This window comes from Natrix helvetica, assembly GCF_964273705.1.
Source record: "Natrix helvetica genome assembly, chromosome: W".
NCBI classification, from domain to species: domain Eukaryota; kingdom Metazoa; phylum Chordata; class Lepidosauria; order Squamata; family Natricidae; genus Natrix; species Natrix helvetica.
In genome coordinates, this window is record NC_138555.1 from 31,399,756 (window position 1) to 31,688,113 (window position 288,358).

Here is a 288,358-nt window from a genome sequence, read left to right on the forward strand (position 1 = left end):
CTTAAATCCCCAGAAAGTTCCTCAAGAGGTTCCTCAGCTGGAGGAAAATGGCCTACAGCCTCAGAAGAGGTTCCTTAACTTAACTTAACTTAACTTTATTGGATTTCTAGACCACCCCTCTCTCAAAAGAGACTCGGGGCGGTGTACAGTCATATTAAAATAGTTAAACAGTAAATATACGTGTTATAAGTATACAATAAATAAATTAAACATAGGACTGGAGGAGGTAGTAGAAGTTCCCTGTACAATTTAGTTAAGTTAGATTAAAAAATTTAAAAAATTTAAAAAAGTTTAAAACATTAACCTTAAAAGCTATCCCAAATAAAATATCCGCCAGGAGGTAAGAGTAGAACTATAAGTGGGCCAGGCCAGCTAGTCGGAACAGGTGAGTCTTAAGTTTTTGTCGGAAGGAGCGCAAGTCGGTAGTAGTTCTAATATCGGGGGGGAGGTCATTCCAGAGGGTTGGGCCCATCACAGAGAAGGCTCTACTCCTAGGCACCGCCCGTTGGCATTGCTTGGTGGACGGCACCCAGAGGAGTCCCTCCCTGTGTGAGCGAATTGGTCGCAGGAATGCGATCCCGCAGGTAACTAGAGGAATGTGGCTTACATCCTCAGAAGATGTTCTTTAGCTACAGAAACATGGGCTATAAACTCAGAACGTTCCTCAAGAGGTTCCTTAGCTATACGAACGTAGCCTACAGTGTCAGAAGGTTCCTCACAAGTTTCCTCAGCTAGAGGAACATGGCCTATAGCCTCAGAACATTCCTCAAGAGGTTCCTCAGGTAGAGGAACATGGCCTACAGCCTCAGAACGTTCCTCAAGAGGTTCGTCAGTTAGACGAAAGTGGCCTGCAGCCTCAGAAGTATTCTGAAGAGCTTCCTCAGCTAGAGGAATATGGCCTACAGCCTCAGAAGAGGTATTCTATCTAGAGAAATATGGCGTAGAACCTTACAAGTTTCCTCAAGATGTTCCTCAGCTAGAGGAACGTGGCCTACAGCCTCAGAAGAGGTTCTTTAGATAAAGGAAGTTGGTCTATAGCCTCAGAACATTCCTCAAGAGGTTCTTCAGCTATAGGAACATGGCCTACAGCCTCAGAACGTTCCTCAAGAGATTCCTCAGCTAGAGGAAAGTGGCCTGCAGCCTGAGAAGAGGTTCCTTAGCTAGAGAAAAGTGGCCTACAGTCTCAGAAGAGGTTCCTTGGACTCAAAGATGGCGATTGAATAACTAAGGGTGTGTCAAAAGTGAATCTTTAAAAGGATAGCACTTGTTAACTGCCTGCTAACAATGTTAAAAGACTCAAGAGCTTAAGATCAAAGAAAACAGTATTAGTTAACAAATCTGGGGGAATAGGTGGACTTTTTTGACTTAATCAACTGGCTGCTGAAAAGTTTGATTGAATATTTGGAAATGGCTTCAAAACAAACAAAACTAAGCATTTCCAAGAGTGCTGGAAGTTCCCCAGCCCAGACACAGAAATTACAGACTTTATTACCCCCAGTAGAAACACAAACTCTGACAATTGAGGCTCTTCAAAATGCATTAAAGGACCAAAACATTGTTTTGGAGGGAAACATTTCAAATGCTTTTAAAGACGTGTCTGATGAAATGTCTGGAATTAAGGATTTAATCCAAACCCGTAATCAGCAGATAAGAGAGGACATAGTGGACGCATTTAAGGGCCTACTTGGTTATGTAACATCTCTGGATGAGAAGGTGGAAGAAATTAATCAGTCTAATATCAAGTTGGAAAATAAAGTTGAGGAGGCACAAAGTAAAATCGATACATCAGAGGCAGAGGTTACAATGATACAATACAGAACAATGGAATTTGCTCTAAGAATAAGAGGTCTGAAAGAACATAACCAAGAAGATTTGAGAGATATTTTTGCTGAAGCTTTCGCTCAATTAACTGGTGAACCAAAGGCAGAGTGTGTCTGGCAGATTGACAAAGTCTACCGTGTCAATGCATGGTTTGCTAGACAGAGACAACTACCAAGAGATATTGTAATTTATTTTGTCACCAGGAAAACTAGGAATGGAATATTGCAAGCAACTTACAAAAATAAGTTACAAGTGGCAGGACAAGACATGATAGTATTGAAGGAAATTCCTCCAAAAATGTTTTGATCCAGAAAGGATTACGCATTTTTAGTGGACGAACTTAGAAATCGCCAGATGCAGTATAGGTGGGAGGCCCCAGCCGGATTAGTGGTGAATTACCTAGAAGAAAGATATCGCCTTAATTCAGTTTGGAAAGCAAGAGATTTTTATAGCAATGTATTAAAGGCTGGATACCCCCCATCCCCAGGATCTAGAGGAAGAAAAGAAGCAGGCGAGACCAGACAGCAAGATATTCAGGTACAAGCGGGAGCTGCTCAAGCTCTGGACTTACCTGAGGAAACAGAAGAAATTATGGAACAAAGACAAACTCAAGCGGCCACTAAACGCAAAGAACAAGAATTAAAGATGCAGCAAGCCCAGACAATAATCCAAGATATTACAAATACGAACACAGAAGCTGTGGGGGGAGCAAGACCGAATGTGAAATCCCAGCAAGATTTCACTTCCGGTTTGCTCAGAGGGTGGTTTTAAGCACTCCGAAGGTGTCAGGGAAGCCTCCGGACGGTCCCTGAAGCCTTCGGAACGCTTAAAACGACCCTCCGAGCAACCCGGAAGTCACTTCCGGTTTGCTCGGAGGGTGGTTTTAAGCGTTGCGAAGGCTTCAGGGAAGCCTCTGTACGGTCCTTGAAGCCTCCGGAGGGCCTCTGGGGGGGGGAGGCTCTTTTCGCCCTCCCCAGGCTCCTATAAAGCCTCTGGAGCCTGGGGAGGGCGAAAATGGCTTTTAAAAAGGTGAACTCAGCTGATTCGGATGGCTCAGACAGGCTTGGGGGGGAGTCTGCCAGGGCACAGGCCAGCGCTTACTAGTGGGCGCGGGTTGGGAGGGCTAGGAAGGGTTGGGATTCCGGGGGAGACATTAAGCCATTCCATTGGGGAGTTCACCATCTCTACTGTTTGTGGGAGAGGCAGATATGGTGGGGGCCGAGGGCCAAATGATGTTCGGAGGACGTGGGTTTGCTGTTTGAGAGCAATCGTGCGTTCCGACCCTCATCGCCCTTCTTGCACCCCCGGGTGCTCGGGATTAAGGGACCCTGGTCTCCGGCTGGTGTCGCTTAACGCCAGGTCTGTGGTACATAAGGCTCCCCTCATTTACGACCTCATACAGAAGGGTAGAGAGGACCTGGCGTGCATTACGGAGACCTGGTTGGGCCATGAGGGGGGGTGGTGCCCCTTAGCGAACTATGCCCACCAGGCTTCCCGGCGTTTCACCAGCCAAGAGCCCTGGGCAGGGGCGGGGGGGTAGCGGTGGTTATTAGGGAAAGTCTCAGACCTCATGAGGTCACTGTGCCTCAGATAGGCGGATGTGAGTCCCTCTTTGTGAAGTGGGGCCTTGGAGCTCAGGTGGGCCTTTTTGTTACATACCTGTCTCCCTGCTATGTTTCATCGGCCCTGCCGGAGCTGCTGGATGTATTAGCTGGATTGGCGGTTGATTTCCCCAGGCTCATGGTCCTGGGGGATTTCAATCTGCCCTCCATTGGCGAGACATCCGAGTCAGCTTGGGAGTTCATGGCTTCCATGACAGCTATGGACCTAACTCAGTTAATTCAAGACCCCACCCATAATGGGGGACACACGCTCAACCTGATTTTTGTCACTGGGCAGTGGATGAATGATCTAGATTTAGGGGATATTTCTATTCAACCCTTGTCATGGTCTGATCATTTCCTCATCAGGCTTGACTTCCATACCGCTACCCCTCGCCACAGGGAGGGGGAACCGACTAGATGGTTCCGCCCCAGGCACCTGATGGACCCCGAAAGGTTCCTGATGGAGCTTGGGACTTTTCCTGAATCCCTTGCTCACAACTCGACTGAAGCCCCAGTGGGAGCCTGGGATAGGGCTGCCGCTGGGGCTTTGGATCGTGTTGTGCCTTTACGGCCTCTGACCCGGTGTTGATCCCGGATGGCTCCCTGGTTTACCGGGGAGCTCCGGGAGATGAAATGCCGGAAAAGACGCCTAGAGACTGATCGAACACTAGTAAGAATTTATATTAAATCCTACTTAGTGGCGATAGAAGCGGCAAAATGGCAATATTTTTCCGCTCTTATCTCGTCCGCAGATAACCGCCCAGCCGCCCTGTTTAGGGTGACCCGCTCCTTACTTAACCAAGGAACTGGGGAAGACCCCTTGAAGGGTAGGGCTGAAGAATTTGTTCAGTATCTGCAGGATAAAATCACTCAGATCCGGACAGGCTTGGACTCTAACTGGGTAGATTCGGACGAGCCAACGGGGATGAATCTTTTTTTTTTTTTTTAAACAAAGTTTTATTGGTTTTTTTTTTTATTTTTACAAAGGGGAAAGGTAAGGGAAAAGTTACAAATTTTGGCAGCTGAGAAATACGGTAGATGCACACCCCCTCCAAACTCATAGTATACATTTGCATAAAATTCAATATTAAGTAATAACATGTAGTCAGTGTGGTAAATTCAATTGGTAATTTCGATCAGTTTATATCAGATGTCTTTTCTTACTCATTTGTGTGATCTGAGCTTTCTTGTTGTCGCCCCATCTCCCCCCGCTGGCAGAGCTCCGGCCCCTCCCGTGTCTTGTATGTCTGTTGAAGAATCATCTGGTTTTTCTAGGAGCAGTTTATTTTTCTCCATAAAGGCCTGCGCCTCTATGGGTGTATTAATCCTAACTCTTGTCTCCTCCCAGAATATTAACATACCTTCAGGCATCAACCATCTAAACCACACCCCCTTCTGGTATAATTTATTCGCCAATTGCGAATATTGTTTTCTTTTTTCCCTCACTTTCTTGGGGATCTGTTTCAGAATGGTTATCTCCTTATCTTTACATGTCAAGGCTTGCCCCCTGTGTGCATTCAGGATTTCATCTCTTGTACTTTTCCTAAGAAATTTAATGTGTACCTCCCTGGGAACATTGTGTGTTCTAGCATAAGCTGAGTTTACTCTATAAGCCAGGTCTATTTCCCACCCCATCTGTTGTTTCTCCTTCTGAATATACTCAGCCAAAATGTTTGTCATGATGTCCCTTATGTTTTCATCATCTGTCTCCATCACGTTTTGGAATCTAAGATAAAAAGACATTCTCTCAAACTCTATTTTCATTTGTTGGGTGTCAAGTTCTTTGTTTCCCTTCTGCACACCCTCTATCCCCCCCCCTCATCTCAGCCGCCCCATCCTCCAAAATATCCAGTCTCTGTGAGTTCTTATTAATTTCATCCTGGTTCTCTTTAATTTCTTCTTTCATCTCCTTCAGTTGTCTCTTTATTTCCTCTTGTCCCTGTAGAATTTGTTGAAACATTTGATGAAACTCCAAGTCCGTAGATTTAGGTTGCTTGAAGGCTGTTAACGTTGATTGTGTGCTAGGACTGGAGGCTGCAGATGTTGGGGCAGAGGCAGCAAATCCTGACTTTCCAGGAGGTGGTCTTTTAGATGCCATTGTTTATAAAATAAAGAGTCCAGTCAGTATAAAGAAGGATCAGTCAGAAGAGTAGAACAGCCAAGAGAGTCCAGGAGACAGAGAGTCCAGGCAGAGGGGAATTTTCTAATCACCCTGGCAGATGAGCAAAAGTTTTTCACTCCAAGGAGTTCAAAGGCAAACAATCAACAAGAGAGTTATCCAAGTAGCACGGAGACAAAGACCGGAAGCCTGAAGTTTGGAAGGTGGAGTCAAGTTTCACATTTCATAAAGACAACGGAAGTATGCCATCTTGCCCTGCCAGCTTCGGGTTTTGAGGCAACAAATAAAGTTTTCAAAGTTCAAAAATCCCAAAGCTTCCAGATCTCATTATTTTATAGGTTTAAGTCCAAAAATCCACTTAGTTAGGATGTGGCATCTTTGGTTTGGCTCTCCCCCTCCTCCTTCCCTTGGGGCTGAGAGCACACTTGTTTCCAGCCGCTTGTCCGAGGGGGGGGGAAATCCCCCTTCCCTCCAGCCGCACCTCTTCAAGTCAAACCGAAAAAAAGTTTGCACAACTGACGAGTTTTTAAATTAGTAATAGGAATGAAGGGAGTCTACGCCTCACCGCTCCGCCGCCACATCCTTCAATTTTCTTTTTTTTCCGAACAGCCTCTCAGCAAAGACGCCCACGCGTCCTCCGATCTGCTCCCTCAACGGGGATGAATCTTGAGGAGACAATCTGGGATGGGTTTGACCCTGTGACCCCCGAAGGCATGGACAGGATTATGGGGAGACTCAGTGCTGCCACTTGTGTGCTGGACCCGTGTCCCTCTTGGTTAGTTTCGGCTTCCCGGGAGGTGACACGAGGCTGGCTCCAGGCGATTACCAACGCTTCATTGAGAGAGGGGTTCTTTCCCACCGCCTTGAAGGAGGTGGTGGTGAGGCCCCTCCTCAAGAAGCCTTCCCTGGACCCAGCTTCTTTAGCCAACTATCGTCTGGTCTCCAACCTTCGCTTTGTACCGAAGGTTGCCGAGAGTGTGGTAGAACGTCAGCTTCCTCAGTACCTGGATGAAGCTGTCTACCTGGATCCGTTTCAGTCGGGTTTCAGGCCCGGGTACAGCACAGAGACGGCATTGGTCGCGTTGGTCGATGATCTCTGGTGGGCCCGGGACAGGGGCTGTTCCTCTGTCCTGGTCCTATTAGACCTCTTGGTGGCTTTCGATACCATCGACCATGGTATCCTACTGCGACGACTCGGGGGGTTGGGAGTGAGGGGCACCGTTTTACGGTGGTTCTCCTCCTACCTGTCGGATCGGTCGCAGTTTGTGTTGACTGGAGGGCAGAGATCGACCCCCAGGCACGTCACTTGCAGGGTGCCCCAGGGGTCGGTTCTCTCACCCCTCCTGTTCAACATATACATGAAACTGCTGGGCGAGATCATCCGTGGTTTTGGGGTACGGTATCATCAATATGCTGATGATACCCAACTTTTCATCTCTACCCCAAACCACCCAAACGATGCCCTCGACGTGATGTCCCGATGCCTGGAGGCTGTGCGGATCTGGATGGGGAGGACAGACTCAAGCTCAATCCCTCCAAGACTGAGTGGCTGTGGTTCCCGTCATCCCGATTTGTACATCTTGTTCCATCTTTGACGATAGGGGGAGAAATTTTAGCCCCCTCAGAGAAGGCTCGCAATCTGGGAGTCCTCCTGGATAGGCGGCTTAGTTTAGAAGAACACCTGACGGCCGTGACCAGGGGGGCCTATTACCAGGTTCGCCTGGTACGCCAGTTGTGCCCCTTCCTGGATCGGGATGCTCTGTGCACAGTCACTCATGCCCTCGTCCTTTCTCGCCTGGACTACTGCAATGCTCTCTACATGGGGCTGCCCTTGAAGAGCACAGCTGGTCCAGAATGCGGCCGCGCGGGTTGTCATGGGGGTACCTAGGTGCTCCCATGTCACACCCCTTTTCGACGGCCTGCACTGGTTGCCGGTTGTTTTCCGGGTGCGATTCAAGGTATTAATTATGACCTTTAAAGCACTCCATGGCTTAGGCCCAGGGTACCTGCGAGACCACCTACTGCCACCAGTAGACTCCCACCGTCCAGTACGATCCCACAGAGTTGGCCTCCTCAGGTTGCCGTCGGCCAAGCAGTGTCGGCTGGTGACCCCCAGGGGGAGAGCCTTCTCTGTGGGAGCGCCTTCCCTCTGGAATGAGCTGCCCCCGGAGCTCCGCATAATCCCTGACCTCCGGTCCTTCCGACGCGCCCTAAAAAGTTGGCTTTTCCAGCAAGCCAGCCTGGCCTGTTAATGTTAATTTTAATTTTAATTTATTTTTTTTTATTTTTTTTATAAATGTTTATTTATTTTTCTTTAAAAAGACAAGACAACACATAAGGTACAAGAGCAGGGAAGTAAAAAAAAAACACATTTTCATCAAGCATGTCGTTTGGTTACAAGTTTTTGTGCGATGGTTTTTACAATTAAGGATGCGTTCACTAATTATCCATTAAATATAGTTAAATATTTCATTGAGCATTGCATGTTCAAGTTACCATAGTATTCTTTCTTTTATGACAACCCTTATTTCTTTATCTCTACAATTATGTACTAGGTAGCAATAGGTCTTTATAAAATTGTATCACCATTCTCTCAAAGATAAAAGTGGAGATTAAGTCAAAGGAAAAAAGAAACTCATTACTTCATATAAGACATTTCTATTTTCCATTAATCTTAAAGTTTCCAATCATCCTCAACTCCAAATTTAATTTCCCATTATTATTTGTCAATCCATGTAGTCATTAAATATTTTAATCTATATTCACATCCATTGTTCATTACATCATCATTATTCCATTTTATATTATAAAATAGTCACCAGCCATAATCATACCTAACAGTTTAAATCATCTCACTCTTATATATTAAATACATTATTATTCTTATCTCGTATAAGTAAATGGTCTATTTCATAATAAAGGCTTAATATGTATAGAAAGAGAAAAGAAAAAAAAAGAAAGAAAAAAGAGAGAGATTTTTTCAAAACATTAAGTATAACTTTCTATTATTATTACATATAAGATAGGGTAAAGAAAAAGAAAAGATTCACTTCCAAGTTTTTTTATCCAACCATTGATAAAACAAGTCCCATACTTTATAAAATTGCTCATCCTCTAATTCTCTAATTTCAAATGTAAGTTTACTCATTTCTGCACAGTTCATTATCTTCCGAACAATTTCCTCCTCTGTTGGTACTTTCTCATTTTTCCAGTATTTAGCAAATACAATTCTAGCAGCTGTTAAGACATTTATGATCAAATATTTCAAGTCTTTATTGTATGTTTCTGGTATTATTCCCAATAAGAAAAGTTCTGGTTTCAAGTCTATATGTTTATGTATCATTTTCTCCAACCACATGTGTATTTTAGTCCAGTATCTCTTAGCTTCAGGACAAGTCCACCACATGTGGTAATATGTGCCGGGTGTATGTTGACATTTCCAGCATTTTTCAGACTTATTCTTCGACATTCTTGCTATTCTCGATGGGGATAAATGCCACCTATAAAACATCTTATACAAGTTTTCTTTATATGCAGTTGACATTGTCATTTTATAATTTTGAGTCCACAATTTTTGCCATTTTTCTAAATCAATCCCATGTCCAAAGTTTTTTCCCCAGGCTAACATAGTTCCTTTCACTTGTTCTTCATATAATTTCACCTCTAATAAATAATCATAAAATTTTTTAATTAATTTTTCATCGTTACCTGTTAAAATTTTATCTAATTCAGTCAGTTTATCATAAAAACCCTCATTTTTTCGATCTTCATTGTATCTAGAATGTATTTGCACATATGAGTACCAGTTGAGTTCAATACCTTCTTGTTTCAATTCTTGTATAGATTTAAGTTCACCCTCTGCATTCAATAATTCAGCATATCTAACTGCTTCTTCCCTTTTAAATATTATTGGATATGAAAAGGCTTCAATAGTTGATATCCAGACTGGAATTTTCAAGTAGTGCGACCTCTTAACCTTCTGCCAGTTTAATAACAGAGCCTCTCTTATAGAATGGTCTCTAAAGTAACCATGTTTTTTAGTTCCTTTATACCATAAGTATGCATGCCATCCCAACAGCAAGTCATGACCTTCTAGATTCAAAAGCCTATCATTTCTTAGCATTATCCATTCCTTGATCCACATCAGACTAGCTGCCTGATAGTATAACTCCCAATCAGGTAAACCCCACCCTCCCCTTGATTTGGAATCTTGTAACAATTTACATTTTATTCTTGCTTTTTTCCCTTGCCATATAAATTTCAACACTATTTTATTTAATTCTTCAAAATATCCTTTCCCCAACTTAATTGGAATAGTCTGAAACAGGTATAACAGTCTAGGTAAGATATTCATTTTGATTGTTGCGATTCTACCAATCATTGATAATTGAAGATTCTTCCATTTCGCCAAGTCTGTTACAATTTGTTGCTTCAATTTAATATAATTATCTTCTTTGAGAGTGCTGCACTTGGCTGTTAGGTGAATCCCCAAATATTTAACTTTGTTTGTGATTTGCATTTCCAAATTTTCCGCCAATTCTTCTTTTTGTTTTCGGGGTATATTTTTTGTTAAAATCTTTGTTTTGTCTTTGTTTATTTTTAAACCTGCAACTTTTCCATACGCCTCGATTTCTCCTATCAGTTTAGGTGCAGATTGAAATGGCTCCTCAAGGATGAAGACTAAGTCGTCAGCAAATGCTTGCAACTTGTATTCTTCCTTTTTAATGATCATTCCCTTTATTTCTTCCTCTTCTCTAATCTTTCTATTTAGTACTTCTAATGTTAAAACAAAAAGCAGTGGTGACAGTGGACAGCCTTGTCTCGTACCTCTTTTAATTTCAATTGGATCCGTCAGCTCTCCATTTATCATTATCTTGGCTGTTTGCTTGTGATATATCGTTTGTATGGCTTGAATAAAATTCTTACCAAAATTCATTTGTTCCATTTGTTGAGTCATAAATGTCCAATTCACGTTATCAAAGGCTTTCTGCGCATCCAAGAAAATCAAAGCCATTTGCTTCTCAGAGTGGACCTGATAATATTCTAAGGTATTTAGAATTGTCCTTATGTTATCTCTAATTTGCCTCTTTGGTAAAAAACCATTTTGGTCCGGGTGGATAAACCCATTTAGGTATTTTTTCAGTCTCTCTGCCAGTATTGAGGCAAATAGTTTATAGTCTGAGTTCAACAAGGAGATAGGTCTATAGTTCTTAATTTGCGTATGGTCTGCCTCCTCTTTGGGTATTAATGTAATATATGCCTCCAACCATGAATTAGGTATTTTACTTTCAATCATTACTTCATTCATGACTTCTAGTAATGGAACGGCCAAGGATTTTTCTAATGTTCTATAGAATTCCACAGGAAGGCCATCCGGTCCCGGGGCCTTCCCATTATTTTGTCTTTTAAGGGCCTCAGTTAATTCCATCATTGTTATTTTATCTTCAAATATAGTTCTAGTATCATTTGGTATTTGGGGGAGTTTGGCGTTTTGTAAATATTGTTTCACTTCTTTCTCTTCTATGTTCTCTTGTTTATACAGCTTGGCATAGTAATCTTGAATAATTTTCCTTTTTTCCATATTTCCATGATGCAATTGTCCTTGTTCATCTCTTAGTTGTAGTATTTTCTTGGTCTCTCTTTCTTTTCTCAGTTTATAAGCCAGCCATCTGCCTGGTTTATTTGCATTTTCAAAATAGTTCTGTTTGGCGCCTCTGATTTTTTGGGCCAGGTCCTCCTTTTCCAATAGGTCAAGTTTGTGTTTTATTGTGTCCATCTTTATTTTAATCTCTTTCTTTTGTGGAGATTTCTGTAGTTCTTTTTCCAATGTGCTGTAATCTTTTTCTAGATCCTTAGACACTTGTCTTTTCTTTAAGTTTCTCTTTCTTATATAGTCTATTATCAAACCTCTAGAAAAGGCCTTCATTGTATCCCAAAGATTCTGTAAAGACGTATCTTCTTTTTTGTTTTCTTTAAAGAAGAAAGTCAATTCTTTTTCCATTTTCTTTACAAATTCTTTCTCTTTCAATATCCTGTTATCTAGTGTCCATCTCGATCTTCTTCTTTGTTGTCTCCAACCTATTGCCATTGGATTGTGGTCTGCCCAGATGTTTGGTTCAATCTCCACATCTAGTGCGCTGCTGGATATGCCCGTTGAAGCCCAAATCATATCAATTCTAGAGAACGATGAGTGTCTATTTGAATAAAAGGTATATTGTTTTTTAATGGGGTTCCTTTCTCTCCACACATCTTTTAGATTTATTTCATCCATCATCCTGAAGAAGGACTTTGGGAGTGTTTTTCTATTTTGTTTTGTTGTTTTGTGGGTCTTATAGTCCAGTTTCTGGTCTACAATACCATTGAAGTCTCCCATCATGCAAATGTCAGCATAGTCTAGATCAGAAATTTTCTTGTGAATTTTTTTATAAAAGTCATCTTGTTTTTCATTAGGGGCATAAATTCCAATTAGCAGTATTTTCCTAGCATTGTCCATTATTTCCACCATTAAAATTCTTCCATCTTCGTCTGTGTAGATTTGTTTCGCAGGGATTTTATCTTTAATGTAGAAGGTCACACCTCTTTGTTTACAGTCCGCTAACGAAGTAAAGTTTTTTCCCAGTTTTGGTTGTACTAATAAATGACTATTACTTTGTTGAATATGTACTTCTTGTAAGCAAATTATATCTAATTTTAATTTCCCTAATTTGTGGAATATTTTCGTTCGTTTACATGGCGAATTAAGTCCATTTATATTAATTGAGAGTAATTTTATTCCTTCCATCCTTATGTTTTATATATAGGATTTATAGCTCTAGTTGATCTTGGTTCCCGTTGTGCTCTACTCTCTACACCCCCAACAGCACCTTCTTCAATGTCAATTCCACCTACAGCACCCTCTGTCCTCTCAATTTCGGTTATGGGTAGATCCAGCAGTTGCACCGGTGGCTCTTCATTTCCAGGCTTCTCTGGCTTTCCTCTCAAATGTTCTGTGTAGAAAGCTTCTGCCTTCTCAATTGTATCAATTCTATATCTCTGTCCTTTCCATACAAACATGAGGCCTTCCGGAATCAACCATCTATAGTTAACTCCTGTTTTAAGTAAGGCTGTAGTCAAGAATTGATATTTTCTTCTTTTCTCTCTCACCCGTCTTGGTATTTGCTTAAGAATTGCAATCTCCTTGCCTTTGTATTGCAGTTTTTTATCTCTTGTGTTTTGCAGGATTTGTAGTTTTAGTGCTTTTTTCGTAAATCTTACATGGACCTCCCTTGGGAGGGAGTTCCTCGTTGCATATCTTGTGTTAACTCGAAATGTCTCATCTATCCCGTCCATTATCTTCTCCTCAGGTATCCCTAGTATTTCTATGAGAATTTGGGATATTATTTGTGGCAGATTTTCACCCTTTTCTTCTACTATATTTTGAAACCTCAAAAAATATTCAGAGCGCTCCATCTCCAGTCCAATTATTACACTGCTTTCTGTTTCCACTTCATTCAATCTGGAATCAAACTCTTCATCCCTCTTCTCTCTCTGCTTCTCTCTTTCAGCAATTTTTTGCATAACATCTTCTTGTTTTTTGACCCACTGTTGTATATCTTTTATATTTCTCTCTGCTTCGTCTGTTTTTTTTTCTATGTTCTCCATCTTCGTTTCCACATTGTCCAACTTCTTTACAAGTGTATCAAATTTTTCATCAGAGCTTGTTTGAAGTTTCTGTATTGCTTGCATAATTGAATCTAATGATATGGTCTTCTCTTTTTCCTGTTGGATCATAGATTGTATTGATCTTTGTCCTCCTGCCGGTGAGGAGGCAGGGGTTGTTGTTGTAGAACCCACTGGTGTTGGCTTTCTACTCATCTTGCTATTTTACTCTCTCTTCTTCTTCGTTTTGTGGTTCAGTCCAATTGCAGTTAACACTAGAAAAAAAAAGAAGGTAGAAAGGGGAAAAGAGGGAGGGGGGGGGAAATAGGGGAAGAGAGTGTATAGTAGTTAGATAAAAGTAATAGGGGGAGAAAGCAAGGTTTGATATAGGATATAAGAGAGAGGCAGAAGAGGGAGAGGGGCACAGAGAGAAAGTGAGTGGGAAGGGAAAGAAAAAGACAATCTGTATAAGAAAAATAAGGGTGGGTAAATGGAGCGGGAGGAGAGAAAGAAAAAAAAATGTATCTCTGTTATTTCAAGAAGAAAAAAAAGGGGAAATAAGAAAAATGGAAAAAGAAAAAATTGCAGACCAAGGAAGAAAAAAAAAGAAGGAAAAAATTGTTCAGCGCTTCCAGGCTCCAGGACTTCAAAAAAAAAAAAAAAAAGAAAGAAAGAAACAACACACGCACCAACTAGAAAAGGGAAAAAGTCATCACATCCCCAGGAGAATAGTATAAACACTTGATGTAATTTCCAAAGTCACTCCAGTTTTCTCTTATAAGTCTTCCAAGATAAGTTTCCAGACCTTACAGCTCCACAAGGAACAGCCTGCAAAAACCATCTGTGTTCCTTGCTTCTTATCAGGTCCTGACCTTGAATAAATGTCTTTTTCTCAAAATAATCCCAGCTGTAGGAATTGGCAACAATGTTTCAAAGTCCGCTAGATGGCAGTGTTAAAGTAACAGTGTTAAAATGTATCCAGTCCCTAGCCCCTCGAAGCGCTGCCTAAAAGAGAAAGTTAAGCTCAGCACAAAGAGGAAAAAAAAAAAATCTTTCAGGCATTAAAAGATATATAAGAAAAAAGGCTCTGATAAAGTCGCTTTAAAAAAAAAAGAAAAAATAAGGAAGGGGGAGTTAAAAATAAAGAGAGCTTCAACCGCAATTGTAACAACAGTAATAAAAGTCCCGTCTGGTTTCCAGTAAATAAAAAGGGAAGAACAAAAAGCCCAAATGGTTTCAATTAGCTCTATTCAAACCCGCCGCTAAGTCATCGGTTATTTTCTATTTCCTTTAATCTTCCAAATTAAGAGTGTCCTCTGTATAATTTAAGCAAAAAAGAAAAACTTTCTTCAAGTACTCTCACCAAACCACGGCATGCTTTCTCTCTCTCCTGCTCTTGCTTCACGGAGCCGTCAGCCGCTTTGGCAGCCCGGGGGCTGGCTCCTGACCGCAGGCAAAAAGGGGTTTCACCAGGGTTTCCAGAGACTTTGCGAGTGTCTCTGGGTCCCCCGGAATTTCCCCTTACCTCCCACTGTCTCTTCGGGACAGCTTGGGTCCAATGGACCGTCCAAACGATCAGGATTCAACGGGTCATCTGGAGTAACCAGAAAACCCGTGGTAGCGCAGCGACGCGTGGCTCCTCCCCCCCAGCTCAAAAATCCTTGATGACCACCATGTATTTGGGCACAGGGCATAGAACTTCTCAATTTTAATTTATTTTAAATGTATTGTTTCTTTTAAAAAAAAATCGGTTTGGTCTTTTTGGAAATGGCTTTAATCTTTTTTTAACTTTTGTGATGTGTGTTTTTAATGTTGTACACCGCCCTGAGTCCTTTTGGAGAAGGGCGGCATATAAATCCAAATAAACCTAAACCTAAACCTAAAGAACCTCTTGAGGAACGTTCTGAGGCTGTACACCACGTCCCTTTAGCTGAGGAAACTCGTGTAGGCCACGTTCCTCTAGGTGAGGAACCTCTTGAGGATCCTTATCAGACTGTAGGCCACTTTTCTCTAGCTGAAGAACCTTTGAGAAACCTTCTGAGGCTGTTGGCCCCGTTCCTCTAGCTGAGGAAGCTCGTAAGGAACCTTCTGAGTTTGTAGGCCACGTTTCTGTAACTAAAGAAGCTCTTCTGAGGATGTAGGCCACATTCCTCTAGCTCAGTGGTTCTTAACCTGTGGGTCGCGACCCCCTTTGGGGTCAAACGACCGTTTCACAGGGGTCACTGAGACCAGTGCAACTCTAAAGTTTAGACTCCACCTCGTGTTCCTTGAAATCCCTGCGGATGGGCTTTGTAATTGCAGCGTAGCACGTCCCTGCGGCTCCACGTCTTAAAAAACATAGGTGCACCCTCACACCCCGTACAGTTAGCCTCGGAGACTTTGTAATGGAGGGAAAGTGTTCCTGCGAGGGAGGAAGGGGCTTAGGTCCTGCTCCAGGCTGTAATTATGCGGGGAGTGCGCGTGGCTATGTTTTCCACGCCACTGCCATTTACTTTTAACTATATCTAAATCCACAACCAGACCTGTCATCAAGAGCCAAGGTCAGGAGCCCAAATTGGCCCCATTCACACAATGAAAACCTGCTTGCTAAAAGTACCATAAACCATGCACAAAGGAAGAGCAAAAAAAAAAATGCAATGCAAACAATTTAAAAAATGATACAAGCGGAATTATTATTAGAAATAAAATGTAACAGAGAAAATGATATGTATGAAAATATAAAGTTGGGTTTCCTGAAATGCCACCCCAAGAACCCATCAGAGAAAGTAAATAAGCAAGGGCAACAATGGAAAGGGCAGATACGGTATTGTTGCCATTACAGAAAGTTGGTGGGATGAAACCGACAAATGGAACATACAGCTAGAAGGATTTAAATTATTTAAAAGAAATAGACCAAATAAAAGAGGATGTGGAGTTGCACTATATATAAGAAATAATTACCTCTCTACAGAAATAGAGCACAACAATGATGAGAACTATCTTGAATGCATTTGGGTCAATATTAAAGGTTGGGGGGTGGGGGGAAATGACATTGCCATATGTCTATACTACAGGCCACCCAACCAAGCAGAGGAAGTAGATGAACTTTTTGCTAGTCAGCTAACTAAGGTATGTAGGAAGCACACCACAACAGTAATGGGAGATTTTAACTACCCTGACATCAACTGGGAAACAAACTCTGCACCAAGTGGAAGATCCAACAGGTTCCTAACAAACCTAGTAGACAACTTTGTTTCCCAAAAGGTAGAGAAGGGAACAAGGGGATCAGCCATATTGGACTTAATTCTCACTAACAGAGAGGAAATGATAGAAGGTGTTGAAGTCACAGGAACCCTGGGGGCAAGTGACCATGCAATATTATAATTCAACATTATGCAAACACAAGTATTAAAACAAAGTGAAACCAGAGTCTTGGACTTTAAGAGAGCTAATTTCAATAAACTTAGAGAGAGCTTGGGAAAATTCCATGGATGAAAATCCTCAAGGGGAAAACAACTCAAGAAGCTTGGGAAATTTTGAAAAATGAGATTACAAAAGCCCAGTCTAGCACAATACCAATGAAGAAGAAAAATAACAGTTCCCAAAAGAAACCAGCATGGCTGCATAAAGAACTCTCTGATAAATTGAAAGACAAAAAAGATAAGTACAAAAAGTGAAAAGGGGGGGACATAACTAAGGCAGAATATCAGCAAATAGCCCGAGCATGTAAAGATGAAGTGAGGAAAGCTAAGGCTCACAATGAAGAAAGGCTTGCCACAAAAGTAAAAATTAACAAAAAAAGCTTCTTCCAACATGTTAAAAACAAGAAAAGGGTTAAGGAAAAAATTGGTCCATTGCTGGGAGAAAGTGGCAAGAATGTGGCAAGCAACAGGGAGAAAGCAGAACTATTTAACTCATGCTTTGCATCTGTCTTTACACAAAGGGATAAAACCGTCCAACCTATCAAAAACAGCACCACAAAAATCAGGAACACAAGTTGAAATAGGGAAGAAAATGGTAAGTGAGCACCTGTCTACCCTAGACGAGTTCAAATCACCAGGACCGGATGGATTACACCCCAGGGTTCTGAAGGAACTGGCAGACGAGATCTCAGAACCACTGAACTATATCTTTCAGAGATCCTGGAGCACCGGGGAACTACCAGAGGACTGGAAAAGAGCTGATGTGGTTCCCATCTTCAAAAAAGGGAAAAAAACAGATCCAGGAAACTACAGACCTATCAGCCGGACCTCAATACCAGGAAAGATTCTGGAAAAGATAATCAAGCAACAAATTAGCGAACACCTAGAAGCAAACAAAGTAATAGCCAAAAGCCAACATGGGTTTGTCAAAAACAGATCATGCCAGACAAATCTTATTGCATTCTTTGACAAAGTGAAAAAATTAGTGGACCAGAGGAATGCCGTTGATATAGTTTACTTGGACTTCAGTAAGGCATTTGATAAGGTAGACCATAACCTACTACTAGATAAAGTAGAAGAATGTGGGTTGGACAGCATCACCACCAGATGGATTCGTAACTGGCTGACCAACCACACTCAACATGTAGTCCTCAATGGAACTGCATCTACATGGAGGGAGGTATGCAGTGGAGTACCCCAAGGCTCTGTTTTGGACCCAGTAGTCTTCAACATCTTCATCAATGATTTGGATGAGGGAATAAATGGGGAATTCATCAAATTTGCAGATGACACCAAGCTGGCAGGAATAGCCAACACTCCAGAAGATAGGCTAAAGATAGAGACGGATCTTGAGAAACTTGAACATTGGGCACTATCTAATAAAATGAAATTCAATGGTGAAAAGAGTAAGGTTCTACATTTAGGCAACAAAAACGAAATCCACAGGTACATTATAGGTGGTACTTTGCTCAACAGTAGTAATTGTGAAAGGGATCTTGGAGTCCTAGTGGACAACCATTTAAATATGAGCCAGCAGTGTGCAGCAGCTGCCAAAAAAGCCAATACAGTTCTAGGCTGCATCAACAGAGGGATAGAATCAAGATCACGTGAAGTGTTAATACCACTTTATAATGCTTTGGTAAGGCCACACTTGGAATACTGCATTCAGTTCTGGTTACCACGATGTAGAAAAGATGTGGAGACTCTGGAGAGAGTGCAGAGAAGAGCAACAAAGATGATTAGGGGACTGGAGACTAAAACATTTGAAGAACGGTTGCAGGAACTGGGTATGTCTAGTTTAATAGAAAGAAGGACTAGGGGAGACATGATAGCAGTGTTCCAATATCTCAGGGGTTGCCACAAAGAAGAGGGAGTCAAACTATTTTCCAAGGCATCTGAGGGTAGAACAAGAAGCGATGGGTGGAAACTAATCAAGGAGAGAAGCAACTTAGAACTGAGGAGAAACTTCCTGACAGTTAGAACAATTAATCAGTGGAACAGCTTGCCTCCAGAAGTTGTGAATGCCCCAACACTGGAAGTCTTTAAGAAGATGTTGGATAGCCATTTGTCTGAAATGGTATAGGGTTTCCTGCCTAGGCAGGGGGTTGGACTAGAAGACCTCCAAGGTCCCTTCCAACTCTGCTATTGTATTGTATTGTATTGCATTCTCCCAGATGGTGTAATTGCGCTTGGAAGGATTGAGTTTCCGTGAGTAATAAGCGCAAGGGAAAAGGGTACCGCCAGGGGCGTGAGCCTGCAGTAACACCACACCCACCGCGATGTTTGACGTGTCCACCTCCACCACAAACGGACGATGGAGATCAGGGTGTTTCAGTATCGGTTCCTTCGTTAAGGCATGCTTCAGGGCCTTGAACGCGTGTTGCTCCGTGGGCCCCCAGTGGAACAGTACCTTCTTCTGCAGGAGCCGAGTGAGGGGTGCAGTCAGGAAAGCAAAGCTGGGGATGAAGGTCCGGTAGTAATTGGCAAACCCGAGGAGTCGCTGGACATCCTTCACACGCCGAGGAGGTTGCCAACTACTCAACGCCTCCACCTTGCCCGGCTCCATCGCAATTCCTTCAGGCGAGATAAGTTGCTTCTCTCCTTGATTAGTTTCCACCCATCGCTTCTTGTTCTACCCTCAAGGAACTTGATGGTAGTCTGCCAGAACTGACACTTCTCCAGCTTTACGAACAGACAATGCTCCCGGAGTCGTTGCAGGACCAGGCGTAGATGTTGCTGATGATCCCTCCGAGATGTCGAGTAGATCAAGATGTCGTCCAGGTTAATGACGACAAACTGATCCAAGAGGTCCCGGAAGATGTCATTCATGAAGTGCTGGAAGACCGCCGGGGCATTGGTCAAACCGAACGGCATGACCGTGTACTCGAAATGTCCGTACCGGGTGCGGAAGGCCGTCTTCCATTCGTCCCCCCCTAACTTGGACCAGGTTATAAGCGCCATGCAAGTCCAGTTTCGTGAACACCGTCGCTTCCCGGTGCCTCTCCAACAACTCAGGAATCAGGGGCAGCGGGTAACGGTTGCGCACCATGATGGCATTCAGGTGCCTGTAATTGCAACAGAGTCTCAGATCCCTGGTCTTCTTTTTGACTAACAAGACCGGGGCAGACAGTGGCGATGACGAGGGCCGGATAAAACCCCAGGTGAGGTTCTTGTTCAGAAAGTCCCGCAAAGTGGCCAACTCCGGCTCAGACATGGAGTACATGCGATCCCCGCAATAAAAGCACAACCCCCCTGCACGTCATCTGTCCATCTCAGATTGTGGCAAGCAGGATTTGGCGGTGCCCAACTCCATGGGCTCCTCCCGTGGGGCTAGGGTCTCCTGCGGAATCGGCACCCCACTGGTCTCCTAGGACGTGCGGCGAGGCCTCCGCCTCTGCAGCCGGGTGTCTATCCAGAGGCACAGGTGGATCAACGCGTTGAATGTCGGTCGCCTGTCCACCCGCACCAGCTCGTCCTGCAGGTCATCCGACAGGCGATCTTGAAACGTGTCCATGAGGGCTGCCTCATTCCAGGCCGAATCTTGACTCAGCAGCCGGAATCCACTAACATACTCCTGCAAAGAACCCCGGCCCTGCTGCAGCGTCTTGAGCAGTCTGGTAGCTGTTTCCTCCTTAATGGGGTCCTCATACATAAACCTGAGGTGCTGACAAAAACCCCTAAAATCGTCCAGCAAAGGGCTTGTGTGAGACAACAGGGGAGTCGCCCAACGAGCTGCAGTGCCTGAGAGCAAGCTGATAAGAAAATCCCACCTTCGTCCAGTCGATGGGAAAGTCCTCATCTCTCAGGCTGATAAACAGCTAACATTGTCCCAAAAACGCTGGGAACATGGCCTGGGTGCCATCAAACTTGTCCGGCACAGCCACTGGACACTTCCTCCGAAGCTGGGGAGGGGGAATAGCAGGCCCCTGCAGCTGAGCCATCTGTCCAGCCAGCAGAGCCAACTGCTGTGCCAACTGGGCATTCTCAGCACGTAATTGCTCCATCGTGGCTTAATGAAGCTTTGTTTGTTTGGGGCAGGACACAAACTGTTCTGACTCACCCCCACTCCGTCCAGTAATGGATGCCGACACAAGCTTCTCTAGAATGCCACAACACTTTATTAGCAGGACTATAAATCTTTGTGGCTGAAAGCCCAAACATGAAACTAACAGATAAGAACCTTGGCAGCAACACAGACTCCGACGGATACAGATAACAGCTTCTCCAGCATTACAAACAGGAATCCAAAATAGTTAAGACCAGACGTACTGCAGATTGCTTTCAATGGTTGTGTCCTACAAGAATTATCCTCCCAACATCTCTGTTTATATAAGCTCTTGGGAGGGGCCACGCCCCAACCACCTGAGCTTCATTATCTTTTATGATAACCGCCCTGCCGCCCTGTTTAGGGTGACCCGCTCACTCTTATCGCAGAGGACGTGGGGGGCACCCTTGCAGGGCAGAGCAGAGGAGTTTGGGGAATATCTGCAGGACAAAGTCGCTCAGATCTGGAGCGGATGGGCCCCCTCCAGTGGACCAGACGAGCCGTCAACAGTGAGTCTTGTGAGACCATTCTGGGAGGAGTTTGACTCTGTTGCCCCCGAGGATTTGGACAGGTTGCGTGGATGGCTGCGACCCATCACATGTTTAATGGACCCGTGTCCCTCCTGGCTGGTACTGGCAACCTGGGAGGTGACACGAGGCTGGCTTCTGGGCCTGGTGAACGCCTCATTGGGCGAGGGATCCTTACCAACTGCCTTGAAAGAGGCGGTGGTGAGGCCCTTACTCAAGAGGCCTTCACTTGACCCAACGGAGCTAGCTAATTATCGTCCAGTCTCCAACCTTCCCTTTCTAGCGAAGGTTGTTGAGAATGTGGTGGCACAGCAATTTCCGCGACACCTTGACGAATCGGAATATCTAGACCCACGCCAGTCCGGCTTCCGACCCGGGCACAGCACGGAGACAGCCTTGGTCGCGTTGGTTGATGATCTCTGGAGGGCCAGAGATAGAGGTTGTTCCTCTATCCTGGTCCTATTAGACCTCTCAGCGGCTTTTGATACCATCGACCATGGTATCCTATTGCGCCGGCTGGAGGGGATGGGAGTCGGAGGCACCATTTTGCGGTGGTTCGGCTCCTACCTCTCCGACCGGACGCAATGTGCGTTGACAGGGGGGCAGAGGTCGACCCTGAGGCCACTCACTTGTGGGGTGCCACAGGGGTCGGTCCTCTCGCCTCTCCTGTTCAACGCATATGTGAAGCCACTGGGGGAGATCATCCGTGGTTTTGGGGTTGAATATCATCTGTACGCTGATGATACCCAGCTGTACATTTCAACCCCAAACCACCCCAACGAGGCTGTCGAAGTGATGTCCCGAAGTTTGGAAGCCGTTGGGGTCTGGATGGGGGACAACAGACTCAAACTCAACCCCTCCAAGACTGAGTGGCTGTGGCTACCAGCACCTCGGTTCAGCCAGCTGACTCCATCGCTGGCCATAGGGGGCGAACAATTGCCCCTGTGGAACGGGCGCGCAATTTGGGCATCCTCCTAGATGCCCGGCTGTCAATGGACGACCATGTGGCAGCCGTGGCAAGGGGGGCGTTCCACCAGGTTCGCCTGGTTCGCCAATTGCGCCCCCTACTGGACCGGGATGCCCTACGCACGGTCACTCATGCACTGGTGACGTGTCGCCTGGACTACTGCAATGCTCTCTACATGGGGCTTCCCTTGGGACGCGCCCGAAGACTGCATCTAGTCCAGAACGCAGCCGCGCGGGCTGTCATGGGGAGTACTAGGTACTCCCACGTAACACCTCTCCTGCGCGAGCTGCACTGGCTGCCTGTGGTTTTTCGGGTGCGTTTCAAGGTCTTGATCACCATCTTTAAAGCGCTCCATGGCACAGGACCTAGTTACTTGCGGGATCGCATCCTGCCACACACATCCCTGCGGCCAATTCGCTCTCACAGGGAGGGACTTCTCCTGGTGCCGTCCACTAGGCAATGCCAACGGGCGGCACCAAGGAGTAGGGCCTTCTCTGTGATGGGCCCAACCCTCTGGAATGACCTCCCCCTCGACATTAGAACCACCACCGACTTCCGCTCCTTCCGACAAAAATTGAAGACTCACCTGTTCCGATTGGCTGGCCTGGCACAATCATAACTGTTACCTCCTGGCAGACATATTTCTTAACTGGTATTTTAGGGGAATTGTTTTAAATTTAATATTATGGGATATTTTTAGGGGTTTTAAAACTATATTTATATATTTTACTCAGCTGTACAGTTCTTTTTAACCTTCTTTTTAACCTCCTCCATATCTATCTTCTTATTTAACAATTTTAACTGTTCAATTATTTAGTTATTTATATGATGTATTTGTTGTATGGACTGTACACTGCCCCGAGTCCCTTTCAGGAGAGGGGGCGGTCTACAAGCGCTCAGTAAATAAATAAAATAAATGAACTTGTTTTCTGAGCAGCTGTTGCCTTTGTTTCTCCGCCCTCCTCTGCCGGGCATCAGAGACCAACTCCCTCTGATCCTCCCCACTGCTCCATGCCTCAGGCACCTCCTGGTGGCCAACCAGCCTCTCTGGTCCCTGCTTTGCTTCTGAACCCTTCCCAGGGTCCTCCACCTCCTCCATAGCTGACTCCCAGGGTTCGTTGCTCTCTGAGTCGCTCAGCAGCTGCAAAGGATCCTGCTGGGTCACAACAGGTTTGTTGCTTGATAATATAACTCCCAGTCAGGTAAGCCCAATCCTTCTCTTGTTCTAGCATTTTGTAGCAACTTGAGTTTTATTCTTGTTTTTTCCCCTTGCCAAATAAACTTCAAAACTATTTTATTTAGATCTTCAAAAAATTCCTTGCCCAATCTGATTGGAATTGTCTGGAACAGATATAAGATTCTGGGTAAAATGTTCATTTTAATTGTAGAAATTCTTCCTATCATTGATAGTTGTAAATTTTCCCATTTCAACAAATCAGTCGCAATTTGTTGCTTTAGTCAAATATAATTGTCCTCCTTAAGAGTACTAGCAGATAAATATATCCCCAAGTATTTAACCTTGTTTGTGACTTGGATCTGCAAAACTTCCGCCAACTCTTCTTTTTGTCTTAATGGTATGTTCTTTGTCAAAATCTTTGTTTTGTCTTTGTTTATTTTCAAACCTGCTACTTTTCCGTACTCCTCTATTCTTTCTAACAATTTGAGTGCTGTCTCTAGTGGATCTTCAAGAATAAAAACCAAACAAACGCTTGTAGCTTATATTCTTCTTTTTTAATTTTCATTCCTTGTATTTCTTCTTCTTTTCTAATTTTTCTGTTTTAGACTTCTAAAGTTAAGACAAATAGTAATGGTGATAGTGGGCAACCTTGTCTCGTACCTCTCTTTATTTCAATAGAATCTGTCAATTCTCAATTTACCATTATCTTTGCTGTTTGTTTATGATATACCATTTGTATAGTTTGAATAAATTTCTTACCAAAATTTATCTGTTCTAATTGTAAAAACATAAATTGCCAATTCACGTTATCAAAGGCCTTCTGTGCATCAAGAAACATCAAAGCCATTTGTTTTTCAGAATGGGCCTCATAATATTCCAAAGTATTCAAAATCATTCTCATATTGTCTTTAATTTGTCTCTTTGGTAAAAAAAACATTTTGGTCAGAGTGGATAGAACTGTTTAGGTACTTTTTAAGTCTCTCTGCTAATATGGATGCAAACAACTTGTAATCTGAATTTAATAAAGAGATTGGTCTATAATTCTTGGTTTGTGTTAAATCAGTCTCCTCTTTGGGTAGCAATGTAATATATGCTTCTGACCATGATTTAGTTTTCTACTTTCAGACATCACTTTGTTGCAGAAAATGACAAGCTTAGACTTCTCAGGATACAGGAAAAGTTTATTTGGCAGCCAGGTTCAGAAAGTTAGCACATGGCTAACTTGCAATTTCTGAACGACCTTCATTATCGAAGCACGCATTCTTATACATTCTCAAAGACAGCATAACACGGAAACACTTAACTCATTTCTTATTGGTTACCTTGAGGAAAAAGCCTTATAAGGAGATGGGGGTCTTACTTCTCCTTTTGTTATAGGTATGGACTACGTGTCATTAAAGAACTTTAATTGAACCTTGTGGTTTTGGACTTTTGACATAGGGACGTTTGCTGGAACATGTTGTGGTTGAAGGCTGATGACTTTTCCCTGTCCCTTTAAGCAAGCTTCTAACTGTCCCTTTTATGCCACGTCTTCATTCTTATATTTTAATCCATATTTTATTCTACTTTATTTCCCCCCTTCTAGACTCTATTAATACCCACAACTGAGTCTAGCCTGTTAGATTAACAATATAAGCATGCAGGATAAAGAATAGCAAAAAAGCAAGGATACAAGCAATACACATCTTAGGGCTTATCTTCCAAAATCACTTTCTCTACTTCTAAGAGTGCAATTTGAATATCATCTTCCTTGAGGGTATGTGGGATTAGGCTTTCCATTAACATTAACTCCTTTTCAGACCGTGTTTCTTTTACAGACCTCATAACGAGCTGTTTAAGCAAGGGTATTATGCAAGGGAGGAAGGCTAAACTTGCGATTCCACATAATAAAAGAAATAGCATTTGCTTGATCCAACCTGTTCCCGGTAGCCAAGAGAACCACACATCTGTTCCTTGTACTTTTTGACCAATAGAGGAAGCTCGATCTCGTAGTTCTTGGACCACCCCCGAACAACTCCTGATCTATTCATATAGAAACAACAATCTTCTTCCAGGAATACGCATAGCCCACCCTTTTCAGCAGTTAAAAGATCTATGGCACGCCGGTTCTGTAACATTACGGCTGCCAAGGAATTTATCTGGTCCTGGACCAAGGTGCCAGCAATTTGATTCAGGCTTTCTTGGAATTCTTCCGACAGTTGCCTGAACTGTGTAATGGAATGGGTCATTCCACCTACACCTGTTCCAACTGCTGTCCCTATTCCCAAGATTGCTAATAGTGGAAGTAGGAGCGGCATTCTTTTCTGGACATGTCCCATGAGGGCCTGTTCCCCACTTACCACCCCCATTTTGGGGAGGAGGTGTACTAGGGTTCATGTGCCAGTCCAATTAGTGGGCAAGCACAGATAGGCATATCTTCCACATAGAAAGAAAACTCAATTTTCTCCTACACATACGCTGATGTTCATGGAGAAGGCATGGGCTCGGAGGTTCCTTTAATTAATCCAGACTTGTAAGGTTCCTGCTAGGAACATACCAGTCAGGGGCTGTAATGGAACTTCTTGATTAGGGTCCATTAGCTTATTCCTGAGGTCTGGTCCTTCAAAGAGATATTGCATTTCCAGGGGGAAAGTAAACACAAACTCCCGTAGTGGATTGTATTGCAAGCCAGTCGGGGTGGTTGGAATGGCCTTGGGAAGCTTCCAGTGGTCAAATTCCCCTCCCATCAGTTAAAAACAAGTGGAGGTGGGAGCGAGAAAGTGACTTTCTGTTGGAAGAGCTTGTCAGCAGAGGGAGACATGCTGCGAGTTAATTTCATGTCCACGAGTGTTTTCCTAGAGGCAAGGTACATTTCAGATGTTCAAGTTCAAGTTTATTTGATTTATAGACCACCCCCTCTCCCCGAAGGGAACCACATTAAAAAACCGTATACAATAAATACTCTTAAAACCAGATTAAACCTAGAACCCTGTACAAGTTATTAAAAATTAAGACACGACCTAAAACCAGCCCATCGAGTTTAAAAATACAGGCATGGGGTGGGAAGCTGGAATTAGGCCAGGCCGGCTAAATTGAACAGGTGGGTTTTTAGCTTCTTGCGGAAGGAGCGGAGATCTGTAGTTATTCCCATCACAGAGAAGGCCCTTCCCCTGGGCGTCGCCCGCTGGCATAGCCTAGTGGACGGCACCCGGAGAAGTCCCTCTCTGTGTGAGCGGATCGGCTGAAGGGATGTATGGGGCAGGATGCGATCCCGCAAATACCTAGGTCCTGTGCCATGGAGCGCTTTAAAGATGATAGTCAACACCTTGAAACGCACCCGGAAGGCCACAGGTAGCCAGTGCAGCCCGCGCAGGAGAGGTGTTACATGGGAGTACCTAGCTGCTCCCAAAACTGCCCGCGCGGCCGCATTCTGGACAAGTTGCAGCCTTCGGGTACATCTCAAGGGGAGCCCCATGTAGAGAGCGTTACAGTAGTCCAGCCGGGATGTCACAAGCGCATGGGTGACTGTGCGAAGGGCAGCCCGGTCCAATAGGGGACGCAGTTGGTGCACCAGGCGAACCTGGTGAAACGCCCCCCTTGCCACGGCTGTCACATGGTCGTCCATTGACAGCCGGGCATCTAGGAGGACACCCAAATTGTGAACCCGATCCACGGGTGCCAGATGTTCGCCCCCAATGGCCAGTGATGGAATCAACTGGTTGAACCAGGGTGCCGGTAGCCACAGCCACTCCGTCTTGGACGGGTTGAGCTTGAGTCTGTTACTTCCCATCCAGATCTGTACGGCTTCCAGACACCGGGACATCACTTTGACGGCATCGTTGGGGTGGTTCGGGGTAGAGATGTACAGCTGGGTGTCATCTGCGTACAGATGGTAATCTACCCCGAACCCACGAATGATCTCGCCCAGCGGCTTCATGTATGTGTTGAACAGGAGAGGCGAGAGGACTGACCCCTGCGGCACCCCAAAAGTGAGTGGCCTCAAGGTCGACCTCTGCCCCCCTGCCAACACAAATTGCGCTCGGCCAGAGAGGTAGGAGGAGAACCACCGCAGAACGGTGCCCCTCACCCCCAACCCCTCCAGTCGATGCAATAAAATGCCATGGTCGATGGTATCAAAAGCCGCCGAGAGATCTAATAGGACCAAGATGGAGGAACAACCCCCATCTCTGGCCCTCCAGAGATCATCTACCAACGTGACCAAAGCCGTCTCCGTGCTATGGCCTGGCCGGAAGCCGGACTGGCGTGGGTCCAGATAATCAATCTCCTCCAAGTGGCGTGGGAACTGTTGTGCCACCACACTCTCTACAACCTTCGCCAAAACGCAAAGGTTGGAGACAGGATGATAGTTTGCTAACATAGCTGGGTCCAGGGAAGGCTTCTTGAGTAGGGGCCTCACCACCGCCTCTTTCAGGGTGGTCGGCAAGAGCCCCTCTCTCAAAGAAGCGTTGACTAACTCCTGGAGCCAGCCTCGTGTGACCTCCCAGGATGCCAGTATAAGCCAGGAGGGACACGGGTCCAATAAACACGTGGTGGCTCACAGTCGCCCGCGCAACCTGTCCATATCGTCGGAAGTAACAGAGTCAAACTCCTCCCAGAATGGGACCTCAAGACCCACCTCCGACGTCTCTTCTAAACCACTGGAGGGGACCCACTCGCTGCGAATCTGAGCGATTTTGTCCTGCAGATACTCCCCAAATTCCTCTGCTCTCCCCTGCAGAGGGGCTTCCCGCGGCCTCTGTTGAAGGAGGGAGCGGGTCACCCTTAACAGGGCGGCAGGGCGGTTATCTGCGGACGCAATAAGAGTGGCACAATACTGACGCTTGGCCACTCTTGAAGCCACAAGGTAAGTCCGCAAATAGGCTCTCACCTGTGCTCGGTCAGATTCAGAGCGTGACGATCTCCATCTGCTCTCTAGGCGTCTCTTGCGCCTGGGTGGATCGCTGCCGCAAGAGAGGCCGCAAGGGCGCAACCTGGTCCAAGGCCCCGGCGGCCGCATTATTCCATGCAGCCACTAGGTCCTCCATCCGGGTGTGGGTCAGGGCTACAGGAAATGGCCCAAGCTCCGTCTGGAACCTATCAGGTTCCATCAGGCGTCTGGGGCGGAACCATCTAGGACATTCCGGTTCCGCCTCCCCGCAATGGGGAGTAGCAGCTGGGAAGTCGAGCCGGAGAAGTGAGTGGTCTGACCATGACAGGGGTGTAATGACTAAATCCCCTATTCCTAGATCCCTCCTCCACTGGCCAGAGACAAAGATAAGATCCAGTGTGTGACCACCCTCGTGTGTGGGGCCCTGAATTACTTGGGTCAGGTCCATGGCTGTCATGGAAGCCATGAACTCCCGGGCTGCCTCGGATGTTTCCCCTACCGATGGTAAGTTAAAGTCCCCCATGACCACCAGCCTGGGGGTTTCAACCGCCATCTCGGCGATCACCTCGAGGAGCTCGGGCAGGGCTGCTGATGCATAGCGAGGAGCCAAGTATACAATCAGCAAGCCCGACTGACTCCCTGGGCCCCACTTCACGCACAGGGACTCACAACCGGTTATCTGTGGTACAGTGGACACTCTCGGCTTAAGGCCTTCCCTTACAATGACCGCTACCCCACCACCCGTGCCAAGGGCCCGAGGCTGATGAAATGCGCGGTAACCTGGCGGGCACATTTCCATGAGGAGGAAACCTCCCTCGTGGCCCAGCCAGGTCTCCGTTATCCCTGCCAGGTCCGGCTCCCCCTCTGAGACCAGGTCGTTAATGAGGGGGGGCTTATTGGCAACGGACCTGTCGTTGCATAGCATCAGTCTCAGGCACTGGCTCTGTAAGTCCTGACCACCTAGATTGCGGGGGTTGGAACATATGACCGGCCGTAGCCAACGACCACGGTCTCCCAACCGGTTATAGGGTCTCAGTCTACCCTCGCACCTACCCCTCCCCACGACCGTTGAGATAGAAAGACCCTGTTCTGGAGTGTCGCTACTCCCCCCCATCTTAACAGATCCACTCACTCCCTTGCTAGCCCCACCTGTCGGCCTGGCACTGGTCCCTCCCTCAGCCTGACTAACCGCACCCCCCACCCTGGAACCCTCTAAAAAACGGATAAAAAGTTTAATTATAAACCCCCTGAGGCTACGCTTCGTCCACCTCTCTGGATTAATAAATCCCTCATCAAGATGGGCCCTCGAAAGGGTGGAGGGCCATACTTGCGAGAGGGGGGACTCCCGCAGTAGGATCAGGTCTGCCCTCGAGTATATGATGGAACACATTACCAGCAAGGCATCAATTGAACATAGGGATGTTACAGGGTAGAATACATAATTAAAAGTCACTAATTCCAGTAAGACAGTCCGGTATGGAAAAGCCAAAATCCTGTGTAGGGTGGTAGATGGTCAGTGGATGGCAAATCCCGCCCAGAGCTACTCTTCCAGGGCCATAGGCAACGGGTCTCGGTCAGAGATGGTTCATAGACGGGCCCGTTGCAAGATCTCCCGGCCCCTTTATGAGTCCTGGCATTAGAGCGATTACAATGATTATAGCAGGGCAGTAGTCAGTTAGTCAGTGTGGAGCGGCCTCAGCCTAGGGCTACTAAGCCCTGGCCTAGCTGTTATACAGACCTCCCAAATCCCAGCTACCATGGACCTCCACATTCGGCAGTCCCGGCTTGCCTTCTGTCCAGCCTGGTGTCCGGGCCCGGTGTCCCGGCCTGGTGTCCCGGCCTCGGCAGCCAGGCCTTGCACGTCCCTCGGCACTCCAAGCTCGGCACACCTTGGCAGACCTTCTGGCCAGCCTGCTGCCCAGCCACCTGCCCGGACTCCATCGCTTCACTACTCCGCTCCACTCAGGCATCTGGAGAGCGACTCCATTCCTTCTCCATTCCACTCCAGAGTCTGCAAACCTCCTGCCAGGCCTCCAACGCTCCGCCCTCTCCCCCAGCAATCTCGGCTTACTCCCCTGGCGGGCTCTTCAGGCTCTTCAGGCTCTTGAGACCCGACATCGGCCAAACATTAGACCGACATCGGTCAACGCCCCGGCGTCTCCAGCTGACTCCATTGGCCAAACGCCCGGCGTCTCCAGCTGGCTCCAGCCGACCGGCGCCTTCCGGCCAGCGAAGCCCCGTTCTCGCCCTGTTCTCGCGCCCCGTTCTCAATCGTCAGAGCACCCTGGGGGCCGACCCAGGTCTTAACGGGAAGCCAGGGTGGTCGCTTACTGGGCCCGACCCTCGGAGATGGTAGAGAGGGTCGGGCGGCATCCCTGTTTTCAAAAGAGCCCCGCAGTCTGTGCGGAGCTCAAAGGCAGACCGCCATTATCCCGGAAGCTCCTCCTTCTTTTGGGCATTGTTCCTCTGATAGTGACCCCACAGGAATGCCAGGCTCCTGATATTGTTTGATGCACAAGGAGGGTGACCCTATAATTTCTACACCAACTGCTATGGGGCCAATGATGGGGAGATGGCTCATCCCCAGTCTTTTAAGTGCGTCATACAGATCACCATGTAGCTGGGCTTCTGCCGTTTTAGTTCCCCATCTACCTCCCTCTTCAAAGACGATCGTAGCTCTGGTCTTTTCCCCAAAATCTGGCTCAACTGGAACAGCATTGTAAGATGAAGAGGTTGCAGACAAGCACAACCAGCATTTTTGGCCTAGGTCAGTATCAGTCTGATTAATTAGGCTTTGACCTAACACCAGCACTCTTAACATATAGTCCCCTTTTCTCAATTGTTGCAGGGTTCTGTTTTCCCTATGCTCTGCCCTTTTTCTTACAGGGTTCGTCAGATAATTGACTTTAGGTGTTGGGATTGGCTTACGGTTCTGTCCCCAAGCATAAATGATGCATCATTGGTGGGAGCGGACCTGTTCCACATCCTGTAACTTGATTCCACCCTGTTCTCTGGGATTTTTGACATCCTCAGACCTTTCTTCAAGAGCAAGGGGGGTTGCTCGGGTATTTTCGCAACATTGGGAACTACTATTCAGAACGTTATCACTTAGCAAGGCCTTTGCCAATAACAGCCAGAGCCACAAAAAACTCATAATCATCCCTCATGCAAAACGTCTCCTAACACAATTCTTTTAGCCTACTGAATCACCACGTCAGGGAGAAGGCAGGGGTTATATATAATTTGAGGAAGGGCAATATCAGCTTTGGGCAATCCACAAAACCAAATTTTATTTGCTAAACATATCACCCACAATCCAAAAACTCCTATTATACTGCAAAGAACCCATTCCCACGGTTCCCCAAACATAAGTGTCATCAGAAGATTCGCACTCCTCTTTGTCACAGTCAATGATTTTAGCCTCAGCACCTGTCTTCCTCTGGAGGGGGCAGTTCCTGAGGGATGAATATGCAATACAACAAATAAGTACATTCACTAAAGCGAGCGGTAGTGCAGTTATGACTATGAATACTTGGCTTGCCATTTCCTGACAGGTGCTCACACTTTCGAATACATCTTATATCTAATAAATGGAACGTTGTCTTCCTCCTCCAAATCTTCAGCCATACATCAAGAAGTCAGCTTCCAGGGGTGACTTCAGTAAGGCCTCTTCTGCCCCGTATATTCTGCCCGTTGCTGTTAGGGCAGTTTTTAGGGGGCGTTTCTTTAAGCATATCACTAGACCAGGCTTCATCCTGGTCTGTCTCCCAATACTCATCAGCAGCTGGCTTAACTTGAGTCTAGTGAATCCAAAACTTGGATTCCAACACTTTTACTGCGAGTGGAGAACACATGACCACAGTATATGGGTCCTTCCATCTAGGTTTCAAATTCTTCTCCTTTCCAGAGTTTTACCTATACTTTTCTCCCACTTGAATATTATGACTAGGGGTGGTCAGAAATGGTGGACTGAGGGACACACAGTATTGCTGGATTTCTTGTATTTGCTTATTCAGTTCCCCCACCATCTGACTCACCCATGAGGCCCCTATTTGGCCTAGGTCCCCTACATGGTTTCTCAAATTACTACTTTTAATTTAATTTAATTTAATTAGCACTTCTAGACCGCCCCCTCTCCCAAAAGGGACTCGGGGCGGTGTACAGTCCATATCAAAAACATCATACATAATAACAATTAAAAATTATTAAATGGATAAATACATAAATAAGAGGAGGATAAAATAGACAGAACTGTAATTGCTAAATAAATAATTTAAAATATACAAAATTTAAAACCCCAGTGTCCTATAAAATTAAGTCCCCTAAAAAAACAGTAGGAAATATATATGCTAGGAGGTAGACGTTAAGAATTATGCCAGACCAGCCAGTCGGAACAGGTGTGTCTTCAGTTTCTGCCGGAAGGAGCGGAAGTCAGTGGTGGTTCTAATGTCGGGGGGGAGGTCATTCCAGAGGGTTGGGCCCATCACAGAGAAGGCCCTACTCCTTGGTGTCGCCCGTTGGCATTGCCTAGTGGACGGCACCAGGAGAAGCCCCTCCCTGTGAGAGCGAATTGGCCGCAGGGATGTATGTGGGAGGATGCGATCCCGCAGGTAACTAGGCCCTATGCCATGGAGCGCTTTAAAGATGGTGGTCAAAACCTTGAAACGCACCCAAAAGACCACAGGTAGCCAGTGCAGCTCGCGCAGGAGCGGTGTTACGTGGGAGTACCTAGTACTCCCCATGACTGCCCGCGCGGCTGCGTTCTGGACTAGCTGCAGTCTTCGTGCGCATCCCAAGGGAAGCCCCATGTAGAGAGCATTACAGTAGTTTTTTTTTTTTTTTTTACTTATAACTGGGGGTCTCCCAAACATCATTTCAAAAGGAGATGACCTAATTCCCTTTCGTGTAGTGCATCACACAGACCAGAGAGCTAAGGGTAAGGCGTCTACCCATTTAAGGAGGGTTTCAAAACACACTTTATCTTTTCCTTAACAGGGTGATTCACACATTTGCTTAATTTCTTTCCTGAGGCCATTAAAAGACCTCTTTCCCTATAATCAGAAGTATTGATATGCAAAGTAAGGAAGCCATACAGAGTCAGTTCAGATGTTCACCCTTTCATTCTTTGTGCTCTCTAATGCACGGATTAAAGCCCATATTCTGCTACTTGGCATTAGTGCCTTTTGAGTCAGGAGTGCCTGATATTTGTACATTCTAGGGTTTGTTAACCATAAATGTCCCTTCGTTTCTAAAATTCTTTGAATTGTGTGGCTGGTGTGCTGGTAGGCTGTCCGAAAGTCAATTTATTAGCTTCCTCCATTAGGAGAGCCATGTCGGCTAGAATTTTTAGGCAATGTGGCCAGCCTTTTGCAACACAGTCCAGTTGTTTAGATAGATAAGCCACAGGTTGTTGTCAACTTCCTTTTTCTTATCAGAGCCTGAGATAATTCTGATTTTAGGGGCTTTGTACACTTTTCTGCTTTAAACCCCAAACAAAGAGTTCTTTTTCACCCCCCTTTGTAGATGCGTAAGGAGGTTTGGCTAGAAGCGTGAAATTTGAAATCCTCATCCTGCAATATCCTGCCGCGCCCAAAAGTCCCCGTAACTTTTTTCCTAGTCGTTGGTTCCGCAATTTGGCACACAGCTTCTTTTTGCTCATGTCCTACTGCTCTCTATCCTCGAATTATGGTGTACCTTAAGTATTTAACTTGGAGCTTTTCCAGGTGAGCTTTTTGCCTTGGGGCATGATGTCCCTTGTCCAATAACAAATGAAGCAATTGATTGATTGGTATTTTTTTTTCAACAAATCTCCTTCGTCTGTTCAGTTACTGAGATATTATCTACATATTGGAGTAGCACATCTCCATCTTTGCAAGGCTGGAAATTTTCTAAGTCTGAGGCCAAGGCTTCGCCAAAAAGGTAGGTGAATTTTTAAATCCTTGGGGAAACCTAGTCCAAGCAAACTGCCTCTTTTGACCTGTTACTGGGTCTTTCCTACTCAAAAGCAAACAGTTTTTGGCTGTCTCTATGTACTTGAGATGGTGAAGAAGGCGTAGGCGGACAGGCATGGCTAGAGGCTTTACTTGTATAATTATAGGTGCATGATGATACACATGGCCTGGTGGATTCTTGAACCACCATTACTCGCCATATCTCATCTGGGGGAGTGCCTCATCATTAGGGCCATTTTATCTTCCTCAAAGGACAGTATAGCTCCCATTTTGCATAGGATATCACGACCCAAAAGAGGAACTGGGCATTCAAGCATGTCTTGGGACATTCTTGTAGCCAGTGGCCTTTTTTCCTTACACCAATTACATCGACCTCTGCTTTGGGCTTTGGAATTATTTGACAATGCAACTGTCAGCAATTCAGCTTTACGTTGCATCCTGTCATCCTTCTTTCTTTCTTCTACTTTTCACAAAGACCTTTCATGCAATTTCCATTTTATTCAAGCCACACGGACCTACATGCACAAATACCCTGAAACAACTCTTTCAGGCCTGGGGAAGAGTCTGTCCCTTTAAATCTTCAATTTTCTTTCCTTGGGAAACATGTGGCTCATTCTCCAAGCAGTGGGAAAACTCAGAGAGCAGTTTAAATCCTAACTACCGTTCCCCACAGCTTCAAGCCCCAGCTGAGAAGCTTACTTATTTTGCCAGCTGGTTAAACATATCAAAATCAATTCAACGCCATTCAATTCTACATGTTATTAATATAGATACACACCTAAGAATTTCAACAGACATTACATCAAATTAATCAAGTCCAATTACCTCGGTCTTCCCATTCAATAGGCTTTACCTTTTTATGACCTGCTAAATTTCTTACTTTTGCTCGAAGTTATGCCCATTGTTCTATCTCCTTAAGCAATAGATTGTTAATACCTGTCTCTGCCCTGGGGTGTTCTGTTTCTAATTTGGATCTGCCAGTGGATGCTGGCTAAATTTTAAAGATCCAGATGTATGGAGACTTTCATTAACACATCGTTTGCATCTGGGTGGGGCTCTTGATTCATCTGATGGTGGCCAGAATCTGAGGCCCTATTCAAAGGCACCCCAAACCTTGGCACAATGTCTTTTAGTAGACACAAAACCAAGAGATCTCTAAATCCCACTTTCTGGGAAAATTGTGGGGACATCTATTTGCCACACAGCACCTGGGAGCCCTGTAGAAGGATTTCCAAAGGAAGTTTCCATCCTGTCTTTGGGTTGTTTTGTCACAACAGAGACAGTCTGCAGCAACCTGATTAACAACAGCATGTGTGCCTCTAACTACCGATCCCCACAAACAACCTCCTCGACAATTCTTCCAGCAGGTCCCCTGGCCTCCCACTCTGTCTAAGAGCCTTGGCGAGAATAAATGTGTTTCCTCTTGCCTTTTGAAGTTCCTTCTTCTCTGAGGTTTTGAGCCCTAATTAATCTACGCTTTGTATGCTCATTCCACAAGTTCAGAGATACCTTTCTTGGCTCCCCCTTTTTCCCTAATGTCATCTGCAGAGTGACCAATGAAGATCATATTGACCATTCTCTTATTTTCTTCAACCTCAGGGTCTAAGGTGGTATATTGCCTAAAGGTTTGATAAATGCATTCTAGGAATTCCCCTGGATTTTCATCCTGTTTCTGTTGAATTTAATAGACCTTCCCTAAATTCTTAACTTTTGTTTGAATCCTAACAAAACTAAGGTCCAATAGTTTTGCAGCTGAATGTACTTAGGTTCCCAATCTGGTTCCTTCAGTAACCATGTCCAGTCTGGATTTTTTTACATGATCCATCTGCAAAGGCTTAGTCATGGTTATCTTCACCAGCCCTCTTTTCTCTGCGGTTAATAAAATTTCCATCAGACTTTGTATGTCAGCCCAAGCAGACTGGTGAGTTCAGAAAAATGGATGCAAAAAGGACATGCATCTCATCTGGATTTTCTCTATAAGCAGGAATTTGATTTTTTCCAATTATATAAATCAGCCATTGAGAATGGAGCATATATCCACACCTTACGTAGCTCCCCCTCAGCTTCTGGCAATAAAATTCCCTTAGGGGCAATCTGAGTTTTTGTCTCAACTGCTCCCTTGGACCAGGTTTGTGGTCCACTTGATCTATCCCTTCAGTAACCTTTTTTTGGTTTCCTTCCTCCTGGTCCCACCTAATGGGACCGTTTGTTCAATCTAACTAATATCTGATTCCACCTTTTGTCTCCCTGGGTCTCCTACACCTTCAGTGTTAACCACTTCATGTCAAGGCTACACAGGTGTAGGGCACTGATGTCAGAGACAGACACTCTCTTTCTCTTTTTAAACACTTAAACACATCAACAAAGACAAACATGCAAACTAAAACAGACAGGAACTGAATGTTTCCTTGAGACTCTCTTTTTCTTTGCTCCTTGAGGCTTGTACAATGGGGGTGAGGACAATTTCTCTGCCAGAGACTTTACTAAAACTTTCTCAGAGTTTTTTTTCCCAACATGCATTGGAGAGGCATTCGAGGAACGCTCCCCACCTTCCCATATTCTATTTCTAACAAAATGTCACTGACCTCGGGTGCGGGAGTATCACGGTCGCCTACAGGAACTGCGGTGACTTAACCACCCACACAAACCTAGAGCCTCATTAGGATACGCCGGTTCCATTTGTAAGGGATGCTATCCCGGGCTCAGGGGGGTGATCATGTGAAGGAGGGAGTTTCCCCCCTTTGATTAACGAGGTATGGACCGTCAGCCTTCCAAGTAGCATATCTCCGAATAAAACCCGAGAACATATTCTAATGAAACAAACTTTAATATGAAATAAAATACAAATCTTACTATCTAAATCTTACATTTTGGCAAAGCAATGTTGCCCACCTCTTTCGGCAGGCGAACGGAAGATCAGAAGGGAAGTACAAGAATGTGTGACGTATTATAAGACATGCGCAGTAAATCATTGTCAGATAAGAAAACATTTCTACAGTATAACTCAGAATATAAGCTCAAGTTGACAAACCAATTAACGCAGTGACACCCCTTCTTTTGTCACTTGGGCTGATATCATCAAATCATTCAATAAGGCACATCTTCTTTCGCAGATACTCGTGTTGAGATGCTGGAAGTGGTTTGTTGAGCATGTCAGCAATTTCATCATGTGTAGATACATATTGCAATTTAACAAAACCTTGCTTAACTAATTGCTTTGTGTTTTGATAACGAATGTCAATGTGTCTGGACCTAGAACCTGTGAAATGTTACTCAGAAATATAAACTACCGATTCATTATCTTCCATCACGATGATTGGTCGAATTGGACGTGTCCAGATATCTGTGATGAAAGCATCAAACCATGTTAGAGAATTACATGCATCAGAAACACAAGCATATTCAGCTTCAGTAGATGAACACGAAACAAAACTCTGTTTTCTCACTTGCCAGTAAACAGCACATCCATTCAGGAACATCATGTAACCTGAAGTACTTTTGCGTGATTTCTTATCACTTGCCCAATCAGAATCTACATAACAACGTAATTCTGCATAATCAGTGTGTGTTGGTTCTAGCAATAACATCATGTGTTTAGTGTGTTTCAGGTATTTCAATAACTTCTTAACACATGTCCAATGAAATTGTGTTGCCTTACCTATATGTCGTGATAAGAGATTAACACTAAGTGCAATGTTGGGTCTGGTCCAACTACTAATGTTCAACAGTGACAAAATGACTGAACGATAAAGTGTTTGGTCCTCGAATTCAGGACTTGGTTCATGTGTTAAGTTGTGAAAATCTGTTTGCATGGGTGTCTTTGTTGTGTTAGCATCCTTCATGTTGCAATGATGCAAAATGTGGTCAATTTTCTCCTCTTGTGAAAGACTAAACCCCTTCTGTGTTTTGTCAATCTGAACACCTAAGTAAGTGCTAATGTGACCTAAAAATTTCAATGTGAAGTATCTCTGCAAAGCTTTAGCAAAAATCTCACTCATTTTCTTATTTGGACCAATATAAACAATATCATCAACATAAACAAGAATTATCTCATATGCATTGTTAGATCTTTTTGTGAACACGCATTCATCAGTTTCGGACTTAATAAAGCCCATTGAATTTAGTTTGCCAGTAAGACATAAGTACCACATTAAACCTGACTGTTTCAGACCATAAAGACTTTTGTTCAGGAACCAGGTATCCCCTTGCTGTCGGAATCCTGGAGGACCTCTCTCGTAGATCTCTTCATCTAGGTCTGCATGTAGATAAGCCGTGTCCACATCAAACTGGAAAACCTCTAAACCAAGAATAGTTGCAGTGGTTAAAGCAATTTTTACACTCTCAGTTCTGACTGTTGGTGAGTAAGTGTTTGTGTAGTCCTCAGGATAACGTTGAGCGAAAACCTGAGCTACAAGTCTGGCTTTGTTAATGACTCACCATTCGGTTTCTTCTTCATTCTGTAGACCTATCGAGTGCCAATTACTTTTTTGTTTGCTGGAGGTTTTGCAGGTGTAAATACATTAAGTTTCTTTAAACTGTCCATTTCATCCTGCATTGCATCATACCATTTGTCTTGCTCTGAATCAGGAAGCTGCTTGATTTGTGTGAATGTATCAGGAGGAAGTGTAACATTGCAAATCAAAGGCAAGGGTGTTTTTGTCAGTTGCCACGAATATCGTTGTGGAGGGATTCCTTTTGTGACCCTCTTGGAACGTCTTGGAACAACAGTCCATTCTTCTTCTTCTTCTTCATCCTCGTCCTCACATTCGTCGCTAGCATCAGCATCTGCGGCTTGAGAAGACGGAACATCAGGTTGTGAAGAACTGGTAGAAGGAATATCTGCCTGTGAATCGTGGTCATCAGGCTGCGTGGCATCTGCAATATCATCTCTAGGAAAATAAACTCCAGGATCATTGGAATGAATCCTGGACCAGTCAATATCTTCCTCAAAATTAGCAGATTGAGAAATGACAATTACATGTTTAGGGTCAATAAATTTGCTCCATTTTGAATTATCATCAATACCCATAAATCTCAGACTCTTTGCTGTTGGACCTCCTTTTCTTCTTTGAGCTAAGGGAATGTTCACCATAGCGTATGAACCAAAAATGTGGAGGTTCTTGAGATCAGGCTTGCAGCCATACATCATGTAGAAAGGAGTTTGATTTATTACACTGCTGCAAGTACGGTTGACAATGTAATTTGCATATTTGATAGCTTCACCCCAGTATATGCTACCGAGATTGGCATCTTCTAGGAGACAATGCATCATGGTTTGTAGAACCCCTTGTCTTCTTTCTATGACTCCGTTATGAGCCGGTGTATATGGAGCGGATGTCTGGTGAAGAATTCCATTCTTACGCATCCAGTCCTGGAAACACTGAGACATGAATTCGGCACCACGGTCACTCTGGATTCTGGCGATGCGAACTTGGTATTGGGTAGAAACAAAAGCTGCAAAGTCTTTAAAGATCTGAAAGGTCTCAGATTTCTCTCTCATAGGATATACAAATCTGTTTTGGCCCAGCAGGAGCCGTTGGAGTTGCCACCAGACTCCGACAGCGAGGGTCCCTATGAGTCGGCTCTGGAGGATGTGGAGGACCCTGGGCACGGTTCTGACTCTGAGCAGGGATCAGAGAGTCTGGTCGGCCACCAGGAGGCGCCTGAGGCATGGAGCAGCGGTGAGAGCCAAAGGAAGGGGGCTCCTGATGCCATGCCTTGGAGCAGTGGGGAGGAGTCACGGGACAGTGACTCAGACATCAGCAGGGAGTTCTTAGATGCTCGTTACCGCCACGCCCACAGGCGCAAGGAGCAAGGGCACAGTTACCGGCGGTAATTGCTCTCAGCTGCTGATAAGTAGACTCCTCTTCAGTCTATAAAAGAACTGATTGTGCATACGCCCTTTGCAGAAGTCAATGTAGGAACTATTGGGAAAGTTCTGTCTTGTGAGCTTGGCATGCTGGATAGCTGCTATCGTGTCTCCGAGCCGGAGGGTTCTGAGAGCCTAGTCGTGGTGGATTGCTGCCAAGCATCTGTTTGTCTGTCTGTGCAATAAATCCTGTTGAAGTAGTTTTGGTCCGGTGTGTGTTCTGTGTTGGCAAGGGAAGAAGGGGGGGTCAGAACACAAATCCATATCTAAAATGATTATCTACAATTGTTAAAAAATACTTTCTACCACCAATTGTTGGTGGGAAAGGACCCACTATGTCAGTGTGTACCAAATCAAAAATGCGTGTTGACAGGCGTGTAGCGTGTTTGGGAATGGCCGCTGCTTTGGATTTAGCTTTTCTGCAAACTGCACAATCCAAAAACACCTTACACCCTTTCAGATCCAAACCTTTTGCGAACTCTGGCATTTTCCTAAGGACACGGAAACTGGCATGCCCCAATCTTCTATGCCAGTGGTGGGCAACCTTTTTTTTCAACTGAGCCAAATCTCGCCAAAACCACGATTGAAATTTACTTTGAGAGCCACATTTTTAAAACCGAAAATACATAGGATGGTACACTGTTTTTAGTTTCAATAAGTTTTTATTGAGAATATTCTGCATGCAAGTATCCACATAGGTCAGGAGGATACAAGTAACACAACTAATAAAACAAAAACTTTAGAACGATATTATTTATCGATAACGTTAAATTCCGTAAAATTTGCCTTACAATGTAGAGAAAATTACATCCTGACATTGACTGACAAAGTCACAACCACTAATGTGAACATTGGCCTTGCATTTCCTTGGATAGTTTGAGTAAGTCAGGTTTGTATGTTGTTGTTTTTAATTTCATCTCTCTCTCCCACTTTCTTTCTTTTTTTCTTTTTCTTTCTCTCTCTCTCTCTGGCTCTTTGTCTCTCTCTCCCTCCCTCCCCCATCTCTGTCACTCTGTGTGTGTGTGTGTGTGTGTCTGTCTGTCTCTCACTCACTCTGTGTGTGTGTGTGTCTGTCTCTGTCTCTCCCTCTGTCTCTCTCCCCTCCCTTCCTCTCTCTCTGTCACTCTGTGTATGTGGGTGTGTCTGTCTCTCACTCATTCACATAATCACTCACTCTGTCTGTGTCTCTCTCTCTGTCTGTCTATCTTTCTCTCCCTCCCTCCCCCTCTCTGTCTGTGTGTGTGTGTGTGTGTGTGTGTGTCTGTCTGTCTGTCTGTCAGTCTCTCTCTGATTCCCTCCCTCACTCCCTCTCTCTGTTCCTCTCTCTGTCTGTCTGTCTCACTCACACACACACACACACACACACACACTGTGGTCACCTTGTTGAGTGTTCCAATCACATTTGAAACACTCAACAACTAGCCTGCATTTATGGTATTTTGCAGCATTCTGCAGTCATAGGACCAAAATTGGTTGTCACTCGCCCGGGCTTTTGCAGAAGCTTCCCTCCGAAGCCCGAGAGGAGGGAGGGGAGCGGGCACCCGGCACACAGAAGAGCCGCATTAAAGGACGTAAAGAGCCGCATGTGGCTCGCGAGCCGCGGGTTGCCCACCACTGTTCTATGCCACTTGTGGATACACCTGGAATGCAAAGGTTTACCAGTTAGTGAATTTTCAACATTAACAGTTTCATGAGGAACCTCAGGCTTGCTCTGAGCAACCTGCTTCCTTTTTCTCTGTTTGTTGGCTTTAGGAGCCTTTGGAGTAGCAACAGGTTCTCTCTCTGAATGAACTTTCTCTGGGCCCGTGATGTCCCTTTTTGGAGTTTGCATACTTGCCTGTGCTCTTGGCTTTAAGTAATAAACACCACCAATCAACATGGTTTCAGCAACAATATCTCCATTTTTAACTATCTAACTTGCTTTCTCGAGGTGGTGAACCTGGAAATTTAACTTTCTAGACAAGTGACTTTGAGCAAATTACTGGTTGCTGAAGGTATGTAATAAACATCAGGGATGAATGTATTGAGCTCTTCAATGTAAACAGTTCCTTTTCCCATGACCTTACAAGGGTGGTTGTAGAAGGAGTACATTTCTCGATATTTGGGTTCCGGCTCGCTCATCTCGGTGAAAAGTTCCTTTCTGTAGGTAACGTGTAGAGCTGCGCCACTGTCCAAAGTCCACAAAAGACGTCTGTCGTACTCTGGATCAGGTTGTGGAACGTTGGTTATGGCCAATGTTGCGAGTGGAGCTTGTGGATCACGCCTTGGACCACAACGACCTTGTCTTCCGCCTCTACCTCTGCCTCTGGAGTCTGTTCCTCTGGGCTGGTATGTGACGGGAGCTGGAACTCATTGGGGACAATCCCGGGTGTCATGTCCCATATGGTTGCAGATATAGCATCTTGGCATCCTTGGGGTGTAGACTCTTCCTCGGAAGGGACATCTAGCTGGAGCTCTTGACGCTGGCGGTCGTTGCAGATGTGGTGTGGATAATTTGATAGCTTCCTCCTCAATTAAAAGTCTGCATACATTATTAACAGTGCGTTGAGCAATAGGCACGTGGTTAATCTTTGCAATGGCATCTTTCCATTCATAATTCAATGAGTTAATTATGATGCTGATCATTTGGATATCATCAATAACATGGCCTCTTTCTCTCAATTCACTTCTCATTCCTTTCAATTTGGTCAAATGTCCACCAATTTGTTCACCAGGTTTCAACTTCGAACCATGGAACTCAGACATGAGCAAACATGAAGATTCAGTTGAAATGGGCCTGTAGCAATCTTCCAAAATGGCCCAAATTTGTTGGGCTGTTGCATCAGGCGGGAAAGTAACCTGCAATTCAGTATCCATGGACATCAATAATGTTGTGCAAGCCCTAGTCTCTAGGTCTCTTATTGCAGGAGTCCATGGTTGGGCAGGAGGATTAAACACCATACAATGGGTACCTTCTCTGCGAAGCAAGAGTGCAACCTCACTGACCCAGGCTTTATAATTCTGTCCTGACATCTTTAATTTGGCCTCACCAGTAAAAGGAGTGACAGAAAATGCCTGTTGAGGGATATGCATTTGAGCGATTTGCTGTGCAGGTAAATATGCTGGTTGTTGAACCAGGGGGCGCTGTAACGTGACCTGTGGTCTCTGTGTTACAGGTGCATTTGAGGCTTGTGCAGCAAAATTAATTTGGCTTGCTTGAGAGACTGGCATTTGCCTTTGCTGCATTAAGCGTTGTGTTCCATCTAGGAAAATTCCAACACCACCAGGGGGCGCTGAAGATTGAGCCTGTGGAGGCATTTGTTGCATTGCAGCTTGGACATCTGGACAAGCTACAGATATATTTGACCAAGACTGTTGCAATTTCTGTAACTGCTGCTGTAGTAAATTATTTCTGCCAGGAGATGGCGGTGCAGCTTCACTTTTTGGCTGCAACATTTGTGCCTGCGTGGCATATATTGGAGAACAAAGTTGATCACGTGGCCTCTGTGACGTGTACATATCTCTCTGTTCTGATTTCCCTGACACAATATCCACCAGGGGGTGTGCCTTAGGCTGTGAAGAAGAAGGCAAGATGGCGTCCTCAGACTTTTTTAAAATGGGGAAACCCCTCCTACTTGCCTCTAATCTATCATAGTCTTTTTTTGCTTGAAAAAGCTGATATTCGAAAAGATCTATCTGGTCACGATAGCTTTTCATATCTTGCTCAGAGCTTGGGAAGAATTTGCAAGTTTCTCTTTCTGTGTGGGAGTGATTTTGCTCTGGTGAGAGTTTTGGCCAAACATCAAGTGTTTCATAATCTCTAAGAGTTTGGGAGCATGCATAATCAGAAGAGAGTATAACTGACCTCGGTCTGTATGCTTCATCTCCTGGAGCAGCTTTATCGCTTTGAGATCTTTCTCCCATAGCAGATTTTCCATCCAGTCTGGTTGCTGAAGTTGGAAACTTGGAAGCCAGTGTGAAAAAGTTTCTACCTCTGTATCTGAGTGGAGGGAACCTTCGGAATGTGCTTCATCCCTGCGTTCCTTTTTCTTTTTCTTTTTTGGCATGGTTACAAAGTGAGTTTAAACATATCTCAATAGCTATAAATCATTCTTTGTAATTAGGCCTAGTCGCTTATCTCTTGGAGATAGCTAACAAGGAAAAAAAGCTGTAAATTAACCATCCTGCTGCTTCCATTTGTGAGGGAGGGAGTTTCCCGCCTTTGATTAATGAGGTATGGACCATCAGCCTTTCAAGTAGCATATCTCCGAATAAGCAGAAAAATAAAACCCGAGAACATATTCTAATGAAACAAACTTTAATATGAAATAAAATACAAATCTTACTATCTAAATCTTACATTTCGGCAAAGCAATGTTGCCCACCTCCTTCGGCAGGCGAATGGAAGATCAGAAGGGAAGTACAAGAATGTGTGATGTATTATAAGACATGCGCAGTGTTGTGTACTTCTCTACTAGGGATGGACTGGTTCCGTGCTCTCGGTCTATTTGTTTCGGGGATCCACTCCACCCGGTGTTCTTCTTCCCTTGGGGATGACCTTTCTTCCCTTCTTTCTGAATTTTCTGATGTTTTCTCTTCTTCTCTGGGCTGCTATACGGGCTCTCCTATTTCCCTCAACCTTGATCCTACTGTTGCTCCTATCCGTCTTAAAGCCCGAGGTCTGCCTTTTGCCTTAAGGGCAAAGGTAGACGCTGAAATTGATAAGCTTCTTGCCCAGGGGGTGCTTCAACCTGTGGACTTTTCTTTGTGGGAGACTCCTATAGTAGTCCCCTTGAAGTCCGACGGATCCGTAAGGATCTGCGTGGACTTTAAGTCAACTGTCAATAAGGCCCTTCAAGCCCATCCCTATCCTGTTCCAGTTGTGCAACACGTCCTGCACACACTCGGCCAGGGCAAGATTTTTGCTAAATTGGACCTTGCGCAAGCGTATCAGCAGCTCCTTGTTGACGATGCCACGGCGCTTGTGCAAACAATCGTGACCCACCGTGGCGCTTTTAAATGCAAAAGGCTCCAGTTTGGCATTAGTGTTGCTCCTGGCATATTTCAAAGTCTAATGGAGCGGTTGCTCCTAGGGATCCCTGGCGTCACTCCCTACTTCGACGATGTCCTGATCACGGCTCAGGATCGATCAGGACTCGCCAAAGTTCTTCGCTCCGTCCTACAGCGTTTCTGTAAAGCTGGCCTCCGCCTTAAACCCTCCAAATGCCAGCTTGGCGTTCCCTCTGTTGAATTCTTAGGTTTCCTCATTGACCGGCATGGCGTCCATCCCTCCCCCTCCAAAATAGACGCCATTCTCTCCGCCCCCACTCCCTCTAACAAGGTTGAGTTGCAGGCCTTTCTTGGCCTCCTCAACTTCTATTCCTCTTTCATTCCTCATAAAGCTTCCCTCACAGAGCCTCTCCATAGGCTTTTAGATAGCTCTGCCGTCTGGACATGGACTAGCCGCGAAGCGCAGGCGCTCGCGGCTGTCAAGGAATCCCTCACGTGCCCACCTGTCCTGGCACAATACGATCAGTCCCTTCCTCTGCTCCTTGCTTGCGACGCCTCCCCTTTTGGTGTCGGGGCTGTCCTGAGCCACGCTTACCCTGATGGCTCGGAAGCCCCTATTGCTTTTTACTCCCGCACTTTGTCCAAGCCTGAGCGAAATTACAGCCAGCTGGACAAAGAGGCGCTGGCCGCCGTTGCGGGGGTAAAACGTTTTCACCACTATCTCTACGGCCGTCCTTTCTCCCTCTTTATGGATCACAAGCCTCTTTTGGGCATCCTCGCAGGGGATCGTCCTACTCCTCCCATCCTCTCCCCTCGTATGTCGCGCTGGGCGGAATTCCTCTCTGCTTACAATTACTCCCTCATTCATAAGCCCGGCCGCCACATGGGCCACGCGGACGCTCTTAGCCGCTGCCCGCTTCCCCTGCTTCTTTCCCACCCAGCTCCCATCGAGTCCATCCACCTCCTGGACGAACTCCATCTGCCCATTACCGCCTCCGATATAGCCCTGTCCTCTCTCTCTGATTCCACCATTTCTGCTGTCCTTAACTATGTTCGCAGGGGATGGCCTCCCTCCTCTGTCGAACCCCATTTTCTCCCCTTTTACCGGCACCGCACAGAGCTCTCCGCGCTTCAGGGTTGCCTCCTATGGGGCCATCGCGTGGTCATTCCTGACCGTTTGCTCCAGTCTGTGCTTGCACGCCTCCATGAAGGGCACCCAGGCATAGTCCGGATGAAATCCCTGGGCAGGGGGTATGTCTGGTGGCCCTCCATGGATGCAGACATTACGGCTTGGGTGCAGCGCTGCACCCCATGCCAACAGGTCCGTCCCGCCCCTCCCTCTGCCCCTGCTCACGAGTGGGAACATCCTAGGGCTCCGTGGAGCCGCCTCCATATAGATTTCATGGGCCCCCTCGCAGGCACTTCCTTCTTCCTTGTTATAGATGCCTGGTCTAAGTGGGTGGAACTTTTTCCTATGCCCTCTACCACCTCCGCGGCCACTATCCGCATCCTTAATTCACTGTTCAACACCCATGGGTTGCCGGACGTCATTGTCTCGGACAATGGCCCCCAGTTCACTTCCCAGGAATTCCAACAATTCCTTGCAGTTTGGGGTATTCGCCATGCCCCAGTCGCTCCCTTTCACCCTGCAGGGAATGGCCTGGCTGAACGCGCTGTGCGTTCCGCCAAGGAATCACTTGCCCGCATGGTCAATCTTCCTTTATCCTCCCGGATTACTACCTATCTGCGTTCCCAGCATTGCACCCCGTGCCCCCTCACAGGTAAAAGTCCTGCTGAACTCCTCTTGGGCAGAAAAATCCGGACCACCCTGGACCGTCTACACCCTCTGTATTCCTCTTCCCCTCTTCCTACCTCTCCCCCTCCTAGGGCTTTTCGGGTGGGTGAGAGGGTTTTTGCACGGAACTTCGCGGGTGATCCAAAGTGGGTACCCGGAAGTATTGCGGACATAACGGGGCCCTGCTCTTACAGGGTCCTACTCGGCGACGGACGAATGTGGCGGTGCCACATAGATCAGCTGCGGCGGCGAATTGACGATGGGTCTCTGGATAGACCATCAACTCCGAGTAGACTAGGCCCTAGCGATGCCGCCTGCCGGCCTAATGACAACAACGCAGCTAGCTCCGAACCCGTGTCCCCCACCACGTTTAGATCTGCAGACTTATCTCGTAACTTTGGTGCACCTCCCGGGGCGGGGCCTTTGGAACAGCTCCGCCTGCCTTCCGGATCGAGCCATCCTTCTACGTCAACCACAGCCACTCCTCCCCTGCGAAGATCTCTGCGCGTGCGCCAGCGTCCCGGGTATTTACGGGACTACGTCTGCGCGAACCAGGGGAAAGGGGTGTTGTGTACTGAGCCGGTCCACCAGTAGGTGGCGCGCGTAGACCTTCCTTTCATTGGCCCATACATCCGGCGGGAGAATCCTGATTACCCTATTGGTCCCCCGACTGACGGCGTTTGTATAAATTGCTGTCAGCCGGGGATTGTGTATCTTGGCTTAGTCAGTTACTGTTGTTTTTAAATAAAGATTAACTTCTAGCAGCCGTCTTTTACTCCTTGCCTTGGAACACAAAACGCAGTAAATCATTGTCAGATAAGAAAACATTTCTACAGTATAACTCAGAATATAAGCTCAAATTGACAAACCAATTAACGCAGTGACAGATCGGGCCCCCTCTTCCACTCCTAACCGAGTGGGTCTACAATTCTTTTGATACTTGCCTGCAGGCATCTTCTTTCTCAGCCGGCGTAATTTTTATTAACTTGTCCTGATCCTGGTCAGATTCTTGGATCAGTGGTGTCCTCCAGCTGCCCAAGAGAGGTTGTCGGCCCCCTTCCAGAGAAAGAGCTCCGTGGCGCCTGAAGACTGGCGAGATGGCCTCGATGGGGCACCGGTTGGTCCGTTCCGTCCTCAGCGAAATATCGCTCTAAGTCCTGCCGTGGTCGCCAGAATTGTTGCAGAAAATGACAAGCTTAGACTTCTCAGGATACAGGAAAAGTTTATTTGGCAGCCAGGTTCAGAAACGTTAGCCATGGCTAACATTGCAAATTCTGAACAATCTTTATTATTGATGCACGCATTCTTATACATTCTCAAAGACAGTGTAACACGGAAACACTTTACTCATTTCTTATTGGTTACCTTGAGGAAAAAGCCTTATAAGGATATGGGGGTCTTACTTCTCCTCTTGTTACAGGTATGGACTACGTGTCATTAACGAACTTTAATTGAACCTTGTGGTTTTGGACTTTTGACATAGGGACGTTTGCTGGAACATGTTGTGGTTGAAGGCTGATGACATTTCCCTGTCCCTTTAAGCAAGCTTCTAACTGTCTCTTTTATGCCACGTCTTCATTCTTATATTTTAATCCATATTTTATTCAACTTTAACTTCATTCATAACTTCTAAAAGTGGGAGGTACAAGGATTCTTCAAATGTTTTGTAGAATTCCACTGGTAATCCATCTGGTCCCAGGGCCTTTCCGTTATTTTGTTTCTTAAGTTCTTCCGTTAGCTCCATCATCCAACATAATTCCAACATTGTTCTGGTTTCATCTGGTATCTGGGGAAGATTAGCATCCTGTAAGTATTTTTTGATTCCTCCCTCTTCTATTTTCTCTTGTTCTTCTTCTCAGCATTTCCATACTGAATTTGTCCTTGGTCATCTCTTAGCTGCAATATTTTCTTTGCTTCTCTCTCTTTTTTCAATTTATATGCCAACCATCTGCCTGGCTTATTTGCATTTTCAAACTAGTTCTGTTTGATGCCTCTAATTTTTTGTGCCAATTCTTCTTTTTCCAGTAGATCTATTTTATGTTTAATTGTACCCATTTTTATTTTAACATCTTTTTTTGTGGCGATCTCTGTAACTCTTTTTCAAGTATTTTATAATCGGTCTCTAAAGCTTTATGTGTTTGTCTTTTCTTTAAGTTTCTCTCCCTTATATATTCTATTATTAGTCCTCTAATAACAGCCTTCATTGTGTCCCAAAGATTCTGCATTGATGTATCTTCTTTTCTATTTTTTTTGAAGAAAAAGGCCAGTTCTTTTTCCATTTTGTGTACACAGTCTTTCTCTTTCAACATGGTATTTATTGATGTCCATCTAGATCTTGTCCTTTGGCCCTTCCATTTGATTATAATTGGATTATGATCCGCCCAGGTGCTTGTTTCAATCTCAATTTCTTGTACATTACAAATCAGTTCCGTTGAGGCCCATATCATATCGATTCTGGAAAATGATGAATGTCTATTTGAATAAAAAGTATATTGTTCTTCTGTAGGGTTTCTTTCTCTCCAAATATCTTTCAAATTTGTTTCATCTATCATCCTGAAAAAGGATTTTGGAAGCAATTTTCTATTTAACTTTGTTGTTTTGTGTGTTTTGTAGTCCATGTTCTGGTTTACAATGCCACCGAAGTCTCCCATCATACAAATATCAGCATAGTCCAAATCAGCATTTTTTTGTGGAGCTTTTTGTAAAATTCATCTTGTTTTTCACTGGGAGCATTAATTGCAATTAAAATTATTTTTTTAGTATTATCCATAATTTCCACCATCAAAATTCTTCCCTCTTCATCTGTATAAATTAATTTTGCTGGGATATTATCTTTAATATAGAAGATCACTCCTCTTTTCTTACAGTCCGCCAATGTAGTAAACATTTTTCCAAGCTTTGGTTGTGCTAATAAATATTCATATCTCTTTTGAATATGCACTTCTTGTAGACAAATTTTATCAAATTTTAGCTTTTCTAATTTGTGAAATATTTTCCTTCTTTTATTTGCTGAATTAAGTCCGTTTATATTAATTGTGACCATTTTTCTTTCCTCCATGTTTATACTTTATATACAGGATTTATAGCTCTAGTTGATCTGGGTTCTCGTTGTTCTCTGAGATTTACTCCACCCACCACGCCTTCTTCTTTATCAATTCCACCTACAGCACCTTCTATTTTTTCAAACTCAATTATAGGTGCCTCCAGTAGTTGCACCAATGATTCTTCTTTTCCAGTTTTCTCAGCCGCTTCTCTGAAATGTTCTGTATAGAAAGCTTCTGCCTTATCAATTGTGTCTATTCTGTATCTTTGCCCTTGCCATACAAATAATAGGCTTTCCGGTATGAGCCATCTATAATTAACACCTTTTTTAATCAGAGCCTTGGTCAAAAATTGATATTCTCTTCTCTTCTCTCTCACTCTTCTCAGAATTTGTTTCAGAACTACAATCTCCTTACCTTTATATTCTAATTTTCTATCTCTCATTTTCTGTAGTATTTGTAATTTAGTTGCTTTCTTAGTAAATCTTACATGGACTTCCCTTGGAAGAGCATTTCTCATTGCATATCTTGTATATACTTGGAACGCTTCATCTATGCTATCCATCATCTTCTCTTGGGATATCTCTAATACATTTATCAAAATTTCAGATATTATTTGTACTAGGTTCTCTCCTCTTTCTTCTATGTTTTGAAATCTTAAGAAAAATTCAGATCTATCCATCTCCCACCCTAATATTCCACTACTCTCCCTTTCCACATCGCTCAAACTGCTATTAAACTCCTCAACCTTCTTCTCTTCTTGTTGGACTTTTTCTTCAATTTTTGGGATTCTGTCCTCATATTTCATCATCCAATTTTGCATATCTTCTATTTTTCCTTCCATTTTAGCTACTTTTTGTTCTATGCTTTCAGTTCGTTGCTCTATTGTTTCAATTCTTCTTTCTATACTCTCAGACTTTTTTACAATGGTATCTAATTTTTCATTCTTACAATCATCTCCTGTTTGTAATTTCTGTATCGCTTGCATGATTGCCTCTAAAGTTGCTCCCTTCTCTTTTTCTTGTTGAAGCATCGACTGTATTGATCTTTGTCCTCCTGCAGGTGAGGAGGCAGGGGTTGTTGTTGTAGAACCAACAGGTGTTACCTTTCTGCTCATCTTCTAAGTTTTTTGTATTTTAGTCCAATTAGTCTAATTAGTATCACAAGGATTTCAGCTATAATTCAGCTTATTGTAGATAGAATGAAAGGGGAAAAAAGAAACAAAAGAGAAATAGAGATCTTTTGATTGAAAAGAAAAATGAAAGAGAGAAAATAAAGAGTGGGAAAGGAAGAAAAAATAAAAACATTTTTTTTCTTCAATCCAATTTACTCAAATTTTAAAGCAAGCCATCTATTTATCTCCAATATCTTCAAAGTAGAAAAGAGAGCAAAGAAAAATCAAAAATCAATACTTCAAAAGCTTAAAAAAAAAAGAATTAAAGGAGCCAAGGAAGGAAGAAAAAAAATCCCCACCTCCCCACCAAAATAATATATGCACTGCCACAGAGTTAGGAAAAAAAGATTTAAAGTCTCTTCTTTTTTTAATTTTAAGATGAAAGTCTTTCCAAGGTCACTCTGAGCTTTCCCTTAAAGCTTCTGTTTAGTCTGAAGTGGGTTTCCAGATACTGAAAGTTCCACAGGAAACAGCTGTGTAAACAACTGTCCTGCCCCTATTAGTTCTTAACCAAATAGCCTTCAAGAGAACAGCTTCTCTCTAAACAGTTCAAATAGTAACAGTAACAATGTTTATTTTTTATTTTTTTTAAATTTTTATTGGTTTTTTCAAATATTTTAGGGAAAAGGGTACATAAGTATGGAGAAAAATTTTGACAGCTACATCATACAGAAGGTGGTGCATCCCCGGGATCTTACATCTCTCTCTTATTTTATACATATCAAAATATCATTACTACATACACATTAGCAGTTTAGATTTCAAATTCTTTAACATCTTCAATCATTTATTACATCACTTCTAACCATTTCATTGTATTAACAATTGCAATGTACTTTTAATTCATTTCTGTGACCTGAGCCTCATTGCTGCCTCCTCTCCCCTGTCTGTTGGCAGAGCCATGGCCCCTCCCTCTTTCATATCTTGTGCACTGTCTCTTGTTCCGTCTAGAAGAGTTTTGTGTTTTTCCATGAAGGCTTCCGCCTCCACCACTGTATTAATTCTCACTCTACTTCCCTCCCAGAAAATTAACAACCCTTCTGGAATTAGCCATCTAAACCAGATATTTGTTTCATACAATTTTTTGGTTAAAGAGTAAAATTTCTTCCTCTTATCTCTTATTTTTTTGGTATCTGTTTTAAGATGGTTATTTCTTTATCCTTATATCTTAAAGGTTCCCCCCTTTGAACCCTTAGAATCTCATCTCTTGTAGTCTTTCTAAAAAAATTAACGTGAACTTCCCGTGGAACATTGTGTGTTCTAGCATATGCTGAATTAATTCTATATATCAAGTCAATATCCCACCCTAGCTGTTGTTTATCTCTTTTAATATAGTCTGCTAACATTGTTGTCATAGTCTCTCTCAAATCTTCACCCTCCGCTTCAGGTATATTTTGAAATCTAAGAAAGAAAGGCATCCTTTCAAAGTCCATTTTTTCCATATAGATTTCAGTTCCAGCGTTTTGTTTTTGTAGTGCCTTCACCTCGTCTCTCATCCCCACAGCACCCTCCCCCAGGACGTCTATTTTCTGTCTATTTTGTGAAGTTTGTTGTTGATTTTCTCTGAGTTGTTCCTTTAAATCCGCCAGTTGCTTTTTAATTTCATCCTGTCCCTTTATAAGCTTCTGGAACATTTATTGAAACGTTTCTTGAGACGGCTGTTCCCCCTCAGAAGTTTTAGGTTGTAAAAAAGAAGATAATTGTGTTTGTTGGGGAACAGGGCTTGAAACAGAGGATGTTGGAGCCGACACCGATTTGGGGGGGGGGGAGGGCTGCTTCGCAGGCATTGCAAAACTCGGAGAAAGTTATAAGTCTAGACCAGTGGTGGGCAACCTTTTTTTCAACTGAGCCAAATCTCGCCAAAACCACGATTGAAATTTATTTTGAGAGCCACATTTTTAAAACCGAAAATACATAGGATGGTACACTGTTTTTAGTTTCAATAAACTCTGGCATTTGAAGCACACAAGTCTTAAAGCTGTCAAGTTACAAGATCCTTGCATCCCTAACCCTTTAGGAAAAAAACCCCAAGGGGTCTTCAAACCTGACAGCTTTAAGACTTGTGGACTTCAACTCCCAGAATTCCTCCTCCAGTCATGTTGGCTCAGGAACTCTGGCATTGAAGCATGCAAGTCTGAAAGCTGTCAAGTTGCAAGACCCTTGTACCCCTAACCCTTTAGAAAAAAACCCCCAGGGGTCTTCAAACCTGACAGCTTTAAGACTTGTGGACTTCAACTCCCAGAATTCCTCCTCCAGTCATGTTGGCTCAGGAACTCTGGCATTGAAGCATGCAAGTCTTAAAGCTGTCAAGTTGCAAGACCCTTGCACCCCTAACACTTTAGAAAAAAAAAACCAGGGTCTTCAAACCTGACAGCTTGAAGACTTGTGGACTTCAACTCCCAGAATTCTGAGAATTGAAGTCCACCAAGGGCATCAATCATATTAGCCCAGGGATCTGCAAAATTGGCTCTTAAGACTGGTGGACTTCAACTCCCAGAATTCTGAGAGTTGAAGTCCACCAAGGGCATCAATCATATTAGCCCAGGCAGGGATCTGCAAAATTGGCTCTTAAGACTGGTGGACTTCAACTCCCAGAATTCTGAGAATTGAAGTCCACCAGTCTTAAAACAGCCAACTTTGCAGACCTCTGTGTTAGCCCAAAGCCTGGCGCTGGGCGGGCCTTGCTCCCCCATTGGTGGAGCCCCAAGAAGCGAGGAGGGAGAAAAAGAGACGGAGGCGTGGGCAGTAGCAAATTAACAGATCACGCGGCGTGATCGGCTAATTTGCTACTGCCCGCCCGGCTCCCCGGTTAGATTTTTGCTGGGAGGGGGCGGGGGGGAAGCTCCTTAGCCTCCGTTTCTTTTTCTGCCTCCTCTCTTCTCGTCCCCGCCTGACTTCAGGATCCTCCCTAATCATTGTGGGTCGAAAAGAAAAAAGGGAAAGGGGCGCTTGTTTTGAAGTGCCCGAGAGGAGGGAGGGGAGCGGGCGCCCGGCACACAGAAGAGCCACATTAAAGTGTGTAAAGAGCCGCATGTGGCTCGCGAGCCGCGGCTTGCCGACCACTGGTCTAGACAAAAATATGGCGTCTGTAGAAGTGCACCGCCAGGTGAGATCCACAGGCAGGCAAAGTCCAATGTGGGATATTAGTCTTTCAATACAGCTCCCCGCCAGTTAAAATCAGTTTTTTCCAGTCCAAGGAAAATTATCCGAAAAGATGCCTCTAGGATTCACTGGGGTATAGTAATTCCAACCCAGAAGATATATATATATATATGTTTTCGTAGATTTTCACGGGTGTAGGTATGCTGGTTTTTTTGTGATTTTAAGCCCACAGCTTGAAGATGGCAGGTGAGATCCTGCCGAAACGTTGCAAAGACAATCTCAACCTTACACGGGAAAAGACCCGAATACAACAAAACCAGCATACCTACACCCGTGAAAATCTACGAAAACATATATAAGGAGACTCCCCCAAAAAACCAAGACACAGAACAGGACAATGGCATCGCCCTCCTCCCTTATATCAAAGGCACCACAGATAAAATCAGCAAAATTCTCCACAAGCACAATATCAGGACAGCCTTCACCACTGACCAAAAAATAGCCAACATCTTAAGAAACCCCAAAGACAAAATCCAGTTAGAAAACCAAGGAGTCTACAAAATACCATGCAAAATCTGCCCAGCAATATACATAGGACAAACAAACAGAAGAATAAATGCACGCATCACAGAACACACAAACGCAGTAAGAAAAAAAGAAAAAACTTCCTCCCTTTTCCAGCACCTTAAAGCTACAGGACATGAAATCAACTTTGAAGGAGCCAGGTTAATCTCCAAAACAGAACACCTCCACAAGAGAATAATCATGGAAGCCATCGAAATAGAGAAACACCCCCACAGCATGAACAAACGTGATGATACCTCCCGCCTACCAACCAAACATCTGGAAACCAGCCCTAGCCAACAAACGAACACCACCCACCACCCAAGCCGTTAAAATACAAAACAACAATGCACACACAGCCTGCACCAATCAGCACCAATCTACCAATCATGATACAACCACACAACCAATCATTCCACTTACTGAAACAAAGCCAGCACCCCATCCCCTCCCAACAAGACTTACAGAAAGATGGCAGCTCCGATCACATTTTAAGCCCACGCTTGAAGATGGCAGGTGAGATCCTGCCGAAACGTTGCAAAGACAATCTCAACCTTACACGGGAAAAGACCTGAATACAACAAAACCAGCATACCTACACCCGTGAAAATCTACGAATATATATATGTATATACAAATATATACAAATATATACATATATATACATATATATACATATATATACATATATATGCATATATATGCATATATATGCATATATATACATATATATACACATATATACACATATATACACATATATACACATATATACACATATATACACATATATACACATATATACACATATATACACATATATACATATATATATACATATATATATATATACATATATATACATATATATATATATACATACATATATATATATATACATATATATATATATATACATATACATATACATATACATATACATATACATATACATATACATATACATATACATATACATATACATATACATATACATATACATATACATATACATATACATATATATATATATATATATATATATATATATATATATATATATTTGTGTTACAACCCCTGGTATGCCTAAATATGGGAGGAAGGTCACTACTCCCTCTTTCTGTCCTTCGGACCCGAATACAACAAAACCAGCATACCTACACCCGTGAAAATCTATGTAAGGGTATGGCTCTAATCCCAGTAAGGGTATGGCTAGCTGATGAGAGCTAATTAGCTCGAAATAGATCTATCCTAGTCTCCCTTTATTTATTTATCAGTACAATTACAACATATATATATCCGTCCTGAGAAAATATATATATATATATATATATATATATATATATATATATATATATATATATATATATATATATATATATATATATATATATATATATATATATATATATATATATATATATATATATATATATATATATATATATATATATATATATATATATATATATATATATATATATATATATATATATATATATATATATATATATATATATATATATATATATATATATATATATATATATATATATATATATATATATATATATATATATATATATATATAGGCAACATTAAAAATAAAAAATATGGTTTTCTGCCTGCATGGTCTTCTGTGATAAGCCGAAGGACAGAAAGAGGGAGTAGTGACCTTCCTCCCATATTTAGGCATACCAGGGGTTGTAACACAAATACATACCTATTTCCCTGGCTCAACTGATAAGGAAGTGAGCCCGTGACTTAGTGGCTAAGACTTCTGCCTAAGATATATACAGCCCGGGTTCAAATCCCAGTAAGGGTATGGCTAGCTGATGAGAGCTATTTAGCTCGAAATAGATCTATACTAGTCTCCCTTTATTTATTTATCAGTACAAATACAACACACACACACACACACACACACACACACAGCCTTTAACTGAAGCTTCCAACTTTAGGGTGCCCTCTCACCAATAGAATTTTTTTTAAAAAAAGTCTCACCAAAACGACATGCTTCTCTCCTGCGCTTGCATGTGGGAGCTGTCAGCAGTTTCAGGCCTTGAGGCTGACTCGTGATCGCTGGCTAGCTAAGGAACCTCTTCTGAGGCTGTAGGCCACTTTCCTCAAGCTGAGGAACCTCTTTGGAAACGTGCTGACGCTGTAGACCACATTCCTCTAGCTAAAGAACATTTTCTGAGGGAATAGGCCACATTACTCTAGCTAAGGAACCTCTTGAGGAATGTTCTAAGGCTGCAGGCCATGTTCCTCTAGCTAAGGAACCTTTTGAGGAACCTTCTGAGGCTGTAAGCCATGCTCCTATAGCTAAAGAACTGCTGGAGGAAGGTTCTGAGGTTGTAGGCCACGTTTCTCTAGCTAAAGAACCTCGTCTGAGGCTGTAGGCCACATTCCTCTAGCTAAGGAACCTCTTCTGAGGCTGTAGGCCACTTTCCTCTAGCTGAGGAACCTCTTGAGGATGCTTTTGAGACTGTAGGCAAATTTCCTCTAGCTGAGGAAACTTTGAGGAACCTTCTGAGGCTGTAGGCTATGTTCCTCTAGCTGACGAACCTCTTCAGTAACATTCTGAGGCTTTAGGCCAAGTTCCAATAGCTGAGGAACCTCTTGAGGAATGTTCTGAGGCTGTAGGACACTTTCCTCTTGCTGAGCAACCTCATGAGGAACGTTCTGAGGCTGTAGGCCACGTTACTCCAGTTGAGGAACCTCTTGAGGATGCTTTTGAGACTGTAGGGCACTTTCCTCTAGCTGAGGAACCTCTTGAGGAACGTTCTGAGGCTTTTCACCATGTTCCTCTAGCTAAAGAACATTTTCTGAGGCTGTAGGTCACGTTCCTATAGCTAAGGAACCTCTTGAGGAACCTTCTGAGGCTGTAAGCCATGTTCCTATAGCTAAGGAAGTGCTCGAGGAACATTCTGAGGTTGTAGGCCATGTTCCTGTAGCTAAAGAACCTCTTTTGAGGATTTAGGACACATTCATCTATAGGTTCCTATAGCTGAGGAACCTCTTGAACAACGTTTTGAGGCTGAAGGCCACTTTCCTCTAGCTGTGGAACCTCTTGAGGAACGTTATGAGGCTTTAGGCCACATTCCTCTAGCTAAAGAACATTTTCTGAGGCTGTAGGTCACATTCCTCTAGCTAAGGAACCTCTTCAGTAACATTCTGAGGCTTAAGGCCACGTTCCTCTAGCTAAAGAACATTTTCTGAGGCTGTAGGCCACTTTCCTCTAACTGAGGAACCTCTTGAGGAATGTTCTGAGGCTTTAGGCCATGTTCCTCTAGCTAAAGGACATTTTCTGAGGCTGTAGGTCACGTTCCTCTAGCTAAGGAACCTCTTGAGGAACATTCTGAGGCTGTAGGCCACGTTCCTGTAGCTGTGTAACCTCTTGAGTAAACTTCTGAGGCTGTAAGCCATGTTCCTATAGCTATGGAACCGCTCGAGGAACATTCTGAGCTTGTAGGCCACGTTCCTGTAGCTAAAGAACCTCTTGAGGAAAGTTCTGAGGCTGTAGGCCAAGTACCTATACCTAAGGAACTGCTTGAAGAACGTTCTGAGGCTGCAGGCCATGTTTCTCTAGTTGAGGAACCTCTTGAGGATGCTTTTGAGACTGTAGGGCACTTTCCTCTAGCTGAGGAACCTCTTGAGGAACGTTCTGAGGCTGTAAGCCATGTTCCTATAGCTAAAGAACATTTTCTGAGGCTGTAGGACACATTCCTATAGCTAAGGAACCTCTTGAGGAACCTTCTGAGGCTGTAAGCCATGTTCCTATAGCTAAGGAAGTGCTCGAGGAACATTCTGAGGTTGTAGGCCATGTTCCTGTAGCTAAAGAACCTCTTTTGAGGATTTAGGACACATTCATCTATAGGTTCCTATAGCTGAGGAACCTCTTGAACAACGTTCTGAGGCTGAAGGCCACTTTCCTCTAGCTGTGGAACCTCTTGAGGAACGTTATGAGGCTTTAGGCCATGTTCCTCTAGCTAAAGGACATTTTCTGAGGCTGTAGGTCACGTTCCTCTAGCTAAGGAACCTCTTGAGTAAACTTCTGAGGCTGTAAGCCATGTTCCTATAGCTATGGAACCACTCGAGGAACATTCTGAGCTTGTAGGCCACGTTCCTGTAGCTAAAGAACCTCTTGAGGAAAGTTCTGAGGCTGTAGGCCAAGTACCTATACCTAAGGAACTGCTTGAAGAACGTTCTGAGGCTGCAGGCCATGTTTCTCTAGTTGAGGAACCTCTTGAGGATGCTTTTGAGACTGTAGGGCACTTTCCTCTAGCTGAGGAACCTCTTGAGGAACGTTCTGAGGCTGCAAGCCATGTTCCTATAGCTAAAGAACATTTTCTGAGGCTGTAGGACACATTCCTATAGCTAAGGAACCTCTTGAGGAACCTTCTGAGGCTGTAAGCCATGTTCCTATAGCTAAGGAAGTGCTCGAGGAACATTCTGAGGTTGTAGGCCATGTTCCTGTAGCTAAAGAACCTCTTTTGAGGATTTAGGACACATTCATCTATAGGTTCCTATAGCTGAGGAACCTCTTGAAGAACGTTCTGAGGCTGAAGGCCACTTTCCTCTAGCTGTGGAACCTCTTGATGAACGTTCTGAGGCTTTAGGCCACATTCCTCTAGCTAAAGAACATTTTCTGAGCTTGTAGGTTGCGTACCTATAGCTAAGGAAACTCTTGAGGAACGTTCTGAGGCTGTAGGCCACTTTCCTCTAGCTGGGAAACTTTGAAGAAACTTCTGAGGCTGTAGGCCACGTTCCTCTAGCTAAGGAACCTTTAAGGAACCTTCTGAGGCTGTAGGCCACGTTCCTCTTGCTGAGGAACCTCTTGAGTATGCTTTTGAGACTGTAGGCCACTTTCCTCTAGCTGAGGAACCTCTTGAGGAACATTCTGAGGCTGTAGGCCACGTTCCTGTAGCTAAAGAACCTCTTGAGGAAAGTTCTGAGGCTGTAGGCCAAGTACCTATACCTAAGGAACTGCTTGAAGAACGTTCTGAGGCTGCAGGCCATGTTCCTCTAGTTGAGGAAGCTCTTGAGGATGCTTTTCAGACTGTAGGGCACTTTCCTCTAGCTAAAGAACATTTTCTGAGCTTGTAGGTTGCGTACCTATAGCTAAGGAAACTCTTGAGGAACGTTCTGAGGCTGTAGGCCACTTTCCTCTAGCTGGGAAACTTTGAAGAAACTTCTGAGGCTGTAGGCCACGTTCCTCTAGCTGAGGAACCTCTTGAGTATGCTTTTGAGACTGTAGGCCACTTTCCTCTAACTGAGGAACCTTTGAGGAACCTTCTGAGGCTGTTGGCCACGTTCCTCTAGCTGAGGAACCTCTTGAAGAACGTTCTGAGGCTGAAGGCTACTTTCCTCCTGCCGAGCAACCTCGTGAGGAACTTTCTGAGGCTGAAGGCCACGTTCCTCTAGCTGAGGAACCTCTTGAGTATGCTTTTGAGACTGTAGGCCACTTTCCTCTAACCGAGGAACCTTTGAGGAACCTTCTGAGGCTGTTGGCCACGTTCCTCTAGCTGAGGAACCTCTTGAAGAACGTTCTGAGGCTGAAGGCTAATTTCCTCTTGCCGAGCAACCTCATGAGGAACTTTCTGAGGCTGAACGCCACGTTCCTCTAGCTGAGGAACCTCTTGAGGATGCTTTTGAGACTGTAGGCCACTGTCCTCTAGCTGCGGAAACTTTGAGGAAGCTTTTGAGACTGTAGGCCACTTTCCTCTAGCTGAGGAAACTTTGAGGAACCTTTTGAGGCTGAAGGCCACGTTCCTCTAGCTGAGGAACCTCTTCAGTAACATTCTGAGGCTGTAGTCCACTTTCCTCTAGCAGAGGAACCTATTGAGGAACGTTCTGAGTCTTTAGGCAACATTCCTCTAGCTAAAGAACATTTTCTGAACTTGTAGGTCACGTACCTCTAGCTAAGGAACCTCTTGAGGAACGTAATGAGGCTTTAGGCCACATTTCTCTAGCTAAAGAACATTTTCTGAGCTTGTAGGTCACGTACCTCTGGCTAAGGAACCTCTTGAGGAAGGTTCTGAGGCTGTAGGCCACTTTCCTGTAGCTGAGGAACCTCTTGAGGAAGGTTCTGAGGCTTCAGGCCACGTTCCTCTAGCTAAAGAACATTTTCTGAGCTTATAGGTCACGTACCTCTAGCTAAGGAAACTCTTGAGGAACGTTCTCAGGCTGTAGGCCACTTTCCTCTAGCTGGGAAACTTTGAAGAAACTTCTGAGGCTGTAGGCCACGTTCCTCTAGCTGAGGAACCTCTTGAGTATGGTTTTGAGACTGTAGGCCACTTTCCTCTAACTGAGGAACCTTTGAGGAACCTTCTGAGACTGTTGGCCACGTTCCTCTAGCTGAGGAACCTCTTGAAGAACGTTCTGAGGCTGAAGGCTACTTTCCTCTTGCCGAGCAACCTCATGAGGAACTTTCTGAGGCTGAAGGCCACGTTCCTCTAGCTGAGGAACCTCTTGAGGATGCTTTTGAGACTGTAGGCCACTGTCCTCTAGCTGCGGAAACTTTGAGGAACCTTCTGAGGCTGTAGGCCACGTTCCTCTAGCTGAGGAACCTCTTCAGTAACATTCTGAGGCTGTAGTCCACTTTCCTCCAGCGGAGGAACCTATTGAGGAACGTTCTGAGGCTTTAGGCCACGTTCCTTTAGCTAAAGAACATTTTCCGAGGCTGTAGGCCATTTTCCTCTAGCTGACAGACCTCTTGAGGCTGTAGACCACCTTCCTTTAGCTAAAGAACCTCTTCTGAGACTGTAGGCCACTTTCCTCTAGCTAAGGAACCTCTTGAGGAACGTTCTGAGGCTTTATGCCACATTTCTCTAGCTAAAGAACATTTTCTGAGCTTGTAGGTCACGTACCTCTAGCTAAGGAATCTCTTGAGGAACGTTCTGAGGCTGTAGGCCACTTTCCTGTAGCTGAGGAACCTCTTCAGGATGCCTTTGAGACTGTACGTCACTTTCATCTAGCTGAGGAAACTTTGAGGAACCTTCTGAGACTTTAGGCCACGTTCCTCTAGCTAAGGAACCTCTTGAGGAAGCTTTTGAGACTGTAGGCCACTTTCCTCTCGCTGAGGAATCTCTTGAGGAATGTTCTGAGGCTTTAGGCCACGTTCCTCTAGCTAAAAAACATTTTCCGAGGCTGTAGGCCACTTTCCTCTAGCTGGGAAACTTTGAAGAAACTTCTGAGGCTGTAGGCCACGTTCCTCTAGCTGAGGAACCTTTTGAGGAAGCTTTTGAGACTGTAGGCCACTTTCCTCTAGCTGAGGAAACTTTGAGGAACCTTCTGAGGCTGTAGGCCACTTTCCTCTAACTGAGGAACCTTTGAGGAACCTTCTGAGGCTGTTGGCCACATTCCTCTAGCTGAGGAACCAATTGAGGAACCTTCTGAGGCTTTAGGCCACGTTCCTCTAGCTAAAGATCATTTTCCGAGGCTGTAGGCCACTTTCCTCTAGCTGAGGAACCTGTTGAGGATGCTTTTGAGACTGTAGGCCACTTTCCTCTAACTGAGGAACCTTTGAGGAACCTTCTGAGGCTGTTGGCCATGTTCCTCTAGTTGAGGAATCTCTTGAAGAACATTCTGAGGCTGAAGGCTACTTTCCTCTTGCCGAGCAAACTCGTGAGGAACGTTCTGAGGCTGAAGGCTACGTTCCTCTAGCTGAGGAGACTTTGAAGAAACTTCTGAGGCTTTGGCCACGTTCCTCTTGCCGAGCAACCTCGTGATGAACGTTCTGAGGCTGAAGGCCATGTTCCTCTACCTGAGGAACCTCTTGAGGATGTTTTTGAGACTGTAAGCCACTGTCTTCTAGCTGCAGAAACTTTGAGGAACCTTCTGAAGCTGTAGGCCACGTTCCTCTAGCTGAGGAACCTCTTGAGGATGCTTTTGAGACTGTGGGCCACTTTCCTCTAGCTGAGGAAACTTTGAGGAACCTCCTGAGGCTGTAAGGCACGTTCCTCTAGCTGAGGAACCTCTTGAGGATGCTTTTGAGACTGTAGGCCACTTTCCTCTAACTGAGGAACCTTTGAGGAACATTCTGAGGCTGTTGGCCACGTTCCTCTAGCTGAGGAACCTCTTGAAGAACGTTCTGAGCCTGAAGGCTACTTTCCTCTTGCCGAGCAACCTCGTGATGAACGTTCTGAGGCTGAAGGCCATGTTCCTCTACCTGAGGAACCTCTTGAGGATGTTTTTGAGACTGTAAGCCACTGTCTTCTAGCTGCAGAAACTTTGAGGAACCTTCTGAAGCTGTAGGCCACGTTCCTCTAGCTGAGGAACCTCTTGAGGATGCTTTTGAGACTGTGGGCCACTTTCCTCTAGCTGAGGAAACTTTGAGGAACCTCCTGAGGCTGTAAGGCACGTTCCTCTAGCTGAGGAACCTCTTGAGGATGCTTTTGAGACTGTAGGCCACTTTCCTCTAACTGAGGAACATTTGAGGAACATTCTGAGGCTGTTGGCCACGTTCCTCTAGCTGAGGAACCTCTTGAAGAACGTTCTGAGGCTGAAGGCTACTTTCCTCTTGCCGAGCAACCTCGTGAGGAACTTTGTGAGGCTGAAGGCCACGTTCCGCTAGCTGAGGAACCTCTTAAAGAACGTTCTGAGGCTGAAGGCTACTTTCCTCTTGCCGAGCAACCTGGTGAGGAACGTTCTGAGGTTGAAGGCCACATTCCTCTAACTAAAGAATATTTTCTGAGCTTGTAGGTCACGTACCTCTAGCTAAGGAACCTCTTTAGGAACGTTCAGAGGCTGTAGGCCACGTTCCTCTTGCTGAGGAACCTCTTGAGGATGCTTTTTAGACTGTAGGCCACTTTCCTCTAACTGAGGAACCTTTGAGGAACCTTATGAGGCTGTTGGCCACGTTCCTCTAGCTGAGGAACCTCTTGAAGAACGTTCTGAGCCTGAAGGCTACTTTCCTCTTGCCGAGCAACCTCGTGATGAACGTTCTGAGGCTGAAGGCCATGTTCCTCTACCTGAGGAACCTCTTGAGGATGTTTTTGAGACTGTAAGCCACTGTCTTCTAGCTGCAGAAACTTTGAGGAACCTTCTGAAGCTGTAGGCCACGTTCCTCTAGCTGAGGAACCTCTTGAGGATGCTTTTGAGACTGTGGGCCACTTTCCTCTAGCTGAGGAAACTTTGAGGAACCTCCTGAGGCTGTAAGGCACGTTCCTCTAGCTGAGGAACCTCTTGAGGATGCTTTTGAGACTGTAGGCCACTTTCCTCTAACTGAGGAACCTTTGAGGAACATTCTGAGGCTGTTGGCCACGTTCCTCTAGCTGAGGAACCTCTTGAAGAACGTTCTGAGGCTGAAGGCTACTTTCCTCTTGCCGAGCAACCTCGTGAGGAACTTTGTGAGGCTGAAGGCCACGTTCCGCTAGCTGAGGAACCTCTTAAAGAACGTTCTGAGGCTGAAGGCTACTTTCCTCTTGCCGAGCAACCTCTTGAGGAACCTTCTGACGCTGAAGGCCACATTCCTCTAACTAAAGAATATTTTCTGAGCTTGTAGGTCACGTACCTCTAGCTAAGGAACCTCTTTAGGAACGTTCAGAGGCTGTAGGCCATGTTCCTCTTGCTGAGGAACCTCTTGAGGATCCTTTTGAGACTGTAGGCCACTTTCCTCTAACTGAGGAACCTTTGAGGAACCTTCTGAGGCTGTTGGCCACGTTCCTCTAGCTGAGGAACCTCTTGAAGAACGTTCTGAGGCTGAAGGCTAATTTCCTCTTGCCGAGCAACCTCGTGATGAACGTTCTGAGGCTGAAGGCCATGTTCCTCTACCTGAGGAACCTCTTGAGGATGTTTTTGAGACTGTAAGCCACTGTCTTCTAGCTGCAGAAACTTTGAGGAACCTTCTGAAGCTGTAGGCCACGTTCCTCTAGCTGAGGAACCTCTTGAGGATGCTTTTGAGACTGTGGGCCACTTTCCTCTAGCTGAGGAAACTTTGAGGAACCTCCTGAGGCTGTAAGGCACGTTCCTCTAGCTGAGGAACCTCTTGAGGATGCTTTTGAGACTGTAGGCCACTTTCCTCTAACTGAGGAACCTTTGAGGAACATTCTGAGGCTGTTGGCCACGTTCCTCTAGCTGAGGAACCTCTTGAAGAACGTTCTGAGGCTGAAGGCTACTTTCCTCTTGCCGAGCAACCTCGTGAGGAACGTTCTGAGGCTTTAGGCCACATTCCTCTAGCTAAAGAACATTTTCTGAGGCTGTAGGTCACTTTCCTCTAGCAGAGGAACCTATTGAGGAACGTTCTGAGGCTTTAGGCCACGTTCCTCTAGCTAAATAACATTTTCTGAGCTTGTAGGTCACGTACCTCTAGTTAAGGAACCTCTTGAGGAACCTTCTGACGCTGTAGGCCACTTTCCTCTAGCTGACAACCATCTTGAGGATACTTTTGAGACTGTAGGCCATTTTCCTCTAGCTGACAAACCTCTTGAGGATACTTTTGAGACTGTAGTCCACTTTCCTCTAACTAAGGAACCTCTTTTTTTTTAATATATTTTTATTGTTTTTACATTTAAAACAATGCAATGCTGCGGGGTCAGGGTGATCATATATTCACATAATGTACAGCTGGTTTCAACCATTAACAGTTATTCTACTTAATACATTGTCTGTCCTTCTGTTCGATCGCCATATATACATTTGTTCCAGTCTTGTCATCTTAACTTATACCAGTCATAAAATCTATTCCATACCTCAAAATATTCTGATTCCCCTTTATTTTTAAGTTCCAAAGTGAGCCTATCTGCTTCTGCACAGGCCAACGCTTTTCTGATTATATCTAGCTCTGATGGTGTATTTTCTTTTTTCCAATGCTGTGCCTAGGTTATGCGCGCTGCAGTCAGTATATGTATAATTAGATAGAGTGTATCTTTCTTAAACCCCTCCGGTATTATGCCTAGGAGAAAAGTTTCTGGTTTAAACATAATTTGTTCTTCCACCATTTGTTCTAACCATGATTGGATCATTTTCCAATATTTTTTTGGCTCATTGCACGTCCACCACATATGGTAGAAGGTGCCTGGTGTTTTTTTACACTTCCAGCAATTTGGGGCCAAATTTTTGAACATTTTAGATAGCCGTGCTGGCGGGAGATGCCATCTGTAGAACATCTTGTAAAGATTTTCTTTATACGCCGTAGCCAATGTTAATTTCTGATTAAGTATCCAAAGTTTTTCCCACTTAGCCAATTCCACATTGTAACCGAAATTTTTCGCCCAGGCGACCGTGTTTTCTTTGACATGTTCTTCCTAGCTGAGGAAACTTTGAGGAACCTTCTGAGGCTGTAGGCCACGTTCCTCTAGCTGAGGAACCTCTTGAGGATGCTTTTGAGACTGTAGGCCACTTTCCTCTAACTGAGGAACCTTTGAGGAACCTTCTGAGGCTGTTGGCCACGTTCCTCTAGCTAAGGAAACTCTTGAGTAACGTTCTGAGGCTGAAGGCCACGTTCCTCTAGCTGAAGATCCTCTTCAGGATGCTTTCGAGACTGTAGGCCACTTTCCTCTAGCTGAGGAAACTTTGAGGAACCTTCTGAGGCTGTAGGCCACGTTCCTCTAGCTGAGGAACCTCTTCAGTAACATTCTGAGGCTGTAGGCCATGTTCCTCTAGCTGAAGAACCTCTTACATAACATTCTGAGGCTGTAGTCCACTTTCATCTAGCTGAGGAACCTCTTGAGGAACGTTCGGTGGCTTTACGCCACATTCCTCTAGCTAAAGAACATTTTCTGAGGCTGTAGGCCACTTTCGTCTAACTGAGGAACATTTGCGGAACCTTCTGAGGCTGTAGGTCACTTTCCTCTCGCTGAGGAACCTCTTGGGGAACGTTCTGAGGATCAAGGCTAGTTTCCTCTTGCTGAGCAACCTCTTTAGGAACATTCTGTAGGCTGTAGGGCACGTTCCTTTAGCTGAGAAAACACGTGAGGAACCTTCTGAGGCTGTAAGCCATGTTCATATAGCTAAGGAACCGCTCAAGGAGTGTTCTGAGCTTGTAGGCCACGTTCCTGTAGCTAAAGAACCTCTTGAGGAACGTTCTGAGCCTGAAAGCTACTTTCCTCTTGCTGAGCTATCTTTTGAGGAACGTTCTTAGGCTATAGGCCACGTTCCTCTAGCTGAGGTACCACTTCAGTAACGTTCTGAGGCTGTAGGACACTTTCCTCTAGCTGAGGAACATCTTGAGGTAACTTGTGAGAGTGTAGGCCACATTCCTCTTGCTGAGGAACCTCTTGAGGATCCTTTTGAGACTGTAGGCTACTTTCCTCTAACTGAGGAACATTTGAGGAACCTTCTGAGGCTGTAGGTCACTTTCCTGTACCTAAAGAACCTCTTTTTTTATTAAAATTTTTAATAAATTTTACAATTATCACCCCCCTTAACCTTCCCTCTTCCCGCCCTCCCAGAGCAAAATACAGGGTATAAACATTTAACAACCATATGCTAACATAAGCTAACTAATTTTAACATATTACTATTCTTATGCTTTAACTCCCCCTTTATTCATGTCCAAATGATGTCCCGGTGTTTGGAAGCCGTTCGGGTCTGGATGGGGGACAACAGACTCAGACTCAACCCCTCCAAGACAGAGTGGCTGTGGTTACAGGCGCCTCGGTTCAACCAGTGGACTCCATCGCTGGCCGTAGGGGGCGAGCAACTGCCCCCTGTGGAACGGGCGCGCAATTTGGGCATCCTCCTAGATGCCCGGCTGTCGATGGATGACCATGTGGCAGCCGTGGCAAGGGGGGCGTTCCACCAGGTTCGCCTGGTGCGCCAATTGCGCCCCCTATTGGACCGGGACGCCTTACGCACGGTCACTCATGTGCTGGTGATGTCCCGTCTGGACTACTGCAATGCTCTCTACATGGGGCTTCCCTTGAGATGTACCCGAAGACTACAGCTAGTTCAGAATGCGGCCACGCGGGCTATCATGGGGAGTACTAGGTACTCCCACATAACACCTCTCCTGCGCGAGCTGCACTGGCTGCCTGTGGTTTTTCGGGTGCGTTTCAAGGTGTTGATTACCATCTTCAAAGCGCTCCATGGCACAGGACCTAGTTACCTGCGGGATCACATCCTACCGCATACATCCCTGCGACCAATTCGCTCTCACAGGGAGGGACTCCTCCGGGTGCCGTCCACCAAGCAATGCCAACGGGCGGCGCCTAGGAGTAGAGCCTTCTCTGTGATGGGCCCAACCCTCTGGAATGACCTCCCCCCCCCCCCGATATCAGAACTACTACCGACCTCCGCTCCTTCCGACAGAAACTTAGGACCCACCTGTTCCAATTAGCTGGCCTGGCCCATTGATAGTCCCATCTATACCTCCTGGCAAATATTTTATCCTGGGATAGTTTTTAGGGGTGTTTTTTAATGTATTTTTAAATTTTTAAATTTTTAATTTTAAATCTAACTTTAACTATTGTACAGTAAACTACTGCTACCTCCTCCAGCCACACCTATATTTATTTTATATTTATATTATGTATATTATTGTTTTTTAATATGACTGTACACCGCCCCGAGTCCCTTCTGGGAGAGGGGAAGTCTAGAAATCAAATAAAAGTTAAAGTTAAAAAGTTATTAAACTAACTTTGAATAAATTGTAATGTTATTTATGCCTTCATTCATAAGCTAACTGAAATTTTTTAGTCCGGTATTTGTTTTGAATATAGTCAATCCATCTTCTCCAGTCCAGCTTGTACTTCTCATCCGAATGATCCTTCAAATACGCTGAAATTTTGGCCATCTCTGCTAAGTTTGCTACTTTTAACGTCCATTCTTGGATAGTAGGCAACTCTTCCTTCTTCCAGTATTGCGCCACCACCAATCTTGCAGCCATCGTTAGGTTCAAGATCAGGTTAGTCTCTATGACAGTACAGGGTAGGGCTGAAGAATTTGTTCAGTATCTGCAGGATTAAATCGCTCAGATCCGGATAGGCTTGGACTCTGACTGGGTAGATTCGGGCGAGCCGACGGGGATGAATCTTGAGGAGACAATCTGGGATGGGTTTGACCCTGTGACCCCCGAAGGCATGGACAGGATTATGGGGAGACTCAGTGCTGCCCCTTGTGTGCTGGACCCGTGTCCCTCTTGGTTAGTTTCGGCTTCCAGGGAGGTGACACGAGGCTGGCTCCAGGCGATTACCAACGCTTCATAGAGAGAGGGGTTCTTTCCCACCGCCTTGAAGGAGGCGGTGGTGAGGCCCCTCCTCAAGAAGCCTTCCCTGGACCCAGCATCTTTAGCCAACTATCGTCCGGTCTCCAAACATCGCTTTGTAGCGAAGGTTGTCGAGAGTGTGGTAGCACGTCAGCTTCCCCAGTACCTGGATGAAGCTGTCTACCTGGATCCGTTTCAGTCGGGTTTCAGGCCCGGGTACAGCACGGAGACGGCATTGGTCGCGTTGGTTGATGATCTCTGGTGGGCCCGGGACAGGGGCTGCTCCTCTGTCCTGGTCCTATTAGACCTCTCGGCGGCTTTCGATACCATCGAGCATGGTATCCTACTGCGACGCCTCGGGGGGTTGGGAGTGGGGGGCACCGTTTTACGGTGGTTCTCCTCCTACCTGTCGGATTGGTCGCAGTTTGTGTTGACTGGAGGGCAGAGATCGACCCCCAGGCGCGTCACTTGTGGGGTGCCCCAGGGGTCGGTTCTCTCACCCATCCTGTTCAACATATACATGAAACTGCTGGGCGAGATCATCCGTGGTTTTGGGGCACGGTATCATCAATATGCTGACGATACTCAACTTTTCATCTCTACCCCAAACCACCCAAACGATGCCCTCGATGTGATGTCCCGATGCCTGGATGCTGTGTGGATCTGGATGGGGAGGAACAGGCTCAAGCTCAATCCCTCCAAGACTGAGTGGCTGTGGTTTCCATCATCCCGATTTGTACATCTTGTCCCATCTTTGACGATAGGGGGAGAAATTTTAGCCCCCTCAGAGAAGGCTCGCAATCTGGGAGTCCTCCTGGATAGGCGGCTTAGTTTAGAAGAACACCTGACGGCCGTGACCAGGGGGGCCTTTTACCACTTTTGCCTGGTACGTCAGTTGCGCCCCTTCCTGGATCGGAATGCTCTGTGCACAGTCACTCATGCCCTCGTCCTTTCTCGCCTGGACTACTGCAATGCTCTCTACATGGGGCTGCCCTTGAAGAGCACCCGGAGGCTTCAGCTGGTCCAAAATGCGGCTGCTCGGGTTGTCATGGGGGTACCTAGGTGCTCCCATGTTACACCCCTTTTAGGCGGCCTGTACTGGTTGCCGGTTGTTTTCCGGGTGCGATTCAAGGTATTAATTATGACCTTTAAAGCACTCCATGGCTTAGGCCCAGGGTACCTGCGAGACCACCTACTGCCACCAGTAGCCTCCCACCGTCCAGTACGATCCCACAGAGTTGGCCTCCTCAGGGTGCCGTCGGCCAGACAGTGTCGGCTGGTGACCCCCAGGGGCAGAGCCTTCTCTGTGGGAGCGCCTTCCCTCTGGAATGAGCTGCCCCCGGACCTTCGCATAATCCCTGACCTCCGGTCCTTCCCACGCGCCCTAAAAAGTTGGCTTTTCCAGCAAGCCGGCGTGGCCTGTTAATTTTAACTTATTTTAAATGTATTGTCTTTTAAATTCGGTTGTTTTTTTGGATATGTATATAATTTTTTTTAACTTTGGGATGTGTGTTTTTTTAATGTTGTACGCCGCCCTGAGTCCTTTTGGAGAAGGGCGGCATATAAATCCAAATAAACAGAAACAGAAACAGAAAACAAACAGTCTGGAACTATACCTAACAAAGACAACTGGGGTGTAAACTTCATCCTCTTTTTCAACATATTTTGAATGACCCACCATATTTTTATCTAAAATGCTTTAACTTTTTTACAAGTCCACCAAATATGGTAGTACGTGGCATTAACACAATCACATCTCCAACATTTAGATTGTAAATTCGGATACATACATGCTAGCCTTTTTGGATCTAAATACCATCTGTACAACATCTTATAGAAATTCTCTCTCAAGTTCTGAGCTTGTGTAAATTTTACATTTCTTACCCAAATCTCTTCCCATGTTTCCATCATTATTGATTCCTCAAAATTTTGTGCCCATTTTATCATACAATCTTTAACTAGTTCTGTTTCTGAGTCTATTTCTATCAATACATTGTACAACCTTTTTATATGCATTGGACCCTGATCCCTAATTTGTTTTATCAAGTTATCCTCACTTTGGATAATACCGGATTTCTGGTCTTTTTTCCATCTGGCCTGCAACTGACCATACTGGAACCAGGTTTGAATTACCCTTTTATCTCTTAATACATTCAAGGATTTCAACTGCGGCGCACCTCTATCCATACTAAGGAGTTCTGCATATGTAGTTAAATCTTGTTTTTGTTCTATACTTATGTTGGAAGATCAAAGGTTTCCTGGTTCGTTCCCAGCCGGGAGTCACCGCCGATGCTTAGAAGAAAGTTTCGTGAAGACAGGCACCTGAAAGTTATGAGCTTTATTGAAGGAAAAAAAGGAATGGGAAGGATGAGACGCAGCTCTGTCATTCCCGGGTCTGCAGCACCATATACAATTTGGTTTCTCCTTATATACAGTTTTTCTTGCCCCTGGCTACGGTGTAAATTTTAATGAGAATAAAAGTTCCTTTATTCTGGATGATCGTTCTGATATTGATTCTCTTGACTTTTGGGTTTCGTTTGTCTGGTATCTTGCCCTTATGTTAATCTTATCATAAAACCTGAAGAGGATGTTTTCCTGTTATTCGGGGCGCTTATCAAAGAGATCTGTTTTATGCAGATGGTCATGGTGTTCGTGTTATCTTGTAATCATTGCTAGATTCGGGGTTTTCCCAACTCCATTATCCTTTTCCTAATCCTATTATCTTATCTCCTTTGTGACCAAGTGTAACCTCTTCCTGTGTACGTGTGCTTGTTTTTCTCTAGCTTTGGTCCCTGATTATTTATTCATTAATTCGTTCCTGTTCATGCTCTCTGGGTTATTTTCGTTACCTTACTACACTTATATTCTCTATAGCATGTCTAGGCACCCCCCCCCCCCCCAAATAGGTATATATATTGATATTTTTTCCAAACACGCAGTAAGCCATTCCTTAGAATATGACTTTTAAAAATCTTATCAACCTTCTTGTCATATATTAAGTAAGCATGCCAGCCATATACCAAATCATAACCCTCAATATTCAATATTCTATCCTCTGCTAGGTTGATCCAATTGCTAATTGTTGCTAAAGCTGCTGCTTCATAGTATAATTTTAAGTTGGGCATTTTTAGGCCTCCTCTTTCACGTATATCTTGCATTATTTATTTTTATTCTCGGTTTCCTTCCTGCCCAAACAAAGTTGTTAATACCTTTCTGCCATTCTTCCAAATTTGCGTCTTTTTTAAGTATTGGTATCATTTGAAAAAAGAATAGAAACTTGGACAAAACATTCATTTTAACTGCTGCTATCCTTCCCAGCAAGGACAGTTGTAGTTTTTTCCATTTATTCATTTCTATCTGTATTTTATGCCATAGTGGTTCATAGTTGTACTTATATAATTTCCCCTTTGAAGTTGTAATACAAATTCCTAAGTATTTAACCTTTTTTACTATCTCACATCCTGTTACTCTTTCTAATTCTTTTTTTTTATTCGCAGTCATATTTTTAGCTATCATCTTTGTCTTCCCTAGATTTACTTTGAACCCCGATACTTGACCATATTGGTTAATTATATTCATTAAACCTATAACTGATTCCCCCGGCTGGGTTAAAGTTACAACCAAATCATCCGCAAATGCTCTCACTCTATATTCGTAGTGCCTAATCTTACAATAATACAATGATACAATAATACAATAGTAGAGTTGGAAGGGACCTTGGAGGTCTTCTAGTCCAACCCCCTGCCTAGGCAGGAAACCCTATACCGTTTCAGACAAATGGCTATCCAACATCTTCTTAAAGACTTCCAGTGTTGGGGCATTCACAACTTCTGGAGGCAAGCTGTTCCACTGATTAATTGTTCTAACTGTCAGGAAATTTCTCCTCAGTTCTAAGTTGCTTCTCTCCTTGATTAGTTTCCACCCATTGCTTCTTGTTCTACCCTCAGGTGCCTTGGAGAATAGTTTGACTCCCTCTTCTATGTGGCAACCTCTGAGATATTGGAACACTGCTATCATGTCTCCCCTAGTCCTTCTTTCTCTTAAGCTAAACATACCCAGTTCCTGCAACCGCTCTTCATATGTTTTAGTCTCCAGTCCCCTAATCATCTTTGTTGCTCTTCTCTGCACTCTTTCTAGAGTCTCCACATCTTTTTTACATCGTGGCGACCAGAACTGAATGCAGTATTCCAAGTGTGGCCTTACCAAGGCATTATAAAGTGGTATTAACACTTCACGTGCTCTTGATTCTATCCCTCTGTTGATGCAGCCTAGGACTGTGTTGGCTTTTTTGGCAGCTGCTGCACACTGCTGCCTCATATTTAAATGGTTGTCCACTAGGACTCCAAGATCCTAGTTCCTTGTAGTTCTTCGGACCCACGTATTCTGTTCAATAACAATTCCAGGGTTAAGATAAACAATAATGGAGACAAGGGACACCCCTGTCTTGTTCCTTTTTCAATTTTAAAGGATTCTGTTAAGCCTCCATTAACTGTAATTTGTGCTGTTTGTTTCTGGTATATTGCTTTGATAGACTGCATAAAATGCTCTCCGAACTGCATCTTTTGTAATGTTTTTATTAAAATTGCCAATTAACTTGGTCAAATGCTTTCTCCGCATCTAAGAATAGAAGCACTGCCGGGACTTGGTTATACTTTCCCAAGTATTCCATTATATTGATGATTTGTCTTACATTACTTTTCATTTGCCTTCCCTGTATAAAACCAGACTGGTCATTGTGAATTGTTTGTTGCGCAATTGGCATCAACCTGTTCACCAATATTTTAGCAAAAATTTTGTAGTCTGTATTAAGTAATGAAATAGGCCTATAGTTTTTTGGCAGGGTAGGGTCCTGTTCCTCTTTTGGAATCAATGAAATAAAAGCTGTTTTCCACGATGGTGGGACCCTGCCTTCCATTTGAATTTTATTAAATAGTTCCCTAAGAGGTTCCATCATTTCTAGTTGTAACTTTTTATAATAAACTGCTGTTAGGCCATCTGTGCCAGGCGCTTTACCGATTTTTAACTGCTTAATTGCCAGGAGGATTTCCTCTACAGTTACAAGTTGATTCAATCTTCCCCTTTGCTCATCTGTAAGTATAGGAATTTTCTCTTTCTCCAAATATCGGTCTATATCTGACCCTTGTATTTTGTCACCAGCATACACTCTGGTGTAAAATTCTTAAAAAGTCTTTTTAATCATATCCTGTTGAAAAACTTCCTTCCCTTTATTTTCTACTTTCTCTATATTACGGGATCTTTGTTTTTTCCTTAACATATATGCTAGCCATCGACCTGGTTTATTGGCATTACAAAAAGTGTTATGTTTAGCATATAGAAAATTAGTGGCTATCTGGTCCGACATTAACATATTGAACTGTCCTCGCAATAAAGTAATTATCTCTTTTGTCTTCTTATCATCTGGTTTCGACATTAACTCCTGCTCTTTTTTTTTAATCTCTTCCTCTAATTCCCTTTGTTTTTCCCTTTTGTCTGCGCCTATAAACATTGTTCAAAATTTATTAAAACGCCTCTCATGTATGCTTTACTTGTGTCCCAAACCATTTCCATTGATATCCCCTTATGCATATTAAAAGCAAAATATTCTTTCAATAGTTTTTTACATTCCGTAACATTTTTTTCATATCTAAATAGATTTTAATTTAATCTCCAAGACCTCCTGGGTCGGTCTCCATAGTCAAGTTCCATCCAGACCGGGTTGTGATCTGTTAAAGTTCTCGGGCATATCTTGGTCTTTTTTACCCTGGAAAAAAAATCATTTGTAATTGTATAAAATCAATTCTGGAAAAGGATTGATGCCTATCAGAAAAAAAAGTAAAATCCCGTTCTTTAACATTCCGTTCTCTCCAGATATCCCTCAATTCAAAGTCATCCATCATGTCAAAAAAAGAAAGGTAATCTTGTTCGTGTTTGTGTATTTTGCAAAAGCCTCTTCTTGTCTTGAACAGGGTCCAGTACTCCATTCCAATCACCCAGTAAAACGCAGGATCTGTAGCCCCATTGTATTAATTTGGTGTGAAGCAACTTATAAAAATTTTCTTGTTGTTGATTGGGAGCATATATTCCTGTTAAGAGTATTTTCTTTCCTTCTATTATTAATTCAATTGCAATATATCTACCTTGAGGATCTGCTTCAATTAATTCAGCTTTTAAGTCTTTTCTTAAATATATGACTATACCATTTTTCTTCTCCGGAGCAGATGCTACAAAATGCGATCCCAATCTTGCATTCATCAAATATTTCTGGTCCTGCATTCTAATGTGTGTTTCTTGTAAACAAATTACATCATTTTTAAATTGTTTCAAGTAGTGAAATATTTTTTTCCTTTTTTGTGGTGAATTTAAACCGTTGACGTTCCATGTTACAAATTTAGTTGTCATCTTCGGCACACTGAAGGTTTTTAAGAGCTGCCTGGAAATCTTGCTGGGACTTCACCTTCGGTCTAGCTCCTCCCACTGCTTCTGTGCTCATGTTTATATTATCTTGAGTTGCCATCTGGGCTTGTTGGGACATTAATTCTTGTTCTTTACGTTTAGTAGCCGCCCGGGTTTGTCTCTCTTCCATAATTTCTTCTGTTTCCTGCAGCAAACTCACAACCCCAATTTGTGCCTGGTTATCTTGCTGCCTGGGGTCCTCTGTCTCTTTTCTTTCTTTGGGACCTGGAGATGGAGGGCGTCCTACGTTTAGTACCATACTATAGAAATCTTTTGCCTTCCAAACAGAGTTGAGGCGATGTCTTTCTCCCATGTAGTTCACCACCAATCCGGCTGGGGTCTCCCATCTGTATTGAATCTGGCGCTTTCTAAGTTCGTCCACTAGAAATGCATAATCCTTTCTAGATCTCAACATTTTGGGGGGGATTTCCTTCAGTACTATCACGTCTTGACCTGCCACTTGCAGTTTGTTTTTGTAGGTTGCTTGCAATATTTCATTCCTAATTTTCCTGGTGACAAAATAGATTACAATATCTCTTGGCAGTTGTCTTTGTCTGGCAATCCATGAATTAACGTGATAAATTTTGTCAATTTGCCAGAGGCATTCGGCCTTTGGCTCCCCCGTTAATTGGCCAAGAGCATCAGCAAAAATCTCTCTTAAGTCTTCTTGGGTATGTTCCTTCAACCCCCTTATCCTCAGGGCAAATTCCATTGTTCTATATTGCATCATCGTAAGCTCCACCTCTGACTTATCAATTTCAATTTGTGCCTCCACAAGTTTGTTGTCCAACTTTGTATTAGCCTCATTAATTTCTTCCACCTTCTCATCAAGAGATGCCACGTAGCCAAATAATCCTTTAAGTGCCTCAACTATATCCTCCCTTATCTCTTGGTTACGTGTTTGGATTAAATCCTTAATTCCAGATATTTCATCAGAGACATCTTTAAAGGCACTTGTAATTTTCCCCTCCAATACAACTGCCTGTTCTTTTAGTGCATTTTGTAAGTTATTTTGTAAAGCCTCCAGTGTCAGGGTTTGTGATTGTGTTTCCACCGGAGGTAATAAAATTTGCAGCTTTGAAGTTTGCGCCGGTGAACTCCCGGCACTTTTTGAAGTATTGAATTTTGTTTGTTTAGAGGCCATTTCAAAATATTTAGATCAGGCTTTCAAACAGCCAATTTATTAAGTCCAGAAAGTCCAACTATTCTTTGAAGTCTTTCATTAACAAGTGCTAATCAGTTTCCCACTTCACTTTCATTTTCAACACACCCTTTGTTCCACCGGCGCCATTTTTTTTTTTTTTTGAGAAGTTCCTTTTAAATTTAAAGAAAGAGATATAGTCTATGGAGTTAAGGCTAGTACTTGCAATTTGTTGACCTACTGGTTTGCTCTGCCTGCTTCTTATTCAGATGTAAAATAGACTTGAAGTTGCAGGAGTGGACGCTGCCTTTTGTTCTGCAAATGCAGAAGCGTCCTGTGATGAGGGAGAGGGGGCGGTCTAGAAATCTAATAAATAAATAATAAATAAATGAGGAGATTGTCGGGCTTCCTGGGGAGCTCACAGTTTCTGGAGCCGCTGGGCAATTCTTCCCTCTGCCAGAGTGCTCACCTCCCCCCCTTTTCCCGAGGGGGAGATTTTCAAAGTGCTGGAGAGCTGATTTATGCTATCCTAGCAGTTTGTTACTCAAACATGGGCTGGTGTTCCTGAGGGAACGTCTTCCAAGGACAGCGGCGCCACCGGAAGTCCATAAAGAACCTTTTGAAGAACGTTCTGAGGCTGTAGACCATGTTCCTCTAGCTGAGGAAAGTCTTGAGGATACTTTTGAGACTGTAGGCCACTTTCCTCTAGATGAGGAACATTTGAGGAACATTCTGATGCTGTAGGCCACGTTCCTATAGCTGAGGAACCTCTTGAGGAACCTTCTGAGGCTGAAGGCTACTTTCCTCTTGCTGAGCAACCTTGTTAGGAACGTTCTGAGGCTGAAGGCCATGTTCCTCTAGATGAGGAACCACTTGAGGATGCTTTTGAGACTGTAGGCTACTTTCCTCTAGCTGAGGAACCTTTGAGGAACCTTCTGAGGCTGTAGGCCACGTTCCTTTAGCTGAGGAACATTTGAGGAACCTTCTGAGGGTGTAGGCCATGTTCCTATAGCTGAGGAACCTCATGAGGAACGATCTGAGGCTGCAGGCCACGTTCCATTAGATGAGGAACCTCTTGAGGAACTTTCTAAGACTGTAGGCCACATTCCTCTAGCTGAGGAACCTCTTGAGGATGCTTTTGAGACCGTAGGCCACTTTCCTCTGGCTGAGGAACCTCTTGAGGAACGTTCTGAAGATCAAGGCTACTTTCCTCTTGCTGAGCAACCTCTCTATGAATATTCTGTGGCTGTGGACCACATTTCGTTAGCTAAAGAACCATTTCTGAGGCTGTAGGCCACATTCTTCTAGCTGAGGAACCTCATGAGGAACCTTCTGAGGGTGAAGGCCATGTTCCTTTAGATGAGAAACCTCTTGAGGAACTTTCTAAGACTGTAGTCCATGTTCCTCTAGCTGAGGAACCTCTTGAGGATGCTTTTGAGACTTTAGGCCACTTTCCTCTAACTGAGGAACATTCTGAGGCTGTAGGCTACTTTCCTCTTGCTGAGCAACCTTGTTAGGAACGTTCTGAGGCTGTAGGCCATGTTCCTCTAGATGAGGAGCCACATGAGGATGCTGTTGAGACTGTAGGCTACTTTCCTCTAGCTGAGGAACAGTTGAGGAATCTTCTGAGGCTGTAGGCCATGTTCCTTGAGCTGAGGAACATTTGAGGAACCTTCTGAGGGTGTAGGCCACGTTCCTGTAGCTGAGGAACCTCATGAGGAACGATCTGAGGCTGCAGGCCGCGTTCCATTAGATGAGGACCCTCTTGAGGAACTTTCTAAGACTGTAGGCCATGTTCCTCTAGCTGAGGAACCTCTTGAGGATGCTTTTGAGACTGTAGGCCACTTTCCTCTAGCTGAGGAACCTCTTGAGGAACGTTCTGAGGCTGTAGGCCATGTGACTTTTGCTGAGGAACCTCTCGTGGAAACTTCTGAGGCTGGAAGCCAAGTTCCTATACCTAAGGAACTGCTTAAGGAACGTTCTGACGTTGTAGGCCACGTTCCTCTAGATGAGGAATCACATGAGAATGCTGTTGAGACTGTAGGCTACTTTCCTCTAGCTGAGGAACATTTGAGGAACCTTCTGAGGCTGTAGGCCACTATCCTCTAGCTGAGGAACCTATTCAGTAACATTCTGAGGCTGTAGGCAACATTCTTCTAGCTAAGGAACCTCTTCTGAGGCTGTAGACCACAGTCCTCTTGCGGAGCAACCATCTGAGGAAAGGTCTGAGGCTTTAGGCCAGTTTCCTCTAGCTAAGGAAACTCTTGAGGAACATTCTGCAGTTGTAGACCAAGTTCTGTTAGCTAAAGAACCTCTTCTGAAGCTGTAGGCCACATTCTTCTAGCTGAGGAACCTCATGAGGAACGATCTGAGGCTGCAGGCCATGTTCCTTTAGAAGAGAAACCTCTTGAGGAACTTTCTGAGACTGTAGGCCACGTTCCTCTAGTTGAGGAACTTCTTGAGAATGCTTTTGAGACTTTAGGCCACTTTCCTCTAACTGAGGAACCTCTTCAGTAACGTTCTGAGGCTGTAGGCCATGTTCCTCTAGCTAAAGAACATTTTCTGAGGCTGTCGGACATGTTCCTCTAGCTAAGGAACCTCTGAAGGAGCGTTCTGAGGCTCTAGGCCACTTTCATCTAGCTGAGGAGCCTCTTGAGGATGCTTTTGAGACTGTAGGCCACTTTCTGCTAGCTGAGGAAACTTTGAGGAAACTTCTGAGGCTGGCGGCCACGTTCCGCTAGCTGAGGAACCTCTTCCCCAATATTCTGAGGCTGTAGGCCATGTTCCTGTAGCGGAGGAAGCTCTTCAGTAACGATCTGAGGCTGTAGGCCCATTTCCTCTAGCTGAGGAAGTTTTTCAGTAACGATATGAAGCTGTAGGCCAGTTTCCTCTAGCTGAGGGACCTCCTGAGGAAACTTCTGAGGCTGTAGGCCACTTTCCTCTAGCTGAGGAACATCTTGAAGAACCTTGTGAGGCTGTAAGCCATGTTCCTCTAGCTAAGGAACCGCTTGATGAACGTTCTGAGGTTGTAGGCCACGTTCCTGTAGCTAAATAACCTCTTCTGAGGATTTATGCCACGCTCCTCTAACTGAGGAACATCTTGAGGTACCTTGTGAGACTGTAGGCCATGTTCCTCTAGCTGAGGAATCTCGTGAGGAACGATCTGAGGCTGTATGCCACTTTCCTCTAGCTGAGGAACTTCTTCAGGAAAGTTCTGAGGCTGTAGGACACTTTCCTCTAGCTGAGGTACATCTTGAGGAACCTTGTGAAGCTGTAAGCCTTGTTCCTCTACCTATGGAACCACTCGAGGAACGTTCTGAGGTAGTAGGCCACGTTCTTGTAGCTAAAGAACCTATTCTGATACTGTAGGCCATTTTCCTCTAGCTGAGGAACATCTTGAGGTACCTTGTGAGGCTGTAGGCCATGTTCCTCTAGCTGAGGAATATCGCGAGGAACGATCTGAGGCTGTATGCCACTTTCCTCTAGCTGACGAACCTCTTCAGGAAAGTTCTGAGGCTGTAGGCCATGTTCCTCTAGCTGGGGAATCTCGTGAGGAACGATCTGAGGCTGTATGCCACTTTCCTCTAGCTGACGAACCTCTTCAGGAAAGTTCTGAGGCTGTAGGCCATGTTCCTCTAGCTGAGGAACCTCTTGAGATATGTTCTGAGGCTGTATGCCACATTCCTTTAGCTAAAGAACCTCTTTTGAGGCTGTAGGACATGGTCCTTTAGCTGAGGAATCTTCTGTGGCTGTAGGCCACTTTCCTCTAGCTGAGGAACATCTTGAGGAACCTTGTGAAGCTGTAAGCCTTGTTCCTCTACCTATGGAACCACTCGATGAACGTTCTGAGGTAGTAGGCCACGTTCCTGTAGCTAAAGAACCTATTCTGAGGCTGTAGGCCACTTTCCTCTAGCTGAGGAACATCTTGAAGAACCTTGTGAGGCTGTAAGCCATGTTCCTCTAGCTAAGGAACCGCTTGATGAACGTTCTGAGGTTGTAGGCCACGTTCCTGTAGCTAAATAACCTCTTCTGAGGATTTATGCCACACTCCTCTAACTGAGGAACATCTTGAGGTACCTTGTCAGACTTTAGGCCATGTTCCTCTAGCTGAGGAATATCGTGAGGAACGATCTGAGGCTGTATGCTAATTTCCTCTAGCCGAAGAACCTCTTGAGGAAGGTTCTGAGGCTGTAGGCCATGTTCCTCTAGCTGAGGAACATCTTGAGGAACCTTGTGAGGCTTTAAGACATGTTCCTCTAGCTAAGGAACTGCTCGATGAACGTTCTGAGGCTGTAAGCCACTTTCCTCTAGCTGAGGAACCTCTTGAGAAACGTTCTGTGGCTGTAGGCCATGTTCCTCTAGCTAAAGAACATTTTCTGATGCTCTAGGACACGTTCATCTTGCTAAGGAACCTCTTGAGGAATGTTTTGAGGCTGTAGGCCACGTTCCTCTAGCTGAGGAATCTCTTGAGGATGCTTTTGAGACTGTAGGCCATGTTCCTCTAGCTGAGAAACCTCTTCAGGAACCTTGTGAGGCTGTAGGCCACTTTCCTCTAGCTGGCCTACAGTCTCAGAACATTCCTCAAGAGATTCCTCAGCTAGAGGAAATTGGCCGACAGCTTCAAAAGGATCCTCAGGAGGTTCCTCAGCTAGAGGAAAGTGTCTTACAGCCTCAGAAGAGGTTCCTCAGCTAGAGGAAAGTGGCCTACAGCTTCAAAAGGATCCTTAGGACGTTCCTCAGCTAGAGAAATGTGGCCTACAGCTTCGAAAGGATCCTCAGGACGTTCCTCAGCTAGAGGAAAGTGGCCTACAGCCTCATAAGAGGTTCCTTAGCTAGAGGAATGTGGCCTACTACCTCAGAACGTTCCTCAAGAGGTTCCGCAGCTAGAGGAAAGTGTTCAAACAGCTTCAAAGGGATCCTCAGGAGGTTCCTCAGCTAGAGGAAAGTGGCCTACTACCTCAGAACGTTCCTCAAGAGGTTCCGCAGCTAGAGGAAAGTGTTCAAACAGCTTCAAAGGGATCCTCAGGAGGTTCCTCAGCTAGAGGAAAGTGGCCTATAGCTGAGGAACCTCCTGAGGATGGAAACTCAGAGAAACAGGTCCTACAGCATCACCAATGTTCCTCAAGATATTCCTTAGCTACAGGAAAGTGGCCTACAGCCTCAGAACGTTCCTCAAGAGTTTCCTTAGCTAGAGAAACGTGACCTATAGCCTCAGAAAATGTTCTTTAGCTAGACGACCTTGGCCTAGAGCCTGAGAACATTCCTCAAGAGGATGCTCAGCTAGAGGAAAATGGCCTACAGCTTCAAAAGGATCCTTAGGACGTCTTCAGCTAGAGAAAAGTGGCCTACAGCCTCAGAAGAGGTATCCTAGCTAGAGGAACATGGCGTACAACCTTGGAACGTTCCTTGAGTGGTTCCTTAGCTGGAGGAACATGGCTTACAGCCTCAGAACATTCCTCAAGAGGTTCCACAGCTAGAGGAAAGTGTCCTACAGCCTCAGAAGAGGTATCCTAGATAGAGAAACATGGCCTACAGTCTCAGAACATTCCTCAAGAGATTCCTCAGCTAGAGGAAAGTGGCCGACAGCTTCAAAAGGATCCTCGGGAGGTTCCTCAGCTAGAGGAAAGTGTCCTACAGCCTCAGAAGAGGTTCCTTAGCTAGAGGAATGTGGCCTACAGCATCAGAAGATGTTCTTTAGCTAGAGAAACGTGGCCTACAACCTCAGAACATTCCTCAACAGGTTCCTTAGCTATAGGAACATGGCCTACAGCCTCAAAACATTCCTCAAGAGGTTCCGCAGCTAGAGGAAAGTGTTCAAACAGCTTCAAAGGGATCCTCAGGAGGTTCCTCAGCTAGAGGAAGGTGGCCTATAGCTTCAAAAGGACCCTTAGGACGGTCCTCAGCTAGAGGAAAGTGGCCTACAGACTCAGAAGAGGTATCCCAGATAGAGAAACATGGTCTACAGCATCACAATGTTCCTCAAGATATTCCTCAGCTAGAGGAAAGTGGCCTATAGCCTCAGAACGTTCCTCAAGAGGTTCCGCAGCTCACTTCTGGTTCCGGCGGCTGATGGCGACTGGGAGGCTTTGCTCGCCCCGCGCTTTCCCGGTGGGCTCCCCACTCCTTGGGGGGCACAGGACGCCCCGTAGAGGCTCCTGCCGGAGGAGCGGCACTGCGGGGGATCCCCTAGATCGGCGGCGGCCGGGGGGGGCCGCCTCGCTCCAGGCACTGGGGAGCATGATGGGGAGACGCTCCGGCGTCTTCGCTGCAAGGCTGACGGAAGAATAAACAAGCAGAAGGCCTCGGCTGCGGTGCGGTGAGGCGAAAACTCCCTTCCATTCCCTCTACTAATTTGGACAGGCGGACAGGCGGCTTGAAACAATTTTACTCTCAGCCCTAGGGGAAGGAGGAGGGGGAGAGCCAACCAATGATGTCACGCTCTTACTAAAAGCGAATTTTGGACTTAACTCCACAATGCAATGATGATCTGGAAATTTTGGAAACTTTGAAAACTTTGTTATGCCTCTAAACCCGAAGCTGCCAGGGCAAGATGGCACATTTCCGTTGTCTTTATGAACAGTGAAAATTGACTCTACCTTTAAAACTTCAGGCTTCCGGTCTTTGTGTCCGTGCTACTCAGATAAATCTCTTGTTGATTGCTACTTTTTGGACTCCCTGGTGTGAAAAACTCTATCTTACTGCCAGTGTAACTAGAAAAATCACCTTCTGCCTGGACCTTTAATCTCCTGGACTCTCCTGGCTGTTCTACCTATCTGACTGATCACTCTCTGTATTGACTGAACTCTTTATTTCACAAACAATGTCTCGTAAAAAACCACCTCCTGGGAAGCCTGGCTTTGCTGCCTCTGCCCCAACATCTACAACATCCAGTCCCTGTACACAATCAACGATAACAGCTTTGATGCAACCTAGAACTACAGAGACTGAATTTCAACAAATGTTTCAACAACTTTTACAGGGACAAGAGGAAATAAAAAGACAATTAAAAGAGATGAAAGAAGAAATCAAAGAGAACCAGGCCCAAATTAATAAAAACTCACAGAGACTGGATCTTTTGGAGGGTGGGACGGCTGAGATGAGGGAGGGGATGGAAGGGGTGCAGAAGGGGAACAAAGAACTTGACACCCAACAGATGAAAATAGACTTTGAGAGAATGTCCTTTTACCTTAGATTTCAAAATGTGGTGGAGACAGATGATGAAGATATAAGGGACATTATGACAAGTATTTTGGCTGAATACATTCAGAAAGAGAAACAACAGATGGGGTGGGAACTAGATCTGGTGTACAGAGTGAATTCAGCCTATGTTAGAACACATAACGTACCCAGGGAGGTACACATTAAATTTCTCAGAAAAAGTACAAGAGATGAAATTCTGAGTGCACAAAGGGGGCAAGCTCTGAAATACCAAGATAGGGAAATAACCATCCTGAAACAGATCCCCAAGAAAGTGAGGGAAAAAAGAAAAAGCTATTCACAATTAGCGAAGAAATTATACCAGAAAGGGGTGTGGTTCAGATGGTTGATGCCTGAAGGTATGCTAATATTCTGGGAGGACACAAGAGTTAGAATTAATACACCCATAGAGGCGCAGGCCTTTATGGGAAAAAATTAAGTACTCCTAGAAAAACCAGATGATCCTACAACAGACATACAGGACACGGGAGGGGCCGGAGCTCTGGCGGCGGGGGGAGATGGGGCAATACCGAGAAAACTCACAAAAATGAATAAGAAAATCTGCTTGACATAAATTGATCGAAATTATTAATTGAACTCATATGCTGACTATATATTACTATTTAGTAATGAGTTTTGTGTAAATGTATATTATGAGTATGGAGGGAGGGGGCACCTACCGCACATCGCAACTGCCAAAATTTGTAACCATTCCATTACCTTTTTCCCTGTTATTTTTCAAAAAACCAATAAAACTTTGTTAAAAAAAAAAAAAAAAAAGAGGTTCCGCAGCTAGAGGAAAGTGTTCAAACAGCTTCAAAGGGATCCTCAGGAGGTTCCTCAGCTAGAGGAAAGTGGCCTATAGCTGAGGAACTTCCTGAGGATGGAACCTCAGAGAAACAGGTCCTACAGCATCACCAATGTTCCTCAAGATATTCCTCAGCTACAGGAAAGTGGCCTACAGCCTCAGAACGTTCCTCAAGAGTTTCCTTAGCTAGAGGAGGAGGAGCCACGCGTCGCTGCGTTACCACGGATCTTCTGGTCACTCCAGATGATCCGTTGAATCCTGATCGTTTGGACGGTCCACTGGACCTAAGCTGTCGCGTAGAGACAGTGGGAGGTAAGGGGAAATTCCGGGGGACCCAGAGACACTCGCAAAGTCTCTGGAAACCCTGGGGAAACCCCTTTTTGCCAGCGATCAAGAGCCAGCCCCCAGGCTGCCGAAGCTGCTGACGGCTCCGCAAAGCAAGAGCAGGAGAGAGAGAAGCATGCCGTGTTTTGGTGAGACTATTTGAAAAAAAAGTTTTTTTTTCATTTAAATTATGCAGAGGACACCCTTAAATTGGAGACTAAAGGAAAATAGAAAACAACCAGAGACTTAGCGGCGGGTTTGAATAGAGTTAATTGAAACCATTTGGGCTTTTTTTTCTTCCCTTTTTATCTATCGGAAGCCAGACCGGACTTTCATTACAGCTGTTACAATTGTAGTTGAAGCTTTCTCCTTATTTTTAACTTCCCTTTCTTTTTCTTTTTTTAAAGAGACCTCATTAGAGCCCTTTTTCTTTTGCTTTATTCCTTTTAATGCCTAAAAGACTTTTTTTCTCTTTTTACCGAGTTTAACTTTTCCTTTTACTAAAGGCAGCGCTTTAAGGGGCTAGGGACTGGATACATTTTAACACTGCCACCTAGCAGACTTTGAAACATTGTTGCTAATTCCTACTGCTGGGACTATTTTGAGAAAACACCATTCAACCAAGGTCGAGACCTGATAAGAAGCAAAGAAACACAGCTGTTTATGGCAGGCTGTTTCTTGTGGAGCTTTAAGGTTTGGAAACTTATCTTATCTTGGAAGACTTATAAGAGAAAACTGGAGTGACTTTGGAAATTACATTGAGTGTTTATACTATTCTGCTGGGGAAGTGATGATTTTTTCGTTTCCTGGTTGGTGCATGTGCTGTTTGTCTCTTTTTTTCCTGAAGTCCTGAAGCCTGGAAGCGCTGAATAATTTTTTCTTTTCTCTTTTTTTTTCCTGGTCCTTAATTTTTTTCTTTTTTCCTTTTCTTTTTTTTTGAAATAACAGAGACACAATTTTTTCTTTCTCTCCTCCCACTCCCTTCATCTACCCTCATCCTTCTTATACGGATTGCCTTTTTTTCTCTTTCTCTCTCTTTCTCTTTTTGCCCCTCTCCTTCTTCTACTTCTCTTTTATATTCTCTATTATATTTCCCATATCCTGTGCTCTCTACTTAAATCTTGATTTCTCCCCTTACTTCTTTTATCTAACTACCATATACTCCTTTTCCCTTTTTCCTCCTCCCCTTTTCTTTTCTTCTCCCTATCTTCTCCTTCTCCTAGTGTTAATTGCAATTGGACTGAACTACAAAACGAAGAGGAAGAAGAAGAGAGAATAAAATAGCAAGATGAGTGGAAAGCCAACACCAGTGGGCTCTACAACAACAACCCTTGCCTCCTCACCGGCAGGAGGACAAAGATCAATACAATCTATGATTCAACAGGAAAAAGAGAAGACTATATCTCTAGAGTCAATTATGCAATCAATACAGAAACTACAAACAAGCACCGATGAAAAATTGGATACAGTGATAAAGAAAACGGGCAATATGGAAATGAAGATGGAGAACATAGAAAAAAAAACAGATGAAGCAGAGAGAAATATAAAAGATATACAACAGTGGGTCAAAAAACAAGAAGATGTTATGCAAACAATTGCTGAAAGAGAGAAGCAGAGAGAGAAGAGGGATGAAGAATTTGATTCCAGATTGAGTGAAGTGGAAACAGAAAGCAGTGCAATAATTGGATTGGAGATGGAGCGTTCCGAATATTTTCTGAGGTTTCAAAATATAGTAGAAGAAAAGGGTGAAAATCTGCCACAAATAATATCTGAAATTCTCATAGAAATATTAGGGATACCTGAGGAGAAGATAATGGACGGGATAGATGAGACATTTCGAGTTAATACAAGATATGCAACGAGGAACTCCCTCCCAAGGGAGGTCCATGTAAGATTTACGAAAAAAGCATTAAAACTACAAATCCTGCAAAACACAAGAGATAAAAAACTGGAATACAAAGGCAAAGAGATTGCAATTCTAAAGCAAATACCAAGAAGGGTGCGAGAGAAGAGAAGAAAATACCAATTTTTGACCACAGTTCTACTTAAAATAGGAGTTAACTATAGATGGTTGATTCTGGAAGGCCTCATGTTTGTATGGAAAGGACAGAGATACTGAATTGATACAATTGAGAAGGCAGAAGCTTTCTACACAGAACATTTGAGAGGAAAGGCAGAGAAGCCTGGAAACGAAGAGCTACCGGTGCAACTGCTGGATCTACCTATAATCGAAATTGAGAGGACAGAAGGTGCTGTAGGTGGAATTGACATTGAAGAAGGGGCTGTTGGGGGTGTAGAGATCAGAGCACAAAGGGAACCAAGATCAACTAGACCTATAAACCCTATATATAAAACATAAGGATGGAAGGAATAAAATTACTCTCAATTAATATAAATGGACTTAATTCGCCATATAAACGAAAGAAAATATATAAATTAGGAAAATTAAAATTAGACATAATTTGCCTACAAGAAGTACATATCCAGCAAAGAAACAGTCATCTATTAGTACAACCAAAGCTAGGGAAAATTTTTACTTCGTTAGCGGATTGTAAACAAAGAGGTGTGACTTTTTACATTAAAGATAAAATCCCTGCGAAACAAATCTTTACAGACGAAGATGGAAGAATATTAATGGTGGAAATAATGGACAATGCTAGGAAAATACTGCAAATTGGAATTTACGCACCTAATGAAAAACAAGATGACTTTTATAAAAAAATTCACAAGAAAATTTCTAATCTAGACTATGTTGATATTTGCATGATGGGAGATTTCAATGGTATTGTAGACCAGAACTTGGACTATAAAACCCACAAAACAACAAAACTAAATAGAAAAACACTCCCAAAGTCCTTCTTCAGCATGATGGATGAAATAAACCTAAAAGATGTTTGGAGAGAAAGGAACCCCACTAAAAAACAATACACCTTCTACTCAAATAGACACTCATCGCTCTCTAGAATTGACATGATTTGGGCCTCAACGAATATATCCAACAGCGCACTAGACGTGGAGATTGAATCAAACACCTGGGCGGACCACAATCCAACGACAATAGGTTGGAGACAACAAAGAATAAGATCTAGTCCCTTTTGGGGAGAGGGGGCGGTTTAAAAATCTAAGAAATAAATAAATAAATAAATAGATGGACACTAAACAACAGGATATTGAAAGAGAAAGAATTTGTAAAGAAAATGGAAAAAGAATTGACTTTCTTCTTTAAAGAAAACAAAAAAGAAGACACGTCCTTACAGAATCTCTGGGATACAATGAAGGCCTTTTCTAGAGGTTTGATAATAGACTATGCAAGAAAGAGAAATTTAAAGAAAAGACAAGTGTCTAAGGATCTAGAAAAAGATTACAGCACACTGGAAAAAGAACTACAGAAATTTCCACAAAAGAAAGAGATTAAAATAAAGATGGACACAATAAAACACAAACTGGACCTACTGGAAAAGGAGGACTTGGCTCAAAAAATCAGAGGCGCTAAACAGAACTATTTTGAAAATGCAAATAAACCAGGCAGATGGCTGGCATATAAACTGAGAAAAGAAAGAGAGACCAAGAAAATATTACAACTAAGAGATGAACAAGGACAATTGCACTATGGAAATAAGGAAAAAAAGAAAATTATACAAGATTACTATGCCAAGTTGTATGAACAAGAGAACATAAAAGAGGAAGAAGTGAAACAATATCTACAAAATGCCAAACTCCCCCAAATACCAAATGATACTAGAACTATACTTGAAGATAAAATAACAATGATGGAACTAACCAAGGCCCTTAAAAGACAAAATAATGGGAAGGCCCCGGGACCGGATGGCCTCCCTGTGGAATTCTATAGAACACTAGAAAAATCTTTGGCCGTTCCATTACTAGAAGTCATGAATGAAGTAATGATTGAAAGCAAAATACCTAATTCATGGTTGGAGGCATATATTACATTGCTAGCCAAAGAGGAGGCAGACCATACGCAAATTAAGAACTATAGACCTATTTCCTTGTTGAATTCAGATTATAAGCTATTTACCTCCATACTGGCGGAGAGACTGAAAAAATACTTAAATGGGTTCATTCACTCGGACCAAAATGGTTTTTACCAAAGAGGCAAATTAGAGACAACATAAGGACAATTCTGGATACCTTGGAATATTATCAGGTCCACTCTGGGAAGCAAATGGCCTTGATGTTTCTGGATGCGCAGAAAGCCTTCGATAATGTGAACTGGATGTTTATGATACAACAAATGGAACAGATGAACTTTGGTAAGAACTTTATTCAAGCTATACAAACGATTTACCACAAGCAAACAGCCAAGATAATGATAAATGGAGAACTGACGGATCCAATCGAAATTAAAAGAGGTACGAGACAAGGCTGTCCACTATCACCACTGCTTTTTGTTTTAACATTAGAAGTACTAAATAGAAAGATTAGAGAAGAGGAAGAAATAAAGGGAATGACCATCAAAAAGGAAGAATACAAGCTACAAGCATTTGCTGACGATCTAGTCTTCATTCTTGAGGAGCCATTTCAATCTGCACCTAAATTGATAGGAGAAATTGAGGCGTACGGGGAAGTTGCAGGTTTGAAAATAAATGAAGACAAAACAAAGATCTTGACAAAAAATATGCCCCGAAAACAAAAAGAAGAATTGGCGGAAATTTTGGAAATGCAAATTACAAATAAAGTTAAATATTTGGGGATTCATCTAACAGCCAAATGCAGCACTCTTAAAGAAGATAATTATTTTAAATTGAAGCAACAAATTGCAATAGATTTGGCGAAATGGGAGAATCTTCAACTATCAATGATTGGTAGAATCGCAACAATCAAAATGAATATCCTACCTAGACTGTTATATTTGTTCCAGACTATTCCAATTAAGTTGGGGAAAGGCTATTTTGAAGAATTAAATAAAATGGTGTTGAAATTCATATGGCAAGGGAAAAAAGCAAGAATAAAACGTAAATTGTTACAAGATACCAAATCAAAGGGAGGGTGGGGCCTACCCGACTGGGAGTTATACTACCAGGCAGCTAGTTTGATGTGGATCAAGGAATGGATAATGCTAAGAAATGCTAGGCTTTTGAATCTAGAGGGTCATGACCTGCTGTTGGGGTGGCATGCATACTTATGGTATAAAGGAACTAAAAAGCATGGTTATTTCAGAGACCATTTTATAAGAGAGGCTCTGTTATCAAATTGGGAGAAGGTTAAGAGGTTGCACTACTTGAAAATTCCAGTCTGGATATCAACTATTGAAGCTTTTTCATATCCAATAGTATATAAAAGGGAAGAAACAGTTAGATATGCTGAATTATTGAATACTGAGGGTGAACTTAAATCTATACAAGAATTGAAAGAAGAAGGTATTGAACTCAATTGGTATTCATATGTGCAAATACATTCTAGATACAATGAAGATCGAAAAAATGAGGGCTTTTATGATAAACTGACTGAATTAGATAAAATCTTAACAGGTAATGATGAAAAAGTAATTAAAAAATTTTATGATTATCTATTAGAGGTGAAATTATAGGAAGAACAAGTGAAAGGAACTATATTAGCTTGGGGAAAAAACTTTGGACATGGGATTGACTTAGGAGGAGGAGCATTTCACCAGCCTCGGGCCCAGGGAAGGGGCGGTGGGGTAGCAGTGATTATCCGGGAAGACCTAGAGCCGAGAGAGTTCACTGGGCCGCAGACATCCAGGTGTGAGTCCCTTGTCGTGAGATGGGGCCCAGGGAGGCAGTTGGGCCTGCTGATAGTATACCTGGCTCCTCACTATACATCAGCGGCCCTGCCCGAACTCCTCGAGCTGATCGCATCGGTGGCGGTTGAGACCCCCAAACTTTTAGTGGTGGGGGATTTCAACCTGCCGTCGATGGGAGAAGCGTCCGAGGGAGTTCGGGAGTTCATGGCTTCCATGACAGCCATGGACCTGACTCAATTAATTCAGGGCCCTACTCACGAAGGAGGCCACACGCTGGACCTTGTTTTTGTCTCTGGCCAGTGGACGAGTGATCTGGGAATAGGGGATTTAACTATCACTCCCCTGTCATGGTCAGATCTCTCACTTCTCCGACTTGACTTCCCTGGTGCTACCCCCCGCTGCGGGGAGGCGGAACCGGAAGGCATTAGATGGTTCCGCCCCAAGCGCCTGATGGAACCAGATAAGTTCCAGACGGAGCTTGGGCCACCTCCTGTAGACCTGACCCGACCCTGGGTAGAGGACCTGGTAGCCGCATGGTATAGTGCGACTGCCGGGGCCCTAGACCGAGTGGCGCCTTTGCGGCCTCTCCTGCGGCAATGAACCACCCTGGCCCCTTGGTTTACCGAGGAGCTAAGGGTGATGAAACGCCACAAGAGACGCCTAGAGAGTCGTTGGAGATCCTCCCGCTCCGAATTTGACCGAACACAGGTACGAACCTACCTTAGGACGTACCTTGTGGCATTAAGAGCGGCCAAACGTCGACATTGTGCCGCTCTTATTGCGTCCGCAGATAACCGCCCTGCCGCCCTGTTCCGGGTGACCCGCTCCCTTCTGTTTCAGAGGCCGCGGGAAGCCCCTCTACAGGGCAGGGCAGAGGAATTTGGGAAATATCTGCAGGATAAAGTCGCTCAAATCCGGAGGGAATGGGTCCCTTTCAGTGGTCCAGTGGAGACGCCAGAGGCGAGTCTTGAGAGACCATTCTGGGAGGAGTTTGACTCGGTTGCCATCGAGGATTTGGACAGGTTACGTGGACGTCTGCGACCTACCACATGTTTATTGGACCCGTGTCCCTCCTGGCTTGTACTGGCATCCTGGGAGGTTACACGCGACTGGCTCCTGGGCTTAGTGAATGCTTCATTGGGCGAGGGGTCTCTGCCGGCCGCCTTGAAAGAGGCGGTTGTGAGACCCTTACTCAAGAAGCCTTCCCTGGACCCAACGGAGCTAACTAATTATCGTCCGGTCTCCAACCTTCCCTTTTTAGCGAAGGTTGTAGAGAGTGTGGTGGCCCAACAGTTTCCACGTCACCTGGAGGAGAATGATTATCTAGACCCGCGCCAGTCCGGCTTCCGACCTGGGCACAGCACGGAGACGGCCTTGGTCGCGTTGGTTGATGATCTCTGGAGGGCCAGAGATAGGGGTTGTTCCTCTATCCTGGTCCTATTAGATCTCTCGGCGGCTTTCGATACCATCGACCATGGTATCCTGTTGCACCGGCTGGAGGGGTTGGGAGTTAGGGGCACCGTTTTACGGTGGTTCGGCTCCTACCTCTCCGGCCGGATGCAACGTGTGTTGGCAGGAGAGCAGAGATCGACCCTGAGCCCCCTCACTTGTGGGGTGCCACAGGGGTTGGTTCTCTCGCCACTCATGTTCAACACATATATGAAACCGCTGGGCGAGATCATCCGTGGCTTTGGGGTGGGATACCATCTGTATGCTGATGACACTCAGCTATACATTTCCACCCCGAACCACCCCAACGAGGCCGTCGAAATGATGTCCCGGTGCTTGGAGGCCGTACGGGTCTGGATGGGTGACAACCGACTCAAACTCAACCCCTCCAAGACGGAGTGGTTGTGGCTTCCGGCTCCCCGGTTCAACCAGTTGCTTCCATCTCTGGCCATCGGGGGCGAGCAACTGGCCCCCATGGAGCGGGCGCGCAATTTGGGCGTCCTCCTGGTTGCCCGGCTGTCCATGGATGACCATGTAACAGCCGTGGCAAGGGGGGCGTTCCACCAGGTTCGCCTGGTGCGCCAATTGCGCCCCTTATTGGACCGGGATGCCTTACGCACAGTCACCCATGCGCTGGTGACGTCTCGCCTGGACTACTGCAATGCTCTCTTCATGGGGCTTCCCTTGAGATGCACTCAGAGACTGCAGTTGGTCCAGAATGCGGCCGCGCGGGTGATTATGAGGAGGACTAGGTACTCCCATGTAACACCTCTCCTGCGCGAGCTGCACTGGCTTCCTGTGGTCTACCGGGTGCGTTTCAAGGTTTTGATTACGATCTTCAAAGCGCTCCATGGCACAGGAACTAGTTACCTGCGGGATCGCATCCTGCCCCATACATCCCTACGACCAATCCGCTCACACAGAGAGGGACTTCTCCGGGTGCCGTCCGCTAAACAGTGTCGGGGGGCGACACCCAGGAGCAGGGCCTTCTCTGTGATGGGCCCAGCCCTGTGGAATGACCTCCCCCTTGACATCGGGATTACTTCCGATCTCCGCTCCTTCCGTGTAAAGCTCAAGACCCACCTTTTTCAATTATCTGGCCTGGCTCAACCGTAGTTTATCCTTTCCTCCTGACAGTCCTTTTAAATTTGTAATTTTATTATGGGGTATTTTTAATGGTTAATTTTATTATTATTATTGTGATATATGTAATTGTTACCTCCTCCGTGTCCGTGTACGTGTATGTATATGTATGTGTATGTGTGTATGTGTATGTGTATGCTTATATGTATTTATGTATGTTTTTTATTGTACGCCACCCCGAGTCCTTTGTGGAGAGGGAGCGGCTAACAAATTAAATTATTATTATTATTATTATTACAAAAATGGCAAAAATTGTGGACTCAAAATTATAAAATGACAATGTCAGTTGCATATAAAGAAAATTTGTATAAGATGTTTTATAGGTGGCACTTATCCCCATCGAGAATAGCAAGAATGTCGAAGAATAAGTCTGAAAAATGTTGGAAATGTCAACATACGCCGGGCACATTCTACCACATGTGGTGGACCTGTCCTGAAGCTAAAAGATACTGGACTATAATGCACATGTGGTTGGAGAAAATGATACATAAACATATAGACTTGAAACCAGAACTTTTTCTATTGGGAATAAAACCAGAAATATACAATAAAGACTTGAAATATTTGATTATAAATGTCTTAACAGCTGCTAGAATTGTATTTGCTAAACATTGGAAAAATGAGAAAGTACCAACAGAGGAAGAAATTGTTCGGAAGATAATGGACTGTGCTGAAATGAGTAAACTTACATTTGAAATTAGAGAACTAGAGGATGAGCAATTCTATAAAGTATGGGATTTGTTTTATCAATGGTTGGATAAAAAAACCTGGAAATGAATTTTTTTCCCTTTATTTTATCTTATATGTAATAATAATAGAAAGCTATATTTAATGTTGGAAAAAAAATATTTTTTCTTTTTTCTCATTTTATACGTGTTAAGCCTTAACTATGAAACAGACTATCTACTTATACGATATAAGAATAATAAGGTATTCAATATATAAGAGTGAGTTGATTTAAATTGTTAGGTATGATTGTAGTTGGTAACTATCTTATAATATAAAATGGAATAATGATGATATAATGAATAATGGACATAAATATAGACTGAAATATTTAATGACTACATGGATTGACAAATAATAATGGAAAATTATATTTGGAGTTGTGGATGATTGGAAATTCTATGGCTAATGGAAAGTAGAAATGTCTTATATGAAGTAATGAGTTTTTTTTTCTTTGACTTAATGCTTAGTCTTATCTTTTAGAGAATGGTGATATAATTTTATAAAGACTTATTGTTACCTAGTAGATAATTATGGATGTAAAGAAACAAGGGTTGTCATAAAAGAAAGAATACTAATGGTAATTTGAACACACAATGCTCAATGAAATATTTAACTATGTTTAATGGATAATTAGTGACCTTATCCTTAATTGTAAAAACCACTGCACAAAAACTTGTAACCAAACGACATGCTTGATGAAATTGGGTTTTTTCTTTTTTCTTCCCTGCTCTTGTTCTGTATGTGTTGTCTTGTCTTTTTTAAAGAAAATTTTTTTTAAAAAAAAAGAGTTTCCTTAGCTAGAGAAACGTGACCTATAGCCTCAGAAAATGTTCTTTAGCTAGACGACCTTGGCCTAGAGCCTGAGAACATTCCTCAAGAGGATGCTCAGCTAATTCCATTGGTACTTTCGATCAGTTTATGTCAAAAAGATTTTCTTATTCATTTTTGTGATCTGAGCTTTCTTGGTATTGCCCCATCTCCCCCCGCCGGCAGAGCTCCGGCCCCTCCCGTGTCCTGTATATCTGTTGTAGGATCTTCTGTTTTTTCTAGGTGTGTTTTGTTTTTTTCCATAAAGGCCTGTGCCTCTATGGGTGTGTTGATTCTAATTCTTGTCTCCTCCCAGAATATTAACATACCTTCAGGCATCAACCATCTGAACCACACCCCCTTCTGGTATAATTTATTCGCTAATTGCAAATAATTTTTTCTTTTTTCCCTCACTTTCTTGGGGATCTGCTTCAGAATGGTTATTTCCCTATCATGGTATGTCAAGGCTTGCCCCCTTTGTGCACCCAGAATTTCGTCTCTTGTGCTTTTTCTGAGGAATTTAATATGTACCTCCCTGGGTACGTTATGTGTTCTAGCATAGGCTGAGTTCACTCTATAAACCAGATCTATCTCCCATTCCATCTGCTGTTTTTCTTTATGAATATATTCGGCCAAAATATTTATCATGATGTCCCTTATGTTTTCATCATCTGCTTCCATCACATTTTGAAATCTAAGATAAAAGGACATTCTCTCAAATTCTGTTTTCATTTGTTGGGTATCAAGTTCTTTGTTTCCCTTCTGCACCGCCTCCACCCCCTCCCTCATCTCAGCCGCCCCACCCTCCAGAAGGTCCAGTCTCTGTGAGTTCTTATAAATTTGGGCTTGATTCTCTTTAATTTCTTCTTTCATTTCCTTTAGTTGTTTCTTAATTTCCTCTTGTCCCTGTAAAAGTTGCTGAAGCATTTGTTGCAAATCCATCTCTGTACTTTTAGGTTGCATCAGGTCTGTTATCTTTGATTGTGTTGCAGGGCTGGAAGTTGCTGATGTCGGGGCAGAGGTAGCAAAGCCAGGCTTTCCAGGAGGTGGTCTTTTAGGAGGCATTGTTTATAGAATAAAGAGCTCAGTCAGTGTAGAGAATGGACAGTTAGAGCGGCAGAGCAGCCAGATGAGTCCAGGAGGCAGAAGGTCCAGGCAGGAGAGAATTTCTCTAGTCAGCCTGGCAGTAGAGTAAAGTTTTTCACTCCAGGGAGTTCAAAGAGTAGCAATCCACAAGAGATTTGTCTGAGTAGCACGGAGACAAAGACCGGAAGCCTGAATTTTTAAAGGTGGAGTCAGGTTTCACAGTTCATGAAGACAACGGAAGTGTGCCATCTTGCCCTGCCAGCTTCGGGTTTAGAGGCATAACAAAGTTTTCAAAGTTCCCAAAGTTTTCAGATCATCAGTATATTATGGGGTTAAGTTAAAAGAAAATCACTTTAAGCAAGGGTGTGGCATCATTGGTTGGCTCTCCCCCCTCCTCCTTCCCCTGGGGCTGAGAGCAAAATTGTTCCAAGCCGCCTGTCCGAGGGAGGGGGGGAAATCCCCCTCCCTCCAGCCGCGCCTCTCAAGTTAGCCGAAAGAAAAAGTTTTAAACTGCTGAGAAGTTCTTCAATTCAATAAAGGGAGTGGAGGGGGGTATGCGCCTCACCGCACCGCCGCTGCTTCCTTCTGCTTGTTCATTCTCCACACAGCCTTTCAGCGAAAACGCCCACGCGTCCTCCGATCTGCTCCCCGGTGCCTTGGGCGAAGCGGGGCACCTCCCGCCGGCCGCCGGCGATCCAGGGATCCCCCGCGGTGCCGCCCCTCTGGCAGGATGCCTCTGCGGGGCGTCCTGTGCCCCCCAAGAAGTGGGGAAGCCCACCGAGGAGCCGGAGCGAGCAAACACTTGTTAGTCGCTGGTAGCCGCCGGAACCAGAAGTCTCATGAATTAACATGTGGACTATACACTACTATGTATTAAACTGATTGAAAGTACCAACAGAAGTAATATGCTGACTATATATGACTATGTATTAATGACTTTTACCCAGATGCATACTATGAGTTTGGAGGGAGGGGGCGCCTACCACACTTTGCAACTGCCAAAATTTGTATACTTTTTCCACTACCTTTTCCCTTGTAAATTTTTAAAAAACCAATAAAACTTTGTTTAAAAAAAAAAAGAGGATGCTCAGCTAGAGGAAAATGGCCTACAGCTTCAAAAGGATCCTTAGGACGTCTTCAGCTAGAGGAAAGTGGCCTACAGCCTCAGAAGAGGTATCCTAGCTAGAGGAACGTGGCGTACAACCTTGGAACGTTCCTTGAGTGGTTCCTTAGCTAGAGGAACATGGCTGACAGCCTCAGAACATTCCTCAAGAGGTTCCACAGCTAGAGGCAAGTGTCCTACAGCCTCAGAAGAGGTATCCTAGATAGAGAAACATGGCCTACAGTCTCAGAACTTTCCTCAAGAGATTCCTCAGGTAGAGGAAATTGGCCGACAGCTTCAAAAGGATCCTCAGGAGGTTCCTCAGCTAGAGGAAAGTGTTATACAGCCTCAGAAGAGGTTCCGTAGCTAGAGGAATGTGGCCTACAGCATCAGAAGATGTTCTTTAGCTAGAGAAACCTGGCCTACAACCTCAGAACATTCCTCAACAGGTTCCTTAGCTATAGGAACATGGCCTAGAGCCTCACAACATTCCTCAAGAGGTTCCTCAGCTAGAGGAAAGTGGCCTACAGCCTCAGAAGAGGTTCCTTAGCTAGAGAAACGTGGCCTACAACCTCAGAACGTTCCTCATCAGGTTCCTTAGCTATAGGAGCATGGACTACAGCCTCAGAACATTCCTCAAGAGGTTCCACAGCTAGAGGAAAGTGTCCTACAGCCTCAGAAGAGGTATCCTAGATAGAGAAACATAGCCTACAGTCTCAGAACATTCCTTAAGAGGTTCCTAAGCTAGAGGAACGTGGCCTACAGCCTCAGAAAAGGTTCCTTAGCTAGAGGAATGTAGACTACATCCTCAGAAGAGGGTCTTTAGCTAGAGGGTTGTAGCCTACATCCTCAGAAGATGGTCTTTAGCTCCAGAAACCTGGCCTACAGCCTCAGAACGTTCCTCAAAGGTTCCTCAGCAAGAGGAAAGTGGCCTACAGCCTCAGAACGTTCCTCAAGAGGTTCATCAGCTAGAGGAACATGGCCTACAGCCTCAGAAAAGGGTCCTAAGCTAGAGGAATGTGGCCTACATCCTCAGAAGAGGTTCCTTAGCTAGAGGGATGTAGCCTACATCCTCAGAAGATGGTCTTTAGCTACAGAAACGTGGCCTACAACCTCAGAACGTTCCTCAAAGGTTCCTCAGCAAGAGGAAAGTGGCCTACAGCCTCAGAACGTTCCTCAAGAGGTTCATCAGCTAGAGGAACATGGCCTACAGCCTCAGAAAAGGGTCCTAAGCTAGAGGAATGTGGCCTACATCCTCAGAAGAGGTTCCTTAGCTAGAGGGATGTAGTCTACATCCTCAGAAGATGGTCTTTAGCTACAGAAATGTGGCCTACAACCTCAGAATGTTCCTCAAGAGGTTCCTTAGCTATAGGAACATAGCCTACAGCCTCAAAAGGATCCTCAGGAGGTTCCTCAGCAAGAGGAAAGTGGTCTACAGCCTCAGAGCATTCCTCAAGAGATTCCTCAGCTAGACGAACGTGGCCTGCAGCCTCATAAGAGGTTCCTTAGGTAGAGGAATGTAGCCTACATCCTCAGAAGAGGTTCTTTTAAAGTAGAATAAAATATGGATTAAAATATAAGAATGAAGACGTGGCATAAAAGGGACAGTTAGAAGCTTGCTTAAAGGGACAGGGAAATGTCATCAGCCTTCAACCACAACATGTTCCAGCAAATGTCCCTATGTCAAAAGTCCAAAACCACAAGGTTCAATTAAAGTTCCTTAATGGCACGTAGTCCATACCTGTAACAAAAGGAGAAGTAAGACCCCCATCTCCTTATAAGGCTTTTTCCTCAAGGTAACCAATAAGAAATGAGTAAAGTGTTTCCGTGTTACACTGTCTTTGAGAATGTATAAGAATGCGTGCTTCGATAATGAACAGGGTTCAGAAATTCACAACATTAGCCATGGGCTAACTTTTCTGAAACTGGCTGCCAAATAAACTTTTCCTGTATCCTGAGAAGTCTAATGCCTGTCATTTTCTGCAACAATTCTGGCGACCGTGGGACAGGACTTAGAGCAATATTTCGCTGAGGACGGACCGGACCGACCGGTGCCCCATCGAGGCCATCTCGCCCTTCTTCAGGCGCCACGGAGATCTTTCTCTGGAAGGGGGCCGATGACCCCTCTTGGGCATCTGGAGGACACCACCGACCCAAGAATCTGACCAGGATCAGGACAAGTTAATAAAAATTACACCGGCTGAGAAAGAAGACGCCTGCAGGCAAGTATCAAAAGAATTGTAGACCCACTCGGTTAGGAGTGGAAGAGGGGGCCCGATCACCCCCCTGAGCCCGGGATAGCGTCCCTTCCAAATGGAACCAGCGTATCCTAATGAGGCTCTAGGTTTGTGTGGGTGGTTAAGTCATCGCAATTCCTGAAGGCGACCGTGGTATTCCGGCACCCCAGGTCGGTGACAGTGTCTTAGAAATAGAACATGGGAAGGTGGGGAGCATTCATTGAACGCCTCTCCAATGCATGTTGAGGAGAAGAAAAGCTTTGAGAGAGTTTTATTAAGTTTCTGGCAGAGAAATTATCCACACCCTTATTGTACAAGCCTCAAGGAGGAAAGAAAAAGAAAAAGAGAGTCTCAACGAAACATTTAGTTCCTGTCTGTTTTAACTTGCATGGTTGTCCTTGATGATGTGTTTAAGTGTTTTTTTGTTTTGTTAAAACGAAAGAACAAACGGTCCCATTAGGTGGGGCCAGGAGAAAGAAAACCAAAAAAGGTTATCGAAGGGATAGATCAAGTGGACCACAAACCTGGTCCAAGGGAGCAGTTGAGATAAAAACTCAAATTGCCCCTAAGGGAATTTTATTGCCAGAAGCTGAGGGGGAGCTACGTAAGGTGTGGATATATGCTCCATTCTCAATGGCTGATTTATGTAATTGGAAAAATCAAATTCCTGCTTATAGAGAAAATCCAGATGAGATGCATGTCTTTTTTGCATCCATTTTTCTGAACTCACCAGTCTGCTTGGGCTGACATAAAAAGTCTGATGGAAATTTTATTAACCGCAGAGAAAAGAAGGCTAGTGAAGGTAACCATGAATAAACCTTTGCAGACAGATCATGTTAAAAAAAAAAATCCAGACTGGACATGGTTACTGAAGGAACCAGATTAGGAACCTGGTACATTCAGCTGCAAAACTATTGGACCTTAGTTTTGTTAGGATTCAAACAAAAGTTAAGAATTTAGGGAAGGTCTATTAAATTCAACAGAAACAGGATGAAAATCCAGGGGAATTCCTAGAATGCATTTATCAAAACTTTAGGCAATATACCACATTAGATCCTGAGGTTGAAGAAAATAAGAGCATGGTCAATATGATCTCCAGAAGATAGGCTAAAGATACAGAAGGATCTTGACAAACCTGAACATTGGGCACTATTTAATAAAATGAAATTCAATGGTGAAAAGAGTAAGGTTCTACATTTAGGCAACAAAAATGAAATGCACAGGTACAGTATAGGTGGTACCTCGCTCAACAGTAGTAACTGTGAAAGGGATCTTGTAGTCCTAGTGGACAACCATTTAAATATGAGCCAGCAGTGTGCAGCAGCTGCCAAACAAAGCCAACACAGTTCTAGGCTGCATCAACAGAGGGATAGAATCAAGATCACGGGAAGTGTTAATACCACTTTATAAGGCCTGGTAAGGCCACACTTGAAATATTGTATTCAGTTTTGGTCACCCCGATGTAGAAAAGATGTGGAGACTCTAGAAAGAGTGCAGAGAAGAGCAACAAAGAAGAGGGACTCAAAAACTATTTTTCAAGGCACCTGAGGAGAAACTTCCTGACAGTTAGAACAATTAATCAGTGGAACAGCTTGCCTCCAGAAGTTGTGAATGCCCCAACACTGGAAGTCTTTAAGAAGATGTTGGATAGCCATTTGTCTGAAATGGTATAGGGTTTCCTGCCTGGGCAGGGGGTTGGACTAGAAGACCTCCAAGGTCCCTTCCAACTCTGCAATTGTATTGTATTGTATCTTCATTGGTCACTCTGCAGATGACATTAGGGAAAAAAGGGGGGCCAGGAAAGGCATCTCTGAACTTGTGGAATGAGCATACAAGGGCTCAAACCCTCAGAGAAGAAGAAACTTCAAAAGGCAAGAGGAAACACATTTTTTCTCGCCAAGGCTCTTAGATAGAGTGGGAGGCAAGGGGACCTGCTGGAAGAATTATCGAGGAGGTTGTTTGCGGGGATCGGTAGTTAGAGGCACACATGCTGTTCTTAATCAGGTTGCTGCAGCCTGTCTCTGTTGTGACAAAACAACCCAAAGACAGGATGGAAACTTCCTTTGGAAGTCCTTATACAGGGCTCCCAGGTGCTGTGTGGCAAATAGATGTCCCCACAATTTCCCCAGAAAATGGGATTTAGAGATCTCTTGGTTTTGTGTGTACTAAAAGACATTGTGCCAAGGTTTGGGGTTCCTTTGAATAGGGCCTCAGATTCTGGCCACCATCAGATGAATCAAGAGCCCCACCCAGATGCAAACGATGTGTTAATGAAAGTCTCCATATATCTGGATCTTTAAAAATATGCCAGCACGGGCTGGGAGATCCAACCTGGAACCCTGGCTGAATGCAAACAATGTATGGACAAACATCTCTATACATTGTCTCTATCCATCTTGATCTTTAAAAATATGCAAGCGCGGCTGGGAGGTCAAGATAGAAAGGTTTGGATCTTTAAAAATTAGAGATCCAAATTAGAAACAGAACACCCAGGGCAGAGACAGGTATTAACAATCTAGTGCTTAAGGAGATAGAACAATGGGCATAATTTCGAGCAAAAGTAAAAAATTTAGCAGGTCATAAAAAGGTAAAGCCTACTGAATAGGAAGATCTAGGTAATTGGACTTGATTAATTTGATGTAATTCTTAGGTGTGTATCTATACTAATAACATGTAGAATTGAATGGCGATCAATTGATTTTGATATGTTTAACCAGCTGGCAAAATAAGCAAGCTTTTCAGCTGGGGCTTGAAGCTGTGGGTAATGATGGTTAGAATATAAACTGCTCTCTGAGTTTTCCCACTGCTTGGAGAATGACCCACATGTTTCCCAAGGAAAGAAAATTGAAGATTTAAAGGGACAGACTCTTACCCAGGCCTGAAAGTGTTGTTTCAGGGTATTTGTGCATATAGGTCTGGGTGGATTGAATAAAATGGAAATTGCATGAAAGGTCTTTGTGAAAAGTAGACGAAAGAAAGAGAGATGACAGGATGCAAAGTAAAGGTGAATTGCTGACAGTTACATTGTCAAATAATTCCAAAGCCCAAAGCAGAGGTCGATGTAATTGGTGTAAGAAAAAAAAAGAAGGCCACTGGCTACAAGAATGTCCCAAGACATGCTTGAATGCCCAGTTCCTCTTTTGGGTCGTGATATCCTATGCAAAATGGGAGCTACACTGTCCTTTGAGGAAGATAAAATGTCTCTAATGATGAGGCACTCTCCCAGATGAGATATGGCAATGGTGGTTCAAGAATCCACCAGGCCATGCGTATCATCATGCACCAATAATTATACAAGTGAAGCCTCTAGCCATGCCTGCTTGCCTATGCCTTCTTCACCATCTCAAATACATAGAGACAACTAAAAACTGTTTGCTTTTGAGTAGGAAAAACCCCGTAGCAGGTCAAAAGAGGCTTTTTGCTTGGACTAGGTTTCTCCAAGGATTTAAAAATTCACCTACCTTTTTGGTGAAGCCTTTGCCTCAGACCTAGAAAATTTCCAGCCTTGCGAAGATGGAAATGTGCTACTCCAATATGTAGATAATATCTCAGTAACCGAACAGACGAAGGAGATTTGTTGAAGAAAAAATACCAATCAATCAATTGCTTCATCTGTTAATTGACAAGGGACACCGTGCCCCAAGTCAAAAAGCTGGAAAAGCCCCAAGTTAAATACTTAAAGTACACCATAAGGCAGGGACAAAGAGTAATAGGATGTGAGTGAAAAGAAGCTGTATGCCAAATTGCGAACCCATGAACAGGAAAGAGTTGCGAGAATTCTTAGGTGCAGCAGGATATTGCAGAATGAGGATTTCAAATTTCACGCTTCTAGCCAAACCTCCTTACGCATCTACGAAGGGGGGTGGAAAAAAGAAAAGAAAAGAAGAACCCTTGCTTGGGGTTTAAAGCAGAAACAGGCGTACAAATCCCTAAAGTAAGAATTATCTCAGGCTCTGATAAGAAAAAGGAAGTTGGCAACAACCTGTGGCTTATCTATCTAAACAACTGAACTGTGTTGCAAAAGGCTGGCCACATTGCCTAAAATTCTAGCCGCCATGGCTCTCCTAATGGAGGAAGCTAATAAATTAACTTTTAGACAGCCTACCAATATCTACACTAGCCACGCAATTCAAGGAATTTTAGAAATGAAGGGACATTTACAAATATCAGGCACTCCTGACTCAAAATCCACAAGTGACCTTGAAGCAAACAAATGCCCTAAACCCTGCCACCCTTTTGCCAATACCAGGACCCGAAATTGAGTATAATTGTATGAGAATAATTGAGAGTCAGTTTTCATGCAGACCAGACTTAACGGACATGCCGTTGAAATATGCAGACTATAACATGTTCACTGATGGATCAAGCTTCATTACTATGGGAAAACATTATGCAGGCTATGCAGTAGTCTCTCTTGCACAAATCTTTGAGAGTGGACCTCTCCCAAAAGGCACTAGTGCCCAAGTAGCAGAATTATGGGCTTTAATCCGTGCATTAGAGAGGACAAAGAATGAAAGGGTGAACATCTGAACTGACTCTGTATGCCTTCCTTACTTTGCATATCAATACTGCTGATTATAGGGAAAGAGGTCTTTTAACTGCCTGAGGAAAGAAATTAAGCAAATGTGTGAATTGCACTGTTAAGGAAAAGATAAGGTGTATTTTGATGCCTTACCCTTAGCTCTCTGCTCTGTGAGATGTACTCCATGTAAAGAACTTAAATTATCTCCTTTTGAAATGATGTTTGGATGGCCACCGATTATAAGCCATAATTTGAAAAATCATATAAGGGACCTAGGACAGCTGGGGTCCTCATGTGTGAATCAAATGGTGGGATAATTGAATAAATAAATGCAAGAAATCCAACAGTATTGTGTCTCCCCTACCCCCATCATTTTTAACAACTTCCAGTCATAGTATTCAGATGGGGGACACAGTGTGGTAAAACACTGGAAAGGGAAGAATTTGAAACCTAGATGGAAGGGCCCATATACTGTGGTCATGTGTTTTCCACTCGCAGTAAAAGTGTTGGAATCCAAGTTTTGGATTCACTAGACTCGAGTTGAGCCAGCTGCTGATGAGTATTGGGAGGCAGACCAGGAAGAAGCCCGTCCTCTAGTGATATGCTTAAAGAAAGCCCCCTAAAAACTGCCCTACCGGGAATGGGCAGAATTACAGGGCAGAAGAGGCCCTACTGAAGTCACCCCCTGGTGACGGCTGAAGATTTGGAGGAGGACGACAACGTTTCATTTATTAGATATAAGATGTATTGGAAAGTGTGAGCACCTGTCAGGAAATGGCAAGCCAAGTATTCATAGTCATAACTGTACTATCTCTCGCTTTAGTGAATGTACTTTTTTGTTGTATTGCATATTCATCCCTCAGGAATTGTCCCCTTCAGAGGAAGACGGGTGCTGAGGCTAAGATCATTAAGTGTAATCAAGAGGAAAATGAATCATCTGATGACACTTATGTTTGAGGAACCGTGGGAATGGGTTCTTTGCAGTGTAATAGGAGTTTTCGGATTGTGGGTGATATGTTTAGGAAATAAGATTTGGTTTTGTGGATTGCCCAAAGCTGATATTGCCATTCCTTAAACTATATATAACCCCTCCCTGATGCGGTGGTTCAGTAGGATAAAAGAATTATGTTAGGAGAAGTTTTGCGTGAGAGATGATTATGAGCTTTTCGTGGCTCTGGCTGTTATTGGCAAAGGACTTGCTAAGTGATAATGTCTTGAATAGTAGTTCCCATTGTTGCGAAAATACCCAAGCAACCCCCCTTGCTCTTGAAGAAAGATCCGAGGATGCTGAAAATCCCGAAGAACAGGGTGGAATCAAGTTACAGGATGTGGTACAGGTCTTCTCCCGCCAAGGGTGCATCATTTATGCTTGGGTAACACCTAAAGTCAACACCTAAAGTCAATTATTTGACAAACACTGTAAGAAAAAGGGCAAAGCATAGGGAAAACAGACCCCTGCAACAATTGAGAAAACGGGCCTATAAAGAGTGCTGGTGTTAGGTCAAAGCTTAATCAATCAGTCTGATCCTGCCCTGGGTCAAAATTACTGGTTGTGTCTGTCTGCTGGATCTTTACCTTATCATGCTGTTTCAGTTGAGCAAGATCTTTGAAAACAACAACAACAAAGCTACGATAGTCCTTGTGCATCAAACGATATCAGGAACCCGGCATTCCAGTGGGGTCACTATCAGAGGAACAATGCCCATCTGAAAGGTACCTTGCCCCCAGGAAAACCCTTGTAGATGTGAAATTAACTCGCAGCATGTCTCCCTCTGCTCACAAGCTCTTCCAACAGAAAGTCACTTTCTCGCTCCCACCTCCACTCATTTTTTTACCGATGGGAGGGGAATCTGACCACTGGAAGCTGCCCCAAGGCCATTCCAGCCACCCCGACTTCCCGTTTGGCTTTCAATACAATCAACCATGGGATTTTGTGTTCATTTTCCCCCTGGAAACACCAGTTCCCACTATCTCTTTGAAGGACTAGTTCTTAGGGATAGGCAAATGGACCCTAACCAAGAAGTTCCATTATAGCCCCTAACTGGTATGTACTTGGCAGGAACCTTACAGGTCTGGACTAATGAAAAGAACCTCCGAGCCCATGCCTTTTCTATGAACATAGGAGTGTGTGTAGGGGAAAATGGAGTCTTCTTCTTATGTGGAAAAGCTTGCTGTTTCCATATGAATAGATCAGGGAAAGTCTGGAGGGTGGTCCAAGAACTACGAGCTTGAGCTTCCTCTATTGGTCAAAAAGTACAAGGAACAGATGTGTGGTTCTCTTGGCTACCGGGAACAGGTTGGATCAAGCAAATGCTATTTCTTTTATTATGTGGAATCGCAAGTTTAGCCTTCCTCCCTTGCATAATACCCTTGCTTAAACAACTCGTTATGAGGTCTGTAAAGGAAACACAGGGTGAAAAGGAGTCAATGTTAAATAGAAAGCCTAATTCCACATACCCTCAAGGAAGATGAAGTCTCAGATACTAGTTCCTATATTCAAATTGCCCTCTTAGATGTAGAGAAAGTGATTTTGGAAGATAAGCCCTAAGATGTGTATTGCTTGTATCCTTGCTTTTTCTGCTATTCTGTATCCTGCATGCTTATATTGTTAATTTAACAGGCTAGACTCAATTGTGGGCCTTAATAGAGTCTAGAAGGGGGGAAATAAAGTAGAATAAAATATGGATTAAAATATAAGAATGGAGACGTGGCATAAAAGGAACAGTTAGATGCTTGCTTAAAGGGACAGGGAAATGTCATCAGCCTTCAACCACAACATGTTCCAGCAAATGTCCCTATGTCAAAAGTCCAAAACCACAAGGTTCAATTAAAGTTCCTTAATGGCACGTAGTCCATACCTGTAACAAAAGGAGAAGTAAGACCCCCATCTCCTTATAAGGCTTTTTCCTCAAGGTAACCAATAAGAAATGAGTAAAGTGTTTCCGTGTTACACTGTCTTTGAGAATGTATAAGAATGCGTGCATCAATAATGAAGATTGTTCAGAATTTGCAATGTTAGCCATGGGCTAATGTTTCTGAACCTGGCTGCCAAATAAACTTTTCCTGTATCCTGAGAAGTCTAAAGCCTGTCATTTTCTGCAACAGTATTACGGTAGGTAGTGATCATTCTACACTATAAAGATTTTTGCTATACTAAATGGACTAATGATGATGTAATGAACAATGGATACATATATGAATTGAAATACCTAAAGACTATATGGATTAATAATTAATAATGGAAAATTATATTTGGAGTTGTGGATGATTGATGACATTATAGTTAATTGAAAGTAAGGAAGGAGGGAAGACAGGCCCTGAATCTTGGTTCAGACTTTGGTTCATTATAACATTGCAAAAGACTGGTCAAGGAAAAAGATATTTGCAGACAGAGGCAGGGTGAGATCAATGAGGCATAACATTTATATTTTTATCTGTATGTTCAGACAGACCATGAGGGGTGTATCCTGTTATCTGTCTAGGACAGGGGATAGTCCCGTGTTTGTCTCGCAGATGTTAAATGTTCCTTGACGTATTTTTATTCTCGGCTCTTTCTGTACTTTTCCATTTCTCCTTTTATCAATTTAGCAAATGTATGCCTGCGTATATGCTTACGTCAAAATGACTATATAAGATTGTTGTTTGAGACTGTTCGGGGTTCAAACCCCCTTATGCTATTTTAGTTGTTTGAACCTGCGCAATAAACTTTCTTGCATTGCAAAGAGCTGGTCTTTGAGTCCTCAATTTCCACAACAACATGGCACCCCAGATGGGACTCTTAGGCGAGGCGATGTTTCGCTGAGGGCGGCTTCACCCCTCGGATCCAGTGGGAGGCCGCTCCCGAACCTTCTCCAGGCGCCACAGGGGCTTCACCTCTGGGAGACGGCAGCGACCTCTCTGTGGAACTGACGGTGCTGGCAAGCTAGTCCAAGAACCCTTGAATGCAAGAAAGAAGGTCTGACCTCTTTTCCTGGCCAGGACGTGTGTGAAGACTTTTCAGGCGAGTATATGTTAACTTTGTGCAGGACCTATCTCAGTTGAAGATAGAAGAGGGGGACTGATCACCCCCCTGGAGTCGGGGCGGCGACCCTAAAGAACTCCGTGTTAGGTTGTGTGGGTGGTTGCCACCACAGTCCCCGCTAGTGGTCGTGGTTTTTCCAAGGTTACGGGTCGGTGGTTGTGCTGTTAGAGATGGGTGGGTCATCGAGCATTGCCAGCACACGTTGGGATGCATGTTGAAAGGGTTTGAGTCCTATTTCATTTACACCCATTATGCAACGCCCTATCCTGGAATTTCTAAAGAGAGATTAAGATATTTGTGTGAGAAACATTGGCCCCACCTGGGGGTGGGGTGGTCAACTCAGGAATCTTTCAGAGAGCAAGTTATAATCAGTTGTGGCTTTTGATTTACCAACATGAGGAAAAATATCCCAATCAATTTCCCTATATAGATCAGTGGCGTACCATTGTGGTAGAGAGGGCGGATGAGCTCTTACAATGTCAGGCGGAAATTGTGCGGTTATGCATTGCCAGACAGAAGGGAAATAAGTGTAAAACATCTAAAAAGAATTGTAACAATTGTTGTAATGAGAGCATAGCAAAACTTCAGAAAACAGAGAAAAATGTATAGTGAAAAGAAGAGGATGTGGTGAGGCCCCCGTGCTGCGGCAGGAGGGGGGGGTCACCAGCAGTGCGTAGGAAGCAGAAACTTGCAGATGTTATGCCAAAAACAGAAATCACTGAGGGGAAGTCTGTGAGTGAAGATGAAGAATTGCAATATGTGGATGATGTGTTAGTGACAGGCCAATGCGAAGACATTTGCTGGGAGAATACCACAAGATTGTTGGATTTGTTATTAGATTGTGGTTATAGAGTATCCAGACTGAAAGCGCAGTTGGTAAAAGAGAAAGTGAGATATTTAGGCTATGATATTGAACAAGGACGCAGATCGCTAGGACCAGAACGAAAAGAAGCAACTTAGAACTGAAGAGAAACTCCCTGACAGTTAGAACAATTAATCAGTGGAACAGCTTGCCTCCAGAAGTTGTGAATGCCCCAACACTGGAAGTCTTTAAGAGGATGTTGGATAGCCATTTGTCTGAAACGGTATAGGGTTTCCTGCCTAGGCAGGGGGTTGGACTAGAAGACCTCTAAGGTTCCGTCCAACTCTGCTATTGTATTGTATTGTATTAACACTTAGTGATAGTCATAGGATACTAAATAAGTAATCAACATAAATCATACTAGGATACTAAATAAAATAATATAAATCGTAAGATACAAGCTACAAGGTTATAGTCATAAGAAGATAGATAATAGGAAAGATGAAAAGAGAAATAATAATACTACCTTGATTCTCTGAAAATAAGACCTCAATTGGGCTTTTGAGCTCATGCGCTAAAATAAGCCCTCCCTAAAATATTGCACACAGCAGCAGCCATGAAGTGAACACGCTTGCTGTCTTCTGCGCCTCAAAAATAATGAGACCTCCCTGAAAATAAGGCCAAGTGCTTATTTCAGGGATCAAAAGAAATTAAGACCCTATTTTATTTTCGGGGAAACACGGTAGATAGAAGGCAAAGATATGCAGATAGTCCTCGACTTACAACCACAAGTGAATCCAAAATTTCTGTTGTTAAGCAAACTATTTAAGTGAAATTTGCCCCATTTTGCGACCTTTCTGCCACAGTTAAGTGAAACTGGCTTCTCCATTGACTATGCTTGCCAAAAGGTTGCAAAAGGGATCACATGACCCTGGGACACCTCAACTGTCATAAATATGAGTCAGTTGCAAAGTGTCCAAATTTTGATCTTGTGAGCATGGGGATGATGCAATGGTCATAAGTGTGAAAAATGGTCGTAAGTCATTTTTTTAGTGCCATTGTATGTTTGAAATGTTGCTAAATGAACTGTTGGAAGTTGAGGACTACCTGTATTGCCATTGTTGTTACAGGATTATAACAAACTAACATTTTCTTGTCCTATCAATGTGCACATTGCACATGCAGTACAGTCAGTATTAGATAATAAGGGACATTTATGGATTAGTAACCAGAGATTGACTAAGTATCAAGCCATGTTGATTGAAAATCCCCAAGTAGAGTTGGTAAGGTTGAATCCAGCTACATTGATGCCTACAGAGACTGAAAAGGAACATGATTGTTTGCGAGTATTGGAGGCTGTTTATTCAACTCGCTCTGATCTGTCTGATATACGTTTGAAAGATGCAAAGTTTTATTGGTATACAGATGGCTCCAATTATATGCATGAGGGGAAGCGTGTGGCCGGATATGCGATTGTGGAGGATGAAGGTGTTGTAGAAAGTGGACCGATAGGAGGAAAGTGGAGTGCTCAGGTGGCAGAATTGTGGGCATTAACAAGAGCTTTAGAAAGAGCAGAGAAAGAGACTTTGAATGTGTGGACTGATAGCAAGTACGCTTTCCTGACCTCACATGCTCATGGAGCAGTTTATAAGGAAAGGGGTTTTCGAGATTCTGCAGGGAAGTATGTCCAGCATGGACATTTGATTAGTCGCCTCATCGATGCAGTACATAAACCTGCGAAGGTTTCTGTTATGCATTGTAAAGGCCACCAGAGGGGGGACGATAGGATAGCCCAGGGAAATCGACTAGCAGATTTAGAAGCCAGAGAAGCAGCCAAACGAGCAGGCCCTACCCCTGATTTAGCAATTCATGTGGCAATGGATTTAGGAGTGATTCCACCAGAAATAAAGCCAACATACACTCAACAGGAGTGTATTAAGGCCACTCATGATTTACATGCTAGCATAAAAGAAGGTTGGTATGTAATGCCAGATAAAAGAATATATGTGCCGACGTCAGTAGCATGGACATTGGTCCAGCTATCACATGAAATTACTCATATGGGGAAAACTGCCTTAGAAACCGCCCTGAGTAGGGATTATTTCATTAATGGACTGGCTGGAATAGCAGCGAAAGTCGTGGCCAAATATATTATATGTACTAAGGTAAATCCGAGGCAGGGACCACTCTTGCCCCCTGGAACCATCCCGGTGTCATATCTCCCAATGGATTATTTAATGATTGATTTTACAGACATGCCAAGGTGTGGCCCTTATAAAGCAATGTTGGTTATGGTTGATATGTATACCGGATGGCCAGAGGCTTTTCCCACCAAAACAAAACAAGCTAGAGAAGTGGCCAGACTGCTCCTTAAAGAGATAATCCCTAGGTTCGGACTTCCATCCCATATCTCATCAGATAATGGGCCTGAGTTTGTCCATCACATTAACCAGACGGTGGCTAACGCAGTAGGGATCAAGTGGAGGTTCCATAGTGCACATCACCCGGAATCGGGAGCAATGGCTGGAAAAAAAAAAAAGAATGAATAGAACCCTTAAAGAAGGAATCATTAAAATTTGTGCGGAATGTCATTTGAAATGGCCTGATGCCCTTCCATTGGCTTTGTATGCTGTTAGATGTTCCCCCCGACGCCAACATAAACTGTCACCTTATGAGTTAATGTTTGGGCGTCCACCTACATTGTTGAGAAGAAACTTGGCGGGGTGGCCTGATTTGGGACATAAGGGGGGTGTTTGGAACATGGGAATGGTGTAGGAATTAAATAAGCAAGTTGAGAAACTCCGAAATTATGTTCAAGAACAAAAACCCCCACCACTAGTGACTAAATGTCACCCATTTAAGCCAGGAGATAATGTATGGGTAAAACATTGGAAGAAGGAACAGCTGGAAGGGAGATGGAAAGGTCCATATGTGGTTATAATGGTGTCTCCATTGGCAGTGAAAATAGCGGAATCCAAGTCTTGGATTCATTGGACAAGGGTTAAAGCTGCTGATGTGGGATGGAACGTGTCGGTGAACCACAAAACCCTACGAAACTGACATTCAAACGTACTTAAATCATATGTATTATGTATGTAAATAGGTTAAGTGTACCCAGGTTGTGTTGAGAAGGCGGAAGAAGAGGACCTAGCCCTGCAGGGACCAAAACCCGGAAGCTGGTTCCCAAGCACGGCTGAAGATTGGTATGGACTCATGTTTGAAGCCTGGGTGTGGGGACTTTGGATATTAGCAATAGAATCACTAATGATAGTATTCTTCTACTACTGTCGTGAGCGATTTTGTGGTATTCCAAAGCCTGTGGATCCTCTGATTCCCTTGCCCACTCCAACTCCTGAAGGCCAACAACAGATCACGTGGCTTGAATTCCTGGAGGAAAGAAGAAACCCCTGCTAAAGTTACCCCAGAAGCTGACTTTTCAAAGCACGGGTGAAGATTGGATAAGTAATACTTAGTATAGCATACATATTATTAACATATGCTTATTATATAACCAAATAGGATAAGTCTATATGTGTTGGTTTTGTGATTGTAAGTGTGGATGTTGTTGCTGTACACATTGTATTGATTGTATTGCATACTCACATTGTGGAATTGAATGTGATGTAAAAATTATAGAGGACGCATTATCACCATACATAGGTCAAAGAGATAACAAATATTATTGTACACTTAAACCTTGTCCTACTGTAAATCAAGCCATCCAGAGGCGTCAGGAAAAAGAGGACAAACCGGATACTACGGAGGATGAGTTTCACTTGTGCTATTGTTTGGTTGGGGGTAAGTGTTTTATTTACAAGGGTGTTAGGTAATTCGGTGTGCGTGCAGAATCTAGGACAGTGGAATAGGCCTGAGGAACGTCCAGGTATTGTCCAGTCTTATGTAATAGGCAATGGACAATGCCGGGGCTATCCTCCTCTTGTCTTTACACCAGATTGCTGGAATGAAATTTTACCACATCCTTGTCAAGCCCCCCATGCATTTGATCAACTAGTCAAGGAAGCCTGTCTAGCTCGGAAGTACACAAACCATTTCCTCTGCAAGTACGTAGGCTATGTGCTCAGAAAGGGAATGTGTAGCTATGCTTCATATCGAGAAGAAAGGCCTCCTATTATATTAGACTGTGGGGATCCGATATTTCGGGGTTGGGAACGGGTTACTCATATCAATCAGTTAAAACCTGGATGGAAAGGGATATGTACCTTACAACATAGCCGCATAGTGAAGAGAAGGAAACAGCGAAGTGTTGGGGAAAAATGGCCTTTAGGGGAAGGACCCTGTAGTCAATGTTTAAATGATGGAGCCCTCTTCTTTCGTTTGGAGAAACCAAAAACATGTACCAGGTTTGACTTAACCACTTGTGCTCGATCCGGGAGAAGAGGTCTAAGTATATACAAAAGATGTAATGGGACAGAAGGGGTACTAGGTTATCAGGATTGCAACGGCTCATTGAATCACTGTCCACCCCCTCGTCAAACACCCACCAAAACACACATAAAAAGACTTTCCCCACAAACACGTGGACCAAAATATCATGTTACACCAAGAGAAGCACCTAGACGGGCACCTCACTCCACCGAGGCCCCTGATACCTGTTCTCCTTGTATTAGCTAAAACCCTTACAGTCAAGAATTGTTTTGTGTGTGGAGGAACTAATATGGGGGAACAATGGCCATGGGAGGCGCTGGAGGCTCATCCATTGATCTATAATAATCTTTCCAAGGCAGGAAATATTACAAAGAGGGAACCGCTTACAGGTATTGTCTGGACACTCACCACTAATCTTGTAGGAAGAAACTGTTTTGCTAGAAATGGTACACATTATGTAGGAGAACTTATTTGCTTATAACCAATGGACATCACCAGGTAATGCCACAAAACCTGAACATTTTAATAGAACACATCTAGGTTACCTGAACTCATCCCGGACGGCTGATGAATGGGTAGCTCCTAAAGACATGTATTGGATATGTGGAAAACTAGCTTATGAACAACTCCCTTTTAATTGGTCAGGTTCATGTGTCTTAGGTTGGATAAAACCATCCTTCTTTTTGTTACCAATTCAATCAAAACAAATACTAGGAGTCCCCTTATATGAACAAGTAGGATTGAGAGCAAAGAGGGAAGTGCAAACTGTGTTCACAGACTTCCCTTGTAAAGAATATTCTGCTTATGATAAGGAGGATGAGAAATGGACTAGTGAACGCATAGTGTGTACATATGGAAGAGCAACATGGGCAGAAGATGGATCATGGGGGTACCGCACCCCTATATACATGTTAAACAGAATCATTCGGTTACAGGCAGTTCTGGATCTGGCAGGGGTAAGAATAGACAAAGCACTTAATGTTTTGTCGGAAGCCACTGATAAGATAAGAACTGCTGTGTATCAGAATAGATTGGCCCTAGACTATCTCTTGGCTAAAGAAGGAGAGGTGTGTGGAAAGTTTAATTTGTCCAACTGCTGCCTACAAATCGATGAAACAGGGAAGGTGGTAAAACAGCTGACTACAGAAATTAGACAACTTACACATAATCCCACTCAAATATGGCGAGGATTTAATCTGAAGGAGGTGTTTGGGGGATGGTTTCCCAAGCTTCCAGGGTTACAGGCCATAGTTGCTTTGATTGGGTTGATTGCAGCGGGATGTGTGATACATCCTTGTGTATTGCCAATTTTTGTTCGAACCATCTCTAATAGTCTGTCTTTATTAGCAGAAAGAAAGGCAACTGCTCAGGTGATGGCTGTGCTAGAATATGAGAACTTAAGACCTACAATAGAGTTGGAAGAATATGTGACTCTTCTGGTAAACTCAGATGAGTCACAAAGGGGGGATTAAGGAAGGAGGGAAGACAGGCCCTGAATCTTGGTTCAGACTTTGGTTCATTATAACATTGCAAAAGACTGGTCAAGGAAAAAGATATTTGCAGACAGAGGCAGGGTGAGATCAATGAGGCATAACATTTATATTTTTATCTGTATGTTCAGACAGACCATGAGGGGTGTATCCTGTTATCTGTCTAGGACAGGGGATAGTCCCGTGTTTGTCTCGCAGATGTTAAATGTTCCTTGACGTATTTTTATTCTCGGCTCTTTCTGTACTTTTCCATTTCTCCTTTTATCAATTTAGCAAATGTATGCCTGCGTATATGCTTACGTCAAAATGACTATATAAGATTGTTGTTTGAGACTGTTCGGGGTTCAAACCCCCTTATGCTATTTTAGCTGTTTGAACCTGCGCAATAAACTTTCTTGCATTGCAAAGAGCTGGTCTTTGAGTCCTCAATTTCCACAACAAAAGTACAAATGTGCAATATTAATTAATGGGAATCTTTTTTTTAATCTTTGTTTTTACTCTCTAGAGATAGGCGGTATTATAATTCTATAAAGACTTATTGTTACTTAATAGATAATTATGGATTTAAGGAAATAAGGGCTGTCACAAATGAAAGAATATTAATGGTAATCTGAACACATAATGCTCAATGAAATATTTAGTTATGTTTCATGGATAACCAGTGACTTTATTTTTAATTGTAAAAAGTGTTGCACAAAAACTTGTAACCAAACGACATGCTTGATGAAATTGAGGAAAGTTGTTTTTTCTCCTTGCTTTTGTTCTGTATGTGTTGTCTTTGTTTTTTAAAGAAAAAATAAATAAATTAAAAATTATTTTTTTTAAAAAGTCCATTTCATTGAACTTCCTTGAGGCTGGTGATTGGAGCTGCTGGCTACAAGGGGGGAGTCAGAGAGACAAAGAGGACTAGGTAGTAGCCCTTTAACTCCACTTCATTTGAACTTCCCTGAGGCTGGTGATTGGAGCTGCTGGCTACAAGGGGAAGTCAGAGAGACAAAGGCAGGAGCCATTTAACTCCATTTCATTTAACTTCCCTGAGGCTGGTGATTGGAGCTGCTGTCTACAAGGGGGGAGTCAGAGAGACAAAGGCAGGGGCCATTTCACTCCATTTCATTTGAACTTCCCTGAGACTGGTGATTGGAGCTGTTTTGGAGAAGGGGGGAGTCGGAGAGACAAAGGTAAGGGCCCTTTAACTCCACTTCATTTGAACATTTTGAGACTGGTGATTGGAGCTGCTGGCTACAAGAGGGGAGTCTATTTTAAAGACTATGTTGAAGATCTATATAAAATGGTATCGAAATTTATATGGCAGGGGAAAAAAGCAAGAATAAAATGCAAAGACCTGCAAGATGCTAAATTAAGAGGAGGGTTGGGCCTACCTGACTGGGAGCTATATTATCAGGCAACTAGTCTGATGTGGATCAAGGAATGGATAATGTTAAGAAATGTTAGGCTTTTGAACCTAGAGGGCCATGATTTGTTGTTGGGATGGCATGCCTTTTTATGGTATAAGGGAACTAAAGAACAAGGTTATTTTATTTTTATTTTTTTAAAATATATTTTTATTATTTTTACATTTAAAACAATGCAATACCGCGGAGTCGGAGTGACCATACATTCACATTATGTACAGCTAGTTTCAACCATTAACAATTAATCTACTTAATACATTGTCTATCCTTCTGTCCAATCACAATATATACATTTGTTCCAGTCTTGTCATCTTGTCTTATACCAATCATAAAATTTGTTCCATACTTCAAAATATTCTGATTCCCCTTTATTTTTAAGTTCAAGAGTGAGCCTATCTGCTTCTGCACAGGCCAACACTTTTCTGATTATATCAAGCTCTGATGGTGTATTTTCTTTTTTCCAATACTGTGCATAGGTTATGCGCGCTGCAGTTAGTATATGTATAATTAAATAAAGTGTATCTTTCTTAAACCCCTCCGGTATTATGCCTAGGAGAAAAGTTTCTGGTTTAAACATAATTTGTTCTCCCACCATTTGTTCTAACCATGATTGAATCATTTTCCAATATTTTTTGTCTCATTGCACGTCCACCACATATGATAGAAAGTGCCTGGTGTTTTTTTACACTTCCAACAGTTTGGGGCCAGATTTTTGAACATTTTGGAAAGCCGTGCTGGGGGGAGATGCCATCTGTAGAACATCTTATAAAGATTTTCTTTAAATGCTGTAGCGAATGTTAGTTTCTGATTAAGTATCCAAAGTTTTTCCCACTTAGCCAATTCCACATTGTAACCGAAATTTTTCGCCCAGGCGACCATGGTTTCTTTGACATGTTCCTCCTCTAGTTTATATTCCAACAAGAATCTGTACAGCACTTTGATCAGTCTGTTTTCTGTCTGTATCAAAAGTTTATCTAATATTGTGTAGTCTTTGGCAATACCTTCGTTCTTCCTATCCTGTGCATACCTTGATTGTATCTGTAAATAAGACCACAATTCTACTTGTACTCCTTGTGATGTCAGTTCTGATCTGGTTTTGATCTCCCCCTGCCTGTTCAATAACTCTTTATATGTGACTATATTTTCCATGTTGATTAAATTTGGATGTATGTATGCTTCCATCGTAGATAGCCAAATAGGTATTTTGGTATAGTGGTCATGTTTAATTTTGTTCCATATTAGTAACAGAGATTGTCTGATGTAATGTCTACTAAAATATTTGTGTGCAGATCCTTTTTCATACCAGAGGAAGGCATGCCAGCCTGCTTGGAGGTCATGGCCTTCCAATTTGAGTAATCTTTTATTTCTCAGCATTATCCATTCCCTTAGCCATGTTAGTATGGCCGCAGTATAATAGAGTTCCCAATCTGGTACGCCAAATCCTCCCTTTTCCTTAGTGTCTTGCATAGCCTTAAGTTTCATTCTTGGTTTTCTTCCCTGCCAAATAAATTTCGAAACCAATTGATTCAAATCCTTGAAGACACTTTTTTCTAATTTAATGGGAATGTTCTGAAATAGGAAAAGAAATTTTGGTAATATATTCATTTTTCTAACTGCGATCCTTGTCAGGGGAAGATATTTCACCCTGAACTAGATAAGGTCTTAGATCGCGGCTTTTCCAAACAGCATTATCTTTAAGGTGTGAAAAAAGAAATAAAATCCCGGAAAACATATTCTAATTAAAAACAAGCTTTAATACAAAAATAATAAAACAAAGAAATAAACAAATCCAGTGACGTGCGGTCAGTAGAGGCAAGGGAGGCAGGGCCTCACCTCTCTTCATGGAATAATAGTATATAATATTATATACTATATATATATAATATTATATACATCCGTCCGGCCGTGCCTGGGAGCTGCGGAGGCAGAAATGTTGTCGGCGCCTCCGGATGACGAACCAGTCACTTGCTTTCGTCATCGGGAGGCCAACAACATTTCTGCCTCCGCAGCTCCCGGGCGCGGATGGACGAAGGTAGCCAGAATGGCGCCGAAGCAGTCCGGTGAGCGAGCGAAGCAGCGAGAGCTTCGGTCACTCGTCCACCGGACTGCCTCGGCGCCATTCTGGCTACCTTCGTCCATCCGCACCCGGGAGATGCGGAGGCAGAAATGTTATCGGCCTCCCGATGACGAAAGCAAGCGACTGGTTCGTCATCTGGAGGCGCCGAAAACATTTCTGCCTCCGCATCTCCCGGGCGCGGATGGACGAAGGTAGCCAGAATGGCGCCGAAGCAGTCCGGCGAGCGAGCGAGCGACGCAGCCTGATCTTCGGTCGCTTCCAGAGCCGGAGCGGGATGGAGCAGCCACCGCCTTGGAAGTGAGTCGCGCGGACGGAGCTTTGGGGCTGAGGAGAGAGGCAGGGACGGAGGGAGTGGTGGGAGAGGAGCCGCCCCCCTCACCCCCCAGGCAATGGGGAAAGCTTTCCCGAAATGGGGGGGGGTGTCGCGGGAAATAAAAAGGGCGCGCGCTGGGGGGGGAACGAAGGAGGCTTTGGCGTGCCTTAGAGGCGGGCGGGCAAGCAACTAAAGGAGCAGCGAGGGCGGGCGGTGGCTGCAGGCGGCAAGGCTTGAGCGGGGTGAAAGGGACTGGTGCCGGTGGAGGAAGCAATGCTACGCCGCGGTCCCCTTAATGTTCACTCAGGAAGGCGGAGAATGAGACCACGTGGTCTGCACACGTGGTCCCATTCCCCGCCTTCCTGATGACGTCACCAGCCTCCCCAGCCATAACCCTCACCGCACGTCACTGAACAAATCTATCTAATTGTTACATTTTGGCAGAAACAATTTGTCTACCAGCTTCCTGGCAGACGGACAAAGATCAAAAGGAAAGAAGTCTCTGGAATGTGTGAAGAGCAGGCGCAGTACATCATTGTCAGATAAGACCTTATGACCTGCACAGTAACTCTTTCAGTTCAGCTATTCAGTTCAGGCTAGCAAACAATTTAACGCAGTGACACCCCTTCGTTTGCTAGTTGGGCTGACGTCATCAAATAATCAATTAAGGCACATCTTCTTTCGCAAATACTCATGTTGACCTGCGGCAAGTGGTTTGTTAAGCATGTCAGCAATCTGATCATGTGTAGAAACATATTGCAATTTAACAAAACCTTGCTTAACTAATTGCTTTGTCTTTTGATAACGAATGTCAATGTGTCTGGACCTAGAACCTGTAAAATGTGACTCAGAAATATAAACCACAGATACATTATCTTCCATCACGGTGATTGGTCGAATCGGACGTGTCCAGATATCTGTGATCAAAGCATCAAACCACGTTAGAGAATTACAAGCATCTGAAACACAAGCATATTCAGCTTCAGTAGATGAACATGAAACAAAACTCTGTTTTCTCACTTGCCAGTAAACAGGACATCCATTCAGGAACATCATGTAACCAGAAGTGCTTTTGCGTGATTTCTTATCACTTGCCCAATCAGAATCGGCATAGCAAATTAACTTTGGTTGATCAGTGTGTGTTGGTTCTAGCAATAACTTCATGTGTTTAGTATGTTTCAGGTATTTCAACAACTTCTTAATGCATGCCCAATGAAATTGTGTTGCCTTACCTACGTGTCGTGATAAAAGATTAACACTAAGTGCAATGTCGGGTCTGGTCCAACTACTAATGTATAATAGTGAACCAATGACTGAACGATAAAATGTTTGATCCTCCTAAAATACACATGAGGTTGGAGAAAATGATACATAAACATATAGACTTCAAACCAGAACTTTTTCTATTGGGAATAGTACCAGAAATATACAATAAAGACTTGAAATATTTGATTATAAATGTCTTAACAGCTGCTAGAATTGTATTTGCTAAACATTGGAAAAATGAGAAAGTACCAACAGAGGAAGAAATTGTTCGGAAGATAATGGATTGTGCTGAAATGAGTAAACTTACATTTGAAATTAGAGAACTAGAGGATGAGCAATTCTATAAAGTATGGGAGTTGTTTTATCAATGGTTGGATAAAAAAACCTGGAAATGAACTTTTTTACCCCTTTATTCTATCTTATATGTAATAATAATAGAAAGTTATATTTAATGTTGGGAAAAAAAATCATTTTTTCTTTTTTCTCTTTTTATATGTGTTAACCTTTATCTATGAAATAGACTACCTACTTATACGATATAAGAACAATAAGGTATTCAATATATAAGATTTTAATTTAAATTGATTTAAATTGTTAGGTATGATTGTAGTTGGTAACTATCTTATAATATAAAATGGAATAATGATGATGTAATGAATAATGGATATAAATATAGACTGAAATACTTAATGACTACATGGATTGACAAATAACAATGGAAAATTATATTTGGAATTGTGGATGATTGGAAATTCTATGGCTAATGGAAAGTAGAAATGTCTTATATGAAGTAATGAGGTTTTTTTCTTCTTCTTCTTTCTCTTTGACTTAATGCTTATTCTTATTTGTTAGAGAATGGTGATATAATTTTATAAAGATTTATTGTTACCTAGTAGATAATTATGGATGTAAAGAAACAAGGGTTGTCATAAAAGAAAGAATACTAATGGTAATTTGAACACACAATGCTCAATGAAATACTTAACTATGTTTAATGGATAACCAGTGACTTTATTCTTAATTGTAAAAACCACTGCACAAAAACTTGTAACCAAACGACATGTTGATGAAATTGGGTTTTTTTTTCTTTTCTCCTCCCTGCTCTTGTTCTGTATGTGTTGTCTTGTCTTCTTTAAAGAAAAAATTTTTTTTTAAAAAAAATGTTTGATCCTCGAACTCAGGACTTGGTTCATGTGTTAAGTTGTGAAAATCTGTTTGCATGGGTGTCTTTGTTGTGTTAGCATCTTTCATGTTGCAATGATGCAGAATGTGGTCAATTTTCTCCTCTTGTGAAAGACTAAACCCCTTCTGTGTCTTTTCAATCTGAACACCTAAATAAGTGCTAATGTGTCCTAAAGATTTCAGTGTGAAGTATCTCTGCAAACTTTTGGCAAAAATCTCACTAATTTTCTTATTTGGACCAATGTAAACAATATCATCAACATAAACAAGAATTATCTCATATGCATTGTTAGATGTTTTTGTGAACACGCATTCATCAGTTTCGGACTTAATAAAGCCCATTGAATTTAGTTTGTCAGTAAGACATAAATACCACATTAAACCTGACTGTTTCAGACCATAAAGACTTTTGTTCAGGAACCAGGTATCCCCTTCTTGCTTTCGGAATCCTGGAGGGCTTCTCACGTAGATCTCTTCATCTAGGTCTGCATGTAGATAAGCTGTGTCCACATCAAATTGGAAAACTTCTAAACCAAGAATAGTTGCAGTGGTTAAGGCAATTTTTACACTTTCAGTTCTGACTGTTGGTGAGTAAGTGTTTGTGTAGTCCTCAGGATAACGTTGAGCGAAACCCTGAGCTACAAGTCTGGCTTTGTATAAAGACTCACCATTCGGTTTCTTCTTGATTCTGTAAACCCATCGAGTGCCAATGACTTTCTTGTTTGCTGGAGGTTTTGCAGGTGTGAATACATTAAGTTTCTTTAAACTGTCCATTTCATCCTGCATTGCATCATACCATTTGTCTTGCTCTGAATCAGGAAGCTGTTTGATTTGTGTGAATGTCTCAGGAGGAAGAGTAACGTTGCAAATCAAAGGTAATGGTGTTTTTGTCAGTTGCCACGAATATCGTTGTGGAGGGATTCCTTTTGTGACCCTCTTGGAACGTCTCGGAACAACAGTCCAGTCTTCTTCTTCTTCATCCTCATCCTCACGTTCGTCGCTAGCATCAGCATCCGCGGCTTGTGAAGACATAACATCAGGTTGTGAAGAACTGGTAGAAGGAATATCTGCCTGTGAATTGTCATCAGGCTGCGTGGCACCTGGAACATCATCTCTAGGAAAATAAACTCCAGGATCATTGGAATGAATCCTGGACCAGTCAATATCTTCCTCAAAATTAGCAGATTGTGAAATGACAATCACATGTTTAGGATCAATGAATTTGCACCATTTTGAATTATCATCAATACCCATAAATCTCAGTCTCTTTGCTACTGGACCTCCCTTTCTTCTTTGACTTAAGGGAGTGTTCACCATAGCGTATGAACCAAAAATGTGGAGGTTCTTGAGATTAGGCTTGTAGCCATAGAGCATGTAGAAAGGAGTCTGATTTATTACACTGCTCCAAGTACGGTTGACAATATAATTTGCATATTTGATTGCTTCACCCCAGTATATGCTACCGAGATTGGCATCTTCTAGGAGACAACGCATCATGGTTTGTAGAACTCCTTGTCTTCTTTCTATGACTCTGTTATGAGCCGGTGTATATGGAGTGGATGTCTGATGAAGAATTCCATTCTTACGCATCCAGTCCTGGAAACGTTGAGACATGAATTCTACACCACGGTCACTCTGGATTCTGGCGATGCGAACTTGGTATTGTGTAGAAATAAAAGCTGCAAAGTCTTTAAAGATCTGAAAGGTCTCAGATTTCTCTCTCATAGGATATACAAATCCATATCTAGAATGATTATCTACAATTGTTAGAAAATACTTTCTACCACCAAATGATGGTGGGAAAGGACCCACTATGTCAGTGTGTACCAAATCAAAAATGCGTGTTGACAGGCATGTAGCGTGTTTGGGAATTGCAGCTGCTTTGGATTTAGCTTTCCTGCAAACTGCACAATCCAAAAACACCTTACACCCCTTTAGATCCAAACCTTTTGCGAACTCCGGCATCTTTCTAAGAACACGGAAACTGGCATGCCCCAATCTTCTGTGCCACTTATGGATACACCTGGAATGCAAAGGTTTACCAGTTAGTGAATTCTCAACATTAACAGTTTCATGAGGAACCTCAGGTTTGCTCTGAGCAACCTGCTTCTGTTTTCTCTGTTTGTTGGCTTTAGGACCCTTTGGCATAGCAACGGGTTCTCTTTCTGAACCAACTCTCTCTGGGCCCGTGCTGTCCCTTTTTGGGGTTTGCATACGTGCCTGTGCTTGCCCTTTAGGCTTTGGCTTTAAGTAATAAACACCACCAATCAGCATGGTTTCAGCAACAATATCTCCATTTTTAACTATGTAACTTGCTTTTTCGAGGTGGTGAACCTGGAATTTTACATCTCCAGACAAGTGACTTTGACTAAGCAAATTACTGGTTGCTGAAGGTATGTAATAAACATCAGGGATGAATGTATCGAGCTCTTCAATGTAAACAGTTCCTTTTCCCATGACCTTGCAAGTGTGGTTGGAAAAAGTGTACAGTTCTCGATACTCGGGCTCTGGCTCGCCCATCTCTGTGAAAAGTTCCTTTCTGTGGGTAATGTGTACAGCTGCTCCACTATCTAAAGTCCACAAAAGACGTCTGTCGTACTTTGGATTAGGTTGTGGAACGTTGGTTATGGCCAATGTTGCGAGTGGAGCTTGTGGATCACGCCTTGGACCACGACGACCTTGTCTTCCGCCTCTACCTCTGCCTCTGGAGTCTGTTCCTCTGGGCTGGTATGTGATGGGAGCTGGAACTCGTTGGGGACAATCCCGGGTGTCATGTCCCACACGGTTACAGGTGTAGCATTTTGGCATCCTTGGAGCGTAGCCTCTTCCTCGGAAGGGACGTCTAGCTGGAGCCTTTGATGCTGGGGGTCGTTGCAGATGTGGCATAGCTAATTTGATAGCTTCCTCCTCCACTAAAAGTCTACAAACGTGGTTAACCGTGCGTTGGGCAATAGGCACGTAGTTAATCTTTGCAACGGCATCTTTCCATTCATAATTCAATGAGTTAATGATGATGCTAATCATTTGGATATCATCGATTACATGGCCACTTTCTCTCAATTCACTTCTCATTCTTTTCAGTTTGGTCAAATGTTCACCAATTCGTTCACCAGGTTTCAACTTCGAACCATGGAACTCAGACATGAACAAACATGAAGATTCAATTGAAATGGGCCTATAGCAATCTTCCAAAATAGCCCAAATTTGTTGGGCTGTTGCATCAGGTGGAAAGGTAACCCGCAGTTCAGTTTCCATCGACATGAGCAAAGTTGTACATGCTCTAGACTCTAGGTCTCTCATTGCAGGAGTCCATGGCTGGGCAGGAGGATTAAAAACCATATAGTGTGTGCCTTCTCTGCGAAGCAAGAGTGCAATTTCACTGACCCAGGCTTTATAATTCTCTCCTGACTCCTTTAATTTTGACTCACCAGTCAAAGGAGTGACAGAAAATGCCTGCTGAGGGATATGCATTTGAACAACCTGCTGTGCAGGTTGAAAAGCTGGTTGTTGAACCAGGGGGTGCTGTAATTGCACCATTGGCCTTTGTGTGGCAACATTAAATTGGCTTGCTTGCATTTGCCTTTGGCTTTGCCTTGTTCCATCTAGGGAGGATCCAACACCACCAGGGGGCGTTGAAGACTTAACCTTTGGAGGCAAAGCTTGGGCATCTGGATGACTTATAGATAAATCTGTCCAGGTTCGGTGCAATTCCTTTAACTGTTGCTCTAATAAATTTTCTCCGCCAGCAGATGGCAGTGCAGCTTCACTTCTTGGCTGCACCAGGCCTTTGTACGTGGCAGAAGAAGTAGAACAAAGGAGATCACGTGACCTCAGTGACGTGTACATATCTCTCTGTTCTGATTCGCCTAAGGCAATGTCCTCTAGGGGGTGTGTCTTAGGTTGTTTAGAAGAAGACAAGATGGCGTCCTCAGACATTTTGGGAGTGGGGAAACCTTTCCTACTTCTCTCCAATCTTTCAAAATATTTTCTAGCTTCTCGGGCTTGTTTTTCAAAATATTCTATCTGTTCACGATAGCTTTTCATATATTCCCCAGTGCCTGAGAAGGATTCATAAGATTCACTTTCTGCGTGGGGGTGTTTTTCCTCTGCCGGCAGTTGCCGCGAGGGCTTTGGCCAGACATCAATTGTTTCATAATCTCCAAGAGTTTGGGAGTGAAGTTGCTCTGGTAGCATGGAACATTTTGGCTTTGCCCCCAGCATGTTATAATCTCTTGGAGGTATTTGGGAACTTTCATAATTAGAAGGGGGAACTACTGACCTCTGTTCGTAGATCTCACCTCCTGTAGCTCCTTCCCCCACAGCAGGGTCTTCATCCAGTCCAGTTACTGGAGTTTGGGAAGTTGGAAGCCAGCATGAGAAGTCTTGCATTTCTGTGTCAGAAGAAATGGATCCTTCCGAGCGCGTTTCATGTCTGTGTTTTTTCTTTTTCTTCCTTGGCATGGCTAGTTAGCCTGGTTGCCTATCTCTTAAAGATAGCTTTGAAGGAAACAGCCGCAAATTATAACCATCTCTGCTGCCATTAATTGTCAGGGGAAGATATTTCACCCTGAACTAGATGAGGTCTTAGATCGCGGCTTTTCCAAACAGCATTATCTTTAAGGTGCGAAAAAAGAAATAAAATCCCAGAAAACATATTCTAATTAAAAACAAGCTTTAATACAAAAATAATAAAACAAAGAAATAAACAAATCTATCTAATTGTTACATTTTGGCAGAAACAATTTGTCTACCAGCTTCCTGGCAGACAGACAAAGATCAAAAGGAAAGAAGTCTCTGGAATGTGTGAAGAGCAGGCACAGTATATCATTGTCAGATAAGACCTTATGACCTGCGCAGTAACTCTTTCAGTTCAGCTATTCAGTTCAGGCTAGCAAACAATTTAACGCAGTGACAATCCTGCCCATCAGGGACAGTTGTAGGTTTTTCCATCTTTCTAGATCTTTCTTAGTTTTATTAATCAAATTAATATAATTATCTTCTTTGATGGTCACACACCTCGCAGATAAATGTATACCAAGATATTTAACTTTTTTAACAATTTGGATACCAAATTTCTTTGTTAACTCCTCTTTTGCTTTTGATGTCATATTTTTAGTCAGCATTTTGGTCTTTGTCATATTTATCTTTAGACCCGCTATTTTCCCATACTCTGTCAATTCCTCAATGAGTATCGTACCAGACTTTATAGGATCTTCTAGCACAAACACTAGATCGTCCGCAAAGACCTGTAACTTAAATTTCTCCTTTTTGATTTCTAGTCCCTTTATCTGTACCTCTTTACATACATTCCTGGCTAGTACTTCCAGGGTTAGTATAAACAGCAGTGGGGATAGGGGGCAACCTTGTCTTGTACCTTTCTGGATTACAATACTTTGTGTTAATTCACCATTGATTATTACTTTGGCTTTTTGGTTTGTATAAATTGCTCTGATCGTGTTTATAAATTTATCCCCAGTGTTGTGGCCCAGCAGGAGCCGTTGGAGTTGCCACCAGACTCCGACAGCGAGGTGTCCTCTGAGTCGGCTCAAGAGGAGGTGGGGGACCCTGGACAGGGTTCCGACGCTGAGCAGGGCGCAGAGAGGCTGGTTGGCCACCAGGGGGCGCCTGAGGCATGGAGCAGTGGTGAAAGCCAAAGGAAGGGGGCTCCTGATGTCATGCCTTGGAGCAGTGGGGAGGAGTCACAGGACAGTGAGTCAGACATCAGCAGTGAGCTATTAGATGCTCGTTACCGACGTGCTACCCGGCGTAAGGAGCAATTGAGCAATTATAGGAGATAATGGCTCTCAGCTGCTGATCATTAGACTCCTCTCCAGACTATAAAGGGACTGCTTGTGGACACACCCTTTGCAGGAATCAACTGATCATTGGAGTTGGAGAAGCTCAGATCTGTGTCGTACTTTGGCAGGCTGGATTGCTGCTAAAGGTTTTACCTGGATTGCTGTCAATCTGTTCCCTGGACCTTGGCAGGCAGGAGTGCTGCTAAGGTGATTATCTGGAGCTTGGTAGCTGGATTGCTGCCAAGGGGTGTCGCTGTAGCTGGATTGCTGCCCAGAGTGCTATCTTGACCTTGGCAGGCTGGATTGCTGCCAAGGTGGAACCTGTATGTCAATAAACATCTTTGAAGAGACTTTGTGTCGGAGTGTCTTGGTATACAAGAGGAGGGGGTCAGAACACCCCACAATCCATGTATTCTAATTGTTGGCGCAAAAATTCCCAGTTGACATTATCAAATGCCTTTTGGGCATCAAGAAAGATTAGTGCAACCTGTTTTTCATTGTGCACTTCATAATATTCAAGAATGTTCAACATAATTCTCATATTGTTTTTAATTTGTCTTCTGGGGAGGAATCCATTTTGATCTGTATGGATGAATGATGTAAGAATTTTTTTCAACCGTTCTGCTATTATTGAAGCAAAGATTTTGTAATCTGCATTTAGCAGTGAGATTGGTCTGTAGTTTTGTATAAACACCTGGTCTGTGTCCGCCTTAGGTAATAATACAATATTAGTCTCCGTCCATGATAATGGTGTCTTCGCCTCTTTCAACACAGCGTTATAGACTTCCAACAACGTTGGGACAAGTATATCCTGGAATTCTTTATATATTTCCGCTGGCAACCCATCCGGCCCTGCAGCTTTATTATTCTTTTGTCTATTTATGGCCTCCATTATCTCTGATGTTTTAATGTCCTCATTGAGCATGTCCTTAATCTCTTCTGGTACCTTTGGCAGATCTGACTTTTCCAAGTACTGTAATATTCCTTCCTTTGTATGATCTCGGTTTTCTCTATATAATTGTTCATAGAACTCTTGGGTAATCCTTTTCTTTTCCTCTAGTTGGTAGCAGATCTCGCCTTTTTCATCTTGTAGTTGATTGATCCAATTCTCTTGCTTCTGCTTCCTCAACCTATAGGATAGCCACCGCCCCGGTTTATTTGCATTCTCGAAGAAGTTTTGTTTTGCTTTTTTTATAGATTGTGCCAGTTTTGCTTTTTCAAATATAGCCAATTCATGTTTAATCAATTCCATATTTCCTTTCATGCTTCTGTTCTGCGGTTTCTTTTACAGTTCACTCTCTAAATTTCTATACCTTTCTTTCAGCTCTCTTATTTTTAGTTTCTCAGTTTTTTTCTTCCTGGCTGTGGCTGATATTGTGACCCCTCTTATAAATGCCTTAGTTGTATCCCATAAGTTTTGTATGGATGTATCTCCTGGCCCATTTTCTTTGAAGAAACATCTTAATTCCTGGTTAACTCTTTTAATATATTCCTGATCTTTTAGAATTGCTCTATTGAGTAACCAACGATAACTGCCCTTTTGTTTTTTCCAAATAATCCTCATGGGATTGTGGTCAGCCCATAGATTGGGTTCTATATCTATCTCCTTCACTTCTGAAATTAGCTCCATCGGCAGCCAGACCATATCTATCCTTGACCAGGATTCATGTCTATTCGAGTAGAAGGTATATTGCTTTCCCTCTGGACATCTTTCTCGCCATACATCATACAGATTAGGTTCTTCAGCCATTTGGAAGAATGACCTTGGCAAAGTTCTCCTAGCTCCTTTTCTCTTCTTTCCACTTTTGTAGTCCCGTTTTGGGTCAACTATAGCATTGAAGTCACCCAGTAAACAAACATTTTCATTTCCCATCTCTCGAATAATGCTATGTAGTCTATGATAAAAATTTTCCTGGCCTTCATTAGGAGCATATATTACAACCAGTGACACATTTTTTTGGTTTAACATTATTTCTACGATTAATATTCTCCCTTCCTCATCATGATAAATTAGTTTAGTCTGGATCGTGTCTTTGACATACAATGCTATTCCTCTTTTCTTTTGGTCAGCTAGTGCCGTGTAAAGTTTACCTGATCTAGGACATTCTAAGATCTGTATCTGTCTTTTAGTCATATAGGACCTCTTGCATTGCAATTATATCGTAGTTCAAATGTTTTAATTTATTAAATATTGTTTTCCTCTTCTGGGGTAAGTTTAGACCATTAATATTCAATGATAGAATCTTGATTTCTCCCGACATACTTCTATGTGTATTTAGGTCGTGTGCTTCTTGTTGCCCTTGTTTCTCTCACTTCCTTTGGTTCTTCCCCTTTTTCGTCTAGAAAGACTTCTTTCTCCTTTCGTGTCTCCACTGGTTCCTTTTCTCTTCTTATCTGTGCCCTGAGTCTTTGCCTCCTTTCTCCCGACTGTTCTCCTTTGTCTTTCTCATCCTCCTGCCCAACAAGAGTATTGTAAAAATCTTCCGCTTGTTCCACCATGTCTATTCTGAATCTTTTATCTCTCCATGTTACCAGTACGCCCTCCGGCATCAACCATCTGAAGTTAATATCAAATTTGTTCAGGACAGACGTTAAAAATGGATAGGGCCTTCTTAATTCTCTAATTCTCCTCGGTACCTGTTTTAGAACTGTTAGTTGTCGTTGATTGTAAATTATCGGGTCGTCTCTTGTTCTATTCAGCACCTCGTCACGTATTGATTTTTTTACAAACTTTACATGGACTTCTCTTGGTAGATTATTCTTTTTTGCGTAGTTTGTCTGTATTCTATACGTCTCGTTGATCTCACTTGCCATCTCATCCTTTTCTATTCCCAAAGCCTTTGCCATAAGGTCTGCCATCGTGTCTGCTAAATACTCACCTTTTTCTTCCTTTACGTTCTGGAACCGTAGGAATTGGGCTGCTTTCTCCGATTCTAACGTGAGGACCGTTAACTCAAGTTCCTTGTTTGCCTGGATCAGCCTAGAACTCAGCTGCTCCATTTTTTCATCCTCCTTTTCCAACCTTCCTTCTATTACATTTATTCTTTGTTCGTGTTTATTGATCTGTTCCTGGAACTTCTCAAATTTATCGTCCATCTTCTGCATTCTCTCCTTTAATTCTACAGTATCATTCCTTATTTCTCTAATATCCTTTTTAAGTTCTTCGTGATTTTTAGCCATTGCCTCCTGCATGGTCTGTAATATCATCTGCAATTCCTTAGTTGAATTGGATCTTTCTCTCTGGAGCATATCCTCCGAAGATCTTTGGTTCGAAGGGCTGGCAGCCGCTAGGGATGGCTGGGATGCTGGCTTCCTCCCCGTGCCAATTTTCGTTAAATTTGTACTAATTCTCATTTTTTGGAAGAATTGGATCCCTACTTTAATTTTTCTCCAGAACTCCCACTTTCTTCTCTCCCTCGTAACTTTCTCCAGTCTTTCTTTCTTTCTTTCTTTCTTTCTTTCTTTCTTTCTTTCTTTCTTTCTTTCTTTCTTTCTTTCTTCCTTCCTTCCTTCCTTCCTTCCTTCCTTCCTTCCTTCCTGCCTACCTGCCTTCCTGACTTCCTTCCTCTCCCTCTCCTCCCTTTCCCTCTCCTCTTCCCTCTTCCTCTACTCAATTATCAATTTTAAATAGTGATAAGGGGTAGTAAACTCTATATATCAATAAGTTTGTATGTTATGTGAGAACAGCTGTCATAGGATAGGGAAAGAGTGAGAGAGACTTATCAATTTATCACTGTATATATATGTGTGTGTATGTCACACTTATAATACTCCTAAATTTCTATTAATCTATTAATCTATTTTATTAACTTAATAAAATCTAAGAGTAAATTGCTTATACTTATTACTTATATTGTGATCAAACAATCTCCTAAATTAATCAGTACTAATGCCAATAATATTGAAAAGAGTTGGGATTAATAATCTTACAGCAGTAACAGTAACAATAACAGTATATTCCTTTGATGGTAGTATTATAACATTAATTCCTATTTTTTAAGTTCAACCTTAGATGCGACCCTCCTGTGTTGGATAATTATATGAGAATGCTCTGGGTTCCCCTGCTCCAATAGATCTTCTTTCTCTCTCTCCAGTTGTTTCTATTAGTAGTGTCCAAAGATTAGCCTCAATAATCTCTAGTAATCAGCTCTCTTGTTATCCTGAGAATATAGTCACCAAAATTCCTGTTTTCTCTTAAGGTATTAAGAGTGGGGGAAATTCCACATTTCGCCAGTAGATGTCGCTCCTCCACTCTTCCAGAAGCTAACCAACTGCAGGCTAATCACAGACATATGTGGCAAAGTTATAATCCTTCCTTTTCTTCTTCCTCCTTCTTCCTTCAAGCCTTGGATAGTTAACTCAAATCCCCCTGAAGATATCTGTATAGTCAGAGTTATTTACAGCCAGCCTTTGTTATGTTAACAAATTAGATTTAGGTTCAGCTTATCAGACAGTTCAGAGAGTAAAAGAACATAGCCTCTAGCCTTCACTCAGCATATTACACTCGCCGCTGTAATGGAGGGGGGGTAGGCAGCCCCCCCACTTCCTCTTGGAGCCCTTAGTCTCTAGAGCTGTTTTGGAATAAAAAAAATACCTTCCACCAAGATCAGGAATCTGTTAGATCACTTGCAACTCCGGCAGCTTCTCTGTAATAAATCCTCGCTTGCTTTGAACTGTTGTCAGCCCCCTGGGACGGCCATTAATTGTCGCCCTCTCCCACACCCGGGGTTATGAAGGAGATTTCAAGCACAGACCATGAATTGCCGTCCTATGGTCGTGCCAAACCAACCTTCTCTCTTCAGTCTTCCCTCCAGGAAGGCTTGGTTTATCAAAATCTTTTCAGCAAACCCCTCCGGACGTTAGATCTGGCTGCTGTTAACGGAGCTCTCTGTCCAAGCAGCCATTCGTGCTGGCACCAAGCCCCGCCCAAGAACAAGGTTATTTTAGAAGACACTATATAAGAGAGGCTTTGTTATTAAACTGGGAGAAGGTTAAGAGGTTACATTATTTAAACATTCCAGTCTGGATATCAACCATTGAAGTTTTTTCGTATTCAATAATATATAAAAAGGAACAAACAGTTAGATATGCTGAATTATTAAATACAGAGGGTGAACTCAAATCTATACAAGAATTGAAGCAGGAAGGTATTGAAGTTAATTGGTATTCATATGTGCAAATACATTCTAGATACATCTTAACAGGTAACGATGAAAAAGTAATTAAAAAACTGTATGCCTACCTATTAGAGGTGAAATTACAGGAAGAACAAGTCAAAGAAACTATATTAGCTTGGGGAAAAAACTTTGGGCATGGGATTGATTTAGAAAAATGGCAAAAACTGTGGACTCAAAACTATAAAATGACAATGTCAACTTCATATAAAGATAATTTGTATAAGATGTTTTATAGGTGGCACTTACCCCCAATGAGAATAACAAGAATGTCTAAGAATAAATCCGAAAAATTCTGGAAATGTCATCAGACACCGGGCACATATTACTACATGTGGTGGACTTGTACTGAAGCTAAAAGATACTGGACAAAAATCCACATGTGGCTGGAGAAAATGATACATAAACACATAGACTTAAAACCAGAACTCTTCTTATTGGGAATAATACCAGAAACATACAACAAGGACTTGAAATATCTGATTATAAATGTTTTAACAGCTGCTAGAATTGTATTTGCCAAAAATTGGAAAAATGAGAAATCACCAACACAGGAGGAAATTATTCAGAAAATAATGGAATGTGCTGAAATGAGTAAGCTTACATTTGAAATTAGAGAATTAGAGGATGAACAATTTTATAGAGTATGGGATTTGTTTTACCAATGGTTAGATAAAAAATCCTTGAAATGAGATTGTTTTCAAATGCAATAATAGAACGTTATATTTACTATTATGAAAGGTTTTTTTTACTTTTTTACTTTTCATTTTTTATTATGCAATAGAGTACTTATCTACACAATATATTACGAACAATAATGAACCTAATGTATAAGAGTGGGATGATTTGAACCTCTAGGTATTACTGTAGGTAGTGATCATTCTACACTATAAAGATTTTTCCTATACTAAATGGACTAATGATGATGTAATGAACAAGGGATACATATATGAATTGAAATACCGAAAGACCATATTGATTAATAATTAATAATTAATAATTAATAATTAATAATTAATAATTAATAATTAATAATTAATAATTAATAATTAATAATTAATAATTAATAATTAATAATTAATAATTAATAATTAATAATTAATAATTGATAATTGATAATTGATAATTGATAATTGATAATTGATAATTGATAATTGATAATTGATAATTGATAATTAATAATTGATAATTGATAATTGATAATTGATAATTGATACTTGATACTTGATAATTGATAATTGATAATTGATAATTGATAATTGATAATTGATAATTGATACTTGATAATTGATACTTGATACTTGATACTTGATACTTGATACTTGATAATTGATAATTGATAATTGATACTTGATACTTGATACTTGATACTTGATACTTGATACTTGATAATTGATAATTGATAATTGATACTTGATAATTGATACTTGATAATTGATACTTGATAATTGATAATTGATACTTGATAATTGATACTTGATACTTGATACTTGATACTTGATACTTGATACTTGATAATTGATAATTGATACTTGATACTTGATACTTGATACTTGATAATTGATACTTGATACTTGATACTTGATACTTGATACTTGATACTTGATACTTGATAATTGATAATTGATACTTGATAATTGATACTTGATAATTGATACTTGATAATTGATAATTGATACTTGATAATTGATACTTGATAATTGATACTTGATAACTAATAATTGATAATTGATAATTGATAATTGATAATTGATAATTGATAATTGATAATTGATAATTGATAATTGATAATTGATAATTGATAATTGATAATTGATAATTGATAATTGATAATTGATAATTGATAATTGATAACTGATAACTGATAACTGATAACTGATAACTGATACTTGATACTTGATACTTGATACTTGATACTTGATACTTGAAAATTGATAATTGATAATTGATAACTGATAACTGATAACTGATAATTGATAATTGATAATTGATAATTGATAATTGATAATTGATAATTGATACTTGATACTTGATACTTGATAATTGATAATTGATACTTGATAATTGATACTTGATACTTGATACTTGATACTTGATACTTGATAATTGATAATTGATAATTGATACTTGATAATTGATACTTGATAATTGATACTTGATAATTGATACTTGATAATTGATACTTGATAATTGATAATTGATACTTGATAATTGATACTTGATAATTGATAATTGATAATTGCTAATTGCTAATTGCTAATTGCTAATTGATAATTGATAATTGATAATTGATAATTGATAATTGATAATTGATAACTGATAACTGATAACTGATAACTGATAACTGATAACTGATAACTGATAATTGATAATTGATAATTGATAATTGATAACTGATAACTGATAACTGATAATTGATAACTGATAATTAATAATTGATAATTGATAATTGATAACTGATAATTGATAACTGATAATTGATAACTGATAATTGATAATTGATAATTGATAATCAATAATTAATAATTAATAATTAATAATTAATAATTAATAATTAATAATTAATAATTACTAATTAATAATTAATAATTAATAATTAATAATTAATAATTAATAATTAATAATTAATAATTAACAATTAATAATTAATAATCAATAGTTAATAATCAATAGTTAATAATTAATAATTAATAATTAACAATTAATAATTAATAATCAATAGTTAATAATCAATAGTTAATAATTAATAATTAATAAGTAATAATCAATACTTAATAATCAATAATTAATAATTAACAATCAATAATTAATAATTAACAATTAATAATTAATAATCAATAATCAATAATTAATAATCAATAATTAATAATTAACAATAAATAATCAATAATTAATAATTAACAATTAATAATTAATAATTAATAATTAATAATTAATAATTAATAATTAATAATTAATAATTAATAATTAATAATTAATAATTAATAATTAATAAGTAAAAATTAATAAGTAAAAATTAATAATTAATAATTAATAATTAATAATTAATAATTAATAATTAATAATTAATAATTAATAATTAATAATTAATAATTAATAATTAATAATTAATAATTAATAATTAATAATTAATAATTAATAATTAATAATTAATAACTAATAACTAATAACTAATAACTAATAACTAATAATTAATAATTAATAACTAATAATTAATAATTAATAATTAATAACTAATAACTAATAATTAATAATTAATAATTAATAATTAATAACTAATAACTAATAACTAATAACTAATAATTAATAATTAATAACTAATAATTAATAATTAATAATTAATAATTAATAAGTAATAACTAATAACTAATAACTAATAACTAATAACTAATAACTAATAAGTGATAATTAATAATTAATAATTAATAACTAATAACTAATAACTAATAACTAATAACTAATAACTAATAAGTGATACTTAATAATTAATAATTAATAACTAATAATTAATAATTAATAATTAATAATTAATAACTAATAATGAATAATTAATAATTAATAATTGATACTTAATAATGAATAATTAATAATGAATAATTAATAATGAATAATGAATAATGAATAATGAATAATCTATAATCGATAATCTATAATCGATAATCGATAATCGATAATCGATTATCGATAATCGATAATCGATAATCGATAATCAATAATCAATAATTAATAATCAATAATTAACAATTAATAATCAATAATTAACAATTAACAATTAATAATTAATAATCAATAATTAACAATTAATAATCAATAATTAACAATTAACAATTAATAATTAATAATTAATAATTAATAATTAATAATTAATAATTAATAATTAATAATTAATAATTAATAATTAATAATTAATAATTAATAATTAATAATTAATAATTAATAAATAATAATTAATAATTAATAATTAATAATTAATAATTAATAATTAATAATTAATAATTAATAATTAATAATTAATAATTAATAATTAATAATTAATAATTAATAATTAATAATTAATAATTAATAATTAATAATTAATAATTAATAATTAATAATTAATAATTAATAGTTAATAATTAATAATTAATAATTAATAATTAATAATTAATAATTAATAATTAATAATGGAAAATTATATTTGGAGTTGTGGATGATTGATGACATTGTTACTTAATAGATAATTATGGATTTAAGGAAATAAGGGCTGTCACAAATGAAACAATATTAATGGTAATCTGAACACAAAATGCTCAATGAAATATTTAGTTATGTTTAACTAAACAACATGTTTTTTCTCCTTGCTTTTGTTCTGTATGTGTTGTCTTTGTTTTTTAAAGAAAAAATAAATAAATAAAAATTTATTTTTTTAAAAAAAGTCCATTTCATTAAACTTCCTTCAGGTTGGTGATTGGAGCTGCTGGCTACAAGTGGAGAGTCAGAGAGACAAAGAGGACTAGGTAGTAGCCCTTTAACTCCATTTCATTTGAACTTCCCTGAGACTGGTGATTGGAGAAGTTTTCTACAAGAGGGGAGTCAGAGAGACCAAGGTAGGGGCCCTTTAACTCCACTTCATTTGAACTTCCCTGAGGCTGGTGATTGGAGCTGCTAGCTAGAAAGGGGGAGTCAGAAAGACCAAGGTAGGGGCCCTTTAACTCCACTTCATTTGAACTTGCCTGAGGCTGGTGATTGGAGCTGTTTTCTACAAGGTGTGAGTCAGAGAGACAAATGTAGAAGCCCTTTAATTCCATTTCATTTGAACTTTCCTGAGGCTGGTGATTGGAGCTGCTGGCTAGAAGGGGGGAATCAGAGAGACCAAGGTAGTAGCCCTTTAACTCCACTTCATTTGAACTTCCCTGAAGCTGGTGATTGGAGCTGCTGGCCACAAGGGGGGAGTCAGAGAGGCAAAGAGGACTAGGTAGTAGCCCTTTAATTCCATTTCATTTGAACTTTCTTGAGGCTGGTGATTGGAGCTGCTGGCTACAAGGGGGGAGTCAGAAGACAAAGAGGACTAGGTAGAAGCCCTTTAACTCCATTTCATTTGAACTTTCCTGAGGCTGGTGATTGGAGCTGCTGGCTACAAGGGTGGAATCAGAGAGACCAAGGTAGTGGCCATTTAACTCCACTTCATTTTAACTTCCCTGAAGTTGGTGATTGGAGCTGCTGGCTACAAGGGGGGAGTCAGAAGACAAAGAGGACTAGGTAGTAGCCCTTTAACTCCACTTCATTTGAACTTCCCTGAAGCTGGTGATTGGAGCTGCTGGCTACAAGGGGGGAGTCAGAGAGACAAAGAGGACTAGGTGGTAGCCCTTTAATTCCATTTCATTTGAACTTCCCTGAGGCTGGTGATTGGAGCTGCTAGCTAGAAGGGGGGAGTCAGAAAGACGAAGGTAGGGGCCCTTTAACTCCACTTCATTTGAACTTGCCTGAGGCTGGTGATTGGAGCTACTGGCTACAAGGGGGGAGTCAGAGAGACCAAGGTAGAGGCCCTTTAACTCCACTTCATTAGAACTTTCCTGAGGCTGGTGATTGGAGCTGCTGGCTACAAGGGGGGAGTTAGAAGACAAAGAGGACTAGGTAGTAGCCCTTTAACTCCATTTCATTTGAACTTTCTTGAGGCTGGCGATTGGAGCTGCTGGCTACAAGGGGGGAGTCAGAGAGACAAATGTAGAGGCCCTTTAATTCCATTTCATTTGAACTTTATTGAGGCTGGTGATTGGAGCTGCTGGCTACAAGGGGGAAGTCAGAAGACAAAGAGGACTAGGTAGTAGCCCTTTAACTCTGTTTCATTTGAACTTTACTAAGGCTGGTGATTGGAGCTGCTGGCTACAAGGGGGGAATCAGAGAGACCAAGGTAGTAGCTATTTAACTCCACTTCATTTTAACTTCCCTGAAGTTGGTGATTGGAGCTGCTGGCTACAAGGGGGGAGTCAGAGAGACAATGAGGACTAGGTAGTAGCCCTTTAACTCCACTTCATTTGAACTTGCCTGAGGCTGGTGATTGGAGCTGCTGGCTACAAGGGGGGAGTCAGAAAGACCAAGGTAGGGGACCTTTAACTCCACTTCATTTGAACTTGCCTGAGGCTGGTGATTGGAGCTACTGGCTACAAGGGGGGAGTCAGAGAGACCAAGGCAGGGGCCGTTTAAATCCAATTCATTTGAACCTTCTAGAGGCTGGTGATTGGAGCTGTTTTCTACAAGGGGGGAGTCAGAGAGAAAAAGGTAGAGGCCCTTTAACTCCACTTCATTAGAACTTTCCTGAGGCTGGTGATTGGAGCTGCTGGCTACAAGGGGGGAGTCAGAAGACAAAGAGGACTAGGTAGTAGCCCTTTAACTCCATTTCATTTGAACTTTCCTGAGGCTGGTGATTGGAGCTGCTGGCTACATGGGGGGAATCAGAGAGACCAAGGTAGTAGCCATTTAACTCCACTTCATTTTAACTTCCCTGAAGTTGGTGATTGGAGCTGCTGGCTACAAGGGGGGAGTCAGAGAGACAATGAGGACTAGGTAGTAGCCCTTTAACTCCACTTCATTTGAACTTGCCTGAGGCTGGTGATTGGAGCTGTTTTCTACAAGGTGGGAGTCAGAGTGACAAAGGTAGAGGCCCTTTAACTCCACTTCATTAGAACTTTCCTGAGGCTGGTGATTGGAGCTGCTGGCTACAAGGGGGGAGTCAGAAGACAAAGAGGACTGGCTAGTAGCCCTTTAACTCCACTTCATTTTAACTTCCCTGAAGCTGGTGATTGGAGCTGCTGGCTACAAGGGGGGAGTCAGAGAGACAAAGAGGACTAAGTGGTAGCCCTTTAATTCCATTTCATTTGAACTTCCCTGAGGCTGGTGATTGGAGCTGCTAGCTAGAAAAGGGGAGTCAGAAAGACGAAGGTAGGGGCCCTTTAACTCCACTTCATTTGAACTTGCCTGAGGCTGGTGATTGGAGCTGTTTTCTACAAGGTGGGAGTCAGAGAGACAAAGGTAGAGGCCCTTTAACTCCACATCAATAGAATTTTCCTGAGGCTGGTGATTGGAGCTGCTGGCTACAAGGGGGGAGTCAGAGAGAAAGAGGACTAGGTAGTAGCCCTTTAACTCTGTTTCATTTGAACTTTACTAAGGCTGGTGATTGGAGCTGCTGGCTACAAGGGGGGAATCAGAGAGACCAAGGTAGTAGCTATTTAACTCCACTTCATTTTAACTTCCCTGAAGTTGGTGATTGGAGCTGCTGGCTACAAGGGGGGAGTCAGAGAGACAATGAGGACTAGGTAGTAGCCCTTTAACTCCACTTCATTTGAACTTGCCTGAGGCTGGTGATTGGAGCTGCTGGCTACAAGGGGGGAGTCAGAAAGACCAAGGTAGGGGACCTTTAACTCCACTTCATTTGAACTTGCCTGAGGCTGGTGATTGGAGCTACTGGCTACAAGGGGGGAGTCAGAGAGACCAAGGCAGGGGCCGTTTAAATCCAATTCATTTGAACCTTCTAGAGGCTGGTGATTGGAGCTGTTTTCTACAAGGGGGGAGTCAGAGAGAAAAAGGTAGAGGCCCTTTAACTCCACTTCATTAGAACTTTCCTGAGGCTGGTGATTGGAGCTGCTGGCTACAAGGGGGGAGTCAGAAGACAAAGAGGACTAGGTAGTAGCCCTTTAACTCCATTTCATTTGAACTTTCCTGAGGCTGGTGATTGGAGCTGCTGGCTACATGGGGGGAATCAGAGAGACCAAGGTAGTAGCCATTTAACTCCACTTCATTTTAACTTCCCTGAAGTTGGTGATTGGAGCTGCTGGCTACAAGGGGGGAGTCAGAGAGACAGTGAGGACTAGGTAGTAGCCCTTTAACTCCACTTCATTTGAACTTGCCTGAGGCTGGTGATTGGAGCTGTTTTCTACAAGGTGGGAGTCAGAGTGACAAAGGTAGAGGCCCTTTAACTCCACTTCATTAGAACTTTCCTGAGGCTGGTGATTGGAGCTGCTGGCTACAAGGGGGGAGTCAGAAGACAAAGAGGACTGGGTAGTAGCCCTTTAACTCCACTTCATTTTAACTTCCCTGAAGCTGGTGATTGGAGCTGCTGGCTACAAGGGGGGAGTCAGAGAGACAAAGAGGACTAAGTGGTAGCCCTTTAATTCCATTTCATTTGAACTTCCCTGAGGCTGGTGATTGGAGCTGCTAGCTAGAAAAGGGGAGTCAGAAAGACGAAGGTAGGGGCCCTTTAACTCCACTTCATTTGAACTTGCCTGAGGCTGGTGATTGGAGCTGCTGGCTACAAGGGGGGAGTCAGAGAGAAAGAGGACTAGGTAGTAGCCCTTTAACTCCATTTCATTTGAACTTTCTTGAGGCTGTCGATTGGAGCTGCTGGCTACAAGGGGGGAGTCAGAAGACAAAGAGGACTAGGTAGTAGCCCTTTAACTACATTTCAATTGAACTTTCCTGAGGCTGGTGATTGGAGCTGCTGGCTACAAGGGGGGAGTCAGAGAGACAATGAGGACTAGGTAGTAGCCCTATAACTCCATTTCATTTGAACATTCCTGACGCTGGTGATGGGAGCTGCTGGCTAGAAGGGGGGAATCAGAGAGACCAAGGTAGTAGCCCTTTAACTACATTTCATTTGAACTTTCCTGAGGCTGGTGATTGGAGCTGCTGGCTACAAGAGGGGAGTCAGAGAGACAAAGAGGACTAGAAACTAGCCCTTTAACTCCATTTCATTCGAACCTCCCTGGGGCTGGTGATTGGAGCTGCTGGCTACAAGGGGGGAGTCAGAGAGACCAAGGCAGGGGCCCTTTAAATGCAGTTCATTTGAACCATCTTGAGGCTGGTGATTGGAGCTGTTTTCTACAAGGTGGGAGTCAGAGAGAAAAAGGTAGAGGCCGTTTAACTCCACTTCATTAGAACTTTCCTGAGGCTACGCATTGGAGCTGCTGGCTACCAGGGGGGAGTCAGAGAGGCAAAGTGGACTAGGTAGTAGCCCTTTAACTCCACTTCATTTGAACTTTCCTGAGGCTGGTGATTGGAGCTGCTGGCTACAAGTGGGGAGTCAGAAGACAAAGAGGACTAGGTAGTAGCCCTTTAACTCCACTTCATTTGAACTTCCCTGAAGCTGGTGATTGGAGCTGCTGCCTACAAGTGGGGAGTCAGAGAGATAAAGAGAACTAGGTAGTAGCCCTTTAACTCCATTTCATTTGAACTTTCTTGAGGCTGGCGATTGGAGCTGCTGGCTACAAGGGGGGAGTCAGAAGACAAAGAGGACTAGGTAGTAGCCCTTTAACTACATTTCATTTGAACTTTCCTGAGGCTGGTGATTGGAGCTGCTGGCTACAAGGGGGGAATCAGAGAGACCAAGGTAGTAGCCATTTAACTCCACTTCATTTTAACTTCCCTGAAGCTGGTGATTGGAGCTGCTGGCTACAAGGAGGGAGTCAGAGAGACAATGAGGACTAGGTAGTAGCCCTTTAACTCCATTTCATTTGAACTTCCCTGAAGCTGGTGATTGGAGCTGCTGGCTACAAGAGGGGAGTCAGAGAGACAAAGAGGACTAGAAAATAGCCCTTTAACTCAATTTCATTCGAACCTCCCTGGGGCTGGTGATTGGAGCTGCTAGCTAGAAGGGGCGAGTCAGAAAGACCAAGGTAGGGGCCCTTTAACTCCACTTCATTTGAACTTGCCTGAGGCTGGTGATTGGAGCTGTTTTCTACAAGGTGTGAGTCCGAGAGACAAATGTAGAGGCCCTTTAATTCCATTTCATTTGAACTTCCCTGAAGCTGGTGATTGGAGCTGCTGGCTACAAGAGGGGAGTCAGAGAGACAAAGAGGACTAGAAAGTAACCCTTTAACTCCATTTTATTCGAACCTCCCTGGGGCTGGTGATTGGAGCTACTGGCTACAAGGGGGGAGTCAGAGAGACCAAGGCAGGGGCCCTTTAAATCCAGTTCATTTGAACCTTCTTGAGGCTGGTGATTGGAGCTGTTTTCTACAAGGGGGGAGTCAGAGAGACAAAGGTAGAGGCCCTTTAACTCCACTTCATTAGAACTTTCCTGAGGCTGGCGATTGGAGCTGCTGGCTACAAGGGGGGAGTCAGAGAGACAAAGAGGACTAGGTGGTAGCTCTTTTATTCCATTTCATTTGAACTTCCCTGAGGCTGGTGATTGGAGCTGCTGGCTAGAAGGGGGGAATCAGAGAGACCAAGGTAGTAGCCCTTTAACTCCACTTCATTTGAACTTCCCTGAAGCTGGTGATTGGAGCTGCTGGCCACAAGGGGGGAGTCAGAAGACAAAGAGGACTAGGTAGTAGCCCTTTAATTCCATTTCATTTGAACTTTCTTGAGGCTGGTGATTGGAGCTGCTGGCTACAAGGGGGGAGTCAGAAGACAAAGAGGACTAGGTAGTAGCCCTTTAACTCCACTTCATTTGAACTTACCTGAGGCTGGTTATTGGAGCTGCTGGCTAGAAGGGGGGAGTCAGAGTGACAAAGGTAGAGGCCTTTTAACTCCACTTCATTAGAACTTTCCTGAGGCTGGTGATTGGAGCTGCTGGCTACAAGGGGGGAATCAGAGAGACAAAGAGGACTAGGTGGTAGCCCTTTAATTCCATTTCATTTGAACTTCCCTGAGGCTGGTGATTGGAGCTGCTAGCTAGAAGGGGGGAGTCAGAAAGACGAAGGTAGGGGCCCTTTAACTCCACATCAATAAAAGTTTCCTGAGGCTGGTGATTGGGCTGTTGTCTACAAGGGGGTGAGTCAGAAGAGAAAGAGGACTAGATAGTATCCCTTTAACTCCACTTCATTTGAACTTCTCTGAAGCTGGTGATTGGAGCTGCTGGCTACAAGGGGTGAGTCAGAGAGACAAAGAGGACTAGGTAGTAGCCCTTTAACTCCATTTCAATTTAACTTTCTTTAGGCTGGCATTTGGAGCTGCTGGCTACAAGGGGGGAGTCAGAAAGACCAAGGTAGGGGCCCTTTAACGCCACTTCATTTGAACTTCTCTGAAGCTGGTGATTGGAGCTGCTGGCTACAAGGGGGGAGTCAGAGAGGCAAAGAGGACTAGGTAGTAGCCCTTTAATTCCATTTCATTTGAACTTTCTTGAGGCTGGCGATTGGAGCTGCTGGCTACAAGGTGGGAGTCAGAGAGACAATGAGGAGTAGGTAGTAGCCCTCTAACTCCACTTCATTTGAACTTTCCTGAGGCTGGTGATTGGAGCTGCTGGCTACAAGTGTGGAGTCAGAAGACAAAGAGGACTAGGTAGTAGCCCTTTAACTCCACTTCATTTGAACTTCCCTGAAGCTGGTGATTGGAGCTGCTGCCTACAAGTGGGGAGTCAGAGAGATAAAGAGAACTAGGTAGTAGCCCTTTAACTCCATTTCATTTGAACTTTCTTGAGGCTGGCGATTGGAGCTGCTGGCTACAAGGGGGGAGTCAGAAGACAAAGAGGACTAGGTAGTAGCCCTTTAACTACATTTCATTTGAACTTTCCTGAGGCTGGTGATTGGAGCTGCTGGCTACAAGGGGGGAATCAGAGAGACCAAGGTAGTAGCCATTTAACTCCACTTCATTTTAACTTCCCTGAAGCTGGTGATTGGAGCTGCTGGCTACAAGGAGGGAGTCAGAGAGACAATGAGGACTAGGTAGTAGCCCTTTAACTCCATTTCATTTGAACTTCCCTGAAGCTGGTGATTGGAGCTGCTGGCTACAAGAGGGGAGTCAGAGAGACAAAGAGGACTAGAAAATAGCCCTTTAACTCAATTTCATTCGAACCTCCCTGGGGCTGGTGATTGGAGCTGCTAGCTAGAAGGGGCGAGTCAGAAAGACCAAGGTAGGGGCCCTTTAACTCCACTTCATTTGAACTTGCCTGAGGCTGGTGATTGGAGCTGTTTTCTACAAGGTGTGAGTCCGAGAGACAAATGTAGAGGCCCTTTAATTCCATTTCATTTGAACTTCCCTGAAGCTGGTGATTAGGGCTGCTGGCTACAAGAGGGGAGTCAGAGAGACAAAGAGGACTAGAAAGTAACCCTTTAACTCCATTTTATTCGAACCTCCCTGGGGCTGGTGATTGGAGCTACTGGCTACAAGGGGGGAGTCAGAGAGACCAAGGCAGGGGCCCTTTAAATCCAGTTCATTTGAACCTTCTTGAGGCTGGTGATTGGAGCTGTTTTCTACAAGGGGGGAGTCAGAGAGACAAAGGTAGAAGCCCTTTAACTCCACTTCATTAGAACTTTCCTGAGGCTGGCGATTGGAGCTGCTGGCTACAAGGGGGGAGTCAGAGAGACAAAGAGGACTAGGTGGTAGCTCTTTTATTCCATTTCATTTGAACTTCCCTGAGGCTGGTGATTGGAGCTGCTGGCTAGAAGGGGGGAATCAGAGAGACCAAGGTAGTAGCCCTTTAACTCCACTTCATTTGAACTTCCCTGAAGCTGGTGATTGGAGCTGCTGGCCACAAGGGGGGAGTCAGAAGACAAAGAGGACTAGGTAGTAGCCCTTTAATTCCATTTCATTTGAACTTTCTTGAGGCTGGTGATTGGAGCTGCTGGCTACAAGGGGGGAGTCAGAGTGAAAAAGGTAGAGGCCCTTTAACTCCACTTCATTAGAACTTTCCTGAGGCTGGTGATTGGAGCTGCTGGCTACAAGGGGGGAATCAGAGAGACAAAGAGGACTAGGTGGTAGCCCTTTAATTCCATTTCATTTGAACTTCCCTGAGGCTGGTGATTGGAGCTGCTAGCTAGAAGGGGGGAGTCAGAAAGACGAAGGTAGGGGCCCTTTAACTCCACTTCATTTGAACTTGCCTGAGGCTGGTGATTGGAGCTGTTTTCTACAAGGTGGGAGTCAGAGAGACAAAGGTAGAGGCCCTTTAATTCCACTTCATTTGAACTTCCCTGAAGCTGGTGATTGGAGCTGCTGCCTACAAGTGGGGAGTCAGAGAGATAAAGAGAACTAGGTAGTAGCCCTTTAACTCCATTTCATTTGAACTTTCTTGAGGCTGGCGATTGGAGCTGCTGGCTACAAGGGGGGAGTCAGAAGACAAAGAGGACTAGGTAGTAGCCCTTTAACTACATTTCATTTGAACTTTCCTGAGGCTGGTGATTGGAGCTGCTGGCTACAAGGGGGGAATCAGAGAGACCAAGGTAGTAGCCATTTAACTCCACTTCATTTTAACTTCCCTGAAGCTGGTGATTGGAGCTGCTGGCTACAAGGAGGGAGTCAGAGAGACAATGAGGACTAGGTAGTAGCCCTTTAACTCCATTTCATTTGAACTTCCCTGAAGCTGGTGATTGGAGCTGCTGGCTACAAGAGGGGAGTCAGAGAGACAAAGAGGACTAGAAAATAGCCCTTTAACTCAATTTCATTCGAACCTCCCTGGGGCTGGTGATTGGAGCTGCTAGCTAGAAGGGGCGAGTCAGAAAGACCAAGGTAGGGGCCCTTTAACTCCACTTCATTTGAACTTGCCTGAGGCTGGTGATTGGAGCTGTTTTCTACAAGGTGTGAGTCCGAGAGACAAATGTAGAGGCCCTTTAATTCCATTTCATTTGAACTTCCCTGAAGCTGGTGATTAGGGCTGCTGGCTACAAGAGGGGAGTCAGAGAGACAAAGAGGACTAGAAAGTAACCCTTTAACTCCATTTTATTCGAACCTCCCTGGGGCTGGTGATTGGAGCTACTGGCTACAAGGGGGGAGTCAGAGAGACCAAGGCAGGGGCCCTTTAAATCCAGTTCATTTGAACCTTCTTGAGGCTGGTGATTGGAGCTGTTTTCTACAAGGGGGGAGTCAGAGAGACAAAGGTAGAAGCCCTTTAACTCCACTTCATTAGAACTTTCCTGAGGCTGGCGATTGGAGCTGCTGGCTACAAGGGGGGAGTCAGAGAGACAAAGAGGACTAGGTGGTAGCTCTTTTATTCCATTTCATTTGAACTTCCCTGAGGCTGGTGATTGGAGCTGCTGGCTAGAAGGGGGGAATCAGAGAGACCAAGGTAGTAGCCCTTTAACTCCACTTCATTTGAACTTCCCTGAAGCTGGTGATTGGAGCTGCTGGCCACAAGGGGGGAGTCAGAAGACAAAGAGGACTAGGTAGTAGCCCTTTAATTCCATTTCATTTGAACTTTCTTGAGGCTGGTGATTGGAGCTGCTGGCTACAAGGGGGGAGTCAGAGTGAAAAAGGTAGAGGCCCTTTAACTCCACTTCATTAGAACTTTCCTGAGGCTGGTGATTGGAGCTGCTGGCTACAAGGGGGGAATCAGAGAGACAAAGAGGACTAGGTGGTAGCCCTTTAATTCCATTTCATTTGAACTTCCCTGAGGCTGGTGATTGGAGCTGCTAGCTAGAAGGGGGGAGTCAGAAAGACGAAGGTAGGGGCCCTTTAACTCCACTTCATTTGAACTTGCCTGAGGCTGGTGATTGGAGCTGTTTTCTACAAGGTGGGAGTCAGAGAGACAAAGGTAGAGGCCCTTTAATTCCACTTCATTTGAACTTCCCTGAAGCTGGTGATTGGAGCTGCTGCCTACAAGTGGGGAGTCAGAGAGATAAAGAGAACTAGGTAGTAGCCCTTTAACTCCATTTCATTTGAACTTTCTTGAGGCTGGCGATTGGAGCTGCTGGCTACAAGGGGGGAGTCAGAAGACAAAGAGGACTAGTTAGTAGCCCTTTAACTACATTTCATTTGAACTTTCCTGAGGCTGGTGATTGGAGCTGCTGGCTACAAGGGGGGAATCAGAGAGACCAAGGTAGTAGCCATTTAACTCCACTTCATTTTAACTTCCCTGAAGCTGGTGATTGGAGCTGCTGGCTACAAGGAGGGAGTCAGAGAGACAATGAGGACTAGGTAGTAGCCCTTTAACTCCATTTCATTTGAACTTCCCTGAAGCTGGTGATTGGAGCTGCTGGCTACAAGAGGGGAGTCAGAGAGACAAAGAGGACTAGAAAATAGCCCTTTAACTCAATTTCATTCGAACCTCCCTGGGGCTGGTGATTGGAGCTGCTAGCTAGAAGGGGCGAGTCAGAAAGACCAAGGTAGGGGCCCTTTAACTCCACTTCATTTGAACTTGCCTGAGGCTGGTGATTGGAGCTGTTTTCTACAAGGTGTGAGTCCGAGAGACAAATGTAGAGGCCCTTTAATTCCATTTCATTTGAACTTCCCTGAAGCTGGTGATTAGAGCTGCTGGCTACAAGAGGGGAGTCAGAGAGACAAAGAGGACTAGAAAGTAACCCTTTAACTCCATTTTATTCGAACCTCCCTGGGGCTGGTGATTGGAGCTACTGGCTACAAGGGGGGAGTCAGAGAGACCAAGGCAGGGGCCCTTTAAATCCAGTTCATTTGAACCTTCTTGAGGCTGGTGATTGGAGCTGTTTTCTACAAGGGGGGAGTCAGAGAGACAAAGGTAGAAGCCCTTTAACTCCACTTCATTAGAACTTTCCTGAGGCTGGCGATTGGAGCTGCTGGCTACAAGGGGGGAGTCAGAGAGACAAAGAGGACTAGGTGGTAGCTCTTTTATTCCATTTCATTTGAACTTCCCTGAGGCTGGTGATTGGAGCTGCTGGCTAGAAGGGGGGAATCAGAGAGACCAAGGTAGTAGCCCTTTAACTCCACTTCATTTGAACTTCCCTGAAGCTGGTGATTGGAGCTGCTGGCCACAAGGGGGGAGTCAGAAGACAAAGAGGACTAGGTAGTAGCCCTTTAATTCCATTTCATTTGAACTTTCTTGAGGCTGGTGATTGGAGCTGCTGGCTACAAGGGGGGAGTCAGAAGACAAAGAGGACTAGGTAGTAGCCCTTTAACTCCACTTCATTTGAACTTACCTGAGGCTGGTTATTGGAGCTGCTGGCTAGAAGGGGGGAGTCAGAGTGAAAAAGGTAGAGGCCCTTTAACTCCACTTCATTAGAACTTTCCTGAGGCTGGTGATTGGAGCTGCTGGCTACAAGGGGGGAATCAGAGAGACAAAGAGGACTAGGTGGTAGCCCTTTAATTCCATTTCATTTGAACTTCCCTGAGGCTGGTGATTGGAGCTGCTAGCTAGAAGGGGGGAGTCAGAAAGACGAAGGTAGGGGCCCTTTAACTCCACTTCATTTGAACTTGCCTGAGGCTGGTGATTGGAGCTGTTTTCTACAAGGTGGGAGTCAGAGAGACAAAGGTAGAGGCCCTTTAACTCCACATCAATAAAAGTTTCCTGAGGCTGGTGATTGGGCTGTTGTCTACAAGGGGGTGAGTCAGAAGAGAAAGAGGACTAGATAGTATCCCTTTAACTCCACTTCATTTGAACTTCTCTGAAGCTGGTGATTGGAGCTGCTGGCTACAAGGGGTGAGTCAGAGAGACAAAGAGGACTAGGTAGTAGCCCTTTAACTCCATTTCAATTTAACTTTCTTTAGGCTGGCATTTGGAGCTGCTGGCTACAAGGGGGGAGTCAGAAAGACCAAGGTAGGGGCCCTTTAACGCCACTTCATTTGAACTTCTCTGAAGCTGGTGATTGGAGCTGCTGGCTACAAGGGGGGAGTCAGAGAGGCAAAGAGGACTAGGTAGTAGCCCTTTAATTCCATTTCATTTGAACTTTCTTGAGGCTGGCGATTGGAGCTGCTGGCTACAAGGTGGGAGTCAGAGAGACAATGAGGAGTAGGTAGTAGCCCTCTAACTCCACTTCATTTGAACTTCCCTGAAGCTGGTGATTGGAGCTGCTGGCTACAAGGGGGGAGTCAGAGAGACAAAGAGGACTAGGTAGTAGCCCTTTAACTCCACTTCATTAGAACTTTCCTGAGGCTGGTGATTGGAGCTGCTGGCTACAAGTGGGGAGTCATAAGACAAAGAGGACTAGGTAGTAGCCCTTTATCTCCACTTAATAATAATAAATAATAATAATAATAATAATAAATTTGAATTTATTAGCCGCTCCCTCTCCAAACAGGACTCGGGGCGGCGTACAATAAAACATATAAAACATAAAACATATATGCAAACACATAAACATCCAAATACACACATATACAAAGACATACATGCACGGAGGAGGTAACAAATTACATCACATTGGGACAGTTAAAAATCACCATTAAAATACCCCATTAATAGTAACACAATTTAAAAATTTAAAAGGACTGTCAGGAGGAATAAGAAAAAATTTACGGTTGAGCCAGGCCAGATAATTGAAAGAGGTGGGTCTTCAGCTGTACACGGAAGGAGCGGAGATCGGAAGTAATCCTGATGTCACGGGGGAGGTCATTCCACAGGGCTGGGCCCATCACAGAGAAGGCTCTGCTCCTGGGTGTCGCCCCACGACACTGTTTAGTGGACGGCACCCGGAGAAGTCCCTCTCTGTGTGAGCGGATTGGTCGTAGGGATGTATGGGGCAGGATGCGATCCTGCATGTAACTAGGTCCTGTGCCATGAAGCGCTTTAAAGATCGTAATCAAAACCTTGAAACGCACTCGGTAGACTACAGGAAGCCAGTGCAGCTCGCGCAGGAGAGGTGTTACAGGGGAGTATCTAGTCCTCCCCATAATCACCCGCGCGGCCGCATTCTGGACCAACTGCAGTCTCCGAGTGCATCTCAAGGGAAGCCCCATGTAGAGAGCATTGCAGTAGTCCAGGCGAGACGTCACCAGCGCATGGGTGACTGTGCGTAGGGCATCCCGGTCCAATAAGGGGCGCAATTGGCGCATCAGGCGAACCTGATGGAACGCCCCCCTTGCCACGGCTGTTACATGGTCATCCATGGACAGCCGGGCATCCAGGAGGATGCCCAAATTGCGCACCCGTTCCACGGGGGCCAGTTGCTCGCCCCCAATGGCCAGAGATGGAAGCAACTGGTTGAACCGGGAGGCCGGAAGCCACAGCCACTCCGTCTTGGAAGGGTTGAGTTTTAGTCGGTTGCCACCCATCCAGACACGTACGGCCTCCAAACACCGGGACATCATTTCAACGGCCTCGTTGGGGTGGTTCGGGGTGGAAATGTATAGCTGAGTATCATCAGCATACAGATGATATCATTTGAACATTCCTGACGCTGGTGATGGGAGCTGCTGGCTAGAAGGGGGGAATCAGAGAGACCAAGGTAGTAGCCCTTTAACTCCACTTAATTTGAACTTCCCTGAACCTGGTGATTGGAGCTGCTGGCTACAAGAGGGGAGTCAGAGAGACAAAGAGGACTAGAAACTAGCCCTTTAACTCCATTTCATTCAAACCTCCCTGGGGCTGGTGATTGGAGTTGCTGGCTACAAGGGGGGAGTCAGAGAGACCAAGGCAGGGGCCCTTTAACTCCACTTCATTAGAACTTTCCTGAGGCTGGTGATTGGAGCTGCTGGCTACAAGGGGGGAGTCAGAAGACAAAGAGGACTAGGTAGTAGCCCTGTAACTCCACTTCATTTGAACTCCCCTGAAGCTGGTAATTGGAGCTGCTGGCTACAAGTGGGGAGTCAGAAGACAAAGAGGACTAGGTAGTAGCCCTTTAACTCCACTTCATATGAACTTCCCTGAAGCTGGTGATTGGAGCTGCTGGCTACAAGGGGGGAGTCAGAGAGACAAAGAGGACTAGGTAGTAGCCCTTTAACTCCATTTCATTTGAACTTTTTTGAGGCTGGCGATTGGAGTTGCTGGCTACAAGGGGGGAGTCAGAGAGACAAATGTAGAGGCCCTTTAATTCCATTTCATTTGAACTTTCTTGAGGCTGGCGATTGGAGCTGCTGGCTACAAGGGGGGAGTCAGAGAGACAAATGTAGAGACCCTTTAATTCCATTTCATTTGAACTTTCTTGAGGCTGGTGATTGGAGCTGCTGGCTACAAGGGGGAAGTCAGAAGACAAAGAGGACTAGGTAGTAGCCCTTTAACTCCGTTTCATTTGAACTTTCCTGAGGCTGGTGATTGGAGCTGCTGGCTACAAGGGGGGAATCAGAGGGACCAAGGTAGTAGCTATTTAACTCCACTTCATTTTAACTTCCCTGAAGTTGGTGATTGGAGCTGCTGGCTACAAGGGGGGAGTCAGAGAGACAATGAGGACTAGGTAGTAGCCCTTTAACTCCACTTCATTTGAACTTGCCTGAGGCTGGTGATTGGAGCTGCTGGCTACAAGGGGGGAGTCAGAAAGACCAAGGTAGGGGACCTTTAACTCCACTTCATTTGAACTTGCCTGAGGCTGGTGATTGGAGCTACTGGCTACAAGGGCGGAGTCAGAGAGACCAAGGCAGGGGCCCTTTAAATCCAATTCATTTGAACCTTCTTGAGGCTGGTGATTGGAGCTGTTTTCTACAAAGGGGGAGTCAGAGAGAAAAAGGTAGAGGCCCTTTAACTCCACTTCATTAGAACTTTCCTGAGGCTGGTGATTGGAGCTGCTGGCTACAAGGGGGGAGTCAGAAGACAAAGAGGACTAGGTAGTAGCCCTTTAACTCCATTTAATTTGAACTTTCTTGAGGCTGGCGATTGGAGCTGCTGGCTACAAGGGGGGAGTCAGAGAGACAAAGAGGACTAAGTGGTAGCCCTTTAATTCCATTTCATTTGAACTTCCCTGAGGCTGGTGATTGGAGCTGCTAGCTAGAAGGGGGGAGTCAGAAAGACCAAGGTAGGGGCCCTTTAACTCCACTTAATTTGAACTTGCCTGAGGCTGGTGATTGGAGCTGTTTTCTACAAGGTGTGAGTCAGAGAGACAAATGTAGAAGCCCTTTAATTCCATTTCATTTGAACTTTCCTGAGGCTGGTGATTGGAGCTGCTGGCTAGAAGGGGGGAATCAGAGAGACCAAGGTAGTAGCCATTTAACTCCACTTCATTTTAACTTCCCTGAAGCTGGTGATTGGAGCTGCTGGCTACAAGGGGGGAGTCAGAGAGACAAAGAGGACTAGGTGGTAGCCCTTTAAAGGAGGAGGAGCTTCCTACGAATGGCGGTCATCCTCTGAGCTCCAGGAACACCATGGAGCTCCCGACCGGGTAGGGACTGCTGCCGGCCCCCATACCATCGAAGGGGGTCGAGAGTTGGACAGCCCGACCACCCAGCCATGTTTCGGGCTGATATTAGCCCGATAGGGTGGTCGGTGAAGAGCGGAGAGGAAAGAGGCTCGGAGGGCTGTAAACAGCAAGGAGAGAGCAATGGCGATGGCATGGTGCGATTGCGCAGACGGCGCTGGCGCCGAAAATGCCGAAAGAAAAAGCCGAAAAGCCAGAAGAGGAGTAAGGAAGAGGGGGTGAGAGGCTCCAGAGGCCCCAGAGACATCAAAGGGCTTAAGGGGGAGCAACGGGATGCAACAGGACACTGGAGTAATCAGCTGATAGGTGAGAAAGGCTGGGAAGCAGCCAGAGGCAGAGGCAGCCGGAGGATCAAAGGGAGATGGCTGCGGCGGCAGACGAAGGGAGGGAGCCGCAGCCAGGGACTCCTGGGTTATTTTATCATTCCTGGCTGCTCCCATACCCCTCCAGGGCCCTGCTGACTCTAATGGGAGCTAAGCAGCTGGGCCAAGAATGCCCCCCCATCCATTGGGGGGGGGCTGTATCCACCTGGAAACAGCTGAGCTGAACTTTCATCTACCCTCCACTATTTTTGCTACCTTTGCTTTCCCCCTACCACCTGGGATATTTAATCATTTCTTGCCCCCCCCCCCCTGCCTCCAAGTACCAAGTACCACCTGGACACTGGAATATCCCCTACCCTCCATTGAGACTCTTCTATTTATTAACTTTCTACCCTCCATTCCACTGAGACTCTATTAACTACTAACTTTGCATCATCTGCACCCCTACCCTACTGGGACTATTACAATGTTTTAATTTATTCGAGGTCTGACCTGCTCTGCCTGCGGGAGGCCCCTCTTTCGCAGGTATGGCCCTTGGCTCTCTCAAGGGCCAGCCTTGATGACGGGTTTGTGAACCCCGAGAGTTGGAAGAAGAGGAAGCTGAGGGGCTTTTTAGCTAAATGTTTTATATTGTTTTTAGGGGGTTCTGGGAAGGGAGGGGGGGATAACCAGGCCAGGAGGGAAGCCAGTGCCAGACGAACAGGTGAGTCCAGGAGGGAAGTGAGCGGAGTGGGGGGGGGAGAGGGAACAACTTATTCCAACAGAGGGTTGTTTGATTACAACGGTCGCGGGGAGGGGGGGATGCGAGGCCAAAAGAAGATTACAAGGTCGGTTGGGAGACCGTGGCTGTTGGCTACGCCCGGTCGTTTGTACCAACCCCCGCAACCTAGGTGGCCAGGAACTACAGAGCCTGGGCCTACGGCTGATGCTTTGCAATGCAAGGTCCGTAACCAACAAGGCCCCCCTCATTAATGAGCTGATCTCTGAGGGGGAGCTGGACCTTGCAGGGATAACGGAGACCTGGTTGGGCCACGAGGGTGGTTTACCCCTCGTGGAAATGTGCCCACCAGGTTTCCGCGCATTCCATCAGCCTCGGGCCCTGGGTAAGGGTGGTGGGGTGGCGGTAGTTATACGGGAAGGTCTAGAGCCGAGGGAGTTCACTGTTCCTCAGATATCCGGGTGTGAGTCCCTTGGTGTGAAATGGGGCCCAGGGAGGCAGTTGGGTTTGCTGATTGTATACTTGGCTCCTCGCTATACATCAGCGGCCCTGCCCGAGCTCCTCGAGCTGATCTCAGAGACGGCGGTTGAGATCCCCAGGCTTGTGGTTATGGGGGATTTCAACCTGCCGTCGACGGGAGCAGCGTCTGAGGTGGCTCGGGAGTTCATGGCTTCCATGACAGCCATGGGCCTGACCCAGTTAATTCAGGGCCCCACACACGAAGGTGGCCACACATTGGACCTTGTTTTTGTATCTGAGCAGTGGACGAGTGATCTGGGTATAGGGGACTTTGTTGTTACACCCCTGTCATGGTCAGATCACTCACGTCTCCGGCTGGACTTCCCTGGCGCTACCCCCCACTGCGAGGAGGCGGGACCAGATGGTCCAAGCTGGTACCGCCCCAAGCACCTGATGGAGCCGGATAGGTTCCAGACGGAGCTTGGGCCATTACCTGTAGCCCTGACCCGCGCTCGGTCAGAGGACCTAGCGGCCGCCTGGAATAGGGCGGCGGCTGGGGCCTTGGACCGGGTTGCGCCTTTGCGACCTCTCCTGCGGCAGCGACCCACCCGGGCTCCTTGGTATACCGAGGAGCTGAGGGTGATGAAGCGCCATAGGAGACATCTAGAGAGCAGGTGGAGGTCCTCACGCTCCGAATCTGATCGAACACAGGTAAGAGCCTACTTACGGACCTACCTTGTGGCATTAAGGGCGGCGAAACGTAGACATTGCGCTGCTCTTATTGCATCCGCGGATAACCGCCCTGCCGCCCTGTTTAGGGTGACCTGCTCCCTCTTGTCACAGAGGACGCAGGGGGCACCCTTGCAGGGCAGAGCAGAGGAGTTTGGGGAATATTTGCAGGATAAAGTCGCTCAGATCCGGAGCGGATGGGCCCCCCTCAGTGGACCGGATGGGCTGCCAACAGCGAGTCTTGTGAGACCATCCTGGGAGGAGTTTGATTCTGTTGCCCCCGAGGATTTGGATAGGTTGAGTGGACGGCTGCGACCCACCACATGTTTAATGGACCCATGTCCCTCCTGGTTGGTACTGGCATCTTGGGAGGTGACCCGAGGCTGGCTTCTGGGCCTGGTGAATGCCTCATTGGGTGAGGGATCCTTACCAACCGCCTTGAAGGAGGCGGTGGTGAGGCCCTTACTTAAGAGGCCTTCACTCGACCCAATGGAGCTAGCTAACTATCGTCCAGTCTCTAACCTTCCGTTTCTAGCGAAGGTTGTTGAGAATGTGGTGGCGCAGCAGTTTCCACGACACCTTGACGAATCCGAGTATCTAGACTCACGCCAGTCCGGCTTCCGACCCGGGCACAGCACAGAGACAGCCTTGGTCGCGTTGGTTGATGATCTCTGGAGGGCCAGAGATAGAGGTTGTTCCTCTATCCTGGTCCTATTAGACCTCTCGGTGGCTTTTGATACCATCGACCATGGTATCCTATTGCGCCGGTTGGAGGGGATAGGAGTCGGAGGTACCGTTTTGCGGTGGTTCGGCTCCTACCTCTCCGACCGGAGGCAATGTGTGTTGACAGGGGGACAGAGGTCGACCCCGAGGCCACTCACTTGTGGAGTGCCACAGGGGTCGGTCCTCTCGCCTCTCCTGTTCAACACATATGTGAAGCCGCTGGGTGAGATCATCCGTGGTTTTGGGGTTGAGTATCACCTCTACGCTGATGATACTCAGCTGTATATTTCAACCCCAAACCACCCCAACGAGGCTGTCGAAGTGATGTCCCGGTGCTTGGAAGCCGTCGGGGTCTGGATGGGGGACAACAGACTTAAACTCAACCCCTCCAAGACCGAGTGGCTGTGGCTACCGGCACCTCGGTTCAGCCAGCTGATTCCATTGCTGGCCATAGGGGGCGAACAATTGCCCCCTGTGGAACGGGCGCGCAATTTGGGCGTCCTCCTTGATGCCCGGCTGTCAATGGATGACCATGTGGCAGCCGTGGTGAGGGGGGCGTTCCACCAGGTTCGCCTGGTGCGCCAATTGCGCCCCCTACTGGACCAGGATGCCCTACGCACGGTCACTCATGCGCTGGTGACGTCCCGCCTGGATTACTGCAACGCTCTCTACATGGGGCTGCCCTTGGGATGCGCCCGGAGACTGCAGTTAGTTCAGAACGCAGCCGCGCGGGCTGTGATGGGGATTACGAGGTACTCCCACGTAACACCTCTCCTGCGCGAGCTGCACTGGCTACCTGTGGTTTTTCGGGTGCGTTTCAAGGTGCTGATTACCATCTTTAAAGCGTTCCATGGCACGGGACCTAGTTACTTGCGGGATCGCATCCTCCCACATACATCCCTGCGGCCAATTCGCTCACACAGGGAGGGACTTCTCCTGGTGCCGTCCACTAGGCAATGCCAACGGGCGACACCAAGGAGTAGGGCCTTCTCTGTGATGGGCCCAACCCTCTGGAATGACCTCCCCCCCTGACATTAGAACCACTTCTGACCTCCGCTCCTTCCGGCAAAAATTGAAGACTCACCTGTTCCGATTAGCAGGCCTGGCATAATTACAATCTGTCCCTCCTGGCAAATGTATTATTATCTGGCTATCTTAGGGGTTTTTTAATTTGTTGTGTCTGTTTTAGGGATTTAAAACTTATATTTATATTAGCTTTGTACAGTACTTTTAATTGCATTTTAACCTCCTCAAAACTGTACATATTTCACTTTTTTATTGTATTTTGTGATATTCTCTATGGACTGTACACCGCCCCGAGTCCCTTCTGGGAGAGGGGGCGGTCTAGAAGCACCAAATATAAATAAATAAATAAATAAATAAATAAATAAATAAATAAATAAATAAATAAATAAATTTAATTCCATTTCATTTGAACTTCCCTGAGGCTGGTGATTGGAGCTGCTAGCTAGAAGGTGGGAGTCAGAAAGACGAAGGTAGGGGCCCTTTAACTCCACTTCATTTGAACTTGCCTGAGGCTGGTGATTGGAGCTGTTTTCTACAAGGTGGGAGTCAGAGAGACAAAGGTAGAGGCCCTTTAACTCCACATCAATAGAATTTTCCTGAGGCTGGTGATTGGAGCTGCTGGCTACAAGGTGGGAGTCAGAGAGACAATGAGGACTAGGTAGTAGCACTTTAACTCCACTTCATTTGAACTTCCCTGAAGCTGGTGATTGGAGCTGCTGGCTACAAGTGGGGAGTCAGAGAGACAAAGAGAACTAGGTAGTAGCCCTTTAACTCCATTTCATTTGAACTTCGCTGAAGCTGGTGATTGGAGCTGCTGGCAACAAGAGGGGAGTCAGAGAGACAAAGAGGACTAGAAACTAGCCCTTTAACTCCATTTCATTCGAACCTCCCTGAGGCTGGTGATTGGAGCTACTGGCTACAAGGGGGGAGTCAGAGAGACCAAGGCAGGGGCCCTTTAAATCCAGTTCATTTGAACCTTCTTGAGGCTGGTGATTGGAGCTGTTTTCTACAAGGGGGGAGTCAGAGAGAAAAAGGTAGAGGCCCTTTAACTCCACTTCATTAGAACTTTCCTGAGGCTGGTGATTGGAGCTGCTGGGTACAAGGGGGGAGTCAGAAGACAAAGAGGACTAGGTAGTAGCCCTTTAACTCCATTTCATTTGAACTTTCTTGAGGCTGGCGATTGGAGCTGCTGGCTACAAGGGGGGAGTCAGAGAGACAAAGAGGACTAGGTGGTAGCCCTTTAATTCCATTTCATTTGAACTTCCCTGAGGCTGGTGATTGGAGCTACTAGCTAGAAGGGGGGAGTCAGAAAGACCAAGGTAGGGGCCCTTTAACTCCACTTCATTTGAACTTGCCTGAGGCTGGTGATTGGAGCTGTTTTCTACAAGGTGTGAGTCAGAGAGACAAATGTAGAGGCCCTTTAATTCCATTTCATTTGAACTTCCCTGAAGCTGGTGATTGGAGCTGCTGGCTACAAGGGGGCAGTCAGAAGACAAAGAGGACTAGGTAGTAGCCCTTTAACTCCATTTCATTTGAACTTTCTTGAGTCTGGCGATTGGAGCTGCTGGCTACAAGGGGGGAGTCAGAGAGACAAAGAGGACTAGGTAGTAGCCCTTTAACTCCATTTCATTTGAACTTTCTTGAGGCTGGTGATTGGAGCTGCTGGCTAGAAAGGGGGAATCAGAGAGACCAAGGTAGTAGCCCTTTAACTCCACTTCATTTGAACTTCCCTGAAGCTGGTGATCATTTGAAAATTATAAAATGACAATGTCAACTGCATATAAAGAAAATTTGTATAAGATGTTTTATAGGTGGCATTTATCCCCATCGAGAATAGCAAGAATGTCGAAGAATAAGTCTGAAAAATGCTGGAAATGTCAACATACACCGGGCACATACTACCACATGTGGTGGACTTGTCCTGAAGCCAAAAGATACTGGACTAAAATACACATGTGGTTGGAGAAAATGATACATAAACATATAGACTTGAAACCAGAACTTTTTTTATTGGGAATAATACCAGAAACATACAATAAAGACTTGAAATATTTGATCATAAATGTGTTAACAGCTGCTAGAATTGTATTTGCTAAATACTGGAAAAATGAGAAAGTACCAACAGAGGAGGAAATTGTTCGGAAGATAATGAACTGTGCAGAAATGAGTAAACTTACATTTGAAATTAGAGAATTAGAGGATGAGCAATTTTATAAAGTATGGGACTTGTTTTATCAATGGTTGGATAAAAAAACTTGGAAGTGAATCTTTTCTTTTTCTTTACCCTATCTCATATGTAATAATAATAGAAAGTTATACTTAATGTTTTGAAAAAATCTCTCTCTTTTTTCTTTCTCTTTTTTTTCTCTTTCTATACATATTAAGCCTTTATTATGAAATAGACCATTTACTTATACGAGATAAGAATAATAATGTATTTAATGTATAAGAGTGAGATGATTTAAATTGTTAGGTATGATTGTGGCTGGTGACTATTTTATAATATAAAATGGAATAATGATGATGTAATGAACAATGGATGTGAATATAGATTAAAATATTTAATGACTACATGGATTGACAAATAATAACGGGAAATTAAATTTGGAGTTGAGGATGATTGGAAACTTTAAGATTAATGGAAAATAGAAATGTCTTATATGAAGTAATGAGTTTCTTTTTTTCTTTGACTTAATCTCCACCTTTATTTTTGAGAGAACGGTGATACAATTTTATAAAGACCTATTGCTACCTAGTACATAATTATAGAGATAAAGAAATAAGGGTTGTCATAAAAGAAAGAATACTATGGTAACTTGAACATGCAATGCTCAATGAAATATTTAACTATATTTAATGGATAATTAGTGACCGCATCCTTAATTGTAAAAACCATCGCACAAAAACTTGTAACCAAACGACATGCTTGATGAAAATGTGTTTTTTTTTACTTCCCTGCTCTTGTACCTTATGTGTTGTCTTGTCTTTTTAAAGAAAAATAAATAAACATTTATAAAAAAAAAAAAAAACTCCACTTCATATGAACTTCCCTGAAGCTGGTGATTGGAGCTGCTGGCTACAAGGGGGGAGTCAGAGAGACAAAGAGGACTAGGTAGTAGCCCTTTAACTACATTTCATTTGAACTTTCCTGAGGCTGGTGATTGGAGCTGCTGGCTACAAGGGGGGAATCAGAGAGACCAAGGTAGTAGCCCTTTAACTCCACTTAATTTGAACTTCCCTGAAGCTGGTGACTGGAGCTGCTGGCTACAAGAGGGGAGTCAGAGAGACAAAGAGGACCAGAAACTAGCCCTTTAACTCCATTTCATTCGAACCTCCCTGGGGCTGGTGATTGGAGTTGCTGGCTACAAGGGGGGAGTCAGAGAGACCAAGGCAGGGGCCCTTTAAATCCAGTTCATTTGAACCTTCTTGAGGCTGGTGATTGGAGCTGTTTTCTACAAGGCGGGAGTTAGAGAGAAAAAGGTAGAGGCCCTTTAACTCCACTTCATTAGAACATTCCTGAGGCTGGTGATTGGAGCTGCTGGCTACAAGGGGGGAATCAGAGAGACCAAGGTAGTAGCCATTTAATTCCACTTAATTTGAACTTCCCTGAAGCTAGTGATTGGAGCTGCTGGCTACAAGGGGGGAGTCAGAGAGGCAAAGAGGACTAGGTAGTAGCCCTTTAACGCCACTTCATTTGAACTCCCCTGAAGCTGGTAATTGGAGCTGCTGGCTACAAGGGGGGAGTCAGAGAGACAAAGAGGACTAGGTAGTAGTCCTTTAACTCCACTTCATTAGAACTTTCCTGAGGCTGGTGATTGGAGCTGCTAGCTAAAAGTGGGGAGTCAGAAGACAAAGAGGACTAGGTAGTAGCCCTTTAACTCCACTTCATTTGAACTTCCCTGAAGCTGGTTATTGGAGCTGCTGGCTACAAGGCGGGAGTCAGAGAGACAAAGAAGACTAGGTAGTAGCCCTTTAACTCCATTTCATTTGAACATTCCTGACGCTGGTGATGGGAGCTGCTGGCTAGAAGGGGGGAATCAGAGAGACCAAGGTAGTAGCCCTTTAACTCCACTTAATTTGAACTTCCCTGAAGCTAGTGATTGGAGCTGCTGGCTACAAGAGGGGAGTCAGAGAGACAAAGAGGACTAGAAACTAGCCCTTTAACTCCATTTCATTCGAACCTCCCTGGGGCTGGTGATTGGAGTTGCTGGCTATAAGGGGGAAGTCAGAGAGACCAAGGCAGGGGCCCTTTAAATCCAGTTCATTTGAACCTTCTTGAGGCTGGTGATTGGAGCTGTTTTCTACAATGTGGGAGTCAGAGAGAAAAAGGTAGAGGCCCTTTAACTCCACTTCATTAGAACTTTCCTGAGGCTGGTGATTGGAGCTGCTGGCTACAAGGGGGGAGTCAGAAGACAAAGATTAATAGGTAGTAGCCCTGTAACTCCACTTCATTTGAACTCCCCTGAAGCTGGTAATTGGAGCTGCTGGCTACAAGGGGGGAGTCAGAGAGACAAAGAGAACTAGGTAGTAGCCCTTTAACTCCACTTCATTAGAAGTTTCCTGAGGCTGGTGATTGGAGCTGCTGGCTACAAGTGGGGAGTCAGAAGACAAAGAGGACTAGGTAGTAGCCCTTTAACTCCACTTCATATGAACTTCCCTGAAGCTGGTGATTGGAGCTGCTGGCTACAAGGGGGGAGTCAGAGAGACAAAGAGGACTAGGTAGTAGCCCTTTAACTCCATTTCATTTGAACTTTTTTGAGGCTGGCGATTGGAGTTGCTGGCTACAAGGGGGGAGTCAGAAAACAAAGAGGACTAGGTAGTAGCCCTTTAACTACATTTCATTTGAACTTCCCTGAAGCTGGTGATTGGAGCTGCTGGCTACAAGAGGGGAGTCAGAGAGGCAAAGAGGACTAGGTAGTAGCCCTTTAATTCCATTTCATTTGAACTTTCTTGAGGCTGGTGATTGGAGCTGCGGGCTACAAGGTGGGAGTCAGAGAGACAATGAGGACTAGGTAGTAGCCCTTTAACTCCACTTCATTAGAACTTCCCTGAAGCTGGTGATTGGAGCTGCTGGCTACAAGGGGGGAGTCAGAGAGACAAAGAGGACTAGGTAGTAGCCCTTTAACTCCACTTCATTTGAACTTCCCTGAAGCTGGTTATTGGAGTTGCTGGCCACAAGGCGGGAGTCAGAGAGACAAAGAGGACTAGGTAGTAGCCCTTTAACTCCAGTTCATTTGAACATTCCTGACGCTGGTGATGGGAGCTGCTGGCTAGAAGGGGGGAATCAGAGAGACCAAGGTAGTAGCCCTTTAACTCCACTTAATTTGAACTTCCCTGAAGCTAGTGATTGGAGCTGCTGGCTACAAGAGGGGAGTCAGAGAGACAAAGAGGACTAGAAACTAGCCCTTTAACTCCATTTCATTCGAACCTCCCTGGGGCTGGTGATTGGAGTTCCTGGCTACAAGTGGGGAGTCAGAGAGACCAAGGCAGGGGCCCTTTAAATCCAGTTCATTTGAACCTTCTTGAGGCTGGTGATTGGAGCTGTTTTCTACAACAGAAAACAGAGTCAGAGAGAAAAAGGTAGAGGCCCTTTAACTCCACTTCATTAGAACTTTCCTGAGGCTGGTGATTGGAGCTGCTGGCTACAAGTGGGGAGTCAGAAGACAAAGAGGACTAGATAGTAGCCCTTTAACTCCATTTCATTTGAACTTTCTTGAGGCTGGCGATTGGAGTTGCTGGCTACAAGGGGGGAGTCAGAAGACAAAGAGGACTAGGTAGTAGCCCTTTAACTACATTTCATTTGAACTTTCCTGAGGCTGGTGATTGGAGCTGCTGGCTACAAGGGGGGAATCAGAGAGACCAAGGTAGTAGCCATTTAACTCCACTTAATTTGAACTTCCCTGAAGCTGGTGACTGGAGCTGCTGGCTACAAGAGGGGAGTCAGAGAGACAAAGAGGACTAGAAACTAGCCCTTTAACTCCATTTCATTCGAACCTCCCTGGGGCTGGTGATTGGAGTTGCTGGCTACAAGGGGGGAGTCAGAGAGACCAAGGCAGGGGGCCTTTAAATCCAGTTCATTTGAACCTTCTTGAGGCTGGTGATTGGAGCTGTTTTCTACAAGGGGGGAGTTAGAGAGAAAAAGGTAGAGGCCCTTTAACTCCACTTCATTAGAACATTCCTGAGGCTGGTGATTGGAGCTGCTGGCTACAAGGGGGGAATCAGAGAGACCAAGGTAGTAGCCATTTAATTCCACTTAATTTGAACTTCCCTGAAGCTAGTGATTGGAGCTGCTGGCTACAAGGGGGGAGTCAGAGAGGCAAAGAGGACTAGGTAGTAGCCCTTTAACGCCACTTCATTTGAACTCCCCTGAAGCTGGTAATTGGAGCTGCTGGCTACAAGGGGGGAGTCAGAGAGACAAAGAGGACTAGGTAGTAGTCCTTTAACTCCACTTCATTAGAACTTTCCTGAGGCTGGTGATTGGAGCTGCTAGCTAAAAGTGGGGAGTCAGAAGACAAAGAGGACTAGGTAGTAGCCCTTTAACTCCACTTCATTTGAACTTCCCTGAAGCTGGTTATTGGAGCTGCTGGCTACAAGGCGGGAGTCAGAGAGACAAAGAAGACTAGGTAGTAGCCCTTTAACTCCATTTCATTTGAACATTCCTGACGCTGGTGATGGGAGCTGCTGGCTAGAAGGGGGGAATCAGAGAGACCAAGGTAGTAGCCCTTTAACTCCACTTAATTTGAACTTCCCTGAAGCTAGTGATTGGAGCTGCTGGCTACAAGAGGGGAGTCAGAGAGACAAAGAGGACTAGAAACTAGCCCTTTAACTCCATTTCATTCGAACCTCCCTGGGGCTGGTGATTGGAGATGCTGGCTATAAGGGGGAAGTCAGAGAGACCAAGGCAGGGGCCCTTTAAATCCAGTTCATTTGAACCTTCTTGAGGCTGGTGATTGGAGCTGTTTTCTACAATGGGGGAGTCAGAGAGAAAAAGGTAGAGGCCCTTTAACTCCACTTCATTAGAACTTTCCTGAGGCTGGTGATTGGAGCTGCTGGCTACAAGGGGGGAGTCAGAAGACAAAGATTACTAGGTAGTAGCCCTGTAACTCCACTTCATTTGAACTCCCCTGAAGCTGGTAATTGGAGCTGCTGGCTACAAGGGGGGAGTCAGAGAGACCAAGGCAGGGGCCCTTTAAATCCAGTTCATTTGAACCTTCTTGAGGCTGGTGATTGGAGCTGTTTTCTACAAGGGGGAAGTCAGAGAGACAAAGGTAGAGGCCCTTTAACTCCACATCAATAAAACTTTCCTGAAGCTGGTGATTGGGCTGCTGTCTACAAGGGGGTGAGTCAGAAGACAAAGAGGACTAGATAGTAGCCCTTTAATTCCACTTCATTTGAACTTCTCTGAAGCTGGTGATTGGAGCTGCTGGCTACAAGGGGGGAGTCAGAGAGACAAAGAGGACTAGGAAGTAGCCCTTTAACTCCATTTCATTTGAACTTTCTTGAGGCTGGCGTTTGGAGCTGCTGGCTACAAGGGGGGAGTCAGAAAGACCAAGGTAGGGGCCCTTTAACGCCACTTCATTTGAACTCCCCTGAAGCTGGTAATTGGAGCTGCTGGCTACAAGGGGGGAGTCAGAGAGACAAAGAGGACTAGGTAGTAGTCCTTTAACTCCACTTCATTTGAACATTCCTGACGCTGGTGATGGGAGCTGCTGGCTAGAAGGGGGGAATCAGAGAGACCAAGGTAGTAGCCCTTTAACTCCACTTAATTTGAACTTCCCTGAAGCTAGTGATTGGAGCTGCTGGCTACAAGAGGGGAGTCAGAGAGACAAAGAGGACTAGAAACTAGCCCTTTAAATCCAGTTCATTTGAACCTTCTTGAGGCTGGTGATTGGAGCTGTTTTCTACAACAGAAAACAGAGTCAGAGAGAAAAAGGTAGAGGCCCTTTAACTCCACTTCATTAGAACTTTCCTGAGGCTGGTGATTGGAGCTGCTGGCTACAAGGGGGGAGTCAGAAGACAAAGAGGACTAGGTAGTAGCCCTGTAACTCCACTTCATTTGAACTCCCCTGAAGCTGGTAATTGGAGCTGCTGGCTACAAGGGGGGAGTCAGAGAGACAAAGAGGACTAGGTAGTAGTCCTTTAACTCCACTTCATTAGAAGTTTCCTGAGGCTGGTGATTGGAGCTGCTGGCTACAAGTGGGGAGTCAGAAGACAAAGAGGACTAGGTAGTAGCGCTTTAACTCCACTTCATATGAACTTCCCTGAAGCTGGTGATTGGAGCTGCTGGCTACAAGGGGGGAGTCAGAGAGACAAAGAGGACTAGGTAGTAGCCCTTTAACTCCATTTCATTTGAACTTTCTTGAGGCTGGCGATTGGAGTTGCTGGCTACAAGGGGGGAGTCAGAAGAGAAAGAGGACTAGGTAGTAGCCCTTTAACTACATTTCATTTGAACTTTCCTGAGGCTGGTGATTGGAGCTGCTGGCTACAAGGGGGGAGTCAGAAGACAAAGAGGACTAGGTAGTAGCCCTGTAACTCCACTTCCTTTGAACTCCCCTGAAGCTGGTAATTGGAGTTGCTGGCTACAAGGGGGGAGTCAGAAGACAAAGAGGACTAGGTAGTAGCCCTTTAGCTACATTTCATTTGAACTTTCCTGAGGCTGGTGATTGGAGCTGCTGGCTACAAGGGGGGAATCAGAGAGACCAAGGTAGTAGCCATTTAACTCCACTTCATTTTAACTTCCCTGAAGCTGGTGATTGGAGCTGCTGGCTACAAGAGGGGAGTCAGAGAGACAAAGAGGACTAGAAACTAGCCCTTTAACTCCATTTCATTCGAACCTCCCTGGGGCTGGTGATCGGAGCTACTGGCTAAAAGGGGGGAGTCAGAGAGACCAAGGCAGGGCCCCTTTAAATCCAGTTCATTTGAACCTTCTTGAGGCTGGTGATTGGAGCTGTTTTCTACAAGGGGGGAGTCAGAGAGAAAAAGGTAGAGGCCCTTTAACTCCACTTCATTAGAACTTTCCTGAGGCTGGTGATTGGAGCTGCTGGCTACAAGGGGGGGAGTCAGAAGACAAAGAGGACTAGGTAGTAGCCCTTTAACTCCATTTCATTTGAACTTTCTTGAGGCTGGCGATTGGAGCTGCTGGCTACAAGGGGGGAGTCAGAGAGACAAAGAGGACTAGGTGGTAGCCCTTTAATTCCATTTCATTTGAACTTCCCTGAGGCTGGTGATTGGAACTGCTAGCTAGAAGGGGGGAGTCAGAAAGACCAAGGTAGGGGCCCTTTAACTCCACTTCATTTGAAGTTGCCTGAGGCTGGTGATTGGAGCTGTTTTCTACAAGGTGTGAGTCAGAGAGACAAATGTAGAGGCCCTTTAATTCCATTTCATTTGAACTTCCCTGAAGCTGGTGATTGGAGCTGCTGGCTACAAGAGGGGAGTCAGAAGACAAAGAGGACTAGGTAGTAGCCCTTTAACTCCATTTCATTTGAACTTTCTTGAGGCTGGCGATTGGAGCTGCTGGCTACAAGGGGGGAGTCAGAGAGACAAAGAGGACTAGGTGGTAGCCCTTTAATTCCATTTCATTTGAACTTCCCTGAGGCTGGTGATTGGAACTGCTAGCTAGAAGGGGGGAGTCAGAAAGACCAAGGTAGTGGCCCTTTAACTCCACTTCATTTGAACTTGCCTGAGGCTGGTGATTGGAGCTGTTTTCTACAAGGTGTGAGTCAGAGAGACAAATATAGAGGCCCTTTAATTCCATTTCATTTGAACTTCCCTGAAGCTGGTGATTGGAGCTGCTGGCTACAAGAGGGGAGTCAGAGAGACAAAGAGGACTAGAAACTAGCCCTTTAACTCCATTTCATTCGAACCTCCCTGGGGCTGGTGATTGGAGCTACTGGCTACAAGGGGGGAGTCAGAGAGACCAAGGCAGGGGCCCTTTAAATCCAGTTCATTTGAACCTTCTTGAGGCTGGTGATTGGAACTGTTTTCTACAAGGGGGGAGTCAGAGAGATAAAGGTAGAGGCCCTTTAACTCCACTTCATTAGAACTTTCCTGAGGCTGGTGATTGGAGCTGCTGGCTACAAGGGGGGAGTCAGAAGACAAAGAGGAGTAGGTAGTAGCCCTTTAACTCCATTTCATTTGAACTTTCTTGAGTCTGGCGATTGGAGCTGCTGGCTACAAGGCGGGAGTCAGAGAGACAAAGAGGACTAGGTAGTAGCCCTTTAACTCCACTTCATTAGAACCTCCCTGGGGCTGGTGATTGGAGTTCCTGGCTATAAGGCGGAAGTCAGAGAGACCAAGGCAGGGGCCCTTTAAATCCAGTTCATTTGAACCTTCTTGAGGCTGGTGATTGGAGCTGTTTTCTACAATGGGGGAGTCAGAGAGAAAAAGGTAGAGGCCCTTTAACTCCACTTCATTTGAACTTCCCTGAAGCTGGTGATTGGAGCTGCTGGCTACAAGAGGGGAGTCAGAAGACAAAGAGGACTAGGTAGTAGCCCTTTAACTCCATTTCATTTGAACTTTTTTGAGGCTGGCGATTGGAGTTGCTGGCTACAAGGGGGGAGTCAGAAAACAAAGAGGACTAGGTAGTAGCCCTTTAACTACATTTCATTTGAACTTCCCTGAAGCTGGTGATTGGAGCTGCTGGCTACAAGAGGGGAGTCAGAGAGACAAAGAGGACTAGAAACTAGCCCTTTAACTCAATTTCATTCGAACCTCCGTGGGGCTGGTGATTGGAGCTACTGGCTACAAGGGGGGAGTCAGAGAGACCAAGGCAGGGGCCCTTTAAATCCAGTTCATTTGAACCTTCTTGAGGCTGGTGATTGGAGCTGTTTTCTACAAGGGGGAAGTCAGAGAGACAAAGGTAGAGGCCCTTTAACTCCACATCAATAAAACTTTCCTGAAGCTGGTGATTGGGCTGCTGTCTACAAGGGGGTGAGTCAGAAGACAAAGAGGACTAGATAGTAGCCCTTTAATTCCACTTCATTTGAACTTCTCTGAAGCTGGTGATTGGAGCTGCTGGCTACAAGGGGGGAGTCAGAGAGACAAAGAGGACTAGGTAGTAGCCCTTTAACTCCATTTCATTTGAACTTTCTTGAGGCTGGCGTTTGGAGCTGCTGGCTACAAGGGGGGAGTCAGAAAGACCAAGGTAGGGGCCTTTTAACGCCACTTCATTTGAACTCCCCTGAAGCTGGTAATTGGAGCTGCTGGCTACAAGGGGGGAGTCAGAGAGACAAAGAGGACTAGGTAGTAGTCCTTTAACTCCACTTCATTAGAACTTTCCTGAGGCTGGTGATTGGAGCTGCTAGCTGAAAGTGGGGAGTCAGAAGACAAAGAGGACTAGGTAGTAGCCCTTTAACTCCACTTCATTTGAACTTCCCTGAAGCTGGTTATTGGAGCTGCTGGCTACAAGGCGGGAGTCAGAGAGACAAAGAAGACTAGGTAGTAGCCCTTTAACTCCATTTCATTTGAACATTCCTGACGCTGGTGATGGGAGCTGCTGGCTAGAAGGGGGGAATCAGAGAGACCAAGGTAGTAGCCCTTTAACTCCACTTAATTTGAACTTCCCTGCAGCTAGTGATTGGAGCTGCTGGCTACAAGAGGGGAGTCAGAGAGACAAAGAGGACTAGAAACTAGCCCTTTAACTCCATTTCATTCGAACCTCCCTGGGGCTGGTGATTGGAGTTGCTGGCTACAAGTGGGGAGTCAGAGAGACCAAGGCAGGGGCCCTTTAAATCCAGTTCATTTGAACCTTCTTGAGGCTGGTGATTGGAGCTGTTTTCTACAACAGAAAACAGAGTCAGAGAGAAAAAGGTAGAGGCCCTTTAACTCCACTTCATTAGAACTTTCCTGAGGCTGGTGATTGGAGCTGCTGGCTACAAGGGGGGAGTCAGAAGACAAAGAGGACTAGGTAGTAGCCCTGTAACTCCACTTCATTTGAACTCCCCTGAAGCTGGTGATTGGAGCTGCTGGCTACAAGGGGGGAGTCAGAAGACAAAGAGGACTAGGTAGTAGCCCTGTAACTCCACTTCATTTGAACTCCCCTGAAGCTGGTAATTGGAGTTGCTGGCTACAAGGGGGGAGTCAGAAGACAAAGAGGACTAGGTAGTAGCCCTTTAGCTACATTTCATTTGAACTTTCCTGAGGCTGGTGATTGGAGCTGCTGGCTACAAGGGGGGAATCAGAGAGACCAAGGTAGTAGCCATTTAACTCCACTTCATTTTAACTTCCCTGAAGCTGGTGATTGGAGCTGCTGGCTACAAGAGGGGAGTCAGAGAGACAAAGAGGACTAGAAACTAGCCCTTTAACTCCATTTCATTCGAACCTCCCTGGGGCTGGTGATCGGAGCTACTGGCTAAAAGGGGGGAGTCAGAGAGACCAAGGCAGGGCCCCTTTAAATCCAGTTCATTTGAACCTTCTTGAGGCTGGTGATTGGAGCTGTTTTCTACAAGGGGGGAGTCAGAGAGAAAAAGGTAGAGGCCCTTTAACTCCACTTCATTAGAACTTTCCTGAGGCTGGTGATTGGAGCTGCTGGCTACAAGGGGGGGAGTCAGAAGACAAAGAGGACTAGGTAGTAGCCCTTTAACTCCATTTCATTTGAACTTTCTTGAGGCTGGCGATTGGAGCTGCTGGCTACAAGGGGGGAGTCAGAGAGACAAAGAGGACTAGGTGGTAGCCCTTTAATTCCATTTCATTTGAACTTCCCTGAGGCTGGTGATTGGAACTGCTAGCTAGAAGGGGGGAGTCAGAAAGACCAAGGTAGGGGCCCTTTAACTCCACTTCATTTGAAGTTGCCTGAGGCTGGTGATCGGAGCTGTTTTCTACAAGGTGTGAGTCAGAGAGACAAATGTAGAGGCCCTTTAATTCCATTTCATTTGAACTTCCCTGAAGCTGGTGATTGGAGCTGCTGGCTACAAGAGGGGAGTCAGAAGACAAAGAGGACTAGGTAGTAGCCCTTTAACTCCATTTCATTTGAACTTTCTTGAGGCTGGCGATTGGAGCTGCTGGCTACAAGGGGGGAGTCAGAGAGACAAAGAGGACTAGGTGGTAGCCCTTTAATTCCATTTCATTTGAACTTCCCTGAGGCTGGTGATTGGAACTGCTAGCTAGAAGGGGGGAGTCAGAAAGACCAAGGTAGTGGCCCTTTAACTCCACTTCATTTGAACTTGCCTGAGGCTGGTGATTGGAGCTGTTTTCTACAAGGTGTGAGTCAGAGAGACAAATGTAGAGGCCCTTTAATTCCATTTCATTTGAACTTCCCTGAAGCTGGTGATTGGAGCTGCTGGCTACAAGAGGGGAGTCAGAGAGACAAAGAGGACTAGAAACTAGCCCTTTAACTCCATTTCATTCGAACCTCCCTGGGGCTGGTGATTGGAGCTACTGGCTACAAGGGGGGAGTCAGAGAGACCAAGGCAGGGGCCCTTTAAATCCAGTTCATTTGAACCTTCTTGAGGCTGGTGATTGGAACTGTTTTCTACAAGGGGGGAGTCAGAGAGATAAAGGTAGAGGCCCTTTAACTCCACTTCATTAGAACTTGCCTGAGGCTGGTGATTGGAGCTGTTGCCTACAAGGGGGGAGTCAGAAGACAAAGAGGACTAGGTAGTAGCCCTTTAACTCCATTTCATTTGAACTTTCTTGAGGCTGGCGATTGGAGCTGCTGGCTACAAGGGGGGAGTCAGAAGACAAAGATGACTAGGTAGTAGCCCTTTAACTACATTTCATTTGAACTTTCCTGAGGCTGGTGATTGGAGCAGCTGGCTACAAGGGGGGAATCAGAGAGACAATGAGGATTAGGTAGTAGCCCTTTAACTCCATTTCATTTGAACTTGCCTGAGGCTGGTGATTGGAGCTGTTTTCTACAAGGTGTGAGTCAGAGAGACAAATGTAGAGGCCCTTTAATTCCATTTCATTTGAACTTTCCTGAGGCTGGTGATTGGAGCTGCTGGCTAGAAGGGGGGAATCAGAGAGATCAAGGTAGTAGCCCTTTAACTCCACTTCATTTGAACTTCCCTGAAGCTGGTGATTGGAGCTGCTGGCCACAAGGGGGGAGTCAGAGAGGCAAAGAGGACTAGGTAGTAGCCCTTTAATTCCATTTCATTTGAACTTTCTTGAGGCTGGTGATTGGAGCTGCTGGCTACAAGGGGGGAGTCAGAGAGACCAAGGTAGTAGCCATTTAACTCCACTTCATTTTAACTTCCCTGAAGTTGGTGATTGGAGCTGCTGGCTACAAGGGGGGAGTCAGAGAGACAATGAGGACTAGGTAGTAGCCCTTTAACTCCACTTCATTTGAACTTACCTGAGGCTGGTGATTGGAGCTGTTTTCTACAAGGTGGGAGTTAGAGTGACAAAGGTAGAGGCCCTTTAACTCCACTTCATTAGAACTTTCCTGAGGCTGGTGATTGGAGCTGCTGGCTACAAGGGGGGAGTCAGAGAGACAAAGAGGACTAGGAGGTAGCCCTTTAATTCCATTTCATTTGAACTTCCCTGAGGCTGGTGATTGGAGCTGCTAGCTAGAAGGGGGGAGTCAGAAAGACCAAGGTAGGCGCCCTTTAACTCCACTTCATTTGAACTTCCCTGAAGCTGGTGATTGGAGCTGTTTTCTACAAGGTGGGAGTCAGAGAGACAAAGGTAGAGGCCCTTTAACTCCACATCAATAGAATTTTCCTGAGGCTGCTGATTGGAACTGCTGGCTTTAAGGAGGGAGTCAAAATACAAAGAGGACTAGATAGTAGCCCTTTAACTCCACTTCATTTGAACTTCCCTGAAGCTGGTGATTGGAGCTGCTGGCTACAAGGGGGGAGTCAGAGAGACAAAGAGGACTAGGTAGTAGCCCTTTAACTCCATTTCATTCGAACTTTCTTGAGGCTGGCGATTGGAGCTGCTGGCTACAAGGGGGGAGTCAGAAGACAAAGATGACTAGGTAGTAGCCCTTTAACTACATTTCATTTGAACTTTCCTGAGGCTGGTGATTGGAGCAGCTGGCTACAAGGGGGGAATCAGAGAGACCAAGGTAGTAGCCATTTAACTCCATTTCATGTGAACTTCCCTGAAGCTGGTGATTGGAGCTGCTGGCTACAAGAGGGGAGTCAGAGAGACAAAGAGGACTAGAAACTAGCCCTTTAACTCCATTTCATTCGAACCTCCCTGGGGCTGGTGATTGGAGGTGCTGGCTACAAGGGGGGAGTCAGAGAGACAATGAGGACTAGGTAGTAGCCCTTTAACTCCACTTCATTTGAACTTGCCTGAGGCTGGTGATTGGAGCTGTTTTCTACAAGGTGGGAGTTAGAGTGACAAAGGTAGAGGCCCTTTAACTCCACTTCATTAGAACTTTCCTGAGGCTGGTGATTGGAGCTGCTGGCTACAAGGGGGGAGTCAGAAGACAAAGAGGACTAGGTAGTAGCCCTTTAACTCCATTTCATTTGAACTTTCTGGAGGCTGGCGATTGGAGCTACTGGCTACAAGGGGGGAGTCAGAGAGACAAAGAGGACTAGGTGGTAGCCCTTTAATTCCATTTCATTTGAACTTCCCTGAGGCTGGTGATTGGAGCTGCTAGCTAGAAGGGGGGAGTCAGAAAGACCAAGGTAGGGGCCCTTTAACTCCACTTCATTTGAACTTCCCTGAAGCTGGTGATTGGAGCTGCTGGCTACAAGAGGGGAGTCAGTGAGACAAAGAGGACTAGAAACTAGCCCTTTAACTCCATTTCATTCGAACCTCCCTTTGGCTGGTGATTGGAGCTACTGGCTACAAGGGGGGAGTCAGAGAGACCAAGGCAGGGGCCCTTTAAATCCAGTTCATTTGAACCTTCTTGAGGCTGGTGATTGGAGCTGTTTTCTACAAGGGGGGAGTCAGAGAGATAAAGGTAGAGGCCCTTTAACTCCACTTCATTAGAACTTTCCTGAGGCTGGTGATTGGAGCTGCTGGCTACAAGGGGGGAGTCAGAAGACAAAGAGGACTAGGTAGTAGCCCTTTAACTCCATTTCATTTGAACTTTCTTGAGCCTGGCGATTGGAGCTGCTGGCTACAAGGGGGGAGTCAGAGAGACAAAGAGGACTAGAAACTAGCCCTTTAACTCCATTTCATTCGAACCTCCCTGGGGCTGGTGATTGGAGGTGCTGGCTACAAGGGGTGAGTCAGAGAGACAATGAGGACTAGGTAGTAGCCCTTTAACTCCACTTCATTTGAACTTGCCTGAGGCTGGTAATTGGAGCTGTTTTCTACAAGGTGGGAGTTAGAGTGACAAAGGTAGAGGCCCTTTAACTCCACTTCATTAGAACTTTCCTGAGGCTGGTGATTGGAGCTGCTGGCTACAAGGGGGGAGTCAAAAGACAAAGAGGACTAGGTAGTAGCCCTTTAACTCCATTTCATTTGAACATTCTTGAGGCTGGCGATTGGAGCTGCTGGCTACAAGGGGGGAGTCAGAGAGACAAAGAGGACTAGAAACTAGCCCTTTAACTCCATTTCATTCGAACTTCCCTTTGGCTGGTGATTGGAGCTACTGGCTACAAGGGGGGAGTCAGAGAGACGAAGGCAGGGGCCCTTTAAATCCAGTTCATTTGAACCTTCTTGAGGCTGGTGATTGGAGCTGTTTTCTACAAGGGGGGAGTCAGAGAGATAAAGGTACAGGCCCTTTAACTCCACTTCATTAGAACTTTCCTGAGGCTGGTGATTGGAGCTGCTGGCTACAAGGGGGGAGTCAGAAGACAAAGAGGACTAGGTAGTAGCCCTTTAACTCCATTTCATTTGAACTTTCTTGAGCCTGGCGATTGGAGCTGCTGGCTACAAGGGGGGAGTCAGAGAGACAAAGAGGACTAGGTAGTAGCCCTTTAACTCCACTTCATTAGAACTTTCCTGAGGCTGGTGATTGGAGCTGCTGGCTACAAATGGGGAGTCAGAAGACAAAGAGGACTAGGTAGTAGCCCTTTAACTCCACTTCATATTAAATTCCCTGAAGCTGGTGATTGTAGCTGCTGGCTAAAAGGGGGGAGTCAGAGAGACAAAGAGGACTAGGTAGTAGCCATTTAACTCCATTTCATTTGAACTTTCTTGAGCCTGGCGATTGGAGCTGCTAGCTAGAAGGGGGGAGTCAGAAAGACCAAGGTAGGGGCCCTTTAACTCCACTTCATTTGAACTTGCCTGAGGCTGGTGATTTGAGCTGCTGGCTACAAGGGGGGAATAAGAGAGACCAAGGTAGTAGCCCTTTAACTCCACTTCATTTTAACTTCCCTGAAGTTGGTGATTGGAGCTGCTGGCTACAAGGAGGGAGTCAGAAAGACAATGAGGACAAGGTAGTAGCCCTTTAACTACATTTCATTTGAACTTTCCTGAGGCTGGTGATTGGAGCAGCTGGCTACAAGGGGGGAATCAGAGAGACCAAGGTAGAGGCCCTTTAACACCACTTCATTAGAACTTTCCTGAGGCTGGTGATTGGAGCTGCTGGCTACAAGGGGGGAGTCAGAAGACAAAGAGGACTAGGTAGCAGCCCTTTAACTCCACTTAATTTGAACTTCCCTGAAGCTGGTGATTGGAGCTGCTGGCTACAAGGGGCGAGTCAGAGAGACAAAGAGGACTAGGTAGTAGCCCTTTAACTCCATTTCATTTGAACTTTCTTGAGGCTGGCGATTGGAGCTGTTGGCTACAAGGGGGGAGTCAGAGAGGCAAAGAGGACTAGGTGGTAGCCCTTTAATTCCATTTCATTTGAACTTCCCTGAGGCTGGTGATTGGAGCTGCTAGCTAGAAGGGGGGAGTCAGAAAGACCAAGGTAGGGGCCCTTTAACTCCACTTCATTTGAACTTGCCTGAGGCTGGTGATTGGAGCTGTTTTCTACAAGGTGTGAGTCAGAGAGACAAATGTAGAGGCCCTTTAACTCCACTTCATTTGAACTTCCCTGAAGCTGGTGATTGGAGCTGCTGGCTACAATAGGGGAGTCAGTGAGACAAGGAGGACTAGAAACTAGCCCTTTAACTCCATTTCATTCGAACCTCCCTTTGGCTGGTGATTGGAGCTACTGGCTACAAGGGGGGAGTCAGAGAGACCAAGGCAGGGGCCCTTTAAATCCAGTTCATTTGAACTTCCCTGAAGCTGGTGATTGGAGCTGCTGGCTACAATAGGGGAGTCAGTGAGACAAAGAGGACTAGAAACTAGCCCTTTAACTCCATTTCATTCGAACCTCCCTTTGGCTGGTGATTGGAGCTACTGGCTACAAGGGGGGAGTCAGAGAGACCAAGGCAGGGGCCCTTTAAATCCAGTTCATTTGAACCTTCTTGAGGCTGGTGATTGGAGCTGTTTTCTACAAGGGGGGAGTCAGAGAGATAAAGGTAGAGGCCCTTTAACTCCACTTCATTAGAACTTTCCTGAGGCTGGTGATTGGAGCTGCTGGCTACAAGGGGGGAGTCAGAAGACAAAGAGGACTAGGTAGTAGCCCTTTAACTCCATTTCATTTGAACTTTCTTGAGGCTGGCGATTGGAGCTGCTGGCTACAAGGGGGGAGTCAGAGAGACAAAGAGGACTAGGTGGTAGCCCTTTAATTCCATTTCATTTGAACTTCCCTGAGGCTGGAGATTGGAGCTGCTAGCTAGAAGGGGGGAGTCAGAAAGACCAAGGTAGTGGCCCTTTAACTCCACTTCATTTGAACTTGCCTGAGGCTGGTGATTGGAGCTGTTTTCTACAAGGTGTGAGTCAGAGAGACAAATGTAGAGGCCCTTTAATTCCATTTCATTTGAACTTTCCTGAGGCTGGTGATTGGAGCTGCTGGCTAGAAGGGGGGAATCAGAGAGACCAAGGTAGTAGCCCTTTAACTCCATTTCATTTGAACTTCCCTGAAGCTGGTGATTGGAGCTGCTGGCCACAAGGGGGGAGTCAGAGAGGCAAAGTGGACTAGGTAGTAGCCCTTTAACTCCACTTCATTTGAACTTCCCTAAAGAAGGTGATTGGAGCTGCTGGGTACAAGAGGGGAGTCAGAGAGACAAAGAGGACTAGAAAGTAGCCCTTTAACTCCATTTCATTTGAACTTTCTTGAGGCTGGCGATTGGAGCTGCTGGCTACAAGGGGGGAGTCAGAGAGAGAAAGAGGACTAGGTGGCAGCCCTTTAATTCCATTTCATTTGAACTTCCCTGAGGCTGGTGATTGGAGCTGCTGGCTACAAGGGGGGAGTCAGAAAGACCAAGGTAGGGGCCCTTTAACTCCACTTCATATGAACTTGCCTGAGGCTCGTGATTGGAGCTGTTTTCTACAAGGTGGGAGTCAGAGAGACAAAGGTAGAGGCCCTTTAACTCCACATCAATAGAATTTTCCTGAGGCTGGTGATTGGAGCTGCTGGCTACAAGGAGGGAGTCAAAATACAAAGAGGACTAGATAGTAGCCCTTTAACTCCACTTCACTTGAACTTCCTTTAAGCTGGTGATTGGAGCTGCTGGTTACAAGGGGGGAGTCAGAGAGACAAAGAGGACTAGGTAGTAGCCCTTTAACTCCATTTCATTCGAACTTTCTTGAGGCTGGCGATTGGAGCTGCTGGCTACAAGGGGGGAGTCAGAAGACAAAGATGACTAGGTAGTAGCCCTTTAACTACATTTCATTTGAACTTTCCTGAGGCTGGTGATTGGAGCAGCTGGCTACAAGGGGGGAATCAGAGAGACCAAGGTAGTAGCCATTTAACTCCACTTCATTTTAACTTCCCTGAAGCTGGTGATTGGAGCTGCTGGCTACAAGGAGGGAGTCAGAGAGACAATGAGGACTAGGTAGTAGCCCTTTAACTCCATTTCATTTGAACTTGCCTGAGGCTGGTGATTGGAGCTGTTTTCTACAAGGTGTGAGTCAGAGAGACAAATGTAGAGGCCCTTTAATTCCATTTCAATAGAATTTTCCTGAGGCTGCTGATTGGAACTGCTGGCTACAAGGAGGGAGTCAATATACAAAGAGGACTAGATAGTAGCCCTTTAACTCCACTTCATTTGAACTTCCCTGAAGCTGGTGATTGGAGCTGCTGGCTACAAGGGGGGAGTCAGAGAGACAAAGAGGACTAGGTAGTAGCCCTTTAACTCCATTTCATTCGAACTTTCTTGAGGCTGGCGATTGGAGCTGCTGGCTACAAGGGGGGAGTCAGAAGACAAAGATGACTAGGTAGTAGCCCTTTAACTACATTTCATTTGAACTTTCCTGAGGCTGGTGATTGGAGCAGCTGGCTACAAGGGGGGAATCAGAGAGACCAAGGTAGTAGCCATTTAACTCCATTTCATTTGAACTTCCCTGAAGCTGGTGATTGGAGCTGCTGGCTACAAGAGGGGAGTCAGAGAGACAAAGTGGACTAGAAACTAGCCCTTTAACTCCATTTCATTCGAACCTCCCTTTGGCTAGTGATTGGAGCTACTGGCTACAAGGGGGGAGTCAGAGAGACCAAGGCAGGGGCCCTTTAAATCCAGTTCATTTGAACCTTCTTGAGGCTGGTGATTGGAGCTGTTTTCTACAAGGGGGGAGTCAGAGAGATAAAGGTAGAGGCCCTTTAACTCCACTTCATTAGAACTTCCCTGAAGCTGGTGATTGGAGCTGCTGGCTACAAGAGGGGAGTCAGAGAGACGAAGAGGACTAGAAACTAGCCCTTTAACTAGCCCTTTAACTCCATTTAACTCCTGGTAGGTGGCTGGCTTATACTCTGAGAAGGAACACGAATGACAGAATTATTGATAGAATTGAGTATGCAGGGAAGACGGTATATCAACAAGATTTGGTTAAAAAATCATTTGTGGACTATTATGCTAAGCTATATGTACAGGATAATATACAGAACAAATCAGTAGATGATTTTTTGGAAGAAAAAAGGGTTGCTAAAATTTCTGTGCTTCAAAAGGCAAATCTGGAACTTCTGATAACTGCTGATGAGATCACTTTAGCTATAAATCAACTTAAATTAGCCAAGGCTCCAGGGACTGACGGTTTGACTGCAATGTACTATAAAACTTTACAACTGGAAATGATTGAATATCTTACACAACTATTTTGTAATATACAGCAAGGAGGTAAAATACCCTCCTCATGGAAAGCGGCTTTTATCTCATTGATACCTAAAGACAAAGAGGGCCCTAAAAAACCAGACGAGTACAGGCCGATATCTCTTCTGAACACAGATTATAAAATATTTGCTAAGGTACTAGCCATCAGATTGATGCCGGTTATTCAAGAGATTATTCATCATGATCAAGCAGGATTTATTGAAGGCAGACATATGAAGGAGAATGTAAGGCAACTCATAGATTTAATTGACTATCTTGATAAGAATAAGCAGATCTCTGCAGTGCTGGTCTTCTTGGATGCAGAGAAGGCCTTCGATCGAGTGAATTGGAATTTTCTAACCAAGACTTTGGAAAAGACGGATATGGGACCACGATTTCGGCAGGCGATTGGAGCAATTTATCAGCAACAAAATGCACAACTTATTATTAATGGAAATTTGTCAACAACTTTCGAGATACAAAAAGGCACAAGACAAGGTTGCCCATTATCCCCATTGTTATTTATTTTAACTTTGGAAGTCTTGTTGAACGCAATTCGGGACTCAAAATCCTTAGATGGCATAGCTATCAGGCAAAAGGAATACAGAACTAGAGCATTTGCCGACGATCTGGTTGTTACCCTTTCACATCCTTTGAAATCAATAATCCAGATGAAAAATATCATAGTAGAATTTGGCATGGTGTCTGGGTTTAGACTAAATCAAAACAAAATAAAAATGATGGTTAAAAACATGACAGAGACTCAAAGAAAGAGACTTGTAAGTTTAGCAGGTTTTGAAATAGTTTCCAAAGTCAAATATTTAGGAATACAAATATCAGAATCAAATACAAAACTTTTCTTAAATAACTATGAAGTGTTGTGGCAAAAGATACAGAAAGATCTTGAAGTGTGGAAAAAGTTACAATTGTCTTTGCTTTGAAGGATCTCAGCAATTAAAATGAACATTCTACCTAGATTTATCTTTTTATTCCAGATGATACCGGTGCTTAAATCAGATAAAACTTTGTTAAACTGGCAAACAACATTAAATAAATTTGTTTGGAAGGAGAAAAAACCGAGAGTAAAGATGAAGATTATGCAAGATACTCGTGAAAGAGGCGGCCTCAGACTCCCAAACCTTCGATTGTACTATGAAGCTGCGGTACTAACGCATGTAGCAGATTGGTTTGGGAAAACAAAAATGGATTTGCTGAATATAGAAGGCCATGATCTTGTTCTAGGATGGCATGCATATCTTTTTTATGAAGATAGGGTGGATAAAGTGTTTAACAATCATGTTCTCCGAAGTGCCTTGATGAGAATATGGAAGAAGCACCGGCCCAATTGGGATTATAAAATACCGCTTTGGTTGGATCTTGCAGACACCATGGGGATTATGAATATTAAGTCACTCGGGGGTTGTTTATATAAAGATGTGCTTATCGCTGATGGGGACGAATGGAAGTTAAAAACTTTGGAACAGCTGTTGGAAGAAGGAATTACTTTAAATTGGTTACATTACATACAGCTACAGAAGAGATGGGAAGAAGATCGTAGGGTCGGTTTTATGGATAAAGAAGTGGAACTGATTAAGCAGATAAAAGAGACTGGCCCAAAACAAGTTAAAAGAATATATAATGTACTGTTAGAAAGAGACTCAGAAAGTGAATTGGTTAAGGATTGTATGATTAAATGGGCTCAGAATTTTGGTGAAGTGGTTATGTTGGAAACGTGGGAAAAAATATGGGTTCAGAATGTTAAATTTACACAGTCACAGAACTTAAGGGAGAACTTTTATAAAATGTTTTACAGATGGTATTTAGATCCTAAAAAAATTGTCATGCATGTACCCAAATGTTCAACGAAAATGTTGGAGATGCGGGTGCCTAGATGCTACCTTTTTTCATGTATGGTGGAGTTGCAACAAGGTTAAAGCTTTTTGGATAAAAATATGGTGGGTTATGCAGAATGTATTTAAGAAAAGAATACAATTCACTCCGCAAATGTTTTTATTGGGTATAGCTAAGGATTTCACCAAAGGGGAAACAAAATTGGTCTTGCATATGGTCACAGCAGCTAGGTTGTTGATTGCGCAACATTGGAAAAAAGATTTTTTACCGACAATTGATCAATGGATTCAGAAGGTGGCGGGGTTCGCCGAAATGGCAAAAATTTCAGCTTTTTTAAAAGCTCAGAAACAGGAGGATTATACACAGGAATGGGTAAAATGGATTGATTATATACAGAATAAATACCAGACTAGGAGTTATTATGTAGCCTTTAGGTAAGAATGTTTAGACTGATAGATGATTCGAGTAAATAATACATGGGTTGCTTGGAAATGTTAGAGTGTATAGTGGAAGCCAGGAGGGGCTTGAGTGGGAGGTGGGGGTGGGTTAGGGTGGAGGGTGGGTTAATATATATGCATAATTAAACTAGAAGATGGGATTAATGAAATATTGTTATTTTAAGAGAAATTTATATTATGATTTATATATGTTCAACTAACTTAGAAGATGGGATCAATGGGCTATTGTTACTTTAAGAGAAACTTATATTATGTTTGTTGAGAGGTAAGGGGGTATAATATGTGAATGAGTAATCTATTTTAAGATGGGGGAGGGGAGGGGGTAAAGTGTATAGTATAATATTTGAATGAGAAAATTCTTGGGGGGGTTGGGGGGGCATAGCATCTGTATGAGATTTATATTGTATGGCGGGGGGGTGAAAAGGGGGAAAATTTGTTTGTATAAAACTCTTTTAATAAAATATAAAACTTTCCTGAGGCTGGTGATTGGGCTGCTGGCTACAAGGGGGTGAGTCAGAGAGACAAAGAGGACTAGGTAGTAGCCCTTTAACTCCATTTCATTTGAACTTTCTTGAGGCTGGCGATTGGAGCTGCTGGCTACAAGGGGGGAGTCAGAAAGACCAAGGTAGGGGCCCTTTAACCCCACTTCATATGAACTTGCCTGAGGCTCGTGATTGGAGCTGTTTTCTACAAGGTGGGAGTCAGAGAGACAAAGGTAGAGGCCCTTTAACTCCACATCAATAGAATTTTCCTGAGGCTGGTGATTGGAGCTGCTGGCTACAAGGGGGGAGTCAGAGAGGCAAGGAGGACTAGGTAGTAGCCCTTTAATTTCATTTCATTTGAACTTTCTTGAGGCTGGCGATTGGAGCTGCTGGCTACAAGGTGGGAGTCAGAGAGATAATGAGGACTAGGTAGTAGCCCTTTAACTCCACTTCATTTGAACTTCCCTGAAGCTGGTGATTGGAGCTGCTGGCTACAAGGGGGGAGTCAGAGAGACAAAGAGGACTAGGTAGTAGCCCTGTAACTCCACTTCATTTCAACTTCCCTGAGGCTGGTGATTGGAGCTGTTTTCTACAACGGGGGAGTCAGAGAGAAAAAGGTAGAGGCCCTTTAACACCACTTCATTAGAACTTTCCTGAGGCTGGTGATTGGAGCTGCTGGCTACAAGGGGGGAGTCAGAAGACAAAGAGGACTAGGTAGTAGCCCTGTAACTCCACTTCATTTGAACTTCCCTGAGGCTGGCGATTGGAGCTGCTGGCTACAAGGGGGGAGTCAGAAAGACCAAGGTAGGGGCCCTTTAACTCCACTTCATATGAACTTGCCTGAGGCTCGTGATTGGAGCTGTTTTCTACAAGGTGGGAGTCAGAGAGACAAAGGTAGAGGCCCTTTAACTCCACATCAATAGAATTTTCCTGAGGCTGGTGATTGGAGCTGCTGGCTACAAGGGGGGGGTCAGAGAGGCAAGGAGGACTAGGTAGTAGCCCTTTAATTTCATTTCATTTGAACTTTCTTGAGGCTGGCGATTGGAGCTGCTGGCTACAAGGTGGGAGTCAGAGAGATAATGAGGACTAGGTAGTAGCCCTTTAACTCCACTTCATTTGAACTTCCCTGAAGCTGGTGATTGGAGCTGCTGGCTACAAGGGGGGAGTCAGAGAGACAAAGAGGACTAGGTAGTAGCCCTGTAACTCCACTTCATTTCAACTTCCCTGAGGCTGGTGATTGGAGCTGTTTTCTACAACGGGGGAGTCAGAGAGAAAAAGGTAGAGGCCCTTTAACACCACTTCATTAGAACTTTCCTGAGGCTGGTGATTGGAGCTGCTGGCTACAAGGGGGGAGTCAGAAGACAAAGAGGACTAGGTAGTAGCCCTGTAACTCCACTTCATTTGAACTTCCCTGAGGCTGGTGATTGGAGCTGCTGGCTACAAGGGGGGAGTCAGAGAGACAAAGAGGACTAGGTAGTAGCCCTTTAACTCCACTTCATTTGAACTTCCCTGAAGCTGGTGATTGGAGCTGCTGGCTACAAGGGGGGAGTCAGAGAGACAAAGAGGACTAGGTAGTAGCCCTGTAACTCCACTTCATTTGAACTTCCCTGAGGCTGGTGATTGGAGCTGTTTTCTACAACGGGGGAGTCAGAGAGAAAAAGGTAGAGGCCCTTTAACTCCACTTCATTAGAACTTTCCTGAGGCTGGTGATTGGAGCTGCTGGCTACAAGGGGGGAGTCAGAGAGACAAATGTAGAGGCCCTTTAATTCCATTTCATTTGAACTTTATTGAGGCTGGTGATTGGAGCTGCTGGCTACAAGGGGGAAGTCAGAAGACAAAGAGGACTAGGTAGTAGCCCTTTAACTCTGTTTCATTTGAACTTTACTAAGCCTGGTGATTGGAGCTGCTGGCTACAAGGGGGGAATCAGAGAGACCAAGGTAGTAGCTATTTAACTCCACTTCATTTTAACTTCCCTGAAGTTGGTGATTGGAGCTGCTGGCTACAAGGGGGGAGTCAGAGAGACAATGAGGACTAGGTAGTAGCCCTTTAACTCCACTTCATTTGAACTTGCCTGAGGCTGGTGATTGGAGCTGCTGGCTACAAGGGGGGAGTCAGAAAGACCAAGGTAGGGGACCTTTAACTCCACTTCATTTGAACTTGCCTGAGGCTGGTGATTGGAGCTACTGTCTACAAGGGGGGAGTCAGAGAGACCAAGGCAGGGGCCCTTTAAATCCAATTCATTTGAACCTTCTAGAGGCTGGTGATTGGAGCTGTTTTCTACAAGGGGGGAGTCAGAGAGAAAAAGGTAGAGGCCCTTTAACTCCACTTCATTAGAACTTTCCTGAGGCTAGTGATTGGAGCTGCTGGCTACAAGGGGGGAGTCAGAGAGGAAAAGTGGACTAGGTAGTAGCCCTTTAACTCCACTTCATTTGAACTTCCCTAAAGCTGGTGATTGGAGCTGCTGGCTACAAGAGGGGAGTCAGAGAGACAAAGAGGACTAGAAAGTAGCCCTTTAACTCCATTTCATTTGAACTTTCTTGAGGCTGGCGATTGGAGCTGCTGGCTAGATGGGGGGGGGGGGGTCAGAGAGACAAAGAGGACTAGGTAGTAGCCCTTTAACTCCACTTCATTTGAACTTCCCTGAAGCTGGTGATTGGAGCTGCTGGCTACAAGGGGGGAGTCAAAGAGACAAAGAGGACTAGGTAGTAGCCCTTTAATTCCACTTCATTTGAACTTACCTGAAGCTGGTGATTGGAGCTGCTGGCTACAAGGGGGGAGTCAGAGAGACAAAGAGGACTAGGTAGTAGCCCTTTAATTCCATTTCATTTGAACTTCCCTGAGGCTGGTGATTGGAGCTGTTTTCTACAAGGGGTGAGTCAGAGAGAGAAAGATAGAGGCCCTTTAACTCCACTTCATTAGAACTTTCCTGAGGCTGGTGATTGGAGCTGCTGGCTACAAGGGGGGAGTCAGAGAGAGAAAGATAGAGGCCCTTTAACTCCACTTCATTTGAACTTTCCTGAGGCTGGTGATTGGAACTGCTGGGTAGAAGTGGGGAATCAGAGAGACCAAGGTAGTAGCCCTTTAACTCCACTTAATTTGAACTTCCCTGAAGCTGGTGATTGGAGCTGCTAGCTACAAGAGGGGAGTCAGAGAGACAAAGAGGACTAGAAACTAGCCCTTTAACTCCATTTCATTCGAACCTCCCTGGGGCTGGTGATTGGAGCTGCTGGCTACAAGGGGGGAGTCAGAGAGACCAAGGCAGGTGCCCTTTAAATCCAGTTCATTTGAACCTTCTTGAGGCTGGTGATTGGAGCTGCTGGCTACAAGGGGGGAGTCAGAGAGACAAATTGGACTAGGTTGTAGCCCTTTAACTCCACTTCATTTGAACTTCCCTGAAGCTGGTGATTGGAGCTGCTGGCTACAAGGGGGGTGGGGTGGGGTCAGAGAGACAAAGAGGACTAGGTAGTATCCCATTATCTCCACTTCATTTGAACTTCCCTGAAGCTGGTGATTGGAGCTGCTGGCTACAAGGGGGGAGTCAGAGAGACAAAGAGGACTAGGTAGTAGCCCTTTAACTCCACTTCATTTGAACTTCCCTGAGGCTGGTGATTGGAGCTGTTTTCTCCAAGGGGGGAGTCAGAGAGAGAAAGATAGAGGCCCTTTAACTCCACTTCATTAGAACTTTCCTGAGGCTGGTGATTGGAGCTGCTGGCTACAAGGGGGGAGTCAGAAGACAAAGAGAACTAGGTAGTAGCCCTTTAACTCCATTTCATTTGAACTTTCTTGAGGCTGGTGATTGGAGCTGCTGGCTACAAGGGGGGAGTCAGAGAGACAAAGAGGACTAGGTGGTAGCCCTTTAATTCCATTTCATTTGAACTTCCCTGAGGCTGGTGATTGGAGCTGCTAGCTAGAAGGGGGGAGTCAGAAAGACCAAGGTAGGGGCCGTTTAACTCCACTTCATTTGAACTTGCCTGAGGCTCGTGATTGGAGCTGTTTTCTACAAGGTGGGAGTCAGAGAGACAAAGGTAGAGGCCCTTTAACTCCACATCAATAGAATTTTCCTGAGGCTGGTGATTGGAGCTGCTGGCTACAAGGAGGGAGTCAGAAGACAAAGAGGACTAGGTAGTAGCCCTTTAACTCCACTTCATTTGAACTTCCCTGAAGCTGGTGATTGGAGCTGCTGGCTACAAGGGGGGAGTCAGAGAGGCAAACAGGAATAGAAAGTAGCCCTTTAACTCCATTTCATTCGAACCTCCCTGAGGCTGGTGATTGGAGCTGCTGGCTACAAGGGGGGAGTCAGAGAGACCAAGGTAGTAGCCCTTTAACTCCACTTAATTTGAACTTTCCTGAAGCTGGTGATTGGAGCTGCTAGCTACAAGAGGGGAGTCAGAGAGACAAAGAGGACTAGAAACTAGCCCTTTAACTCCATTTCATTCGAACCTCCCTGGGGCTGGTGATTGGAGCTGGTGGCTACAAGGGGGGAGTCAGAGAGACCAAGGCAGGGGCCCTTTAAATCCAGTTCATTTGAAATTGCCTGAGGCTGGTGATTGGAGCTGTTTTCTACAAGGTGGGAGTCAGAGAGACAAATGTAGAGGCCCTTTAACTCCACATCAATAGAACTTTCCTGAGGCTGGTGATTGGAGCTGCTGGCTACAAGGAGAGAGTCAGAATACAAAGAGGACTAGGTAGTTGTCAGGCCTGTAATTATATTCTTTTTAGGATCTTTGGCCTGCCACACTTTTTAATAATTCTCTATGCTGTTTCAATAGTGTAGTAGTTGGGAGGGGGGAATAGAAAGGAGTAGGATTGTAGAATGGATTGTTGACATTCTTTTGTAGAAGCCAAGGTCATCTTTTGTCTTAGCACCTCGACACCTGGCCGGAAGAAGATGGGTGTACATGCCAGCGTGGAAGATGATGATTGGAACATGTGATGGATTTGTGGGTGTGGGGAGAGATCATGAACTTTAACTGGGTGAACCCAGAGCATGTACTTCCAGAGTTGAAATTTTCCATAGCCGTGCTAACATGCCTGCGGAATAAATTGCACCTTAAAGGATGTTTTGCCTTGGACAATGATTTATTTCTGCATGGTATTTAGAACCCTAACATTATTTCAACTCTCTACTTTAAAAATATTTCACTAGCTCCCTCCTCCTATCAAGGGGGAAGGGCTGGTGATGGAAGATGTGGTGATGGGGTCTCGGCATTCCCAATGCTGACCGGGACAGCGTAAATATCAGCGAAGAATAAATGAGAAGCTTTTGGTGATAAGAAGCTGAGTGCGGAACTTCAAAGGCAATGGAATGCTGCTTCCAGTTTAATTGCATCAGGAGGAATGCAGGAGGAGACACGACAAGACGAAGGAAGGTCGCAGAAATATTTCTTCAGCAAATTGTGAGTGCATGCTCCCCCTCCTTTCCCCCATCTTGGAAACAAGGCTTGGAAAAAAAAAACCTAGAACAGAGGTTTGGGCTCCTTCCAGACGGCAATAAATGAAATGGCTTTACATCCTGCAAATAGCTGGGAGAAAGATTCCCTTTCAAAATGGGAATTTCAAAGGAGGCAGGAAGAAGGGATTTTTCCAGCATCTGTCACTTGCAAGCCACCACAAATGGGGCTGCAACCAGTAAATGAAGCAAATTGGGCAGTAAATTGGGTTTTCCTCCCAGGACTTGGATGGAAGAGATTCTACTTACAAGCTCCTTTGCCATCAGCATGGGGAAATGCTCCAAGCCAGCAGAGGGCACCTACTTGGCCCATAACTCATCCAAGCCAGCAAAGGGCACCTACTTGGCCCATAACTCCTCCAAGCCAGCAGGAGGGTCCTTGGCACGTAAAACCCCCTAGCCAGCCATCATTGGTTGAGCTGCAACCTGTGAAGCAGGCAACCCCGGGATGGGTCTTAACCCCAGCTCATGGATGGGAGGGATGCCAGCGGGCACCTGCCCTCCCTCAGCAGATGGCACCATGGCAGAAAGCTGGGCAGTGGCCAACCGAGGGATTGACCTCCCCACCGGTTCCAGTCTCCCCTGCAAGGCCAAAAAGGGTTCTTACCAGACCTTCCTACAGAGAAGAAATCTCCATGGAAGAAGGGATTACCAAACAGAGGCCTGCGTTGTGCATGGCGGGAAAATGTGCGCCTGCAAGGCCCCAAGTGGTTCTTACCCCACCTTCCTACAGAGTAGCAATCACCAACATGGAAGAAGGGATTACCAAAGCCAGGCCTGCAAGATGGGAAGTGGGACAAGGTGCATCTGCAATGCCCCAAAAGGTTCTTACTCCACCTTCCTACAGAGAAGCAATCTCCACCATGGAAGAAGGGTTTACCAAGGGGGCAGCTGCAAGTTGGAGAGCAAGGCAGTGTGATGAAACGGTTCCTGAGTTTAGAGATGTAACTAGGTTCCATTCCTCGTGGGGCCCAATTAAATGCCACCATTGTTGTCAACTTGGCCACAGAGCGTCAGAGTGCTTGGCTCCAGCCCCAATGCCACAAACGTGCGCACCAACCACCACGGCGGTAAAGAGAGGGTCCCAGATGCCACCACAGAAGAGTCATCTGGGCCACCAACCTCTGGAAGAGGATCCCCAACTTAAGGTGAGGAAGTGTCCTACCAAGGGGGAGGCCTCGGAAGAGGAAAAGGGCAGACATTCTCCGGAGGAGGATCCCCAACTTAAGGTGACAAAGAGTCCAACTAAGGGGGAGGCCTCGGAGGGGGAAAAGCCTAAACGACCTCTGGAAGAGGATCCCCAACTTATGGTGACGAAGAGTCCTACCAAGGGGGAGGCCTCGGAGGAGGGAATTGCCGAAGAACAAATGTGTGTACCAGTCGCCATGGTGGTAAAGAGAGGGCCCCAGATGCCAGCACAGAAAAGTCATCTGGGCAAACGACCTCTGGAAGAGGATCCCCAGCTTAAGGTGACAAAGAGTCCTACCAAGGGGGAGGCCTCGGAGGAGGGAATTGCTGAAGAACAAACGTGTGTACCAATTGCCACGGTGGTTAAGAGAGGGCCCCAGATGCCCGCACAGAAAAGTCATCTGGGCCAACAGCCTCTGGAAGAGGATCTCCAACTTAAAGTGACAAAGTGTCCTACCAAGGGGGAGGCCTCGGAAGAGGAAAAGGGCAAACAATCTCCAGAGGAGGATGCCCAACTGAAGGTGACAAAGAGTCCAACTAAGGGGGAGGCCTCGGAGGGGGAAATGCCCAACCGACCTCTGGAAGAGGACCCCCAACTTCAGGTGACGAAGAGTCCTACCAAGGGGGAGGCCTCGGAGGAGGAACAAGGCCAGCCGTGGATGATTGGATCCAAGAAGCCAGAACCTACAGCACCTGCAGCAGAGAGCCCTAAACGGCCATGGGAAGAGGTCGCAATGGACTTCATCATGGAACTCCCAGACAGCAGTGGGCATAAAGTAATTTGGACTGTTATTGATTTGTTTTCTAAGCAGGCACACTTCATTGCTTGCTCAGGATTGCCATCCGCAAACGAATTAGCGAAAATGTTTGTGAAACACATTTATCGCCTGCACGGAGTACCCAAGAGGATCATTTCAGACCGCGGAGTCCAGTTCACAGCCAAGTTCTGGAGAGAGGTCCTGAGATCCATTGGGTCCACACAAGAACTGAGCTCAGAGGTTCGTCCCAGCATGAACGGCGCAGCAGAGGGAGCCAATGCGGTGGTGGAACAATACATCAGGTGTTTTGTGGACTATCAGCACGACAAATGGTCGGACTTGCTACCCTTCGCCGAAGTGGCGTACAACGATGCGGTCCACAGCAGCAGAGGATTAGCGGGTTTCCAGATTACCAGTGGCATGGAAGTTGTTGCCATGCCTGAGTTGCCTAGAGAACCTCCTTCTTTCATGTCTTTGAGTGAATGGATGGACATGCTAAAGAAAGGATGGGAGAATACGAAGAAGGCTCTAGCAGTTGCGGCAGAAGCCTACCAGAAGCAAGATGATCAACGTTGCTCACTCCTAAACCCCTACCGTGTGGGGGACAATGTTTTTGTATCTACCAAATACATAAGATTAGAAATGCTTAGCAAGGAATTGGGTCCAAAATTTCTAGGTCCATTCCCAATAGTGAAGATAGTTAACCCAGTTACAGTTCAACTCAGTCTACCCAGAAGTCTAGGGGAAATTGACCCAGAAATTCATTGTAGCTTGTTGAAACCAGTAATTGGGTCTAACAGAAGAGCATCCACCCAAGCTCAATCTCCTCCTTTAGTGATGGAAGGGGAAACACAATCTGAGGTGGAAAAAATTGTAGATTTCAGGCTGAATAGGGGTTGCTTACAGTACTTAGTGCATTGGAAGGGTTACCCTTGGTCTGAAGTTAATTGGGTAAACAGTGGGAACCTAAAAGTGGAGAGGTTAGTAAAGCAATTCAATGGGAAGTTTCCCGAGAAGTCAAGGGGTTCCCCTGGGTGGAGAAGAGGTGGTTAATTTTGTTATATTAACTTTTATGTTATTCTCTTTGCAGGAAACGTTTTTCTTTTGAGGAGAGGCCGCCTGTCAGGCCTGTAATTATATTCTTTTTAGGATCTTTGGCCTGCCACACTTTTTAATAATTCTCTATGCTGTTTCAATAGTGTAGTAGTTGGGAGGGGGGAATAGAAAGGAGTAGGATTGTAGAATGGATTGTTGACATTCTTTTGTAGAAGCCAAGGTCATCTTTTGTCTTAGCACCTCGACACCTGGCCGGAAGAAGATGGGTGTACATGCCAGCGTGGAAGATGATGATTGGAACATGTGATGGATTTGTGGGTGTGGGGAGAGATCATGAACTTTAACTGGGTGAACCCAGAGAATATACTTCCAGAGTTGAAATTTTCCATAGCCGTGCTAACATGCCTGCGGAATAAATTGCACCTTAAAGGATGTTTTGCTTTGGACAATGATTTATTTCTGCATGGTATTTAGAACCCTAACATTACTAGCCCTTTAACTCCGTGGATGTGCACCAGCTGTGAGTCTTAAAACAGTCTGAGTGAATCCAGGATGAGGGAAGAGACAGAGGGGCTGAAAGTGTGTGGATATGCATAGACTGTGAGTCATAAAACCGTCTACGTGAATCCAGGAAGAGGGAAGAGGGAGAGGGGCTGGATGTGTGTGGATGTGCATAGACTGTGAGTCATAAAACCGTCTACGTGAATCCAGGAAGAGGGAAGAGGGAGAGGGGCTGGAAGTGTGTGGATGTGCACCGGCTGTGAGTCTTAAAACAGTTTGCGTGAATCCAGGAAGAGGGAAGAGTCAGAGGGGCTGAAAGATTGTGTGCTGTGCACACGCTGTGACTCTTAAAACCATTTGGGTGAATCCAGGAAGAGGGAAGAGGGAGAGGGGCTGGAAGTGTGTGGATGTGCACTGGCTGTGAGTCTTAAAACCGTTCAAGTGAATCCAGGAAGAGGGAAGAGGCAGAGGGGCTGGAAGTTTGTTGATATGTATCGGCTGTGAGTCTTAAAACTATTCGAGTGAATCCAGGAAGAGGGAACAGGCAGAGGGGATGGAAGTGTGTGGATGTGCACCGGCTGTGAGTCTTAAAACCATTTGAGTGAATCCAGGAAGAGGGAAGAGGCAGAGGGGCTGGAAGTGTGTGGATGTGCACCGGCTGTGAGTCTTAAAACCGTTCGAGTGAACCCAGGAAGAGGGAAGAGGCGGAGCGGCTGAAAGTGTGTGGATGTGCACCTGCTGTGAGTCTGAAAACCGTCTGAGTGAATACAGGAAGAGGGAAGAGGCAGAGGGGCTGGAAGTGTGTGGATATGCACCGGCTGTGAGTCTTAAAACCGTTTGAGTGAATCCAGGAAGAGGGAAGAGGCAGAGGGGCTGGAAGTGTGTGGATGTGCACCGGCTGTGACTCTTAAAACCGTTTGGGTGAATCCAGGAAGAGGGAACAGGCAGAGGGGATGGAAGTGTGTGGATGTGCACCAGCTGTGAGTCTTAAAACAGTTTGCGTGAATCCAGGAAGAGGGAAGAGTCAGAGGGGCTGAAAGATTGTGTGCGTGTGCACTGGCTGTGAGTTTTAAAAACGCCTCAGTGAATGCAGGAAGAGGGAACAGGCAGAGGGGCTGGAAGTGTGTGGATGTGCACCAGCTGTGAGTCTTAAAACAGTCTGAGTGAATCCAGGATGAGGGAAGAGACAGAGGGGCTGAAAGTGTGTGGATGTGCATAGAGTGTGAGTCATAAAAATGTCTACGTGAATCCAGGAAAAGGGAAGAGGGAGAGGGGCTGGAAGTGTGTGGATGTGCACCGGCTGTGAGTCTTAAAACCGTTTGAGTGAATCCAGGAAGAGGGAAGAGACAGAGTCCCTGGAGGTGTGTGCGTGTGCACGGTCTGTGAGTTTTAAAACCGTCTCCGTGAATCCAGGAAGAGGGAAGAGGGAGAGGGGCTGGAAGTGTGTGGATGTGCACCAGCTGTGAGTCTTAAAACAGTTTGCGTGAATCCAGGAAGAGGGAAGAGTCAGAGGGGCTGAAAGATTGTATGCGTGTGCACTGGCTGTGAGTCTTAAGAACGTCTGAGTGAATCCAGGAAGAGGGAAGAGGCAGAGGGGCTGGAAGTGTGTGGATATGCACCAGCTGTGAGTCATAAAACAGTCTACGTGAATCCAGGAAGAGGGAAGAGGCAGAGGGGCTGGAAGTGTGTGGATATGCACCAGCTGTGAGTCATAAAACAGTCTACGTGAATCCAGGAAGAGGGAAGAGGAAGAGGGGCTGGATGTGTGTGGATGTGCACCGGCTGTGAGTCTTAAAACCGTTTGAGTGAATCCAGGAAGAGGGTAGAGACAGAGGGCCTGGAGGTGTGTGCGTGTGCACGGGCTGTGAGTATTAAAACCGTCTGCGTGAATCCAGGAAGACGGAAGAGGGAGAGGGGCTGGAAGTGTGTGGATGTGCACCGGCTGTGAGTCTTAAAACCGTTTGAGTGAATCCAGGAAGAGGGTAGAGACAGAGGGCCTGGAGGTGTGTGTGTGTGCACGGGCTGTGAGTATTAAAACCGTCTGCGTGAATCCAGGAAGAGGGAAGAGGGAGAGGGGCTGGAAGTGTGTGTGCTGTGCAAACGCTGTGAGTCTTAAAACCGTTTGGGTGAATCCAGGAAGAGGGAAGAGGCAGAGGGGCTGGAAGTGTGTGGATGTGCACCGGCTGTGAGTCTTAAAACCGTTCGAGTGAATCCAGGAAGAGGGAACAGGCAGAGGGGATGGAAGTGTGTGGATATGCACCAGCTGTGAGTCTTAAAACCGTTCAAGTGAATCCAGGAAGAGGGAACAGGCAGAGGGGATGGAAGTGTGTGGATGTGCATAGATTGTGATTCTTAAAACCGTCTACGTGAATCCAAGAAGAGGGAACAGGCAGAGGGGCTGGAAGTGTGTGCTGTGCACAGGCTGTGAGTCTTAAAGCCGTTCGAGTGAATCCAGGAAGAGGAAACAGGCAGAGTGGATGGAAGTGTGTGGATGTTCACCAGCTGTGAGTCTTAAAACCGTCTGAGTGAATCCAGGAAGAGGGAAGAGGCATTGGGGCTGGAAGTGTGTTGATGTGCACCGGCTGTGAGTCTTAAAACCGTTTGAGTGAATCCAGGAAGAGGGAAGAGGCAGAGGGGCTGGAAGTGTGTGGATGTGCACCGGCTGTGAGTCTTAAAACCATTTGAGTGAATCCAGGAAGAGGGAAGAGGCAGAGGGGCTGGAAGTGTGTGGATGTGCACCGGCTGTGAGTCTTAAAACCGTTCGAGTGAATCCAGGAAGAGGGAAGAGGCAGAGCGGCTGGAAGTGTGTGGATGTGCACCTGCTGTGAGTCTGAAAACCGTCTGAGTGAATACAGGAAGAGGGAAGAGGCAGAGGGGCTGGAAGTGTGTGGATGTACACTGGCTGTGAGTCTGAAAACCGTTCGAGTGAATCCAGGAAGAGGGAACAGGCAGAGGGGATGGAAGTGTGTGGATGTGCATAGACTGTGAGCCATAAAACAGTCTACGTGAATCCAGGAAGAGGGAAGAGGGAGAGGGGCTGGAAGTGTGTGTGCTGTGCACAGGCTGTGAGTCTTAAGAACGTCTGAGTGAATCCAGGAAGAGTGAAGAGGGAGAGGGGCTGGAAGTGTTTGTGCTGTGCACAAGCTGTGAGTCTAAAGAACGTCTGAGTGAATCCAGGAAGAGGGAAGAGGGAGAGGGGGTGGAAGTGTGTGGATGTGCATATACTGTGAGTCTTAAAACCGTCTACGTGAATCCAGGAAGAGGGAAGAGGGAGAGGGGGTGGAAGTGTATGGATGTGCATAGACTGTGAGTCTTAAAACCGTCTACGTGAATCCAGGAAGAGGGAAGAGGGAGAGGGGATGGAAGTGTGTGGATGTGCACCGGCTGTGAGTCTTAAAACCGTTCGAATGAATCCAGGAAGAGGGAACAGGCAGAGGGGATGGAAGTGTGTGGATGTGCACCAGCTGTGAGTCTTAAAACCGTCTACGTGAATCCAGGAAGAGGGAAGAGGGAGAGGGGATGGAAGTGTGTGGATGTGCATAGACTGTGAGTCTTAAAACCGTCTACGTGAATCCAGGAAGAGGGAGAGGGGCTTGAAGTGTGTGTGCTGAGTAGAGGCTGTGAGTCTTAAGAACGTCTGAGTGAATCCAGGAAGAGGGAAGAGGCAGAGGGGCTGGAAGTGTGTGGATGTGCACCAGCTGTGAGTCTTAAAACCGTTTGGGTGAATCCAGGAAGAGGGAAGAGGCAGAGGGGCTGGAAGTGTGTGGATGTGCATAGACTGTGAGCCATAAAACAGTCTACGTGAATCCAGGAAGAGGGAAGAGGGAGAGGGGCTGGAAGTGTGTGTGCTGTGCACAGGCTGTGAGTCTTAAGAACGTCTGAGTGAATCCAGGAAGAGGGAAGAGGGAGAGGGGGTGGAAGTGTGTGGATGTGCATAGACTGTGAGTCTTAAAACCGTCTACGTGAATCCAGGAAGAGGGAAGAGGGAGAGGGGGTGGAAGTGTGTGGATGTGCATAGACTGTGAGTCTTCAAACCGTCTACGTGAATCCAGGAAGAGGGAAGAGGGAGAGGGGCTGGAAGTGTGTGGATGTGCACCGGCTGTGAGTCTTAAAACCGTTCGAATGAATCCAGGAAGAGGGAACAGGCAGAGGGGATGGAAGTGTGTGGATGTGCATAGACTGTGAGTCTTAAAACCGTCTACGTGAATCCAGGAAGAGGGAGAGGGGCTTGAAGTGTGTGTGCTGAGCACAGGCTGTGAGTCTTAAGAACGTCTGAGTGAATCCAGGAAGAGGGAAGAGGCAGAGGGGCTGGAAGTGTGTGGATGTGCACCAGCTGTGAGTCTTAAAACCGTTTGGGTGAATCCAGGAAGAGGGAAGAGGCAGAGGGGCTGGAAGTGTGTGGATGTGCACCGGCTGTGAGTCTTAAAACCGTCTGAGTGAATCCAGGATGAGGGAGGAGGCAGAGGGTCTGAAAGTGTGTGGATGTGCATAGCTTGTGAGTCATAAAACCGTCTACGTGAATTCAGGAAGAGGGAAGAGGGAGAGGGGGTGGAAGTGTGTGGATGTGCATAGACTGTGAGTCTTAAAACCGTCTACGTGAATCCAGGAAGAAGGAAGAGGGAGAGGGGCTGGAAGTGTTTGTGCTGTGCACAGGCTGTGAGTCTAAAGAACGTCTGAGTGAATCCAGGAAGAGGGAAGAGGGAGAGGGGCTGGAAGTGTATGTGCTGTGCACAGGCTTTGAGTCTTAAGAACATCTGAGTGAATCCAGGAAGAGGGAAGAGGCAGAGGCGCTGGAAGTGTGTGCATGTGCACCGGCTGGGAGTCTTAAAACCGTTTGAGTGAATCCAGGAAGAGGGAAGAGGCAGAGTGGCTGGAAGTGTGTGAATATGCACCGGCTGTGAGTCTTAAAACCGTTCGAGTGAATCCAGGAAGAGGGAACAGGCAGAGGGGATGGAAGTGTGTGGATGTGCACCTGCTGTGAGTCTTAAAACCATCTACGTGAATCCAGGAAGAGGGAAGAGGGAGAGGGGATAAAGTGTGTGGATGTGCATAGACTGTGAGTCTTAAAACCGTCTACGTGAATCCAGGAAGAGGGAGAGGGGCTGGAAGTGTATGTGCTGAGCACAGGCTGTGAGTCTTAAGAACGTCTGAATGAATCCAGGAAGAGGGAAGAGACTGAGGGGCTGAAAGTGTGTGGATGTGCATAGACTGTGAGTCTTAAAACCGTCTACGTCAATCCAGCAAGAGGGAAGACGGAGAGGGGATGGCAGTGTGTGGATGCGCACCGGCTGTGTGTCTTAAAACCGTCTGAGTGAATCCAGGAAGAGGGAACAGGCAGAGGGGATGGAAGTGTGTGGATGTGCATAGGTTGTGATTCTTAAAACCGTCTACGTGAATCCAGGAAGAGGGAACAGGCAGAGGGAATTGAAGTGTGTGGATATGCACCGGCTGTAACTCTTAAAAGTGTTTGAGTGAATCCAGGAAGAGGGAAGAGGCAGAGGGGCTGGAAGTGTGTGGATGTCCCCCGGCTTTGAGTCTTAAAACCGTCTACGTGAATCCAGGAAGAGGGAAGAGGGAGAGGGGGTGGAAGTGTGTGGATGTGCATAGACTGTGAGTCTTTAAACCGTTCACGTGAATCCAGGAAGAGGGAACAGGCAGAGGGGCTGGAAGTGTGTGGATGTGCACCGGCTGTGAGTCTTAAAACCGTCTGAGTGAATCCAGGATGAGGGAAGAGACAGAGTGGATGGAAGTGTGTGGGTGTGCATAGACTATGAGTCATAAAACCGTCTACGTGAATCCAGGAAGAGGGAAGAGGGAGAGGGGGTGGAAGTGTGTGGATGTGCATAGACTGTGAGTCTTAAAACCATCTTCGTGAATCCAGGAAGAGGGAAGAGGGAGAGGGGCTGGAAGTATGTGTGCTGTGCACAGGCTGTGAGTCTTAAGAACGTCTGAATGAATCCAGGAAGAGGGAACAGGCAGAGGGGATGGAAGTGTGTGAATGTGCACCGGCTGTGAGTCTTAAAACCGTTCGAGTGAATCCAGGAAGAGGGAACAGGCAGAGGGGATGGAAGTGTGTGGATGTGCACCTGCTGTGAGTCTTAAAACCGTCTACGTGAATCCAGGAAGAGGGAAGAGGGAGAGGGGATGGAAGTGTGTGGATGTGCATAGACTGTGAGTCTTAAAACCATCTACGTGAATCCAGGAAGAGGGAGAGGGGCTGGAAGTGTATGTGCTGAGCACAGGCTGTGAGTCTTAAGAACGTCTGAATGAATCCAGGAAGAGGGAAGAGACTGAGGGGCTGAAAGTTTGTGGATGTGCATAGACTGTGAGTCTTAAAACCGTCTACGTCAATCCAGGAAGAGGGAAGACGGAGAGGGGATGGCAGTGTGTGGATGTGCACAGGCTGTGTGTCTTAAAACCGTCTGAGTGAATCCAGGAAGAGGGAACAGGCAGAGGGGATGGAAGTGTGTGGATGTGCATAGATTGTGATTCTTAAAACCGTCTACGTGAATCCAGGAAGAGGGAACAGGCAGAGGGGATGGAAGTGTGTGGATATGCACCGGCTGTGACTCTTAAAAGTGTTTGAGTGAATCCAGGAAGAGGGAAGAGGCAGAGGGGATGGAAGTGTGTGGATGTGCCCGGGCTGTGAGTCTTAAAACTGTCTACGTGAATCCAGGAAGAGGGAAGAGGGAGAGGGGGTGGAAGTGTGTGGATGTGCATAGACTGTGAGTCTTAAAACCATCTACGTGAATCCAGGAAGAGGGAAGAGGGAGAGTGGTTGGCAGTGTGTGGATGTGCACCGGCTGTGAGTCTTAAAACCGTCTGAGTGAATCTAGGAAGAGGGAACAGGCAGACGGGATTGAAGTGTGTGGATGTGCATAGATTGTGATTCTTAAAACCGTCTACGTGAATCCAGGAAGAGGGAACAGGCAGAGGGGATGGAAGTGTGTGGATATGCACCGGCTGTGACTCTTAAAAGTGTTTGAGTGAATCCAGGAAGAGGGAAGAGGCAGAGGGGCTGGAAGTGTGTGGATGTGCCCGGGCTGTGAGTCTTAAAACCGTCTACGTGAATCCAGGAAGAGGGAAGAGGGGGTGGAAGTGTGTGGATGTGCATAGACTGTGAGTCTTAAAACAGTCTACGTGAATCCAGGAAGAGGGAAGAGGGAGAGTGGTTGGCAGTGTGTGGATGTGCACCGGCTGTGAGTCTTAAAACCGTCTGAGTGAATCTAGGAAGAGGGAACAGGCAGACGGGATTGAAGTGTGTGGATGTGCATAGACTGTGAGTCATAAAACCGTCTACGTGAATCCAGGAAGAGGGAAGAGGGAGAGGGGGTGGAAGTGTGTGGATGTGCATAGATTATGATTCTTAAAACCGTCTACGTGAATCCAGGAATAGGGAAGAGGGAGAGGGACTGGAAGTGTGTGTGCTGTGCACAGGCAGTGAGTCTTAAGAACGTCTGAATGAATCCAGGAAGAGGGAAGAGGCAGAGGGGCTGGAAGTGTTTGAATGTGCACCGGCTGTGAGTCTTAAAACCGTTCGAGTGAATCCAGGAAGAGGGAACAGGCAGAGGGGATGGAAGTGTGTGGATGTGCACCGGCTGTGAGTCATAAAACCGTCTACGTGAATCCAGGAAGAGGGAAGAGGGAGAGGGGGTGGAAGTGTGTGGATGTGCACCGGCTATGAGTCTTAAGAACGTCTGAGTGGATCCATAAAGTGGGAAGAGTCAGAGGAGCTAAAAGATTGTGTCCGTGTACACCGGCTGTGAGTTTTAAAAAACACCTCAGTGAATGCAGGAAGAGGGAAGAGGCAGAGGGGCTGGAAGTGTGTGTGCTGTGCACAGGCTGTGAGTCTTAAGAACGTCTGAGTGAATCCAGGAAGAGGGAAGAGGCAGAGGGGCTGGAAGTGTGTGTGCTGTGCATAGCTTGTGAGTCATAAAACCGTCTACGTGAATTCAGGAAGAGGGAAGAGGGAGAGGGGGTGGAAGTGTGTGGATGTGCATAGACTGTGAGTCTTAAAACCGTCTACGTGAATCCAGGAAGAAGGAAGAGGGAGAGGGGCTGGAAGTGTTTGTGCTGTGCACAGGCTGTGAGTCTAAAGAACGTCTGAGTGAATCCAGGAAGAGGGAAGAGGGAGAGGGGCTGGAAGTGTATGTGCTGTGCACAGGCTTTGAGTCTTAAGAACATCTGAGTGAATCCAGGAAGAGGGAAGAGGCAGAGGCGCTGGAAGTGTGTGCATGTGCACCGGCTGGGAGTCTTAAAACCGTTTGAGTGAATCCAGGAAGAGGGAAGAGGCAGAGTGGCTGGAAGTGTGTGAATATGCACCGGCTGTGAGTCTTAAAACCGTTCGAGTGAATCCAGGAAGAGGGAACAGGCAGAGGGGATGGAAGTGTGTGGATGTGCACCTGCTGTGAGTCTTAAAACCATCTACGTGAATCCAGGAAGAGGGAAGAGAGAGAGGGGATAAAGTGTGTGGATGTGCATAGACTGTGAGTCTTAAAACCGTCTACGTGAATCCAGGAAGAGGGAGAGGGGCTGGAAGTGTATGTGCTGAGCACAGGCTGTGAGTCTTAAGAACGTCTGAATGAATCCAGGAAGAGGGAAGAGACTGAGGGGCTGAAAGTGTGTGGATGTGCATAGACTGTGAGTCTTAAAACCGTCTACGTCAATCCAGCAAGAGGGAAGACGGAGAGGGGATGGCAGTGTGTGGATGCGCACCGGCTGTGTGTCTTAAAACCGTCTGAGTGAATCCAGGAAGAGGGAACAGGCAGAGGGGATGGAAGTGTGTGGATGTGCATAGGTTGTGATTCTTAAAACCGTCTACGTGAATCCAGGAAGAGGGAACAGGCAGAGGGAATTGAAGTGTGTGGATATGCACCGGCTGTAACTCTTAAAAGTGTTTGAGTGAATCCAGGAAGAGGGAAGAGGCAGAGGGGCTGGAAGTGTGTGGATGTCCCCCGGCTTTGAGTCTTAAAACCGTCTACGTGAATCCAGGAAGAGGGAAGAGGGAGAGGGGGTGGAAGTGTGTGGATGTGCATAGACTGTGAGTCTTAAAACCGTTCACGTGAATCCAGGAAGAGGGAACAGGCAGAGGGGCTGGAAGTGTGTGGATGTGCACCGGCTGTGAGTCTTAAAACCGTCTGAGTGAATCCAGGATGAGGGAAGAGACAGAGTGGATGGAAGTGTGTGGGTGTGCATAGACTATGAGTCATAAAACCGTCTACGTGAATCCAGGAAGAGGGAAGAGGGAGAGGGGGTGGAAGTGTGTGGATGTGCATAGACTGTGAGTCTTAAAACCATCTTCGTGAATCCAGGAAGAGGGAAGAGGGAGAGGGGCTGGAAGTATGTGTGCTGTGCACAGGCTGTGAGTCTTAAGAATGTCTGAATGAATCCAGGAAGAGGGAACAGGCAGAGGGGATGGAAGTGTGTGAATGTGCACCGGCTGTGAGTCTTAAAACCGTTCGAGTGAATCCAGGAAGAGGGAACAGGCAGAGGGGATGGAAGTGTGTGGATGTGCACCTGCTGTGAGTCTTAAAACCGTCTACGTGAATCCAGGAAGAGGGAAGAGGGAGAGGGGATGGAAGTGTGTGGATGTGCATAGACTGTGAGTCTTAAAACCATCTACGTGAATCCAGGAAGAGGGAGAGGGGCTGGAAGTGTATGTGCTGAGCACAGGCTGTGAGTCTTAAGAACGTCTGAATGAATCCAGGAAGAGGGAAGAGACTGAGGGGCTGAAAGTTTGTGGATGTGCATAGACTGTGAGTCTTAAAACCGTCTACGTCAATCCAGGAAGAGGGAAGACGGAGAGGGGATGGCAGTGTGTGGATGTGCACAGGCTGTGTGTCTTAAAACCGTCTGAGTGAATCCAGGAAGAGGGAACAGGCAGAGGGGATAGAAGTGTGTGGATGTGCATAGATTGTGATTCTTAAAACCGTCTACGTGAATCCAGGAAGAGGGAACAGGCAGAGGGGATGGAAGTGTGTGGATATGCACCGGCTGTGACTCTTAAAAGTGTTTGAGTGAATCCAGGAAGAGGGAAGAGGCAGAGGGGATGGAAGTGTGTGGATGTGCCCGGGCTGTGAGTCTTAAAACTGTCTACGTGAATCCAGGAAGAGGGAAGAGGGAGAGGGGGTGGAAGTGTGTGGATGTGCATAGACTGTGAGTCTTAAAACCATCTACGTGAATCCAGGAAGAGGGAAGAGGGAGAGTGGTTGGCAGTGTGTGGATGTGCACCGGCTGTGAGTCTTAAAACCGTCTGAGTGAATCTAGGAAGAGGGAACAGGCAGACGGGATTGAAGTGTGTGGATGTGCATAGATTGTGATTCTTAAAACCGTCTACGTGAATCCAGGAAGAGGGAACAGGCAGAGGGGATGGAAGTGTGTGGATATGCACCGGCTGTGACTCTTAAAAGTGTTTGAGTGAATCCAGGAAGAGGGAAGAGGCAGAGGGGCTGGAAGTGTGTGGATGTGCCCGGGCTGTGAGTCTTAAAACCGTCTACGTGAATCCAGGAAGAGGGAAGAGGGGGTGGAAGTGTGTGGATGTGCATAGACTGTGAGTCTTAAAACCGTCTACGTGAATCCAGGAAGAGGGAAGAGGGAGAGTGGTTGGCAGTGTGTGGATGTGCACCGGCTGTGAGTCTTAAAACCGTCTGAGTGAATCTAGGAAGAGGGAACAGGCAGACGGGATTGAAGTGTGTGGATGTGCATAGACTGTGAGTCATAAAACCGTCTACGTGAATCCAGGAAGAGGGAAGAGGGAGAGGGGGTGGAAGTGTGTGGATGTGCATAGATTATGATTCTTAAAACCGTCTACGTGAATCCAGGAAGAGGGAAGAGGGAGAGGGACTGGAAGTGTGTGTGCTGTGCACAGGCAGTGAGTCTTAAGAACGTCTGAATGAATCCAGGAAGAGGGAAGAGGCAGAGGGGCTGGAAGTGTTTGAATGTGCACCGGCTGTGAGTCTTAAAACCGTTCGAGTGAATCCAGGAAGAGGGAACAGGCAGAGGGGATGGAAGTGTGTGGATGTGCACCGGCTGTGAGTCATAAAACCGTCTACGTGAATCCAGGAAGAGGGAAGAGGGAGAGGGGGTGGAAGTGTGTGGATGTGCACCGGCTATGAGTCTTAAGAACGTCTGAGTGGATCCATAAAGTGGGAAGAGTCAGAGGAGCTAAAAGATTGTGTCCGTGTACACCGGCTGTGAGTTTTAAAAAACACCTCAGTGAATGCAGGAAGAGGGAAGAGGCAGAGGGGCTGGAAGTGTGTGTGCTGTGCACAGGCTGTGAGTCTTAAGAACGTCTGAGTGAATCCAGGAAGAGGGAAGAGGCAGAGGGGCTGGAAGTGTGTGTGCTGTGCACAGGCTGTGAGTCTTAAGAACGTCTGAATGAATCCAGGAAGAGGGAAGAGGCAGAGGGGCTGGAAGTGTGTGTATGTGCACCCGCTGTGAGTCTTAAAACTATTCGAGTGAATCCAGGAAGAGGGAACAGGCAGAGGGGATGGAAGTGTGTGGATGTGCACCAGCTGTGAGTCTTGAAACAGTTTGCGTGAATCCAGGAAGAGGGAAGAGTCAGAGGGGCTGAAAGATTGTGTGCTGTGCACACGCTGTGACTCTTAAAACCATTTGGGTGAATCCAGGAAGAGGGAAGAGGCAGAGGGGCTGGAAGTGTGTGGATGTGCACCGGCTGTGAGTCTTAAAACCGTTTGGGTGAATCCAGGAAGAAGGAAGACGCAGAGGGGCTGGAAGTGTGTGGATGTGCACCTGCTGTGAGTCTTAAAACCGTATGAGTGAATACAGGAAGAGGGAAGAGGCAGAGGGGCTGGAAGTGTGTGGATGTGCATCGGCTGTGAGTCTTAAAACCGTTTGAGTGAATCCAGGAAGAGGGAAGAGGCAGAGGGGCTGGAAGTCTGTGGATGTGCACCAGCTGTGAGTCTTAAAACCGTTTGGGTGAATCCAGGAAGAGGGAACAGGCAGAGGGGATGGAAGTGTATGGATGTACACCACCTATGAGTTTTAAAACAGTTTGCGTGAATCCAGGAAGAGGGAAGAGTCAGAGGGGCTGAAAGATTGTGTGCGTGTGCACTGGCTGTGAGTTTTAAAAACGCCTCAGTGAATGCAAGAAGAGGGAACAGGCAGAGGGGCTGGAAGTGTGTGGATGTGCACCAGCTGTGAGTCTTAAAACAGTCTGAGTGAATCCAGGATGAGGGAAGAGACAGAGGGCCTGGAGGTGTGTGCGTGTTAACGGTCTGTGAGTTTTAAAACCGTCTGCGTGAATCCAGGAAGAGGGAAGAGGGAGAGGGGCTGGAAGTGTGTGTGCTGTGCACACGCTGTGACTCTTAAAACCGTCTGAGTGAATCCAGGAAGAGGGAAGAGGCAGAGGAGCTGGAAGTGTGTGGATGTGCACCGGCTGTGAGTCTTCAAACCGTTCGAGTGAATCCAGGAAGAGGGAAGAGGCAGAGGGGCTGAAAGTGTGTGGATGTGCACCAGCTGTGAGTTTTAAAACCGTTTGCATGAATCCAGGAAGAGGGAAGAGTGAGAGGGGCTGGAAGTGTGTGTGCTGTGCAGACGCTGTGAGTCTGAAAACCATTTGGGTGAATCCAGGAAGAGGGAAGAGGCAGAGGAGCTGGAAGTGTGTGGATGTGCACTGGCTGTGAGTCTTAAAACCGTTCGAGTGAATCCAGGAAGAGGGAAGAGGCAGAGCGGCTGGAATTGTGTTGATGTGCACCGGCTGTGAGTCTTAAAGCCGTTCGAGTGAATCCAGGAAGAGGAAACAGGCAGAGTGGATGGAAGTGTGTGGATGTTCACCAGCTGTGAGTCTTAAAACCGTCTGAGTGAATCCAGGAAGAGGGAAGAGGCAGAGGGGCTGGAAGTGTGTTGATGTGCACCGGCTGTGAGTCTTAAAACCATTTGGGTGAATCCAGGAAGAGGGAAGAGGCAGAGGGGCTGGAAGTGTGTGGATGTGCACCGGCTGTGAGTCTTAAAACCGTTTGGGTGAATCCAGGAAGAGGGAAGACGCAGAGGGGCTGGAAGTGTGTGGATGTGCACCTGCTGTGAGTCTTAAAACCGTCTGAGTGAATACAGGAAGAGGGAAGAGGCAGAGGGGCTGGAAGTGTGTGGATGTGCATCGGCTGTGAGTCTTAAAACCGTTTGAGTGAATCCAGGAAGAGGGAAGAGGCAGAGGGGCTGGAAGTCTGTGGATGTGCACCAGCTGTGAGTCTTAAAACCGTTTGGGTGAATCCAGGAAGAGGGAACAGGCAGAGGGGATGGAAGTGTATGGATGTACACCATCTGTGAGTTTTAAAACAGTTTGCGTGAATCCAGGAAGAGGGAAGAGTCAGAGGGGCTGAAAGATTGTGTGCGTGTGCACTGGCTGTGAGTTTTAAAAACGCCTCAGTGAATGCAAGAAGAGGGAACAGGCAGAGGGGCTGGAAGTGTGTGGATGTGCACCAGCTGTGAGTCTTAAAACAGTCTGAGTGAATCCAGGATGAGGGAAGAGACAGAGGGCCTGGAGGTGTGTGCGTGTTAACGGTCTGTGAGTTTTAAAACCGTCTGCGTGAATCCAGGAAGAGGGAAGAGGGAGAGGGGCTGGAAGTGTGTGTGCTGTGCACACGGTGTGACTCTTAAAACCGTCTGAGTGAATCCAGGAAGAGGGAAGAGGCAGAGGAGCTGGAAGTGTGTGGATGTGCACCGGCTGTGAGTCTTCAAACCGTTCGAGTGAATCCAGGAAGAGGGAAGAGGCAGAGGGGCTGAAAGTGTGTGGATGTGCACCAGCTGTGAGTTTTAAAACCGTTTGCATGAATCCAGGAAGAGGGAAGAGTGAGAGGGGCTGGAAGTGTGTGTGCTGTGCAGACGCTGTGAGTCTGAAAACCATTTGGGTGAATCCAGGAAGAGGGAAGAGGCAGAGGAGCTGGAAGTGTGTGGATGTGCACTGGCTGTGAGTCTTAAAACTGTTCGAGTGAATCCAGGAAGAGGGAAGAAGCAGAGCGGCTGGAATTGTGTTGATGTGCACCGGCTGTGAGTCTTAAAGCCGTTCGAGTGAATCCAGGAAGAGGAAACAGGCAGAGTGGATGGAAGTGTGTGGATGTTCACCAGCTGTGAGTCTTAAAACCGTCTGAGTGAATCCAGGAAGAGGGAAGAGGCAGAGGGGCTGGAAGTGTGTTGATGTGCACCGGCTGTGAGTCTTAAAACCGTTTGAGTGAATCCAGGAAGAGGGAAGAGGCAGAGGGGCTGGAAGTGTGTGGATGTGCACCGGCTGTGAGTCTTAAAACCGTCTGAGTGAATCTAGGAAGAGGGAACAGGCAGACGGGATTGAAGTGTGTGGATGTGCATAGATTGTGATTCTTAAAACCGTCTACGTGAATCCAGGAAGAGGGAAGAGGCAGAGGGGATGGAAGTGTGTGGATATGCACCGGCTGTGACTCTTAAAAGTGTTTGAGTGAATCCAGGAAGAGGGAAGAGGCAGAGGGGCTGGAAGTGTGTGGATGTACACTGGCTGTGAGTCTTAAAACCGTTTGAGTGAATCCAGGAAGAGGGAAGAGGCAGAGGGGCTGGAAGTGTGTGGATGTGCACCGGCTGTGAGTCTTCAAACCGTTCGAGTGAATCCAGGAAGAGGGAAGAGGCAGCGGGGCTGAAAGTGTGTGGATGTGCAACAGCTGTGAGTCTTAAAACCGTTTGAGTGAATCCAGGAAGAGGGAAGAGGCAGAGGGGATGGAAGTGTGTGGATGTGCACCGGCTGTGAGTCTTAAAACCATTTGAGTGAATCCAGGAAGAGGGAAGAGGCAGAGGGGCTGGAAGTGTGTGGATGTGCACCGGCTGTGAGTCTTAAAACCGTCTGAGTGAATCTAGGAAGAGGGAACAGGCAGACGGGATTGAAGTGTGTGGATGTGCATAGATTGTGATTCTTAAAACCGTCTACGTGAATCCAGGAAGAGGGAAGAGGCAGAGGGGATGGAAGTGTGTGGATATGCACCGGCTGTGACTCTTAAAAGTGTTTGAGTGAATCCAGGAAGAGGGAAGAGGCAGAGGGGCTGGAAGTGTGTGGATGTGCCCGTGCTGTGAGTCTTAAAACCGTCTACGTGAATCCAGGAAGAGGGAAGAGGGGGTGGAAGTGTGTGGATGTGCATAGACTGTGAGTCTTAAAACCGTCTACGTGAATCCAGGAAGAGGGAAGAGGGAGAGTGGCTGGCAGTGTGTGGATGTGCACCGGCTGTGAGTCTTAAAACCGTCTGAGTGAATCTAGGAAGAGGGAACAGGCAGACGGGATTGAAGTGTGTGGATGTGCATAGACTGTGAGTCATAAAACCGTCTACGTGAATCCAGGAAGAGGGAAGAGGGAGAGGGGGTGGAAGTGTGTGGATGTGCATAGATTATGATTCTTAAAACCGTCTGAGTGAATCCAGGAAGAGGGAAGAGGCAGAGGGGCTGGAAGTGTTTTGATGTGCACCGGCTGTGAGTCTTAAAACCGTTTGAGTGAATCCAGGAAGAGGGAAGAGGCAGAGGGGCTGGAAGTGTGTGGATGTGCACCGGCTGTGAGTCTTAAAACCATTTGAGTGAATCCAGGAAGAGGGAAGAGGCAGAGGGGCTGGAAGTGTGTGGATGTGCACCGGCTGTGAGTCTTAAAACCGTTCGAGTGAATCCAGGAAGAGGGAAGAGCGGAGCGGCTGGAAGTGTGTGGATGTGCACCTGCTGTGAGTCTGAAAACCGTTTGAGTGAATACAGGAAGAGGGAAGAGGCAGAGGGGCTGGAAGTGTGTGGATATGCACCGGCTGTGAGTCTTAAAACCGTTTGAGTGAATCCATTTCACCAGCCCCGGGCCCAGGGAAGGGGCGGTGGGGTGGCAGCAATTATTCGGGAGGACCTAGAGCCGAGGGAGTCTACTGTGCCACAGACGTCCGGATGTGAAGCCCTTGTTGTGAAATGGGGGCCTGGGAGACAGTTGGGCCTGCTGATAGTATACCTGGCTCCTCGCTATACATCAGCGGCCCTGCCTGAACTCCTTGAGCTGATCGCATCGGTGGCGGTTGAGACCCCCAAACTTTTAGTGATGGGGGATTTTAACCTGCCGTCGGTGGGAGAAGTATCAGAGGGGGTTCGGGAGTTCATGGCTTCCATGACAGCCATGGACCTGACTCAAATGATTCAGGGCCCAACACACGAGGGAGGTCACACTCTGGACCTTGTTTTTGTCTCTGGCCAGTGGCTGAGTGATCTGGGAGGAGGCGACTTAACCATCACTCCCCTGTCATGGTCAGATCACTCACTCCTTCGTCTTGACTTCCCTGGTGCTACCTCCCGCCGCGGGGAGGCGGAACCGGAAAGTTCCAGATGGTTCCGCCCCAGGCGCCTGATGGAACCTGATAGGTTCCAGACGGAGCTTGGGCCACCTCCTGTAACCTTGACCCGCCCCCGGGTAGGGGACCTGGTGGTTGCGTGGAATAATGCAACTACCGGGGCCTTGAACCGGGTGGCGCCTTTGTGGCCTCTCCGGCGGCAACGATCCACCCTGGCCCCTTGGTTTACCGAGGAGCTGAGGGTGATGAAATGCCGCAAGAGACGTCTAGAGAGTCGTTGGAGATCCTCTCGCTCCGAATTTGATCGAACACAGGTACGAGCCCATTTAGGGACGTACCTTGTGGCATTGAGAGCGGCCAAACGTCAATACTGTGCCACTCTCATTGCATCCGCGGAGAACCGCCCTGCCGCCCTGTTTCGGGTGTCCCGCTCCCTCTTGTTTCAGAGGCCGCGGGAGGCCCCTCTACAGGGCAGGGCAGAGGAATTTGGTAAATATCTGCAGGATAAAATCGCTCAAATCCGGAGAGACTGGGTTCCTGTCAGTGATCCAGTGGAGACGCCCATGGCGAGTCTTGAGGCTTCTATCTGGGAGGAGTTTGACTTGGTTGCCATCGAGGATTTGGACAGATTGTGTGGACGACTGCGACCCACCACATGTTTATTGGACCCGTGTCCCTCCTGGCTTGTACTGGCATCCTGGGAGGTTACACGAGACTGGCTCCTGGGCCTAGTGAATCTTCGTTGGGAGAGGGGTCTCTCCCGGCCGCCTTGAAAGAGGCGGTGGTGAGACCCTTGCTCAGGAAGCCTTCCCTGGACCCTTTGGAGCTGGCCAATTATCGTCCTGTCTCCAACCTTCCCTTCTTGGCGAAGGTTGTAGAGAGTGTGGTGGCCTACCAGTTCCCATGACATCTGGAGGAAAATGATTATCTAGACCCGCGCCAGTCCGGCTTCCGCCCCGGTCACAGCACGGAGACGGCCTTGGTCGCGTTGGTGGATGATCTCTGGAGGGCCAGAGATAGAGGTTGTTCCTCTATCCTGGTCCTATTAGACCTCTCGGCGGCTTTTGATACCATCGACCATGGTATCCTGCTGCGCCGGCTGGAGGGGTTGGGGCTCCGGGGCACCGTTTTGCGGTGGTTCGGCTCCTACCTTTCTGACCGGACGCAGCGTGTGTTGACAGGAGAAGAGAGGTCGACCCTACGCCCCCTTACTTGTGGGGTGCCACAGGGGTCGGTCCTCTCGCCACTCCTGTTCAACACATATATGAAGCCGCTGGGTGAGATCATCCGTGGTTTCGGGGTGGGATACCATCTGTACGCTGATGATACTCAGCTGTACTTTTCCACCCCGAACCACCCCAACGAGGCCATCGAAGTGATGTCCCGGTGTGTGGAAGCCGTACGGATCTGGATGGATGACAACCGACTCAAGCTCAACCCTTCCAAGACGGAGTGGCTGTGGATACTAGCCCCCCGGTTCAGCCAATTAATTCCATCATTGGCCATTGGGGGCATCCATCTTGCCCCCGTGGAGCGAGCGCGCAATTTGGGCGTCCTCCTAGATGCCCGGCTGTCCATGGATGACCATGTGACAGCCGTGGCAAGGGGGGCGTTCCACCAGGTTCGCCTGGTGCGCCAATTGCGCCCCCTACTGGACCGGGATGCCTTGCGCACAGTCACTCATGCGCTGGTGACGTCTCGCTTGGACTACTGTAACGCTCTCTACATGGGGCTTCCCTTGAAATGCACCCGGAGGCTGCAGTTGGTCCAGAACGCAGCCGCGCGGGTAATTATGGGGAGTACTAGGTACTCCCACATGACACCGCTCCTGCGCGAGCTGCACTGGCTTCCTGTGGTCTATCGGGTGCGTTTCAAGGTTTTGATAACTATCTTTAAAGCGCTCCATGGCTTAGGACCTAGTTACTTGCGGGATCGTATTCTGCCCCATACATCCCTGCGACCAATTCGCTCGCACAGAGAGGGGCTCCTCCAGGTGCCGTCCGCTAGACAATGTCGTGGGGCGGCGCCTAGGAGTAGAGCCTTCTCTGTGACGGGCCCAGCCCTGTGGAATGACCTCCCTCAGGATATTAGGAATACCTCTGACCTCCGCTCCTTCCGTATTAAGCTTAAGACCCACCTTTTCCAAGCAGCTGGCCTGGCTCAACTTTGATTTAACCATATCGCTCCTGACGGGTTTTTAACTGGGTATTTTAATTATATTTAATTTCTAGGGGTTTTAAATACAGTATTTTAATTGTTTTTATCAATCGATCTCCTCCTTATGTATGTATGTATGTTTTAGTGTACCTTTGTTATATGTTTGTTTTGTTTACATATTTATTTCGAATGTTTCGTTGTACGCCGCCCCGAGTCCTTCGGGAGAGGGTGCGGCTAAGAAATAAATATATTATTATTATTATTATTATTAGGAAGAGGGAAGAGGCAGAGGGGCTGGAAGTGTGTGGATGTGCACCAGCTGTGACTCTTAAAACCGTTTGGGTGAATCCAGGAAGAGGGAACAGGCAGAGGGGATGGAAGTGTGTGGATGTGCACCAGCTGTGAGTCTTAAAACAGTTTGCGTGAATCCAGGAAGAGGGAAGAGTCAGAGGGGCTGAAAGATTGTGTGTGTGTGCACTGGCTGTGAGTTTTAAAAACGCCTCAGTGAATGCAGGAAGAGGGAACAGGCAGAGGGGCTTGAAGTGTGTGGATGTGCACCAGCTGTGAGTCTTAAAACAGTCTGAGTGAATCCAGGATGAGGGAAGAGACAGAGGGGCTGAAAGTGTGTGGATGTGCACCGGCTGTGAGTCTTAAAACCGTTTGAGTGAATCCAGGAAGAGGGAAGAGACAGAGTCCCTGGAGGTGTGTGCGTGTGCACGGTCTGTGAGTTTTAAAACCGTCTTGGTGAATCCAGGAAGAGGGAAGAGGGAGAGGGGCTGGAAGTGTGTGTGCTGTGCACACGCTGTGACTCTGAAAAACCGTCTGAGTGAATCCAGGAAGAGGGAAGAGGCAGAGGGGCTAGAAGTGTGTGGATGTGCACCAGCTGTGAGTCTTAAAACAGTTTGCGTGAATCCAGGAAGAGGGAAGAGTCAGAGGGGCTGAAAGATTGTGTGCATGTGCACTGGCTGTGAGTCTTAAGAATGTCTGAGTGAATCCAGGAAGAGGGAAGAGGCAGAGGGGCTGGAAGTGTGTGGATATGCACCAGCTGTGAGTCATAAAACAGTCTACGTGAATCCAGGAAGAGGGAAGAGGGAGAGGGGCTGGATGTGTGTGGATGTGCATAGACTGTGAGTCTTAAACCGTCTACATGAATCCAGGAAGAGGGAAGAGGGACAGGGGCTGGAAGTGTGTGGATGTGCACCGGCTGTGAGTCTTAAAACCGTTTGAGTGAATCCAGGAAGAGGGTAGAGACAGAGGGCCTGGAGGTGTGTGCGTGTGCACGGGCTGTGAGTATTAAAACCGTCTGCGTGAATCCAGGAAGAGGGAAGAGGGAGAGGGGCTGGAAGTGTGTGTGCTGTGCAAACGCTGTGAGTCTTAAAACCGTTTGGGTGAATCCAGGAAGAGGGAAGAGGCAGAGGGGCTGGAAGTGTGTGGATGTGCACCGGCTGTGAGTCTTAAAACCGTTCGAGTGAATCCAGGAAGAGGGAACAGGCAGAGGGGATGGAAGTGTGTGGATGTGCATAGACTGTGAGCCATAAAACCATCTACGTGAATCCAGGAAGAGGGAAGAGGGAGAGGGGCTGGAAGTGTGTGGATGTGCATAGACTATGAGTCTTAAAACCGTCTACGTGAATCCAGGAAGAGAGAAGAGGGAGAGGGGATGGAAGTGTGTGTGCTGTGCACAGGCTGTGAGTCTTAAGAACGTCTGAGTGAATCCAGGAAGAGGGAAGAGGGAGAGGGGGTGGAAGTGTGTGGATGTGCATAGACTGTGAGTCTTAAAACCGTCTACGTCTATCCAGGAAGAGGGAACAGGAAGAGGGGATGGAAGTGTGTGGATATGCACCAGCTGTGAGTCTTAAAACCGTTCAAGTGAATCCAGGAAGAGGGAACAGGCAGAAGGGATGGAAGTGTGTGGATGTGCATAGATTGTGATTCTTAAAACCGTTTGCGTGAATCCAGGAAGAGGGAACAGGCAGAGGGGCTGGAAGTGGGTGTGCTGTGTACAGGCTGTGAGTCTTAAGAATGTCTGAATGAATCCAGGAAGAGGGAAGAGGCAGAGGGGCTGGAAGTGTGTGGATGAACACTGGATGTGAGTCTGAAAACCGTTTGAGTGAATCCAGGAAGAGGGAAGAGGCAGAGGGGATGGAAGTGTGTGGATATGCACCAGCTGTGAGTCTTAAAACCGTTCGAGTGAATCCAGGAAGAGGGAATAGGCAGAGGGGATGGAAGTGTGTGGATGTGCATAGACTGTGAGCCATAAAACCATCTACGTGAATCCAGGAAGAGGGAAGAGGGAGAGGGGGTGGAAGTGTGTGGATGTGCATAGACTGTGAGTCTTAAAACCGTCTACGTGAATCCAGGAAGAGAGAAGAGGGAGAGGGGCTGGAAGTGTGTGTGCTGTGCACAAGCTGTGAGTCTAAAGAACGTCTGAGTGAATCCAGGAAGAGGGAAGAGGGAGAGGGGGTGGAAGTGTGTGGATGTGCATAGACTGTGAGTTTTAAAACCGTCTACGTGAATCCAGGAAGAGGGAAGAGGTAGAGGGGATGGAAGTGTGTGTATGTGCATAGACTGTGAGTTTTAAAACCGTCTACATGAATCCAGGAAGAGGGAAGAGGGAGAGGGGCTGGAAGTGTGTGTGCTGTGCACAGGCTGTGAATCTTAAGAACGTCTGAGTGAATCCAGGAAGAGGGAAGAGGGAGAGGGGCTGGAAGTGTTTGTGCTGTGCACAAGCTGTGAGTCTAAAGAACGTCTGAGTGAATCCAGGAAGAGGGAAGAGGGAGAGGGGGTGGAAGTGTGTGGATGTGCATAGACTGTGAGTTTTAAAACCATCTACGTGAATCCAGGAAGAGGGAAGAGGTAGAGGGGATGGAAGTGTGTGGATGTACACCGGCTGTGAGTCTTAAAACCGTTTGAGTGAATCCAGGAAGAGGGAAGAGGCAGAGGGGCTGGAAGTGTGTGAATGTGCACCGGCTTTGAGTCTTAAAATCGTTCGAGTGAATCCAGGAAGAGGGAACAGGCAGAGGGGATGGAAGTGTGTGGATGTGCATAGACTGTGAGTCATAAAACCGTCTACGTGAATCGAGGAAGAGGGAAGAGGGAGAGAGGGTGGAAGTATGTGGATGTGCATAGACTGTGAGTCTTAAAACCGTTAAAGTGAATCCAGGAAGAGGGAACAGGCAGAGGGGCTGGAAGTGTGTGGATGTGCATAGACTATGAGTCTTAAAACCGTCTACGTCAATCCAGGAAGAGGGAAGACGGAGAGGGGATGGAAGTGTGTGGATGTGCACCGGCTGTGAGTCTTAAAACCGTCTGAGTGAATCCAGGAAGAGGGAACAGGCAGAGTGGATGGAAGTGTGTGGATGTACATAGATTGTGATTCTTAAAACCGTCTACGTGAATCCAGGAAGAGGGAAGTGGGAGAGGGGCTGGAAGTGTGTGTGCTGTACACAGGCTGTGAGTCTTAAGAACGTCTGAATGAATCCAGGAAGAGGGAAGAGGCAGAGGGGCTGGAAGTGTGTGGATGTACACTGGCTGTGAGTCTTAAAACCGTTTGAGTGAATCCAGGAAGAGGGAAGAGGCAGAGGGGCTGGAAGTGTGTGGATGTGCACCGGCTGTGAGTCTTAAAACCGTTCGAGTGAATCCAGGAAGAGGGAAGAGGGAGAGGGGATGGAAGTGTGTGGATATGTACCAGCTGTGAGTCTTAAAACCGTTCGAGTGAATCCAGGAAGAGGGAAGAGACAGAGGGGCTGAAATTGTGTGGATGTACATAGACTATGAGTCTTAAAACCGTCTACGTCAATCCAGGAAGAGGGAACAGGCAGAGGGGATGGAAGTGTGTGGATGTGCACCAGCTGTGACTCTTAAAACCGTTTGGGTGAATCCAGGAAGAGGGAACAGGCAGAGGGGATGGAAGTGTGTGGATGTGCACCAGCTGTGAGTCTTAAAACAGTTTGCGTGAATCCAGGAAGAGGGAAGAGTCAGAGGGGCTGAAAGATTGTGTGTGTGTGCACTGGCTGTGAGTTTTAAAAACGCCTCAGTGAATGCAGGAAGAGGGAACAGGCAGAGGGGCTTGAAGTGTGTGGATGTGCACCAGCTGTGAGTCTTAAAACAGTCTGAGTGAATCCAGGATGAGGGAAGAGACAGAGGGGCTGAAAGTGTGTGGATGTGCACCGGCTGTGAGTCTTAAAACCGTTTGAGTGAATCCAGGAAGAGGGAAGAGACAGAGTCCCTGGCGGTATGTGCGTGTGCACGGTCTGTGAGTTTTAAAACCGTCTTGGTGAATCCAGGAAGAGGGAAGAGGGAGAGGGGCTGGAAGTGTGTGTGCTGTGCACACGCTGTGACTCTGAAAAACCGTCTGAGTGAATCCAGGAAGAGGGAAGAGGCAGAGGGGCTGGAAGTGTGTGGATGTGCACCAGCTGTGAGTCTTAAAACAGTTTGCGTGAATCCAGGAAGAGGGAAGAGTCAGAGGGGCTGAAAGATTGTGTGCATGTGCACTGGCTGTGAGTCTTAAGAATGTCTGAGTGAATCCAGGAAGAGGGAAGAGGCAGAGGGGCTGGAAGTGTGTGGATATGCACCAGCTGTGAGTCATAAAACAGTCTACGTGAATCCAGGAAGAGGGAAGAGGGAGAGGGGCTGGATGTGTGTGGATGTGCATAGACTGTGAGTCTTAAACCGTCTACATGAATCCAGGAAGAGGGAAGAGGGACAGGGGCTGGAAGTGTGTGGATGTGCACCGGCTGTGAGTCTTAAAACCGTTTGAGTGAATCCAGGAAGAGGGTAGAGACAGAGGGCCTGGAGGTGTGTGCGTGTGCACGGGCTGTGAGTATTAAAACCGTCTGCGTGAATCCAGGAAGAGGGAAGAGGGAGAGGGGCTGGAAGTGTGTGTGCTGTGCAAACGCTGTGAGTCTTAAAACCGTTTGGGTGAATCCAGGAAGAGGGAAGAGGCAGAGGGGCTGGAAGTGTGTGGATGTGCACCGGCTGTGAGTCTTAAAACCGTTCGAGTGAATCCAGGAAGAGGGAACAGGCAGAGGGGATGGAAGTGTGTGGATGTGCATAGACTGTGAGCCATAAAACCATCTACGTGAATCCAGGAAGAGGGAAGAGGGAGAGGGGCTGGAAGTGTGTGGATGTGCATAGACTATGAGTCTTAAAACCGTCTACGTGAATCCAGGAAGAGAGAAGAGGGAGAGGGGATGGAAGTGTGTGTGCTGTGCACAGGCTGTGAGTCTTAAGAACGTCTGAGTGAATCCAGGAAGAGGGAAGAGGGAGAGGGGGTGGAAGTGTGTGGATGTGCATAGACTGTGAGTCTTAAAACCGTCTACGTCTATCCAGGAAGAGGGAACAGGGAGAGGGGATGGAAGTGTGTGGATATGCACCAGCTGTGAGTCTTAAAACCGTTCAAGTGAATCCAGGAAGAGGGAACAGGCAGAAGGGATGGAAGTGTGTGGATGTGCATAGATTGTGATTCTTAAAACCGTCTGCGTGAATCCAGGAAGAGGGAACAGGCAGAGGGGCTGGAAGTGGGTGTGCTGTGTACAGGCTGTGAGTCTTAAGAATGTCTGAATGAATCCAGGAAGAGGGAAGGGGCAGAGGGGCTGGAAGTGTGTGGATGAACACTGGATGTGAGTCTGAAAACCGTTTGAGTGAATCCAGGAAGAGGGAAGAGGCAGAGGGGATGGAAGTGTGTGGATATGCACCAGCTGTGAGTCTTAAAACCGTTCGAGTGAATCCAGGAAGAGGGAATAGGCAGAGGGGATGGAAGTGTGTGGATGTGCATAGACTGTGAGCCATAAAACCATCTACGTGAATCCAGGAAGAGGGAAGAGGGAGAGGGGGTGGAAGTGTGTGGATGTGCATAGACTGTGAGTCTTAAAACCGTCTACGTGAATCCAGGAAGAGAGAAGAGGGAGAGGGGCTGGAAGTGTGTGTGCTGTGCACAAGCTGTGAGTCTAAAGAACGTCTGAGTGAATCCAGGAAGAGGGAAGAGGGAGAGGGGGTGGAAGTGTGTGGATGTGCATAGACTGTGAGTTTTAAAACCGTCTACGTGAATCCAGGAAGAGGGAAGAGGTAGAGGGGATGGAAGTGTGTGGATGTGCATAGACTGTGAGTTTTAAAACCGTCTACATGAATCCAGGAAGAGGGAAGAGGGAGAGGGGCTGGAAGTGTGTGTGCTGTGCACAGGCTGTGAATCTTAAGAACGTCTGAGTGAATCCAGGAAGAGGGAAGAGGGAGAGGGGCTGGAAGTGTTTGTGCTGTGCACAAGCTGTGAGTCTAAAGAACGTCTGAGTGAATCCAGGAAGAGGGAAGAGGGAGAGGGGGTGGAAGTGTGTGGATGTGCATAGACTGTGAGTTTTAAAACCATCTACGTGAATCCAGGAAGAGGGAAGAGGTAGAGGGGATGGAAGTGTGTGGATCTACACCGGCTGTGAGTCTTAAAACCGTTTGAGTGAATCCAGGAAGAGGGAAGAGGCAGAGGGGCTGGAAGTGTGTGAATGTGCACCGGCTGTGAGTCTTAAAACCGTTCGAGTGAATCCAGGAAGAGGGAACAGGCAGAGGGGATGGAAGTGTGTGGATGTGCATAGACTGTGAGTCATAAAACCGTCTACGTGAATCGAGGAAGAGGGAAGAGGGAGAGAGGGTGGAAGTATGTGGATGTGCATAGACTGTGAGTCTTAAAACCGTTAAAGTGAATCCAGGAAGAGGGAACAGGCAGAGGGGCTGGAAGTGTGTGGATGTGCATAGACTATGAGTCTTAAAACCGTCTACGTCAATCCAGGAAGAGGGAAGACGGAGAGGGGATGGAAGTGTGTGGATGTGCACCGGCTGTGAGTCTTAAAACTGTCTGAGTGAATCCAGGAAGAGGGAACAGGCAGAGTGGATGGAAGTGTGTGGATGTACATAGATTGTGATTCTTAAAACCGTCTACGTGAATCCAGGAAGAGGGAAGTGGGAGAGGGGCTGGAAGTGTGTGTGCTGTACACAGGCTGTGAGTCTTAAGAACGTCTGAATGAATGCAGGAAGAGGGAAGAGGGAGAGGGGATGGAAGTGTGTGGATATGTACCAGCTGTGAGTCTTAAAACCGTTCGAGTGAATCCAGGAAGAGGGAAAAGACAGAGGGGCTGAAATTGTGTGGATGTACATAGACTATGAGTCTTAAAACCGTCTACGTCAATCCAGGAAGAGGGAACAGGCAGAGGGGATGGAAGTGTGTGGATGTGCACCAGCTGTGACTCTTAAAACCGTTTGGGTGAATCCAGGAAGAGGGAACAGGCAGAGGGGATGGAAGTGTGTGGATGTGCACCAGCTGTGAGTCTTAAAACAGTTTGCGTGAATCCAGGAAGAGGGAAGAGTCAGAGGGGCTGAAAGATTGTGTGTGTGTGCACTGGCTGTGAGTTTTAAAAACGCCTCAGTGAATGCAGGAAGAGGGAACAGGCAGAGGGGCTTGAAGTGTGTGGATGTGCACCAGCTGTGAGTCTTAAAACAGTCTGAGTGAATCCAGGATGAGGGAAGAGACAGAGGGGCTGAAAGTGTGTGGATGTGCACCGGCTGTGAGTCTTAAAACCGTTTGAGTGAATCCAGGAAGAGGGAAGAGACAGAGTCCCTGGCGGTGTGTGCGTGTGCACGGTCTGTGAGTTTTAAAACCGTCTTGGTGAATCCAGGAAGAGGGAAGAGGGAGAGGGGCTGGAAGTGTGTGTGCTGTGCACACGCTGTGACTCTGAAAAACCGTCTGAGTGAATCCAGGAAGAGGGAAGAGGCAGAGGGGCTGGAAGTGTGTGGATGTGCACCAGCTGTGAGTCTTAAAACAGTTTGCGTGAATCCAGGAAGAGGGAAGAGTCAGAGGGGCTGAAAGATTGTGTGCATGTGCACTGGCTGTGAGTCTTAAGAATGTCTGAGTGAATCCAGGAAGAGGGAAGGGGCAGAGGGGCTGGAAGTGTGTGGATATGCACCAGCTGTGAGTCATAAAACAGTCTACGTGAATCCAGGAAGAGGGAAGAGGGAGAGGGGCTGGATGTGTGTGGATGTGCATAGACTATGAGTCTTAAACCGTCTACATGAATCCAGGAAGAGGGAAGAGGGACAGGGGCTGGAAGTGTGTGGATGTGCACCGGCTGTGAGTCTTAAAACCGTTTGAGTGAATCCAGGAAGAAGGTAGAGACAGAGGGCCTGGAGGTGTGTGCGTGTGCACGGGCTGTGAGTATTAAAACCGTCTGCGTGAATCCAGGAAGAGGGAAGAGGCAGAGGGGATGGAAGTGTGTGGATGTGGATAGACTGTGAGCCATAAAACAGTCTACGTGAATCCAGGAAGAGGGAAGAGGGAGAGGGGGTGGAAGTGTGTGGATGTGCATAGATTGTGAGTCTTAAAACCGTCTACGTGAATCCAGGAAGAGGGAACAGGCAGAGGGGCTGGAAGTGTGTGCTGTGCACAGGCTGTGAGTCTAAAGAACGTCTGAGTGAATCCAGGAAGAGGGAAGAGGGAGAGGGGCTGGAAGTGTGTGTGCTGTGCACAGGCTGTGAGTCTTAAGAACATCTGAGTGAATCCAGGAAGAGGGAAGAGGTAGAGGGGATGGAAGTGTGTGGATGTACACCGGCTGTGAGTCTTAAAACCGTTTGAGTGAATCCAGGAAGAGGGAACAGGCAGAGGGGATGGAAGTGTGTGGATGTGCATAGACTGTGAGCCATAAAACAGTCTACGTGAATCCAGGAAGAGGGAAGAGGGAGAGGGGGTGGAAGTGTGTGGATGTGCATAGACTGTGAGTCTTAAGAACGTCTGAGTGAATCCAGGAAGAGGGAAGAGGGAGAGGGGCTGGAAGTGTTTGTGCTGTGCACAAGCTGTGAGTCTAAAGAACGTCTGAGTGAATCCAGGAAGAGGGAAGAGGGAGAGGGGGTGGAAGTGTGTGGATGTGCATAGACTGTGAGTCTTAAAACCATCTACGTGAATCCAGGAAGAGGGAAGAGGGAGAGGGGGTGGAAGTGTGTGGATGTGCATAGACTGTGAGTCTTAAAACCGTCTACGTGAATCCAGGAAGAGGGAAGAGGGAGAGGGGATGGAAGTGTGTGGATGTGCACCGGCTGTGAGTCTTAAAACCGTCTGAGTGAATCCAGGAAGAGGGAACAGGCAGAGTGGATGGAAGTGTGTGGATGTACATAGATTGTGATTCTTAAAACGGTCTACGTGAATCCAGGAAGAGGGAAGAGGGAGAGGGGCTGGAAGTGTGTGTGCTGTACACAGGCTGTGAGTCTTAAGAACGTCTGAATGAATCCAGGAAGAGGGAAGAGGCAGAGGGGCTGGAAGTGTGTGGATGTACACTGGCTGTGAGTCTTAAAACCGTTTGAGTGAATCCAGGAAGAGGGAAGAGGCAGAGGGGCTGGAAGTGTGTGGATGTACACTGGCTGTGAGTCTTAAAACCGTTCGAGTGAATCCAGGAAGAGGGAAGAGACAGAGGGGCTGAAATTGTGTGGATGTACATAGACTATGAGTCTTAAAACCGTCTACGTCAATCCAGGAAGAGGGAACAGGCAGAGGGGATGGAAGTGTGTGGATATGCACCAGCTGTGAGTCTTAAAACCGTTCAAGTGAATCCAGGAAGAGGGAACAGGCAGAGGGGATGGAAGTGTGTGGATGTGCATAGATTGTGATTCTTAAAACCGTCTACGTGAATCGAGGAAGAGGGAACAGGCAGAGGGGCTGGAAGTGTGTGGATATGCACCAGCTGTGAGTCTTAAAACCGTTTGAGTGAATCCAGGAAGAGGGAACAGGCAGAGGGGATGGAAGTGTGTGGATGTGGATAGACTGTGAGCCATAAAACAGTCTACGTGAATCCAGGAAGAGGGAAGAGTCAGAGGGGCTGAAAGATTGTGTGTGTGTGCACTGGCTGTGAGTTTTAAAAACGCCTCAGTGAATGCAGGAAGAGGGAACAGGCAGAGGGGCTTGAAGTGTGTGGATGTGCACCAGCTGTGAGTCTTAAAACAGTCTGAGTGAATCCAGGATGAGGGAAGAGACAGAGGGGCTGAAAGTGTGTGGATGTGCACCGGCTGTGAGTCTTAAAACCGTTTGAGTGAATCCAGGAAGAGGGAAGAGACAGAGTCCCTGGCGGTGTGTGCGTGTGCACGGTCTGTGAGTTTTAAAACCGTCTTGGTGAATCCAGGAAGAGGGAAGAGGGAGAGGGGCTGGAAGTGTGTGTGCTGTGCACACGCTGTGACTCTGAAAAACCGTCTGAGTGAATCCAGGAAGAGGGAAGAGGCAGAGGGGCTGGAAGTGTGTGGATGTGCACCAGCTGTGAGTCTTAAAACAGTTTGCGTGAATCCAGGAAGAGGGAAGAGTCAGAGGGGCTGAAAGATTGTGTGCATGTGCACTGGCTGTGAGTCTTAAGAATGTCTGAGTGAATCCAGGAAGAGGGAAGGGGCAGAGGGGCTGGAAGTGTGTGGATATGCACCAGCTGTGAGTCATAAAACAGTCTACGTGAATCCAGGAAGAGGGAAGAGGGAGAGGGGCTGGATGTGTGTGGATGTGCATAGACTATGAGTCTTAAACCGTCTACATGAATCCAGGAAGAGGGAAGAGGGACAGGGGCTGGAAGTGTGTGGATGTGCACCGGCTGTGAGTCTTAAAACCGTTTGAGTGAATCCAGGAAGAAGGTAGAGACAGAGGGCCTGGAGGTGTGTGCGTGTGCACGGGCTGTGAGTATTAAAACCGTCTGCGTGAATCCAGGAAGAGGGAAGAGGCAGAGGGGATGGAAGTGTGTGGATGTGGATAGACTGTGAGCCATAAAACAGTCTACGTGAATCCAGGAAGAGGGAAGAGGGAGAGGGGGTGGAAGTGTGTGGATGTGCATAGATTGTGAGTCTTAAAACCGTCTACGTGAATCCAGGAAGAGGGAACAGGCAGAGGGGCTGGAAGTGTGTGCTGTGCACAGGCTGTGAGTCTAAAGAACGTCTGAGTGAATCCAGGAAGAGGGAAGAGGGAGAGGGGCTGGAAGTGTGTGTGCTGTGCACAGGCTGTGAGTCTTAAGAACATCTGAGTGAATCCAGGAAGAGGGAAGAGGTAGAGGGGATGGAAGTGTGTGGATGTACACCGGCTGTGAGTCTTAAAACCGTTTGAGTGAATCCAGGAAGAGGGAACAGGCAGAGGGGATGGAAGTGTGTGGATGTGCATAGACTGTGAGCCATAAAACAGTCTACGTGAATCCAGGAAGAGGGAAGAGGGAGAGGGGGTGGAAGTGTGTGGATGTGCATAGACTGTGAGTCTTAAGAACGTCTGAGTGAATCCAGGAAGAGGGAAGAGGGAGAGGGGCTGGAAGTGTTTGTGCTGTGCACAAGCTGTGAGTCTAAAGAACGTCTGAGTGAATCCAGGAAGAGGGAAGAGGGAGAGGGGGTGGAAGTGTGTGGATGTGCATAGACTGTGAGTCTTAAAACCATCTACGTGAATCCAGGAAGAGGGAAGAGGGAGAGGGGGTGGAAGTGTGTGGATGTGCATAGACTGTGAGTCTTAAAACCGTCTACGTGAATCCAGGAAGAGGGAAGAGGGAGAGGGGATGGAAGTGTGTGGATGTGCACCGGCTGTGAGTCTTAAAACCGTCTGAGTGAATCCAGGAAGAGGGAACAGGCAGAGTGGATGGAAGTGTGTGGATGTACATAGATTGTGATTCTTAAAACGGTCTACGTGAATCCAGGAAGAGGGAAGAGGGAGAGGGGCTGGAAGTGTGTGTGCTGTACACAGGCTGTGAGTCTTAAGAACGTCTGAATGAATCCAGGAAGAGGGAAGAGGCAGAGGGGCTGGAAGTGTGTGGATGTACACTGGCTGTGAGTCTTAAAACCGTTTGAGTGAATCCAGGAAGAGGGAAGAGGCAGAGGGGCTGGAAGTGTGTGGATGTACACTGGCTGTGAGTCTTAAAACCGTTCGAGTGAATCCAGGAAGAGGGAAGAGACAGAGGGGCTGAAATTGTGTGGATGTACATAGACTATGAGTCTTAAAACCGTCTACGTCAATCCAGGAAGAGGGAACAGGCAGAGGGGATGGAAGTGTGTGGATATGCACCAGCTGTGAGTCTTAAAACCGTTCAAGTGAATCCAGGAAGAGGGAACAGGCAGAGGGGATGGAAGTGTGTGGATGTGCATAGATTGTGATTCTTAAAACCGTCTACGTGAATCGAGGAAGAGGGAACAGGCAGAGGGGCTGGAAGTGTGTGGATATGCACCAGCTGTGAGTCTTAAAACCGTTTGAGTGAATCCAGGAAGAGGGAACAGGCAGAGGGGATGGAAGTGTGTGGATGTGGATAGACTGTGAGCCATAAAACAGTCTACGTGAATCCAGGAAGAGGGAAGAGGGAGAGGGGGTGGAAGTGTGTGGATGTGCATAGACTGTGAGTCTTAAAACCGTCTACGTGAATCCAGGAAGAGGGAACAGGCAGAGGGGCTGGAAGTGTGTGCTGTGCACAGGCTGTGAGTCTAAAGAACGTCTGAGTGAATCCAGGAAGAGGGAAGAGGGAGAGGGGCTGGAAGTGTGTGTGCTGTGCACAGGCTGTGAGTCTTAAGAACATCTGAGTGAATCCAGGAAGAGGGAAGAGGTAGAGGGGATGGAAGTGTGTGGATGTACACCGGCTGTGAGTCTTAAAACCGTTTGAGTGAATCCAGGAAGAGGGAACAGGCAGAGGGGATGGAAGTGTGTGGATGTGCATAGACTGTGAGCCATAAAACAGTCTACGTGAATCCAGGAAGAGGGAAGAGGGAGAGGGGGTGGAAGTGTGTGGATGTGCATAGACTGTGAGTCTTAAGAACGTCTGAGTGAATCCAGGAAGAGGGAAGAGGGAGAGGGGCTGGAAGTGTTTGTGCTGTGCACAAGCTGTGAGTCTAAAGAACGTCTGAGTGAATCCAGGAAGAGGGAAGAGGGAGAGGGGGTGGAAGTGTGTGGATGTGCATAGACTGTGAGTCTTAAAACCGTCTACGTGAATCCAGGAAGAGGGAAGAGGGAGAGGGGGTGGAAGTGTGTGGATGTGCATAGACTGTGAGTCTTAAAACCGTCTGAGTGAATCCAGGAAGAGGGAACAGGCAGAGTGGATGGAAGTGTGTGGATGTACATAGATTGTGATTCTTAAAACCGTCTACGTGAATCCAGGAAGAGGGAAGAGGGAGAGGGGCTGGAAGTGTGTGTGCTGTACACAGGCTGTGAGTCTTAAGAACGTCTGAATGAATCCAGGAAGAGGGAAGAGGCAGAGGGGCTGGAAGTGTGTGGATGTACACTGGCTGTGAGTCTTAAAACCGTTTGAGTGAATCCAGGAAGAGGGAAGAGGCAGAGGGGCTGGAAGTGTGTGGATGTGCACCGGCTGTGAGTCTTAAAACTGTTCGAGTGAATCCAGGAAGAGGGAACAGGCAGAGGGGATGGAAGTGTGTGGATGTGCACCAGCTGTGAGTCTTAAAACCGTTCGAGTGAATCCAGGAAGAGGGAAGAGACAGAGGGGCTGAAATTGTGTGGATGTACATAGACTATGAGTCTTAAAACCGTCTACGTCAATCTAGGAAGAGGGAACAGGCAGAGGGGATGGAAGTGTGTTGATATGCACCAGCTGTGAGTCTTAAAACCGTCTGAGTGAATCCAGGATGAGGGAAGAGACAGAGTGGATGGAAGTGTGTGGGTGTGCATAGACTATGAGTCATAAAACCGTCTACGTGAATCCAGGAAGAGGGAAGAGGGAGAGGGGGTGGAAGTGTGTGGATGTGCATAGACTGTGAGTCTTAAAACCATCTTCGTGAATCCAGGAAGAGGGAAGAGGGAGAGGGGATGGAAGTATGTGTGCTGTGCACAGGCTGTGAGTCTTAAGAACGTCTGAATGAATCCAGGAAGAGGGAACAGGCAGAGGGGATGGAAGTGTGTGAATGTGCACCGGCTGTGAGTCTTAAAACCATTCGAGTGAATCCAGGAAGGGGGAAGAGGGAGAGGGGCTGGAAGTATATGTGCTGTGCACAGGCTGTGAGTCTAAAGAACGTCTGAGTGAATCCAGGAAGAGGGAAGAGGGAGAGGGGCTGGAAGTGTGTGTGCTGTGCACAGGCTGTGAGTCTTAAGAACATCTGAGTGAATCCAGGAAGAGGGAAGAGGTAGAGGGGATGGAAGTGTGTGGATGTACACCGGCTGTGAGTCTTAAAACCGTTTGAGTGAATCCAGGAAGAGGGAACAGGCAGAGGGGATGGAAGTGTGTGGATGTGCATAGACTGTGAGCCATAAAACAGTCTACGTGAATCCAGGAAGAGGGAAGAGGGAGAGGGGGTGGAAGTGTGTGGATGTGCATAGACTGTGAGTCTTAAAACCATCTACGTGAATCCAGGAAGAGGGAGAGGGGCTGGAAGTGTGTGTGCTGAGCACAGGCTGTGAGTCTTAAGAACGTCTGAATGAATCCAGGAAGAGGGAAGAGACTGAGGAGCTGAAAGTGTGTGGATGTGCATAGACTGTGAGTCTTAAAACCGTCTACGTCAATCCAGGAAGAGGGAAGACGGAGAGGGGATGGCAGTGTGTGGATGTGCATAGACTGTGAGTCTTAAAACCGTCTACGTGAATCCAGGAAGAGGGAACAGGCAGAGGGGCTGGAAGTGTGTGCTGTGCACAGGCTGTGAGTCTAAAGAACGTCTGAGTGAATCCAGGAAGAGGGAAGAGGGAGAGGGGGAGGAAGTGTGTGGATGTGCATAGACTGTGAGTTTTAAAACCGTCTACATGAATCCAGGAAGAGGGAAGAGGGAGAGGGGCTGGAAGTGTGTGTGCTGTGCACAGGCTGTGAATCTTAAGAACGTCTGAGTGAATCCAGGAAGAGGAAAGAGGCAGAGGGGATGGAAGTGTGTGCTGTGCACAGGCTGTGAGTCTTAAAACCGTTCGAGTGAATCCAGGAAGAGGGAAGAGGGAGAGGGGATGGAAGTGTGTGGATATGTACCAGCTGTGAGTCTTAAAACCGTTCGAGTGATTCCAGGAAGAGGGAAGAGACAGAGGGGCTGAAATTGTGTGGATGTACATAGACTATGAGTCTTAAAACCGTCTACGTCAATCCAGGAAGAGGGAACAGGCAGAGGGGCTGGAAGTGTGTGCTGTGCACAGGCTGTGAGTCTAAAGAACGTCTGAGTGAATCCAGGAAGAGGGAAGAGGGAGAGGGGCTGGAAGTGTGTGTGCTGTGCACAGGCTGTGAGTCTTAAGAACGTCTGAGTGAATCCAGGAAGAGGGAAGAGGGAAGAGGGAGAGGGGCTGGAAGTGTGTGTGCTGTGCACAGTCTGTGAGTCTTAAGAACATCTGAGTGAATCCAGGAAGAGGGAAGAGGTAGAGGGGATGGAAGTGTGTGGATGTACACCGGCTGTGAGTCTTAAAACCGTTCAAGTGAATCCAGGAAGAGGGAACAGGCAGAGGGGATGGAAGTGTGTGGATGTGCATAGATTGTGATTCTTAAAACCGTCTACGTGAATCCAGGAAGAGGGAACAGGCAGAGGGGCTGGAAGTGTGTGGATATGCACCAGTTGTGAGTCTTAAAACCGTTCGAGTGAATCCAGGAAGAGGGAACAGGCAGAGGGGATGGAAGTGTGTGGATGTGGATAGACTGTGAGCCATAAAACAGTCTACGTGAATCCAGGAAGAGGGAAGAGGGAGAGGGGGTGGAAGTGTGTGGATGTGCATAGATTGTGAGTCTTAAAACCGTCTACGTGAATCCAGGAAGAGGGAACAGGCAGAGGGGCTGGAATTGTGTGCTGTGCACAGGCTGTGAGTCTAAAGAACGTCTGAGTGAATCCAGGAAGAGGGAAGAGGGAGAGGCGCTGGAAGTGTGTGTGCTGTGCACAGGCTGTGAGTCTTAAGAACATCTGAGTGAATCCAGGAAGAGGGAAGAGGTAGAGGGGATGGAAGTGTGTGGATGTACACCGGCTGTGAGTCTTAAAACCGTTTGAGTGAATCCAGGAAGAGGGAACAGGCAGAGGGGATGGAAGTGTGTGGATGTGCATAGACTGTGAGCCACAAAACAGTTTACGTGAATCCAGGAAGAGGGAAGAGGGAGAGGGGGTGGAAGTGTGTGGATGTGCATAGACTGTGAGTCTTAAGAACGTCTGAGTGAATCCAGGAAGAGGGAAGAGGGAGAGGGGCTGGAAGTGTTTGTGCTGTGCACAAGCTGTGAGTCTAAAGAACGTCTGAGTGAATCCAGGAAGAGGGAAGAGGGAGAGGAGCTGGAAGTGTGTGTGCTGTGCACAGGCTGTGAGTCTTAAGAACATCTGAGTGAATCCAGGAAGAGGGAATAGGTAGAGGGGATGGAAGTGTGTGGATGTACACCGGCTGTGAGTCTTAAAACCGTTTGAGTGAATCCAGGAAGAGGGAACAGGCAGAGGGGATGGAAGTGTGTGGATGTGCATAGACTGTGAGCCATAAAACAGTCTACGTGAATCCAGGAAGAGGGAAGAGGGAGAGGGGCTGGAAGTGTTTGTGCTGTGCACAAGCTGTGAGTCTAAAGAACGTCTGAGTGAATCCAGGAAGAGGGAAGAGGGAGAGGGGGTGGAAGTGTGTGGATGTGCATAGACTGTGAGTCTTAAAACCGTCTACGTGAATCCAGGAAGAGGGAAGAGGGAGAGGGGGTGGAAGTGTGTGGATGTGCATAGACTGTGAGTCTTAAAACCGTCTACGTGAATCCAGGAAGAGGGAAGAGGGAGAGGGGATGGAAGTGTGTGGATGTGCACCGGCTGTGAGTCTTAAAACCGTCTGAGTGAATCCAGGAAGAGGGAACAGGCAGAGTGGATGGAAGTGTGTGGATGTACATAGATTGTGATTCTTAAAACCGTCTACGTGAATCCAGGAAGAGGGAAGAGGGAGAGGGGCTGGAAGTGTGTGTGCTGTACACAGGCTGTGAGTCTTAAGAACGTCTGAATGAATCCAGGAAGAGGGAAGAGGCAGAGGGGCTGGAAGTGTGTGGATGTACACTGGCTGTGAGTCTTAAAACCGTTTGAGTGAATCCAGGAAGAGGGAAGAGGCAGAGGGGCTGGAAGTGTGTGGATGTGCACCGGCTGTGAGTCTTAAAACCGTTCGAGTGAATCCAGGAAGAGGGAACAGGCAGAGGGGATGGAAGTGTGTGGATATGCACCAGCTGTGAGTCTTAAAACCGTTCGAGTGAATCCATGAAGAGGGAAGAGACAGAGGGGCTGAAATTGTGTGGATGTACATAGACTATGAGTCTTAAAACCGTCTACGTCAATCCAGGAAGAGGGAACCGGCAGAGGGGATGGAAGTGTGTGGATATGCACCAGCTGTGAGTCTTAAAACCGTCTGAGTGAATCCAGGATGAGGGAAGAGACAGAGTGGATGGAAGTGTGTGGGTGTGCATAGACTATGAGTCATAAAACCGTCTACGTGAATCCAGGAAGAGGGAAGAGGGAGAGGGGGTGGAAGTGTGTGGATGTGCATAGACTGTGAGTCTTAAAACCATCTTCGTGAATCCAGGAAGAGGGAAGAGGGAGAGTGGCTGGAAGTATGTGTGCTGTGCACAGGCTGTGAGTCTTAAGAACGTCTGAATGAATCCAGGAAGAGGGAACAGGCAGAGGGGATGGAAGTGTGTGAATGTGCACCGGCTGTGAGTCTTAAAACCATTCGAGTGAATCCAGGAAGAGGGAAGAGGGAGAGGGGCTGGAAGTATGTGTGCTGTGCACAGGCTGTGAGTCTTAAGAACGTCTGAATGAATCCAGGAAGAGGGAACAGGCAGAGGGGATGGAAGTGTGTGGATGTGCACCTGCTGTGAGTCTTAAAACTGTCTACGTGAATCCAGGAAGAGGGAAGAGGGAGAGGGGATGGAAGTGTGTGGATGTGCATAGACTGTGAGTCTTAAAACCATCTACGTGAATCCAGGAAGAGGGAGAGGGGCTGGAAGTGTATGTGCTGAGCACAGGCTGTGAGTCTTAAGAACGTCTGAGTGAATCCAGGAAGAGGGAAGAGGGAGAGGGGCTGGAAGTGTGTGGATGTGCATAGACTGTGAGTCTTAAAACCGTCTACATGAATCCAGGAAGAGGGAAGAGGGAGAGGGGGTGGAAGTGTGTGGATGTGCATAGACTGTGAGTCTTAAAACCGTCTACTTGAATCCAGGAAGAGGGAAAAGGGAGAGGGGATGGAAGTGTGTGGATGTGCACCGGCTGTGAGTCTTAACACCGTCTGAGTGAATCCAGGATGAGGGAAGAGACAGAGGGGATGGAAGTGTTTGGATGTGCACCGGCTGTGAGTCTTAAAACCGTCTACGTGAATCCAGGAAGAGGGAAGAGGGAGAGGGGGTGGAAGTGTGTGGATGTGCATAGACTGTGAGTCTTAAAACCATCTTCGTGAATCCAGGAAGAGGGAAGAGGGAGAGGGGCTGGAAGTATGTGTGCTGTGCACAGGCTGTGAGTCTTAAGAACGTCTGAATGAATCCAGGAAGAGGGAACAGGCAGAGGGGATGGAAGTGTGTGAATGTGCACCGGCTGTGAGTCTTAAAACCGTCTACGTGAATCCAGGAAGAGGGAAGAGGGAGAGGGGATGGAAGTGTGTGGATGTGCATAGACTGTGAGTCTTAAAACCATCTACGTGAATCCAGGAAGAGGGAGAGGGGCTGGAAGTGTGTGTGCTGAGCACAGGCTGTGAGTCTTAAGAACGTCTGAATGAATCCAGGAAGAGGGAAGAGACTGAGGGGCTGAAAGTGTGTGGATGTGCATAGACTGTGAGTCTTAAAACCGTCTACGTCAATCCAGGAAGAGGGAAGACGGAGAGGGGATGGCAGTGTGTGGATGTGCACAGGCTGTGAGTCTAAAGAACGTCTGAGTGAATCCAGGAAGAGGGAAGAGGGAGAGGGGCTGGAAGTGTGTGTGCTGTGCACAGGCTGTGAGTCTTAAGAACATCTGAGTGAATCAAGGAAGAGGGAAGAGGTAGAGGGGATGGAAGTGTGTGGATGTACACCGGCTGTGAGTCTTAAGAACGTCTGAGTGAATCCAGGAAGAGGGAAGAGGCAGAGGGGCTGGAAGTGTGTGGATGTGCATAGACTGTGAGCCATAAAACAGTCTACGTGAATCCAGGAAGAGGGAAGAGGGAGAGGGGGTGGAAGTGTGTGGATGTGCATAGATTGTGAGTCTTAAAACCGTCTACGTGAATCCAGGAAGAGGGAACAGGCAGAGGGGCTGGAAGTGTGTGCTGTGCACAGGCTGTGAGTCTAAAGAACGTCTGAGTGAATCCAGGAAGAGGGAAGAGGGAGAGGGGCTGGAAGTGTGTGTGCTGTGCACAGGCTGTGAGTCTTAAGAACATCTGAGTGAATCCAGGAAGAGGGAAGAGGTAGAGGGGATGGAAGTGTGTGGATGTACACCGGCTGTGAGTCTTAAAACCGTTTGAGTGAATCCAGGAAGAGGGAACAGGTAGAGGGGATGGAAGTGTGTGGATGTGCATAGACTGTGAGTCTTAAGAACGTCTGAGTGAATCCAGGAAGAGGGAACAGGCATTGGGGATGGAAGTGTGTGGATGTGCATAGACTGTGAGCCATAAAACAGTCTACGTGAATCCAGGAAGAGGGAAGAGGGAGAGGGGGTGGAAGTGTGTGGATGTGCATAGACTGTGAGTCTTAAGAACGTCTGAGTGAATCCAGGAAGAGGGAAGAGGGAGAGGGGCTGGAAGTGTTTGTGCTGTGCACAAGCTGTGAGTCTAAAGAACGTCTGAGTGAATCCAGGAAGAGGGAAGAGGGAGAGGAGCTGGAAGTGTGTGTGCTGTGCACAGGCTGTGAGTCTTAAGAACATCTGAGTGAATCCAGGAAGAGGGAAGAGGTAGAGGGGATGGAAGTGTGTGGATGTACACCGGCTGTGAGTCTTAAAACCGTTTGAGTGAATCCAGGAAGAGGGAACAGGTAGAGGGGATGGAAGTGTGTGGATGTGCATAGACTGTGAGTCTTAAGAACGTCTGAGTGAATCCAGGAAGAGGGAAGAGGGAGAGGGGCTGGAAGTGTTTGTGCTGTGCACAAGCTGTGAGTCTAAAGAACGTCTGAGTGAATCCAGGAAGAGGGAAGAGGGAGAGGAGCTGGAAGTGTGTGTGCTGTGCACAGGCTGTGAGTCTAAAGAACGTCTGAGTGAATCCAGGAAGAGGGAAGAGGGAGAGGGGGTGGAAGTGTGTGGATGTGCATAGACTGTGAGCCATAAAACAGTCTACGTGAATCCAGGAAGAGGGAAGAGGGAGAGGGGGTGGAAGTGTGTGGATGTGCATAGATTGTGAGTCTTAAAACCGTCTACGTGAATCCAGGAAGAGGGAACAGGCAGAGGGGCTGGAAGTGTGTGCTGTGCACAGGCTGTGAGTCTAAAGAACGTCTGAGTGAATCCAGGAAGAGGGAAGAGGGAGAGGGGCTGGAAGTGTGTGTGCTGTGCACAGGCTGTGAGTCTTAAGAACGTCTGAGTGAATCCAGGAAGAGGGAAGAGGCAGAGGGGCTGGAAGTGTGTGGATGTGCATAGACTGTGAGCCATAAAACAGTCTACGTGAATCCAGGAAGAGGGAAGAGGGAGAGGGGGTGGAAGTGTGTGGATGTGCATAGATTGTGAGTCTTAAAACCGTCTACGTGAATCCAGGAAGAGGGAACAGGCAGAGGGGCTGGAAGTGTGTGCTGTGCACAGGCTGTGAGTCTAAAGAACGTCTGAGTGAATCCAGGAAGAGGGAAGAGGGAGAGGGGCTGGAAGTGTGTGTGCTGTGCACAGGCTGTGAGTCTTAAGAACATCTGAGTGAATCCAGGAAGAGGGAAGAGGTAGAGGGGATGGAAGTGTGTGGATGTACACCGGCTGTGAGTCTTAAAACCGTTTGAGTGAATCCAGGAAGAGGGAAGAGGGAGAGGGGGTGGAAGTGTGTGGATGTGCATAGACTGTGAGTCTTAAGAACGTCTGAGTGAATCCAGGAAGAGGGAAGAGGGAGAGGGGCTGGAAGTGTTTGTGCTGTGCACAAGCTGTGAGTCTAAAGAACGTCTGAGTGAATCCAGGAAGAGGGAAGAGGGAGAGGAGCTGGAAGTGTGTGTGCTGTGCACAGGCTGTGAGTCTTAAGAACATCTGAGTGAATCCAGGAAGAGGGAAGAGGTAGAGGGGATGGAAGTGTGTGGATGTACACCGGCTGTGAGTCTTAAAACCGTTTGAGTGAATCCAGGAAGAGGGAACAGGTAGAGGGGATGGAAGTGTGTGGATGTGCATAGACTGTGAGCCATAAAACAGTCTACGTGAATCCAGGAAGAGGGAAGAGGGAGAGGGGGTGGAAGTGTGTGGATGTGCATAGACTGTGAGTCTCAAGAACGTCTGCGTGAATCCAGGAAGAGGGAAGAGGGAGAGGGGCTGGAAGTGTTTGTGCTGTGCACAAGCTGTGAGTCTAAAGAACGTCTGAGTGAATCCAGGAAGAGGGAAGAGGGAGAGGGGGTGGAAGTGTGTGGATGTGCATAGACTGTGAGTCTTAAAACCGTCTACGTGAATCCAGGAAGAGGGAAGAGGGAGAGGGGGTGGAAGTGTGTGGATGTGCATAGACTGTGAGTCTTAAAACCGTCTACGTGAATCCAGGAAGAGGGAAGAGGGAGAGGGGATGGAAGTGTGTGGATGTGCACCGGCTGTGAGTCTTAAAACCGTCTGAGTGAATCCAGGAAGAGGGAACAGGCAGAGTGGATGGAAGTGTGTGGATGTACATAGATTGTGATTCTTAAAACCGTCTACGTGAATCCAGGAAGAGGGAAGAGGGAGAGGGGCTGGAAGTGTGTGTGCTGTACACAGGCTGTGAGTCTTAAGAACGTCTGAATGAATCCAGGAAGAGGGAAGAGACAGAGGGGCTGGAAGTGTGTGGATGTACACTGGCTGTGAGTCTTAAAACCGTTTGAGTGAATCCAGGAAGAGGGAAGAGGCAGAGGGGCTGGAAGTGTGTGGATGTGCACCGGCTGTGAGTCTTAAAACCGTTCGAGTGAATCCAGGAAGAGGGAACAGGCAGAGGGGATGGAAGTGTGTGGATATGCACCAGCTGTGAGTCTTAAAACCGTTCGAGTGAATCCAGGAAGAGGGAAGAGACAGAGGGGCTGAAATTGTGTGGATGTACATAGACTATGAGTCTTAAAACCGTCTACGTGAATCCAGGAAGAGGGAACAGGCAGAGGGGATGGAAGTGTGTGGATATGCACCAGCTGTGAGTCTTAAAACCGTCTGAGTGAATCCAGGATGAGGGAAGAGACAGAGTGGATGGAAGTGTGTGGGTGTGCATAGACTATGAGTCATAAAACCGTCTACGTGAATCCAGGAAGAGGGAAGAGGGAGAGGGGGTGGAAGTATGTGTGCTGTGCACAGGCTGTGAGTCTTAAGAACGTCTGAATGAATCCAGGAAGAGGGAACAGGCAGAGGGGATGGAAGTGTGTGAATGTGCACCGGCTGTGAGTCTTAAAACCATTCGAGTGAATCCAGGAAGAGGGAAGAGGGAGAGGGGCTGGAAGTATGTGTGCTGTGCACAGGCTGTGAGTCTTAAGAACGTCTGAATGAATCCAGGAAGAGGGAACAGGCAGAGGGGATGGAAGTGTGTGGATGTGCACCTGCTGTGAGTCTTAAAACCGTCTACGTGAATCCAGGAAGAGGGAAGAGGGAGAGGGGATGGAAGTGTGTGGATGTGCATAGACTGTGAGTCTTAAAACCATCTACGTGAATCCAGGAAGAGGGAAGAGACTGAGGGGCTGAAAGTGTGTGGATGTGCATAGACTGTGAGTCTTAAAACCGTCTACGTCAATCCAGGAAGAGGGAAGACGGAGAGGGGATGGCAGTGTGTGGATGTGCACAGGCTGTGAGTCTTAAGAACATCTGAGTGAATCAAGGAAGAGGGAAGAGGTAGAGGGGATGGAAGTGTGTGGATGTACACCGGCTGTGAGTCTTAAGAACGTCTGAGTGAATCCAGGAAGAGGGAAGAGGCAGAGGGGCTGGAAGTGTGTGGATGTGCATAGACTGTGAGCCATAAAACAGTCTACGTGAATCCAGGAAGAGGGAAGAGGGAGAGGGGGTGGAAGTGTGTGGATGTGCATAGATTGTGAGTCTTAAAACCGTCTACGTGAATCCAGGAAGAGGGAACAGGCAGAGGGGCTGGAAGTGTGTGCTGTGCACAGGCTGTGAGTCTAAAGAACGTCTGAGTGAATCCAGGAAGAGGGAAGAGGGAGAGGGGCTGGAAGTGTGTGTGCTGTGCACAGGCTGTGAGTCTTAAGAACATCTGAGTGAATCCAGGAAGAGGGAAGAGGTAGAGGGGATGGAAGTGTGTGGATGTACACCGGCTGTGAGTCTTAAAACCGTTTGAGTGAATCCAGGAAGAGGGAACAGGCATTGGGGATGGAAGTGTGTGGATGTGCATAGACTGTGAGCCATAAAACAGTCTACGTGAATCCAGGAAGAGGGAAGAGGGAGAGGGGGTGGAAGTGTGTGGATGTGCATAGACTGTGAGTCTTAAGAACGTCTGAGTGAATCCAGGAAGAGGGAAGAGGGAGAGGGGCTGGAAGTGTTTGTGCTGTGCACAAGCTGTGAGTCTAAAGAACGTCTGAGTGAATCCAGGAAGAGGGAAGAGGGAGAGGAGCTGGAAGTGTGTGTGCTGTGCACAGGCTGTGAGTCTTAAGAACATCTGAGTGAATCCAGGAAGAGGGAAGAGGTAGAGGGGATGGAAGTGTGTGGATGTACACCGGCTGTGAGTCTTAAAACCGTTTGAGTGAATCCAGGAAGAGGGAACAGGTAGAGGGGATGGAAGTGTGTGGATGTGCATAGACTGTGAGTCTTAAGAACGTCTGAGTGAATCCAGGAAGAGGGAAGAGGGAGAGGGGCTGGAAGTGTTTGTGCTGTGCACAAGCTGTGAGTCTAAAGAACGTCTGAGTGAATCCAGGAAGAGGGAAGAGGGAGAGGAGCTGGAAGTGTGTGTGCTGTGCACAGGCTGTGAGTCTAAAGAACGTCTGAGTGAATCCAGGAAGAGGGAAGAGGGAGAGGGGGTGGAAGTGTGTGGATGTGCATAGACTGTGAGCCATAAAACAGTCTACGTGAATCCAGGAAGAGGGAAGAGGGAGAGGGGGTGGAAGTGTGTGGATGTGCATAGATTGTGAGTCTTAAAACCGTCTACGTGAATCCAGGAAGAGGGAACAGGCAGAGGGGCTGGAAGTGTGTGCTGTGCACAGGCTGTGAGTCTAAAGAACGTCTGAGTGAATCCAGGAAGAGGGAAGAGGGAGAGGGGCTGGAAGTGTGTGTGCTGTGCACAGGCTGTGAGTCTTAAGAACGTCTGAGTGAATCCAGGAAGAGGGAAGAGGCAGAGGGGCTGGAAGTGTGTGGATGTGCATAGACTGTGAGCCATAAAACAGTCTACGTGAATCCAGGAAGAGGGAAGAGGGAGAGGGGGTGGAAGTGTGTGGATGTGCATAGATTGTGAGTCTTAAAACCGTCTACGTGAATCCAGGAAGAGGGAACAGGCAAAGGGGCTGGAAGTGTGTGCTGTGCACAGGCTGTGAGTCTAAAGAACGTCTGAGTGAATCCAGGAAGAGGGAAGAGGGAGAGGGGCTGGAAGTGTGTGTGCTGTGCACAGGCTGTGAGTCTTAAGAACATCTGAGTGAATCCAGGAAGAGGGAAGAGGTAGAGGGGATGGAAGTGTGTGGATGTACACCGGCTGTGAGTCTTAAAACCGTTTGAGTGAATCCAGGAAGAGGGAACAGGCAGAGGGGATGGAAGTGTGTGGATGTGCATAGACTGTGAGCCATAAAACAGTCTACGTGAATCCAGGAAGAGGGAAGAGGGAGAGGGGGTGGAAGTGTGTGGATGTGCATAGACTGTGAGTCTTAAGAACGTCTGAGTGAATCCAGGAAGAGGGAAGAGGGAGAGGGGCTGGAAGTGTTTGTGCTGTGCACAAGCTGTGAGTCTAAAGAACGTCTGAGTGAATCCAGGAAGAGGGAAGAGGGAGAGGAGCTGGAAGTGTGTGTGCTGTGCACAGGCTGTGAGTCTTAAGAACATCTGAGTGAATCCAGGAAGAGGGAAGAGGTAGAGGGGATGGAAGTGTGTGGATGTACACCGGCTGTGAGTCTTAAAACTGTTTGAGTGAATCCAGGAAGAGGGAACAGGTAGAGGGGATGGAAGTGTGTGGATGTGCATAGACTGTGAGCCATAAAACAGTCTACGTGAATCCAGGAAGAGGGAAGAGGGAGAGGGGGTGGAAGTGTGTGGATGTGCATAGACTGTGAGTCTCAAGAACGTCTGCGTGAATCCAGGAAGAGGGAAGAGGGAGAGGGGCTGGAAGTGTTTGTGCTGTGCACAAGCTGTGAGTCTAAAGAACGTCTGAGTGAATCCAGGAAGAGGGAAGAGGGAGAGGGGGTGGAAGTGTGTGGATGTGCATAGACTGTGAGTCTTAAAACCGTCTACGTGAATCCAGGAAGAGGGAAGAGGGAGAGGGGGTGGAAGTGTGTGGATGTGCATAGACTGTGAGTCTTAAAACCGTCTACGTGAATCCAGGAAGAGGGAAGAGGGAGAGGGGATGGAAGTGTGTGGATGTGCACCGGCTGTGAGTCTTAAAACCGTTCGAGTGAATCCACGAAGAGGGAACAGGCAGAGGGGATGGAAGTGTGTGGATGTGCACCGGCTGTGAGTCATAAAACCGTCTACGTGAATCCAGGAAGAGGGAAGAGGGAGAGGGGGTGGAAGTTTGTGGATGTGCACCGGCTATGAGTCTTAAGAACGTCTGAGTGGATCCATAAAGTGGGAAGAGTCAGAGGAGCTAAAAGATTGTGTCCCTGTACACCGGCTGTGAGTTTTAAAAAACACCTCAGTGAATGCAGGAAGAGGGAAGAGGCAGAGGGGCTGGAAGTGTGAGTGCTGTGCACAGGCTGTGAGTCTTAAGAACGTCTGAGTGAATCCAGGAAGAGGGAAGAGGCAGAGGGGCTGGAAGTGTGTGTGCTGTGCACAGGCTGTGAGTCTTAAGAACGTCTGAATGAATCCAGGAAGAGGGAAGAGGCAGAGGGGCTGGAAGTGTGTGGATGTACACTGGCTGTGAGTCTTAAAACCGTTTGAGTGAATCCAGGAAGAGGGAAGAGGCAGAGGGGCTGGAAGTGTGTGGATGTGCACCGGCTGTGAGTCTTAAAAGTGTTTGAGTGAATCCAGGAAGAGGGAACAGGCAGAGGGGATGGAAGTGTGTGGATATGCACCGGCTGTGAGTCTTAAAAGTGTTTGAGTGAATCCAGGAAGAGGGAAGAGGCAGCGGGGCTGGAAGTGTGTGGATGTGCCCCGGTCGTGAGTCTTAAAACCGTTCGAGTGAATCCAGGAAGAGGGAACAGGCAGAGGGGATGGAAGTGTGTGGATGTGCATTGACTGTGAGTCATAAAACCGTCTACGTGAACCCAGGAAGAGGGAAGAGGGAGAGGGGGTGGAAGTGTGTGGATATGCATAGACTGTGAGTCTTAAAACCGCCTACGTGAATCCAGGAAGAGGGAAGAGGGAGAGGGGCTGGAAGTGTGTGTGCTGTACACAGGCTGTGAGTCTTAAGAACGTCTGAATGAATCCAGGAAGAGGGAAGAGGCAGAGGGGCTGGAAGTGTGTGGATGTACACTGGCTGTGAGTCTTAAAACCGTTTGAGTGAATCCAGGAAGAGGGAAGAGGCAGAGGGGCTGGAAGTGTGTGGATGTGCACCGGCTGTGAGTCTTAAAACCATTCGAGTGAATCCAGGAAGAGGGAACAGGCAGAGGGGATGGAAGTGTGTGGATATGCACCAGCTGTGAGTCTTAAAACCGTTCGAGTGAATCCAGGAAGAGGGAAGAGACAGAGGGGCTGAAATTGTGTGGATGTACATAGACTATGAGTCTTAAAACCGTCTACGTCAATCCAGGAAGAGGGAACAGGCAGAGGGGATGGAAGTGTGTGGATATGCACCAGCTGTGAGTCTTAAAACCGTCTGAGTGAATCCAGGATGAGGGAAGAGACAGAGTGGATGGAAGTGTGTGGGTGTGCATAGACTATGAGTCATAAAATCGTCTACGTGAATCCAGGAAGAGGGAAGAGGGAGAGGGGGTGGAAGTGTGTGGATGTGCATAGACTGTGAGTCTTAAAACCATCTTCGTGAATCCAGGAAGAGGGAAGAGGGAGAGGGGCTGGAAGTATGTGTGCTGTGCACAGGCTGTGAGTCTTAAGAACGTCTGAATGAATCCAGGAAGAGGGAACAGGCAGAGGGGATGGAAGTGTGTGAATGTGCACCGGCTGTGAGTCTTAAAACCATTCGAGTGAATCCAGGAAGAGGGAAGAGGGAGAGGGGCTGGAAGTATGTGTGCTGTGCACAGGCTGTGAGTCTTAAGAACGTCTGAATGAATCCAGGAAGAGGGAACAGGCAGAGGGGATGGAAGTGTGTGGATGTGCACCTGCTGTGAGTCTTAAAACCGTCTACGTGAATCCAGGAAGAGGGAAGAGGGAGAGGGGATGGAAGTGTGTGGATGTGCATAGACTGTGAGTCTTAAAACCATCTACGTGAATCCAGGAAGAGGGAGAGGGGCTGGAAGTGTGTGTGCTGAGCACAGGCTGTGAGTCTTAAGAACGTCTGAATGAATCCAGGAAGAGGGAAGAGACTGAGGGGCTGAAAGTGTGTGGATGTGCATAGACTGTGAGTCTTAAAACCGTCTACGTCAATCCAGGAAGAGGGAAGACGGAGAGGGGATGGCAGTGTGTGGATGTGCACAGGCTGTGAGTCTAAAGAACGTCTGAGTGAATCCAGGAAGAGGGAAGAGGGAGAGGGGCTGGAAGTGTGTGTGCTGTGCACAGGCTGTGAGTCTTAAGAACATCTGAGTGAATCCAGGAAGAGGGAAGAGGTAGAGGGGATGGAAGTGTGTGGATGTACACCGGCTATGAGTCTTAAGAACGTCTGAGTGAATCCAGGAAGAGGGAAGAGGCAGAGGGGCTGGAAGTGTGTGGATGTGCATAGACTGTGAGCCATAAAACAGTCTACGTGAATCCAGGAAGAGGGAAGAGGGAGAGGGGCTGGAAGTGTGTGGATGTGCATAGACTGTGAGTCTTAAAACCGTCTACGTGAATCCAGGAAGAGGGAAGAGGGAGAGGGGCTGGAAGTGTGTGTGCTGTGCACAGGCTGTGAGTCTTAAGAACGTCTGAGTGAATCCAGGAAGAGGGAAGAGGGAGAGGGGCTGGAAGTGTTTGTGCTGTGCACAAGCTGTGAGTCTAAAGAACGTCTGAGTGAATCCAGGAAGAGGGAAGAGGGAGAGGGGGTGGAAGTGTGTGGATGTGCATAGACTGTGAGTCTTAAAACCGTCTACGTGAATCCAGGAAGAGGGAAGAGGGAGAGGGGGTGGAAGTGTGTGGATGTGCATAGACTGTGAGTCTTAAAACTGTCTACTTGAATCCAGGAAGAGGGAAAAGGGAGAGGGGCTGGAAGTATGTGTGCTGTGCACAGGCTGTGAGTCTTAAGAACGTCTGAATGAATCCAGGAAGAGGGAACAGGCAGAGGGGATGGAAGTGTGTGGATGTGCACCGGCTGTGAGTCTTAAAACCGTCTGAGTGAATCCAGGATGAGGGAAGAGACAGAGGGGATGGAAGTGTTTGGATGTGCACCGGCTGTGAGTCTTAAAACCGTCTACGTGAATCCAGGAAGAGGGAAGAGGGAGAGGGGGTGGAAGTGTGTGGATGTGCATAGACTGTGAGTCTTAAAACCATCTTCGTGAATCCAGGAAGAGGGAAGAGGGAGAGGGGCTGGAAGTATGTGTGCTGTGCACAGGCTGTGAGTCTTAAGAACGTCTGAATGAATCCAGGAAGAGGGAACAGGCAGAGGGGATGGAAGTGTGTGAATGTGCATAGACTGTGAGTCTTAAAACCGTCTACGTCAATCCAGGAAGAGGGAAGACGGAGAGGGGATGGCAGTGTGTGGATGTGCACAGGCTGTGAGTCTAAAGAACGTCTGAGTGAATCCAGGAAGAGGGAAGAGGGAGAGGGGCTGGAAGTGTGTGTGCTGTGCACAGGCTGTGAGTCTTAAGAACATCTGAGTGAATCCAGGAAGAGGGAAGAGGTAGAGGGGATGGAAGTGTGTGGATGTACACCGGCTGTGAGTCTTAAGAACGTCTGAGTGAATCCAGGAAGAGGGAAGAGGCAGAGGGGCTGGAAGTGTGTGGATGTGCATAGACTGTGAGCCATAAAACAGTCTACGTGAATCCAGGAAGAGGGAAGAGGGAGAGGGGGTGGAAGTGTGTGGATGTGCATAGACTGTGAGTCTTAAAACCATCTTCGTGAATCCAGGAAGAGGGAAGAGGGAGAGGGGCTGGAAGTATGTGTGCTGTGCACAGGCTGTGAGTCTTAAGAACGTCTGAATGAATCCAGGAAGAGGGAACAGGCAGAGGGGATGGAAGTGTGTGAATGTGCACCGGCTGTGAGTCTTAAAACCATTCGAGTGAATCCAGGAAGAGGGAAGAGGGAGAGGGGCTGGAAGTATGTGTGCTGTGCACAGGCTGTGAGTCTTAAGAACGTCTGAATGAATCCAGGAAGAGGGAACAGGCAGAGGGGATGGAAGTGTGTGGATGTGCACCTGCTGTGAGTCTTAAAACCGTCTACGTGAATCCAGGAAGAGGGAAGAGGGAGAGGGGATGGAAGTGTGTGGATGTGCATAGACTGTGAGTCTTAAAACCATCTACGTGAATCCAGGAAGAGGGAGAGGGGCTGGAAGTGTGTGTGCTGAGCACAGGCTGTGAGTCTTAATAACGTCTGAATGAATCCAGGAAGAGGGAAGAGACTGAGGGGCTGAAAGTGTGTGGATGTGCATAGACTGTGAGTCTTAAAACCGTCTACGTCAATCCAGGAAGAGGGAAGACGGAGAGGGGATGGCAGTGTGTGGATGTGCACAGGCTGTGAGTCTAAAGAACGTCTGAGTGAATCCAGGAAGAGGGAAGAGGGAGAGGGGCTGGAAGTGTGTGTGCTGTGCACAGGCTGTGAGTCTTAAGAACATCTGAGTGAATCCAGGAAGAGGGAAGAGGTAGAGGGGATGGAAGTGTGTGGATGTACACCGGCTGTGAGTCTTAAGAACGTCTGAGTGAATCCAGGAAGAGGGAAGAGGCAGAGGGGCTGGAAGTGTGTGGATGTGCATAGACTGTGAGCCATAAAACAGTCTACGTGAATCCAGGAAGAGGGAAGAGGGAGAGGGGCTGGAAGTGTGTGGATGTGCATAGACTGTGAGTCTTAAAACCGTCTACGTGAATCCAGGAAGAGGGAAGAGGGAGAGGGGCTGGAAGTGTGTGTGCTGTGCACAGGCTTTGAGTCTTAAGAACGTCTGAGTGAATCCAGGAAGAGGGAAGAGGGAGAGGGGCTGGAAGTGTTTGTGCTGTGCACAAGCTGTGAGTCTAAAGAACGTCTGAGTGAATCCAGGAAGAGGGAAGAGGGAGAGGGGGTGGAAGTGTGTGGATGTGCCCCGGCTGTGAGTCTTAAAACCGTCTACGTGAATCCAGGAAGAGGGAAGAGGGAGAGGGGGTGGAAGTGTGTGGATGTGCATAGACTGTGAGTCTTAAAACCGTTCAAGTGAATCCAGGAAGAGGGAACAGTCAGAGGGGCTGGAAGTGTGTGGATGTGCACTGGCTGTGAGTCTTAAAACCGTCTGAGTGAATCCAGGATGAGGGAAGAGACAGAGGGGATGGAAGTGTGTGGGTGTGCATAGACTATGAGTCATAAAACCGTATACGTGAATCCAGGAAGAGGGAAGAGGGAGAGGGGGTGGAAGTGTGTGGATGTGCATAGACTGTGAGTCTTAAAACCATCTTCGTGAATCCAGGAAGAGGGAAGAGGGAGAGGGGCTGGAAGTATGTGTGCTGTGCACAGGCTGTGAGTCTTAAGAACGTCTGAATGAATCCAGGAAGAGGGAACAGGCAGAGGGGATGGAAGTGTGTGAATGTGCACCGGCTGTGAGTCTTAAAACCGTTCGAGTGAATCCAGGAAGAGGGAACAGGCAGAGGGGATGGAAGTGTGTGGATGTGCACCTGCTGTGAGTCTTAAAACCGTCTACGTGAATCCAGGAAGAGGGAAGAGGGAGAGGGGATGGAAGTGTGTGGATGTGCATAGACTGTGAGTCTTAAAACCGTCTACGTGAATCCAGGAAGAGGGAGAGGGTCTGGAAGTGTGTGTGCTGAGCACAGGCTGTGAGTCTTAAGAACGTCTGAATGAATCCAGGAAGAGGGAAGAGACTGAGGGGCTGAAAGTGTGTGGATGTGCATAGACTGTGAGTCTTAAAACCGTCTAAGTCAATCCAGGAAGAGGGAAGACGGAGAGGGGATGGCAGTGTGTGGATGTGCACCGGCTGTGAGTCTTAAAACCGTCTGAGTGAATCCAGGAAGAGGGAACAGGCAGACGGCATTGAAGTGTGTGGATGTGCATAGACTGTGAGTCATAAAACCGTCTACGTGAATCCAGGAAGAGGGAAGAGGGAGAGGGGGTGGAAGTGTGTGGATGTGCATAGACTGTGAGTCTTAAAACCGTTCAAGTGAATCCAGGAAGAGGGAACAGGTAGAGGGGCTGGAAGTGTGTGGATGTGCACCGGCTGTGAGTCTTAAAACCGTCTGAGTGAATCCAGGAAGAGGGAACAGGCAGAGGGGATGGAAGTGTGTGGATGTGCATAGACTGTGAGCCATAAAACAGTCTACGTGAATCCAGGAAGAGGGAAGAGGGAGAGGGGCTGGAAGTGTGTCTGCTGTGCACAGGCTGTGAGTCTTAAGAACGTCTGAATGAATCCAGGAAGAGGGAAGAGGCAGAGGGGCTGGAAGTGTGTGGATGTACACTAGCTGTGAGTCTTAAAACCGTTTGAGTGAATCCAGGAAGAGGGAAGAGGCAGAGGGGCTGGAAGTGTGTGGATGTGCACCGGCGGTGAGTCTTAAAACCGTTCGAGTGAATCCAGGAAGAGGGAACAGGCAGAGGGGATGGAAGTGTGTGGATGTGCATAGATTGTGATTCTTAAAACCGTCTACGTGAATCCAGGAAGAGGTAAGGCAGAGGGGCTGGAAGTGTGTGTGCTGTGCACAGGCTGTGAGTCTTAAGAACGTCTGAATGAATCCAGGAAGAGGGAAGAGGCAGAGGGGCTGGAAGTGTGTGGATGTACACTGGCTGTGAGTCTGAAAACCGTTTGAGTGAATCCAGGAAGAGGGAACAGGCAGAGGGGATGGAAGTGTGTGGATGTGCATAGACTGTGAGTCATAAAACCGTCTAAGTGAATCCAGGAAGAGGGAAGAGGGAGAGGGGGTGGAAGTGTGTGGATGTGCATAGACTGTGAGTCTTAAAACCGTCTTCGTGAATCCAGGAAGAGGGAAGTGGGAGAGGGGCTGGAAGTGTGTGTGCTGTGCACAGGCTGTGAGTCTTAAGAACGTCTGAATGAATCCAGGAAGAGGGAAGAGGCAGAGGGGCTGGAAGTGTGTGGATGTACACTAGCTGTGAGTCTTAAAACCGTTTGAGTGAATCCAGGAAGAGGGAAGAGGCAGAGGGGCTGGAAGTGTGTGGATGTGCACCGGCTGTGAGTCTTAAAACCGTTCGAGTGAATCCAGGAAGAGGGAACAGGCAGAGGGGATGGAAGTGTGTGGATGTGCATAGATTGTGATTCTTAAAACCGTCTACGTGAATCCAGGAAGAGGTAAGGCAGAGGGGCTGGAAGTGTGTGTGCTGTGCACAGGCTGTGAGTCTTAAGAACGTCTGAATGAATCCAGGAAGAGGGAAGAGGCAGAGGGGCTGGAAGTGTGTGGATGTACACTGGCTGTGAGTCTGAAAACCGTTTGAGTGAATCCAGGAAGAGGGAACAGGCAGAGGGGATGGAAGTGTGTGGATGTGCATAGACTGTGAGTCATAAAACCGTCTAAGTGAATCCAGGAAGAGGGAAGAGGGAGAGGGGGTGGAAGTGTGTGGATGTGCATAGACTGTGAGTCTTAAAACCGTCTTCGTGAATCCAGGAAGAGGGAAGTGGGAGAGGGGCTGGAAGTGTGTGTGCTGTGCACAGGCTGTGAGTCTTAAGAACGTCTGAGTCAATCCTTGAAGAGGGAAGAGGCAGAGGGGCTGGAAGTGTGTGGATGTACACCGGCTATGAGTCTTAAAACCGTTTGAGTGAATCCAGGAAGAGGGAAGAGGCAGAGGGGGTCGAAGTGTGTGGATTTGCACCGGCTGTGAGTCTTAAAACCGTTCGAGTGAATCCAGGAAGAGGGAACAGGCAGAGGGGATGGAGGTGTGTAGATATGCACCGGCTGTGAGTCATAAAAGTGTTTGAGTGAATCCAGGAAGAGGGAAGAGGCAGAGGGGCTGGAAGGTTGTGGATGTGCACCAGCTGTGAGTCTTAACACCGTTCGAGTGAATCCAGGAAGAGGGAACAGGCAGAGGGGATGGAAGTGTGTGGATGTGCATAGACTGTGAGTCATAACACCGTCTACGTGAACCCAGGAAGAGGGAAGAGGGAGAGGGGGTGGAAGTGTGTGGATATGCATAGACTGTGAGTCTTAAAACCGCCTACGTGAATCCAGGAAGAGGGAAGAGGGAGAGGGGCTGGAAGTGTGTGTGCTGTGCACAGGCTGTGAGTCTTAAGAACGTATGAGTGAATCCAGGAACAGGGAAGAGGCAGAGTGGCTGGAAGTATGTGTGCTGTGCACAGGCTCTGAGTCTTAAGAACGTCTGAATGAATCCAGGAAGAGGGAAGAGACTAAGGGGCTGAAAGTGTGTGGATGTGCATAGACTGTGAGTCTTAAAACCATCTACGTCAATCCAGGAAGAGGGAAGACGGAGAGGGGATGGCAGTGTGCGGATGTGCACCGGCTGTGTGTCTTAAAACCGTCTGAGTGAATCCAGGAAGAGGGAACAGGCAGAGGGGATGGAAGTGTGTGGATGTGCATAGATTGTGATTCTTAAAATCGTCTACGTGAATCCAGGAAGAGGGAACAGGCAGAGGGGCTTGAAGTGTGTGTGCTGTGCACAGGCTGTGAGTCTTAAGAACGTCTGAATGAATCCAGGAAGAGGGAAGAGGCAGAGGGGCTGGAAGTGTGTGGATGTACACTGGCTGTGAGTCTTAAAACCGTTCGAGTGAATCCAGGAAGAGGGAACAGGCAGAGGGGATGGAAGTGTGTGGATATGCACCAGCTGTGAGTCTTAAAACCGTTCGAGTGAATCCAGGAAGAGGGAACAGGCAGAGGGGATGGAAGTGTGTGGATGTGCATAGACTGTGAGCCATAAAACCATCTACGTGAATCCAGGAAGAGGGAAGAGGGGGTGGAAGTGTGTGGATGTGCATAGACTGTGAGTCTTAAAACCGTCTACGTGAATCCAGGAAGAGGGAAGAGGGAGAGGGGCTGGAAGTGTTTGTGCTGTGCACAAGCTGTGAGTCTAAAGAACGTCTGAGTGAATCCAGGAAGAGGGAAGAGGGAGAGGGGGAGGAAGTGTGTGGATGTGCATAGACTGTGAGTCTTAAAACCGTCTACGTGAATCCAGGAAGAGGGAAGAGGGAGAGGGGCTGGAAGTGTGTGTGCTGTGCACAGGCTGTGAGTCTTAAGAACGTCTGAGTGAATCCAGGAAGAGGGAAGAGGCAGAGGGGCTGGAAGTGTGTGTGCTGTGCACAGGCTGTGAGTCTTAAGAACGTCTGAATGAATCCAGGAAGAGGGAAGAGGCAGAGGGGCTGGAAGTGTGTGGATGTACACTGGCTGTGAGTCTTAAAACCGTTTGAGTGAATCCAGGAAGAGGGAAGAGGCAGAGGGGCTGGAAGTGTGTGGATGTGCACCGGCTGTGAGTCTTAAAAGTGTTTGAGTGAATCCAGGAAGAGGGAACAGGCAGAGGGGATGGAAGTGTGTGGATATGCACCGGCTGTGAGTCTTAAAAGTGTTTGAGTGAATCCAGGAAGAGGGAAGAGGCAGAGGGGCTGGAAGTGTGTGGATGTGCCCCGGCCGTGAGTCTTAAAACCGTTCGAGTGAATCCAGGAAGAGGGAACAGGCAGAGGGGATGGAAGTGTCTGGATGTGCATAGACTGTGAGTCATAAAACCGTCTACGTGAACCCAGGAAGAGGGAAGAGGGAGAGGGGGTGGAAGTGTGTGGATATGCATAGACTGTGAGTCTTAAAACCGCCTACGTGAATCCAGGAAGAGGGAAGAGGGAGAGGGGCTGGAAGTGTGTGTGCTGTGCACAGGATGTGAGTCTTAAGAACGTATGAGTGAATCCAGGAAGAGGGAAGAGGCAGAGGGGCTGAAAGTGTGTGGATGTGCATAGACTATGAGTCTTAAAACCGTCTACGTCAATCCAGGAAGAGGGAAGACGGAGAGGGGATGGAAGTGTGTGGATGTGCACCGGCTGTGAGTCTTAAAACCGTCTGAGTGAATCCAGGAAGAGGGAACAGGCAGAGTGGATGGAAGTGTGTGGATGTACATAGATTGTGATTCTTAAAACCGTCTACGTGAATCCAGGAAGAGGGAAGAGGGAGAGGGGCTGGAAGTGTGTGTGCTGTGCACAGCCTGTGAGTCTTAAGAACGTCTGAATTTATCCAGGAAGAGGGAAGAGGCAGAGGGGCTGGAAGTGTGTGGATGTACACTGGCTGTGAGTCTTAAAACCGTTTGAGTGAATCCAGGAAGAGGGAAGAGGCAGAGGGGCTGGAAGTGTGTGGATGTGCACCGGCTGTGAGTCTTAAAACCGTTCGAGTGAATCCAGGAAGAGGGAACAGGCAGAGGGGATGGAAGTATGTGGATATGCACCAGCTGTGAGTCTTAAAACCGTTCTCGTGAATCCAGGAGGAGGGAAGAGACAGAGTGTCACGATGTTAAAAAGTTTGCTAAGCCTGAACTGCCTAAACTGACATTCAAGAGTTAAACTAAGAAAGCTTTATTGCGCAGGTCATAAAACAAAAAAAGGTTCTTATCTGAAAAGTGATTTATTGCGCACGCGTTACACATTCCAAATTCCTCTCTTCTTTGTTCGGCAGCCAACTTTTGGCTGACGAAGCTTTTCATTATCAAAATGTAACCTTTAGTTATTTCTGTATCATTTACTTTTATTATTTTATTATTAAAGTTTGTTTATTAATTAGAATATTTTTAAAAGACTTATTTTTTTTTTCTCAATATCTCAAAAGATATGCGGAAGGGAATCAGCCACGGTCCATCGATCTCCAACAGGGTGTTTTTTTCCCCTGACAACTTGGTAGCAGAGTTTTGGTTTTGATACCAGCTGAGATGGTTACAATTTATGGCTGTATTTTCCCTTCATGCTATCTAAAGATAACCGACTAAGCCTAATTAGCCATGTCGAAGAAGAGAAAGAAAAAGAAAGATGGGGCGAACACAGATGAATCAGCTTCCTCTGACAAAGAGGCTCCCTCGGACACAGAGAAGCAAGATCAAAACGTATTCCAGGAGCAACAAAGTGCCGAGCCAGAAATGGGGGAAGGAGTTACAGAAGGCAAGATCTACGGACTGAGGTCAGTAAATGTCCCTCATTATCAAGATACAATTAATGAACGGCAAAAGTCTAAACGGCAACTGCCGGCAGAGGAAAAATCCTCCCACGCAGAAAGCAAAGTTTATGAAATCTCCCCAGATGTGCAAGAAATGCAAAGCTATCTATATCAAATAGAACGTTTAGAAAGATATGTTAGGGAGGCGAGAGTGTGTTTTAACGAAATAAAGCGAAGTAGGAGAAGCTCCCCCACTCCCAAAATGTCTGAGGACGCCATCTTGTCTTCTTCAAAACAACAGCCTAAGACACACCCCACAGAGTTCACTGGTCAATTAGAACAAAGAGACATCTACACGTCACCGAGGTCACGTGGTCCCTTTGAGTCAATTGAACTTCAGGCCATGTATAGAGGGCTGCAGCCAAGAAGTGAAGCTGCACTGCCATCTGCTGGCGGAGAAAAATCATTACAGCAAAAGATGATGAGGTTTAAAGAATTAGCTATGAGTTTTACAGAAGCCCAAACTTTGCCATCAGAGGTTAAGTCTTCAACATCCCCTGGCGGCGTTGAATCCTCCCTAGATGAAAAAAGGCAAAGCCAAAGGCGAATTCGAGGAAGCCAATTTGATGTTGCCACGCAAAGGCCAATGATGCAACCCCAGCATCCCCTGGTTCAACAACCAGCTTTGCAACCAGAGCAACAAATCATTCCTCAGCAGGTATTCACAGTCACCCCCTTGACTGGTGAGTCCAAATTAAAGGAGTCAGGAGAGAATTATAAAACCTGGGTCAGTGAAATTGCGCTCTTGCTTCGAAGAGAAGGCACATATTCCATGGTTTTTAATCCTCCTCCTCCACCGTGGACGCCTGCAATAAGAAACCTCGAAAACAGAGCAATCACGACTTTACTCATGTCAATGGAAATTGAGATCCAAGGTATCTTTCCACCTGATGCAACTGCCCAAGAAATTTGGGCTATTTTGGAAGATTGCTACAGGCCCGTTTCAATTGAATCCTCATGTTTGCTCATGTCTGAGTTCCATGGTTCGAAGTTGAAACCTGGTGAACGAATTGGTGGACATTTGACCAAACTGAAAAGAATGAGAAGTGAATTGAGACAAAATGGCCATGTAATCGATGATATCCAAATGATTAGCATCATCATTAACTCATTGAATTATGAATGGAAAGATGCTGTTGCAAAGATTAACTACGTGCCTATTGCTCAACGCACAGTTAACCACGTTTGCAGACTTTTAGTGGAAGACGAAGCTATCAGGTTAGCTACCCCACATCTGCAACGGCCTCCAGCACCAAAGGCTCCAGTCAGACGTCCCTTCCGAGGAAGAGGCTACGCTCCAAGGATGCCAAAATGCTACACCTGCAACCGTGTGGGACATGACACCCAGGATTGTCCCCAACGAGTTCCAGCTCCCGCCACGTACCAGCCCAGAGGAACAGATTCCAGAGGCAGAGGTAGAGGCGGAAGACAAGGTCGTCGTGGTCCAAGGCGTGATCCACAAGCTCCGCTTGCAACACTGGCCATAACCAACGTTCCACAACCTGATCCAAAGTTCGACAGACGTCTTTTGTGGACTTTAGATAGTGGAGCAGCTGTGCACGTTACCCACAGAAGGGAACTTTTCACAGAGATGGGCGAACCAGAGCCCGAGTATCGAGAACTGTATTCCTTCACCAACCACACTTGCAAGGTTATGGGAAAAGGAACTGTTTACATTGAAGAGCTCGATACACACATCCCTGATGTTTATTACATACCTTCAGCAACCAGTAATTTGCTTAGTCAAAGTCACTTGTCTAGAGATTTAAAGTTCCAGGTTCACCACCTCGAAAAAGCAAGTTACTTAGTTAAAGATGGAGATATTGTTGCTGAAACCATGCTCATTGGTGGTGTTTATTACTTAAAGCCAAAGCCTAAAGGGCAAGCACAGGCAAGTATGCAAACTCCAAAAAGGCACAACGCAGACCCAGAGAGAGTTGTCCCAGAGAGAGAAAGCGTTACTGTGCCAAAGGCTCCTAAAGCCAACAAACAAAGAAAACAGAAACAGATTGTTCAAGGCAAGCCTGAGGGTCCTCATGAAACTGTTAATGTTGAGAATTCACTAACTGGTAAACCTTTGCATTCCAGGTGTATTCACAAGTGGCACAGAAGATTGGGGCATGCCAGTTTCCGTGTTCTTAGAAAGATGCCGGAGTTCGCAAAAGGTTTGGATCTAAAGGGGTGTAAGGTGTTTTTGGATTGTGCGGTTTGCAAAAAGGCTAAATCCAAGGCGGCTGCAATTCCCAAACACGCTACACGCCGGTCAACACGCATTTTTGATTTGGTACACACTGACATAGTGGGTCCTTTCCCACCAACACTTGGTGGCAGAAAGTATTTTTTAACAATTGTAGATAATCATTCTAGATATGGATTTGTATATCCTATGAGAGAGAAATCTGAGACCTTTCAGATCTTTAAAGACTTTGCAGCATTTGTTTCTACACAATACCAAGTTCGCATCGCCAGAATCCAAAGTGACCGTGGTGCAGAATTCATGTCTCAGCGTTTCCAGGACTGGATGCGTAAGAATGGAATTCTTCATCAGACATCTGCTCCATATACACCGGCTCATAACGGAGTCGTAGAAAGAAGACAAGGGGTTCTACAAACCATGATGCGTTGTCTTCTAGAAGATGCCAATCTCAGTAACGCATACTGGGGTGAAGCAATCAAATATGCAAATTACATTGTCAACCGTACTTGGAGCAGTGTAATCAATCAAACTCCTTTCTACATGCTGTATGGCTACAAGCCTGATCTCAAGAACCTCCACATTTTTGGTTCATATGCTATGGTGAACACTCCCTTAAGTCAAAGGAGAAAGGGAGGTACAGTAGCAAAGAGACTGAGATTTATGGGTATTGATGATAATTCAAAATGGTACAAATTCATTGATACTAAACATGTGATTGTCATTTCACAATCTGCTAATTTTGAGGAAGATATTGACTGGTCCAGGATTCATTCCAATGATCCTGAAGTTTATTTTCCTAGAGATGGTGTTCCAGATGCCACGCAGCCTGATGATAATTCGCAGGCAGATATTCCTTCTACCAGTTCTTCACAACCTGATGTTCCGTCTTCGCAACCCGCGGATGCTGATGCTAGCGACGAACATGAGGACGAGGATGATGATGATGAAGAAGAAGAAGACTGGTCTGTTGTTCCTAGATGCTCCAAGAGGGCCACAAAAGGAATCCCTCCACAACGTTATTCATGGCAACTGACAAAATCACCATTACCTTTGATTTGCAACGTTACTCTTCCTCCAGAGACATTCACACAAATCAAACAGCTTCCTGATTCAGAACAAGACAAATGGTATGATGCAATGCAGGATGAAATGGACAGTTTGAAGAAACTTAATGTATTCACACCTGCAAAACCTCCAGCAAACAAGAAAGTCATTGGCACCCGATGGGTCTACAGAATCAAGAAGAAACCAAATGGTGAGTCTTTATACAAAGCCAGACTTGTAGCTCAGGGTTTCGCTCAACGTTATCCTGAGGACTACACAAACACTTACTCACCAACAGTCAGAACTGAAAGTGTAAAAATTGCTTTAACCACTGCAACTATTCTTGGTTTAGAAGTTTTCCAATTTGATGTGGACACGGCTTATCTACATGCAGACCTAGATGAAGAGATCTACGTGAGAAGCCCTCCAGGATTCCGAAAGCAAGAAGGGGATACCTGGTTCCTGAACAAAAGTCTTTATGGTCTGAAACAGTCAGGTTTAATGTGGTATTTATGTCTTACTGACAAACTAAATTCAATGGGCTTTATTAAGTCCGAAACTGATGAATGCGTGTTCACAAAAAGATCTAACAATGCATATGAGATAATTCTTGTTTATGTTGATGATATTGTTTATATTGGTCCAAATAAGAAAATGAGTGAGATTTTTGCTAAAAGTTTGCAGAGATACTTCACACTAAAATCTTTAGGACACATTAGCACTTATTTAGGTGTTCAAATTGAAAAGACACAGAAGGGGTTTAGTCTTTCACAAGAGGAGAAAATTGACCACATTCTACATCATTGCAACATGAAAGATGCTAGCACAACAAAGACACCCATGCAAACAGATTTTCACAACTTAACACATGAACCAAGTCCTGAGTTCGAGGATCAAACACTCTATCGTTCAGTCATTGGTTCACTATTATACATTAGTAGTTGGACCAGACCTGACATCGCACTTAGTGTTAATCTTTTATCACGACACGTAGGTAAGGCAACACAATTTCATTGGTCATGCATTAAGAAGTTGTTGAAATACCTGAAACACACTAAACACATGAAGTTATTGCTAGAACCAACACACACTGATCAACCAAAGCTGATTTGTTTTGCCGACGCCGACTGGGCGAGCGACAAGAAGTCACGCAAAAGCACTTCTGGTTACATGATGTTCCTAAATGGTTGTCCTGTTTACTGGCAAGTGAGAAAACAGAGTTTTGTTTCATGTTCATCTACTGAAGCTGAATATGCTTGTGTTTCAGATGCTTGTAATTCTCTAACGTGGTTTGATGCTTTGATCACAGATATCTGGACACGTCCGATTCGACCAATCACCGTGATGGAAGATAATGTATCTGTTGTTTATATTTCTGAGTCACATTTCACAGGTTCTAGGTCCAGACACATTGACATTCGTTATCAAAACACAAAGCAATTAGTTAAGCAAGGTTTTGTTAAATTGCAATATGTTTCTACACATGATCAGATCGCAGACATGCTTAACAAACCACTTGCCGCAAATCAACACGAGTATCTGCGAAAGAAGATGTGCCTTAATTGATGATTTGATGATGTCAGCCCAGACTAGCAAAAGAAGGGGTGTCACGATGTTAAAAAGTTTGCTAAGCCTGAACTGCCTAAACTGACATTCAAGAGTTAAACTAAGAAAGCTTTATTGCGCAGGTCATAAAACAAAAAAAGGTTCTTATCTGAAAAGTGATTTATTGCGCACGCGTTACACATTCCAAATTCCTCTCTTCTTTGTTCGGCAGCCAACTTTTGGCTGACGAAGCTTTTCATTATCAAAAAGTAACCTTTAGTTATTTCTGTATCATTTACTTTTATTATTTTATTATTAAAGTTTGTTTATTAATTAGAATATTTTTAAAAGACTTATTTTTTTTTTCTCAATATCTCAAAAGATATGCGGAAGGGAATCAGCCACGGTCCATCGATCTCCAACAGGGTGTTTTTTTCCCCTGACACAGAGGGGCTGAAAGTGTGTGGATGTCAATAGACTATGAGTCTTAAAACCGTCTACGTCAATCCAGGAAGAGGGAACAGGCAGAGGGGATGGAAGTGTGTGGATATGCACCAGCTGTGAGTCTTAAAACCGTTCAAGTGAATCCAGGAAGAGGGAACAGGCAGAGGGGCTGGAAGTGTGTGTGCTGTGCACAGGCTGTGAGTCTTAAGAACGTCTGAATGAATCCAGGAAGAGGGAAGAGGCAGAGGGGCTGGAAGTGTGTGGATGTACACTGGCTGTGAGTCTGAAAACCGTTTGAGTGAATCCAGGAAGAGGGAACAGGCAGAGGGGATGGAAGTGTGTGGATGTGCATAGACTGTGAGTCATAAAACCGTCTAAGTGAATCCAGGAAGAGGGAAGAGGGAGAGGGGGTGGAAGTGTGTGGATGTGCATAGACTGTGAGTCTTAAAACCGTCTTCGTGAATCCAGGAAGAGGGAAGTGGGAGAGGGGCTGGAAGTGTGTGTGCTGTGCACAGGCTGTGAGTCTTAAGAACGTCTGAGTGAATCCTTGAAGAGGGAAGAGGCAGAGGGGCTGGAAGTGTGTGGATGTACACCGGCTGTGAGTCTTAAAACCGTTCGAGTGAATCCAGGAAGAGGGAACAGGCAGAGGGGCTGGAAGTGTGTGGATGTACACTGGCTGTGAGTCTGAAAACCGTTTGAGTGAATCCAGGAAGAGGGAACAGGCAGAGGGGATGGAAGTGTGTGGATGTGCATAGACTGTGAGTCATAAAACCGTCTAAGTGAATCCAGGAAGAGGGAAGAGGGAGAGGGGGTGGAAGTGTGTGGATGTGCATAGACTGTGAGTCTTAAAACCGTCTTCGTGAATCCAGGAAGAGGGAAGTGGGAGAGGGGCTGGAAGTGTGTGTGCTGTGCACAGGCTGTGAGTCTTAAGAACGTCTGAGTGAATCCTTGAAGAGGGAAGAGGCAGAGGGGCTGGAAGTGTGTGGATGTACACCGGCTGTGAGTCTTAAAACCGTTCGAGTGAATCCAGGAAGAGGGAACAGGCAGAGGGGATGGAGGTGTGTAGATATGCACCGGCTGTGAGTCATAAAAGTGTTTGAGTGAATCCAGGAAGAGGGAAGAGGCAGAGGGGCTGGAAGGTTGTGGATGTGCACCGGCTGTGAGTCTTAACACCGTTTGAGTGAATCCAGGAAGAGGGAACAGGCAGAGGGGATGGAAGTGTGTGGATGTGCATAGACTGTGAGTCATAACACCGTCTACGTGAACCCAGGAAGAGGGAAGAGGGAGAGGGGGTGGAAGTGTGTGGATATGCATAGACTGTGAGTCTTAAAACCGCCTACGTGAATCCAGGAAGAGGGAACAGGCAGAGGGGCTGGAAGTGTGTGTGCTGTGCACAGGCTGTGAGTCTTAAGAACGTCTGAATGAATCCAGGAAGAGGGAAGAGGCAGAGGGGCTGGAAGTGTGTGGATGTACACTGGCTGTGAGTCTGAAAACCGTTCGAGTGAATCCAGGAAGAGGGAACAGGCAGAGGGGATGGAGGTGTGTAGATATGCACCGGCTGTGAGTCATAAAAGTGTTTGAGTGAATCCAGGAAGAGGGAGGAGGCAGAGGGGGTGGAAGTGTGTGGATATGCATAGACTGTGAGTCTTAAAACCGCCTACGTGAATCCAGGAAGAGGGAAGAGGGAGAGGGGCTGGAAGTGTGTGTGCTGTGCACAGGCTGTGAGTCTTAAGAACGTATGAGTGAATCCAGGAACAGGGAAGAGGCAGAGTGGCTGGAAGTATGTGTGCTGTGCACAGGCTCTGAGTCTTAAGAACGTCTGAATGAATCCAGGAAGAGGGAAGAGACTAAGGGGCTGAAAGTGTGTGGATGTGCATAGACTGTGAGTCTTAAAACCGTCTACGTCAATCCAGGAAGAGGGAAGACGGAGAGGGGATGGCAGTGTGTGGATTTGCACCGGCTGTGTGTCTTAAAACCGTCTGAGTGAATCCAGGAAGAGGGAACAGGCAGAGGGGATGGAAGTGTGTGGATGTGCATAGATTGTGATTCTTAAAACCGTCTACGTGAATCCAGGAAGAGGGAACAGGCAGAGGGGCTGGAAGTGTGTGTGCTGTGCACAGGCTGTGAGTCTTAAGAACGTCTGAATGAATCCAGGAAGAGGGAAGAGGCAGAGGGGCTGGAAGTGTGTGGATGTACACTGGCTGTGAGTCTTAAAACCGTTTGAGCGAATCCAGGAAGAGGGAATAGGCAGAGGGGCTGGAAGTGTGTGTATGTGCAACCGCTGTGAGTCTTAAAACCGTTCGAGTGAATCCAGGAAGAGGGAACAGGCAGAGGGGATGGAAGTGTGTGGATATGCACCAGCTGTGAGTCTTAAAACCGTTCGAGTGAATCCAGGAAGAGGGAACAGGCAGAGGGGATGGAAGTGTGTGGATGTGCATAGACTGTGAGCCATAAAACCGTCTACCATGTTTCCCCGAAAATACACCATGTCCTGAAACTAAACCCTTGCGACATTTTTCGCGTGCTCAAAAATATAAGCCCACCCTCGAAAATAAACCCTCTGGACAATCCCCCACCCTCCGACCAGGCAGAGCACCGCTCGCCGACCTAGCGGTATCCCGAAGGCACCAAGCCACGGGAATGAGGTGGGGGCAAAGGCGCTTGCGTTGCTTGGTGCTTTCGGGGTACCGCTAGGTCAGTCAGCGGCGCTATGCCCAGCTGAAGAAGGGGGGGTTGCTGGGCAGCTGCTCTCTTGCGAGCGGGCTCCCGAAGAGCCGGGCACAGCCTCAGGGTCGAATGGCTGTGTTGCGCTGTCGCAGCAGCAACGCAGCAGCCATGAGGTGACCAAGCTTATGAGCAGCCGCCCGGCAACCCCCCTTTCCAGCCGGGTACAGCGCCGCTGACCGACCTAGCAGTACCCGGAAGGCACCAAGCAACGCGAGCGCCTGTTCGCCGCCCTCCGCCTCCCGTGGCTCGGTGCCTTCGGAATGCCCCTAGGTGAGTGAATGGGGCTCTGCATGGCTGGAGGGGAGTTCGCAGCGGCTTTTCCTCTCCCCGCTCGCGCGAAGGGCATCTGCGCTGCTGGCGCCGTCCGCCATTGGTTTTTTTTTTCAAAGCATGGAGGATGGATGCCGCTCTGGAAGTACGCTCTATGGTTGTGGGCTGCAGATTGTACAACCATAGAGCGTACTTCCAGAGCGGCATCCATCCTCCGTGCTTTGAAAAAAAAAAACAAGCGGCGGACGGTGCCAGCAGCGCAGATGCCCTTCGCGCGAGCGGGGAGAGGAAAAGCCGCTGCGAACTCCCCTCCAGCCATGCAGAGCCCCATTCACTCACCTAGGGGCATTCCGAAGGCACCGAGCCACGGGACGCGGAGGGCGGCGAACAGGCGCTCGTGTTGCTTGGTGCCTTCCGGGTACTGCTAGGTCGGTCAGCGGCGCTGTACCCGGCTGGAAACGGGGGTTGCCGGGCAGCTGCTCATAAGCTTGGTCACCTCATGGCTGCTGCGTTGCTGCTGTGACAGAGCAACACAGCCATTCGACCCTGAGGCTGTGCCCGGCTCTTCGGGAACCCAGTCACAAGGGAACAGCCGCCCGGCAACCCAAAAATAATAAGCCCTCCCCTTTAATAAGCCCAAGGCCATATTTCGTGGGTCAAAAAAATATAAGCCCCTGGCGTATTTTCGGGGAAACACGGTACGTGAATCCAGGAAGAGGGAAGAGGGGGTGGAAGTGTGTGGATGTGCATAGACTGTGAGTCTTAAAACCATCTACGTGAATCCAGGAAGAGGGAAGAGGGAGAGGGGCTGGAAGTGTTTGTGCTGTGCACAAGCTGTGAGTCTAAAGAACGTCTGAGTGAATCCAGGAAGAGGGAAGAGGGAGAGGGGGAGGAAGTGTGTGGATGTGCATAGACTGTGAGTCTTAAAACCGTCTACGTGAATCCAGGAAGAGGGAAGAGGGAGAGGGGCTGGAAGTGTGTGTGCTGTGCACAGGCTGTGAGTCTTAAGAACGTCTGAGTGAATCCAGGAAGAGGGAAGAGGGAGAGGGGCTGGAAGTGTGTGTGCTGTGCACAGGCTGTGAGTCTTAAGAACGTCTACGTGAATCCAGGAAGAGGGAAGAGGGAGAGGGGCTGGAAGTGTGTGTGCTGTGCCCAGGCTGTGAGTCTTAAGAACGTCTGAGTGAATCCAGGAAGAGGGAAGAGGGAGAGGGGCTGGAAGTGTGTGGATGTGCACCGGCTGTGAGTCATAAAACCGTCTACGTGAATCCAGGAAGAGGGAAGAGGGAGAGGGGGTGGAAGTTTGTGGATGTGCACCGGCTATGAGTCTTAAGAACGTCTGAGTGGATCCATAAAGTGGGAAGAGTCAGAGGAGCTAAAAGATTGTGTCCCTGTACACCGGCTGTGAGTTTTAAAAAACACCTCAGTGAATGCAGGAAGAGGGAAGAGGCAGAGGGGCTGGAAGTGTGTGTGCTGTGCACAGGCTGTGAGTCTTAAGAACGTCTGAGTGAATCCAGGAAGAGGGAAGAGGCAGAGGGGCTGGAAGTGTGTGTGCTGTTTACAGGCTGTGAGTCTTAAGAACGTCTGAATGAATCCAGGAAGAGGGAAGAGGCAGAGGGGCTGGAAGTGTGTGGATGTACACTGGCTGTGAGTCTTAAAACCGTTTGAGTGAATCCAGGAAGAGGGAAGAGGCAGAGGGGCTGGAAGTGTGTGGATGTGCACCGGCTGTGAGTCTTAAAAGTGTTTGAGTGAATCCAGGAAGAGGGAACAGGCAGAGGGGATAGAAGTGTGTGGATATGCACCGGCTGTGAGTCTTAAAAGTGTTTGAGTGAATCCAGGAAGAGGGAAGAGGCAGCGAGGCTGGAAGTGTGTGGATGTGCCCCGGCCGTGAGTCTTAAAACCGTTCGAGTGAATCCAGGAAGAGGGAACAGGCAGAGGGGATGGAAGTGTGTGGATGTGCATAGACTGTGAGTCATAAAACCGTCTACGTGAACCCAGGAAGAGGGAAGAGGGAGAGGGGGTGGAAGTGTGTGGATATGCATAGACTGTGAGTCTTAAAACCGCCTACGTGAATCAAGGAAGAGGGAAGAGGGAGAGGGGCTGGAAGTGTGTGTGCTGTGCACAAGGTGTGAGTCTTAAGAACGTCTGAGTGAATCCAGGAAGAGGGAACAGGCAGAGGGGATGGAAGTGTGTGTGCTGTGCACAGGCTGTGAGTCTTAAGAACGTCTGAATGAATCCAGGAAGAGGGAAGAGGGAGAGGGGCTGGAAGTGTGTGGATATGCATAGACTGTGAGTCTTAAAATGGCCTACGTGAATCCAGGAAGAGGGAAGAGGGAGAGGGGGTGGAAGTGTGTGGATGTGCATAGACTGTGAGTCTTAAAACCGTCTACGTGAATCCAGGAAGAGGGAAGAGGGAGAGGGGCGGGAAGTGTTTGTGCTGTGCACAAGCTGTGAGTCTAAAGAACGTCTGAGTGAATCCAGGAAGAGGGAAGAGGGAGAGGGGGTGGAAGTGTGTGGGTGTGCATAGACTGTGAGTCTTAAAACCGTCTACGTGAATCCAGGAAGAGGGAAGAGGGAGAGGGGCTGGAAGTGTGTGGATGTACACCGGCTGTGAGTCTTAAAACCGTTTGAGTGAATCCAGGAAGAGGGAAGAGGCAGAGGGGCTGGAAGTGTGTGAATGTACACTGGCTGTGAGTCTTAAAACCGTTCGAGTGAATCCAGGAAGAGGGAACAGGCAGAGGGGATGGAAGTGTGTGGATGTGCATAGACTGTGAGTCATAAAACCGTGTACGTGAATCGAGGAAGAGGGAAGAGGGAGAGAGGGTGGAAGTATGTGGATGTGCATAGACTGTGAGTCTTAAAACCGTTCAAGTGAATCCAGGAAGAGGGAACAGGCAGAGGGGCTGGAAGTGTGTGGATGTGCACCGGCTGTGAGTCTTAAAACCGTCTGAGTGAATCCAGGATGAGGGAATAGACAGAGGGGATGGAAGTGTGTGGGTGTGCATAGACTATGAATCATAAAACCATCTACGTGAATCCAGGAAGAGGGAAGAGGGAGAGGGGGTGGAAGTGTGTGGATGTGCATAGACTGTGAGTCTTAAGAACGTCTGAGTGAATCCAGGAAGAGGGAAGAGGGAGAGGGGCTGGCAGTGTGTGTGCTGTGCACAGGCTGTGAGTCTTAAGAACGTCTACGTGAATCCAGGAAGAGGGAAGAGGGAGAGGGGTTGGAAGTGTGTGTGCTGTGCACAGGCTGTGAGTCTTGAGAACGTCTGAATGAATTCAGGAAGAGGGAAGAAGCAGAGGGGCTGGAAGTGTGTGTGCTGTGCACAGGCAGTGAGTCTTAAGAACGTCTGAATGAATCCAGGAAGAGGGAAGAGGCAGAGGGGCTGGAAGTGTTTGGATGTGCATCGGCTGTGAGTCTTAAAACCGTTCGAGTGAATCCAGGAAGAGGGAACAGGCAGAGGGGATGGAAGTGTGTGGATGTGCACCGGCTGTGAGTCATAAAACCGTCTACGTGAATCCAGGAAGAGGGAAGAGGGAGAGGGGGTGGAAGTGTGTGGATGTGCACCGGCTATGAGTCTTAAGAACGTCTGAGTGGATCCATAAAGTGGGAAGAGTCAGAGGAGCTAAAAGATTGTGTCCCTGTACACCGGCTGTGAGTTTTAAAAAACACCTCATTGAATGCAGGAAGAGGGAAGAGGCAGAGGGGCTGGAAGTGTGTGTGCTGTGCACAGGCTGTGAGTCTTAAAACCGTTCGAGTGAATCCAGGAAGAGGGAACAGGCAGAGGGGATGGAAGTTTGTGGATATGCACCAGCTGTGAGTCTTAAAACCGTTCAAGTGAATCCAGGAAGAGGGAAGAGACAGAGGGGATGGAAGTGTGTGGATGTGCATAGATTGTGATTCTTAAAACCGTCTACGTGAATCCAGGAAGAGGGAACAGGCAGAGGGGCTGGAAGTGTGTGTGCTGTGCACAGGCTGTGACTCTTAAGAATGTCTGAATGAATCCAGGAAGAGGGAACAGGCAGAGGGGATGGAAGTGTGTGGATGTGCACCGGCTGTGAGTCATAAAACCGTCTACGTGAATCCAGGAAGAGGGAAGAGGGAGAGGGGGTGGAAGTGTGTGGATGTGCACCGGCTATGAGTCTTAAGAACGTCTGAGTGGATCCATAAAGTGGGAAGAGTCAGAGGAGCTAAAAGATTGTGTCCCTGTACACCGGCTGTGAGTTTTAAAAAACACCTCATTGAATGCAGGAAGAGGGAAGAGGCAGAGGGGCTGGAAGTGTGTGTGCTGTGCACAGGCTGTGAGTCTTAAGAACGTCTGAGTGAATCCAGGAAGAGGGAAGAGGCAGAGGGGCTGGAAGTGTGTGTGCTGTGCACAGGGTGTGAGTCTTAAGAACCTCTGAGTGAATCCAGGAAGAGGGAAGAGGGAGAGGGGGTGGAAGTGTGTGGATGTGCACCGGCTATGAGTCTTAAGAACGTCTGAGTGGATCCATAAAGTGGGAAGAGTCAGAGGAGCTAAAAGATTGTGTCCCTGTACACCGGCTGTGAGTTTTAAAAAACATCTCAGTGAATGCAGGAAGAGGGAACAGGCAGAGGGGATGGAAGTGTGTGGATGTGCATAGACTGTGAGTCATAAAACCGTCTACGTGAATCCAGGAAGAGGGAAGAGGGAGAGGGGCTGGAAGTGTGTGTGCTGTGCACAGGGTGTGAGTCTTAAGAACGTCTGAATGAATCCAGGAAGAGGGAAGAGACAGAGGGGGTGGAAGTGTGTGGATATGCATAGACTGTGAGTCTTAAAATGGCCTACGTGAATCCAGGAAGAGGGAAGAGGGAGAGGGGCTGGAAGTGTGTGTGCTGTGCAGAGGCTGTGAGTCTTAAGAACGTCTGAATGAATCCAGGAAGAGGGAAGAGACAGAGGGGCTGAAAGTGTGTGGATGTTCATAGACTATGAGTCTTAAAACCGTCTACGTCAATCCAGGAAGAGGGAAGAGGGAGAGGGGGTGGAAGTGTGTGGATGTGCATAGACTGTGAGTCTTAAAATGGCCTACGTGAATCCAGGAAGAGGGAAGAGGGAGAGGGGCTGGAAGTGTGTGTGCTGTGCAAAGGCTGTGAGTCTTAAGAACGTATGAGTGAATCCAGGAAGAGGGAAGAGGCAGAGTGGCTGGAAGTATGTGTGCTGTGCACAGGCTGTGAGTCTTAAGAACGTCTGAATGAATCCAGGAAGAGGGAAGAGGCAGAGGGGCTGGAAGTGTGTGGATGTACACTGGCTGTGAGTCTTATAACCGTTTGAGTGAATCCAGGAAGAGGGAAGAGGCAGAGGGGCTGGAAGTGTGTGGATGTGCATAGACTATGAGTCTTAAAACCGTCTACGTCAATCCAGGAAGAGGGAAGACGGAGAGGGGATGGAAGTGTGTGGATGTACACTGGCTGTGAGTCTTATAACCGTTTGAGTGAATCCAGGAAGAGGGAAGAGGCAGAGGGGCTGGAAGTGTGTGGATGTGCATAGACTATGAGTCTTAAAACCGTCTACGTGAATCCAGGAAGAGGGAAGAGGGAGAGGGGCTGGAAGTGTGTGTGCTGTGCACAGGCTGTGAGTCTTAAGAACGTCTGAATGAATCCAGGAAGAGGGAAGAGGCAGAGGGGCTGGAAGTGTGTGGATGTACACTGGCTGTGAGTCTTATAACCGTTTGAGTGAATACAGGAAGAGGGAAGAGGCAGAGGGGCTGGAAGTGTGTGGATGTGCACCGGCTGTGAGTCTTAAAACCGTTCGAGTGAATCCAGGAAGAGGGAACAGGCAGAGGGGATGGAAGTTTGTGGATATGCACCAGCTGTGAGTCTTAAAACCGTTCAAGTGAATCCAGGAAGAGGGAAGAGACAGAGGGGATGGAAGTGTGTGGATGTGCATAGATTGTGATTCTTAAAACCATCTACGTGAATCCAGGAAGAGGGAACAGGCAGAGGGGCTGGAAGTGTGTGTGCTGTGCACAGGCTGTGACTCTTAAGAATGTCTGAATGAATCCAGGAAGAGGGAAGAGGCAGAGGGGCTGGAAGTGTGTGGATGAACACTGGATGTGAGTCTGAAAACCGTTTGAGTCAATCCAGGAAGAGGGAAGAGGCAGAGGGGCTGGAAGTGTGTGTATGTGCACCCGCTGTGAGTCTTAAAACTGTTCGAGTGAATCCAGGAAGAGGGAACAGGCAGAGGGGATGGAAGTCTGTGGATATGCACCAGCTGTAAGTCTTAAAACCGTTCGAGTGAATCCAGGAAGAGGGAACAGGCAGAGGGGATGGAAGTGTGTGGATGTGCATAGACTGTGAGCCATAAAACCATCTACGTGAATCCAGGAAGAGGGAAGAGGGAGAGGGGGTGGAAGTGTGTGGATGTGCATAGACTGTGAGTCTTAAAACCATCTACGTGAATCCAGGAAGAGGGAAGAGGGAGAGGGGCTGGAAGTGTGTGTGCTGTGCACAGGCTGTGAGTCTTAAGAACGTCTGAGTGAATCCAGGAAGAGGGAAGAGGGAGAGGGGCTGGAAGTGTTTGGATGTGCACCGGCTGTGAGTCTTAAAACCGTTCGAGTGAATCCAGGAAGAGGGAACAGGCAGAGGGGATGGAAGTGTGTGGATGTGCACCGGCTGTGAGTCATAAAACCGTCTACGTGAATCCAGGAAGAGGGAAGAGGGAGAGGGGGTGGAAGTGTGTGGATGTGCACCGGCTATGAGTCTTAAGAACGTCTGAGTGGATCCATAAAGTGGGAAGAGTCAGAGGAGCTAAAAGATTGTGTCCCTGTACACCGGCTGTGAGTTTTAAAAAACACCTCAGTGAATGCAGGAAGAGGGAAGAGGCAGAGGGGCTGGAAGTGTGTGTGCTGTGCACAGGCTGTGAGTCTTAAGAACGTCTGAGTGAATCCAGGAAGAGGGAAGAGGCAGAGGGGCTGGAAGTGTGTGTGCTGTGCACAGGCTGTGAGTCTTAAGAACGTCTGAATGAATCCAGGAAGAGGGAAGAGGGAGAGGGGCTGGAAGTGTGTGTGATGTGCACAGGGTGTGAGTCTTAAGAACGTCTGAGTGAATCCAGGAAGAGGGAAGAGGGAGAGGGGGTGGAAGTGTGTGGATGTGCACCGGCTATGAGTCTTAAGAACGTCTGAGTGGATCCATAAAGTGGGAAGAGTCAGAGGAGCTAAAAGATTGTGTCCCTGTACACCGGCTGTGAGTTTTAAAAAACATCTCAGTGAATGCAGGAAGAGGGAACAGGCAGAGGGGATGGAAGTGTGTGGATGTGCATAGACTGTGAGTCATAAAACCGTCTACGTGAACCCAGGAAGAGGGAAGAGGCAGAGGGGCTGAAAGTGTGTGGATGTTCATAGACTATGAGTCTTAAAACCGTCTACGTCAATCCAGGAAGAGGGAAGAGGGAGAGGGGGTGGAAGTGTGTGGATGTGCATAGATTATGATTCTTAAAACCGTCTACGTGAATCCAGGAAGAGGGAAGAGGGAGAGGGGCTGGAAGTGTGTGTGCTGTGCACAGGGTGTGAGTCTTAAGAACGTCTGAGTGAATCCAGGAAGAGGGAAGAGGCAGATGCGCTGGAAGTGTGTGTGCTGTGCACAGGCTGTGAGTCTTAAGAACGTCTGAATGAATCCAGGAAGAGGGAAGAGACAGAGGGGGTGGAAGTGTGTGGATATGCATAGACTGTGAGTCTTAATATGGCCTACGTGAATCCAGGAAGAGGGAAGAGGGAGAGGGGCTGGAAGTGTGTGTGCTGTGCACAGGCTGTGAGTCTTAAGAACGTATGAGTGAATCCAGGAAGAGGGAAGAGGCAGAGTGGCTGGAAGTATGTGTGCTGTGCACAGGCTGTGAGTCTTAAGAACGTCTGAATGAATCCAGGAAGAGGGAAGAGACAGAGGGGCTGAAAGTGTGTGGATGTGCATAGACTATGAGTCTTAAAACCGTCTACGTCAATCCAGGAAGAGGGAAGACGGAGAGGGGATGGAAGTGTGTGGATGTGCACCGGCTGTGAGTCTTAAAACCGTCTGAGTGAATCCAGGAAGAGGGAACAGGCAGAGTGGATGGAAGTGTGTGGATGTACATAGATTGTGATTCTTAAAACCGTCTACGTGAATCCAGGAAGAGGGAAGAGGGAGTGGGGCTGGAAGTGTGTGTGCTGTGCACAGGCTGTGAGTCTTAAGAACGTCTGAATGAATCCAGGAAGAGGGAAGAGGCAGAGGGGATGGAAGTGTGTGGATGTGCATAGATTGTGATTCTTAAAACCGTCTACGTGAATCCAGGAAGAGGGAACAGGCAGAGGGGCTGGAAGTGTGTGTGCTGTGCACAGGCTGTGACTCTTAAGAATGTCTGAATGAATCCAGGAAGAGGGAAGAGACAGAGGGGCTGAAAGTGTGTGGATGTGCATAGACTATGAGTCTTAAAACCGTCTACGTCAATACAGGAAGAGGGAACAGGGAGAGGGGATGGAAGTGTGTGGATATGCACCAGCTGTGAGTCTTAAAACTGTTCAAGTGAATCCAGGAAGAGGGAACAGGCAGAGGGGATGGAAGTGTGTGGATGTGCATAGATTGTGATTCTTAAAACCGTCTACGTGAATCCAGGAAGAGGGAACAGGCAGAGGGGCTGGAAGTGTGTGTGCTGTGCACAGGCTGTGACTCTTAAGAATGTCTGAATGAATCCAGGAAGAGGGAAGAGGCAGAGGGGCTGGAAGTGTGTGGATGAACACTGGATGTGAGTCTGAAAACCGTTTGAGTCAATCCAGGAAGAGGGAAGAGGCAGAGGAGCTGGAAGTGTGTGTATGTGCACCCGCTGTGAGTCTTAAAACTGTTCGAGTGAATCCAGGAAGAGGGAACAGGCAGAGGGGATGGAAGTGTGTGGATATGCACAAGCTGTGAGTCTTAAAACCGTTCGAGTGAATCCAGGAAGAGGGAACAGGCAGAGGGGAGGGAAGTGTGTGGATGTGCATAGACTGTGAGCCATAAAACCATCTACGTGAATCCAGGAAGAGGGAAGAGGGAGAGGGGGTGGAAGTGTGTGGATGTGCATAGACTGTGAGTCTTAAAACCGTCTACGTGAATCCAGGAAGAGGGAAGAGGGAGAGGGGCTGGAAGTGTGTGTGCTGTGCACAGGCTGTGAGTCTTAAGAACGTCTGAGTGAATCCAGGAAGAGGGAAGAGGGAGAGGGGCTGGAAGTGTTTGGATGTGCACCGGCTGTGAGTCTTAAAACCGTTCGAGTGAATCCAGGAAGAGGGAAGAGGGAGAGGGGCTGGAAGTGTGTGGATGTGCACCGGCTGTGAGTCATAAAACCGTCTACGTGAATCCAGGAAGAGGGAAGAGGGAGAGGGGGTGGAAGTGTGTGGATGTGCACCGGCTATGAGTCTTAAGAACGTCTGAGTGGATCCATAAAGTGGGAAGAGTCAGAGGAGCTAAAAGATTGTGTCCCTGTACACCGGCTGTGAGTTTTAAAAAACACCTCAGTGAATGCAGGAAGAGGGAAGAGGCAGAGGGGCTGGAAGTGTGTGTGCTGTGCACAGGCTGTGAGTCTTAAGAACGTCTGAGTGAATCCAGGAAGAGGGAAGAGGCAGAGGGGCTGGAAGTGTGTGTGCTGTGCACAGGCTGTGAGTCTTAAGAACGTCTGAATGAATCCAGGAAGAGTGAAGAGGGAGAGGGGCTGGAAGTGTGTGTGCTGTGCACAGGGTGTGAGTCTTAAGAACGTCTGAGTGAATCCAGGAAGAGGGAAGAGGGAGAGGGGGTGGAAGTGTGTGGATGTGCACCGGCTATGAGTCTTAAGAACGTCTGAGTGGATCCATAAAGTGGGAAGAGTCAGAGGAGCTAAAAGATTGTGTCCCTGTACACCGGCTGTGAGTTTTAAAAAACATCTCAGTGAATGCAGGAAGAGGGAACAGGCAGAGGGGATGGAAGTGTGTGGATGTGCATAGACTGTGAGTCATAAAACCGTCTACGTGAACCCAGGAAGAGGGAAGAGGGAGAGGGGGTGGAAGTGTGTGGATGTGCATAGATTATGATTCTTAAAACCGTCTACGTGAATCCAGGAAGAGGGAAGAGGGAGAGGGGCTGGAAGTGTGTGTGCTGTGCACAGGGTGTGAGTCTTAAGAACGTCTGAGTGAATCCAGGAAGAGGGAAGAGGCAGATGCGCTGGAAGTGTGTGTGCTGTGCACAGGCTGTGAGTCTTAAGAACGTCTGAATGAATCCAGGAAGAGGGAAGAGACAGAGGGGGTGGAAGTGTGTGGATATGCACCAGCTGTGAGTCTTAAAACCGATCAAGTGAATCCAGGAAGAGGGAAGAGACAGAGGGGCTGAAAGTGTGTGGATGTGCATAGACTATGAGTCTTAAAACCGTCTACGTCAATCCAGGAAGAGGGAACAGGGAGAGGGGATCGAAGTGTGTGGATATGCACCAGCTGTGAGTCTTCAAACCGTTCAAGTGAATCCAGGAAGAGGGAACAGGCAGAGGGGATGGAAGTGTGTGGATGTGCATAGATTGTGATTCTTAAAACCGTCTACGTGAATCCAGGAAGAGGGAACAGGCAGAGGGGCTGGAAGTGTGTGTGCTGTGCACAGGCTGTGAGTCTTAAGAATGTCTGAATGAATCCAGGAAGAGGGAAGAGGCAGAGGGGCTGGAAGTGTGTGGATGAACACTGGATGTGAGTCTGAAAACCATTTGAGTCAATCCAGGAAGAGGGAAGAGGCAGAGGGGCTGGAAGTGTGTGTATGTGCACCCGCTGTGAGTCTTAAAACTGTTCGAGTGAATCCAGGAAGAGGGAACAGGCAGAGGGGATGGAAGTGTGTGGATATACACCAGCTGTGAGTCTTAAAACCGTTCGAGTGAATCCAGGAAGAGGGAACAGGCAGAGGGGACGGAAGTGTGTGGATGTGCATAGACTGTGAGCCATAAAACCATCTACGTGAATCCAGGAAGAGGGAAGAGGGAGAGGGGGTGGAAGTGTGTGGATGTGCATAGACTGTGAGTCTTAAAACCGTCTACGAGAATCCAGGAAGAGGGAAGAGGGAGAGGGGCTGGAAGTGTGTGTGCTGTGCACAGGCTGTGAGTCTTAAGAACGTCTGAGTGAATCCAGGAAGAGGAAAGAGGGAGAGGGGGTGGAAGTGTGTGGATGTGCATAGACTGTGAGTCTTAAAACCGTCTACGTGAATCCAGGAAGAGGGAAGAGGGAGAGGGGCTGGAAGTGTGTGTGCTGTGCACAGGCTGTGAATCTTAAGAACGTCTGAGTGAATCCAGGAAGAGGGAAGAGACAGAGGGGCTGGAAGTGTTTGTGCTGTGCACAAGCTGTGAGTCTAAAGAACGTCTGAGTGAATCCAGGAAGAGGGAAGAGACAGAGGGGGTGGAAGTGTGTGGATATGCATAGACTGTGAGTCTTAAAACCGTCTACGTGAATCCAGGAAGAGGGAAGAGGGAGAGGGGCTGGAAGTGTGTGTGCTGTGCACAGGCTGTGAGTCTTAAGAACGTCTGAGTGAATCCAGGAAGAGGGAAGAGGGAGAGGTGCTGGAAGTGTGTGTGCTGTGCACAGGCTGTGAGTCTTAAGAACGTCTGAGTGAATCCAGGAAGAGGGAAGAGGGAGAGGGGCTGGAAGTGTTTGTGCTGTGCACAAGCTGTGAGTCTAAAGAACGTCTGAGTGAATCCAGGAAGAGGAAAGAGGGAGAGGGGGTGGAAGTGTGTGGATGTGCATAGACTGTGAGTCTTAAAACCGTCTACGTGAATCCAGGAAGAGGGAAGAGGGAGAGGGGCTGGAAGTGTGTGTGCTGTGCACAGGCTGTGAATCTTAAGAACGTCTGAGTGAATCCAGGAAGAGGGAAGAGGGAGAAAGGCTGGAAGTGTTTGTGCTGTGCACAAGCTGTGAGTCTTAAGAACATCTGAGTGAATCCAGGAAGAGGGAAGAGGTAGAGGGGATGGAAGTGTGTGGATGTACACCGGCTGTGAGTCTTAAAACCGTTTGAGTGAATCCAGGAAGAGGGAAGAGGCAGAGGGGCTGGAAGTGTGTGAATGTGCACCGGCTGTGAGTCTTAAAACCGTTCGAGTGAATCCAGGAAGAGGGAACAGGCAGAGGGGATGGAAGTGTGTGGATGTGCATAGACTGTGAGTCATAAAACCGTCTACGTGAATCCAGGAAGAGGGAAGAGGGAGAGGGGCTGGAAGTGTGTGTGCTGTGCACAGGGTGTGAGTCTTAAGAACGTCTGAATGAATCCAGGAAGAGGGAAGAGACAGAGGGGGTGGAAGTGTGTGGATATGCATAGACTGTGAGTCTTAAAATGGCCTACGTGAATCCAGGAAGAGGGAAGAGGGAGAGGGGCTGGAAGTGTGTGTGCTGTGCAGAGGCTGTGAGTCGTAAGAACGTCTGAATGAATCCAGGAAGAGGGAAGAGACAGAGGGGCTGAAAGTGTGTGGATGTTCATAGACTATGAGTCTTAAAACCGTCTACGTCAATCCAGGAAGAGGGAAGAGGGAGAGGGGGTGGAAGTGTGTGGATGTGCATAGATTATGATTCTTAAAACCGTCTACGTGAATCCAGGAAGAGGGAAGAGGGAGAGGGGCTGGAAGTGTGTGTGCTGTGCACAGGGTGTGAGTCTTAAGAACGTCTGAGTGAATCCAGGAAGAGGGAAGAGGCAGATGCGCTGGAAGTGTGTGTGCTGTGCACAGGCTGTGAGTCTTAAGAACGTCTGAATGAATCCAGGAAGAGGGAAGAGACAGAGGGGGTGGAAGTGTGTGGATATGCATAGACTGTGAGTCTTAAATGGCCTACGTGAATCCAGGAAGAGGGAAGAGGGAGAGGGGCTGGAAGTGTGTGTGCTGTGCACAGGCTGTGAGTCTTAAGAACGTATGAGTGAATCCAGGAAGAGGGAAGAGGCAGAGTGGCTGGAAGTATGTGTGCTGTGCACAGGCTGTGAGTCTTAAGAACGTCTGAATGAATCCAGGAAGAGGGAAGAGACAGAGGGGCTGAAAGTGTGTGGATGTGCATAGACTATGAGTCTTAAAACCGTCTACGTCAATCCAGGAAGAGGGAAGACGGAGAGGGGATGGAAGTGTGTGGATGTGCACCGGCTGTGAGTCTTAAAACCGTCTGAGTGAATCCAGGAAGAGGGAACAGGCAGAGTGGATGGAAGTGTGTGGATGTACATAGATTGTGATTCTTAAAACCGTCTACGTGAATCCAGGAAGTGGGAAGAGGGAGAGGGGCTGGAAGTGTGTGTGCTGTGCACAGGCTGTGAGTCTTAAGAACGTCTGAATGAATCCAGGAAGAGGGAAGAGGCAGAGGGGCTGGAAGTGTGTGGATGTACAATGGCTGTGAGTCTTAAAACCGTTTGAGTGAATCCAGGAAGAGGGAAGAGGCAGAGGGGCTGGAAGTGTGTGGATGTGCACCGGCTGTGAGTCTTAAAACCGTTCGAGTGAATCCAGGAAGAGGGAACAGGCAGAGGGGATGGAAGTTTGTGGATATGCACCAGCTGTGAGTCTTAAAACCGTTCAAGTGAATCCAGGAAGAGGGAAGAGACAGAGGGGATGGAAGTGTGTGGATGTGCATAGATTGTGATTCTTAAAACCGTCTACGTGAATCCAGGAAGAGGGAACAGGCAGAGGGGCTGGAAGTGTGTGTGCTGTGCACAGGCTGTGACTCTTAAGAATGTCTGAATGAATCCAGGAAGAGGGAAGAGGCAGAGGGGCTGGAAGTGTGTGGATGAACACTGGATGTGAGTCTGAAAACCGTTTGAGTCAATCCAGGAAGAGGGAAGAGGCAGAGGGGCTGGAAGTGTGTGTATGTGCACCCGCTGTGAGTCTTAAAACTGTTCGAGTGAATCCAGGAAGAGGGAACAGGCAGAGGGGATGGAAGTGTGTGGATATGCACCAGCTGTGAGTCTTAAAACCGTTCGAGTGAATCCAGGAAGAGGGAACAGGCAGAGGGGATGGAAGTGTGTGGATGTGCATAGACTGTGAGCCATAAAACCATCTACGTGAATCCAGGAAGAGGGAAGAGGGAGAGGGGGTGGAAGTGTGTGGATGTGCATAGAGTGTGAGTCTTAAAACCATCTACGTGAATCCAGGAAGAGGGAAGACGGAGAGGGGCTGGAAGTGTGTGTGCTGTGCACAGGCTGTGAGTCTTAAAACCGTTTGAGTGAATCCAGGAAGAGGGAAGAGGCAGAGGGGCTGGAAGTGTGTGGATGTGCACCGGCTGTGAGTCTTAAAACCGTTCGAGTGAATCCAGGAAGAGGGAACAGGCAGAGGGGATGGAAGTTTGTGGATATGCACCAGCTGTGAGTCTTAAAACCGTCTACGTGAATCCAGGAAGAGGGAAGAGGGAGAGGGGCTGGAAGTGTGTGTGCTGTGCACAGGCTGTGAATCTTAAGAACGTCTGAGTGAATCCAGGAAGAGGGAAGAGGGAGAGGGGCTGGAAGTGTTTGTGCTGTGCACAAGCTGTGAGTCTTAAGAACATCTGAGTGAATCCAGGAAGAGGGAAGAGGTAGAGGGGATGGAAGTGTGTGGATGTACACCGGCTGTGAGTCTTAAAACCGTTTGAGTGAATCCAGGAAGAGGGAAGAGGCAGAGGGGCTGGAAGTGTGTGAATGTGCACCGGCTGTGAGTCTTAAAACCGTTCGAGTGAATCCAGGAAGAGGGAACAGGCAGAGGGGATGGAAGTGTGTGGATGTGCATAGACTGTGAGTCATAAAACCGTCTACGTGAATCCAGGAAGAGGGAAGAGGGAGAGGGGCTGGAAGTGTGTGTGCTGTGCACAGGGTGTGAGTCTTAAGAACGTCTGAATGAATCCAGGAAGAGGGAAGAGACAGAGGGGGTGGAAGTGTGTGGATATGCATAGACTGTGAGTCTTAAAATGGCCTACGTGAATCCAGGAAGAGGGAAGAGGGAGAGGGGCTGGAAGTGTGTGTGCTGTGCACAGGGTGTGAGTCTTAAGAACGTCTGAATGAATCCAGGAAGAGGGAAGAGACAGAGGGGGTGGAAGTGTGTGGATATGCATAGACTGTGAGTCTTAAAATGGCCTACGTGAATCCAGGAAGAGGGAAGAGGGAGAGGGGCTGGAAGTGTGTGTGCTGTGCAGAGGCTGTGAGTCTTAAGAACGTCTGAATGAATCCAGGAAGAGGGAAGAGACAGAGGGGCTGAAAGTGTGTGGATGTTCATAGACTATGAGTCTTAAAACCGTCTACGTCAATCCAGGAAGAGGGAAGAGGGAGAGGGGGTGGAAGTGTGTGGATGTGCATAGATTATGATTCTTAAAACCGTCTACGTGAATCCAGGAAGAGGGAAGAGGGAGAGGGGCTGGAAGTGTGTGTGCTGTGCACAGGGTGTGAGTCTTAAGAACGTCTGAGTGAATCCAGGAAGAGGGAAGAGGCAGATGCGCTGGAAGTGTGTGTGCTGTGCACAGGCTGTGAGTCTTAAGAACGTCTGAATGAATCCAGGAAGAGGGAAGAGACAGAGGGGGTGGAAGTGTGTGGATATGCATAGACTGTGAGTCTTAAATGGCCTACGTGAATCCAGGAAGAGGGAAGAGGGAGAGGGGGTGGAAGTGTGTGGATGTGCATAGAGTGTGAGTCTTAAAACCATCTACGTGAATCCAGGAAGAGGGAAGACGGAGAGGGGCTGGAAGTGTGTGTGCTGTGCACAGGCTGTGAGTCTTAAAACCGTTTCAGTGAATCCAGGAAGAGGGAAGAGGCAGAGGGGCTGGAAGTGTGTGGATGTGCACCGGCTGTGAGTCTTAAAACCGTTCGAGTGAATCCAGGAAGAGGGAACAGGCAGAGGGGATGGAAGTTTGTGGATATGCACCAGCTGTGAGTCTTAAAACCGTCTACGTGAATCCAGGAAGAGGGAAGAGGGAGAGGGGCTGGAAGTGTGTGTGCTGTGCACAGGCTGTGAATCTTAAGAACGTCTGAGTGAATCCAGGAAGAGGGAAGAGGGAGAGGGGCTGGAAGTGTTTGTGCTGTGCACAAGCTGTGAGTCTTAAGAACATCTGAGTGAATCCAGGAAGAGGGAAGAGGTAGAGGGGATGGAAGTGTGTGGATGTACACCGGCTGTGAGTCTTAAAACCGTTTGAGTGAATCCAGGAAGAGGGAAGAGGCAGAGGGGCTGGAAGTGTGTGAATGTGCACCGGCTGTGAGTCTTAAAACCGTTCGAGTGAATCCAGGAAGAGGGAACAGGCAGAGGGGATGGAAGTGTGTGGATGTGCATAGACTGTGAGTCATAAAACCGTCTACGTGAATCCAGGAAGAGGGAAGAGGGAGAGGGGCTGGAAGTGTGTGGATATGCATAGACTGTGAGTCTTAAAATGGCCTACGTGAATCCAGGAAGAGGGAAGAGGGAGAGTGGCTGGAAGTATGTGTGCTGTGCACAGGCTGTGAGTCTTAAGAACGTCTGAATGAATCCAGGAAGAGGGAAGAGACAGAGGGGCTGAAAGTGTGTGGATGTGCATAGACTATGAGTCTTAAAACCGTCTACGTCAATCCAGGAAGAGGGAAGACGGAGAGGGGATGGAAGTGTGTGGATGTGCACCGGCTGTGAGTCTTAAAACCGTCTGAGTGAATCCAGGAAGAGGGAACAGGCAGAGTGGATGGAAGTGTGTGGATGTACATAGATTGTGATACTTAAAACCGTCTACGTGAATCCAGGAAGTGGGAAGAGGGAGAGGGGCTGGAAGTGTGTGTGCTGTGCACAGGCTGTGAGTCTTAAGAACGTCTGAATGAATCCAGGAAGAGGGAAGAGGCAGAGGGGCTGGAAGTGTGTGGATGTACAATGGCTGTGAGTCTTAAAACCGTTTGAGTGAATCCAGGAAGAGGGAAGAGGCAGAGGGGCTGGAAGTGTGTGGATGTGCACCGGCTGTGAGTCTTAAAACCGTTCGAGTGAATCCAGGAAGAGGGAACAGGCAGAGGGGATGGAAGTTTGTGGATATGCACCAGCTGTGAGTCTTAAAACCGTTCAAGTGAATCCAGGAAGAGGGAAGAGACAGAGGGGATGGAAGTGTGTGGATGTGCATAGATTGTGATTCTTAAAACCGTCTACGTGAATCCAGGAAGAGGGAACAGGCAGAGGGGCTGGAAGTGTGTGTGCTGTACACAGGCTGTGACTCTTAAGAATGTCTGAATGAATCCAGGAAGAGGGAAGAGGCAGAGGGGCTGGTAGTGTGTGGATGAACACTGGATGTGAGTCTGAAAACCGTTTGAGTCAATCCAGGAAGAGGGAAGAGGCAGAGGGGCTGGAAGTGTGTGTATGTGCACCAGCTGTGAGTCTTAAAACTGTTCGAGTGAATCCAGGAAGAGGGAACAGGCAGACGGGATGGAAGTGTGTGGATATGCACCAGCTGTGAGTCTTAAAACCATTCGAGTGAATCCAGGAAGAGGGAACAGGCAGAGGGGATGGAAGTGTGTGGATGTGCATAGACTGTGAGCCATAAAACCATCTACGTGAATCCAGGAAGAGGGAAGAGGGAGAGGGGATGGAAGTGTGTGGATATGCACCAGCTGTGATTCTTAAAACCGTCTACGTGAATCCAGGAAGAGGGAACAGGCAGAGGGGCTGGAAGTGTGTGTGCTGTGCACAGGCTGTGAGTCTTAAGAATGTCTGAATGAATCCAGGAAGAGGGAAGAGGCAGAGGGGCTGGAAGTGTGTGGATGAACACTGGATGTGAGTCTGAAAACCATTTGAGTCAATCCAGGAAGAGGGAAGAGGCAGAGGGGCTGGAAGTGTGTGTATGTGCACCCGCTGTGAGTCTTAAAACTGTTCGAGTGAATCCAGGAAGAGGGAACAGGCAGAGGGGATGGAAGTGTGTGGATATACACCAGCTGTGAGTCTTAAAACCGTTCGAGTGAATCCAGGAAGAGGGAACAGGCAGAGGGGATGGAAGTGTGTGGATGTGCATAGACTGTGAGCCATAAAACCATCTACGTGAATCCAGGAAGAGGGAAGAGGGAGAGGGGCTGGAAGTGTGTGTGCTGTGCACAGGCTGTGAATCTTAAGAACGTCTGAGTGAATCCAGGAAGAGGGAAGAGGGAGAGGGGCTGGAAGTGTTTGTGCTGTGCACAGGCTGTGAGTCTTAAGAACATCTGAGTGAATCCAGGAAGAGGGAACAGGCAGAGGGGATGGGAGTGTGTGGATGTGCATAGACTGTGAGTCATAAAACCGTCTACGTGAATCCAGGAAGAGGGAAGAGGGAGAGGGGCTGGAAGTGTGTGTGCTGTGCACAGGGTGTGAGTCTTAAGAACGTCTGAATGAATCCAGGAAGAGGGAAGAGACAGAGGGGGTGGAAGTGTGTGGATATGCATAGACTGTGAGTCTTAAAATGGCCTACGTGAATCCAGGAAGAGGGAAGAGGGAGAGGGGCTGGAAGTGTGTGTGCTGTGCAGAGGCTGTGAGTCTTAAGAACGTCTGAATGAATCCAGGAAGAGGGAAGAGACAGAGGGGCTGAAAGTGTGTGGATGTTCATAGACTATGAGTCTTAAAACCGTCTACGTCAATCCAGGAAGAGGGAAGAGGGAGAGGGGGTGGAAGTGTGTGGATGTGCATAGATTATGATTCTTAAAACCGTCTACGTGAATCCAGGAAGAGGGAAGAGGGAGAGGGGCTGGAAGTGTGTGTGCTGTGCACAGGGTGTGAGTCTTAAGAACGTCTGAGTGAATCCAGGAAGAGGGAAGAGGCAGATGCGCTGGAAGTGTGTGTGCTGTGCACAGGCTGTGAGTCTTAAGAACGTCTGAATGAATCCAGGAAGAGGGAAGAGACAGAGGGGGTGGAAGTGTGTGGATATGCATAGACTGTGAGTCTTAAAACCGTCTACGTCAATCCAGGAAGAGGGAAGACGGAGAGGGGATGGAAGTGTGTGGATGTGCACCGGCTGTGAGTCTTAAAACCGTCTGAGTGAATCCAGGAAGAGGGAACAGGCAGAGTGGATGGAAGTGTGTGGATGTACATAGATTGTGATTCTTAAAACCGTCTACGTGAATCCAGGAAGAGGGAAGAGGGAGAGGGGCTGGAAGTGTGTGTGCTGTGCACAGGCTGTGACTCTTAAGAATGTCTGAATGAATCCAGGAAGAGGGAAGAGGCAGAGGGGGTGGAAGTGTGTGGATGTGCATAGACTGTGAGTCTTAAAACCGTCTACGTGAATCCAGGAAGAGGGAAGAGGGAGAGGGGCTGGAAGTGTGTGTGCTGTGCACAGGCTGTGAGTCTTAAGAACATCTGAGTGAATCCAGGAAGAGGGAACAGGCAGAGGGGATGGAAGTGTGTGGATATGCACCAGCTGTGAGTCTTAAAACCGTTCGAGTGAATCCAGGAAGAGGGAACAGGCAGAGGGGATGGAAGTGTGTGGATGTGCATAGACTGTGAGCCATAAAACAATCTACGTGAATCCAGGAAGAGGGAAGAGGGAGAGGGGGTGGAAGTGTGTGGATGTGCATAGAGTGTGAGTCTTAAAACCATCTACGTGAATCCAGGAAGAGGGAAGACGGAGAGGGGCTGGAAGTGTGTGTGCTGTGCACAGGCTGTGAGTCTTAAGAACGTCTGAGTGAATCCAGGAAGAGGGAAGAGGGAGAGGGGCTGGAAGTGTTTGGATGTGCACCGGCTGTGAGTCTTAAAACCGTTCGAGTGAATCCAGGAAGAGGGAACAGGCAGAGGGGATGGAAGTGTGTGGATGTGCACCGGCTGTGAGTCATAAAACCGTCTACGTGAATCCAGGAAGAGGGAAGAGGGAGAGGGGGTGGAAGTGTGTGGATGTGCACCGGCTATGAGTCTTAAGAACGTCTGAGTGGATCCATAAAGTGGGAAGAGTCAGAGGAGCTAAAAGATTGTGTCCCTCTACACCGGCTGTGAGTTTTAAAAAACACCTCAGTGAATGCAGGAAGAGGGAAGAGGCAGAGGGGCTGGAAGTGTGTGTGCTGTGCACAGGCTGTGAGTCTTAAGAACGTCTGAGTGAATCCAGGAAGAGGGAAGAGGCAGAGGGGATGGAAGTGTGTGTGCTGTGCACAGGCTGTGAGTCTTAAGAACGTCTGAGTGAATCCAGGAAGAGGGAAGAGGGAGAGGGGGTGGAAGTGTGTGGATGTGCACCGGCTATGAGTCTTAAGAACGTCTGAGTGGATCCATAAAGTGGGAAGAGTCAGAGGAGCTAAAAGATTGTGTCCCTGTACACCGGCTGTGAGTTTTAAAAAACATCTCAGTGAATCCAGGAAGAGGGAACAGGCAGAGGGGATGGAAGTGTGTGGATGTGCATAGACTGTGAGTCATAAAACTGTCTACGTGAACCCAGGAAGAGGGAAGAGGGAGAGGGGGTGGAAGTGTGTGGATGTGCATAGATTATGATTCTTAAAACCGTCTACGTGAATCCAGGAAGAGGGAAGAGGGAGAGGGGCTGGAAGTGTGTGTGTTGTGCACAGGGTGTGAGTCTTAAGAACGTCTGAATGAATCCAGGAAGAGGGAAGAGACAGAGGGGGTGGAAGTGTGTGGATATGCATAGACTGTGAGTCTTAAAATGGCCTACGTGAATCCAGGAAGAGGGAAGAGGGAGAGGGGCTGGAAGTGTGTGTGCTGTGCAGAGGCTGTGAGTCTTAAGAACGTCTGAATTAATCCAGGAAGAGGGAAGAGACAGAGGGGCTGAAAGTGTGTGGATGTTCATAGACTATGAGTCTGAAAACCGTCTACGTCAATCCAGGAAGAGGGAAGAGGGAGAGGGGGTGGAAGTGTGTGGATGTGCATAGATTATGATTCTTAAAACCGTCTACGTGAATCCAGGAAGAGGGAAGAGGGAGAGGGGCTGGAAGTGTGTGTGCTGTGCACAGGGTGTGAGTCTTAAGAACGTCTGAATGAATCCAGGAAGAGGGAACAGGCAGAGGGGATGGAAGTGTGTGGATGTGCATAGATTGTGATTCTTAAAACCGTCTACGTGAATCCAGGAAGAGGGAACAGGCAGAGGGGCTGGAAGTGTGTGTGCTGTGCACAGGCTGTGACTCTTAAGAATGTCTGAATGAATCCAGGAAGAGGGAAGAGGCAGAGGGGCTGGAAGTGTGTGGATGAACACTGGATGTGAGTCTGAAAACCGTTTGAGTCAATCCAGGAAGAGGGAAGAGGCAGAGGGGCTGGAAGTGTGTGTATGTGCACCCGCTGTGAGTCTTAAAACTGTTCGAGTGAATCCAGGAAGAGGGAACAGGCAGAGGGGATGGAAGTGTGTGGATATGCACCAGCTGTGAGTCTTAAAACCGTTCGAGTGAATCCAGGAAGAGGGAACAGGCAGAGGGGATGGAAGTGTGTGGATGTGCATAGACTGTGAGCCATAAAACCATCTACGTGAATCCAGGAAGAGGGAAGAGGGAGAGGGGGTGGAAGTGTGTGGATGTGCATAGACTGTGAGTCTTAAAACCGTCTACGTGAATCCAGGAAGAGGGAAGAGGGAGAGGGGCTGGAAGTGTGTGTGCTGTGCACAGGCTGTGAGACTTAAGAACGTCTGAGTGAATCCAGGAAGAGGGAAGAGACAGAGGGGGTGGAAGTGTGTGGATATGCATAGACTGTGAGTCTTAAAATGGCCTACGTGAATCCAGGAAGAGGGAAGAGGGAAAGGGGCTGGAAGTGTGTGTGCTGTGCACAGGCTGTGAGTCTTAAGAACGTATGAGTGAATCCAGGAAGAGGGAAGAGGCAGAGTGGCTGGAAGTATGTGTGCTGTGCACAGGCTGTGAGTCTTAAGAACGTCTGAATGAATCCAGGAAGAGGGAACAGGCAGAGTGGATGGAAGTGTGTGGATGTACATAGATTGTGATTCTTAAAACCGTCTACGTGAATCCAGGAAGAGGGAAGAGGGAGAGGGGCTGGAAGTGTGTGTGCTGTGCACAGGCTGTGAGTCTTAAGAACGTCTGAATGAATCCAGGAAGAGGGAAGAGGCAGAGGGGCTGGATGTGTGTGGATGTACACTGGCTGTGAGTCTTAAAACCGTTTGAGTGAATCCAGGAAGAGGGAACAGGCAGAGTGGATGGAAGTGTGTGGATGTACATAGATTGTGATTCTTAAAACCGTCTACGTGAATCCAGGAAGAGGGAAGAGGGAGAGGGGCTGGAAGTGTGTGGATGTGCATAGACTATGAGTCTTAAAACCGTCTACGTCAATCCAGGAAGAGGGAAGATGGAGAGGGGATGGAAGTGTGTGGATGTGCACCGGCTGTGAGTCTTAAAACCGTCTGAGTGAATCCAGGAAGAGGGAACAGGCAGAGTGGATGGAAGTGTGTGGATGTACATAGATTGTGATTCTTAAAACCGTCTACGTGAATCCAGGAAGAGGGAAGAGGGAGAGGGGCTGGAAGTGTGTGTGCTGTGCACAGGCTGTGAGTCTTAAGAACGTCTGAATGAATCCAGGAAGAGGGAAGAGGCAGAGGGGCTGGATGTGTGTGGATGTACACTGGCTGTGAGTCTTAAAACCGTTTGAGTGAATCCAGGAAGAGGGAAGAGGCAGAGGGGCTGGAAGTGTGTGGATATGCACCGGCTGTGAGTCTTAAAACCGTTCGAGTGAATCCTGGAAGAGGGAACAGGCAGAGGGGATGGAAGTGTGTGGATGTGCATAGATTGTGATTCTTAAAACCGTCTACGTGAATCCAGGAAGAGGGAACAGGCAGAGGGGATGGAAGTGTGTGTGCTGTGCACAGGCTGTGAGTCTTAAGAATGTCTGAATGAATCCAGGAAGAGGGAAGAGGCAGAGGGGCTGGAAGTGTGTGGATGAACACTGGATGTGAGTCTGAAAACCATTTGAGTCAATCCAGGAAGAGGGAAGAGGTAGAGGGGATGGAAGTGTGTGGATGTACACCGGCTGTGAGTCTTAAAACCGTTTGAGTGAATCCAGGAAGAGGGAAGAGGCAGAGGGGCTGGAAGTGTGTGAATGTGCACCGGCTGTGAGTCTTAAAACCGTTCGAGTGAATCCAGGAAGAGGGAACAGGCAGAGGGGATGGAAGTGTGTGGATGTGCATAGACTGTGAGTCATAAAACCGTCTACGTGAATCGAGGAAGAGGGAAGAGGGAGAGAGGGTGGAAGTATGTGGATGTGCATAGACTGTGAGTCTTAAAACCGTTAAAGTGAATCCAGGAAGAGGGAACAGGCAGAGGGGCTGGAAGTGTGTGGATGTGCATAGACTATGAGTCTTAAAACCGTCTACGTCAATCCAGGAAGAGGGAAGACGGAGAGGGAATGGAAGTGTGTGGATGTGCACCGGCTGTGAGTCTTAAAACCGTCTGAGTGAATCCAGGAAGAGGGAACAGGCAGAGAGGATATAAGTGTGTGGATGTACATAGATTGTGATTCTTAAAACCGTCTACGTGAATCCAGGAAGAGGGAAGAGGGAGAGGGGCTGGAAGTGTGTGTGCTGTACACAGGCTGTGAGTCTTAAGAACGTCTGAATGAATCCAGGAAGAGGGAAGAGGCAGAGGGGCTGGAAGTGTGTGGATGTACACTGGCTGTGAGTCTTAAAACCGTTTGAGTGAATCCAGGAAGAGGGAAGAGGCAGAGGGGCTGGAAGTGTGTGGATGTGCACCGGCTGTGAGTCATAAAACCGTTCGAGTGAATCCAGGAAGATGGAACAGGCAGAGGGGATGGAAGGGTGTGGGTATGCACCAGCTGTGAGTCTTAAAACCGTTCGAGTGAATCCAGGAAGAGGGAACAGGCAGAGGGGATGGAAGTGTGTGGATGTGCATAGACTGTGAGCCATAAAACAGTCTACGTGAGTCCAGGAAGAGGGAAGAGGGAGAGGGGGTGGAAGTGTGTGGATGTGCATAGACTATGAGTCTTAAAACCGTCTACGTCAATCCAGGAAGAGGGAAGACGGAGAGGGAATGGAAGTGTGTGGATGTGCACCGGCTGTGAGTCTTAAAACCGTCTGAGTGAATCCAGGAAGAGGGAACAGGCAGAGAGGATATAAGTGTGTGGATGTACATAGATTGTGATTCTTAAAACTGTCTACGTGAATCCAGGAAGAGGGAAGAGGGAGAGGGGCTGGAAGTGTTTGTGCTGTGCACAAGCTGTGAGTCTAAAGAACGTCTGAGTGAACCCAGGAAGAGGGAAGAGGGAGAGGGGGTGGAAGTTTGTGGATGTGCATAGACTGTGAGTCTTAAAACCGTCTACGTGAATCCAGGAAGAGGGAAGAGGGAGAGGGGGTGGAAGTGTGTGGATGTGCATAGACTGTGAGTCTTAAAACCGTCTACGTGAATCCAGGAAGAGGGAAGAGGGAGAGGGGATGGAAGTGTGTGGATGTGCACCGGCTGTGAGTCTTAAAACCGTCTGAGTGAATCCAGGATGAAGGAAGAGACAGAGGGGATGGAAGTGTTTGGATGTGCACCGGCTGTGAGTCTTAAAACCTGTTCGAATGAATCCAGGAAGAGGGAACAGGCAGAGGGGATGGAAGTGTGTGGATGTGCACCAGCTGTGAGTCTTAAAAACGTCTACGTGAATCCAGGAAGAGGGAAGAGGGAGAGGGGATGGAAGTGTGTGGATGTGCATAGACTGTGAGTCTTAAAACCATCTACGTGAATCCAGGAAGAGGGAGAGGGGTTGGAAGTGTGTGTGCTGAGCACAGGCTGTGAGTCTTAAGAACGTCTGAGTGAATCCAGGAAGAGGGAAGAGGCAGAGGGGCTGGAAGTGTGTGGATGTGCACCAGCTGTGATTCTTAAAACCGTTCCGGTGAATCCAGGAAGAGGGAAGAGGCAGAGGGGCTGGAAGTGTGTGGATGTGCACCGGCTGAGAGTCTTAAAACTGTCTGAGTGAATCCAGGATGAGGGAGGAGGCAGAGGGGCTGAAAGTGTGTGGATGTGCATAGCTTGTGAGTCATAAAACCGTCTACGTGAATCCAGGAAGAGGGAAGAGGGAGAGGGGGTGGAAGTGTGTGGATGTGCATAGACTGTCAGTCTTAAAACCGTCTACGTGAATCCAGGAAGAAGGAAGAGGCAGAGGGGCTGGAAGTGTGTGTGCTGTGCACAGGCTGTGAGTCTAAAGAACTTCTGAGTGAATCCAGGAAGAGGGAAGAGGGAGAGGGGCTGGAAGTGTGTGTGCTGTGCACAGGCTTTGAGTCTTAAGAACATCTGAGTGAATCTAGGAAGAGGGAAGGGGGAGAGGGGATGGAAGTGTGTGGATGTGCATAGACTGTGCGTCTTAAAACCGTCTACGTGAATCCAGGAAGAGGGAGAGGGGTTGGAAGTGTGTGTGCTGAGCACAGGCTGTGAGTCTGAAAACCGTTTGAGTGAATCCAGGAAGAGGGAAGAGGCAGAGGGGCTGGAAGTGTGTGTATGTGCACCCGCTGTGAGTCTTAAAACTGTTCGAGTGAATCCAGGAAGAGGGAACAGGCAGAGGGGATGGAAGTGTGTGGATATGCACCAGCTGTGAGTCTTAAAACCGTTCGAGTGAATCCAGGAAGAGGGAACAGGCAGAGGGGATGGAAGTGTGTGGATGTGCATAGACTGTGAGCCATAAAACCATCTACGTGAATCCAGGAAGAGGGAAGAGGGAGAGGGGGTGGAAGTGTGTGGATGTGCATAGACTGTGAGTCTTAAAACCGTCTACGTGAATCCAGGAAGAGGGAAGAGGGAGAGGGGCTGGAAGTGTGTGTGCTGTGCACAGGCTTTGAGTCTTAAGAACATCTGAGTGAATCCAGGAAGAGGGAAGAGACTGAGGGGCTGAAAGTGTGTGGATGTGCATAGACTGTGATTCTTAAAACCGTATACGTGAATCCAGGAAGAGGGAAGAGGGAGAGGGGCTGGAAGTGTTTGTGCTGTGCACAAGCTGTGAGTCTAAAGAACGTCTGAGTGAATCCAGGAAGAGGGAAGAGGGAGAGGGGCTGGAAGTGTGTGTGTTGTGCACAGGGTGTGAGTCTTAAGAACGTCTGAATGAATCCAGGAAGAGGGAAGAGACAGAGGGGGTGGAAGTGTGTGGATATGCATAGACTGTGAGTCTTAAAATGGCCTACGTGAATCCAGGAAGAGGGAAGAGGGAGAGGGGCTGGAAGTGTGTGTGCTGTGCAGAGGCTGTGAGTCTTAAGAACGTCTGAATTAATCCAGGAAGAGGGAAGAGACAGAGGGGCTGAAAGTGTGTGGATGTTCATAGACTATGAGTCTGAAAACCGTCTACGTCAATCCAGGAAGAGGGAAGAGGGAGAGGGGGTGGAAGTGTGTGGATGTGCATAGATTATGATTCTTAAAACCGTCTACGTGAATCCAGGAAGAGGGAAGAGGGAGAGGGGCTGGAAGTGTGTGTGCTGTGCACAGGGTGTGAGTCTTAAGAACGTCTGAATGAATCCAGGAAGAGGGAACAGGCAGAGGGGATGGAAGTGTGTGGATGTGCATAGATTGTGATTCTTAAAACCGTCTACGTGAATCCAGGAAGAGGGAACAGGCAGAGGGGCTGGAAGTGTGTGTGCTGTGCACAGGCTGTGACTCTTAAGAATGTCTGAATGAATCCAGGAAGAGGGAAGAGGCAGAGGGGCTGGAAGTGTGTGGATGAACACTGGATGTGAGTCTGAAAACCGTTCGAGTGAATCCAGGAAGAGGGAAGAGGGAGAGGGGCTGGAAGTGTGTGGATGAACACTGGATGTGAGTCTGAAAACCATTTGAGTCAATCCAGGAAGAGGGAAGAGGGAGAGGGGGTGGAAGTGTGTGGATGTGCATAGATTATGATTCTTAAAACCGTCTACGTGAATCCAGGAAGAGGGAAGAGGGAGAGGGGCTGGAAGTGTGTGTGCTGTGCACAGGCAGTGAGTCTTAAGAACGTCTGAATGAATCCAGGAAGAGGGAAGAGGCAGAGGGGCTGGAAGTGTTTGGATGTGCACCGGCTGTGAGTCTTAAAACCGTTCGAGTGAATCCAGGAAGAGGGAACAGGCAGAGGGGATGGAAGTGTGTGGATGTGCACCGGCTGTGAGTCATAAAACCGTCTACGTGAATCCAGGAAGAGGGAAGAGGGAGAGGGGGTGGAAGTGTGTGGATGTGCACCGGCTATGAGTCTTAAGAACGTCTGAGTGGATCCATAAAGTGGGAAGAGTCAGAGGAGCTAAAAGATTGTGTCCCTGTACACCGGCTGTGAGTTTTAAAAAACACCTCATTGAATGCAGGAAGAGGGAAGAGGCAGAGGGGCTGGAAGTGTGTGTGCTGTGCACAGGCTGTGAGTCTTAAAACCGTTCGAGTGAATCCAGGAAGAGGGAACAGGCAGAGGGGATGGAAGTTTGTGGATATGCACCAGCTGTGAGTCTTAAAACCGTTCAAGTGAATCCAGGAAGAGGGAAGAGACTGAGGGGCTGAAAGTGTGTGGATGTGCATAGACTGTGATTCTTAAAACCGTATACGTGAATCCAGGAAGAGGGAAGAGGGAGAGGGGCTGGAAGTGTTTGTGCTGTGCACAAGCTGTGAGTCTAAAGAACGTCTGAGTGAATCCAGGAAGAGGGAAGAGGGAGAGGGGCTGGAAGTGTGTGTGTTGTGCACAGGGTGTGAGTCTTAAGAACGTCTGAATGAATCCAGGAAGAGGGAAGAGACAGAGGGGGTGGAAGTGTGTGGATATGCATAGACTGTGAGTCTTAAAATGGCCTACGTGAATCCAGGAAGAGGGAAGAGGGAGAGGGGCTGGAAGTGTGTGTGCTGTGCAGAGGCTGTGAGTCTTAAGAACGTCTGAATTAATCCAGGAAGAGGGAAGAGACAGAGGGGCTGAAAGTGTGTGGATGTTCATAGACTATGAGTCTGAAAACCGTCTACGTCAATCCAGGAAGAGGGAAGAGGGAGAGGGGGTGGAAGTGTGTGGATGTGCATAGATTATGATTCTTAAAACCGTCTACGTGAATCCAGGAAGAGGGAAGAGGGAGAGGGGCTGGAAGTGTGTGTGCTGTGCACAGGGTGTGAGTCTTAAGAACGTCTGAATGAATCCAGGAAGAGGGAACAGGCAGAGGGGATGGAAGTGTGTGGATGTGCATAGATTGTGATTCTTAAAACCGTCTACGTGAATCCAGGAAGAGGGAACAGGCAGAGGGGCTGGAAGTGTGTGTGCTGTGCACAGGCTGTGACTCTTAAGAATGTCTGAATGAATCCAGGAAGAGGGAAGAGGCAGAGGGGCTGGAAGTGTGTGGATGAACACTGGATGTGAGTCTGAAAACCGTTCGAGTGAATCCAGGAAGAGGGAAGAGGGAGAGGGGCTGGAAGTGTGTGGATGAACACTGGATGTGAGTCTGAAAACCATTTGAGTCAATCCAGGAAGAGGGAAGAGGGAGAGGGGGTGGAAGTGTGTGGATGTGCATAGATTATGATTCTTAAAACCGTCTACGTGAATCCAGGAAGAGGGAAGAGGGAGAGGGGCTGGAAGTGTGTGTGCTGTGCACAGGCAGTGAGTCTTAAGAACGTCTGAATGAATCCAGGAAGAGGGAAGAGGCAGAGGGGCTGGAAGTGTTTGGATGTGCACCGGCTGTGAGTCTTAAAACCGTTCGAGTGAATCCAGGAAGAGGGAACAGGCAGAGGGGATGGAAGTGTGTGGATGTGCACCGGCTGTGAGTCATAAAACCGTCTACGTGAATCCAGGAAGAGGGAAGAGGGAGAGGGGGTGGAAGTGTGTGGATGTGCACCGGCTATGAGTCTTAAGAACGTCTGAGTGGATCCATAAAGTGGGAAGAGTCAGAGGAGCTAAAAGATTGTGTCCCTGTACACCGGCTGTGAGTTTTAAAAAACACCTCATTGAATGCAGGAAGAGGGAAGAGGCAGAGGGGCTGGAAGTGTGTGTGCTGTGCACAGGCTGTGAGTCTTAAAACCGTTCGAGTGAATCCAGGAAGAGGGAACAGGCAGAGGGGATGGAAGTTTGTGGATATGCACCAGCTGTGAGTCTTAAAACCGTTCAAGTGAATCCAGGAAGAGGGAAGAGACAGAGGGGATGGAAGTGTGTGGATGTGCATAGATTGTGATTCTTAAAACCGTCTACGTGAATCCAGGAAGAGGGAACAGGCAGAGGGGCTGGAAGTGTGTGTGCTGTGCACAGGCTGTGACTCTTAAGAATGTCTGAATGAATCCAGGAAGAGGGAAGAGGCAGAGGGGCTGGAAGTGTGTGGATGAACACTGGATGTGAATCTTAAAACCGTTCGAGTGAATCCAGGAAGAGGGAACAGGCAGAGGGGATGGAAGTGTGTGGATGTGCACCGGCTGTGAGTCATAAAACCGTCTACGTGAATCCAGGAAGAGGGAAGAGGGAGAGGGGGTGGAAGTGTGTGGATGTGCACCGGCTATGAGTCTTAAGAACGTCTGAGTGGATCCATAAAGTGGGAAGAGTCAGAGGAGCTAAAAGATTGTGTCCCTGTACACCGGCTGTGAGTTTTAAAAAACACCTCATTGAATGCAGGAAGAGGGAAGAGGCAGAGGGGCTGGAAGTGTGTGTGCTGTGCACAGGCTGTGAGTCTTAAGAACGTCTGAGTGAATCCAGGAAGAGGGAAGAGGCAGAGGGGCTGGAAGTGTGTGTGCTGTGCACAGGGTGTGAGTCTTAAGAACGTCTGAGTGAATCCAGGAAGAGGGAAGAGGGAGAGGGGGTGGAAGTGTGTGGATGTGCACCGGCTATGAGTTTTAAGAACGTCTGAGTGGATCCATAAAGTGGGAAGAGTCAGAGGAGCTAAAAGATTGTGTCCCTGTACACCGGCTGTGAGTTTTAAAAAACATCTCAGTGAATGCAGGAAGAGGGAACAGGCAGAGGGGATGGAAGTGTGTGGATGTGCATAGACTGTGAGTCATAAAACCGTCTACGTGAATCCAGGAAGAGGGAAGAGGGAGAGGGGCTGGAAGTGTGTGTGCTGTGCACAGGGTGTGAGTCTTAAGAACGTCTGAATGAATCCAGGAAGAGGGAAGAGACAGAGGGGGTGGAAGTGTGTGGATATGCATAGACTGTGAGTCTTAAAATGGCCTACGTGAATCCAGGAAGAGGGAAGAGGGAGAGGGGCTGGAAGTGTGTGTGCTGTGCAGAGGCTGTGAGTCTTAAGAACGTCTGAATGAATCCAGGAAGAGGGAAGAGACAGAGGGGCTGAAAGTGTGTGGATGTTCATAGACTATGAGTCTTAAAACCGTCTACGTCAATCCAGGAAGAGGGAAGAGGGAGAGGGGGTGGAAGTGTGTGGATGTGCATAGACTGTGAGTCTTAAAATGGCCTACGTGAATCCAGGAAGAGGGAAGAGGGAGAGGGGCTGGAAGTGTGTGTGCTGTGCAAAGGCTGTGAGTCTTAAGAACGTATGAGTGAATCCAGGAAGAGGGAAGAGGCAGAGTGGCTGGAAGTATGTGTGCTGTGCACAGGCTGTGAGTCTTAAGAACGTCTGAATGAATCCAGGAAGAGGGAAGAGGCAGAGGGGCTGGAAGTGTGTGGATGTACACTGGCTGTGAGTCTTATAACCGTTTGAGTGAATCCAGGAAGAGGGAAGAGGCAGAGGGGCTGGAAGTGTGTGGATGTGCATAGACTATGAGTCTTAAAACCGTCTACGTCAATCCAGGAAGAGGGAAGACGGAGAGGGGATGGAAGTGTGTGGATGTGCACCGGCTGTGAGTCTTAAAACCGTCTGAGTGAATCCAGGAAGAGGGAACAGGCAGAGTGGATGGAAGTGTGTGGATGTACATAGATTGTGATTCTTAAAACCGTCTACGTGAATCCAGGAAGAGGGAAGAGGGAGAGGGGCTGGAAGTGTGTGTGCTGTGCACAGGCTGTGAGTCTTAAGAACGTCTGAATGAATCCAGGAAGAGGGAAGAGGCAGAGGGGCTGGAAGTGTGTGGATGTACACTGGCTGTGAGTCTTATAACCGTTTGAGTGAATACAGGAAGAGGGAAGAGGCAGAGGGGCTGGAAGTGTGTGGATGTGCACCGGCTGTGAGTCTTAAAACCGTTCGAGTGAATCCAGGAAGAGGGAACAGGCAGAGGGGATGGAAGTTTGTGGATATGCACCAGCTGTGAGTCTTAAAACCGTTCAAGTGAATCCAGGAAGAGGGAAGAGACAGAGGGGATGGAAGTGTGTGGATGTGCATAGATTGTGATTCTTAAAACCATCTACGTGAATCCAGGAAGAGGGAACAGGCAGAGGGGCTGGAAGTGTGTGTGCTGTGCACAGGCTGTGACTCTTAAGAATGTCTGAATGAATCCAGGAAGAGGGAAGAGGCAGAGGGGCTGGAAGTGTGTGGATGAACACTGGATGTGAGTCTGAAAACCGTTTGAGTCAATCCAGGAAGAGGGAAGAGGCAGAGGGGCTGGAAGTGTGTGTATGTGCACCCGCTGTGAGTCTTAAAACTGTTCGAGTGAATCCAGGAAGAGGGAACAGGCAGAGGGGATGGAAGTCTGTGGATATGCACCAGCTGTGAGTCTTAAAACCGTTCGAGTGAATCCAGGAAGAGGGAACAGGCAGAGGGGATGGAAGTGTGTGGATGTGCATAGACTGTGAGCCATAAAACCATCTACGTGAATCCAGGAAGAGGGAAGAGGGAGAGGGGGTGGAAGTGTGTGGATGTGCACCGGCTGTGAGTCTTAAAACCGTCTGAGTGAATCCAGGAAGAGGGAACAGGCAGAGTGGATGGAAGTGTGTGGATGTACATAGATTGTGATTCTTAAAACCGTCTACGTGAATCCAGGAAGAGGGAAGAGGGAGTGGGGCTGGAAGTGTGTGTGCTGTGCACAGGCTGTGAGTCTTAAGAACGTCTGAATGAATCCAGGAAGAGGGAAGAGGCAGAGGGGATGGAAGTGTGTGGATGTGCATAGATTGTGATTCTTAAAACCGTCTACGTGAATCCAGGAAGAGGGAACACGCAGAGGGGCTGGAAGTGTGTGTGCTGTGCACAGGCTGTGACTCTTAAGAATGTCTGAATGAATCCAGGAAGAGGGAAGAGACAGAGGGGCTGAAAGTGTGTGGATGTGCATAGACTATGAGTCTTAAAACCGTCTACGTCAATACAGGAAGAGGGAACAGGGAGAGGGGATGGAAGTGTGTGGATATGCACCAGCTGTGAGTCTTAAAACTGTTCAAGTGAATCCAGGAAGAGGGAACAGGCAGAGGGGATGGAAGTGTGTGGATGTGCATAGATTGTGATTCTTAAAACCGTCTACGTGAATCCAGGAAGAGGGAACAGGCAGAGGGGCTGGAAGTGTGTGTGCTGTGCACAGGCTGTGACTCTTAAGAATGTCTGAATGAATCCAGGAAGAGGGAAGAGGCAGAGGGGCTGGAAGTGTGTGGATGAACACTGGATGTGAGTCTGAAAACCGTTTGAGTCAATCCAGGAAGAGGGAAGAGGCAGAGGAGCTGGAAGTGTGTGTATGTGCACCCGCTGTGAGTCTTAAAACTGTTCGAGTGAATCCAGGAAGAGGGAACAGGCAGAGGGGATGGAAGTGTGTGGATATGCACAAGCTGTGAGTCTTAAAACCGTTCGAGTGAATCCAGGAAGAGGGAACAGGCAGAGGGGAGGGAAGTGTGTGGATGTGCATAGACTGTGAGCCATAAAACCATCTACGTGAATCCAGGAAGAGGGAAGAGGGAGAGGGGGTGGAAGTGTGTGGATGTGCATAGACTGTGAGTCTTAAAACCGTCTACGTGAATCCAGGAAGAGGGAAGAGGGAGAGGGGCTGGAAGTTTGTGTGCTGTGCACAGGCTGTGAGTCTTAAGAACGTCTGAGTGAATCCAGGAAGAGGGAAGAGGGAGAGGGGCTGGAAGTGTTTGGATGTGCACCGGCTGTGAGTCTTAAAACCGTTCGAGTGAATCCAGGAAGAGGGAAGAGGGAGAGGGGCTGGAAGTGTGTGGATGTGCACCGGCTGTGAGTCATAAAACCGTCTACGTGAATCCAGGAAGAGGGAAGAGGGAGAGGGGGTGGAAGTGTGTGGATGTGCACCGGCTATGAGTCTTAAGAACGTCTGAGTGGATCCATAAAGTGGGAAGAGTCAGAGGAGCTAAAAGATTGTGTCCCTGTACACCGGCTGTGAGTTTTAAAAAACACCTCAGTGAATGCAGGAAGAGGGAAGAGGCAGAGGGGCTGGAAGTGTGTGTGCTGTGCACAGGCTGTGAGTCTTAAGAACGTCTGAGTGAATCCAGGAAGAGGGAAGAGGCAGAGGGGCTGGAAGTGTGTGTGCTGTGCACAGGCTGTGAGTCTTAAGAACGTCTGAATGAATCCAGGAAGAGTGAAGAGGGAGAGGGGCTGGAAGTGTGTGTGCTGTGCACAGGGTGTGAGTCTTAAGAACGTCTGAGTGAATCCAGGAAGAGGGAAGAGGGAGAGGGGGTGGAAGTGTGTGGATGTGCACCGGCTATGAGTCTTAAGAACGTCTGAGTGGATCCATAAAGTGGGAAGAGTCAGAGGAGCTAAAAGATTGTGTCCCTGTACACCGGCTGTGAGTTTTAAAAAACATCTCAGTGAATGCAGGAAGAGGGAACAGGCAGAGGGGATGGAAGTGTGTGGATGTGCATAGACTGTGAGTCATAAAACCGTCTACGTGAACCCAGGAAGAGGGAAGAGGGAGAGGGGGTGGAAGTGTGTGGATGTGCATAGATTATGATTCTTAAAACCGTCTACGTGAATCCAGGAAGAGGGAAGAGGGAGAGGGGCTGGAAGTGTGTGTGCTGTGCACAGGGTGTGAGTCTTAAGAACGTCTGAGTGAATCCAGGAAGAGGGAAGAGGCAGATGCGCTGGAAGTGTGTGTGCTGTGCACAGGCTGTGAGTCTTAAGAACGTCTGAATGAATCCAGGAAGAGGGAAGAGACAGAGGGGGTGGAAGTGTGTGGATATGCATAGACTGTGAGTCTTAAAACCGTTCGAGTGAATCCAGGAAGAGGGAAGAGGCAGAGGGGCTGGAAGTGTGTGGATGTGCACCGGCTGTGAGTCTTAAAACCGTTCGAGTGAATCCAGGAAGAGGGAACAGGCAGAGGGGATGGAAGTTTGTGGATATGCACCAGCTGTGAGTCTTAAAACCGATCAAGTGAATCCAGGAAGAGGGAAGAGACAGAGGGGCTGAAAGTGTGTGGATGTGCATAGACTATGAGTCTTAAAACCGTCTACGTCAATCCAGGAAGAGGGAACAGGGAGAGGGGATCGAAGTGTGTGGATATGCACCAGCTGTGAGTCTTCAAACCGTTCAAGTGAATCCAGGAAGAGGGAACAGGCAGAGGGAATGGAAGTGTGTGGATGTGCATAGATTGTGATTCTTAAAACCGTCTACGTGAATCCAGGAAGAGGGAACAGGCAGAGGGGCTGGAAGTGTGTGTGCTGTGCACAGGCTGTGAGTCTTAAGAATGTCTGAATGAATCCAGGAAGAGGGAAGAGGCAGAGGGGCTGGAAGTGTGTGGATGAACACTGGATGTGAGTCTGAAAACCATTTGAGTCAATCCAGGAAGAGGGAAGAGGCAGAGGGGCTGGAAGTGTGTGTATGTGCACCCGCTGTGAGTCTTAAAACTGTTCGAGTGAATCCAGGAAGAGGGAACAGGCAGAGGGGATGGAAGTGTGTGGATATACACCAGCTGTGAGTCTTAAAACCGTTCGAGTGAATCCAGGAAGAGGGAACAGGCAGAGGGGACGGAAGTGTGTGGATGTGCATAGACTGTGAGCCATAAAACCATCTACGTGAATCCAGGAAGAGGGAAGAGGGAGAGGGGGTGGAAGTGTGTGGATGTGCATAGACTGTGAGTCTTAAAACCGTCTACGAGAATCCAGGAAGAGGGAAGAGGGAGAGGGGCTGGAAGTGTGTGTGCTGTGCACAGGCTGTGAGTCTTAAGAACGTCTGAGTGAATCCAGGAAGAGGAAAGAGGGAGAGGGGGTGGAAGTGTGTGGATGTGCATAGACTGTGAGTCTTAAAACCGTCTACGTGAATCCAGGAAGAGGGAAGAGGGAGAGGGGCTGGAAGTGTGTGTGCTGTGCACAGGCTGTGAATCTTAAGAACGTCTGAGTGAATCCAGGAAGAGGGAAGAGACAGAGGGGCTGGAAGTGTTTGTGCTGTGCACAAGCTGTGAGTCTAAAGAACGTCTGAGTGAATCCAGGAAGAGGGAAGAGACAGAGGGGGTGGAAGTGTGTGGATATGCATAGACTGTGAGTCTTAAAACCGTCTACGTGAATCCAGGAAGAGGGAAGAGGGAGAGGGGCTGGAAGTGTGTGTGCTGTGCACAGGCTGTGAGTCTTAAGAACGTCTGAGTGAATCCAGGAAGAGGGAAGAGGGAGAGGTGCTGGAAGTGTGTGTGCTGTGCACAGGCTGTGAGTCTTAAGAACGTCTGAGTGAATCCAGGAAGAGGGAAGAGGGAGAGGGGCTGGAAGTGTTTGTGCTGTGCACAAGCTGTGAGTCTAAAGAACGTCTGAGTGAATCCAGGAAGAGGAAAGAGGGAGAGGGGGTGGAAGTGTGTGGATGTGCATAGACTGTGAGTCTTAAAACCGTCTACGTGAATCCAGGAAGAGGGAAGAGGGAGAGGGGCTGGAAGTGTGTGTGCTGTGCACAGGCTGTGAATCTTAAGAACGTCTGAGTGAATCCAGGAAGAGGGAAGAGGGAGAAAGGCTGGAAGTGTTTGTGCTGTGCACAAGCTGTGAGTCTTAAGAACATCTGAGTGAATCCAGGAAGAGGGAAGAGGTAGAGGGGATGGAAGTGTGTGGATGTACACCGGCTGTGAGTCTTAAAACCGTTCGAGTGAATCCAGGAAGAGGGAACAGGCAGAGGGGATGGAAGTGTGTGGATGTGCATAGACTGTGAGTCATAAAACCGTCTACGTGAATCCAGGAAGAGGGAAGAGGGAGAGGGGCTGGAAGTGTGTGTGCTGTGCACAGGGTGTGAGTCTTAAGAACGTCTGAATGAATCCAGGAAGAGGGAAGAGACAGAGGGGGTGGAAGTGTGTGGATATGCATAGACTGTGAGTCTTAAAATGGCCTACGTGAATCCAGGAAGAGGGAAGAGGGAGAGGGGCTGGAAGTGTGTGTGCTGTGCAGAGGCTGTGAGTCTTAAGAACGTCTGAATGAATCCAGGAAGAGGGAAGAGACAGAGGGGCTGAAAGTGTGTGGATGTTCATAGACTATGAGTCTTAAAACCGTCTACGTCAATCCAGGAAGAGGGAAGAGGGAGAGGGGGTGGAAGTGTGTGGATGTGCATAGATTATGATTCTTAAAACCGTCTACGTGAATCCAGGAAGAGGGAAGAGGGAGAGGGGCTGGAAGTGTGTGTGCTGTGCACAGGGTGTGAGTCTTAAGAACGTCTGAGTGAATCCAGGAAGAGGGAAGAGGCAGATGCGCTGGAAGTGTGTGTGCTGTGCACAGGCTGTGAGTCTTAAGAACGTCTGAATGAATCCAGGAAGAGGGAAGAGACAGAGGGGGTGGAAGTGTGTGGATATGCATAGACTGTGAGTCTTAAATGGCCTACGTGAATCCAGGAAGAGGGAAGAGGGAGAGGGGCTGGAAGTGTGTGGATGTGCATAGATTATGATTCTTAAAACCGTCTACGTGAATCCAGGAAGAGGGAAGAGGGAGAGGGGCTGGAAGTGTGTGTGCTGTGCACAGGGTGTGAGTCTTAAGAACGTCTGAGTGAATCCAGGAAGAGGGAAGAGGCAGATGCGCTGGAAGTGTGTGTGCTGTGCACAGGCTGTGAGTCTTAAGAACGTCTGAATGAATCCAGGAAGAGGGAAGAGACAGAGGGGGTGGAAGTGTGTGGATATGCATAGACTGTGAGTCTTAAATGGCCTACGTGAATCCAGGAAGAGGGAAGAGGGAGAGGGGCTGGAAGTGTGTGTGCTGTGCACAGGCTGTGAGTCTTAAGAACGTATGAGTGAATCCAGGAAGAGGGAAGAGGCAGAGTGGCTGGAAGTATGTGTGCTGTGCACAGGCTGTGAGTCTTAAGAACGTCTGAATGAATCCAGGAAGAGGGAAGAGACAGAGGGGCTGAAAGTGTGTGGATGTGCATAGACTATGAGTCTTAAAACCGTCTACGTCAATCCAGGAAGAGGGAAGACGGAGAGGGGATGGAAGTGTGTGGATGTGCATAGATTATGATTCTTAAAACCGTCTACGTGAATCCAGGAAGAGGGAAGAGGGAGAGGGGCTGGAAGTGTGTGTGCTGTGCACAGGGTGTGAGTCTTAAGAACGTCTGAGTGAATCCAGGAAGAGGGAAGAGGCAGATGCGCTGGAAGTGTGTGTGCTGTGCACAGGCTGTGAGTCTTAAGAACGTCTGAATGAATCCAGGAAGAGGGAAGAGACAGAGGGGGTGGAAGTGTGTGGATATGCATAGACTGTGAGTCTTAAATGGCCTACGTGAATC